The 269,165-nt window shown below is 45.3% G+C and overlaps 9 protein-coding genes and 1 non-coding gene across 36 annotated transcripts; 5 read left to right on the top strand and 5 right to left on the bottom strand.

Annotated features, from left to right (window-relative positions):
• Positions 1-4,477: 4,477 nt before the first annotated feature.
• Positions 4,478-16,213, top strand: DDRGK1 (DDRGK domain containing 1). Its single transcript, XM_036322963.1, has 9 exons — positions 4,478-4,648; positions 6,277-6,468; positions 7,659-7,771; positions 7,999-8,100; positions 11,260-11,382; positions 11,738-11,776; positions 14,802-14,858; positions 15,501-15,549; positions 15,913-16,213. The coding sequence occupies exons 1-9, from the start codon at positions 4,558-4,560 to the stop codon at positions 16,077-16,079; spliced, it is 933 nt and encodes a 310-aa protein (XP_036178856.1). The 5' UTR covers positions 4,478-4,557; the 3' UTR covers positions 16,080-16,213.
• A 14,868-nt stretch (positions 16,214-31,081) lies between these two features.
• Positions 31,082-40,996, top strand: LZTS3 (leucine zipper tumor suppressor family member 3). 6 transcript variants are annotated; one of them, XM_036321198.1, is made up of 7 exons: positions 31,083-31,237; positions 34,616-34,675; positions 35,101-35,159; positions 35,773-35,997; positions 36,517-36,988; positions 37,310-38,182; positions 38,520-40,996. In XM_036321198.1, exons 5-7 carry the CDS (start codon positions 36,542-36,544, stop codon positions 39,216-39,218), a joined length of 2,019 nt encoding a protein of 672 aa, XP_036177091.1. In that variant the 5' UTR covers positions 31,083-31,237; positions 34,616-34,675; positions 35,101-35,159; positions 35,773-35,997; positions 36,517-36,541; the 3' UTR covers positions 39,219-40,996. The 6 variants fall into 6 exon arrangements, with proteins under 6 accessions (XP_036177094.1, XP_036177091.1, XP_036177090.1 ...); XM_036321197.1 differs by having other exon boundaries at positions 35,047-35,159; XM_036321201.1 differs by lacking the exon at positions 35,101-35,159 and having other exon boundaries at positions 31,082-31,237; positions 37,310-38,119.
• Positions 40,997-43,496: 2,500 nt separating this feature from the next.
• UBOX5 (U-box domain containing 5) lies at positions 43,497-82,713 on the top strand. 10 transcript variants are annotated; one of them, XM_036321206.1, is made up of 6 exons: positions 43,532-43,619; positions 46,720-46,763; positions 73,783-73,877; positions 75,302-76,502; positions 78,882-79,043; positions 81,798-82,713. In XM_036321206.1, exons 3-6 carry the CDS (start codon positions 73,824-73,826, stop codon positions 82,004-82,006), a joined length of 1,626 nt encoding a protein of 541 aa, XP_036177099.1. In that variant the 5' UTR covers positions 43,532-43,619; positions 46,720-46,763; positions 73,783-73,823; the 3' UTR covers positions 82,007-82,713. The 10 variants fall into 10 exon arrangements, with proteins under 10 accessions (XP_036177098.1, XP_036177099.1, XP_036177097.1 ...); XM_036321210.1 differs by lacking the exon at positions 43,532-43,619 and adding an exon at positions 45,775-45,849 and having other exon boundaries at positions 81,803-82,713; XM_036321202.1 differs by lacking the exon at positions 43,532-43,619 and adding an exon at positions 45,775-45,849.
• FASTKD5 (FAST kinase domains 5) lies at positions 43,511-55,510 on the top strand. 4 transcript variants are annotated; one of them, XM_036321194.1, is made up of 3 exons: positions 43,521-43,619; positions 46,720-46,763; positions 52,905-55,510. In XM_036321194.1, the coding sequence occupies exon 3, from the start codon at positions 52,942-52,944 to the stop codon at positions 55,393-55,395; it is 2,454 nt and encodes an 817-aa protein (XP_036177087.1). In that variant the 5' UTR covers positions 43,521-43,619; positions 46,720-46,763; positions 52,905-52,941; the 3' UTR covers positions 55,396-55,510. The 4 variants fall into 4 exon arrangements, with proteins under 4 accessions (XP_036177088.1, XP_036177087.1, XP_036177086.1 ...); XM_036321192.1 differs by lacking the exon at positions 43,521-43,619 and adding an exon at positions 45,764-45,849; XM_036321195.1 differs by lacking the exon at positions 46,720-46,763 and having other exon boundaries at positions 43,511-43,619.
• LOC118663959 lies at positions 79,852-79,962 on the bottom strand. The gene has a single exon (XR_004970239.1). It is a non-coding gene; the product is annotated as a U6 spliceosomal RNA (small nuclear RNA).
• Positions 82,714-99,145: 16,432 nt separating the features above from the next.
• Positions 99,146-101,290, top strand: LOC118663777 (arginine vasopressin). Its single transcript, XM_036323731.1, has 3 exons — positions 99,146-99,330; positions 100,502-100,703; positions 101,071-101,290. Exons 1-3 carry the CDS (start codon positions 99,211-99,213, stop codon positions 101,238-101,240), a joined length of 492 nt encoding a protein of 163 aa, XP_036179624.1. The 5' UTR covers positions 99,146-99,210; the 3' UTR covers positions 101,241-101,290.
• A 5,667-nt stretch (positions 101,291-106,957) lies between these two features.
• OXT (oxytocin/neurophysin I prepropeptide) lies at positions 106,958-107,703 on the bottom strand. Its single transcript, XM_036323183.1, has 3 exons — positions 107,549-107,703; positions 107,191-107,392; positions 106,958-107,100 (listed from the first exon to the last, which is right to left on the bottom strand). Exons 1-3 carry the CDS (start codon positions 107,666-107,668, stop codon positions 107,066-107,068), a joined length of 357 nt encoding a protein of 118 aa, XP_036179076.1. The 5' UTR covers positions 107,669-107,703; the 3' UTR covers positions 106,958-107,065.
• Positions 107,704-123,118: 15,415 nt separating this feature from the next.
• Positions 123,119-124,898, bottom strand: MRPS26 (mitochondrial ribosomal protein S26). Its single transcript, XM_036322866.1, has 4 exons — positions 124,651-124,898; positions 124,416-124,562; positions 124,205-124,328; positions 123,119-123,583 (listed from the first exon to the last, which is right to left on the bottom strand). The coding sequence occupies exons 1-4, from the start codon at positions 124,860-124,862 to the stop codon at positions 123,449-123,451; spliced, it is 618 nt and encodes a 205-aa protein (XP_036178759.1). The 5' UTR covers positions 124,863-124,898; the 3' UTR covers positions 123,119-123,448.
• Positions 124,899-125,388: 490 nt separating this feature from the next.
• Positions 125,389-126,864, bottom strand: LOC118662459 (progonadoliberin-2). Its single transcript, XM_036320962.1, is given in 2 exon segments — positions 125,389-126,142; positions 126,320-126,864. Coding segments are annotated over 2 exon segments (354 nt in total). The 5' UTR covers positions 126,470-126,864; the 3' UTR covers positions 125,389-125,938.
• Positions 126,865-130,551: 3,687 nt separating this feature from the next.
• PTPRA (protein tyrosine phosphatase receptor type A) lies at positions 130,552-268,635 on the bottom strand. Of its 10 annotated transcripts, XM_036323329.1 has the most exons (23): positions 225,426-225,510; positions 197,530-197,618; positions 195,169-195,247; positions 194,132-194,458; positions 190,595-190,621; positions 173,092-173,176; positions 171,554-171,627; positions 171,212-171,348; positions 158,621-158,711; positions 156,536-156,612; positions 153,909-153,945; positions 149,819-149,916; positions 147,933-148,052; positions 146,791-146,957; positions 146,169-146,304; positions 145,307-145,456; positions 144,344-144,437; positions 143,947-144,023; positions 143,323-143,457; positions 137,091-137,216; positions 136,860-137,011; positions 131,424-131,559; positions 130,639-130,848 (listed from the first exon to the last, which is right to left on the bottom strand). In XM_036323329.1, exons 2-23 carry the CDS (start codon positions 197,614-197,616, stop codon positions 130,774-130,776), a joined length of 2,487 nt encoding a protein of 828 aa, XP_036179222.1. In that variant the 5' UTR covers positions 197,617-197,618; positions 225,426-225,510; the 3' UTR covers positions 130,639-130,773. The 10 variants fall into 10 exon arrangements, with proteins under 10 accessions (XP_036179220.1, XP_036179218.1, XP_036179224.1 ...); XM_036323327.1 differs by lacking the exons at positions 131,424-131,559; positions 197,530-197,618 and adding an exon at positions 268,381-268,635 and having other exon boundaries at positions 130,552-130,848; positions 225,426-225,504; XM_036323325.1 differs by lacking the exon at positions 131,424-131,559 and having other exon boundaries at positions 130,552-130,848.
• Between the last annotated feature and the right edge of the window lie 530 nt (positions 268,636-269,165).

Below are 269,165 nucleotides of genomic sequence, written 5' to 3'. Positions count from 1 at the left end.
CTGTAGGAGCTCACAAAGGGTTAATGAGCAGGGAATATTGTGAGTGGATATTCACTTTAGATAGACCTCACTCTACATCTGAAGGCTTTGGAGCTCAAGAGCTTGGGGAGAGAGAGGAGATATATGAATACAAAAAAAAATTGTATACTAAAGTTTGTGTATGTGTGATCTTTATTCAGACTTTTGGTTGCAAGGATCAGAAAACCCGCTTAGGCAAAACAAAACAAAAAAGAAATGTATTGATTGGTTCACTTAACTGATGAGTCTACCTATAAAGAGACAGTCAAAGTGCTTAGTTGCTCTGAACAGAAAGGAAGGAGAGCCCTGGCCAGGTAGCTCAGTTTGTAAGAGTGTTGTCCTGATAAGCCAAGGTTGTGGGTCCAATCCCTGGTCAGGACACATAAAAGAAGCAACCAATAAATCAGTAAAACTGAAAAAGAAAAAGGAAAGATAATCTGTCAATCATTCATTCATTAGATCATGCTAAAATTACAATGTGTGAATTTTTACCCCCTTTAACAAGGAATATGGCCGAAACCGGTTTGGCTCAGTGGATAGAGCGTCGGCCTGCGGACTGAAGGGTCCCAGGTTCGATTCCGGTCAAGGGCATGTACCTGGGTTGCGGGCACATCCTCCGTAGGAGGTGTGCAGGAGGCAGCTGATCGATGGTTCTCTCTCATCGATGTTTCTAACTATCTCTCTCCCTTCCTCTCTGTAAAAAATCAATAAAATATATTTAAAACAAAAACAAGGAATATGACTAGAAATCTCATCAGAATTGCACTCCCCTCGATTGGGGAAATCCAGTTAAGCAAAGAAGGACGATTCTTGCCCTCAGAAAAGCTTGTCAGGTCCTATCAGTTCTACCTCTGAAATAGTTCTTGAACCAGTCCCCTCCTTTTCACCCCCACTGCTACTGTCATGAGTCCAATGCTGTTCTGAAGCAGGAAGATAGCTCTCCCTGCCATTTTCCACCCCTCCTGTCTGCCCACAAATCTTAAGAGACATGATTGGGGTCCAGGACTCACCTGAGAACTGCAAATAAAAGCTATAAACATACCTAGTTGAGGCAACAAGGAAGGGTTATCTCCATTGACAGTTTGTTGTTTTGCCCTTCCAGGCAACTTCTAAGCACATGCAAATTATGAAAATTTTTAGTCTTAATTTTTACTTTTTAATAAAACTTTTTATTGTGGAAAATTTCACATATAAAAATGTCAAACTTACAAAACAGGAGGAAAAAGTACTATAACGAGCCCCTATATACCCATCACCCAACTTTAACAATTGTCAACATTAGCTTTTAAAAATATATTTTTTATTGATTTCAGAGAGGAAGGGAGAGGAAGAGATAGAAACAGCAATGATGAATCATTGATCGGCTGCCTCCTGCACGCCCCCTACTGGGGATCGAGCCTGGAAACTGAATCCAACCTTGACCTCCTGATTCAGCCACTGAGCCATGCCGGCTGGGCAACATAAGCTATTTTTATTAAATCTCTCCTGCCCGTTTTGCTTGTTTAAATTTTAATTTTAAAATGTAAATTATGAAATATTCTAAACTTACAAAACATAATAAAATTGATGCTCAAGATTCCACCGTTCCAATTTAACAATGTGGTATTGTTTAGTACTTTTAAAACATACATAGCCCTGGCTGGCATGTTCAGTGGTTAGAGACTTGGCCTGTGTACTGAGCTCTCAATTCCTGATCATGGGCATAAGGGCATATACCTGTGTTGCAGGTCTGATCCCTGCTTTCCCCCCTCCCCCCCCCCCCATCCCAGCAAGGGGCATGTGGGAGGCAACCAATCGATGTGTGTCTGTCACATTGGTATTTCTCTCTCTGTTTTTTCCCTTCTCCCTCCCCCCTGTCTTCTACTCTCTCTAAAAAAAAGAAAAAAATCAGTGGAAAAAATATCCTCACTCCTCAGGTGAGGATTAAAAAAAATACACAAATGTTACATTGCACATAACCATTTGCAATAATTTCCACTTATCAGATGTTAACATGTCATATTTTTTCAAATCTACCACCCCCAATAACACATACATACCATTGGTCCTGGGATCTTTATGTTATCACACACAAAACACTTCATACTACTTTAATAACAAATTCCCAGAACTTATTTGCTTTCTAAAAAATTCTCGAGATTACGTCCTGTCCCTAGTTTTTTGGAATAAGCACCTTTAATACAGGAGCTAAGATAGGAGAGAAGAGGATGTTTTTGCATTCTTAGGCCTTGATTTTCTTCAGCTAGAACTCCAGTTCCTTGCCCTTGAGCACGTAACCATCTGCTCAGCCTCGCTGGTCTGGTCTTGAAGCAAAGTACGCAAGAAACCTGACCTGCCTGGCTGGGCGTGGCTCGTGGTTGAACATCAACCTATGAACCAGGTTCAATTCCCAATGTCTGGGTTGCAGGCTTGATCCCTGGTAGGGGGCATGCAGGAGGCAGCCGATCAATGATTCTCCCTCATCATTGATGTTTCTATCTCTCTCCCCCTCTCCCTTCCTCTCTGAAATCAATAAAAATATATATTAAAAAAAAAGAAGAAGCTTGCCCTGCTGGAACTGCTCTTCTAGAAGGCTACTGATTTTGGCATTCTTTTTCCCTTCATTATTTCTTCTGACTTATTTTTGTTGTTGTTAATCCTCACCCAAGGATATTTGTCCATTGATTTTTAGGGAGAGTAGAAGAGAGAGGGGAAGACAGAGAAACATCCATGTGAGAGAAACACATTAATTGGTTGCCTCCCACAGGAGCCCGGGCCAGGGCCTGAGCCAAACTGGATAGGGCTTGACTTTTGATTTGTTTAAAATCTCTTCCTCCTCACAAGTCAGCTTGGCCCCCCTCTTGCAGCCCAGGGGGCAGTGCACTGTGGGACTGGTACTACTGTCAGTAGGGTGTGCTGTCAATGAGCATGATGCAGTGTTTTACTGGAGTCTTGGTACAGACCATTTTGTTGTTGGGTGCATTGTAGACAACATCAATAATCCTTGTTTTGTGCCCACAACACTCTGAGCCCCAGGAGAAGTTGCCCATGCCCAGCTTCAAGGCATGGTACTTCTTGTTGCCTCCTCGCCACACTGAATGTATGTGTGTGTGTGTGTGGGGGGGGATCTTAGTGTTGGAAGCAGGATGTCCCAGCTCATATTTTTGCTTCTTGTGGTAGGGATTTCTCTTGTGCCCAGTCTTGTGGCACTTAAGCCAGTTGTCCTGAGAGATGGCTTGGTGCCCACTGGAAAGAGCCTGTCCCCAGTTGTGTTTTTTCCCTTAAATCTTTAAACAATGTATTGATTTAAAGAGAGAGAAAGGAATGGGGGGGGAGAGAGAGAGAGAGAGAGAGAGAGAAGGAGAAACATCGATTTGTTGTTCCACTTATTTGTTCATTCATCAGTTGATTCTTACATGTGCTCTGGTCAGGGATTGAACCCACAATGTTGGTGTATTGGATCAATGTTCTGAGTTATCAGGCCAGAGCCCCCAGTTGTTGTTTTTTTTAAACAACTTTATCAAGATATAACTTGCCCCATTTTCTCTATAAATTGTTAAGAATTAAAGGGAAATTGCCAAAACCGGTTTGGCTCAGTGGATAGAGCGTCAGCCTGCGGACTGAAGGGTCCCAGGTTCGATTCCGGTCAAGGGCATGCACCTGGGTTGTGGGCACATCTCCAGTGGGGGATGTGCTGGAGGCAGCTGATCAATGTTTCTCTCTCATCGATGTTTCTAACTCTCTATCTCTCTTCCTTCCTCTCTGTAAAAAATCAATAAAATATATTTTTAAAAAAAGAATTAAAGGGAAATTTAAATTCCTGTGGGTGTTTAATTTCCAAGAGTTCACTATGGAAAACTGGATCACTATTTTTTGTACAACTTAATAAAGCTAATTTTATTAAAAAATAGGTCTACAATTGGAAGGTCTGAGTACAAAAGTATATCATTATTTAATGGAAGATTTGGTCTCTCGCCGTCACCCTTTCAACGAAATCAAATGTTACAGATACAGGCACAGTTCTGCCTTTAATCTCATCCATCTTCTTCCCTCCCCAAAGGTAACAGCCATGCTGAAGTTCGTATGTATTATCCTAAATATGGTTTTGTACTTTTTCCACATAGTATGTTTCCATAAACACTATATGGTATTGTTTAGTGCTTTAAAAACATATATTAATGTTATCACACTGCACATTACGTTTGCAATAATTTCCACTTAACCTTTTTTTCATGCCCCCCAAATTTATTTTACTTATTTATTTATCTATCTATCTATCTATCTATCTTACTGTGGCATACAACCCGTGAGGATAATAATAACCAGCACTTTTGGACCCCTTACGAAATAGCAGGCACTACTCCAAGCATCTTTTCAAAATTCATTTTAAAATAAAAAATTACGGTCTCTTGGTGAAACGTGCGGCCTGAGCGGGGACCAGAGTGGTGGGCGGGGTCTAGGATGGGGAGGGGCGGGGCCATGTGGGCGGTGGGCGGGGCCTGGGAGATCCCGGGCCTCCGGGTGGACGCGCTAGCTGGCCCCACGCAGGAAGCCGTTGACATGGTGGCCGCCGTGGTGTACCTGGTGGCGGCGGCTCTGCTGGTCGGCCTTATCTTCTTCCTGACTCGCAGACAAGGCGGAGCGGCGGCAGGTAGGAGACGTCGCCGCGCCAGGGCCGGCGGGGCCGCGCTTCCGGCCTCCTGAGCCTCGGGGAGCCGTCGCGCCGCGGCTCCTGCGCATGCGCCTGCACGCCGGCGGGGCTGACGAGCTTCTCGGCGGCCGCAGCGCCCGCCCGTTCGGCTGCTCCTGCGCTAACGTAGACGTACGCGATCCGCTGGGAACCGCGGCGCTGGAACCCACGGGCGCGATAGCGGCGTCCTACACGGTTCTCCCGGGCCCAGGCCCTCCAGACCTACTGGCCCAGAGGGGCTGGGCCCTGGCGGACAACACTGCCATCTCTCATTGGGGCGATCCCCCTCTGCGCCCGGAGGAGAGGCCGCAGGAGCCCCCCCCCCCCAAAGCTGGCTCCAGAGCGGGTGCCAAGAAGTGGGCACCTGAGTGTTCCCTGCCTACCCACCAGCTGGAGAGAGCACGAGGCGACTCAGAGAACTGCCTGAAATGAAGCTCTCTCTTTTCCCTCTCAAAAAGACACCCATGCACCCTCCTCCCTGTTCTGCACTCCGATCCGAAGATCATGTCATGCATCGTCCAGGGCATAGAACAGATACACCCCGTCATTCCTCACCCCACCTCTTGTTCGCATATGGCTTTGTGTATAATGTCTCCCCTTCTCTGGCCCACAAGCTGCTCAGAGCACCTGCATGCTCCAGGGGCAGGGCAGAGAAGCTGCGGTAAGCAGATAGCCAACAGATCTTCCTGGGAGGAAAGACAGCCCCCCCGGTGGGCTCTCTGGTTGAGATGCCAGATAAAACCATGGCGTTTAGGGGGTGTTATGCAAGAAATAAATGCAGTCCTAGCCCTAACCGGTTTGGCTCAGTGGGTAGAGCGTCGGCCTGCGGACTGAAGGGTCCCAGGTTCTATTCCAGTCCAAGGGCATGATGTACCTTGGTTGTGGGCACATCCCCAGTAAGGGGGTTTGCAGGAGGTAGCTGATGGATGTTTCTCTCTCATCAATGTTTCTAACTCTCTATTCCTCTCCCTTCCTCTCTGTAAAAAATCAATAAAATATATTTATAAGTAAATAAATAAATGCAGCCCTGCAGAGGGCATGCGGGTGAGGTATGGATGGGGCTGCAGAGGGCATGCGGGTGAGGTATGGATGGGGCTGCAGAGGGCATGCGGGTGAGGTATGGATGGGGCTGCAGAGGGCATGCAGGTGAGGTATGGATGGGGCTGCAGAGGGCATGCGGGTGAGGTATGGATGGGGCTGCAGAGGGCATGCGGGTGAGGTATGGATGGGGCTGCAGAGGGCATGCGGGTGAGGTATGGATGGGTCCAGGTGGGCTTCCTGGGGGAGCTAGAGCTTCAGCCCCATCTTGCTCCATCAGGGTGGTAATCTGATGGGCCATCTGGAAAGGTGGAACCTTGAGGGGAACGGTATTAACACAGGCAAGAGGCAAAGGGTGATCTTGCCCATAGAACCAAGGTGTGGGTCTGGGTTGTAAATGTCTCAATGGTCTGAAAAGGTGGGATTTGTGCTCTGGGTTTTAGGAGCCTGGAGGAAGTTGAGTTGAGGGGGATGAGACTTTTGGGGTGTTGCTCCCCTACCATCAGGGGGGTTGGGCTGCCGACAGCGTTATGGTTCCTCTCTTCCTACAGCCAGCCAAGAGCCACTGCACAATGGAGAAGAGACAGTAATAGCAGGCCGAGTGGCCCAGCCCGAGGAGCAGAGGGCTGGGGCTAGACCCCGGCGCCGCAGGGACCTGGGCAGCCGCCTGCAGGCCCAGCGTCAAGCCCAGCGGGTGGCCAGGTTGGAGGTGGATGAGAATGAGGATGAGGCTGTCATCCCAGGTGAGTGGGGCCACAGCCGGTAGGGGAAGGAACTGATTCAGGGGAAGAAAGGGCTCCAAAAGCTGGGTAGAAGGATAGGGTGTGGAGCCAGTTTGGGAGGGATGTCTGGGAGCCATAGGATGGGGTGTGGCCTTCAGTCCTAGGGACCAGAAGTTCTGGATCCTGACCCATATTTCATTGGGCCAACCCCCTTTTCCTTCGCCTTGGTTCTCAGTGTCCAAGCAGGAGAGCAGGGATCTTTAGATTGACCACAGGAGCTTCTCAGCCCACTCCTTATATTCCAGCACCCTTCCTGGTGTGGGCATATTCTTTCCCCGAGGGCCTCACCCCAGAGCCGGAGTTCCTGGCTAAGAGCTTCTGCAGTCCCTGGGGTGGAGTCGCCCATAACCTGAGAGGAATTTGAGGATAGAAATATTCTTTTGACAGGAGCCTCTATATCCCTCGTGCTGGGAGACCAACAGAGAGCCCTTAGGATTATGTAAAAGAATATCCCTTTCCAGTGCTCCATAGCTGGCTTGAGACTGAGGAGGAAGCATTTGGGGCTTTTGCCCTTGTACCTTTGGAAATTAGCCCCTTTAGTGCAAAAAAGAGGCCCTCTGTTGCACCATGCCTCCGTCTCAGACTTGGAGTCAAACATCCTTGCTACTCAGGAACCAGCGGGTCTTTAACTTTCAGGGCCTTTGGGGTTTGGGCTGTCTTTTTGCTTTGGATCTAGTGGGTCAAAGGGATAACCCTGGCCAGGGGCTGAGCCCAGAACCCTCAGCAGTTCTGAGTACAGTGAAGATGATTTGAGACTTGAGATGGGAGGGAGAGGGGATGGGGATAAATTTCCCCTGGGACATCCTTCCCTGGAGCTTTGGCTCAGAGACAGAAAACAGAGAACTGCAAGCCCAGACAGTCCTGCCTGTGATTTGTAGGCATTCAGATATTGGAACCTGGTGCCTCCCTCTATGGCTATGCAGCATCTAAAGTTATCTCTTCCTTTGCCCTCTGGTCCCCACACCCTACCACCACCCCTAATATACGTACACCTGGAGTTTAAATTTCTGCATTCATGGCAGATGCCTCTGGAGGGCAGAGCTGGGCTAGTGACTTGGAGGTGGGTGAAAGGGACAGGGACAAGGGGTGGGGTGGATCTATCATCAGTCCTCTCTAGCCAGGACCTGAAGTGTCTCTCTAACCACGCTTAGCCCACGAGGAAGAAGACAGTGAGAAGCCCGTGGAAACTCACCTGTCAGGGAAAATTGGAGCCAAGAAACTACGGAAACTGGAGGAGAAACAAGCACGGAAAGCCCAGCGAGAGGCAAGCAGGAGGGGTGGGGTGCAGCTCTGCGAAGTGGGAAAGGGCCCTATGGTGGACCCTCCTTTTGAGGATCTTTGCATGCTGGGCTGGTGTTTGCTGCTTGCCGGCTTTGTCTCCTGCAGCCTTGGTCTGTGGCCTGGCCCAGGCATTGTCTGCCCTGGCCTGTTTGGAGGTGGGCAGCCTCTAGCCGGGGGTGGGGGTGTGCCCCTATGAAGACCTCTCTCCAGGCAGAGGAAGCTGAGCGTGAGGAGCGGAAACGCCTTGAGTCCCAGCGTGAGGCAGAGTGGAAGAAGGAGGAGGAGCGGCTTCGGCTGGAGGAGAAACAGAAGGTGAGGCCAACCCCAGATCCCGACTCTGACGCCTGACTAGGCCGCCTTGTTTCCCATGCAGCTCCCCAACTCCTCCAACCCAGAAGATGGGCCGTAGACCAGGTGCAGGAGCAGGCCCGGGTTTGCTTGGGCCCTGGGTTCTAGGTGCAGTCCGTGTAAAGCTACTGCTGAAAAGCAGAGCCTGAGATGGGAATTTTTATGCCTGTGTTGTGTCGTCATACCTGGAATACTTGAAGAACATTGAGGTGGTGAGAGTGGCTAGAGCAGGGTAAGCAAGGAGAGGGGTCAAAGAGGTAAGGGGCGGGGGGCGTGTCTAGATCCCAAGGGCCTTGAGGCTGTTACAGGTCACTGTGAGAGACAGTGGGCCCTGCCTGAGCCAGGTCCTGTTTAGGGCCTGGCATAGAAGAGATGCTCAGGGATGGGGGCCACAGCGAGAAAGCTTGTTAATGACCATTTGATCACCAGATGCTTTCCTCCTTCTGAGAACCTGGTACCCAAGAGAGGGGACATCACGAAGATGTGATGTGATGTAGGGTAAGAGCCAGGGCTGCCCCAGCTGGGAAGACCCCATAGCTTTGTGCCTTCAGGCTCTGACTGGCCTCATTGTTCAGGATGGCAGAAAGCCTGGCTGTGGGTGCTGTAGTGAAGGGCAGGGACCAGAACACAGCAGAGGGAGGCATTAGCATGAGGGTTTTTCCACCTTTGTAAGTATTGACTCTGGCTAATGCACCTTCAATATCCTGGGGCTCTTCTCTCCCTGACTCAGTTTCCCTGTTATTGACATCTTACCCATCGTGGCATATTTCTCACGACTAATACGGATGCATTATTACTAACTAAACCACACACGTTATTCAGATTTTGTTAGTTTTCCCCCAGCATCCTTTTTCGTCTCCAGGATCATATCCGAAAGACCACGTCACACTTGGTTGTCATGTCTCCTTAGGCTCTTCTGGGTTGTGACAGTTTTCCAGCCTTCCCTTGCTTTTGATTAACTTGACTGTTTGAAGAGGGCCGGGGAAGTGTTTTGTACAGTGTTCCTCAGTTTGCATTCGGCTGATGTTTTTCTCCTGGTTAGACTGTGGTTATGGGTTTCTGGCAGGAAGACCACAGGCGAAGTGCCATCTTCAACACAACATATCAATGGTACATGTTATCAACTTGACGGGTCACTAGTGATGTTAACCTGGATCACCTGGCTGGGGTTTTGTCAGATTTCTCCACTGTAGCCCAACCGCTGTGTCTCAGTAGTTGAGCGTTGACTCATGAACCAAGAGGTCACTGGTTCAATTCCCGGTCAGGGCACATTCCCAGTAGGGGGTGTGCAGGAGGCAGCCAATCAATGATGCTTCTCTCGCATCGATGTTTCTATCCCTCTCCCTCTCCCTTGCTCTCTCTCTAAAAGTCAATAAAAACATTTTTTAAAAAAGATGGGAAGCTCTTAGGAAGAGTTAGAGTTTAAGAAACAAAATTTCTCCCCTGTAACATTACTCTTTCCTTCGCATACTTCTTCGTAAAGTCACTGTGCACAAGCCACCCTTAAGGGGTGGGGATTTATGCCCAGCCTCGTTTAGAGAGCATCTACAAAAAGCATTCGGGGTGCTCGCTTCGGCAGCACATGTACTACTAGTAAAATTAGAATGATAGAGAGATTAGCAAGGATGACACGCAAATTCATGAAGGGTTCCTTCCATATTTTTTTAAAAAGTAGTTGGAATTCTTTTGTAAGGGAGATTTATCTTCTCTGTTTATATACTCAACTGTTTATTTTTACCTACATGGACTTATGACTATTTATTTTGTACTTTGTCTTGTAATCTTTGTCTTGTAATCCAGTACTATTTTATCTATTTTGTTGCTGCGATTGTTCCAGTGTTGGCCATTCTTTCAGTTGGCTGCTGTGTGCCTTTGACACACTCTCATTGTTTTCTTACTTTGGGCACTGCAAGGTGCTCCAGGCTCATAAGGATATTCCCTGTCTCCACTTGAGCTTCGAGTTTTGAAAAGATCTTTCTGAGAGCTCTAGGAAATGGATTAGGTTGGGGGGAGGTTGTTGTACGAGGTGATGGTGGTGATGGTGATGATGGATGGACTGAGATGCTTTCTGGAAGTTAAAGAAAGAAGTGGAGATGGGACCTCATTCTGACTGGGACCACTGGCCAGAGGACTGTGTGTCTCCCTGAGCCAGGCACTCAGGAGGAAGATCAGACGTGTGGGGAATAGATCACAGGGTCCTTCTAGAGCAGTGGTTCTCAACCTTCCTAATCCCGCGACCCTTTAATACAGTTCCTCATGTTGTGGTGACCCCCAACCATAAAATTATTTTCGTTGCTACTTCATAACTAATTTTGCTACTGTTATGAATCGTAATGTAAATATCTGATATGCAGGATGTATTTAGGCGACCCCTGTGAAAGAGTCATTTGACCCCCAAAGGAGTCACGACCCACAGGTTGAGAACCGCTGTTCTAGAACATAATTCAATTTGAGGTGCCTGTGTGACAGCCCAATGAGTGTGTCATGTGGGCAGTCATGTGCTTGGGAGTGGAGATTTGGGCAGGGATACAACTGTGGCAGCCACTGGCAAGAAAATGGTTTTTGATGCTGTGGGCATGGAGAAAGAATGGAAAAGGGAGGAGGTGGAAAGAACGGCCAGAGGAGCAGGAGGAAGTACAAGAGAGGAGGAGTCTGGAAGCCACGGGAAGAAAGAGGGAATGGTCAACTCTGCCCAATACCACCGAGAAGACAGGACTGGGAGGCTGATGCTTGTCCTTTGGATTTGGTGGGATTAAGAGCATGGGCGAGATGGTAGCAGTTGTTTCAGAGGAGCTGGGTACACAGAAGCCAGATAGAGTGGGCCGGAATGTGAATGGATGGTGAGGATATGAAGCCTTAGGTGCTTGTTTGAGCATGACAGGAAAGAGACAGGGAGAGGGTGATTGGAGAATATTGTGGGAGAGGTCATAGAACTATGAGAAGAGGGGCATCTGCCTTCTGTTCAACATGGGGCCAGAGGGATCGGGGTCTTGAAGGTGCTCTGTCCCTAAGAAAGGGCTGAGCTGTATGACCTGGTGCCCTGTGGGGGCAGCAAGGACCAGAACAGGGATGGGTGGGCACCTGTGCCCAAATACCTGACTCTTGCCCACTCTGTGTCCACAGGAGGAGGAGGAGAGGAAAGCCCGGGAGGAGCAGGCCCAGCGGGAGCATGAGGAGTACCTGAAACTGAAGGAGGCCTTCGTGGTGGAGGAGGAGGGCGTGAGCGAGACCATGACTGAGGAACAGGTGGGCCTGCCACTCCTTCGAAACCTCCCTCCACCCACCAAAGCAGGCCTGGCCATCGCATCCCAGACACCCTGCTGCTCCTCACCTGCCTCCCCAGATAGGCAGTGAGAGATGGGTGGGCACGGTGACCAGCAGGCTCTAGCAGTGAGAGGCCTTGTCCTCAGGAGAGGTGATGCTTCCAAAACCCTCATTGTGGGAGGCTCTGCTGCTGGCGAAGGTGGTGGCACATGCAGGTGGTTGGACAGGCACACAAGCAAGCACATGGGAGGTGGCACTCAGGTGGGCAGGTGGGCAAGCATAGACCCCTGCAGCCTCTGCAAGAGCGACACTCACTCTGGTTTCTCTGGTACTTTAGTCCCACAGCTTCCTGACAGAGTTCATCAACTACATCAAGGTAAGAAGCCACCTGCCGTGTGCGTGTGTGTGTGTGTGTGTGTGTGTGAGAGAGAGAGAGAGAGAGAGAGAGAGAGAGAGAGAGGTGTTCTCAAGGCCTAGAGGGAACAGATCCGAATGGGGCTGTAGGAGTTTCAAGCTCATGTAGGTGTGGGCAGTAGGACTGAGAGGGGCTGAGCTGCCAGGGTCCCGGCCAGGAGTGTCTCTTCTCTGACCCCGAAGGTGGAGAAGGATCTGGGTCTGTGTGGGAGGCATGAGCCTTTGATTGCTTCCTCACACTCAGGGTTTGACAGTTTCCCTGCTCTTCAGGCCCCGTGCTCAGTGAGTCACTATATTTTCAGGTGTCTTCACATGTGTTTTCTGTCAGTTCTGTCACCCAGAGTCTCCACTGCCATGTGTTCCTGACCTGGAACTTGGGTCTTGGGGGTGGGGGTGAAAATGATGCTGCTTCCTTAGGGATCTAGGTGTGTCCCCTTCTATGCACAGGCCGCCCAGGTGCTGCTCTGGGTTGCATAAGCATAAGCACTGTCCTGCTCTGCTTTGCTGCTAAGCAACTTCTCCTCTCCCACGAAGGATGCGAGAGGTTTTCAAGAGCAGCTCAGAGGAGCAGAGGCGGCTGAGGGATGGAGTGCAGAGGGAGCGGGGGTGGGGGTGGGACTAGGGGTGCCAAGGAACCAGGGCTTGCATAATCCTCCCCCACCTCCTGAAAGAGAGCAGGGTTTAGATGCCTCCCAGCAGCTAGGGGCTGGGCTCACAGCCTGGGGGCCGGTGTTTCCCAAGAGGGAGAAAGCTCCCTCAGGCTGTGCCCATTCCCCTCCGATGGAGCCCATTCTCCACCCTGGCACCCATGAGTGAGGGCTGCAGCCTGGGCAGGACATCTCTCACACTTCCCTGCTGCCGTTCGGAGCTCTCTGTCCCCATCTACCCAGTGGGCAGCACCATGGCCCTGTGTCCTTCCTCCAGGAAGCCCTCCGTGAGCTTTAGCTCCCTCTGTCCTCTACAGAGGCCTGAGAAAAGGCCCGGGCAGTTCCAGCCCTCACTTTCCATGGCTCCGGAGGAACCATTTTCTGGTGGATCTCCAGACTCTTCTGGACCTTAGAGGTCTTTCCAGCCTGTGCTGATTTTCCCAGAGATTCTGTCTGCAGGGAAAAGGAGGCCATTCAAAACCCAGCCCTCCCACCCCCCCTCCCGGCTCCAACGGGTGAGCCCTGTTAGTGTTTTAGAACTGGTGGTACATTATTGTGAGGCGTAGGTAGGTCTGACTGGTTTTTGCCCATCGGTCCATTCTCCTTTCTGATCAGAGCTAGGTTTTTTGTTGGTTTATTTTTCCAAGCTGATTTTTGGCCCCAGCACCTCAGGGACCACCTGGGTGACTTTGTGTTCCCACTCTGAGAACCCAGCACCCACCACCTGCTTTGTAGGTAGAGGCCAGCTGGCCAGGTCACCTTGTGCTTGCCCATTCCCTGTCCAACTGCCGCTCGCTCGCCTCCCTGCTTACACATTCAGTTTGGCATTTAGAACAGTCACATGCCATCTCAGCCCGGGAGGTGTCACTGTGTCACTCCTCCCCCAGCTCAATTGCTGTGAAAGAATCACGGAAACATACAAGGCTGCCTTCTCTAGCATCATATGCTGTCTGTTTGTGGGGGAGGCAGGGGAAGATGCATGTGTAGGACCCAGCAGTGGACTCTCAGCCGCACGCCCCCCACAGAACTAAAGGCTCTGCTGAGGGTTTGAGGGAAGCATGTGGAACATGGCATGTGTGGAAAGCACTGAGAATGTTAGCAAGAGCTACTTTAAGGGTGGGCCCAGTGCCTCAGACAGTGTGAAGAGGATGGTGAGAAGTGTGGGGGTCTCAGGGCATATGGGGGGTAAGCAAAGGCAAGGTGGGAATGAGCCATACTGCCTCCACTGAGACCCCTGCATGTTGTGCCCTTTTATCTGCTCTCTCCTTGTCCAGATTCTGTGTGAGTGTGTGTGTGTGTGTCCCCAGATTCTTGCCTGTCTCCCCTGTCCATCTGTGAGTTCAATGTTTTGGTCACATTGTATTTTCCACACCTTCTCATTGTGTTGTCCTGGCAGGTCCTCAGCAAATAGTCCTGGAGATAGTTTTTTAAAATAGTTTTTGGCCGAAACCGGTTTGGCTCAGTGGATAGAGCGTCGCCCTGTGGACTGAAAGGTCCCGGGTTCGATTCCGGTTAAGGGCATGTACCTGGGTTGCGGGCACATCCCCAGTAGGAGATGTGCAGGAGGCAGCTGATCGATGTTTCTCTCTCATCGATGTTTCTAACTCTCTATCTCTCTCCCTTCCTCTCTGTAAAAAATCAATAAACTATATTTAAAAAAAAATAAAAATAAAAAATAAAATAAAATAGCTTTTGGTTGAGTCTGGCCGGTGTGGTTCAGTTGGTTGAGCATCATCCTGTGCACTGATAGGTCACCGGTTCCATTGCAGTCAGGGCACATACCTGGATTGCAGGCTCGATTCCCAGTAGGGGGCTTGCAGGAGGCAGCCAATCGATGTTTCCATCTCTCTCTCCTCCCTTCCTCCCTCTTTAAAATCAATAACAACATATTCTTAAAAAATTAAAATCGTTTTTGGTGACTGTCACCCCATCCCTTCATCTTATGGTGCTTCCCCTTCCAACCTGTCTGTGATGTTAAAAACGATACAGCTGGCACAGAGAAGGTGGCAGCTGCGCTTGACTCCCCACGTGTGTGTGTGTGTGTGTCTCAGTGTGGTGCCCAGTCCAGGATGGAGCCTGTGGGCCAGGTGGTAGTTTTAGGCAGATACCTCTCCACAAGCAGGGGAGGGGGAGAGCTTATAAGTGTGTGTGTCTCTGTGTGTGCATGGTTGGGAGAGTGTGTGAGTGAGTGTGTGAGGTGATTAAGGCTCTTCCACAGGAATCTACTAGAATACAGTTACCCAGGCACCCAAAGCAGATCAGATCAGAATGCAAACCTCAGTTTGTATTGAGAGGGATTTGCCCACTGAGCCTCCCTCCTTTTACTCTCTCTCTTTGTAGCAGTCCAAGGTTGTGCTCTTGGAAGACCTGGCTTCCCAGGTGGGCCTGCGGACTCAGGTAAGCCCTGGAAGATGGCCTGCTGTGTGGAGTGTGGCTGTCGGGGGGCCTGCTCTAAAGATGGAGAGTCTTGTTGTCCCCTCTACCCTGCCCCAACCAGGAGGGAGTAGAGAGGAGGACTCTTTTGGCACCCCAAGAATCCTGCGGGGGTTTTGGGGTGTGTGTGTGTGTGTGTGCGTGTGTGTTTACGTTTTCAAATATATTTTTATCTTATGAATGAGGAGTCACATTCTGTTTAAATATCCAAGGGGCATTTTTCCAAGCTAGAACCCTGCCTTTCTGCTAGATGGAAGAACAGGCAGAGAAGAAAAGAATGAAGTCCTATCACTCCAGCAGCCCCTGTAACTGAAGCAGCCCAAGTCTAGTTACCTTGACAACTCTTGCAAACAGGCTGTACCAGCCTTCATGGCCAAATGTCACCCCTGCTCCTCTCCCGGTTGGAAAAGTGCCTCTTGGAGTCGTGCAGGGCCCCAGCCTCTTCTTCCCTGACACCCTCCAGAGGAGAAGCAGAGTCACATTGGATGGCGGAGCAGCCATGAGAGTGGGGAGGAGGAGATTTGGCTGTGGTGGCAGGGAGGTTGCAGGTGCCTTTTCTGGGGATGGCAGCACCCGTCTCTACTCTGAGAATTGTTCTCCTCACAGGACACCATAAATCGTATTCAGGACCTGCTGGCTGAGGGGACTCTGACAGGTGAGAGGATGAGAATCAGTCACTACAGGCCTTGGCTTTGGGGAGTGTCTACCACAGGGGGCTCCAGGTACTTGTTGTAGAGGCAGAATCATAACCGAGGGTGGGGGAACGGTGTGCAATGATGGACACTGAGCAGGGGACACTGTTAGAAGGAGGACGTGCCACCCGGGGATGGCTCAGGGTACCAGGACAGGCAAGGAAGCCTGATTTGACACCTAGCCAGGATTGGATGCAGCCAGGAAAGGTTGGGCAGACAGGCAGGCCTGGAGGGCTTGGAGCCAGTTGTGAAGGGGTGGGAGGGCATCTCAGGCCAGATGAGGAGGGCCCAGAAGGCTCAGCCCCACAACATGTGTGTCCCCACAGGTGTGATTGACGACCGGGGCAAGTTCATCTACATAACCCCAGAGGAACTGGCTGCTGTGGCTAACTTCATCCGACAGCGGGGCCGGGTGTCCATCACTGAGCTTGCTCAAGCCAGCAACTCCCTCATTGCCTGGGGCCAGGAGCCCCCTACCCACGCCCCAGCCTGATCTAGACCTTCCCTCTTGGACTCAGAGCTGGCACGGCCTACCTGACCATACATCTTTATCCCTCTCCACCATCCTGGGGCAGTGATGGAGTGTGGCTAGGCAGTTCTAAATTAAAGGCATGTGAGCACTGCTGAGCTTGGTGTGGCTTGGTGTGGCAGAAGGCCTGGCCTGGGATCCCAAATGAGCAGGTGAAATCTAAGCCTCAGAAAGTACCTGAGGATTGAGGGTGGGAGAGAGGGTGGAGTGTCCTATGGAAGCAAATGGAAGTTCTCTTCTTATCAAGCATTCATTCATTCAAAAAGCACACAAAAAACAGTATTTATTGTGTTCCTTCGTATCCTGCAAGCCAAGCTCCCCAGGTCAGGAGGAGATCTTTCTATTCTTCCTTCACCCTTCCAAGAGCAAAAGTGAAAAACCTCTTGGGCCACGTCTTCCCTAACTGAGGAGGGATGTCTCACCATCCTATATAATAAAAGCCTAATATGCAGATCAACCAAATGGCGGAATGACTGGTAGCTATGATGCGCACTGACCACCAGGGGGCAGACACTCAACACAGGAGCTGCCCCCTGGTGGTCAGTGCTCTCCCACAAGGGGAGTGCCACTCAGCCAGACTCACGGTTGGCAAGCGCAGTTTTGGTGGCGGGAGCCTCTCCTGCCTCCACAGCAGTGCTAAGGATGTCTGACTGACAGCTGGGAGTGGGCCTAAGCCAGCCGTGGGCAAACTGCGGGCCGGATTCGGCCCGTTTGAAATGAATAAAACTAAAAAAAAAAAAGGACCCTACCCTTTTATGTAATGATGTTTACTTTGAATTTATATTAGTTCACACAAACACTCCATCCATGCTTTTGTTCCGGCCCTCCGGTCCAGTTTAAGAACCCATTGTGGCCCTCGAGTCAAAAAGTTTGCCCACCCCTGGCCTAAGCCATCAGTCCGATATCCCTTGAGGGCTCCCGGACTGCAAGAGTGCGCAGGCTGGGCTGAGGGGACACCCCCACTCCCCAAGTGCACAAATTTCGTGCACTGGGCCTCTGGTTTTTATATGGATTCAGGAGCCCTAAGGAAGGCTGAGCCCGGCTGGTGTGGCTCAGTGGTGGAGCATGAACCCATGAACCAGGAGGTCATGATTCAATTTCTGGTCAGGGCACATGCCCAGATTGCCAGCTTGATCCCCAGTGGGGGCTTGCAGGCAGCAGCCGATCAAAGATTCTCTCCCATCATTGATGTTTCTTTCTCTCACCCTCTCCCTTCCTCTCTCTGAAATCAATAAAAACATTAAAAAAATAAATAAAAAGGAAGGAAGCCTGAGAGCCCTTAGGAAGAGAGGTAATAAGCTGTGCCAAGGAAAGAGTCGTAGGGAACATTAGCCTTTAAGAGGGAGGTCAGGGAGGGCAAGAGGCAGGGCCAGTTGCTTGTGGGGCAGGTGGAGGGAAGAGGAGGACCTGCTTGAGCTGGATAGAATTGTGCCGTGGAGGAGCAGTGCCTCATACAGCACATCACATGAATTCAGCTCTACATACTTGACAAGTCTAAATGGTGTGGGTGATTCCACCCACTAGTGGATGTGAGGACCATATGCTCGGGAGTGGGTGTAAGATGGGAGATGTGTGTCTCCTGTAGGGTCAGTCACTCTAGTTCCTGTGGACTATTCATAGCATGAGTATCCTGCTGTGCTGAGGGTGAGGCATGTGTTTAAATGTGTATTCCTTATGCAAGGTGGCCCTTGAACATAAACCACCTACTTCCTCTGATGCCTGGTGGTGGAGGAGGTAGCTTTGTGTTCCAGTCTAGGAGGAAATTATATGTGGATGGTGATGGGGAGACAGAACATCAGGTTCCAGGGTGGAGCCTTCCTGAGGGCTTGTCAGGGATGATTTAGACTCATTTGGTATCATAAGCATTAGCTGTAGAACTTAAATTCCAAGTAAAGTGTGACTTTGCTACTTCTGTTAGCAAATGGCACTTGGAGTCACCCGGAGGTAGGAGTCCCATGAATTGTTTGGAAGGCCATCTGGGAGCCCACAGTTTAATAGGAGGGGAAGGAACAGATGATGCCCCAGCCAACTGAGCTACCTGGCCGGCATGGTCCCTCTTGTAGTGAGATTATTTTCCCTACATCAGGAAATCTAGACTGTTGATTCCAACCAATCAGGTAAGTTTTGATTTTTGTAATTTCCAAGTTATAAAATGCTTGTTATGCTTGTTCTGAGTACCTAATCTTCATAGCCCAGCCCAACAGGTCTCTTGATGCCACTTGCTCCCAGTAGAGTCTAGTCCAGTTCAGTTTGGTTCTATCACAACTTCTCTTTTTGATGCACCTCCAAGGCCTATTATTGACAAGCCTGTGATTGGAGAGCCATATAATGCAACTTGTCTTTTCAAAAAATGGTTATTTACAAGATTGGCCATGAGTTGAAAAATTATTAAAGCTGAGTAATGGGTACGTACAGGTTATTCTCATCTATTTTTATACATGTTTAAAATTTCCCATAACAAAAAGCTTAAAATTAAAAATAATGAGCCCTGGATGGCTTCATATTATCCTGAATCAAGCTGAGCCTCAGAAAAGGGGCACATGAGGCCACCAGTAGTCACTCCATTCACCCAACAATTTTTTATTAAAAAATTGATTTTAGAGAAGAAGGGAGAAAGAGAGAAACATCAATTTGTTGTTCCAGTTATTTATGCATTCATTGGTTGCTTCCTATATGTGCCCCGAGCAAGGATTGAACCCACAACCTTGGTGTATCTGGATGATGCTCTAACCAACTGAGCTACCTGGCCAGGGCCCACCCAACAATTGAGTGACTCTCCCCAGCTGCCACAGTGGCCCCAGTGCAGGATCCGTGTTGAACCTTTGTAATACAAAAATTATTTAAACATTCAAAATGTGTTTAAAAAACCAACAACACTAGCAATCTATGGAGAGCCTAATGATTGCAAGGCAGGATGTTAAACACTCCAGGTAGCTACAGTGAGCAAAACTTGGCCCCATCCATAAGTGTGGATGGAGACAGTGGTATTGATCTAACAGGGAGAGCACCAATCACCCAGCCAGCAGGTACATTGCCAAATGCTGTAGTATTCACAAGGGGAGGTCTTCAGGTTGAGGAGAGGATAGGTTCAGAGAATGTAAAGGCTGTTGGCTCACTGAGAGGCATGGTGTGTTGGGTGGGGGAAAGGAAAAGGCAGGGCAGGGAGAGATGGGGTGGAAAGGGAGTTTGCCATCTGGCTGGGAAGGATGTTGAATGCTGAACCCAGAGACTTGGGCTATATTTGGGGGATTATTTATTGCTTTGAATCAGTAACTCATTTTTTTAAATATATTTTTTACTGATTTCAGAGAGGAAAGGAGAGGGAGAGATGGAAACATCAATGATGAAAGAGAATCATTGATTGGCTGCCTCCTGCACTCCCCCACACTGGAATTGAGCCCAAAACCCAGGCATGTGCCCTGATGGGGAATCGAACCGTGATCTCCTGGTTCATAGGTTAACGCTCAATCACTGAGCAACACCAGCCAGACAGTAGCTCATTTCTTAAACCTTATTTGCAATCATTGTATCCCACAAATCATCATTACTTCATCACTTCCTCCCTGCACACCTTGTACTGTTTGCAAGTACCACCACCAGCCATCACAAGTGCACGTCCCAGACCCAAAATTGGAGATTATAAAGCTGTGTTTTTCAGACTTTTTTGACAATATCTCTTAGTAAGAAATCCATTGTACATTAAGGACTCAATATATATGTGTGCCTATATACAGATAACTGAAGCAGAGCTTTACAGCAGTCCACTTATCGTAATTGGTGTGGGTGATTAGGATGAGAATCAATCACTACTGGCCTTGGCTGGCAATAGCAGATGCTTATTGATATTTGCTTCTCTGTTCTGTCTTATTGCTGATGGTGGCTGAGTTGATTTTATAACCCACGAACAGATCTTGGCCCACAGTTTGAAACACAGGGTTCTAAGGAACCTGCTCCTTTTATATTGCGGACAAGGCGAGGATCAGTATCTGAGTGAGGAGCTGTACATCATATATAACTTGGTAATCACAGAGTTGTACCAAAAGCAATTTGGATTACAGTCGTGACACTTAAAAATAGTTTTGCTTGGTTTATTCTGATACCATACATAATTTTTAGCTGGTTAATACACTATTTAATTGTTACAGCAAAATGTGTAAAGGGAACATTATAAGAAAACCTACAGAATACCAATACTGTCATGTTAAGCTTAAATATAACCTTTTGCCTATAATCTGGTTTTAGTCATTTTAACTTTCATATACAGTATGTTTTTACAATTTGACTTAGATTTCTAACATGAAACAAAAGACATTCATCATCATAATACCAAAACTAAAACTAATAATGTTCCAACTATATCCTGAGTAACTTAATACCTGAGAGATTTAATACCTCTCTTTACTTTAACTATTTTATTTTTTACTGATTTTTAGAGAGAAACAAAGAGAGGGGAGAGAGAGAAAGAAACATTGATTTATTGTTCCACTTATTTATACGTACATCCATTGGTTGATTCTTGTATATGCCCCGACTGGGGATCGAACCCACAACCTTGGTGTATTAGACGATGCTCTAACCCAGTGGTTGGCAAACTGCGGCTCGCGAGCCACATGCGGCTCTTTGGCCCCTTGAGTGTGGCTCTTCCACAAAATACCACGTACGGGCGTGCACATACAGTGCGATTGAAACTTCATGGCCCATGTGCAGAAGTCGGTATTTTGTGGAAGAGCCACACTCAAGGGGCCAAAGAGCCGCATGTGGTTCGAGAGCTGCAGTTTGCCGACCACGGCTCTAACCATCTGAGCTACTCAGACAGGGCTTTACTTTAACTCTTTCTAATCAACAAGGTAAGTCAAGTCGTGGTGTTGTTGAGCTAAACCCCACAGTTCACATAACAGGGTAGTGTTGGGACACACGCTAGATGTCTAGTTGGGCAGTTGTCTTAATGCCTTTTTCATTTGTGCGTATTGCCTCATACCAAAATGGACCATAGTGACAAATATGAATAGATGAGAAATTATTGAACATGGACTCTATTATTGTTGGGAAAATCTCATTTTTTCACATCTCAGCTACTGTCCCTGCTGGTGATAGCAACTCAGAAGAGGAAAAGTGGGCGAATAGTAAGTGAAGGACACATGAGAAGTTCAGACCCCCAAAGGCAGGTAATAAAAGTTTCATTTAGCCATCACCATATCTATCTGCAATGATAATGTAAAAAGTTTACAAAGAAGGCTTGCTGCTGGGCAAATTTACCACAGTTTTTACAAAAATTAAATTTGGTAACCTTTTTGGAGCTTGCACATAAGATTGGTTAAAGATTTGGGCGTGACCATAATTTTCATGACGCAATAATCATTTTATTCTTCTTCTTCTTGGGGCTTTAAGAAGGACCAACCTGCTTCACAAATAGATGTAAATACATAAAACTCACTTAGGATGGTAGTGGAGTGATGGCTTGTATTCCTTTCTACTTAGTTTCTTAATATCTTGCAATGAGGTTTACACTGTAAAGTACAGATAAGTCTCTTTGTTAGTATTTACATGAAACATCAATTATGTAAAAACAGAAAAGAAAAATTAAATGTTACAGAGGACCCTGGGGAACATAAAAACACAAACCATCTATCTTAGGTAAGATGTGCAATTTAGTAAAGAACAGTGCTAAAAAGGATAATACAATCTAATATATTTTTAAGTTTTTTCTTTAACATTTTTCATGGTGTGTGTGTGTGTGTGTGTGTGTGTGTAAACATCAGCTAATCGGTTTGTAAAAGACTCCAGCGTACTTGGATCATAAATGTTTCCATTAGTTTTATATTGGTTTAGATAACCTTCAAAACCTTTACAGGTTATTCCCAGGAATGTTTGCCCAATTCCAGAGGTTTTTATTTCCTCACTAGAGGCCCGATGCATGAAATTCGTGCCAGGGGCTTGGCCCTCGCAGCTGCAATGGCTGGCCTAGGCCCTCACAGCCCTGACTTTGTCTGGAAGGAGGTCTGGGAGGTCATTTGGCTGTCAAGTTTAATTAGCATATTACACTTTTATTATTATAGATAAAATAAGCACAGCTGTAAAAAGCTTTAGCATGGATTAAAGTACCTTGTCTGCCCCCCAATTTGGTGTTTGGAGGTCCCTGGAATTGCCTAGTCATCCCAGAGAAGCAGCCCCAAGCCCCCTTCTGGATAACTTGGTGGGTTGATTCTGAAGGATCACAATAGTCTGCTAATCTGATTTTGATTTGCACCTCTTCAGTGTTGGCAGGGCTGCTGATGTTTTTAACAGCTTATTGGCCATTTGTATTCTGTGAATGATCTATTTCTTTCTTTAACCCAAGATTTATAGATAGAGATTTTGCAGTTTCATTCATCATTCAGCAAATAAATGTTGAATGTCTATTTTATGCTTGCATTAGTTTTCTATTGTTGCTGTAACAAATGCCCAAAGACAAAATGGCATTAAACAACATAAATTTATTATCTTATAGTTCTGTAGGTTAGAAGTCCAACATGGGTCTTACTGGTCTAAAATCAAGGTGGGGCTATGTTCCTTTTGGGAGTTATTTCCTTTTTTTAAAAAAATATTATTATTGATTTCAGAGAGGAAAGGAGAAGGAGAGAGAGATAGAAACATCAGTGATGAGAGAGAATCATTGATCATCTGCCTTCTGGAAAAAATAACCTCAGGTGAGGAATAACAAAAAAAAAAATTATTCTACCCTTATAAAGTGAATTTGGGAGCTTTTCATCTTTGGAATCATCTCTTTATAGATTGGGTAGAACTCAGCCATAGAACAATCTGGAGCTAGTGTCATTTAAAAAGGTAGATCTTCAATTCCTACTGTAGTTATTGGCCTTATTAAAAATTGTAATTAAAATAATGTTTAAATAGCTTTTTTCTATATGGGAGCTTTAGTGCAACAAAACAAAAAAATACTGAAAAAGAAAAGCTTATTTTTTTTTTTTAGATAAAAGGATTGTATCCTAGAAACCTCCAGATTTATACTTGGCTTGTTCCATCCACTCCCAAGTCTGTAACTTGAATGTCACCTTTTCAGTGAGGCCTTCCACCTTATCCAGAATTGGGTTTCCCCAGTAATCTCAACTTTTTTACACTTACTACCTTCTAATCATTATATGTTTTACTTATTTTATTATCTCCTCCCATTAAAACACAAATTCTATTGGGGCAGGGGTTTTGAGCAAATATTTACTAGTAATATCTTGATAATCTGCTGTTACTAAATTTGAAAAGCTTACCTGTTTATTCTTTTAAACAAACTTCTTTACTTTGAAAAAAAAGTAATACATGCCCTAGCCGGTTTGGCTCAGTGGATGGAGTGTCAGCCTGTGGGCTGAGGGGTCCTGGGTTCGATTCTGGTCAAGGGCACATGCCCGGGTTGCGGGCTTGATCCCCAGTGGGGAGAGTGCAGGAGGCAGCCAATCAGTGATTCTCTCTCATCATTGATGTTTCTATCTCTCTCTCCCTCTGTCTCCCTCTCTGAAATCAATAAAATACATATATTTTTTAAAGTAATACATGTTTTAAAAATGCAAACATTATAGAATTGATAGAGTCCTGTCTTCTGCCATGCCCTCTGCAATCCTACCATCTCAAGGTAGCCTCTGTTAATAATTTTGTGTATCTTTCCAGACTTTTTTATGCATGTATATATTGGCTTTAAAATAACAGACAAACTAGAGTGTAATATGCATACATGTGATTCTGCTGCTTGCTTTTTTTCACGTAATATAGTCACCTTTCTATGTCAGTACATAGACATCTATGTCTTTTTGTTTTGTAGAAGAAGGTGAGGTGACACCTGGTTCCTGGCTATTGGCTTGTTTGAATAATTCCACAGGCTGGCAAAGACTGAAACCCAGTACTCAGAGATAAGGAGGAGCTAGCTGCACCTGGTCATTAGATAAAGATTGTTTGGCAAGGGCAACTTTCAGTTAGGCCATTCAAGGCCCTCCTGCTTTCCCCAGATGTCAAGGCAGCACAAACTGTCGAATCTTAATTTCAATCACTCTTGGTTAATTATGAGGTTTCTTCATGGGTTCTTTTGGACGACTTTTTGGCATCTCTGATTTTTTTCCTTACTTAGCAAACTCATGGATTTTTCATTTTATATACAACTAGTGGCCCGGTGCACGGGTTTGTGCACATTGAAAGGAAATTAATTAGAAGAAATATTTTAATATCACTATTCACACTTTGTCTATAATAGATGTGTCAGAGATGAAAGAAAATTAGTAAAATGTATATGAAAATAATATATAAATTGGTTAATAAGCAAACAATAACAACGTAATGTAACAACAAAGACATGATATAAAAACATGATAAAAAAAACATGATATAAAAACAACAAAAACATGGTATAAAAACATTGATAAAAACAAGGACTGCCGAAACCGGTTTGGCTCAGTGGATAGAGCGTCAGCCTGCGGACTGAAAGGTCCCAGGTTCGATTCCGGTCAAGGGCATGTACCTGGGTTGCGGGCACTTCCCCAGTGGGGGATGTGCAGGAGGCAGCTGATCGATGTTCCTCTCTCTTCGATGTTTCTGGCTCTCTATCTCTCTCCCTTCCTCTCTGTAAAAAAATCAATAAAAGATATTTAAAAAAAAAACAAGGACTGATAAATTGATTAAACTTATTCTAATATCTCCCTGTATACCACATTGAGTAAAAACACTTTCAGAGTGCTTGACTAATTTCCCTTGTGATGAAGTATTTACAACCTTTAACTTTAACATCACATGCTCTTCAAACTCTGTCTAGAGAAAGCAACATATAACTGACTATGTCCGAAAACAGGTTCAGGTAGGAATAGTTCTACTCTTTCTAAAGTTTGTCCTTGTGATTTATTAACAGTCATCGCAAATGCTGGCATCACGGGAAACTGTCTTCCAATTAATTTAAATGGGAGGCCAGTGTCAGATGGGGACAAATCAATTCCTGGAATCAGAACAACCTCTCCTTCCACATATCCTGTTAATACTTCAGCTTTGATTATGTTAGGTCGCAATCTTGTGATAAAATCTAGTACCCCATTTACTATTAAAACTTCTTAGTAGCATGATGATTGCACCTACTTTCAATTTTAATTTATGACACAGTATTCCCGGAGGAGTAATACTGTTAAGATTCGATGGGAAAATTTCCCTTTTCGGCATCAACCGTTAAATCGATGGAATCATCACTCAAATAGGTGTGAAATCAACGCTTTCTTTCAGCTTCAGAATGTCAACAAAACAACCAAATTCACGATTGACAATGACAGATTGAAACACACGCATGCGATTGGCGCCAGCGAGAGCTTTGTTTGTATCACGCATGTGCGAGTCAACATTTATTTTTATTTATTTTTTATTTATTTAATATATTTTTATTAACTTCAGAAAGGAAAGGAGAGGGAGAGATAGAAACATCAGTAATGAGAGAGAATAATTGATTGGCTGCCTCTTGCACACCCCCCACTGGGGATGAGCCCACAACCCAGGCATGTGCCCTTGACTGGAATTGAACCCAGGACTCTTTAGTTCACAGGCAGACTCTATCCACTGAGCCAAACCAGCTAGGGCTCAACGTTTACTTTTAAATTACCAGTGCACGTCATATGTACCAGACAGACGGTTGAACAGCCGTACCATTGGTCACATAGCCTTTTATATATAGATAGATTATATTTATACATATTATTTAATTTTATTACCTTGAGTGGTATTTAGGAATTTTCCCCCAAAACTGTGCTCTCTCTCTCTGCTTTTTTTTTTTTTAATCCTCACCTGAGGGTATGTTTTTATTGATTTTATAGGGAGAGAGGAAGGGAGAGAGAGAAACATCGATGGGTTGCCTCCCATACATGCCCCGACTGGGAATTGAGCCCACAACCTTTTGGTATACCAGACGCCACTACAACCAATTGAGCTACCTGGCCAGGGCTGAACTATGCTGCCTTTTTTGGGAATTGGTGTAAAGGGGAATTGTGGCTTCAGAAAATGAAATAGCATTCTAACTTTTGGCTCTTTTAGATTTATAGCAAATCTATTTATAGCAAATTTGAGAGAATTCTTTCATTAAACCATCTGAGTCCCAAGTCTTTTTTGGACATATTTCTTGGATAATATTTTCAACCTCTTTCTTTTTTAAAAAATATGTTTTTTTATTGATTTCAGAGAGGAAGGGAGAGGGAGAGTTAGAAACATCAGGGATGAGAGAGAATCAGTGATTGGCTGCCTCCTGCATGCCCCATAATGGGGATCAAGCCCACAACCTGGGCATGTGCCCTAAATGGGAATCAAACCATGACCTCCTGGTTCATAAGTTGATGCTCAACCACTGAACCACACCAGCCAGGCTCAACCTCTTTCTTACTTTTGTAGTTTTATTTCCCAGAAGATGGTCTACTTTATCAAGATTTTCATATATATTAAAACAGAGTCAGTTACAGTATTTTCTTATTTTCCTGGTGTTCTTAAGATGCAAAACCACATTCTCTAAAGCTAGGAACAGAATACTATAAAGAGAGATTGAGATCAAGATAGATGGATGGAAACTGACTAAAAAAAAGGAAAATGAGCAGAATTAAATATGAAGAGTACTGTTGATGACAGGAGAATATTAAATTCGTGGTGATGAAGAAAAACAAGATACTCTCCCATGATGCAGAGAAAAAGGACAAAGATTTAATTGACAATGGTGACCCAATGTGATAATGTTAGTGGAGGAAGAGAACAACAATCGGTTCACAGATTAGACAGGAACATAGAAGAAAACTTTTCTAAGCTGAAAAGACCTTTTATTTCTGGAAAATTAATAGAAAAAGGCTTGCACTGAGACATACTGGCAGTCATACAAATGTTTGACTTTTGAGGGTAATAAAAAGTCCCAACAGGCACCTGGCACACCAGGCACGCTGCTCACCTAAAACAGCCCAGCCCAGCCCAGATTGCTATAATTTGTTTTGATATATAATTGACATGCAAAATTACAGTTAAGCCCTGGCTGGTTGCTCAGTGGTGAGAGCATCAGACTGAGCACCAAAAGGTCTCAGGTTCGATTCCTGGTCAAGGGCACGTCGTACCTCAGTTGCAGGTTTGACCCTCCGGCCCCAGTTGGGCCATGTGCAGGAGGCAACCATTCGATGTGTGTGTGTCTCTCCCCCTCTTCCCTCTCTTCCACTCTCTAAAAATCTATGGAAAAAAATCCTCAAGTGAGGATTTAAAAAAATAAAGTTACAGTTAACCCTGAACAATGTGGGGAGAGAGGGATAGGGATACCAACCCCTGCATAGTTGAAAATCCTTATATAACTTTTGACTCCTCCAAAACAATTACTAGTAGCCTACAGTTGACCTTAAGCCTTACCAATAACATAAACAGTTGATTAGTATATATTTTGTGTTACACAAATATACTGCATCTTTCCATTTGTTTACATTTTTCTCAACTGTAAATGGTACCATGTACAGTCTGTGTGTACCTACATATCCAAGTTTTGATAAATTTGAACTATAATAGATTTGTGTATATTTTATGGTAGTAAATTATAAAATAGATTGGTATCTACATATATTTTATGCATTCATGACATGCCTGACTTTTTCTTAATTTTTCAATATTTCCAGACCATGTGGTTCATCTGCAAGTTTTTTCAAATTGTCACATATCTCCAAAAAAATTTCCAATACATTTATTGAAAAAAATCCACATATAAGTGAACCTGTGCAGTTCAAGCCCAGGTTGTTCAAGGGTCAACTATATATAGTTTCAGGTGTATTTGCTACCATTTTAAACGCCAAAAGATAATGGGATAAGGGCAAGAGATTCTTGTGAAGCTTTTGAGGCTCGGTACAGTAGGAAGCATTCTCGCCTAGGCCAAAGGCTTTGAAAAACATAATATTCAGGAGTCCTGGAAATCACCAGTCAAGTGAGAGGGGTCTGAGTGAGGAAAAGAAAAATTAGAGCATGAAAAAACTGGCAGTGACATTGATACCAATCAAACAAAGGGCTGGCAAAAGCCAAAAACAATGATTGAAAAGAAGAGTTAGTGGCTTTAAAAAATGTAAACAAAATCTGGGTCTATCATTTTGGATTAAGTGGACAAATACTAGTAGGTGTGAGGGTAGCAGGCCAGGAGTGGGAAGGCACATTAAACTTCTCCTTACATAAAGAAGATTATAAAAATGAATGATTTGTCATTGACTAATAATTTGTGGAATATAAACTTGTTTTATTATTGATTTCAGAGAGGGAGAGAAACATCAATGATGAGAATCATTGATGGGCTGCCTCCTGCATGTCCCCCACTGGGGATGGAACCCGCAACCCCAGCATGTGCCCTTAACCGAAATCGAACCTGTGATCCTTCAGTCTACAGGCCTACACTCTATCCACTGAGCCAAACCAGCTAGGGCTAGAATATAAACTTTTTATTTAGTAACCTTACAGGCAACCACCAGGACAATTTAAAAATAGGCTTTCTGCCTTGCAAAACACTAGAAGATAAAAGCAAATATGGAAAAACTCAGAAAACAGGAAATAGCAAAAGTAAAAACTATAAAATAGAATGATAGATAACCAAAAAATTAGCTACAACAGCAGAGAAACAATGGGTTTATATATCAGCCAGAGTGGAGGCACTGCATGTTCTTAGGGTGGACCCCTGTACCTCCAGGCTTTTGCTAATGCTGAACTTTAGGCCTGCCTTGCTTTTCTGCCTTATTTAAAGCTAACGCCCCAGTTCCAGGCAGACCTCTTCCTCCAGGCAATCCTCCAGGATTACTCCAGGTGGGGTGAGTACTCCCACTCATAGAAAGCTGCTTGTGTTTGTGAAGCAGATGCTTTGGCTCCAAGATGGAGTCCCCGCCCCACTCTCTTATCCAGGATGCAGGACAGGGCCAGGCCTCCTCCCAGGTGCCGGGCACAAGGTGAAAGCGTTGAAACCCTGCTGAACTGTGTGTGTGTGTGTGTGTGTGTGTGTGTGTGTATCCTATCTAATAAAAGAGAAACATGGTAATTTGCGTATGGCCGCTACCCTTCCCATTGGCTAATCAGGGCAATATGCAAATTAACTGTCAGCCAAGATGGCGGCCAGCAGCCAGGCAGCTTGAAACTAACATGAGGCTTGCTTGCTTCAGTGACGGAGGACTCCAACGTTCCCCGCCTGCCGCTGCAGGCCTCTGAGCTGCAAGCAACTATGTAACAAACATAGAAACTAAACAAAACCCCAGAAACCTGCCGGGCTTCAGCCAGCAGGACCGCAACATTGTAAGCAAAGGCCAGAAACCTATTTTCAGCAGTGGAGGCCTAAGAGCTGGAGCCAAGCCTCAAAGCTAAAGCTGACGTAGAATAAAAAAAAAAAAAAAGAAAGAAAAAAAGGAGCGGTTGGGAGCTTCAGTCACCCCCAGCCAGAAAACAGCCGTCAGCTCCTCACCCAGGCTGGCCAGGCACCCCAGTGGGGACCCCCACCCTGATCCAGGACACCCTTCAGGGCAAACCAGCTGGCACCCACTCATGCACCAGGCCTCTACCCTATATAGTAAAAGGGTAATATGCCTCCCAGCACCGGAATCAGCGGAGCCGCGAGGCCTCCTGGCACCGGGATCAGCGTGACAGGGGGCAGCGCCCAAACCCCCCCCCCCCCCCCCCCCCGCCCCGCAACGGGCCCTGCTCCTCTGTGTGTGATGGGGTAGAGCCATAACCTCCCCATTGGCCCTGCCCTGAGTGTGAGAGTGGCGGCGCCCCAACCCCCTGATGGGCGCTGCTCTGTGAGTGACAGGGGGAAATGCCCCAACCCCCTGATTGGCCCTGCTCTGTGCATGACAGGAGGTGGCACCGCAACCTCCCCATTGACCCTGCCTTGAGTGTGACGGGGTGGGGCCCCAACCCCCCAATCGGCCCTACCCTGAGCGTGACTGAGGGTGGCATCACAACCTCCCAATCGCCCTGCTCTGTGTATGACAGGGGACCGCGCCCCAACTCCCCAATTGGCCCTGCTCTGAGCCCGCGAGGGCTGCACCTAGGGATTGGGCCAGCCCTCTGCCACCTGGGAGCAGGCCTAAGCCAGCAGGTTGTTATCTCCTGAGGGGTCCCAGACTGCGAGAGGGCACAGGCTGGGCTGAGGGACCCCCCCCCCCCCCCCCCCCAGTGCACAAATTTTTGTGCACCGGGCCTCTAGTATATATATACTGTGTGTGTGTGATTTCAGGGAGGAAAGGAGAGAGAGAGAGAGATGGAAACATCAATGATGAGAGAGAACCATTGATTTGCTGTCTCCTTCACGCCCCCTACATCAAGCCTGGGCATGTGCCTTTGGCCAGAATCGAACCTGGGACCCTTCAGTCCGCAGGCCTAGGCTCTGTCCCTGAGCCAAACCAGCTAGGGCTGTAAATGTATATTTTAACTTGTCTCCCGCCAGTGAGCATTTCCGAGCAGCAAGTTTCAAATCGGCTGTTTGCTGACGAATGCAGACACGGTCCTTGGAAGCCTCCCACACACCCGCCTGTGGTCCCCGCGCGGGGGCGGGTCTTCCCACCGCCGTGTCATATCCACCCAGGACATCTGGTACCGCCCCACCTTGCAGACTTTCAGGGTTTCAGGTGTCCCCTGGGAGGCCGCGTCCGAAGGGCTTGAGCGGGAGAGGAATGGGACTCGGGGCTCGGCATCGGGAGCCCCTTCCCCAAATCAGTGGGCTCCCTCCCTGTCGCCAAAAATGTGGGGTTCAGAGAGGGGCGTGGCCCCACTGGATTTGTTGGGGAGACTGGGGACTGAGCCCAAGGGTCTTGGGAAGGAACAGGCGACGAGCAGAGTAGCTCCCGGCAGACTCGAGTGGGTGAACGCGGCTCCCAAACGTGGGCAGGGACTCGGCATCCAAAGGGTTAAAACACGGTGTCCCGCCCCGGCCCGGGGATTGGCGGCCCCGGGGGGCGTGGCCAGAGGGCGGGCCCGCGTTTGCCGCAGCTGCAGGTGGGCGGGGCCCGGGCGGGGAGCGGGAGGGGCGCGGAGCGGAGCTGGCCCCGCGCCGCGCGCCCCGCCGGGCGGGCTCAGGGCTGCGCCAGCGAGCCGGGCCGGTGGCTTCTGTTCCGGAGACCCCGCGCCGGACCCTGGAGCAACGAGTAAGTGAAGCAGGCCCACCGCGGCGTCCCTCGCAGCGTCAGCCTCTCCCCGTGCCCTCTGCACCGCGAGACTCCTCCGGCGGGACCCGGAGCCGGGGAGGGGGCGCGTCCCGCTGCTGGGGTCCGGGGGGGGAGGGGAGTGAAGATGAGGCCGATGATGTCACGGATGCTTCGTCGGGCCTGGGGAGCAGTGGAGGCCGGAGGGGGTGCGGCCCGGATTATGTCACCTCTCCCTCTGCGCCCCGCCCCCCGGGGCCACACGCGTTGGTGGGGAGCGCGGGGAAGGAGGCCAGGATTTCCCCCACCGCAGAGACCTCCTGGGCACCTTCTCGGGACGGCCTGTGGCCGGGGTCTCTGTGGCGCTGCGGGGCTGTGGGCTGTAGGTGAATGGCGAACACCCCCACCCCTCCGCACAGAGACTCGTGTGTGTGCGCGTGTGTGTGATGGGGGGGGATCGCTGTCAACCCCCACAGTCCTGAAACCACGGGCTTCATCAGACCCAGGACCTATGGGATGGACCACCTTCACCCGTTGTCGCCAAGGGAAGATGGATCTCCCCTCACACATCCCAACCAAGAAGTTCTGGAGACCTCTGCACCCCCAAAAGATTTACAGTGCCCCCGATCTCTTTTCTCCCTTAGTCCTTCCCAGAAGACCTTCCTGATTTTCCTGTCTGGATTCATTGCCTCTTTGCATTGCTCATCTCTAGCAATCCCACACATAGTCTCTCTGCATTTCCTCAGTGCCAGAGCCCAGGGACCCCCAGGACTTTGCAATCTGTGCCCCGTGGGCACCCACAGGCCAGCACTGGGGAAACCTCAGAATGAAATCTCCATTAAGTAGCCTGAGCCAAGAGCTCTAAGACCCCTTCCTGCCATGGCAGTCAGGATGCTGTCCTGGGAGGCAGCATTTGGATTGGGCCTTGAAGGATGCAGGATGGGTTCAGAGATCTGGGAAGAGACTGTGTGGAGTGGAAAGGGGCTCAGATCAGGGGAAATAGGATGTGCAGTGGGAGAGGCCTAGGGGGCCCTGCTGCAAGCTCTGCTCTGGTTCTGGGGGCTGAGAGGAATGCCAGGCATTTCACCCACAGTACATATACTTCTTAAGATTCCTGTAAGGTAGGTGTGAGAATCTGAGGTGAAATACGCTGCACACAGTTCCACCCCTAATTTGTATTTGGAGCTGATGCCTCCAGAACTCTGTCTAGTCTACTGCGCTTGGTGCTGCTCATGGAAGAATTTGGGCAGAGCAGGGACGAGATCAGCTTTGCCCTTTCGAAAGATTTCTCTGGCAGCTGTGCAGGAGAGGGAGTGCAGAGGAAGAAAGGCCAGTGAGGAGCCCCTAGCAAGGGTGCTGGCAGGAGGGGCTGCTGAGATCTTTAGGAGGTGAATGGGCCGAGCTTGGGACCTCTGAGACCCCAAGAGAAGGTGGACTATTCCTAGTTTTGGGAGGGACACTGGTAGGGAGGGGCAGTGATAGCTGTGGGTTGGAGGGACCTGCCCATGTAACCCACATGTAGAACCCACTTGGGCTCCTTGTGACTGCTAATACTGTAATTTCCCAGGCACTGAAGGTTGACGGGACAGAGATAGAGGTAGAGTCAAGCAACAGGCTATCATCCAGGGTGTTGAGCTGATGCCATAAGGCAGCCATTGCAGACCATACTCAGCTATTGGGGCCAGTTCAGGACTCTGACCCATAGCAAAGCTCAACTCAGTTTCTGCCTATCAGGGAAGCATATGCCCCTCCTTATCTTGCCAGCTCCCTGCTGGGGTTCTGAGGAAACAGGCTTGGAATAGGCAAGAGACCGAATGCTTGCATGGGGTTACCCATGACAAATTAGAATTATGCCAAGAAACTCTTTGGGGAATGAGGCTTGAGGAGAATTGCTTTGGGTTGGCAGTAAAGGATTCCCAGGTAAAGCACCAGTATAAGAGGCTTAGGAATTCTAGCTGGTTTGGCTCAGTGGATAGAGCCTCAGCCTATGGACTGAAGGGTCCTGAGTTCAATTCTGGTCAAGGGCATATGCCTGGGTTTCGGGCTCGACCCCAGTAGGGGGCATGCAGGAGGCAGCCAATCAATGATTCTCTCTCATCATTGATGTTTCTATCTCTCTCTCCCTCTCCCCTCCTCTCTGAAATCAATAAATATATATATATATTTTAAAAAAGGCTTAGGAGACAGTCCTGGGACCCCATTTCCACCCAAGACCCTGGGTATCTGAGTCTGGCTGGGGATCACACACTCTAGGGAAATGGTGGGGCAGAGTGGCATATGACCAGCCCCAACCTATGGTCAGAATCTTGTTTCCTGGGTCTCAGAAAGGTAGTAGTACTGCATGCTTGTATTGCACCTTACAGTTTACAAAGCACCTTCCCAAACATTACTATCCCCTGTCACTCTCATGAACAACATGATTACTTCTGAGGTTTGCTCATGCTCACACCCAGGCCTCTGGTGCAGCCCCCTTGCCTATATCTCCAGTCTCACTTCCTTCAGCATATCAACACACTCACGTTTCTACCATGTTTAATTTTAAAATTAGAAAAAAGCCCTTGGACTCCAAATCACTTAAATGACTGCCTTCTTTGGCCTTCTTTTAGGAGGGAACCTCCTATCTCTCCCTCCAGAACCCTCTACTTCTGGCTTTGCCTGGCACTACCTTTCTGAAACCATTCTCTCATAGACATCAATGAAATCCAGGGCGCGCTCTCCAATCCCAATTATACTTGGCCCGTTTTTAACACCAGAATTGCACCCACATTCTTGTTCCGCAGGGCTTGCCTTCTGGCCTTCCTCCTGCTCCTACACTGTCTCCCAGGCTTCTGAGGCGCTGTTATCCTAGCTCATTGCTGGGCCCCACCCACACTATCCTTGAATGCTGATGATGCTCAGTCTCTCTTCTTCTCCTCCCTGCCTCCCTCCCTCCTTCCTTCTCCAGTATGTGAGAGATATCTTTCTCTGGTCTTCTCCAAAGTTTACAGTTTACAGCCCTTTCCCCCCAAACAGTCTCCCCCTGCCATGTTAAATGTGTCATGCACACCCTGTTGTCCCGACCCAGATCCTTCCTTGCCCCCACGCCCTGAACTCCATCTGTATGAAGTTTTGTCAGTTTTTCCTCCCAAATCCTGCCTAGGCCTTCCCACTGGTTCCAAGCTTCAGGCCACTCAGCCTCCATCCTCAGCTGCTTAGCTGCTCCCTATACTGTACCAGGGATGGTGAAATAAGGGGGTTATGATTAGGGTAGGAGGGGGATTTCTGATCTGAGGGGTAGCCAGGTTGGTGTATACTGGGAGTGGAGGCCGAACAGGGAGCAGGGTGAGGCATGAGAGGCAGGCACCTAGGGCACCAAAGTAAGGAGGTCCTCACTCTCTCTAGGTCTGAACTTGCTGATCCTGCACTTCTGTTGTGCCCTACGGGACAGATTGGCCAAGAGAGGTAGGTGATAAAGTGCTTTTCTCCACACCTTAGAGCAGGCGCTGAGAGAGTGGAATTTCACAAAGGCAGTGTGGACTGGCTTGGTGGTGAACTTTCCAACCACGTAGGGCTGTAATTCCAGGTGTGGTGGTCAGGTGACTCTGAAGGGCAATAGTTTTGTCAGGCTCCGCTGGACACAACATTAGAAGTGGGCACCTGGATAGAAGACAGTCTGAGGAATGCTCAAGGGGCTGTGGGGTGCCACTTGGACCCCTTCACCTTGGCAGAGGCGTGCTCTTGGCCTGGTTTCTGATGGGAGTAAGGGGGTAAGAGCCTGAAGGACATTCCTGCCATCTCTGGCACGCGGATTTGAGTGTTTACACTGCTGGTAGGCGCTGCTGCAGCCCCTGCCAGGCTGGATTACAGTATTGGGATCTCTGGGGCAGGCGTTCCCAGGTGCCGGCTTGAGACAAAGGAACCAGGAAGCAGGGTCTCCCGATTGCAGGTAACCCGAAGCCCTGCTGGCCCTGTTCCTGGGGGCCCGCCTTGGGGGGTGGGGGTGTACACCCACTGAGGGGCGCGGAGGACTTCACGGTGCACTGAGCAGGGTCAAGGTCCACAGGGAGTGGGAAAGGGGAGTAATCCAGGAAGTCTTCCCGGAGGCAGCGAATTCTTAGGGAGGTTCCGCCGCGCGGGATCTTCCCAGGCTCCGCTGGGTGCGCAGGCCCCGCCCATTCCCGCCCACCTGTGGGAAAGGCAGGCCCCGAGGGAGGCTCGGCGGGCGCCTGCTGCTAGCTGCGTCGCGTTCTCCGCCCGGCCTCTGCCGGCTTGGGGTCCTCTTCCAAGATACTGGATGCGGGGAGGGGACCCTCCGTGCCAGGGCCCCGTGGCGCCCACCTGGGAAGACCTCTGGGAGGGCTCGTTGGCCACGCGCTGCAGCCGCGGCTCCTGGCTGGCCGCGGGGGCCGGGGCGTGCCCGAGGTGGCCCCGAGGCGCGCTGCAAAGCAGCTGCTGCCCCCGCCCCGCAGCACCCCAGTCCGCTCCTGCGCCTGTCGCCTGGGGGCGCCTGGCACGTGGCAGCTCCGCGAGGTAGGTCCTTCGTTCCTCCCATTTCACAGAGAAGGAAACTGCAGTCCAGGATGGCGCTGCCGGTCTGTCTAAAGTCACTCCGCTGGTTCCGGCCGAGCTCCGACTTCCAGAGTGAGGCGCATGACCCCTGCATACCAGGCCTCCACGGGTCCCAGGCTTGAGGGCCTGTCGGTCCCCACCCCCTTGGAAAGGCCAGGAGAAGAGCCTGTGCTGGTCGTGAGCCTCCACCTGTGCCCTTGACTGCAACACCCTAGGTTAGGACCCCGCCCACAGTTTTTGGGTAGGGGTGGGCTTCTCCCCCTCCTTTAACTTCTGAGGTTCCCTCTTGGATTCAGGCACTGCTGTCCCCTGCCAACCCCATCTCCCTGCCCGTGAGGGTGGGATGTAGGGGTCCGGACCCAGGGTAAAGAACCCTAAGTTGTGGAGGTTGCAGTAAAGAATTGAGTGGGCCACTGAGTCTGGGAAGCTGGTGGAGGAGGAGTGGGTGAGGAGTAGAATACAGAGCTGAGCAGATCCGGGAGGGAATGGTGGGTATAGTGTTCTGGGCTCGGGCAACATGCAGCTCCCGTTACCAAGGTTATCACTCTTTACCTGGCCCCATTCCCTCTCCTTGGGTGTGTGGGAATTCCTGTGTCTGTTTTAGGGAAGGGGACACCGAGAGGTAGGGTTCAGGTGGTGCTGGGGCTGACTCGGCGGGTGTGGTGTGGTGTGGTGTGGTGTGGTGGGCATGGGAGTGGGTCTGACCAATCCTGCTTTCTCACCTATGCCCACAGTGCCCCCCACCACCCCAGCTCAATCATGGCGAAGCTGGAGACACTGCCTGTGCGAGCTGACTCAGGGCGGGATCCCCTCCTGGCCTTTGCCCCACGGCCCTCTGAGCTCGGACCCCCAGATCCTCGTCTGGCCATGGGCAGCGTGGGCAGTGGAGTTGCCCATGCCCAGGAGTTCGCCATGAAGAGCGTGGGCACCCGCACAGGGGGTGGGGGCAGCCAGGGCCCTCGAGCTGGTGGCAGTGGGGCCAGCAGGGAGAGGCCAGGCCGCTACCCATCCGAGGACAAGGCTCTCGCCAACTCCCTCTACCTCAACGGTGAGCTGCGGGGCAGTGACCACACGGATGTCTGTGGCAATATGGTGGGCGGCAGTGGTGGCAGCAGCAGTAGCGGCGGCAGTGACAAGGCCCCACCACAGTATCGTGAGCCCAGCCACCCACCTAAGCTCCTGGCCACCTCTGGCAAGCTAGACCAGGTCAGTCCCCAGGGCCTTTTTCTGGGGATGGGAGGTAGCTCAGTGGAAGGTGAAGTGGACTTTCTTAGAATTTGGGTTGTGGTAGGTGCCAGGATGGAGACTGGACTTGAAGGGTGGGCCTTGGGGGCCAAATCCAGCTGGTGGGTACAGGATAAAGACTTGGCTTGGGTGGGCCATAAGGTAGACACCAGCCCTGAGTGACTCCTGGGATGGAGATCAGTGAGGGTGGGAAGTGGGGAAGTCTTGTCCAAAGGGAAGAGGCTGGGGTTAAGGCTAAGGCCCCATCCTGATGTCCACTCTCCCTTCTCTGCTTCTACGCAGTGCTCAGAGCCGCTAGTTCGGCCTTCAGCCTTCAAGCCTGTTGTACCCAAGAACTTCCACTCCATGCAGAACTTGTGTCCTCCACAGACCAGCGGGACCCCTGAGGGACGACAGGGCCCTGGGGGCCTCAAGGGTGGACTGGACAAGTCTCGGACCATGACCCCAGCGGGCGGGGGTGGGGGCAGCCTCTCAGACTCAGGCCGGAACTCACTCACAAGCCTGCCCACCTACAGCTCTAACTACAGCCAGCACGTGGCGCCCCTCAGTGCCTCCACCAGCCACATTAACCGCATTGGCACTGCCGGCTATGGTAGTGGCAGTGGCAGTGGCACTGGCAGTAGTGGCGGTGGGTCGGGCTACCAGGACCTGGCCACCTCTGACAGTGGGCGGGCCTCTAGCAAGAGTGGGTCCTCCTCCTCCATGGGGCGGTCTGGCCACCTGGGATCGGGAGAGGGCGGAGGTGGAGGCCTGCCGTTCTCGGCCTGCTCACCACCCTCGCCCAGTGCTCTGATCCAGGATCTAGAGGAGCGGCTGTGGGAGAAAGAGCAGGAGGTGGCCGCTCTGCGCAGGAGCCTGGAGCAGAGTGAGGTGGCGGTGGCCCAGGTTCTGGAGGAGCGGCAGAAAGCGTGGGAGCGCGAGCTGGCCGAGCTGCGGCAGGGCTGCAGCGGGAAGCTGCAGCAGGTGGCCCGCCGTGCCCAGCGTGCTCAGCAGGGCCTACAGCTGCAAGTGTTGCGGCTGCAGCAGGACAAGAAGCAGCTGCAGGAGGAGGCAGCCCGCCTGATGCGACAGCGGGAAGAGCTCGAGGACAAGGTGGCCGCCTGCCAGAAGGAGCAGGCCGACTTCCTGCCCCGGATGGAGGAAACTAAGTGGGAGGTGCGGGTTGGGGGCTTGGGCCTTCTCCCTGTCTCCTCCCCCTCCGTCCCTGCAGAGGAACCCAGAGCAGTAGGCCACCATGAGCACAAGGGGAATGGAAGTTGGGGGTGGGGCACAAGACTGATTAGCAGTGTCTTTGAGGACCATAGAGAGCTGTCCCTGGGCTGGGTGGGATTGGCCATGTATGTCCTGAGTCTGAGGAGGGGGCCCTGTGTGTCACTGCTGCCCAGCTTGATGCCCTGGAGAAGCTTGGTACCTCTGGGGCTGGATATGGAAGGTGGGGTGAGGTGAGCAGAGCGCTGCCTTCACCTGGCTTCTCCCACCCGACCCTGCCCAGGTGTGCCAGAAAGCCGGGGAGATCTCCCTCCTGAAGCAGCAGCTGAAGGACTCGCAGGCGGATGTGTCCCAGAAGCTGAGTGAGATTGTGGGGCTGCGCTCCCAGCTGCGGGAGGGCCGGGCCTCGCTGCGGGAGAAGGAGGAGCAGCTGCTCAGCCTGAGGGACTCCTTCGGCAGCAAGCAGGCCAGCCTGGAGCTGTCCGAGGGTGAGCTGCCCACCGCCTGCCTCAAGCCGGCACTGACCCCGGTGGACCCCGCCGAGCCGCAGGATGCTCTGGCCACGTGCGAGAGCGACGAGGCCAAGATGCGCCGGCAGGCAGGGGTGGCCGCCGCCGCCTCCTTAGTCTCCTTGGACGGGGAGGTGGATGCCGGTGGGGAGAGCGGGACCAGGGCCCTGCGGCGGGAGGTGGGGCGGCTGCAGGCCGAGCTAGCGGCTGAGCGGCGAGCTCGGGAGCGCCAGGGGGCGAGCTTCGCAGAGGAGCGCCGCGTGTGGCTGGAGGAGAAGGAGAAGGTCATCGAGTACCAGAAGCAGCTGCAGCTGAGCTATGTGGAGATGTACCAGCGCAACCAGCAGCTCGAGCGGCGGCTGCGTGAACGTGGGGCCGCAGGGGGTGCCAGCACACCCACCCCCCAACATGGCGAGGAGAAGAAAGCCTGGACCCCTTCCCGCCTTGAGCGCATTGAGTCCACAGAAATCTGATCCCTGATCTCGGCATGGGACTTTTGACAAATACCCTGTCAAAGGCCAGAGTCCCCAATGTCCCCTCCCGCCATCTCTCCTCCCCAGGTTTCCCATATCCCCAGACCAAAGAGGTTCTCAAAGCAGCTGTGGCCAGGTCCCTTCCCTTCCTGCACTGAGTGCCCTTCTAGCTCTACTGCTGCCCCTCTGGGCAACCCACTGGGCCCTCCTCCAAGGACGGAACAGGGAGAGGGCAGAGCAAGCAGGGACTAGGGGCCCAGGCTCCCTTTGTTGGCACTCCCTTGTTGGAGATGGAGGTGGCAGGCCTGTAGTGCCATGAGGTGCCCCAGCCCCTCATTGGGTCTGGGCTGCTACTGTTGGCTACTCTGTGTCCAGTAATGTTCTCTGTGCTCACCTCCTAGGCCATGTAACCTGAGGGGGTCTGCTGAAACTGATAGACCTTGGGCTCCTGGCCTCTCTCCTTCTTGCACTATTCTCCCTTCCTGGGCAGATTGGCAGGACAAGTGGGAGCAGATGGCCTGCCTGTGGTTGAGAGGGCTACCTGCCCAGCCCCTCCCCACCAAGGTCTCTAGGGTTCAGGCCTCAGAGCCTGGCTTGGTCTGAGTGTGTGTCCATAGTGTGTATTGAGGGAGGGAAGGGCTGGGGCTGGAGGCTCAGTGTCCAGGAAAGATTTGCCCTCCTGTTCCTGGAAAGGTCGCCTGGAGGCTTCTAAGCTCTCCCTCCCCACACCCCACCCTGACCACGATCCAAGGGCAATAGCCTCATCTGCTTGGCCTGCCCACACACAGGGCCACTGTCTGGTTCTAACTACAGCTATTAAGTGCTACCTGCCTCTCAGGCACTCCCCTCACCCGTACTGAGGTCATGAGTGTCTGTGATGTCTTCCCCACTCCATTCCTCCAGCCTCCTTCTGCTTTCAGCTCAGAACATCATTGTCACCTCTTCCCTCAAAACTCACCTTTTCTTCCAGTAGAAATTTCTGCTTGATATCTGGTGCATTCACTGCCCACTTCCAAGCTCCACTGGGCCCAAACCTGAGCCTGGGGCCCTTGTTTTGGGGGGTGGTTGTGATTGCCCTTGAAAGACAAGGCTGACCTTTGAGTCTCCAGAGCCCTGAGGTAGCCCAGGAAAGGCCTGACATGGCCATCAGTGGGGTTGGGGCATCTAATGTGACTTCCTCCTGTATGGGCCCTCTCAGAGTCCATCTCCCCAAGGTAGGAAGGGAAAGGCAAATTTCTAATTCACCAGCAATAAAAATTGGAGGAGGCTTGGCCCTTAGCCCTTGTATTTCTCTTTTCACTCTCTTCCTCCCACCCCCAAGACTAGGTTTGGGGACTGGGTGGAGAGAGCTGGCAACTACTGTGAGCAAGTCCTCTAACCCCTGACCAGCCTCCTCCCATGACTGGTGACTGTTTAACAAGCTGTGCAGCTCCCATGAAAACAGGAGTGCCTCTCTGGCCTCTATGTCTTTGCACAGCCCTTTCCTGTGGCCCTCACCAGATCTCTGAACTGAGTTGGGGGGGCCATGCTGGCAATCACTGCCGATTCCACTCACCCCTCGGTGGACCTGTCCCAGAATCTGGGCCTGGGCCAGAGGGGCAGGGAGAAGAGAAGGCATTAGTAGAAGAAAAAAAAAAATATTAACAGACTCAGCTTTGGGACTTCCAACCACAAAAGAAATTATATATAAATATATATAAATATATATCTCTACCATATGTGATGGAAAGACTTTTGTTTTCTTTTCCCAAAGAAATAAAATGGAGAAAGCCTCTTGAGTGGCATTCTTTGACTTGTGTCTTTGCAGGTGAGGGGGTGTGGAGGGCAAAGCTGGAGTAAACATTTCCCAGAGGAGGCATGAGACACGGTGTTCACTGGGCCATGCATGCCAAGAGGTTGGCTTAAAGTCCAAGCTCCTCCATATTGCCCAGGAGGAGTCGTAGTCCCACATTTGTGGCCAGTGGGGCATTCTCTTCAGAGTTTCAAGCTGGTTCCAACTCAAAATCTGGACACCAGGCTGCTGGCCAAAAAGACAGATGATGCAGGATAGCTAGATGCAGCCTGTAGTGGCCTGAACCACCTTATAGCAATGGGCTGATGTTTGAGGGTAGAATACATATTAATGAGTCTAAGAACCAGTTTGTAATTAGTGGTGAGGGCCAAAAGGCAGAAATGACCCAAGTGTGCTGCAAGAAGAGAGTCTTCCTTTGAGGTTAAGTGCTGTCCTTTATGATAATTTTTTTCTGGGTCTCTTACAAAGCCCCCCCCCCCCCACCCCAATCAAGAATGTATTAGGTGCCCTGGCAGTATGACTCCGTTGGTTGAGGGTTGTCCCATGCACTGAGAGGCTGCCAGTCAATTCCCAATCACGGCACATGCCTGGGTTGCAGGCTTGATCTCCAATAGGGGGCGTGCAGGAGGCAGCTTATCGATGTTTCTCTCCCTCTCCCTTCCTCTCTTTCTAAAATCAATTAAAAAATTTTAAAAAAGAGACTCCATAGTTCAGATTTTTAAAAAGACTATTATCTATAAGCAACCCAACCTGATTTACAGGAACTAAAACAGTGGCTTATTTTTTCTCACCTGACAAGTCTGGTAGGCGTTCTACGTGTCATAGGTGTTGGTTCATCAAGAACTTAGACTGTTTATCCTCTTACTTTCACATTCTTGCTCTTTACACCATGCCACAGGTGGCTGCCACAGCTCCAAGAAGGCATTGAGACAGCGCTACTTTATCATGAAATAAAAGCTTTCCCAGAACCCTACTCGCATGTTTTCCTTTAAATTTTGTTTGCCAAGACTTAGTCACATGTTCTTTCCATTTTAAGGGAGGCTGGGACATTGAGTATTTGTCAAAGAACAATAGGATTGCCTTGGCTGCTTCTGAGCAATGTGGTCCATCCCCTGGGGATGGGCCCTCTGCTCTCTCTGAGTTCTGCAGGCAAAGCCAGAATCATAATCAACAATTAACTGTGTGCCCTGGTCTGGTCCAAGTGAGAGAACCTCCCTGAGCAGTGGTGTCAGTCGTCTGAGGCCCCAAATGTTCACACCCAGGCAAACAGTGCCCTCTGCAGAGCTCAGGAGTTGGAATGCCAGGTTTGCCCACCTCTTCCCTTGCAGTGAAGTATCCTGCCTACATTAGTCTTGTCTCCTAGACAAGATGGTGCCCAGGAGGGAGTATTAATTCTCAGGTCTCCTTTCTAGCCCTTAAGATGAGTGGATGAGCCTGGCTGGCATGGCTCAGTGGTTGAGCCTGGATCTATGAACCAGGAGGTCACAGTTCCATTCCCAGTCAGGGCACATGCCCAGGTTGCAGGCTTGACCTCCAGTGTGGATCCCCACTAGGAGGCAGCCGGTCAATGATTCTTTCTCATCATTGATGTTTCTATCTCTCTTTCCCTCTCCCTTCCTCTTTCTTGAATGAATGAATGAGTGGACGAGCAGCCAAGGCACTGACAAGGTATGATGATCCTGACCAGCAGCTCTCCAGTGCCCCCAGGAAAGGCTCTCTAGGGCCAGGCCCTCCTGAAAGCTCTCAGCGGAGCCTCTTCCTTGCCTAGTTTTGCCCATACCATCTCAGGTATGAGCCCCCTACTTAGGAAGGTGGAGGATCACCCTGGCTCCTCCATCATAGTACTGGCCTCTTCAAGCTCCAGCTCCTCATCCATTTCTCCATCTATCCATCACTAAATCTTCTCTTGGGAGAACTTTATGATTACATTTCTTTTAAATGTATGATTATCCTCATTGTACAGACAAGAAACTAGGCTTAGAGAGTTTATGTGATTTTCCCAAGGCCATAACACCCTGAGGAGTGGTGCACTGGTTCTCAACCTTCTGGCCCTTTAAATACAGTGTCTCATGTTGTGACCCAACCATAAAATTATTTTCGTTGCTACTTCTTAACTGTAATGTTGCTACTGTTATGAATCGTAATGTAAATATCTGATATGCAGGATGGTCTTAGGCGACCCCTGTGAAAGGGTCGTTTGACCGCCAAAGGGGACGCGACCCACAGGTTGAGAACCGCTGAGTGGTCGGGATTCGAACCTGTGCCTTGGCTATTAAATTACTTCCAGAGTGGTGTGTCTTTGGCTTATTCCGTGGAGCTGGTAGCCAAGTTCTTTACCACCAGCCAAGTTTTATATCCTCCATTCTCCCCCTCTCTCCCCCCGCCCCCCAATTCCTCAACATCGTCCTTTAGTGGAAAACGTCCTTGAAAAACGCTACAAGAGTTTTGAGCCTTGGTGGCACCCGTCCTTCGCGCATCAGCCGGAAGTAGCGGACAGTTGGCCGGAAGTGGGGCTGTGCGGACCAGGTGTACCTGGAGGAGTCGCCGAGTTGCCGCACTCCGCGGGATCTGTGCTCTGTAATTGTGGTGTCCGCGCTGGCCGGGCCCAGGTGAGTGGCGGCGGCTGGGTAGAAGGTCGCACCGGCCTCTCCGTGCAAACCTGGTCCGTGGCCCGCCCCTCCTGGCCCGCCCAGGGCCCGCGCGCCAAGGCCGTGCCTCTGCACTTCTCCGTCCGTGTGCCGGGCGCTTCTCACAGGCCCCGCTCTAGAGAGAACCTTGGCGACCCCAGCCACTCCGGAGTTCTTGCGAGCGGCTTACCCGACCCTGTGTTTCTCAGCTGTGAGCCAGAGATAATAACAGTACTTGGCTCCCAGACCTGTGGTGAGAGTGGAGCGAGACTCACCTCATCACACGTAGGCATCTTGAAGATTCCGATTTTGTAGGTCGGGTGGGGCCTGGTGAGGCTGATGCTGCTGTTCCTCGGGCCACACTTTGAGCAGTATTTTGCTTAGTAGCTGGGATGGGGTGAGTCTTCAATAAATAGCAAACGGTGTTTTGTTGTGCTGTGTTTTTTTGTTTTAAGTTTCTGGTTGCACAAGCCTACCTAAGGATAGCATGGATGCCCCACTCCCTTTCTCTCTCCAGGAGTAAGACAAGTGATTACCTTTTCTCTTCGTGTACAAACCCTGACACAACTCTCCCGCCCTGACGCAGGAAGCTTTGGGCCCTGTCTATGCAGTTAGGTTATGCCGAGGTGATTCTTCATTGTGCGCTCGCTGTAGAGGCTCGGACGGTGCTCGTCCGTGGAGCTGGTCGCCAGGGTCTTTAGCACCAGCGCAGCGCATGTTTTATGCTTGAGTATGTGTTGCTGCTGTAATGTGAATGCATGTTTTCGGTACTTTGAGTAGTTATAACAGCTACCTTTCCAGAACTAGATTCTGCAACTCGCTGCTCTGAATGGCGCTGGGATGAGTGTACTACTGCCAGATAGAACAAAATGAAACCAGAACCGGGGCCTTTGGGTCCGGGGCTGGGAAGGAGACCCCCCGGACCGGGGGGTGGGTGGCTGCGGACTTGGCCCCTTTCCCAGGGGGGCTGAGGGCCGACTCCACTTTTTTCCTAAACAACAACAAAACAAAACCCTGGAGACTCAGTGCCATCTATAGTACAACTGGGAGAGTGAGGCCTTTGTCCGTTAGCAGGTCTAATCTGTCCGTTTGCCTTTCTTCCCAATTCATTGGCTTACTTTTCTTTCTCTTACTTTCGTTTTGGATTTATTTTTCTATTCCCCGGTACGGCCTTGTCATTCATTCATCATGTAAGTCAGTCAACTTGGATATTAAAGAATTTTGAAGTTCCCCCTTCACTTGCCTGAAATACCGTGTTGTGCAGCCTTGCAAATTTAGGAAAATCGATTTAAAATCAAGTGTTTGATGGAGTTGTCACTGATAGGTACTTGGACCATTTATTTGGGGATTTGTCCACATAACTGGGTACAGCTGCTTCTCTCCACCTGCAGGGGTTTTGCCATTTCTCTACTAGTCCCATTCAGAGGGGCTGAGAGAATATGAGTTTCTGCTTTTTGTTACAGTGAGATTTTTTAACGACGAGTCTTATTGGACCCTTTAAGAGCGGTGACTCTAGCAGAATTACCTGTGGGGCCTTGCCAGACTATATCTACCCAGGCCCTTCTTGTCATTCTGAGAGAAAAGGTAGAGTTTTAGAAGGGGAGGAGAAGGCTATGAACGCTAAAAGAGTTTCATAGATGATTGTGATGTGCTGTTTTCTCGCCCATAAGCATGGAACCTCCTAGAATGAAGTAGAGGGGATAGGCTGTTAGACTAGGTTTTGGTTTACACTAGTGCTTTACCTTCCTGTAAGCTGTGTTCCTGTGTGGAACTAAGCGTAGAAGAGTCTAGCCCAGTTAGCATCTGTATTAACAGCTAGGGGTCCATACCGTCAGCCTCTAAACGCTCACCACGGGCTTAAAGCTTTGTAAACCGATCAGGAGACTCCAGCACCTAGAAAAAGTTAGTTGTTTTAATTCTTAGGGTTGCCCAATACATTATTTGCTAAGGTAAGAATGGGTTTTGAAGTATCCATTTATTTGTGGCAATTTTATCAGGACATAAGAGGTTTAAACCTTTCTAGCAGAAAGATCAGAAATCAGAATTAAGGGATGAGATCTGATAACTGGTAAGTTGAAAATGCTGAGGGTGTTATATACTTAATCTACAGTTAGCATGGCTGCCTTCTTCCTCCTGGCTCTCTAACTTCTGGACTATAGTTTAAAATGAAGCTATTCGGCCTTGCTCAGACCTGTACCTGGAAGGCAGAAAGGTAAGATTCCTCACTCCTATGAAATCGCACGATTCAGGGTGATTTGGGCAGTGCTCTTCAGAACAGCCATGCTCCAGGGGTCTCTGGGGTTCCACCCTGGTTACTAAGAACCCCTAAAGAGGAGTAGGGAGCAGCGTATACTAGGGGCACTTAAACTAGGAAAGGGGCTTTGTGAAATGATGCCACGTATCTTTGAATCTTCATAGAGGCATCAGGAGTTATTGGGCACCTCATGGTGTTCTCAGCTTTCTAATGGATTCTCTGGGAGTCCTTGAGTAAGGAGGAGCTAACTCAGCTGTGTTTTCTCTACCTGGGTAACACATCCTTACCTCTTTTTCTCCCCACATTTTGCTTTGTTGTTCTGTATCTAGTACTTCTTTCCTTTTCTGCAGTATTGGAGACCCAGCTTCCAAAGTGGTTACATTTCATACCTGTATATACTAGAGGCCGGTGCACAAAATCCATGCATGGGGGGCGGGGAGGGGTCCCCTCAGCCCAGCCTGCACCCTCTCCAATCCGGGACCCCTCGGGGATGTCCAACTGCCGGTTTAGGCCTATCCCGGGGATCAGGCCTAAACGGGCAGTCGGACATCCCTCTCATAATCCTGGACCGCTGGCTCCTAATCACTTACCTGCCTGGTTGCCCCTAACTGAACTGCACCCCCCCCCCCCCCCCCAGCCTGATCACCCCTCACTGCCTCTGCGTGCTGGCCTGGTCGCCCCTAACTGCCCCCCCTGCTGGCCTGGTCGCCCCGCGCAGCCTGCTTGTTCAGTCGTTTGGTTCCTCACTAACCCCCCTGCCATCCTGGTCATAGGCAGCCATCTTGTGAGGGTGTGAGGGTTAATTTGCATATTATCTCTATTATATAGGATGGTGTCTATGCACTTAACACTAAAAGTTCTGTGATGAAAAAGTAAGTAGCTACTGTTTGTTATTTGCAGTTTGGCTCTGCATGCCTCTAAGATTATTTTGTTATCATTTCTGCCCATTTTGTGGGCATCCATAAAGAAGTTCTAAAGACAGTAAAAAGTGCTTGCACTGGGAATAACTTTTCAACATTTTCCTTGAATATTAAGGTTACTTTCTCTGTTCACTGATTGTCTTCTTGATTAATAATACCTTAATCTCCTGTTAGCACATGCATTTTGTAAATTTAAATTTTGTCAGTTATACATGGATATGGTTTACACAGTCAAATAATTCAGTAGAGTTTATAACACTAAATAGTAATTTCCTCTTTCTCTCCCTTTATTTTTGTTTCCTAGAGGCACTTTCAACTATGTGTTTGTTTCTTTTGGCATTTATCAGTATATTTCTGAATAACATATTTGTGTTGCTTTTTTTTATTTCTAAGAGATCAAATCAATAGCTATAAAAATCTCTTTACTTCTTTATTGAGGCTCTAGGGCTCTTGTATCACTACCCACTTTCCCTAATCATCTTCACCTCCCTTTATCTTCTGAATATAGTTTGCTCATATTTCTTTTTAAATATATTTTTATTGATTTTAGAGAGAAAGGGAGAGGAGAGATCGAAACATCAATGATGAGAGAGAATCATTGATTGGCTGCCTCTTGCACGCCCCCCACTGGGGACTGAGCTCGAAATCTGCACGTGTGCCCTTGGCCGGAATTGAACCTGGGACCCTTCAGTCCATAGACTGACACTCTATCCACTGAGCCAAACCAGCCAGGGCTAGTTTGCCCATATTTTTAAAAATATTTATAGATTTGAGAGAGAGAGAGAGAGAAATTGATTTGTTCCACTTATTTCTACATTCATTGGTTTATTCTATTGTTTGTTTTTTGTTAATCCTCACCCGAGAATATTTTTTCCATTGACTTTTTCTTTTAAATATTTTTATTGATTTCAGAGAGGAAAGGAGAGGGAGAAGGAGAGAGAGATAGAAAGAAAGATAGAAACATGAATGAGAGAGAACCATTGATCGACTACCTCCTGCATGCTCCATACTGGGGATGAGCCTGCAACCCAGGCATGTGCCCTGACCTGGAATCAAACTGTGACCTCCTAGTTCATAGGTTGACACTCAACAACTGAGCCATGCCGGCTGGGCCATTGATTTTTTTTTTTTTAGAGAGAATGGAAAGGGGAGAGGCGGGGAAAGAGAGAAACATCAATGTGAGAGAGACACATTGATTGGTTGCCTCCCTCAAGTGCCTTGACTAGGGCTGGGGGTGAAACCTGCAATCCAGGTACATGACCTTGACCAGAAATCAAACCCATGACCTTTTGGTGCACAGGACAATGCTCCCTGAGCAACACCAGCCAGGGCAATGGTTGATTCTTATATATCCTGACCGGAGATTAAACCAGCAATCAGTTGAATCGGGAAGACGCTCTAACCAACTGAGCTACTTGGCCAGGGCCAGTTTACTCAAAATTTTTAGTTAGGTTGATATTCAAGGTTTATATTTATAAGATTATGTAAATATTATTTACAGTTGAGCAGGGAATATACTATACCATTTTTTTATCTTATACAACTTTTTTTTTTCCTGGAGTTAATTTTTGTTATTGTTAATTGATTTGGTTTTCTGTCTCCTTACCTCAGATTATCAGTTAGAAGTGTAAATCTGCTTTCCCCGGTAATAACCATCTCCTCCAGCATGAACTGCTTACTCTTTATGTCTGCTCACAGTTCTAGTCCTAGAATCTTTTTTATTTTTAAAACCTCGCCTGAGGATATTTTTCCACTGATGTTTAGAGAGAGTGAAAGAGAGAGGAAAAGACAGAGAGAAATATTGATGTAGTGGTTACCTCCTGCACCCACCCGGACCAGGGCCCGGCCAGGGGAGGAGCCTGCAACTGAGGTACATGCCCTTGACCGGAATCGAAACCAGGACCGTTTAGTCCTCAGGCCAATGCTCTATCCACTTAGCCAAACCGGTTAGGGCAGCGGTTCTCAACCTGTGGATCGTGACCCCTTTGGGGGTCGAATGACCCTTTCACAGGGGTTGCCTAAGACCATCGGAAAACACATATATAATTTACATATTGTTTTTGTGATTAATCACTATGCTTTAATTATGTTCAGTTTGTAACAATGAAAATACATCCTGCATATCAGATATTTACATTACGATTCATAACAGTAGCAAAATTACAGTTATGAAGTAGCAACGAAAATAATTTTATGGTTGGGGGTCCCCACAACATGAGGAACTGTATTAAAGGGTCTTGGCATTAGGAAGGGTTTAGAAGGCATTAGAACCACTGGGTTAGGGCATCCTGGAATCTTTTTTCATCTTTATCCTGGGGTTTTCCTTTGCTTCTCTCCTATGCTGAACTCTAAATTCTGGATCGCATATCTCTCTTTCCAACTTTCAGGTCTTCAAATGTGACCTCTTTGCTTTGATACTGGGGCATCTTGTAAACCCTCACCTTTATATAGATTTCCCTCTTTGAGGTCTTTTCTTGGTTCTTTTTGTGAGTAGTATAATCTAACCATAGTGATAGTTAGGATCCCAGACCATTAAAGGTGGGTGGGGCTTTTGACCTCATCAGGCTCTAATACTGTAGCTCTCTGGCATCCTAGAGATTGTTCAGTGTCTTCCCTACTTCCCTGTCTGAAATTTGACTCCTCTTTTGTCTTTCCAGTATACCAGCAGTGTTAGCTTTGGAATGAATCAGACAATCCTTGATGTCAAACCCACTGTGTGCCTTGGCTGTGTAACCTTTGGCAGGTTTCTTAATCTTGTGAAGTCCTCTTTTCCTCATCAACAATAGGGAGATGATAAAACCTACCTTACAGAAATGTTATAAGGATTGGAATCAATGCAGATAAAATAGCTCATAAAATGCTTGGCACAGAGGAAGCCCTAAGAAAAGCGTGGCTCTTTTTTCCATATTGGGACTTTGCTTGCATTTTTAAAAATGAAAAAAGTGCCACATTAATTCAAAACATGGGATGTACACCAGTCAGACATTGATGTTCTAGGAAATGATTCTAGTTACTTTGAAGACCATGCATAGTAATTTTATTAAGTATTGTTAGGTAGCATTAATTGAAGTAATTTAAATGCACTTTTTTTTTAAAAAAAAAATATTTTATTGATTTTTTACAGAGAGGAAGGGAGAGGGATGGAGAGTTAGAAACATCGATGAGAGAGAATCACCGATCAGCTGCCTCCTGCACATCTCCTACTGGGGATATGCCCGCAACCCAGGTAAATGCCCTTGACCGGAATCGAACCTGGGACCTCTCAGTCCGCAGGCTGATGCTCTATCCACTGAGCCAAACCGGTTTCGGCTTAAATGCACTTTAAAAAAAATATTTTTATTGATTTTTTTACAGAGAGGAAGAGAGAGAGATAGAGAGCTAGAAATATCAATGAGAGAGAAACATCGATCAGCTGCCTCCTGCACACCTCCCACTGGGGATGTGCCCGCAACCAAGGTACATGCCCTTGACTGGAATCGAACCTGGGACCCTTCAGTCTGCAGGCCGACGCTCTATCCACTGAACCAAACTGGCAGAGCTAAATGCACTTTTTAAATTATAATTTATAAAGGTATTAGTTAAGTTAATCCATATATTCTTCTGTATTATCACTTTTAATCCCCCAAAGTGGGGGGAAAAGTTAATTTAGCAAAGATATAACAAAGTCTCTTCTCACAAAGAAGCAGTGTATTTTAGGTGATGGCACTCATTTGTGTTCTATTTGTTCCACTGATATTTGTATGTACTTTTTTATGTACTGTGTATGTACTGTGATGCCTGCTACACAGTTATTCTGTAAACCAGCCTCCTCCTTCTGGATGAACATTTGTTTTTTGTGTTTTTGTTTTTTTTTTACAGTTTTTTGTTTAGATAGCACAGCTATTTTTGTAAAAAAACATTTTGTCTTTTTTTTTTTTTTAGTTATTTCTTTAGTTCTAGTTCCCAAGATGAGATGAAGGACTACAGATATGAATAGTTTATGACTTTAGTTGCACATTGTGTTAGACTAAATTTACATTCCAGGGTCCAAAACAGGTCTTCTTCTTCTTTTTTTTTAATATGTTTTTTATTGATTTCAGACAGTAAGGGAGATGGGGAGAAAGATAGAATCATCAGTGATAAGAGAGAATCATTGATTGGCTGCCTCCTACATGCCCCACACTGGAGATCGAGCCCACAACTTGGTCTTGTGCCCTGACTGGGAATTGAACCGTGACCTGGTTCACAGGTCAACGCTCAACCACTGAGCCATGCTGGTCGGGCCAAAACAGGTCTTCTTAAAAGCCCTGTTCAGTCAACTGGAGAGTCCCATTACTTGCTCTCTCTTTTGTTTCCACCATGCCTGTGCTGCAGTATTAATTGAGATTCCTAGTGACTGTTTTGAGGCATAAATCTTCAATTATCATCTAAATATTAAAGGAAAATATAAAATTTAAGTATAATTTTCCTAATGTTTTCTAATTTTTAAAAAGTTGGCCACTTGCATTTGTAGGAATAAACTTTATGTAAAGGAAAAAATAGTAAATATTTTATGCTTTGCAGGCCATATATTTTCTGCCACAATGGCTCAATTTTGCTCTTATAGAGAAAAGAAATAGTTATCAACAATAATGAATGACCCTTGCTATGTTCAGATGATAATACTTTACTTACAAAAATAGGTGGAGGGCTAGATTTGAGCCATAGTTTGCTGATACCTGGTCTGTGGCATCTGAACCCATAGATTGAAACTTGGTGTTCAGAGTGGGCCCACAGGCCACAGTAGAGAACCACATGTATAATGATTTCATGTGAAGTAATTCTGCTCTGCTTCACAAAGAAATTGGAAGCACACATTCCTGCCATCCAGAGAAGCCTTTCTAGCTGACTGACCTGAACAAAGCCACTAAACCGCCCTGTGAGCTCTGGAAGGAAGGGGCTGATGGGAGGTGGGCAGGCATTTCAGAAAGTCGTTCTGCTTCCATCAGAACCCTCAAGGGATTTTCTGCAACACTGGCCCTATCTGGTCCATATTTTGGCAGCTCAGGGCTCCCTGGATTTTGCTTGTCAGGCTTTGGCATTTCTTAAGCGGAAGGAAAGACAAGCGTTTAGAGAAAGCAAGAGTTGCCCAGCTGGTGTGGCTCAGTGGTTGATTGTCAACCCATGAACCAGGAGGTCATGGTTTGATTCCTGGTCAGGGCATATGCCTGGATTGAGGGCTTGATCTCCAGGTGGGGTGCAGGAGTCACTGATCACTAATTCTCTCTCATCATTGATGTTTCTGTCTCCCTCTTCCTTCCTCTCTAAAATCAATAAAAATATATTTTGAAAAAGTTTTGTACTTTGGGAATAGGGAGGGTTATTTTGAGTATAATTAATTAAACTTTATACCCCAAACCCTCTTTTTACTTTTGGTATATGCATAGCAGCTTTTACCAACTTCTTTATTCTCACTATGGGTCTTTTATTCATTGATATCACAGAGATGGAATGGGTTGCTCACTTTTGTTCCCATTTGTTATTTTTTTAATTTTTAAAGTTAATCCTCACCCAAGGATAATTTTCCATTGATTTTTAGAGAGAGTGAAAGGGAAGGAGACAGACAGAAACATGATTGGTTGCCTTCCACATGGGCCCCAGTCAGGCCGGGATTAAGCCTGCAACCAAGGTTAGTACCCTTGACCGGAATTGAACCTGGGACCAATCCTTCAGTTTGCAGTCTGACACTCTTATCATTAAGCCAAACCAGTTACGGCTCCAGTTTTCTTTTTGAAAATTAGCTTTTCTTCCTGTTGGAAGTTAGCAGAGCAACTCTCTCTTCTGTGACCATCACTACATTTACCATAAAGGAAGTGTAGAGGTCAGAGGAAGTACAGAAGGAAGTCTGGACTGAGCAGCATTCTGGAGAACTGTCTAATAGTACCCTGATTTTGAGGTTTTCTTGTGTCTTTATGCAAGTCACAGAGTTTATCCTTGATGTATGCTGTCTTGTGGTTTGGGCATTCACTAGTGTATTTAAGTGGACAGCAAAGTTTTAGCCCATTATGTATAATGTGTAAATGTTGATATTGTGATAGGTGGAAGCCACTTATTCTTCATCTATCCTTTTTTCAGTATCTGGCACCAATTCTGGCCCAGTCATTTGTGATCCATGACTCTTATGATATGCCGAAGATTTCCAGGCAGTTTCTGTGGAACGCCTTCCTGTCCAGCTCTAATCAAGCACCATATAAACAAGAAATTGCCCGGTCAGACCTGTGAGGATTGTATTCTGACTGCCAAAACGATCAGTATTGACACCAGAATGGCAGCCACTCTTAAGTTATTAAAACTGTTAGGAAATCGAGTATTTTGCAGTCCTTTTGCCTACAGTGCAACCCAAAGTGTGGCATATTGGAATGTGGGAAGCTCCACACGGCACAGGGGACAGGACCCTCCAGAACACAGTAATCTCTGCCATCCTGCCAAAAAAGTTGAGAACATTTGTAGCACCTCCTCTTCTCAGAGGATCCTGACAACCAGCAGTGCCCTCCTAGGTTTGGAATTCAGCAGGGCTTCTGCCTCTAAAGCCAGCACATGGAAACTGGGCTCACCTAGGGCCATGAAAGTTGATGAAGAGGATGTAGAAGTTTTTGATTCCTTTGAAGACCCCCGAGTTTTCCTACAGCTAAGACCAGAGTACGAGCTTCACAGCTATAACAAATCTGAGCCTTGTCAGCCCCTATCTGTTTCAGAAGGTGAACTAATTTTGCACAAAGTCACAGGTTATCAAGATAATCTCCAGCCTAAAATCATTGTCGATTATTTCTGTAAGCTGAGTTCTATGCCTGCAGAACAACATCCTGTTTTGCGGTCTAGTGCCAAATTTGCATTACTCTGCCAGCTGAGTGTGAAAAACATACAGCTCTTTGATACCCTAGATCTGATCAATATTTTAAAAGCATTTGTCAGTTTAGGAATCCCTCACTCCCATGCAATGCTAGATGTGTATGAAACCAGATTTTGCCATAAAGTATGGGATATGAGTCTGGATCAACTACTCATGGTTGCTGATCTCTGGCGATACTTGGGCCGCAGAGTACCTCGGTTTTTAAAAATCTTTTTTAGTTACCTTAATTTGCACTGGAACAACCTATCCTTGTCTCAGCTGATTCACTTGATTTATATTATAGGTGAAAGTCGTCAGGTACCCCAGGACCTAATGCAAAAACTGGAATCATTGATCCTCAAGTATATAGATTTTATCAATATAGAGGAGGCTGGTGCAATCTGTTTGGGGTTCTTTAAATCAAGTAGTGGTCTCTCAGAATTTGTCATGCGGAAAATTGGAGACTTGGTGTGTGCTGATATGCAGAACCTGAGTAGTTATGCCTTGGTAAACATTCTTAAAATGTTCCGTTTCACTCATGTGGATCATGTAAATTTCATGAAGCAATTTGGGCAGATTGCTCCTCAACGAATTCCTTCCCTGGGAGTTCAGGGTGTCATGCACTTGACTCTTGCCTGCTCTGCCTTACGTTTCCTAGATGAAGGGGTAATGAATGCTGTGGCTGCTTCTTTGCCTCCTAGAGTATCATACTGTCGAAGTAAAGATGTTGCCAAGTTTCTGTGGTCATTTGGAACTCTGAATTATAAGCCACCCAATGCAGAAGAGTTTTATTCTAGCTTGATAAATGAGATTCACAGAAAGATGCCTGAGTTCAACCATTACCCAGAACACCTGCTCACTTGCCTGTTGGGCCTGGCATTTTCTGAGTACTTTCCAATTGAGCTCATCAATTTTGCTTTGAGTCCAGGGTTTGTCAGGTTAGCTCGGGAGAGAACTAAGTTTGAACTCACTAAGGAGCTGTATACTCTTGATGGTTCAGTTGGCATTGAGTGTCCAGATTACAGAGGCAACCGTCTTAGTTCTTACCTTCAGCAAGAGGGGTCAGAAATACTGTGGAATGCAGCTAGGAAGGATATGTGCTCAAAACCTGAATTCCTAGAAGCTCTCTTTTTACTTGAGACCATGTTGGGTGGGCCCCAGTACATTAAGCACCATATGATTTTGCCCCATACCCGATCTTCTGACTTAGAGGTCCAGCTTGATGTTAATATGAAGCCATTGCCATTTAACAGAGAAGCCATACCCTCTGAAGATTTACTAGCCAAATTAAGGCTCAAGCATGTGGGAATCAGTCTTACAGATGATTTGATGCACCAGCTACTTAAGGGGAAATCAGGAGGGCATCTCCAGGGGAAAACTGAGTCAGAGACTGGGCAACAGCCCATGGAATTAGAGAAGAAGGCAGCCATGCCCTCTGAGGCCTCTCTTTACAATGTGGCAGACAGATTGGGGGCTATGGAGATGGCTGGCCAATGCCCGCCAGCCTGTATGCAGGCCCCACAAGTGAAGCTGGCTATTCAGTTGACAAACAAGAACCAGTATTGCTATGGTTCTAGAGATCTGCTTGGATTGCACAATATGAAGAGGCGGCAGCTGAATCGGCTTGGGTACCGTGTGGTAGAGTTATCCCACTGGGAATGGCTCCCACTACTGAAACGAACTCGCTTTGAAAAGCTGGCGTTCCTCCATGAGAAAGTGTTCACCTCTGCTCTCTGAAGGACCTTTGGGCATATCTGCGTATAAATACTGTAGATACACACTGTACTAGGTTTTGTGAAACAGTTATAAAAGCCAGAATGTAGGTTTGTAATAAAATTATCTGTTGAGGAGACCCAATTGTGTTCTTGTCTATGGCAGATTAAAGGTAGTATATGTTATTGTGAATTAATTGTAACCTAATTTGTGCAGGTAAATAACAAACGTCTTAAAATGTCCTATTTTCAATTTCTCATTTTTCTCTGTTTACCAGCCTTATCTCATAGTTATTTTGAATATTTAGGATAAAAGTATAGTCAGTCATTATCTAAAGCCAATTTTTAAAAATTAGTTTTCAGCCCTGGATGATGTGGCTCAGTTGGTTGAGCATTATTCCATGCACCTAGAGGCCAGTGGTTCAATTCCCGATCAGGGCAAGTGCTTGGGTTGCCGGCTTGATTCCCAGTAGGAGGTGTTCGGGAGTAAGCCGATTGATGGTTCTCTCTCATTGATGTTTTGCTCTCTCCCTCTCCCTTCCCCTCTCTAAAACCAATAAAAACATTTAAATAATAATAATAAAAGTTGGTTTTTATATACTTTGCTATAAAATAAGAATCTCTCTATATAAAACCCTAATATGCAAATAGACCGAATGGCAGAACAACCTGTCGCTATGATGTGCGCTGACCACGAGGGGGCGTGTGTGGAACATGGGCATCAGCAGCAGGTGGCAGAGTGCGGAACATGGTGGGCATCGGTTGTAGCGGGATGGTGGAACAGGTGAGCGGGGGTGCCAGACCAAGGCAGGGACCGGTCACTGTCATTGGGGCGAGCCTCTGATGGTTACTGAAAATTCTTTGTTCCCGCATGCTGCGGTCCTGCTGGATGTTCACGCCTGCTGCCGACACTGGCCCCACTTTCATCTACTGCTGGTGCCAGCCCTGATCACTTGGCACCGTTAGTGGGTACAAGTGGCGGCTGCCGGCCCTGATTGCACCTTAGAGCTTCCCCACTTCCCCCTGCTCTTGAGGGGCAATCGGGGCTGGCATCTGCCTCTTGCACCCGCTGCTGGCTCTGGAGCAGCTACTCGCACCCGATCACCTTCCCCTGCTCCTGAGGGGCAATTGGGGCAGCAGCTGCTGCTTGCATCTGCTGATGGCTCCAGCCTTGCATCCGCTGATGGCTCCAGCCCTGCTCACACCTGCTGCTTGCACTGGCCCCAATGGCTCCGCGCTGTCAGTGGGTGTGAGCGGGACTGGTGCTGTCAGCACGTGGGAGCAGTGGTGGCAGGAGCAGGGCTGCCGGCAGACAGGACTGGGGATTGCAGCAGGAGGGGCTGGGTGGGGGCGCAGAGGATGGGCCAAGACCTGCCCCTGTGCCCACCGCAGCCTCACGGCCCACAGTTCCTTTCAAGGTGCATGATTTCGTGCACTGGGCCCCTAGTCTTGTATAACTTCACTTATATTTCAGGATTTCCCTGCATGCATGTTTTTTTCTTCACACCCTCCAAAATTAAAGTCCTTATTCTTGTTTAGATTGGGTTGGTTATCCCTAGTTGCTGATTCTCCGTGCTTTAAAAAGCCATTTCAGAATTAGTGAGCTTACTATCTTCCTCTTAGCCCCCTCTTCTGCATTTTGACTTCTTTTTTACCCCTGGAATATTTTCTCCCTAAAATTGAACTTAGAAGACTAGAATTATTTGAGTGCCTGTGGAATCAGAGGTTCTTAAATATGACCAGGCAGAATGTTTTTCATGGCAAGTAGCTCAGATGAGAAGGAAACTTATTACTGCCCTTAACAGAAGCAGTCTAAGGCAGTGATCGGCAAACTGCAGCTCGATCTTACACAAAATACCACGTGCGGGTGCGCACGTACAGTACGATTGAAACTTCGTGGCCCATGCGCAGAAGTCGGTATTTGGTGGAAGAGCCAAAGAGCCTCATGTGGCTCACGAGCCACAGTTTGCTGACCACTGGTAAGGGGCTTCAGGTTTGGTTGTATTAAAGCCACAGGTTATATTAGAGCCAATTTATGATTGTATATATGTAACAGTACAAGTAACGTTTGTAAACATTGGGGAGTCTGTGAGAATTTCTCTTAAAAAGGATCCCTCCCATCATTATCTAGGTCTCTTCTCAAAGATCAATTTTTAGCCCTACCTGGTTTGGCTCAGTGGATAGATTGTCAGCCTGTAGACTGAAGGGTCCTGGGTTCGATTCCAGTCAAGAGCACATGCTCACATGCCCGGGTTTCGGGCTCGATTCCCAGTGGGGAGCGTGCAGGAGGCAGCCAATCAATAATTCTCTCATCATTTGGTGTTTCTATCCTCCCTCCCTCTCTGAAATCAACTTACTTACTTATTTATTTATTTATTTATTTATTTATTTATTTATTTATTTATTTATTTATTTTAAAAAGAGGGTTTGGCCCTGGCTGTGTGGGTTAGTTGGAGCATCATCCCATACACTGAAAGGTTGTAGGTTCAATTCCCAGGGTGGGCACATACCCAGGTTGTGGGTTTGATCCCTGGTCAAGGTGTGTGTGGGAGAAAACTGATTGATGTTTCTCACATTGATGTTTCTCTACCTCTCCCTCTCTCTCTTAAATCAATGAAAACATATCCTAAATAAAAAGAGGGTTTGGAGATCAACCGAAGGACTTGTATACATGTATATAAGCCAAACCAATGGACATGGACAATAGGGGGATGGGAGCATGAGTGTGCGGTGGGGGGGTGGGGGGGGGTGGGGGGGGAGGTTGGGGGTTAATGGGGGAGATGAGGACACATTTGTAATACCTTAACTAATAAAAAAAAAAAGAGGGTTTGTATGTCAGTTGCTGGAGAGAGAACAATTAAGACAACTGAAAAATCACCAATAAATTTGGTAACCAGGATATTACCAATGACCTTAACAATAGCAGTTTGAATTGAATTGTCAGCAGAAACCAGATTGCACATCTGTTGAATGAGAGTTAAGGGCTGGGTTGCAAATGTTGAAGCAATTCCTTGAAAACTTTTGAAGAGGAGATGAAAACTTTAGCAGGATTTAGACTAGGACTAGGATTGCTGGATAAAATACAGGTTGCCCAGTTAAATTTAAGTTTCAGATAAGCAATGAATAATGTTTTGTGGTAAATTACACACAAAATTGGCCATTTTAAACAAAGTATACAATTCAGTAATATTTTAGTACATTGATATTGTGCAACCAATCATCACTATTTAGTTCTGGAACATTTTCTTCACCCCAAAAGAAAACTCCATACCCATTAAGCAGTCACTCTATATTATTCTCTTTCCCCAGACCCTGGCAACTACTAATCTGCTTTCTGTCTATGGGTTTACCTATTCTGAATATTTTTTAAAATGGAATTATATGTAAAATGGAATATGTACCTTTTTTTTTTTTTTTTTGGTCTGCCTTCTTTTATGTAGCATAATGTTTTCAAGGTCCATCCATGTTATAGCATATACCAGTACTTTATTCTTTTCTATGGCTGAATAATTTTCCATTGGATGGATACACCATATCCATCTGTTGATGGGCACTGGATTGTTTTGGCTATTACAAATAGTGTTGCTGTGAATATGTGCAAGGTTTTGTTTGAACACCTGTTTTCAGTACATTTGGGTATTTTTATGTAGGGGTGAAATTGCTGGGTCATATGTTAATTCTATATTTAACTTTCCTACAGTGGCTGTACCATTTTAAATTCCCAACAGCAGTGTACTAGGGTTCCAGTTTTGCTAACACTTGCACTTGCTATTTTCTGTATTTTTAAAAATATTCTGGTAGTTCTGAAGTGGTTTTGATTTGTATTTCCCTAGTGACTAATGGTATTTAGCATCTTTCAATCTTTTTAAATATATATATATATATTATTGATTTTTTACAGAGAGGAAGGGAGAAGAATAGAGAGTTAGAAACATCGATGAGAGAAAAACATCAATCAGCTGCCTCCTGCACACCCCTTACTGGGGATGTGCCCACAACCAAGGTACATGCCCTTGACCAGAATTGAACCTGGGACCCTTCATTCCGCAGGCCGTTGCTCTGTTCACTGAGCCAAACTGGTTAGGGCTCAATCTTTTTTTTTTTTTTTATCCTCACCTAAGGATATGTTTTTATTGATTTTAGAGAGGAAAGAGGAGAGAGAGAGAAAAACAAACACACACCACAGCAATCAGTTGCCTCCCATAGGTGCCCCAACCAGGGTTCTAACCCTCAACCTGGATGAGTACGCTGGGTGGGAGTCAAACCCGAAACCTTTTGGTGTACAGGATGATGCTCCATCCAACAGAGCCATCCAGTCAGGACAGCATCTTTCAATGTTAACAATATTAAGTCACCAGTCCATAAACACAGAATGTCTTTCCATTTATTTAGGTCATTTTTTTTTTTTTTTTTTTAAGAGAGGAAGGGAGAGGGAGAGATAGAAATATCAATGATGAGAGAGAATCATTGATTGGCTGCCTCCTGCATGTCCCTCACTGGGAATTGAGCCCACAACCTGGGCATGTGCCCTGACCAGAATTGAACTGTGACCTCTTGGTTCATAGCTCAATGCTCAAACACTGAGCCACGCTGGCCGGAAATGGTCGTCTTTAATTTCTTCCATCAATATTTTATAGTTTTCAGTGTACAAGTCTTAGCACCTCCTCAGTTAAATTTATTCCTAAAATATTTTATTTTTTGATGCTGTTGTAAATGGGATTGTTTTAATTTCCTTTACAAATTTCTCCTTGTTAATTTATAGAAATACAACTTGATTTACCCTGCACTTTTGCATAATTCTTTTATTAGCACTAATAGTTTTTTGTATGTGTGTTTTCTATATATAGGATTATATCATTTATGGATAGAGATGGTTTTAGTTCTTCTGTTCTACTTTGGGTACCCATTTACTTATTTATTTGCCTAGAACTTACAGTATAGAATTGAACAGAATTGGTGAAAGTGGGCATCTTTGTCTTGTTCCTGATCTTAGAGGGAATGCTTTCAGTTTTTCACCATTAAGTTTATTAGCTGTGGGGTTTTTTGTTGTTGTTTTTGTTTTAAATATATTTCTTTATTGATTTCAAAGAGGAAGGGAGGAGAGAGAGATAGAAACATCAATGATGAGAGAGAATCATTGATCGGCTGCCTCCTGCACGCCCCCTACTGGGGATCGAGCCTGCAACCCAGGTATGTGCCCTTGGCCGGAATCAAACCTGGGTCCCTTCAGTCCACAGGCTGACGCTCTATCCACTGAGCCAAGTAGGGCTAGCTGTGTTTTTCTTTTTTTTAAAAAAACAAACTGCCAAAACCGGTTTGGCTCAGTGGATGGAGCGTCGGCCTGCGGACTGAAAGGTCCCAGGTTCGATTCCGGTCAAGGGCATGTACCTGGGTTGTGGGCACATCCCCAGTGGGGGATGTGCAGGAGGCAGCTGATCGATGTTTCTCTCTCATTGATGTTTCTAACTCTCTATCTCTCTCCCTTCCTCTCTGTAAAAAATCAATAAAATATATTTTTTTAAAAAAACAAACAAACTATGTTTTTATTGATTTTAGAGAGAGAGAGGAAGAGAGAGGGATAGAAAAATGGAAACATCAATCAGCTGCCTCCTATATGTCCCTATTGGGGATTGAGCCTGCAATCTGGGGATGTGCCCTGAGGGAATTGAACTGGTGACCTCTCGGTTCATGGGTTGGCGCTCAACCCTTGAGCCACACCAGCTGAACTAGCTGTGGGTTTTCATAAAAGCCCTTTATTGTGTTGAGGAAGTTCCTTTCTATTCCTAGTTTACTGGATAAATACTAGATATAAGTGGGCATTTAAAATTTATATTTGCTAAGTTGGCATCCCTAAAAAAGACACAGCACCAAGGCAGGGTTTTTTTTGTTTGTTTGTTTTTTAATATATTTTTATTGATTTCAGAGAGATAGAAACATCAATGATGAGAATCATCTATTGGCTACCTCTTGTATGCCCCACACTGGGGATCGATACCACACCCCCAGCATATGCCCTGCCAGGTAATCGAACCGCAACCTTCTGGTTCATAGGTTAATGTTGGACCATTGAACCACACCAGCTGGACAAGACAGGGTTTTTTGATGGGCTGTTAAGGGCAGAAGAGACTTGAATGTTGTTTACATGTTAAGGAAAGGGACTAGTAGTCAGAGATAAGTTGAGAATTTTGTAGAGAGGCAAGAACACATGGAATAAGGCCTGAGTAGAGGGATGGAGTTAAGGTTCATTTGGTTTCCCACAGAATTTTGCTGACACTACTATTAAGGCACTGAGTAAATGGTATTAGAACTCTGTCCATGTCCTTAAAGAGTCTGTGGGACTCTTTAAAGTAAAAACTATACCCAACTCTGCCTTGCTTTGAACCTATGAATTTTTAAAAACTGTCTTGTGCTTAGCATAATGCCTTGCACATATTAAACCTTTAAAGGGTGAATTGGCTCCAAGTGTGTAAGATTGCAGGCTTCTTTTGGGCCCACACCTGTTCTGGTCTCCTTGTGTACCTCTTACTGGTGGGTGTCTGTGTGGGATAGGCTGGGACAGCTGTCTTTCATTTTAACCAGCTCTAAGAAGAATTCACATAAGTCAGTATTTTCATGGATGGACAAGTAACTCAATTTTGAAATTATAAGAAGCATTGTACTTCTTTATAAGCTGAAGTGCCCAATTTATAAAATTGCTCAGTGCATTGGTATTCCACCCACTCTTTGAGGTTAAATGCTTTTCTCTTATTTGACAGGTAATCTTTTCTTTTTCTTTTCCGCCCCTCAGTAACCTGTTTGAGCCTAGTCTTTAAACTGCCAGAATTACTTTCCATTACATTTTCGTGAGACTACTCAGCTATGGCAACTTCTTTGTAGGCCAAAGGAAGATGGGTGCTGAGGTGTTCAATAAGTGTCATGGTCACCTTACTCTCTTCAAAATTATCCCTCCACACTTCCCCACCCCTAGGTTCTGAGTCCTCAACAACAAAAAGGTTTGCGTAGCTGCTTCAAGCTCCAAAGAAGCACAGACAGAAACCTTCCAGATAGGATGACCAGCTTGTCCCCGTTTACCCTCCTGGTTTTAGTGCTGAGAGTTCCACATTCTGGAAATACCTCAGTCCTGGGTAGACTACATTGTTGATCAGCCTACCTTTGGGTCTCTTCTCAGTCCTCCCCTTGCACTTTCCCTTACTCAGCCTGACTACAGGGAGACAGAGGAGAAAGGTCTGTCTCCGTCTGGACATCCAATCCTATAGGGGCTGTCAGTTACTGTGGGCATGCATATAGAGTCACAGTCCTCTCTGATACCATCCTGAGACCTCAGGAACCCATGCAATTGTTTAACTACGTACTTCAACTTTAAACATATGAAAGAAAAAAAAACTTATCCCACTACTCTAATATATTGCTTTTTTTAAGTTTCTGCATGTCCACTATTACCTCCCAAACTCTTCGATGTGTACGTATTCTTATACAGATTTCTAACAAATGTGTGATCATAATTCTTCTATTTTGTGAGATATATATATATATATATATATATATATATATATATATATGAGAGAGAGAATTTTTCTACATAGTCATTTATCATTTAAGTGACAGGTATACCAAAAATAAATGTGTCACTCAAGTTTATTTCTTACAATGTGGGCAGTGGAATTAACTGGAGTCTTCACTTGAGGGGCTTAGAACTTAAACACTTCTGTGGTACTAGAGTATTTGGACATACAAAGTAAAAGGCTTCTTAAAGGGCAGTACAAGACATCCTTGTGAGGGAACTGTTCTGTGTCTTGATTATGGTAGTGATTACACAAATCTATGCATAGAATAAAATGGCATAGAACTAAACACATAGGCACACACAAATGAGTGCATGTGAGACTTATGAAATCTGAATAAGATCCATGGATTGTATCATTGTCAATTTCCTGGTTATGCTGTTATACTATAGTTAAGCAAGACCTTACCATTGAGGGAAACTGGTTAAGGACAGTAAGAGTCAAGACATAGAGATGGGACAGTGTGAGGCAGGTTCAAGAAATGTTGAATATGCCTCTAGCTAGAGGGGGGAGGAGGAGGCAGAGCTGGAAAGGCGGATGGAACCAGATGGGGAGGGCCTTGAAAGTTATGCCAGGGGGCCCCAGACTACTTTACCTGGTGGCCTAGGGATTGTTTTTCCAAACCACAGATTAAGAATCATGTCCTCTCCATAGATCTCTCTGTATTGGTTATTATGACTGTACAGGAACTTACAGTGATCTTAAAAAGTTAATTAAAATTTTTTAAAATGAAAGATTTCTTATAAGGAAGCTTTGAAATCCTTGTGAGATACTCAGTAATATATTAAACATAGTTCATTTTTTTCCTTCCTCATCTTAAAGAATAACCCTCTCTCAAAAAAAATTTAAAGGAAAAAAATGTTAAGGGAAAAATGATAGTGCTAATTTATTTCTAAATAGTTTGTACTTTGATACTCATTTGATGTCTTCAGAAAGCCATTTGCAAAGAGAGCCCCTTGTGTAGTGCAAAAAAGACGACAGGAACACATCAGCGAGGAAAGGAAAACCCCTTGAAGGGCAAATGCTTCTCAGTGGTTCAGAATTCTCTAGGAGGTCAATGGCAGACTTTTCTTTTTTTAAATATGTTTTACTGAGTTTTTAGAGGAAGGGGGAGGGATAGAGAGTTAGAAACATCTATGCAAGAGAAACATTGATGCAAGAGAAACATGATCAGCTGCCTCCTGCACACCTCCTACTGGGGATGTGCCTGCAACCGAGGTACATGCCCTTGGCCAGAATCGAACCTGGGACCTTTCAGCCTGCAGGCTGACACTCTAACCAATGAGCAAAACCGGTTAGGACCAGACTTTTCATTAGTGTCATTTCTTTCTTTCTTTCTTTTTTTTTTTTTAAATATATTTTATTGATTTTTTACAGAGAGAAAGGGAGAGAGATAGTTAGAAACATCGATGAGAGAGAAACATCGATCAGCTGCCTCCTGCACATCTCCTACTGGGGATGTGCCCGCAACCCAGGTACATGCCCTTGACCGGAATCGAACCTGGGACCTTTCATTCCGCAGGCCGACGCTCTATCCACGCCAAACCGGTTTCGGCAGATTAGTGTCATTTCTTTTCCTGGTTTTAAGCCTGCTATTACTTCCCTCTGACCAGTGGCTTTCAACTTTATTTTTTATTACAACCCTTAGTAAGAAATACCTTTTACATCAAAATCTAGGAAGGGAGGGTGGGAAGGAGAAAGATTTAGATACCTATATCTGTATCTATATCTGAAACAAAACACATTTCACCCTCATGTGTGCTACACTCTGACATTTTCTTTCTATTCTTAATGTTTTTCAGTGCGGATTATGGCTTAGTAATTTGAGTTCATGATTCTTGATCTGTGGTTTGGAAAAACAATCCCTAGGCCACCAGGTAAAGTAGCCTGGAGCCCCCTGGCATAACTTTCAAGGCCCTCCCCATCTGGTTCCATCCGCCTTTCCAGCTCTGCCTCCTCCTCCCCCCTCTAGCTAGAGGCATATTCAACATTTCTTGAACCTGCCTCACACTGTCCCATTTCTATGTCTTGACTCTTACTGTCCTCTCCCTAGTACCTTTCCCCCTTTCTTCCTGTTCTTTCTTGAGTCTTGGCTCCTATAGTCAAGCATATATTGTCCATTGTGCCATTAGCATGTCCTACCTGTCACTCCTCAGAAATTGCCCGTGAGGTCAGGCATGTGTCCTAGTTGTCCCCAGTTCAAAAGTTACTCCTGTGAATTCTTCCCTGACTTCTGGGTATACTTGGCCAGTGTTTTTCATTTTTTTTCCATCAAGAGTATAATAAGAAATATATTTTATATTGAATCTGGTATATACACTTGCTGTATACAGTATATTTGTATGAAACAGAAACAAAAGTTTATCACATAATGCTATGTGCACTTGAATATTTTATATTCTTTTAGTTTTTTTTCTTATTCAACCTATAACTTGATTTCAAAACCACAAATTGAGAAACATTGATTTAAGCCATTCTTCCCCACTCTGTCATCTGCAGAGAGTTCTGTTATAAACCTTTACTTTCCATAATCACTGTTAGAAGGAAGTCTGTAGTGCTTCAAGACTTGCAAACAGGACCATGAAGTTAAAATTAAAAAACTACACACACGCGTACACACACACACACACACACACACACACACACACACACACACACACACTGAGTGGCCAGATTATTATGACCACTCCATCAGTACTTTGTTGGGCCACCTTTTGCCTTCAATACTGCGGCGACTTTTCTTGGCACTGACTCCACGAGATGTTGAAAGGTGATGCGAGGAATCTGACACCATGCCTGATGAATAGCACTGTCCAGTTCTGTGAGATTTGATGGTTGTGGAACCAGCTGCCTGATGGCTCTTTTAACTTCGTCCCACAAATGCTCAATTGGATTGAGATCTGGTGATTGTGGGGGCCACCTAAGCAAGGTAAAGTCTCCCTCATGTTCTTGAGACCACTCCTGCACAATACGAGCACCGTGGCATGGCGCATTGTCTTGTTGGAAGAAGCCATCTCCATTGGGATACGCCATCAACATGATAGGATGAACTTGATCAGCAACGATATTTAGGTATGTTGTGCTGTTCAGACATTTATAATGATCTGGCGCTCTAGCAACTTCAGCGGGAAATTATAGCTAATTTGCCTACAAACATCAGGTAGTCATAATAATCTGGCCACTCAGTGTGTGTGTGAGTGTGTGTGTATATATATATGAAACCAAACATACACATTTTAGCATAGAAACCTTAAAATAATAATGCTTATTAGAAAAGCAAGTTATAAAATGATACTCATGGTATATTATCATTAAGGTACATTAAATATACATAAAACTACTCTATGTTGTTTGTGGATACACACATATCTATACTGATTTGAGTGAGAGACACCAACTTCACATTCTTGCTTCTTGATAAAAAGGGAGAAGAAATAGGATTGGTGGTGGGTTTTGTTGATGCCGTATAAATTTTGCTTTTAACACTGAAATGAGAAGCAAACATGCTGAATTGTTAACATTTGCTAAATCTAGGTGGTGGATATATTTATATTATATTAATTATATTATAGTATACTGTCTTATACTAGAGGCTCAGTGCATGAAATTCATGCACAGGGGTGGGCGTTTCCTCAGCCCGGCCTGCACCCTCTTGCAACCCGGGATCCCTTGGGGGATGTCCGGCAGTCAGACATCCCTTTCGCAATCCAGGACCTCTGGCTCCTAACCACTTGCCTGTCTGCCTGCTTGATTGCCCCTCACCGCTCTGCCTGCCTGCCTCATTGCCCCTAACCACTCGCCTGCCTGCCTCAGCGCTCCTAACTGATCCCCTGCCTGCCTGATCACCTGAACCACTTGCCTGCCTGCCTGACCACCCCTAACCACCTCTGCCTTGCCCCCGCTGCCGCAGCTTTGTCCGGAAAGTCGCCTGGAAGGATGCCCAGAAGGTTGTTCTGCTGTTCGGTCTGATTAGCATATTATGCTTTTATTATTATAGATTATAATTTTTACCTTTTTATCTGAAGTATTTTGTAATAAAAAGAAAAATAAATCTCTGTAATGAAAATTGACATATCTGCTTATAAACCCCTGTTAACTTGCTGTCTTATAATACTATTATTGTCTGGCTCCAAACTACTTCTCTGAACTGCAGGGAACTTCAATATCTCATCTAAAATTAAATATGAGCAATCAAATTCAGTACAATTTGAAAAACATTTAAGGAAAAATCTGCCACAATCAAATAGAACCTATCCTAGGAATAAAAGTAAGGTTTAAAATTAGAAAAATGTGTTATATCTCAGTCTGTTAGATAAGAAAAAGAATAAAAATATGCAGAGAAAATCAGCACACAAAGAATGGTTGCTGTTGTTTAATATGTTGTTGTTTTTTAATGATTTGAGAGAGAGAGGAAAGGAGCTGGGGTAGGGTTGGGGGGAGAGACAGAGGGAGAGAAACAGAGACATTGATGTGAGAGAGAAACATCGATCGGTTGCCTCCCATACCCACCAACAGGATAAGCCCAAAACCTGGGTATGTGCCCTGACCAGGAATCAAACCAGAGATCTTTCAGTGCATGGGATTATGTTCAGTCAGCTGAGCCACACAGGCCAGGGCCATAGTTTTTTGGTGTGTTTGTTTTTAGCTATGAAAATTAAATGCTTCGTTAACATAAACAGTATTTCAATCTGTACAATCAACATTATGTCCAAAGATGAAGCACTGGAGTCATCTTCTAATGGGAGCAAAACAAGTAAAGCAACTCTATTATTTCTTATAATTCTGGAAGTTCTAGCTATGTGTAATAAGATGAGAGACAAATAAGAGTCACCATTTTGAGAAAAGGGCTCTCATTATTATCGACATTATAGAAGCCTCCAAAATAACCGAAAATCTGTTAATGAGTTCATTCAGTGAGACAGCTGAACACATAACGAAGATACCAAAGTGAAAAGCTTTCCTATATATAGGACTAACTGGTTAGAAAAATTAATGGGATAAAAGAATCCTATCCATAAATAGCAAGCTTAACAAGAAACATGTAGGACTCCTTTAGAAAAGTCAAAATTGTACTAAATCTACTTAAATTTTTTTATCCTAATACTGTAATAGGATAAAGTTGCAAACAACCTAGTAAATGTCCAACAAAAGGAAAATGGTTTGTTATTTATATACTGTCCTGTTCCAAAATTATTTTAAGGTAGCTTTCACAATATAAACTGACTTAAAATTAAGTGAAGAATTCAGGTAAAGATAAATTTGAGGGATGGACCACAGACTTTATTCTGAGTGTTGTAGCAGCCAAAGTAAGGAAATGATCATGATTAATTTTACAATTCATATTTATACCATAAAATATCGAGTTGATTGGAAGAAACAGCTGTTCCTGGTACTGAGACCAGAGTGTTCTCATGGTTCCCCCAAAGAAGATAACTGCTGTGTAGAGAATTATCATTTTGATAACCTAATGCAGCAAACAGCGCCCGACTTCGTAGAGCTGTTTCTTTTTTTTAATATATTTTATTGATTTCTACAGAGAGGAAGGGAGAGGGATAGAGAGTCAGAAACATCGATGAGAGAGAAACATCGATCAGCTGCCTCCTGCACATCCCCCACCGCAACCAAGGTACGTGCCCTTGACTGGAATCGAACCTGGGATCCTTCAGTCCACAGGCCGACACTCTCTCCATTAAGCCAAAGCAGTCAGGGCTCATAGAACTGTTTCTTACTGAACTCCTTGCTAAGGGGCCGCACAGAACCAAGCTCTAACAGTTTGGTAAAGAGTATTTGCAGTGGAGGGAAGAATGTGTGACGGTTACGGCTAGGATAGACATGAAGGTAATTCAGTGCACTCTGAGGGGGGCAGCTCTATGGAGGAATACATTGTAGAGACTAAAATTGTGGTCCTCAGCTGAGGTGTTGTTTACCCTGGTGTCCTGTGACTCCACAGATTGGCCACACTGAATTTTTATCAATGTGTTTATTTTTGCTATAGTTGAGGGTCCACACTGCTAAGAAGTCTAGAATATGAATGCACAAGTCACCAGGGAGGCCAGGCAAGGAGGCATGAAGTGCTACTTAGGCTGGCAATAAAAAGAATTTCACGTGGATGGACTGAACAGTTTCTGTAAACATTCTCTAAAATTAGATTTGGTAAGTACTGTGTAGAACAAGTAGGTTGTTTCTGTCAGATATAGGTTCAAATGTTTTAATAGTTGACTAATGGAATTAACCTCTGATGAGGTAAGATACTAGAAGGCTAGCTTACCTAAAGATTTCCTTAAAACACAATTTAAGGTTTGATCCAGCACATGTTGGAAAGGGCAGTGAAGGTTTCCAAATTCCTACATAGTAGAGCATAGCCACATTAATATTAAATTTGGAAGAATTGATTTGTAAAAAATGAATGATACTGCCCTGGCTGGTCGCTCAGTGGTTAGAGCGTCGACCCATGGACTGAAGGGTCATGGGTTGGATTCCCGGTCAAGGGTATGTACCTGGGCTGCAGGGGCACATGTGGGAGGCAACCAATCGATGTGTCTCTCATATTGATGTTTCTCTCTCTCTCTCGCTCTCTCTCTCTCTCTCTCTCTCATTTTCCCCATCTCTCTCCCCCTCCCTTCTACTCTCTCTAAAAAATCAATGGAAAAAATATCCTAACTCCTTGAGTGAGGATTAAAAAAAAACAAAAGAAAATAGAATTATACCAAACCTTGACCTAAATAACAGCAAAAAAGAAAAAGTAAGATATCCATATAACTTCCTGGCAAATCCTTCAAGGTAAATGGTGACCAAGTAGATAGTAACCAGGGTGGTTTGGGAAGGTTTATATATGAGTTCCAGTTTTACTTTTCTTTGAGCCTCAAGTTTTTTCATCTGCAAAATAAGGGTGTTAGTACTTACTTTAGGACCTACCAGTTGGTAAGATTTAAATCTAATAGAATCCCTGGTAGCCTCCTCTAAGCCATTTTGTGTATGTGGTATGCTTTTATTACTAGAGGGTCCTTGTCTGATGATTCACTAGAAGACAAGGTTTATGGAGCAGGAAAAACCAAGATGGCGGCATAGGTAAACACCGGAGTTAGCTGCCTCGAACAACCACTTCACAAATACAACTAAAAGACGGAACGAACATCGCCTAGAACCACAGGAAGACTGGCTGAGGGGAAATTCTTCAACTAGAAGGAAAGAGACCAGCATACAGCCTCCTCCTCAGAGGAGGCGCAGTGCGGAAAATACAAAGGTGCAGAGGTACGCGTGAAGCGGGCTGATGGCTGAGGGCGCGGTTGTCGTTTTCAATCGGGAGGGAGTCTCAGATTCTGAGCTCCAGTTCTGGGCGAGTCTCTAGGGACCCAGACTCAAACGGGAGAAGCGGGACTGTCTGGCATCGGTCGGAACTCGAAGGCAGCTTTCTCTCCGAGGTTTGCAGCGGTTGCTGGGACTCTGAGAGGCAGAGCCTCTGGGGACAGGACTGAGAGCAGCCATAACTGCTCCCTCCGCCCGCCCTGTTGATCCCGTGCAACACGCCCTACCCAAGCCCTGCGCAGAGCCATTTGCCGGATAGCTTCAGGCAAAGGCTAGATTAGCACCTCCCTAGAGGACAGAAGTTTTCCCAATGCAGACACAGCTGATTCTCACAGCCAGTTGGCCTGGAGGTCAAATCCCCCTAGTATTAACTACAACAATCAAGGCTTAACTACAACAAGACTGCGCACAAAGACCACTAGGGGGTGCACCAAGAAAACATAAAAAAAATGCGGAGGCAAAGAAACAGGACAAAATTGTCAATGGAGGATATTGAGTTCAGAACCACACTTCTAAGGTCTCTCAAGAACTGTCTAGAAGCCGCCGATAAAGTTATTGAGATCCTCAAGAAATCTAATGAGACCCTCGATGTTGTGATAAAGAACCAACTAGAAATTAAGCATACACGGACTGAAATAACGAATATTATACAGACTCCCAACAGCAGACCAGAGGAGCGCAAGAATCAAGGCAAAGATTTGAAATGCGAAGAAGCAAAAAACACCCAACCAGAAAAGCAAAATGAAAAAAGAATCCGAAAATACGAAGATAGTGTAAGGAGCCTCTGGGACAGCTTCAAGCGTACCAACATCAGAATTATAGGGGTGCCAGAAGATGAGAGAGAGCAAGATTGTGAAAACCTATTTGAAGAAATAATGACAGAAAACTTCCCCTACCTGGTGAAAGAAGTAGACTTACAAGTCCAGGAAGCGCAGAGAACCCCAAACAAAAGGAATCCAAAGAGGACCACACCAAGACACATCATAATTAAAATGCCAAGAGCAAAAGACAAAGAGAGAATCTTAAAAGCAGCAAGAGAAAGAAACTCAGTTACCTACAAGGGAATACCCATACGACTGTCAGCTGATTTCTCAACAGAAACTTTGCAGGCCAGAAGGGAGTGGCAAGAAATATTCAAAGTGATGAATGCCAAGAACCTGCAACCAAGATTACTTTATCCAGCAAAGCTATCATTCAGAATTGAAGGTCAGATAAAGAGCTTCACAGATAAGGAAAAGCTAAAGGAGTTCATCACCATCAAACCAGGATTATATGAAATGCTGAAAGGTATCCTTTAAGAAGAGGAAGAAGAAGAAAAAGGTAAAGATACTAATTATGAACAGAATGAACTGGTGATTATAATAGAATCAGGGACATAGAAAGGGAATGGACTCACTATTCTTGGTGGGGAAAGGGGTGTGGGAGATGCGGGAAGAGACTGGACAAAAATTGTGCACGTATGGATGAGGACAGTGGGGGGTTAAGGGTAGAGGGTGGGGTGGAAACTGGGTGGAGGGAAGCTATGGGGGGGGGGAAAGAGGAACAAATGTAATAATCTGAACAATAAAGATTTACAAAAAAAAAAAAAAAAAACAAGGTTTGCTGAGACACTGTAGATAAGACCTTTTAAATTACTTCATTGATTGGTGGGGCAATCAGATTCTTTCCTTTCAGGTGTCTGAGGTGGAATTTTAAAAAGTTATGAGATAACATTTGAAAGCCCTTTGTTTAGCCTTACCCCTCTCATCCTGATCATCTCTCAAGTCCAACCAATATGAATATAAAAGGAGATACCTCTGCAGTTTAAAGGAAAAATTTTTAATTGTGATAATAAAATGTATTCTCATGTGTAAATGTTTAGGTATGACCATACTGGAAGGCATAAAGAAATAATCAGAAGCTTTTACCAAGATATAGAATCACCTAGAATATAGACAGATGCAGACTGTCAAGTGTATTAGCATTACTCTCAGTGATGTGGTTTTCAGAAATGGTAAACACATCTTGGTAAAGATCTGAACAAAACAAAGTACAACCTTCTTATGACTTACATGGAAGTTCTCTTCCTAGAAAATTTAGCATTTATTAAAACCACGTTAAATTTACTTTGTGTTTATAGGTAAAACTGTGTTAGGCACTAGGCTGAGATAAATATTTAAAGGTCCCATGGCAGATCTTCACTATGCAGAAACTGCCCACTAAAATGTTACAGGACACTCCACATGCCTGGCCTCTGCAAGGGGACTTACTGATCATGACAACAAAGACCCCAGGGGGTGGCTCTGTCCCTATTGGGTAACAGAGCTTTTCATGGTCTTGTTGACCAGATGGTAAAGCATAGAATGGCTGCCTGGCCTCAAGGAGTTCAGATCCATTGGACAAGCTTGCCACTGGAAGGGATGTTCCTAGCGGCTTCCCTACACCTCTACGGAGAGTACCGAAAGCTATTGGACATGGGTTATATTTTTCTTCCAATTTTATTGCACTGTAACTGACATAACATTGTAAAAGTTTAAGATGTTCAACTGATATATTTATATACTGCAAAATGACTTCTGTAATAAATTAGTTAACATCCATCACTTCACATAGTTTTTTATGGTGTTGAGAACTTTTAAGATATACTCTCTTAGCAGTTTTTAAATATACTAGTATAGTTAATTGTAGTCACTATATTGCACAGTATATCTTTAGAACTTATTTCTCTTATGTTTAGAAGTTTGTACCTTTTGACCATCTTTACCTGTTTCCCCCTTGGGCATTGGTCATTAAAATGACTATTTGGATTAGCTGTCCTATTAAGCTGCTTTCCAACCCTAACATTTTCTATTTCTCAATAATGTTTTTTTACTTTTCTTTTTTTTTTTTTTTTTAATATAGTATATTGATTTTTTACAGACAGGAAGGGAGAGGGACAGAGAGTCAGAAACATCGATGAGAGAGCAACATCGATCAGCTGCCTCCTGCACACTCCCCACTGGGGATGTGCCCCCAACCAAGGTACATGCCCTTGACCAGAATCGAACCCGGGACCCTTGAGTCCGCAGGCCGATGCTCTATCCACTGAGCCAAACTGGTTAGGGCACTTTTCTTGTTTTTGTTTTAATAAGAAAATGTAATTGCATTGAAGTGTTAAATAATAATGCTTAGTACCATTATGATTGTTTTCTGTGCCCCTTCCCATTCGAAACCCTCAGGGTAAGAAGGCTTGTTCTTTCTCTGAGCTCAGCCAGTTTAGGCCCTACCTTTCCTGTGGGGAGACCCCGGTAGAGCTGACTGTCCCTTGCCTCCACTGGGTCTTTAGAAGAGCTCCAGCCCAAGAACCAGCGTCTTTGGCATCCTGCTCAGTCCGCAGTAGCAGTCTCCTCCACAATTGCCCAGCATCACATGTCAGATAAAAAGAAAGTGAGGATAGGCCAGGAGAGATGTGTTTATGAAAGTTTTTGTTGTTACCCTGTTTGAGTCTCTTCTCTTAGGAATCCACTCCTAAAGGTTTGCAATTGAATTTTAACTTGTCTAATACCAAGTTTTATTTTTTATTTAAGGCTATTTCTGATGCTTGGAAGCTATCCTTTCAGCCACAAAGATGGTAATAAATCTTTGCCTCCCACCGTTCAGACCAAGAATTTCATGCAACAAGGTAAACAAAAGAAGTATATACACATAAATAAATTCACTATATCTGTTTTTCATGTGGTTTTTTCCCCCCACTTCCTGTGAACTTAAGTCAGGCTTAATGTGCTTTCACAAACCTCGTTGTTTTAGATTCCACCAGGTGGTATTGAGATAAGATTGGGTCAGGCTGCACCTATAGAGTCAGACAGTACCATTGCAAGGTGAGCTGTGACTCATTTTGTGGATATTGTATTCATTGTGATGATAAATTTTAATTTTACTCAAAGTCAGTTACGGTTAGAAACACTCGTCCTCCTCTTTCTCACCCCCCTGTTCTTACCATTTCAAATGCTAGGAATAATGGCTTGTATTTTTTATTTGTATTCCTTGTTCTTCTTCTTCTTTTTTTTTTGTCTTACTGCCTTTATTCCTTGTTCCTTTAAAAAAAAAAAAATCCCTTAGCTTTTAAAAAAAAACACAGGGAAGAGGGAGAAATAGAAACATCAATGATGAGAGAGAATCACTGATCGGTTACCTCCTGCACGCCCCCTACTGGGGATCGAGCCTGCAACCTGGGCTTGTGCCCTTGACTGAAATCGAACCCGGGACCCTTCAGTTGGCAAGCCAACATGCTATCCACTGAGCCAAACTGGCTAGGGCTTCCTTGTTCTTTACATGAATTAAGCTGCCTCCCCTTTTGTACAAGGAGGGTGTGTTTTCACAGCTCAGAGCAGTGGATAAGGAAGTTCAAAGGGGAGAATTGAACCCCTCCCTTAATTTGGAGTTTCTGCACTCAGCGTACTATTTTAGGTTCCCAGATTGTTAAGGTGGCTCCTTCGGACGAAGATATCTTAAAATTTCCATTGGTTATAACAAGTATTAGAAATATTAAAAGTTGAAGAGGTTATTTACAGTCCTATCTTTTGCACATGCACCGTTTTAAATTTCCCATTATATTTTGTGATCTTTGTCCATGTGCGCACATTTTTTTAAACCAAGTTCCATCATTTATAGATTTACAAGAAGCTTGTTTGTTATGCCTTCCTAGGGACCTTGTTGTAATGGGTAGTCTAAATACAAAATTAAGAACTTTAATGAACATCTTTTTCCCCCCTAAATATGCATGTTTTCATTTTCTGAAATAAAAAATTACTAATTTATATGCCCTCTTTCCACAGAGATGTTATTTTCAAGGGATTTTGGCTGGGTTGGGCAAAGTTTTCTTGCTCCTATTTTTTAAGAATAGACAGTACTTGGGGGATACTGTTGCCCTCATATGGGGTGCCTATAAAAAAAACACAGAATTTGAAGTAATTGAGGAAATTTTAAAATGAGGAACTTCAGGTTTTCTTTAAAAATTTTTCTTAGAAGTGGCAAATTCTTGGAAACTAGTTGTCTTCATTTGGATCTCATCAAATCAATTTGTCTCATATTTGTCATTAAATCTAGATATCAGCTGATGGCTATGAAGTAGAAAATCTCATCTCTGAAGACCTCACAAAGAGAAGTCGTGGTTTTAGGACGGAGTATTTTATTAAGCCACCAGTCTATGTGACTGTTTCCTTTCCCTTCAGTGTGGAAATCTGTAGGATTAACATAGACCTCACAGCTGGGGGAGGCCAAAATGTAACTGGCCTGGAAATGTACACGTCCGCCTTATCCAACAGAGCATCTTGGAATACCTCTGAGTGCCAGACACTGGGCTCAGCTGAGCCATCCGTCCCAGACAAGGAGGCGTTCACCTTGGTAGGCAAAGTGTTGTTGAAAAACCAAAACCAGGTGGTGTTTAGCCACAGGGGCTTCAAGGCCAGGCCACCATTTGGCCCGATAGAAGCCACACTCCCCTCCCCTACTATTGTGGCCCAGGAACTCTGGAATAAAGGACCTCTTTCCCTTAACCATGTGGCCCATCTCAAGATCTGTATCACCCACGTGACAGGCAGTGGAATCCCTTGCATCAAGCGGTTGGAAGTGTGGGGTCAGCCCGCCAAAACCTGCTCTCAGGAGGTAATAGATGGTGTCCTGCTGGTTGCCTCCAAAAGCCTCTCCCAGGACTTGGCTCTGCAGGTACCGGCCTTGCCCATGGAGAGTGACTGTGACCCTGGGGGTGAGTCTGGGGGCCAGCAGGCTCCCTCCAGCCTGCAGGAGCTGGCTGAGGTATTTCAGGATGTGCCTGAGGAGTTCCTGGATCCCATCACCTTGGAGATCATGCCTTGCCCCATGCTCCTGCCCTCAGGCAAGGTCATCGACCAGGCCACACTGGAGAAGTGTAACCGCAGTGAAGCCACATGGGGCCGAGTGCCCAGTGACCCTTTCACAGGGGTAGCCTTTACTCCACACTCCCAGCCCCTGCCTCACCCCTCCCTGAAGGCCCGGATCGACCATTTCCTGCTCCAGCATTCCATCCCCGGCTGCCACCTGCTTGGGAGAGCACAGACTACATTGGCATTGACCCCTTCTTCCGTTGCTCTGCCATCTCGGAAAAGGAAGATGGAGCAGGCTGAGGATGCCCCAGACAGTAGTAGCCTTGATGTAAATGCTTCCGGTTTTCCTGCCACAAGCCTGGTCTCACCCACTACCTCAGAGCACACTGCTAAGAAAATGAAAGCTGCCAGTGAGCTTGGTCCGACACACATGGACTGCTCAACAGGTAACCCACCGCCCTATGTCCATGCCGGTTGTCATCTTTACTCCTCCCAGGTGACACTTGGCACCATTGCCCTTTGTTTTTGCCTTGTCAGCTTAAATTACCCCAAATCTTACTGGCTTAAAGTACCACCCAGTCACCTCACAGCCCCTCTAGTCAGGAATCAAGGTGTTGCTTGGCTGGATTGTCTGCTTCAGGCTCTTCCGAGCTACTGTCAAAGTGCTGGTGGGGCTGTAGTCAGCACAAGGCTTCACTGGGGAAGGATTCCCTTCCAAGCTCACTCACATGGTTGTTTAGGAAGCGGTTCCCTGCTGAACTGTGGCCCTGGAGGCTTCACTTCCTTGTTGGCTGGTGATCGGAGACTACACTCTGTTTCTTGCCATGTGGGCCTCAAGGGCAGCACACAGCATGGCAGCTGTGTGCACAAGGGTGTGCAAACAAGGTGGGAGTTGGCTTTGAATAATCTCACCATGGAGATGACATCCCATCGCTTTTGCTGTATTTTGTGAAAAACAAGTCACTAAAGTCTAGCTCACTCTAAGGGGAGGGGGGATCCAAGGGCCCGAGGTGGAGTTCACGGATCATTTCAGATCCTCTTCCACACCGTCTGTTCCTGTTTTAGTCACTGTGTTGATCTAAGACTGGTGGTTGAATTTCGTCTAATGCCTTTTCAGTATCAATGGAGATTAATTGTAATTTTTTATCCTTAGGTTTTTAATGTGAGAAAGCACACTAACAGACTTCTAAATATTGAACCATTGTTACATTCCTGGAGTAAACTCCATTTGGTCTTGCTTCTTTTAGTGGGCTGCTTGATTCTGTTTGCTAGTGTTTAATTTAGGATTTTTGCATTCATTGGTGAGACTGGACTGTAATGTGTGTGTGTGTGTGCGTGTGCATCATATTTGTTCAGGTTTGGTATGGATGATTTATTTGCTTCATAAGACAAATTAGAAGTTTCTTTTTCTAATCTCTGGAACAATTTAATATTCAGATCACTTACACTGTTTTTGTTTGTTTGTCAGTCCTCACCAGAGGATATTTTTTCCATTGATTTTTAGAGAGTGGAAGGGAGGGAGTGTGGAGGGAGAATGAGAGAGAGAGAGAGAGAGAGAGAGAGAGAAAGAGAAAGAGAGAAAAATAGAGAAACATCTATGTGAAAGAGACACATTGACTGGTTGCCTCCCGCACACACCCTGACTGGGCCTGGGATCAAACCTGCAACTCAGGTACGTGCCTTTGACCAGGAATTGAACCTGCAAGCCTTCGGTGCTCAGGCTGGTGCTGTAACCACTGAACACCACTACCCAAGATACATAATTTACTCTGTACATGTTTGGTATTATCCCTGTGATGGTCAGTGCCTGGTGCTTTGGCAGCTAGCTCTTTGACAATATTTTCTTTTTCTTTGTGAAAATTCATCAGTGTAGACTTTATTCTTTTAATTTCCTCTCTTACTCTAAAAATCCTTTGCAAGTAGCGCACTTAAAGGTTATACCTGTGTCTCTGTTTTTGAGTGTAAATTATAGTTAACACGGCCCCCAGAAACTCCTGGAAGCATCTGAAGTGTGATGGGCGAGACCAGGAGAAAGGTTTTTAGACCTGGATGTCTGTGGGGGTCTCCACTGGTGTTGGCCGTGGCAGATTTGTTGGTGCCACAGAACCATGCTGACCAGTGGTCCTTGAAGGTTCCAAGCTGATGTCCTTGTCCTATAAAGTATAGACCAAAATAATTCCCTCTCCACTTTGGGCAGTTTTGTGAACCAGACAGGTGTCTGAGCCCTTCCTTGGGCAGCTCCCCCCTCCACCCATGGCCTTCATCTTGTGCCCATTGCTTGGCTTTCTGAAGACCACACAGAGAAGGCCCTCGATGGTGCAGTGACAGAGTGAGATCTTCCTTGTCCCACTCAGTAATAACTGCTTTGCTTTACCCAACAGGAGAGCGTGCAGGCCAGCATCCCTGCAGAGCTGCGGGGTCTCCAGAGGGGAGGAGATGGAAAGAGCGGATTAAGGCTGCTGGGGAGGGAGAGCAGGGGTACAAGGCTGCATGTTTGCTGGCTGCAGTCATTTCCTTGCCCACAGGGAGGCCTTCAGAAAGTAGGGTGCAGTTCTGCAGGGGAGCCACAAGGTGGCCCCGACCTGCCCAGCAGTTGTCCGGAGGAGGAAAGCTGGTACAGGGCCCATGGTGTGGGTGGGTAGCAACTGCCAGGGTCCCCATTGGGATGTATTCTGCCATCACAACCCACCAGTGGACATCGGAGGACTTTCCTTACATTGTGTCTGTTTGAAGTTGGAAGTGCTGTTTTTGTAGACCTCAGTGGACTTGGTGTTTTGGTCTTTTTTTTTTTTGCCAAACCTCTCTCTGGATATTGTTGTCAACAGGGCCAGTGTCCCATGAGCAGAAGCTGTCACAAAGCTTGGAAATTGCCTTGACATCCACCCTTGGCTCCATGCCCTCCTTCACGGCGCGGCTGACCAGGGGACAGCTCCAACACCTCGGCACAAGGAGGACCAGCACTTCCTGGAGGGCAGGCACTGGCCCGGGTAACATGGGTCCCGTCCACCTCCTCGGAGTCCTTGAATGGGGTGCTGAGCCATAACCCCGGGGCTCTCTGGCCCTTCATGCCCAGTTTCTTAGCTCCAATACCCAGGCCTCTTTCCTTCTCCAGCGGGGAGCTGATGGACAGGCCTGTGAAGTTTGACTCTTCACAAGAAGAGCTTTCTTTAGGCAACTCTTAGTAATTCTGTGGAGTAGATACCCTGCTGTGTTATTTATTTATTTATTTTTTTGCGTAAGGTTTATTATTAATTGTCTGTCCTGAGGACTTTTGTTTGTTTCTCCTCTTTAGTGTATTTTTCTTATCTAGTTTGTCTCCCCTCTGACCTCTGGGGTATTGTATGTAAGTGTGAAGTTTGGGGTTGAGTATGCCACCTTCATTCTTTCCTATTAACATTTTCTTAGTCTTAGAAAAGAACAGTGGTAGCTTACTGAGCCAATTTTTGCCTAAAATGAACCTGGGACCACACTGGATACTGGAATTGATTAGGATATAAATGGAGGGCCTGACTGGGATGCCGGGGCATCTTCTCCAGGATGAAACCTGGTGGGGCTAATGGTAGGGCGCACACTTCTTCCTCCTGCCCGTCCAGAACCCGGCTCTCCTCTGCTCTCTGGGCCGCAGGTCATCGCTTCTGCCTTCGTCCCGAGCTCCTCTCTGATTGTTTCCGTCCTGACCATTCCCCAAAACTTATCTTGTCCAAATGACCAGCATTTCCACGTCCATAAATAAAATGGTCACTGATCCTCTGCACAATATCTGATGTGGCTGATCAGCCCCTCCTTTTTTTAAAAAAAAATATGGAACACTTCCATATTTAAATTTGCGTGTCATCCTTGCGCAGGGGCCTGCTAGTCTTCTCTGTATCGTCCCAATTTTAGTAGATGTGCTGCTGAAGCGAGCACACCCCTTCTCGAAACACCTTCTCTCTTGGCCTCCTAGACGTTACACTCTTTTTCTCCCCATTTCAGTGATCCCTCCTCAGTTCCCATTGCTGACTCTCCTCTTCAGTACTCTAGTCCTGGACCCTCTTCTCTCTGTCCTCTTTGTCACCCAAGTGAGAGCCCACTGGCCAGTGGCTGCCCATGTTCACCTATAGCTTTGATCTTTCCTGGAACTCAGACCCCGACCTCCCTAACAGCTGCTTGACGCCTCCACGTGGAAAACTCATGGACTTAACTGAGTGAACTTAACTGAGAACAGCTCCAAAGGTTCTCCCACCCACATCCCCTCCCACACCATTGAGGGCAAAGAGCAGCATCTTTTTTTTTTTTAATATATTTTATTGATTTTTTTACAGAGAGGAAGAGAGAGGGATAGAGAGTTAGAAACATCGATGAGAGAGAAACATCGATCAGCCGCCTCCTGCACGCCTCCCACTGGGGATGTGCCCGCAACCCAGGTACATGCCCTTGACTGGAATCGAACCTGGGACCCCTTAGTCCGCAGGCCGACGCTCCAGCCACTGAGCCAAACCGGTTAGGGCAAGAGCAGCATCTACCATTTGGTCAGGCCTACAACACGCAGGCCATCCTTAGTTTTCCTTCAGTGTCCTCACACTGACGCTCTCTTCATCATCGTCTTGTTCATACTCCTCCGGAGGAGACCTCAGCGTGGTCCTCTGCTCCACTGCCTTCCTGCTGTGCTCTCCGGGCTCCTGTGGCAGCCCCGCTACTTCCTAACAGCCACGCTTTCCCTGCCATAGCCCGCCATCCTCATGGAAGCTAGGTCATTCTCTTCCACTTCTTAGAATTCTTCCATCGCATCCCATTGAACTTGGAATAAATGGAAACTCTTGCTGCCTGTGAGGTCCTGCATGCTCCAGCCCCTGCCCTCCCTGCTCTGCCATCTCATCTGGAGCCACCCTCATGCCTCACACCCCTCTGTCTTTCTCTGATGGACCAGCCATTCTTTGTCCTTGCTGTCTCGTTCACTCTTTGCATGGCTGGCCTCTTTTCGTTCCTATGGCCCTTCCCTAAGAGGCCACCCTTTCCCTCTCCAGAGGTGTGTGGATTGGAAGAGAAAGAACAGCCTCCTTAGGCAAGGCCATGAGAGAAGGAAGAACAGGTGCAGCTTGGGGCAGGGGGTGGTGGGCACCTGCCCACTGTGGCTCTCATTCAGGAGTCCCTTTGGGAAGTGTGGAAGGAGAGAAAGCCAGCAGACAGGGAGGGGATGATGGCTGGGGAGGGAGCTGCCAGGCTGCAGGGCTGAAGAGAAGCAGGTCCCAGGCTCAGCTGGCAGGTCTGCTGCCAACAGACCTCAGCTCTGCTCTCTAGTGACTTCTCTACACCCTTGACCTGCCCAACCCTAACACACAGGAGCATTTTCTGCCTTTTCCTTTACTTATCACACCTCACCTTGTAATTTATCAAGGTTGTCAGCGTGAGTTTGTGCCTTGCTCGCCTTGGGAGCCTATCCCAAGGGAAAGTGCATCTTGGGAGACTGGGACGAAGGGCCCAGCGCTACCTGGCTCCCCTGAGAAGCCAGCTCTTTTTGAGCATTTATGGGAACACCGAGATTTGATGATCTCGTGGAGGCCTTCCAGCTTCCCCAGCTCCCTGGACCTCTGCTCTCAGATCAGCCAGAGGTGGCCTAGGGAGGGGTGCAGCCAGACTGCTGCAGGGGTAGAGGGTGGGGCAGCTTCTCTCCCACTCCAGGCATGTGCCCTGCCTCCAGGATGGAGCCTGGACTAGGCGCAGCTTTCCCTAACCCTGTCCTATTTTCCTCCCTGATTTATCAGAGCAGCCTGGGAGTGTCCTGGGTCCCGAGTGTGCCTCCTGCAAAAGAGTATTTTCTTCCTACTTCAAAAAGGAGCCCGTGTACCAGCTTCCCTGTGGCCACCTCCTATGCCGGCCCTGCCTGGGTGAGAAGCAGCGCTCCCTGCCTATGATATGCACAGCCTGCCAGCAGCCTTTCACCAGCCAGGACGTGCTGCGGGTCCACTTCTGAGTGACTGGCCTCAACCCAGGAAGACCTTTTGTTGGGAGGAACAGAAGTGGGGGTCATAGCTCCCTGAGATCTGGCCAAGGCCCAGGCACAGAGGGGCCTCTTGGTTCCCAAGGGCTTTCCCTTTATTGCCTCCCACAGTGTAGCACAGGCCTGGAGTGAGGGGTGGGGGAGGGGCCCCTCCACTCCAGCTCAAGTGGCAATAGGATAACAAAGCCATACTTTGGGCTGGGAGGGCTGGGGGAGATGTTGCTGCCCTCTTGTACCTCCCTGCCACCCCCCTTTCTGCCAGAGCCCAGGGCCTGCTTCAGCCAGCCCCACCCTGCTGAGGGCCCCCAAGTTATTTGCATACACGCACACACACAAACACACACACACACACACACATGTGCATGTGGGGCGGGGGGGGCCTCCCCCCCATCCTGCAGGGTGGATGTGCATGGAGCACAGTTGTGTGTGGCTCGGGGTCTCAGAGATTGCCTCTACCTTCAGTGTCACCCAAAAGTGGAGTGAATGACTCAGCCCCCAACTGGCAGACTGCGTGGAGCCTTAATAAAGTGATTGCTGACATCTGCTGTGGGCTTCCTCCTGATGGACTGCCTGCCTGTCGTCACACTCCTGTCCCCTCCCGCACCCATACAAAGTGGAGTTGTCACAGGGCCGCCGTCAGCAGTCACTGCCCCCCAGGCAGGCTGTAATTCGGTCAGATGCGTGCTGTGGGAGGGTTGGCAGGTGGGGTGTGGGTGGGGAGGGAGGGGGAGCCCCTCCTGGGGCTGGCTGCTGCCCTCTGAGGGGAAAGGTGCTTTTCCTGCCGGGGCCCATTTCAGGAAAACGACTCATTTGTAGCTGCAGTTTGTTTTTCCGTTCAGAATTTAGTTTTGTGGAGTCGCAGAGGGAAAATACGTATTCTTACAATTGTTTACTGTACGGAGTAGATCTAGTCACTAGGAAGGTCGGTGAGAAACTACACCATGCTTTTCCCTCTTCTGCGCGTGCCTGGGGAGGAGCAGCGCCCAGCGGCTCCACGCACATACGTCATCCTGGAGATTCCCTCGCCGGCTCCCGTGGACGGGCTGGGCCTCCACGCCCAGGGCTCTGAGCTGCCTCCCCTCCCGCAGCCTGCACCTGAGGGCACCTGAGGGCTGGAGGCTGGCATTCTCTCTGGTTTTTAAGCTTTGCACATGGCCAGAACTCCAGTCCTTACACTGAACTTTATAAAAAAATTCAGCTTCTTGGACTGCAGTCCAGATCCAAGATTTAGAGATCTGGGGTTGGGGTTCAGGAATCTGCTTGTTAAAGAGTTCCTGGGGATTTGTGTGTCTCAAAGGTGGCTGCATCCTTCCCTCTGCCTCCTGCTGGCGCTTCCCTTGAGACGTCGGGTCTGCACTGGTGGCCGATGAGGCTCCATGTGCCCTTGGCTTTCAGAGTCTAGGCCATTCCAGAGTCTTGCCTTACCCTCCTTCGTGCTTGTGTTCTAGGAAAAGCCCCAGCATTTGTAGCAAAACCACTGGGGGTGGGGTGGGGGTGGATTTTCAGCCTGTCTCAGTCTCGGGGAACAGCTCTGCTCCCACCAGCAGGTTGACAGTCTCAGGGAGCCCTGCTCTCTGGGGTTGCCCTGTTTGCCCCACCAGGAGCCAGGGGAAGCCACCAGCCTAAAGCATGCTCAGATGAGGGCAGAGCTGCCTCCCATCCTGCAGGGCCTGGTGGGAAATTGGGCGTGGGAGCCACTGGACTGGACAGTTCCTGTTCTCTGACCAGGTGGAGCCGCACCTACATCCTTGGAGATGCACTCATTCTCACCTCATTTTTTAAAATATATTTTATTGATTTTTTACAGAGAGGAAGGGAGAGGGATAGAGAGTTAGAAACATCGATGAGAAACATCGATCAGCTGCCTCCTGCACACCTCCCACTGGGGATGTGCCCGCAACCAAGGTACATGCCCTTGACCGGAATCGAACCTGGGACCCTCAGTCCGCAGGCCGACACTCTATCCACTGAGTCAAACCAGTTAGGGCCTCACCTCATTTTAAAGGGCCCCCCAAAGGAAGTGGTGATTGCACCACCCTTGCCAGAAACACACTGAGCACTGCCGGGCTCCATTTCTCTCCCCTAGAAAATGGGAATAACCTTTCTCCTGCCAGCTCGGTTCAGAGACAGTTTATTTCTCCCAAGAGCCCGGAGCCAGGCCCAAAGCGGCAAACACAAGGACTCCACGGACTCAGAGACGCAGGGCTGCACAGCCTCGACGTGACCCTCGCCCCAAGGCAGGTTCTGTGGGACACCTGTCTCCCCCGCTCTTCTGTATCATTTTCTCAACACAAGCCTGTTGGGGGCACGCAGCCCTGGGCCCTCGGAGAGCAGGAGGCTGGGCACGGCCCCCGAGGCGTTGAGGGGTAGGGCGCTGGTGCTCATCCCCACGGTGCAGAGTGAGGCCTGGCCTGCATCCTGACCGTCCTTCCTGTGGGCCAAAGGCCCCAGCCCTTTGGGACTGTCCGTCCTCACTCACGGGGGCTGGGCCACGCATGTTCTCTGCTGCTGCTCTCCAGCTGGAGCAGACAGGAAGGAGGGCTGCTCAGAAGTAGTCCTAGAGGTAGAAGACGTAGAAGAACCAAACTGCTAAGAAGAAGAGGAGGAGCTGCTCAGTGCTCACAGAGTATTCCACCTCCTGGCAGTCAGGCCCCGGGCCTGCTCCTGGGTCCCGGGCAGAGCGGGTGCCCATCCCCACGCCCGGCCTCCTCCTCCAGAGCGGGTGCCCCGTCCCCACGCCCGGCCTCCTCCTCCAGAGCGGGTGCCCGTCCCCGCGCCCTGCCTCCTCCTCCAGAGCGGGTGCCCGTCCCCACGCCCGGCCTCCTCCAGAGCGGGTGCCCGTCCCCGCGCCCGGCCTCCTCCTCCAGAGCGGGTGCCCGTCCCCGCGCCCGGCCTCCTCCTCCAGAGCGGGTGCCCGTCCCCGCGCCCTGCCTCCTCCTCCAGAGCGGGTGCCCGTCCCCGCGCCCGGCCTCCTCCTCCAGAGCGGGTGCCCGTCCCCACGCCCTGCCTCCTCCTCCAGAGCGGGTGCCCGTCCCCGCGCCCGGCCTCCTCCTCCAGAGCGGGTGCCCGTCCCCGCGCCCGGCCTCCTCCTCCAGAGCGGGTGCCCGTCCCCACGCCCTGCCTCCTCCTCCAGAGTGGGTGCCCGTCCCCACGCCCGGCCTCCTCCTCCAGAGCGGGTGCCCGTCCCCACGCCCGGCCTCCTCCAGAGCGGGTGCCCGTCCCCACGCCCGGCCTCCTCCTCCAGAGCGGGTGCCCGTCCCCGCGCCGGGCCTGCCTCTGGGGCATCTCCAGCTCGAGGCTTCCCAGCTGCTGGATGCTTTCTATTCTGAACCGGCGCTGCCACCTGGGCGGCTGTAAGTAGGTCTGCAGACAAAGAGACCTGCCCGGGAGGAAACGCCTGCCAGGCCACTGCTCACCCCCTGCCTGTGGAATTGTGATGCTTGGTTGGCTGCCATTGTGATGGCCGCTGGGTGGATTGGGGCTGCCGCGGGCTGACCCCCTCCTGCACAGCTGGCCCCTCTGCCTTCTCAGCTTCCGGCCCAGCCTCTCAGCTCGCTGTAGCCTCTCAGGCAGGATGGGTCCTTCCAGATCTAGGAAGGGGAATGGCTAGGTTGAGAAATAGCCAAAGATGCACTATCCCATGTAGTAACAACTAGCCTCATGTGGCTATTTAAATTAGTTTAAATCATGTGGCTATTTAAATTAGTTTAAATTAAATTAAAAGCTCAGTTCCTGAGTCACAGCAGCCACATTTCAAGTACTTAGTAGCCACACCTGCTAGTGATATTCTATTAGACAGCAAGATATAAAACATTTCCCCATCAAAAATAGTCCTGTTGGACAGAGCTGGGCCAAGTAGGAGCATGGTGAGACTGGCCCTTGGTTTTCCTCAGCTCTGTGAACCTGCCTCCTGACAGAGGCTGTAACCCAATCCACCTTGCTGTAATGCATTGCCTCTCGTACAAAGAGGGGCCATGGTCCAGAGGGGTGATAAGATCTCCAGAGTGGCACAGGGATGAGGTGAAGGAGGAAGAGACGTTGGTAAGTTTTCATCACGGTTTATACCAATAGCAAGATGATGCTACCCATCACCATACTAACAAGTGATAACTTCACACAAGAAAAAGATAACCTCACAAACATTTTGGATCTTTTCCCTTCCGATATCTATAATAATAAAAGCACAATATGCTAATTAGACCAGCTATCCTTCCGGACGTCCTTTCAGATGACCTTTCGGATGAAGCCAAGACTTTAGCAGTGGGATCCAGGAAGCCTCTGCGGCTGTGATGGAAGGATCCAGGCAGCCGCTGCAGCTGCGAAGACCTACGCTTGCATGAATTTCGTGCATCAGGCCTCTAGTCTATACTAATAAAAGGGTAATATGCTAATTAGACTGGATATCTTCCGGACGTCCTTTGGGACGAAGCCACGGTGCTGGGGGCCGAGGCAGAGGCGGTTAGGGGCAATCAGACCGGCACGGGAGGGCAGTTAGGGGCGATCAGGCTGGCAGGGGGGAGCAGTTAGGGAGCGATCAGGCTGGCAGGCAGGCAGGCGAGTGGTTAGGAGCGAGCAGTCCCGGATTGTGAGAGGGACATCCCCCAAGGGGTATCGGATTGGAGAGGGTGCAGACCAGGCGGAGAGGCCCCGCTCCCCTATGCACGAATTTTGTGCACCAGGCCTCTAGTTTTATTATAAGGGGGAAATTGTCTATGTGTAACTGTGTGGTTTTGTTGCCTGCTAGTTCCCTTAACATTTCATGGGCATTTCATTAGACACTATTCTTATTATAAAGATCATCTTGAAGAACAAGCCAAAATAATGAGGAACAGTTTGAGCCTAACCCACAAATACATAGGCCAACAAAATGTCTATAAATCCAGAACTAGGTCCGGCTGCACATGGAAATGCAGTGTACTCTGCCCGAGACATTGGCAATGAGCTGGGGAAAGGTGGCCTTTCATAAGTGGTGCTGCAGTCACTGACACCACCTGAGAACCAGAAGGATATGGAAAATGAGGGAATTCCTGAGAGAGAGGAGAAGATCCCTGATTCAAAATCTAGATACATTAAGGCCAAAGACTGATCAATTTGACTATGTCTGAATTTTTTTAAAAAATCTATGTTAATAGAAAAACATAACACCATTACAAAGTAAAAATAAGTTACAAGATTGGGGGGGGGGAATATATATGTGTGTATGTGTATATATATATATACATATATATATATATATGTATATATATATATATACAAATATATATATGTGTATATGTATATATATATATTTTAATCCTCACCCAAGGATATTTTTTATTGATTTTTAGAGAGATTGGAAGAGAGAAGGAAAGACAGAAATATCAATGTGAGAGAAACACATCGTTTGGTTGCCTCCTGCATACAAACATGGCCTGGGCTGAGGAGGAGCCTACAACTGAGGTATGTGCGTTGACCAGAATCAAACCCAGGACCCTTCAGTCTGCAGGCCAATGCTCTATCCACTGAGCCAAACTGGCCAGGGCTGGGGAAATATATTTGTAACTTGTTTTGCAGTGGTTAATATTCCTAACATATAGCTCCTAAAAATAAGAAAGATGCACAAAGAAGTACACATGGTCTTTAGACATGTCAGAAGAAGCCCACCCTTGCTCATGTCTACACTAATAAAAGAGAAAGATGCAAATTGACTGTACCTTTGAGACACCCACCAGCCAATCAGGAGTGAGTTTGCAAATTAACCCAGCAAAGATGGCAGGTTAATTTGCATACGCAGGAGCCAAGCGGCTGGGGGTGGGGCGGGACGCTTGTGTCGGCGCCATGGCATTCCACACCACCCCTGTTGCTCAGGGCCTCTGGGTAGTGTGGGAAGACGGAAAGGCCGCTCCAGGCTGGAGCGAAGGCGGAAAGGCAGCTCTGGCCGGAGCGAAGGCAGTGCCGGCAGCCATTCTTGCACGAATCTTCATTCATCGGGTCTCTAGTGATGAAATAATAACCCTGAAATACCATTTCTTGTTCAGTAAGTTGGCACAAATCTCAAAGTTTGGCCACACTCGCTGGTGAGGCTGACTGTCCCATGCTGCTGGGAATGCAAGGGGTGCAACCGCTGTGGAGGGGAATGTGGCAATATCCAGGGAGGTCGCATACACATGTACCCTCAACCCAGCCTTCCCACTTCTAGGATTCTAGCCTAAAGATTCGCTGACAAAAATCTGAAGAGAACACTTTCGGCCCTACCAGCAAGCAGCCTAAACATCAGGGTAGTCCCTTGGGATCTGGGGAGCCATCACCCCCCGTGGAGGGACTCACTGCACCCAGAGGACGGGCCCAGGGACAAGTGGTTTACACACATGAATCTGCACACACTATCAAGGATATCGGGGAGGCTTAGAAGGCTAACCATGTGGGTTAAAAAACTTTGCATTCAAAAGTTTAAAAAGTGCCCTACCCGGTTTGGCTCAGTGGATAGAGCGTCAGCCTGTGGACTGACAGGTCCCAGGTTCGATTCCGGCCAAGGGCATGTACCTGGGTTGCGGGCACATCCCCAGTGGGAGGTGTGCAATGTGATCGATGCTTCTCTCTCATCGATGTTTCTAACTCTCTATCCCTCTTCCTTCCTCTCTGTAAAAAAAATTTAAAAAAAATTAAAAGTTTTTATGTATTGAGCACGCTGTCCTGGGCACTGTGCTCTGTGCCGTATGTATTATCTCATTTAATCCTCACAGCTCTTGGAGGAAGGAGGAAGCTGAGGCTCAGCTCCACAAAGAGCTGGTCTGACCGACTCCAAGGCCACCAACTCTCAACTCCGGAGATGCTCTGTAGGGAGCGCCGGCTGGCAAGGAGCTGACTCAGGCCCCCCCCCCCCCCCCCCCGACAGGGGTGGCCTGGATGTTGTCACCGCAGGGCCTGTAAGGATCCCTCCATGGAGCTGGGACCTTGTGCAGGATAGAGGGGCACCGACGGCACTGAGCTGGGGGGAGCCCACCCAACCCCACCGTCTACAGGAACCTATCCACTAGGGTCCAAGCTCATCATACGACCCAGAACCGGAGGCACGGAAAATCTAATTATGGAATAACTCGTGACTAAGCTTTTGAAAACTCAATCATATTCCATCTCGAGGCACAAGAATAAAAGCTGTTCCTTTAATAAATGCTCAGCAGCGTTAACTCCATGTAAATGGATAAACCTCTTGGTTGAAATGCCAATGGAAAAGTACCCGTCATGCAGTTACTGACAGAAATGGGTGTGGGGAGCAAGCGGCTCTATCCACAGTAGCCTCGGGCAGGCTTTGGCCAGGGCGGTGGGGGCTAGGGTTCCACCAGCTGTGGCTGCCGCACCGCAGACAGTGACCCCGCTGTGTGATAAGGGCTGAGGGAGGCTCCGTTTGAAAGAGAACCTGGGTGTTGGGAAACAGTAATGAGCCCTGTGTGGTCCTGGTGGGACGGGAAGCTAGGAGGGATGGACAGGCTGGGGGGGGGGGGGGGGGAGTTCCAGGACGGTGTCAGGAAGCAGAGGCAAGAGTAGGGAAGAATGGGGGCTGCTGACACTCTCTACACCGGTGGGGAGAGCTGGGTTTGAACAGAGGGAGCAGAGAATAAGGGTGGGGGAGACAGAGACACAGGCTGGTCTTCCCCCTCCCACAATTCCTGATACCCTCCCCTTGAGCCCAGGGCTCAGACATCAACTGTGACTCAGCTGATGAAATGCAACCCCATGGCTCATTAATTAGGAAGCCTGTAATTAGCCTGTCTCAGAAACCAGGATCCTCCAGAGAGAGCCCCTCTCACCTGCCTTCCTCCCCTCCCACCCCACGGATGAGATCAGGCTCCGGGGAGCTGGCCCCTGGGAACGAGGAGGGGCCGGAGCACGGAGGCCAGGGGAAATGAGATGCGGGGGCACGCGCTGAGGCATGAGACGGCCTTGGCAAATTGACCTTCTATGATGAGAAGACGGAAATGATGGTAAGCGCCTCAAACCTTAAAATTTTCTTCATTACGAGCCCGGGGGCAGGCTGGGGGGCAGCCTGCGCACCTGCCCGAGCCGTGCGATCAGTCTTAGAGTGATTCGGAGCCAAAGGAACACAGGTTCGGGAATCAACCTGCCATTTCACACTGATGTTACTCAGCAAGACTTCTTTAAAGTCCCCTCTCACCCGCCCATCTGCCTCCCGCATTCCTGTCCTGCAGCTCTCCCATACCTTGCAAAGCTCCTTGGAAAAATCTACCTCCAAGCTTCGTCCCCATCCTTTTCTCCTGACTTCACGCCACTATGACGGCTTTCCATGGTTGGTTGCTAATTATTTAACACTCGTTCCATCCAAAGGGGAGCTCTGTTCCTTCTCTTGGCTCTGGACAGGCGTGGGGTGGCTTAGACCCACAGCGTGTGGCTGCAGTGACCCTACTGGACTGCGAGGCTGTCGTAAAAGACCACGTGGCTTCTGACTCATTTCTTGGAACTCGCCAGTGTCCGACATACCCCCAGGCCACCACGCTGTGAAAAGCCACACACCGAGGCCACAGGAGGCAGGAGCTCAGTCCCGCTGAGCCAGCCTGCGGGTCCTCAGCCCAGGTGCCTGGGCATGTGAGTGCAGAGTCTCCAGCTGATTCCAGCCCCTGGCCGTTCGCTCCTCCCCACGGAGGCCCCGGACCAGGTGGAGCAGAGAAAAGCGGTCCTTGCTGTGCCCTGTTTGGACTCCTGACCTTCAGAATCCACGAGCTTAATAAAACGGTGGTTATTTTGTGCTCTGCGTTTGGAGGTGTTTGTTACACAGCAAGTAGAAACTAGAACAACCACAAAATCCTCAAGGACTCCTGCTGAGGGGTCTAGAAGGAGGACCCGGAGGGCGAAGCCAGAATCCTCGTAGCAGAGCCGGGAGGCGACAGCCTGAAATGTTCCTATGCTAATTTTGTAGGCAGTCACCACAGTTAGAGAAACGGAGGCTCATCCGGGCTGGCCAGCGCGCTAACTCATTTCCTGGAGACCCGGTGAGGGCCCACGGCAGGGCCCTGGGGCACACTCATGACAGGAACACTGTCCACGAGGGCAGAGGGACAGGGAAGCGTGCCTGAAGCATTTCTAGGTCAACCCCATCGACCTGTAGGAAGGAGGTTAGAGGTGGGGGCAGGACAAACGGGATTCTGGTGCTGATTTCAGAAAAATATCTTGGGGATTTGGGGGGCTTAGCTCCACAGTCCCCACTGTCCCTTTATGATAGCACCCTGATTGTCTTTCAAGGCATGGCCGTTTCTCCCCGGACACAGTCGGAGGAAGCTCTATTCGGCGCTTCAGGGATAGAAGCTAAGCCGAGTAGACAGCCTTCCTGGGGATGGGAACCTGGGCACAGGGGCAAGGCCGGCGGCACTTGAAGCATCCCTAGAATGGACGCCCTGGACTCTGCACCCATCATGCCCCAGACGCTGTGGGAATTGGTTGCTAATGGCTTGTTGCTGGCCTGTCTCCAAAGACTTGCCCTCAGCCTATGGGAGCCACCTCACCAAGAAAATGCCTGGGAGGTTCCTTCTCCACAATCTCCTCGACCAATGACTGAGTAGTATGCAAATTATATACATGTATAACAGCCCTGGCCGATGTTGCTCAGTGGGTTGAGCATTTTTCCCGTGCACCAAAAGGTTGCGGGTTCGATTCCCAGTCAGGACATATGCCTATGTTTCGGGTTTGATCCCTGGTGGGGTGTGTACAGGAGGCAATCCATTGATGTTTCTCACCTCTCTCTCTCTCTCTCTCTCTCTCTCTCTCTCTCTCTCTCTCTCTCTCTCTCCCCTCCTTAACCCTCTTGCCTCATGATAGGACAACTCTGTGGTGCCACTCACACTCAGGAGCTCCGGGGGATCAGGCTGAAGCTAGACTCCATCTTTACCTGGCTTCTTCCTCATCCATCCTACTTCCCTCACTCCTGAGAGCCTCCCTCATGAACCACAGGAGTTCCAGTCTCAGGCACTGCTCCTGGGGGATCTGACACACCATGTCATGAAACTTTATGGGTTCCTGTTTCGTGGCCCTCAAGAACTATAGTTTCCAAGCCTGGTTCTCAACTCTTCCCTTAAATTGTGAGCTCTCAATTGCCCTCTAGTAAATTCCTTCTGCTCAAATGGCCCCAAACAGCACAGAACCAGCAGCTGAGGCCAGGAGACAGTGAAACATGTTCATCTGCTGGTTTGGACCCGTGTCCTATGGCAGGTGGGATGAAGCAGCTGAGTCGTTACAGCCATGTGCCTCCCTAGGGCAGGGTGCTGGCAGACTCAAGGGCCTTAATGCCTAAGACCCAGACAAGAAAGGCCCTACCCTTGCCTTAGAGGCCTGCTCTGGCCCTCCTTGGGGTGAAGCCAGGGGATATGCCCACCCAGAATGTGTACCTTGTGGGCTGCGGCATGGAACGCCCTGCCTAACTTTCTCATGACTCTTTCCTTTCTTTCTTTCTTTCCCTTTCTTTCTTTCTTTCTTTCTTTCTTTCTTTCTTTCTTTCTTCCTTCCTTCCTTCCTTCCTTCCTTCCTTCCTTCCTTCCTTCCTTCCTTCCTTCCTTCCTTATTTCTTTTTAATATAGGGCACTCAATTATATTTTCATTTCAGTTCATTGATTTAAAAAAATATTTTTATTGATTTCAGAGAGAGGCAGGGAGAGGGAAAGAGAGATAGAAACATCAATACTAAGAGAGGATCATTGATCAACTGCCTCCTGCACATCTCACGCTGGGGATGGAGCTCACAACCCCGCATGTGCCCTGATGGGGAATGGAACCATGACCTCCTGGTTCATAGGTCAACACTCAACCACTGAGCCATATGGACCGGCTCCCATAACTGTTTCTATGGCTGGAGGAGTCCTCTTCCCTGGGCATGTGCCCCAGGTGGACCCACCTTAGGTATGCAAATGCGCCTTTGTGGTGAGAAGGGGAGGCAGTGTGTGTGGTGCCAGGCAGAGCCTGCAGCCTGCAGCCTGGAATGCCCACATCCCTTGGGACATGGGACAAAACAAAGCTGCAGGGAGAGGCCAGCTCCCCCAGCGGCAGAACTCGGAAGAGCACAAGGATTCCAAACTTGTGTCTGGGTTCAGGTCACCATGAAGACGTATTTGTCAAGGTAGGAGGAGGGAAATTTTTATTTAACAATTTGTTAGCTTGACTTACAACTTCCAAACACCTGGTCAGGCCCTAGCCAGTTTGGCTCAGTAGATAGAGCGTTGGTCTGCGGACCAAAGGGTCCTGGGTTTGATTCCGGTCAAGGGTAAGCCTCGGTTGCAGGCTGCTCCCCAGACCGGGCCCTGGTTGGGTGTGTGCAGGAGGCAATCAATTGATGTGTTGCTCTTACATTGATGTTTTTCTCTGTCTTTCCCTCTCTCTTCCACTCCCCCCGCCCCCAAAAGGAAATATATCCTCAGGTGGGGATTAACAAAAAATAAAATAAACATTTGGTCATATTTTATACCAGGTGTCACAAAAGGTGAGGCCAATACTTCAAAAAAATGTTTCTTAAGAAAAGTTCATGCACATACAAAAATACACATTAGTCATGTAAACTCTCATGTACCCATTTGTTTCTTTTATACTTACTCTCCCCTAAGCTGCCCCTCTCATGTTATTTTGAAGTAAATTAGGGCACTAAGTTAACAAGTTCAGGGCATAATGGTGGGCACTCTTGGAGTTCCTTTTTCCATCAAAATGACAAATCAAAACTGGGCGAACCCATCAGAGCCTCGAAAGACACAGGCCGTGTTCCCTTTCAGGGCTGCGCGGGCATCGGGATGCTGGACTGGGAGCCTGCTCCGGCTCTGCTACCTGTGGCTCTTCAGGAAATGTGCATAGCCCCTTTGTGCCTCAGTTTCCACATGAATAAGATGGTGATAAACACACCTCATGACACTGGTGCGACTGGCAGCGTATGAACTGGGAACACATTGTCAGCGTGCTGTGAACGGTAGCTAATCCACACCCTCTCTGTTTATATATCTTCCCTGTTTGGTGCAGAAGATGGATAGGTCTTGGAAAATGAGAAGATTTTTTTTAAAATTTATATTTATTAAATTTTTTTTGAGAGGGAGAAAGGTGGGGGGTGGGGAGAAACGTGGGGAGAGAAAGACACATCAACTTGTGGATTCATTGGTTGATTTTTGTATGTGCCCTGACTGGGGATTGAACCCACAACCTTGGCAAATTGCAAACTTGGGGTATGGGAACGATGCTCCAACAAACAGACCTACCCAGGCAGGGCCCAGAGGATTTTTCTAAATTGAATCCAGGGGCATCTACTGGATATCAGTTCCAAATACAGCCTTCTCACTGGAGGAAGCCAGCACAGTCCCGGGCTTCGTATGCAGCTACTGATCTCGGGGGGGAAATGTTTTTCTTTCCTCCATCCGGAGATACAGAATATCTAGCGTCAAAGAGAGGGGGAGTGGGGTTTTATAATAATGAGTAGTGAGGGGCCTTAAAAACAAGGTGAAGGCCCGGTCGGTGTGGCTCAGAGGTTGAGCATCGATTCCCAGTCAGGGCACATGCCCGGGCTGCAGGCTCATTCCCCAGTGCGGGGCGTGCAGGAGGCAGCCGAGTGATGGTTCTCTCTCATCACTGCTGTTTCTCTCTCTCTGAAATCAATAAAAACATAAAAAGGAAAAAATCAACTAAGATTTTTTTTAAAGCAAGAGGCAGGGAGTGCTTCCACATGTCCGTCCCCCTCCGCGCCCCCCCATCCCACCCCGCTGAGGGCCAGTGCTTTCTGGTTTGAGCCGGTAGCATGTGCTTGGGCTGTGCAGCTTCTTCGAACCGCAGGGCTGTGATTCTTACACTTCAGGCCCGGCGGCCCACGCTAACATAGGCAGAGAGCGTTTCCGAGATCTCTTCACACTTAGCTTGTTGATTTCCTAAACAGCCTGAGAGCATTGGTGTTCTTTACAGAATCACACAGTGTTACTATCCTTGGTGCCATCAGACAAACCAGAGGCGGCCTGACCAGCCACAAGTGAGTGCGTGCGCGCTGGATTAAATAAAGGAAAGCATCTGATATACACTAAGAGTAATGAGATATTTTTATTTATTAAAAACAGAAGCATTAGGAAGCAATATGAGAAAAATATAAGGGCATCACAAATTATTTGAAAATTAAATGACACTTCAAAATTACCTAATGGCCCACCAGCAGGCTCCGTGGCTGAGCCTTGATCTATGAAATAAGGGGTCAGAGTTTGATTCCTGGTCAGGGCACATGCCCAGATTGTGGGATTGGTCCCTAGTGGGGGCATGCAAGAGGCAGCCAATCAATGATTCTCTCTCATCATTTCTACCTATCTCTCCCTCTCCCTTCCTCTCTGAAATCAATAAAAAAATAAAAATAAAAGATAACCCAGGGGTAGAAGAAAACAAAACAATTAAATCATTTAAACTGAATAAAAATAAACATTTAAAAAATTATGGGATATAGCTAAAGCAATACATTAGGAATTTTATAGCTCCCAAACCTATATTAGGATGATTTTTAAAAAATATATCTTTTTGTTGATTTTAAAGAGAGAGGAAGGGAGAGGGAGATAGAAACATCGACGCATTAATCCATTTCCTCCTGCATGTGCCTGCAGAGCCCTGGCATGTGCCCTGACCGGGAACCAAGCCTGCGCCCTCTTGGTGCATGGGTTGTCGATCAGTCACTAAGCCACAACAGCTGGGCTATAATCGGATTATTTTAAATCAATAGTTCAACCATCAGCTTAAATTAGAAAAAAAATAGCAAATTAAACTCAAAGTGAACTATGGTATGAAAAAGGTGTGAACAAGAGTGGAAATTAATGAAATAGTAAACTGAAAAATATTAAAGAAAGTTTACAAAACTAAAGATGATACTTTGGAAATAATAAAGATTATTTTATTTTAATATATTTTTATTGATTTCAGAGAGGAAGGGAGAGGGAGAGAGAGAGAGAGATAGAAACATCAATGATGAGAATCATTGATCGGCTGCCTCTTGCACGCCCCCTACCGGGGATCGAGCCTGCAACCTGGGCGTGTGCCCCGACGGGAATTGAACCGTGAGCCATGCCGGCTGGGCAATAAAGATAATTTTAAAAAACCACAACACACCAAGTGGCAAGCACTGTCTCAGGGTGGACCTCAAGTGACCGTAGATGCTATTAAACCCATCAGCATAGACCCAAGTTTGAAAATAGTTGAGGTGGAGGTAAGGAATGCGTACTCCTGATGGGTGGTTAGGGAAGGCTCCTTTTGGAGAAGACATTTAAGCAGCCAGGTGGCTCTCAGGGAGGGGGGAGGGCAGGTCCGTCTTCTAGGACAGGAAACAGCAGGTTCTGAGCTTTGAAAGCAGGGGCAGTAAGAAGCAGCTCGATCTGGAATATATTTTAGAGGAAGGACTTTGTTAAGAGTGAGGGAAAGAGAAGGGCCAAGGGGAGTCTCAGTTCTGGGAGGAGCTGCTGGCCGGGTGGTGGCATGATTACAGAGCTGGGGACCCTGGGCGTGAGCAGGGGAGCAGCTAAGAACCCGGAGTTGAGTTTGACCATGGTAAGTTGGAGAGGCCTATAATTACCTGAATACCCAGGGGGCGGTGTCGTTGGGCAGGTGTCACTATAAGTTTGGCACTTGGGGGAGAGGCCTGGAATGGAGATACAAACTTGGAAACGATTCGTTTGTAGAAAATATATAAAATCATGGGGTTAGAAGCAATCACCCAGGGGGAGGAGAAACAAAGGGATGCAGGCCTGAGTCCTGGGGTGTCCGACATTAGAAGCCAAGGTCAAACAGGGCGAGCCAGAAAAGGAGACGGACAATGAACACCCAGTGTGGCGGAAGGAAAACCAAGACAGTGTGGTGTCCCGGGCACCAGACGAAGCATATTTTTGAAAAGGACAAGTGCTCACCCACATGGAATGCCACTAGGGGATTATGGAAATGAGAACAGAGACATGGCCACTGCATTTGGCAATATGGAGGTAATTTATGATCTTGATCACAGGCGTCTCAGTGGGTTGGTTTGGGCAGAAGCCTGAGCGGAGGGAGTTGAAAAGTAAATGTTGACGTCTAAAAATGGCAGATGGACCACAATGGGAAACCAGGGCAATCCTTAACTCCAGGAAATGCAATCAGGTGCTCAGCGATGGGAAGGTCATGGAGGGCGCATTTGCAGTCTAACTCACAGATGAAGGTGTGGAGGAGGAGTCTTGAGGAAGGGAACTACAGAGGGGGTGGGCTCTCCAAGGGTCGTGGTGACAGGTGAGGTGACGTATTTACAGTGAGCCAGTCAGCACAGTAGTGAGACCTTTCCCAGCCCATGCCGGCCCCAAGGAGGTGGCATTGGGAGGAGCAGGTCCTCTGGCGTCCGTGTGGAGGTGGTGTTTGGGCTTTTCAAGGGGCTCTGGTGTGGGGGCAAGTCTTAGAATGATGATGCTGGTAGACAGGGCTGGTCTGCCCCTGGGCCTGAGCCCTGGAGTTAGTGGAGCCCCATCCATTTTTAGAAGGCGACTCAGACCTGCAGGGCAGAGATGGAAGGAAGCTGGGCGTAGCCACACAGCTGGCCCAACTGGACCTCTGGCCTCCTCCCTGGCCCGGCCCCCATTCCACAGAGTGTCAGGGAGGCAACAGTTCACACCAAGCTTCTTTCTGGTGATGATGGAATGAGAATGTTCCTCCTGGGTTAATCCAGAAAGATACTCTCTCCGAAGAAAGCTTGTCAGCTGTTAACAAGAATGATGGCATTGATGATACAGTGCTCCTCCTCGCTGACTTCGCACGGGCGCGAGCACGTTCCTAAAGCTCCTACAACTGCCCTCGGAGCGGGTGTTAGCATCCACCCTGCTTCACACTGGACGGAAGTGAGGCACAGAGAGGACAAGTGACCTGCCCAAGTCATGTTCCCGCTACAGCGGCCAGATTGCAACAGGCCACTGGGCTCCAGTGTCCTCACGGCCCCTGAGGGGACGTTCCTGAAAAGATGGACACCAGGTTCTGAGTGTAGGAGGCCCCTCCCTGTGACACTAGACCCTTCAAAGCACTTTGTGGGGAGGAAGCTGCCCTGTCAACCCCCCCCCACACACACTTCTAGGAGCTTCCTTGCAGGACCCTGGAGAGGAGGCCAAGAGCCTGGGGGCTGGAAGAGCTGGGGCTACAGGGGTGCTCTGTGCCCTGGGGGAGGGAGGCTGAGTCTCTTCACCCCATCAGCCCGGGGTCATGAACCAAGTGCTCCTTCCTCAGGCTGGGCCTCTTTGGCTATGACTACTCCCTTCCTTCACCCCACAGCCCCGATGCCCTCACCCTCAACCCAGTCTTGAGATGGTACCTGCCCTGGTCCCCATGAACTAGCGTCCTGGTGGGGTAGGAACTGGGGCAGGCTGGCTGCCAGGTTCCCTGGGACTCTCCCCATCCCTCTGAACCTCACCGGGTTCCCAACCCCCACGTTCCTGCTGGGAGAGAGAGAGGGGGACACACCAAGAAGCTGCCTCTGAGACCCCTCTGTCTCTGAGACCCTGGACCCTGCTCTGGGTATGTGCATGGGACGGGAGCACCCCCAAACTCCCCAGGAGCTGCCCACCCACCTGTGGGAACGGCCCCCTGATTGCTGGGCCCTTAAGGCAGCGATTTCCTTTCTTGGTGCAGCCGGCACCACCTCCCTTCACACCACCTGGAGTGCGAGCTGGTCTTGTCACTTGTCCTCTCACAGGGTCAGCCTCTGAAGGGGTCCGCAGGCCTGCAGCCCTCTCCCCGCCACTCCGGGGCCCGCCAGAGCCGATTTCTTACACGCCAGCCCCGTGAGTCCCCCTCACCCCCTCCTCAGGAGACCGAGGGGGGACAGGCCCATGTACCCCTAGGAAGCTTAGAGACAGCCCCCAAGTGACCCCCATTTGTCCCTCTTTCGAGCCCTGAGAGCTGCAATCACAGTCGCAGCAGCTCCTGCCACACCGCGGCCACACCGCTCCAGCGACAGTCATGAGGCCGCACTCCTCCCCCGTCAGCCCTCCCAGAGCGGCCCACGTGCGTCCCCAGGCGCCTGAATCACTGCTGACGGCTTGGGGCCTGGTGGCCGTGGGCTCCTGGGGAGCCACTGGGGAGGGGGTGGTGGCCACGTCACCTCGGAGGAAACACCTGCGGCCATAAATAGGCAGCAGCGAAGGCAGCACAGCACAGCCTGCCGAGCAGCACCACACGCTGTGCCCACCTGCGCCAGGATGCCCGAGGCCATGCTGCCCGCCTGCTTCCTCGGCCTGCTGGCCGTCACCTCTGCCTGCTACTTCCAGAACTGCCCGAGGGGCGGCAAGAGGGCCATGTCCGACCTGGAGCTGAGACAGGTATGACCAAGGTCCGCCTCAGGGCTGAGGGAAGGGGCAGAGCCCTGGGGCTGGCACCAGGGTGCAGGGCTGTGGGAGAGTGGGGTTCGGAGGAGTGCCCAGCAGAAGCAGCGAGGCTGGCAGGGATGGGCACAGGGGACCGGACCGCGGGCAGGCGAGGACGGGCCGCGAGGCTTCCTGGACACTGTCCCCATCCAGACACGATGGAGGAGAGAGAGGGTTCCGCAGTAACTGGGCTGGGGCTGGGGCTGGGGCTGGGGCAGGGAGAACTGGGCAGGAAGGCCTCCTGTGTGCCCCTACTCAGCATTTGAGGCCTCCCCTTCCAGCCCCAGCCTCTCCCGGCCACGGGCCTGGCCTCCACACGGTCGGTCACTGGCCGTGGTGGGAGCTGGCGGGAGGGTAGGTGCCAGCCAAGCCCCCGTCAGGCCGTTCTGCTAGGGGCCTCGCCCCCTTCTCTCCTGCTGTATGTCCAGTCGGTTCCTTGTGTCCATTTGCATTAGAGCTGGACGGAGTCCAGGCACCAGGCTCAGGCTCAGTTCTTCCCAGGCCGCAGGAGGCTCAGTTCTGAGCTGCCGAACAAAGTAGATGGGCAGCTGGGCAGACAGACTTCCCTTCCCTCTGCTCGGCCTTGGGGGGGGGGGGGGCTCCTCTAGGGCTCAGGACTCTGCTGTCCACTGGTTAGCGCACAGGCAGGGGAGCAGAGGCCCCCCAGCTTCGCAGGGAGGGCAGGGGGAGGGGGTGATGGGGGAGGGAGGGGAGGGAGTGAGGGGGCCGGGCATGGCCAGAGGGGGGACAGGAAACGGAAGGAAGGGCCTGGGGGGGGACAGGGATGGTGCTAGACTAGAGTCAAGCGTGAGTAATGGGGAGGGGTCCGTGTTGGGGGTAAAGTGGTGGGCAGCCCGCACGCTGCAGCCCTGGGAGACCCCCTGCGGGTGGGGTGGGGTGGGGAGGATGCCGAGTGATTCACAGAGAGTCCGAGGCACCTGGAAATGGAGGGAGGCTGGTAGATGTGGCTCCCCTGCTGGGACCCTTTTGGGGCCAAAGCAGCGCCAAGGCGACCCCGAACCTCGGTCCCTGAGCTCCCTCCCCACCCAGAGGCCTGACTTTCACCCCCGGTGCAGCGGCCTCGCTCACCCCGCCCCCTCCCTCCTCCCCCCCCCCCGCCCCCCAGTGCCTCCCCTGCGGCCCCGGGGGCAAGGGGCGCTGCTTCGGGCCCAGCATCTGCTGCGGGGAGGAGCTCGGCTGCTTCGTGGGCACCGCCGAGGCGCTGCGCTGCCGGGAGGAGACCTACCTGCCGTCGCCCTGCCAGTCGGGCCACAGGCCCTGCGGGAGCGGGGGCCGCTGCGCCGCCGACGGCATCTGCTGCGACGAAGGTGCGGGCCGGGCGGGAGGTGCGGGGCCGGGGCGGGGGGCCTGGGGGCCGGGCGGGGGGTGCGGGGCCGGGGCGGGGGGCCTGGGGGCCGGGCGGGGGGTGCGGGGCCGGGCGGGGGGTGCGGGGCGGGGGCGGGGGGCCTGGGGGCCGGGCGGGGGGTGCGGGGCCGGGGGGGGGGGCCGGGGGGCCGGGCGGGGGGTGCGGGGCCGGGCGGGGGGTGCGGGGCCGGGCGGGGGGCCTGGGGGCCGGGCGGGGGGCCGCGGGGCCGGGCGGGGGGCCTGGGGGCCGGGCGGGGGGTGCGGGGCCGGGCGGGCGCCGACCTGGGTGGGTCCGGCGCCGCGGGCGCGCTCAGCCCCTGTCCCCCGCAGAGAGCTGCGTGACGGAGCCCGAGTGCCGGGAGGGCGCGGGCCTCCCCCGCCGCGTCCGCGCCAACGAGCGGAGCAACGCGACCCAGCTGGACGGGCCGGCCGGGGCCCTGCTGCTGCGGCTGGTGCAGCTGGCGGGGGCGCCCGAGCCCGCCCCGCCCGGCGTCTACTGAGCCCCCACGCCCTCCCGCCCGCCCTCGGAGCACGGAAAATAAACCTTTTAAATGCACTGGCCGGTGTCCGTCTGTCTGGGGGCGGGGGGGGCGGGGGGGCGCGGACGCTTCCCGGACCCCAGGACACAGGCAGATGCCCCGGGAGGAGGGCCGGGCCCTGAGGGAAGCGATCCTGCCCCAGCGAAGGTGTGGGTGGGACGATGGACAGGCGCCCGGGGCGGAGGGGAGGGCCAGGCCGGTGGGGTCCTGCAGGGCTGGGTGGGGGGGTCTCAGGGCGGAGGGATGGGAATAAAGGGGAAAGCGTGGGGGGAAGATGTCGTGGACAACACAGTGAGAGACAGACCTCGAGAATGACAGGAGGCGAGGAGAGAGGCGGAGGGACCAGCCAAGACGGGAGCAGGGGTTCCGGTCCCCATTCACTCCCCGGAGGCGGAGGGACAGCAGCTCCAGGGACCCATCCTGGCCCGCAGGGTCCGTCCAATGTCTGTCATCCAAGGCTGGGGGGGGGGGGGGCGTGCAGGTGGGCGAGGGGCGGGGTTGTGGGACCAGCTGCCCAGACCCAGCAGAGAAGCCAGAGGAAAGGGCACCCCATCTGACTCTCAACCAGCCTGAGAGACAGCGTCACTGAGACCCTGGCCGCGGGCTCCCCCAGGCACAGCCGTGCAAACCACACTCCCTCAGACACAGACAGGGAAGAACTGTGAGGGGCAGCCCCGCCCCGTGGTGCCTGACCACAGTCACAGACATAGTCCGAGGAACACATTCAGAGGCACACTCACACTCAGAGAAACAGACACAACAGGCTTGAGGACAGGCGGGCCCATGTACACACACACACACACACACACACACACACTCCCACATGAGCTCCCGGGCAAACGGACTTGCCACCCTTTGACACAGGCAGCTTCAGGGCAAAGATGTCCACTAACAGGCCAACGCTGTTCTCCGTCCCGTGTCCCTCTTTGTCCCCTTTGCCCATGTAACCCCTTTCCCCTCACTCCCCTGCCTTCCCTCCCCCCTCAACTCTTCTCTTGCTGCCCTCCCTGTCCCCCTACACCCCTCCCTTTCTCTTCTGCCCTCTACCTTTCAGTTATTGCGGATCCTCCTTTCTCTACCAGCTTGTCGCGGCAGCCTCTCCCTGGGATGTCTTGCTCCAGGTCTTGGAGGCCAGCGTGGAGCGCAGGCTGAGAAAAGTCCCTCTGAGCCCCGACCCCAACAAGCAGCCTGGGGCACAGCCTCAGCCAGCCCTGGGGCGGGGGGGCGGGTGCGGGGAGGGGGGGCAGGTCCAGGAGCCAAGCCAAGGTCAAGCTCTCTTCTGGCCTCAGAGCTCTGCTCCGCTGTCACCCCTGACCAGGCTCAGGAGGTGGGGCTTCTGTCGCTAATCAGCCGAGGCTGAGGGAGTCTCTCTCCTTGTCTGTGTCCCTTGTCTTTTGTGATCATGTCTGTGGTCTTGATCGCCAAGAACCCTATGCTGCAGGGTCCCGGCATTGATAGTGCGACATAAAAGTAAACCACAGCCGTGGATGCTCACGGATGTGGCCGATGCTTCCAGTTCTCAGACTGGAATGCTCTGTCCTGAGGCTTCACGCTCCTGCATGGAGCTCACCTCTGTTGCCCACAGTCCTCTGGGTGCACACAGGCATTTTCACTTTACAAGTTCGTGTCGTTTCACAATCCATATGTGCTGATTTGCACCATTTTTAATAAAGTAAATTTGGGGCAGCTTTTCATATCAGAACATTTACCTCTACCACCATCTTTTGGTTTTGCAGGTTTTTATTATGAGAAGTTTCAAATAGACCAAAACTAGAGCTACTAGACCCAAACCCTGCAGGCACCCACCACCCCCAGTTATGACAATTATCATCATGGGGTGGCTTGTTTCATCTCTACCTTGACTCTCCTCCCACTTTCAGATGATCTTGAAGTCAAGGCCAACTGTCGTACCATTTCATCTACAAACCTTCCAGGCGCATCTCAAAAATATATGGACTGTTCTGATAAACATGACCACAGACTGCTCTCACACACATGCAAACCCCAAACCAAACCTCAACTGTGGGGCGCGGCCAGAGTGTTTTGGACAGATTCAAGCCTTGGACTACTGAGAGGGCACAGTCCTCTCATTGCCACGTGCAAGTCCCAGCGTGGAGGGCAGAGCCCTCCCAGCACAATTAGCCAACAGCTATAGCTGTGAGCCTGAACCTGTGATCCGAACACGTGGCCCCACGCGCCTGAGTGATAGAGCTCAGGTGCATGTAGTGGAGTGGGAGTGAGAATGTTGTAAACAACTTGATCACGCCCTTACTCTGCCTCGTGGCATCTGCTATAAAATAAAGACACGGCTTGTGGGCGTGGTCACTGTCTCTCTCCATCAGAGGGGCAGCGTTCCACCGAGACCCAGCTTTCATTCTCATGTCTGTCTTTTCTTTTTTTTAAAATATATTTTTTATTGATTTTTTACAGAGAGTAAGGGAGAGGGATAGAGAGTTAGAAACATCGATGATAGAGAAACATCGATGAGCTGCCTCCTGTACACCCCCCACTGGGGATGTGCCCGCAACCAAGGTACATGCCCTTGACCGGAATCGAACCTGGGACCCTTCAGTCCGGAGGCCGACGTTCTATCCACTGAGCCAAACCGGTTAGGGCATGTCTGTCTTTTCTTAATCCTTTCATCACCCCCCACTTGGGATCACCCTTGGCTGTGCAGGCACGGCACACTCAACCATATATCAATACAGGCATACCTCAGAGACACTGCCACCACAATAAAGTGAATATGGCAATAAAGTGAGTTGTAAGCTCTTTTCTGGTGGAGGGTCTTGCCTTCAATTTGTAAAACATGAAACATCTGTGAAGCATAATAAGGCGAAACAATAAAACGAGATATACCTGTATCGTCCAGTTTCAGGCATTATTCAAATTTCCTCAGGTGTCCAGGAGCGCACTTTTGCAAGTCATTGATATCTGAGTCCCCTTTTCCCTCAGGCACAAAGGAGAATATTATCCTCATGCCCCTTCTGCACTCTTATTTTCCTGAGCCTCCTGTAGAGCATGACTTCCGATCTTTTTACTGTGCTCATTACCAGCAGGTGTCATCAGATGACTTTGCTGTGTGGATGTCACCTAGAGTTATTTTGCCTGTTTAGTTACATGTTAAAATAATCTTATTTTGTAATATGTTACTCTCCTTTCCCCTATATTACTGCCAGGACTATTTATATATTTTTTTGAAATTGAGTGCAGGTAGGCATATTATCTGGGAATTTCGCTGCGAGGTAGCAAAGTGGGTTCACAGAGTACTAGTTAGGCAAAGGGGGAGTTGGAACCACTGTCCTGGACAAGCCCCAAGCACTTTGGTCATTCCAAGGAGGGCCAGAGGCCAGGGACTGAGCCAGGAAGAAGATAGAGAATGACAGCAGCTCGCTCTGCGCCGGTCTGTCTGGCCACTGGACAACCTCACTTGGCCTGGGTTCCCTCAGCACCTCTCCCAGCTCACCCATGGGACCTAGCTTGATGTCCTCAGAAAAAGGTTGTTAATCAGACTCTCTATGTGTTGTTGTTTTTTATTAATTTCAAAGAGGAAGGGAGAGGGAGAGAGAGAGAGAGAGAGAAAAACATTCGTGATAAGAGAGAATCATTGATCAGCTATCTCCTGCAGGGTCCTCGGGAGCGAGCATGCAACTCAGGCTGTGCCCTGACTGGGAATTGAACCATGACCTCCTGGTTCATAGGTCGATGTTCAACCACTGAGCTACGCCGGCTGGGCCAGACTCTATGTTTTATTTATTTTTATTTTTATTGATTTCAGAGAGGAAGGGAGAGGGAGAGAGAAACATCAATGATGAAAGACAATCATTGTTCCGCTGCCTCCTGCACGCCCCCTACTGGACGTGTGCCCTTGACTGGAATCGAACCTGGGACTCTTCAGTCAGCAGGCCAACGTTCTAGCCACTGAGCCAAACCGTCCAGGGCTAGACTCTGTTTTTGATGGCGGAAAAGAAAATACTATTGGCCTTTGGATTTAGGGAAAGAAAGGGACAGTGGGTGGGTGGGGTGTCAGAAGGAGGCGACCCTGAACTCAGTCCCAAGGTGAGAAATGTGGACTGATACCCCTCTTCTGTGTAAGCCACTGGGGTGGGAGGGGATGCAGAGCACTTAGGGCTGAGAAAGGAGACCCAGGGGGGTGATTCTGAATTCCTGCTGAGGTGGTGGGTGGACACCCAAGCTTGCCAAGCACAAACCCGTGACCATCTCTCTCCAGCTGAGGAGTGTGGTTCCCTGTGCGGTGTCTGAGGGACCACAGAATTTGTACGACTTTCCTCAGATACCCATTTACACGTTTCCCCATGGGTGATTTGAACAGGACTCTGATTTGAGTCATCTCCTGATCCTTTCCTAATAACCCCTCACTACTTCCCAGATGCAGGGGTCCCGAGAGAGACCCCCTCTCACAGCCCCAGCAAGAACCCCAGTCTAGATGGCTGTTGGTCACTGGGGCTTCAAAAACCTCATTTCTATTATCTTCATACCCTTAGCAATGATCGTTTTCTCACTTTTGAAAACGTTTATTCCAGTATAGCACACACACAAGTAAACAATTCACACATGTGCAGCTGATGAGTTTTCATAAACGGAGCGCACCCCTTTCACCAGCTCCCCGGCCCAGAAGCAGGATAGGCCGGGCCCAGAGGCGCCCTCACTCTCCCCATCACCGCCCCTCCAAGACCTCTGGCACCATTGCTTAGCGTTGCCTGTTTTTGTGATTTACATGAAGACATTCTTACAGACTTTGGCAGTATTTTTTTCTCTTTCCTCTATGTCTGTGAGCTCCACAAACAGTTAGGTTGGGGCGGGGGGTATGCAGTCCTCCAGTGTGAGAAAGCCACAGAAGTAACTTTAAAAATGTATATATTTTTATTGATTTCAGAGAAGAAGGGAGAGGGAGAGAAAGATAGAAACACTCAATGATGAGAGAGAATCACTATTGGCTGCCTCCCTGTTGTCCCACGCTGGGGATCAAGCCCAACCAGGCATGTGCCCTGACCAGGATCTGATCCGTGACCTCCTGGTTCATAGGTCGATGCTCAGCCACTGAGCCACACCAGTTACCTGAGCCGGGCAGGTAACTTTTTTTTTTTATCACTAACAGAGGCTGCGCTCCTGTTTTGTGTGGACACGGCCTCCCGGAAGGCTGGCCATGCGGAGGTCGGTGGAGGGGTGTGTTCTAGGGGAGAAGGATGAGGCTTTTAGTGATTCCCAGGCATCGATGAGAAGAGTCGTCCTGTTGGTGGCGTTTTTGCCTTTCAGGGTCATGTCTGCGGCCCTGTGCTCTCAGGAACCCTGGTTTGCAGGGTCCCCAGCTTGGCCGCATCTGCTACCAGGGGCCTCCGGTGGCCTGAGCCTTCGTTCAGCTCCTTGGGAACTGACGGCCTGCAGCTGTGGAGGGTGGCGGGCGTCCTGCCCCGGCCCCCGGTGTGGCCCAGCGCCTTCAGACGTCAGGAGCTGCCCCTGAGGCCCTTTCTCTGCGACCACACTCAGAGCACGGCGCCCCCCTCCCCGGGGCAGCCGCCCACTCCGCGCCCCGCGCTGCCCCCCAGCTCCTGCTCTGCGACGCCCGGAGCTGCAGACACAGGCCCGGCCTCGCTCTCCCACCCCGTGCCCCCCACCCCACCCCCCAGTGCTGACAGAGACGCCAGTCGAGGTGGAGGGGAAGGTGCATTCGTTTATTTTCATTCTTTCGGGAGTGGCTGCGGAGGGAGCGAGGGCTGCGCCCGAGGTCCGAGGTCCGGGGCGCGGTCCTCAGCGCTGGAGGCGGCCTAGGGGTCGCAGGCGGGGTCGGTGCGGCAGCCGTCTGCGGGGGGAGACTCGGGTCAGCGCTGTCCAGCGACCCCGTCCCCGTCCCCGGACCCCGCGCCCCGACCCCGCCGGCGCGGCCGCTCACCGGGGCTGCAGCAGATGCCGTCGGCGGCGCAGCGGCCCTCGTCCCCGCAGGGCCTGTGGCCCGACTGGCAGGGCGACGGCAGGTAGGTCTCCTCCTGGCAGCGCAGCGCCTCGGCGGTGCCCACGAAGCAGCCCAGCTCGTCCCCGCAGCAGATGCTGGGCCCGAAGCAGCGCCCCTTGCCCCCGGGGCCGCAGGGGAGGCACTGGGGGGGGGGGGAGCCAGCGGGGCTGAGCGGGGCGGGGGCGGGGGTCCGTGCGGGGCGGGGGCGGGGGTCCGTGCGGGGGCGGGAGGCCGAGGGACGGCAGGGGCGACCCTGTGGCTCGGGCCGTCGGCCCCGGCGGGAGAGGGAGCTGCTCACCTCGCGCACGTCCAGGTCCAGCACGGCCCGCTTGCCGCCCACGGGGCAGTTGGTGATGTAGCAGGCGGAGGTCAGCGCCAGGAGGCCGAGCAGGCAGCAGGCGAGGCTGGGGACCGCCATGGTGCGGGCGCGGGGTCCGGCGTCGACGGCTGTGGCCGGCTGTCCGCTCCCGTCCTTTTATGCCCGGGGCCCGCGCAGCCCCGCGCGGCCTAAGAGGGCCGGCGGGTGTCTGGGCACGGCTGGCCGCCGCGGGTCAGGCCCTGCGCGCCCCCTCATTTGCAGGGGTCAGTCTGGTCGAGGTCACTGCGTTGGCTCCAGCCATGTGCGCGGGGCGGGGGGCGGGGTGCGGGGAGAAGCGGGGCGGGCAAGGAAGCCTGTGGGGGTCGCCTGGGCCCCGGGGTGAGAGAGGAGTGTGGGGGTGGGGTGTGTGGCCCACCCAGGGGTTACGTAGCCGGACTCCCCAGACCCTGGGGGTGGGGAGGGCACCTGGACGCCTCCAGGCCAGAAGCTGTGGCAGGACCGGGCAGGCCTCCCTCACCCCCCTGTACCCCTGCCACAGAGCAGCCTGCCCCTCGGTTGGGGAGGTCTCTTCCTGAACCCACATTTCTTGGAGCTCACTCCCCACGCCCAACCCACCCCACCCCCGACTCGCACACCAATATCCACTTCCCGGCGCTGGAACTTGCATAGGAAACGACCTTTATTTTTCTCTAACCTCTAACTGGAAGTCAACCTTTCCTTCAGCTGTGAGGGAGAACACTCCACCGGGGAATCTGCAATCCCTGGGGCTTTGTCAAAACTGGAATGACAGATGCCCTCCTGTCACCTCCGCCATTGCAACGCTCTCGGCACAGTGCACAGACCACCACCCGTTTGTATCAGGGCAGGTACTGGACCTGCACTAGGTCTTGTTACCTGATGCTTTAAATAAACAATCTGTGACTGTCACACATTCTTTTAACATTTTCATACCTGAATGCAAATATAATCGGTTTCCTTTGTCTTTGTGTTATACATTTAAAAACAGTGCTTTTTTTTTGCATTTTAAACATATCTCAAATGAAAATAATTGCACATAAAAGAAAGACAGACTGCCCAGGGGAGGGGGTGTAGGTCAGTGTCATGAACAGGAAGATGGGCAGCACAGATTCTTTTTCAAGACGGGACTTGTCACCGAGCTGGTGGTAGCGTGGTCAGCAGAATGGCCTTTGGTCCAGGGTGTGCCTCAGCGGCAGAGAACCACCTGGCTCACGGGCACACCTTTCCCAGGTGCCCACAACCAATGACTGGTCCACTCTGACCCAGTGCTGGGCAACTCTGAAGGACCGTTTCAGTTCTGGGCCTCCCTGTGGAGTTAGTACTGAGGCCAGCATAGACGTTCTCCCTCGGCCCAATGCTGTTTCCACCCCCTTCCACAGAGGTGGGCCCCCAGAGCCCTTGTTGGTAAACATCCAGCCCATTCAAGTCCATCTCAGGCTGCTCCCTGGGGAGGCCCCCTGGCAAAGGCATGGATGAAATGAGTCCATGTCAGAAAGTACAAACTCAACAGCACCAATCCCTTGAGGTCGACCCAGCAGCGAGGAGACCGGGAGGGTCCCGGCCAGTCCTGCACTCCTGTTTGCTCTCCCAGAGGAGGGTGAGGGGGGCCACCGGGCACAGAGCCTGCTGACCCCCAGCCACCGTGTGAGCGCTCCAGCTCTGAGCTGGTTAGGCCCCCCGGGGTACCAGGCAGCGGCCGGCCTTGTTTCTCAACCAAATCAGCTCATTGGCATTGCTGGACTGGAAGGCCAAGCATCTGACCCTAGAGGTAGCCCAGAAAGGCCTTCCAACCACTCTGTGAGCACACTGACCTCACCCAGTTAACACATGCACATAAATTACTTTAGCATAATGGCCCCCTCAGGGCCCGCATCTCTTTATCCATTCAACACTGCTCATCTGGAGATGCACTGGGGTCCCAGCCCAGATGCTTGGAAACCCCAGGGAACCAGGGGCTTATGTTCTAGGGGGGTGGTCGGGAGGGGATGGGAGGGTGACATTAGACAATACACCCATTTCAGCAGGTCAGGGGGCAGTGAGTGCTATGGAGAAAAGGGTGGGGCGTGCCTCAGTTTCCCTCAGGGGGCTCAGTGTAGGCCTGTGAAGGTGACACCTGCCCATTGGAGGAGGGAGGGCAGGAGCCACGTGGATATCCGAGAGCAGACTCATTTCCTGTTGCTGTGTAACAACACGCACAGATTGAGCAGATGAACACCCACTTACTCTCGCCAGCTTCTGTGGGTCTGGGCAAGGCCCAGCTGGGTCCTCTGCTCAGGGTCTCAGGGGATGTCGGCCAGGCTGTTCCTTTCTGGAGCCGGGAGATTGTTGCAGGACTCACTTCCTTGTGGCCGTGGAAGGGATGGCGGCTTGCTCCTTCAAGGCCAGCAGCAGGCAGGCCTTGGTGCTTCGAGTTTCTGAGCGCAGGGACTGCCATCTTTTTAACTCAGTCACCCTGACTAATTTGGACAGTTGGGGCCTTAATTACACCTGCAAAATCCCCTCACCGTTATCACGTAATGTAGAATAATCATGGAAGTTATACCCATTGATTTTGCTTGTTAGGAAAGTAACAGGTCCTATCTGCATGCAATAGGAGTTTACACAAAGGATACCAAGGGCAGGAATCACAGGGGCCATTTTAAAGTTCTCCCTACCACGGAGGGGGTATTCTAGGCAGAGGAAGCAGCAAGTGCAGGGGTGGCAGTCTGTCTGGCACGTTCAAGAAACTGCAAGGCCCGTGCGGCTGGCGTAGGGTGACCCGGGGTCAGAACGGTCACGCGAGACTGGGTCACATAGGACCGAGAGAAACGGGGAACCAGAGAGGGTTCTGAGTGGAGGAGCGACATAACTGGATTTGCACGTTATAAGGCAACTTCGGATACTATGCTGTGAAAAGACCTGGGGAAAGGCGGAGGCCGGGCAGCCAGTGAGGAGGCGACTGGAGCAGGCCCTGTGTGATGATGGTGGGCTGGACCAAAGTGATGGGGTGCCCGTGGCGAGAAGTGATCCCATTCTTTGGAAGAAAGTTTGGGGTTTGTTGATAGGTTGGATATGGGTGGGAGAGAAAAGGAGGAGTCAAAGATGACTCTGAGGCTTTTGGCCTGACCAATGGGATCGATGGAGCTGCCATCAGCCGGGATGGGCACCCTTAGGGTGGCCCAGATTTGGGCTGGGAAGGGCAGGAGCTCAGTGAGGACATACAGACATTTGAGATGACATCACACACCCAAAGGAGACTTTGAGTTTGCATTTGGATATAAGCACCCGGAGTTCGGGCAAGAGGTCTAGGCTGAAGATACGTTAATTTGGAAGTCATTTAATGGCACAGACCTGAGTGAGAACATCTAGGAGAGTAGCGATGGGGAAGGGGACCATGGGCTGAACTCTGAGTAAGGTCTGAGGAAAGAAGAGTGGGAAGTGAAGACGGGAGGAGGAAGTGATAGCTGTGCCAAGTGCTGCGGGCATGAAAGTTGAACTTCTTTATTTAAACCATTTCGATGAGGCTTAATTTACATACCATCAAATTTACCCATTGTAAGTGTACATTTTGATGACTTTTAGGAATCAGTTGGGCAGCCATCCTGCAATCCGGGTTGGGAACACTCCCAGCTCCAAAAATGGTCCCTCACGCCTGTGTGCCACGACTCTCTTCCAGCCCCCGGGAAGCCACTGATGTAGACTCACCTTTTCTAGAAATTGCATGTCAGTGGAACTGTACAGTGTGCAATGATTCATGTCCGGCTTCTTCCACTTACCAGAGTGTTTTTGAGGTTCACCCTACTGATGGCGTGTGTCAGTAGTTCATTTCTCTGTATTACTGAGATGTAGTCCAAGCATGGACCACATTTTGTTCACAATTCACCAGCTAATGAATACTTAATTGCTTCCAATTTTGGCTGTGATGACAACCTTGCTATGAATACTTATGCACAAGTCTTTGCATGGCCACATGTTTTCATTTCTCTTGGGTGGTGACCGAGGAGTAGACTTGCTGGGTCAGAGGGTAAGTGTCTGGTTAACTTTTTAAGAGGTGAGCAGTTCTCACCTCCCCTTTGCAGTGGTTCTCAACCTTCCTAATGCCGCGACCCTTTAGTACAGCTCCTCATGTTGAAGCCCGCAGGGACTGGGCCCCCAGCGGTGGCTGGAGGAAGACAGGGGAGATGACTTTGAGATGGTGTAAGAAGCTGTTTGACACAACCTTGGTTTTTGATGCTGAAGCTGCCTTCTCCATCCTTTTGCCAGAGTGGCGAAGCAGTGCGGATGAAATCTCCCAGCTACGAGTGATAGCAGCCCTGGTAGCAGTATCTAATTTCACTGAGGTTTTTGGTGCTGTTCATGAATTCTCCTTCTTTGCTGTGGCTACGCAGTCTCTCCCACGTCACTGGCTATGGGGAGACAGCACCACCATCGGTGCAGAATATAATGCACCCATGTGTTCTCTATGAGCTGGTACCATTGTCAGCCTTCAGTAGGCTGTTCTCTGAGGCCAGCTGCTTCTGCTGCATGATGTATGGTGAGACCAGAGAATCCATTGCCCTCCTTCTTTTCCTATAAAGGGAGTTCCTTGATCAAAAGCCATGTGGTGGGATAGCTGTCATGGCCCCAGTGTGTCTGGCCTGGCCCCAGGGAAGGGCGTCCACCTTGGTCTCTGCTATTGGAGAGGTGGGCTTTCAGCTGTGGTGGTAGCCAGGCCAACCTTGGTGAAGTGAAGTCCCTATGGTTGAGCCCACACACAGCCTCAGTCCCTGCCACCATGACCACTTTGTCCAAGAGTCCAAAGAGCAAGGATTGGGATGGATGGGACTAGAGGATGCCTGATGTGCACAAGTCACCTGTGCAGTGGGTCTTTTGGGGCACAAGTATCTTCCAACTTTAGGTCCATTCTGAGAGGTCCAGCCACATACTCTCCACAAGCCTTCATGTTTCCATCCTTCAAACATAGTCCTGCTAAGTCCCAAGCCTTTATCCTCCCTCCAAATCATTAGCTACTTGTCTCCAGTCTCTAGGATTCTCCCTGGTTCCAGGTAAAGTGGTTGCAGGGTAGTGTTTCAGGTGGAGAAACTCATCTCCTAATGTCCTTCAGGGCTACTCACTGCAGGACAGGAGCACCACAGCCATGGCCATCTGGATGTGAGCTGCCTGAAACCTGGACTCCATTTTTTTGCCTCTTTGGTCAACTGGATGTTTAAGACTCCCTATGAGATCACAGTTATGAGTGAGGAAGGAGCAGGAGTCCGGGAAGAGGCCATCTGCCCCACAGCGAGCACGCATGCCTGAATGAGCCCAGCCCAGAGCAGTGTGCCTGGCTGACCCACAGTCTCAGGAGCCGTCATAAGCATTTACTGTCTCGCACCACCAAGGCTTGGAGTGGCTTCTTCTTCAGAACTAGAGGTTGGTGTATGAATCCGTGCACAGGTGGGGTCCGATTGGGGTAGGGGAGCCGATCGGGGGCGGGGCTGGCCGGGGGTAGGGTCCACAGGCGGTTGGCTGGCTGCCCCCGCCCCCTGGTAGAACTCCCAGTCGAGGGGACAATTTGCAGATTAGCCTTTTACTATATAGGCTAAGCTAAGGGCTATGCAGGCAGTCTCTAACAGGCCTGGGGGACAAGCAAAGAGCTGTCTTCAGAAGGAGCCAGTGCTTTCTCAAAAGGGGTTCTAGCTTTGCTCTACAACCCTAGGGGCTTCTGAAGTGAGATCCCACTGGAGCTGGCCACAGGCTCCCCCAGCGTTCTGATCGGCTGTGGGCCTCTTGAGCCTGAGGGGACTCCCTGGGCCATAAGACCTAAAAGGCAGAGCTGCTGCCTGGCCACAGGATCTGCTTTGGTGTCCTCTGGCCCTGGATGGCTCTCAAAGCCCACTGCCCTTCTGCTCCGGGGAGATGGGTCAGAGCGGCACATTCCAATGCGGCCAATGTGGGCTCCAAATGGAGAGGCCCACCGCGCACTGCATCTCCCTCAGGGACAGGGGGTGCAGGGTATAGCAGCTTGTGCATCGTTTGGGAGGGGGTGGGGTAGAAAGACAGTCCCTTTTCTCATTGCTATAAGAGCAATACACAGTTATGTACACTACCCAGTTGTAAGAATATACATACTGTGTTTATCCATTATTCTGTTGGTGGACTCTTGGGTTGTTTCCAGGTTTGGCTGTTACCTTTTGGTGGACATCAGCATCATCTCTCCTGGGTGGAATTGCTAGATTCAAGACTCTGTGTGTTTAGCTTTTCCTACCAGCACAGTGTGAGAATTCTCTTTCACTTGGACAGGATCCAGACATGCTCCCCCGCCCGCCCCCTACCCCCGCATTCCCAGGAATTTCATGGACATGCAAGGCTCTGTGTTTTCACAGGATTTACCGTCTTGTTTCCAGCACACATGTTTATAGGGCTTGATGTTACCTCCTGCCTCCTAGGTCCCACTTGCTTCCTGACGACCACAGGCTTTGGCTCTGCTCAGTGGACGGGAGTGGTACTCTGGGTCCCCAGTAATTCCAGGAAGGTCTGGGTATTTTTTTTAATAGTTGCTTTTTAAACTATATATATTTTTATTGATTTCAGAGAGGAAGGGAGAGGTAGAGAGAGATAGAAACATCAATGATGAAAATCATTGATTGGCTGCCTCTTGCACACACCCCACCAGGCATGTGCCCTTGACCAGACTCAGACCTGGGACCCTTTAGTCCACAGACCGACGCTCTATCCACTGAGCCAAACCAGCTGGGGTGGTCTGGGTATTTTTCTTCCCTCACTGCAGTTACACAGGTCACAAGACTCCTTGATAAATTCTAGGAGGAAGGTTTACAGTGAACTATATAAGGTGATTCCTGGGTTCTTCCTTCATCTGGTGGTCTGGTTACTGAGTAAAGAACTAGGGTCTATATGTGGTGGATCAGGCTAGGCCCCAGTCCACTACAGATAGAGTAGTTTTGGACACATAGAACAGTGGGGCCTTAATGGGCTTCCTGACTGTTTCTGTCCTGGGAGATCCATGACCAATTAGCACCTCCTGTGGGTCAAACCATTCTTATTAGCACAGCATATATACTCAACACAGGGCTCATAGCCCACATATACAATGAACTCTGAGAAATCAACTTAAAAAGACAGACAAGCCAGGAGAAAGCCACCAAAAAAGCTATGCAATTGTCCAATAAAGACAAAAGGTACCGCCGAAACCGGTTTGGCTCAGTGGATAGAGCGTCGGCCTGCGGACTGGGAGGTCCCGGGTTCGATTCCGGCCAAGGGCATGTGCCTGGGTTTCGGGCACATCCCTGGTGGGGGGTGTGCAGGAGGCAGCTGATTGATGTTTCTCTCTCATCGATGTTTCTGGCTCTCTATCTCTCTCCCTTCCTCTCTGTAAAAAATCAATAAAATATATTTAAAAAAACAACAAAAAAAAACCCCAACAAAACAAAAGGTACTTATCCCATTAGTAATAGAGAAACTAAAATTAAAGCCATAATGAAATACACACTCAACTATGCCCTAACTGGTTTGGCTCAGTGGATAGAGCGTCGGCCCGCAGACTGAAAGGTCCCAGGTTCGATTCTGGTCAAGGGCATGTACCTGGGTTGCAGGCACATCCCCAGTAGGAGGCGTGCAGGAGGCAGCTGATCGATGTTTCTAACTCTATCCCTCTCCCTTCCTCTATGTAAAAAATCAATAAAATATATATTTTTAAAAAGACATACTCACTAGAACAGCTAAAATTAAAAGGCCGGCTTTCCCAAGCGAATACAGAACAGTGGGACCCTCCATGCACCACTGGAGGGGTGTAGACGGCACAGCTCCCTGGGAAAGCTGGTTGGTAGCATTACTGAAGCTGGCACATGTGCACCGTGTGATCCAGCAATCCCACTCCCGAAATGCGAACATGAGCCTCACAAGACATGTCCAAGGACGTTGGTCACAGCGGCACTCTGTGTCATAGTCCAAAACTGGAAACAGCCCAGATGTCCACCAACAGCAAAATAAAATCAATTTATTCAATAGAATTAGCGGTGCCCCCTTCTCTGTGGTTTTGCTTTCTGTGGTTTCAGTTACCCATAGTCTTCCACAGTTTGAAATTATTAAATGGAAAATTCCAGAAATAAAAAATTCCTAAGTTTTAAATTGTGTGCTGTTCTGAGCAGGATGGCGAAATCTCAAGCCAACCTGCCCTGTTCTTTCCAGAACGTGCATATCCCTTTGCCCAGCATGTCCATGCTGCACAGTCTGCCCGCTGTTAGTCATAGTAGCCGGCTGGTCACCAGATCGACGGTCTGTCGTGGTATCACAGGGCTTGTGTTCAGGTAACCCCTATTTTACTTGATAATGGCCCCCAAGCACAAGAGTAGTGATGCTGGCAATTCAGATACGCTGAAGAGAAGCCATAAAGTGCTTCTTTCAAGCAAAAAGGTATGTATACGAAGAAAACATAGTAGATATAGGGTTCAGTACCATCTGTGGTTTCAGGCATCCACTAGGGCAGTGGTTCTCAACCTTCCTAATGCAGCAGCCCTTTAATACAGTTCCTCATGTTGTGGTGACCCCCAATTTCATTGGTACAAATTGGACATAATTAAAGCATAGTGATTAATCACAAAAACAATATATAATTATATATGTGTTTTCAGATGGTCTTAGGTGACCCCTGTGAAAGGGTCGTTCGACCCCCCCCAAAGGGGTCGCGATCCAGAGGTTGAGAACCACCGCACTAGGGGTCTTACAATATATTCCAGGATAAGGGGCGGGGGGGGGGGAGGTAATCTAGTCAGATTTACTAATGTTACATTTTACATTTTGAAGGACCTGTTACTGTATTGAGGAGGCTCCATCTGCTGGAGTTAAGGGGAACTGCAGGGCAGATCTTGGCCCCCAGCAATTCATTCCCAATTAGGCTGTATTTGGCACATAATCTTTAGACCCTGGTATGAGTTTGAGGCCATTCTCTAGTTTCATTAAAATTATTATTATTATTAATAATAATAAATAATAATAATGGCCGCATTTAACATGTATTGAACACTTATTATCTCAAAGGCACTTAATTCAACTTTACATGAATGTTTCACTTAATTGCTACAACAGTCTTAGAGGTTGATACCAGTATGTTATTCATTTTATTTATTTTACTTTGGAGAAAACTGAGGCACAGACAAAGGGATATTTCCAAGGACACTCAAGAAGTAAGAGGGGAGTGTACTGTTGGTGGGAATGCAGACTGGTGCAGCCACCATGGAAAACAGTATGGAAGTTCCTAAAAAATTAAAAATGGGATTGCTTCATGACCCAACAATTCCACTTTCAGGTATATATCTGAAGAAACAAAAAAAACACTAATTCGAAAGATATGTGCACTCCTATGTTTAGTGTGTTATTTACAATACCCAAGCTATGGAAGCAGGCCAAATGCCCACCAATAGCAGAGTAGATAAAAAAAAGTTGTGGTGTATATATACAATGAAATATTATCTGGCCATAAAAAAGAATAAATGTTACCATTTGGGACAGCATGGATGAACCTAGGAGGGATTATGCTAAGTAAAATAAGTCAGACAGAGAAAGACAAACACCATATGATTCACTTATATGTGGAATCAAAAGGGCAAGATGAACAAACAAACGAAAGAGAAGCAGACTCATAGATACAGAGAAAACACTGACGGCTGCCAGAGGTGAAGGGATTAAGAACTACAAATCGGTAGTCACAGAATAGTCCCGGGGATGAGTGCAGCACAGGCCACATAGCGATAATGTTGTAATGCCTATGCACGGTGCCAGGTGGGTGCTTGAAATACCGGGGGACCATTGCGTAAAGTATGCTTGTCTAACCACTATGCAGTACATATAAGACTATCACAAAATAGTACTGAATGTAACCTGTAATTAAAAAGAAAGAAAGAAAAAGGGACAGAGCTCAGGCTCCGTCTAGGCTCCCTCCTTCAGGACTGGACTCAGCTCTTAGGGACTTGGTTTGCCTCTGAGGGTCTTGGCTCTGCACGCTGGGTCTGGGCTCAACTCTCCCGGGCTAGGTTTGGCCATTTGGTGCTAGGGTATCTGCTGGGGACTAGCTTCCCCTTTTCAGGCCTCGACTTGACTCCCTGGGGCCACCCTAGGCTCTTAGGGGCTAAGCTGCAACCTTTTGGACGGACTCAGCTGTGCGGGGCTAGGCTCCGCCCTACGGGACTTGGCTCCGCCCTCGGCTGGGGTCTTTGCGGGTAGGCTCTGCTCTCAGGCACTAGGGTCATCCCTTCAGGACTAGCTGCAGCTCTTAGGGCTAGGCTCGGCCCTTCCTGGCTAGACTCGGCTCTTTGGGGTTCCCTCAGCTCTTTGGGGTTAGCTCCGCTTCTAGGGGTATGCTCGGCTGTTCTGGGCGAGGCGCATCTCTGAAGGGAGCTGAGCTTAGCCCAGAAGAATGGAGCCTATCTCTCTACTGATATAAGTAAGCAAATGAAGGAAAGCATTCCTTAACAGAGCAGAGGGCTCCGAGGACCTGGGCTCCGCCCTTCGGGACTGGGCTGGGCCCTTAGGGACTTGGTTCACTCTGAGGGGCTTGGCTCTCCCCTTTGGGTCTGGGCTCAGCTCTCCTGGGTGAGGTTGGGTTATTCTGGGCTAGGGTCATCCATTGGGGACTAGCTTTCCCTCTTTAAAAGAAGGAAAGAGGGGCCCTGACCGGTTTGGCACAGTGGATAGAGCGTCGGCTTCCGGACTGAAGGGTCCCAGGTTTGATTCCGGTCAAGGGCATGTACCTTGGTTGCGGGCACATCCCCAGTAGGGGGTGTGCAGAAGGCAGCTGGTTCACTGATGTTTCTCTCTCATCAATCTTTCTAACTCTCTATCCCTCTCGCTTCCTCTCTGTAATAATAAGATATATATTTTTTAAAATGTTAAAAAAATAAGTATTTTTAAGTAAAAAATATAAGAATATTTTTCAAATTAAAAGACATGCTAATGACTTGCTATGTTTGTAGTTAAAGATAACTTTTGTAGATTTTCAGAAAGTATAAATCCCAAATTGTCAAAATATATTAGTCTCAAATTTCATTTCACCTTATTCTAAAAGTCCCCATAAAACAATTCTATCCCACTCTAAATACTGCAAATTGTGAGAAACAGTGCCTCTAAAAAATCCATTTATCCAGTTGTTCATCCAAAGCCTAGAGCTCCACAGGAGGCTGGAGGCCTGTACACTGTGATCCCCAGACTTCCTGGCCACCTGGCTTCTATTATGGCAACACCCTAGGAGTCATCGGCAAAAGATTTGTTGTTGAGGCCAGAGGAAGGGCGAACCCTCGGATCCCTCTGCTTCTGAGGTCTGAGGACTTCTGGCAGCGGCAGCGGCAGTGGCAGCGGCAGATGAGTGTGGCTCGGGGTTCCAGCCAGGGCCATGGGGTTCCTTCCAACAGCAGCAGCAGGTCAGCCAGCACCTTGTGGGCTCTGGCACTGACAGCAAAGGTGTGTGTGCCATGGTTGACATTTATACCTCAGTTACAAATTTCCCAGACACAAAATCCCACTCTCAGACCATCTCTCTCCCTCAGTGGCTAGTATTTAAAAGGAAAAATAAAACAGTGTGAAATGGGAGAGATTAACTGGGGGAACTTATATGCATTGCCCTTGGACACAGAGAATAGTGTGGTGAAGGCCTGGGAGGGGTGGCGGCAGGGTGGAGGGGGGTCCAATGGGAAAAAAAGGGGAGACATTGTAATACTTTCAACAATAAAGATAAATTTTTTAAGAAGTGTGAAATAGCCCTAGCCAGTTTGGCTTAAGGGTCCTGGGTTTGATTGCAGTCAAGGGCATATGCCTGGGTTGCGGGCTTGATCACCAGTAGGGGAGGAGGCAGCCAATCAGATTCTCTCTCTTATCATTGATGTTTCTATCTCTCTCTCCCCCTGCCCTTCTGATATTAATAAAAAAATATTTTAAAAAAAGAAGTGTGGCCGAAGCTGGTTTGGCTCAGTGGATAGAGCGTCGGCCTGCGGACTGGGGGGTCCTGGGTTCGATTCCGGTCAAGGGCATGTACTTGGGTTGCGGGCACATCCCCAGTGGGAGATGTGCAGGAGGCAGCTGATTGATGTTTCTGGCTCTCTGTCTCTCTCCTTTCCTCTCTGTAAAAAATCAATAAAATATATAAAAAAAAATAAAAAATAAATAAATAAAAAAAGAAGTGTGAAATATAGGCTCCCCTTTGGGGAGCATGCCTATGCCTTTCTTCCCTCTCTGCTGTGCATCTCCTAAACGCTATGATCCCCAGGAGACTGGCAACCAGGGGAGCAGTGTTGGGGGCAGCTCGTTTCAAGCTAACCCCCCGAGCCTGTCTCAAGGCCCCCTTTTCTCGTACTCTTCAGTGAGCCAGTAGCAGCCCCACCTTGGCTCACTTGTCACTGACATTTCTCAGTGAGCCAAAGCAGTGCCTCTTAGCCTCCCTCCTGCTGCTTCTATCCTAAGCCCTCCCTGGTTTCACTGTCTGGTTTTAATACATGTACTCTCAGTGTGAAATGTAACAACTTTCCAAAGACTGTCAATGACTTAACTGTGTTTTGCTCTCGGCCAGGGGCAATGCCCAAACATTTGGGGTAAAGTATTGGCTATGCGACCCACAGAGCCACCGTGGAGTCCTGGTGAGGGTGGGTTTGTGCAGCTCTGAGCTCCTTCAGGTCCCTCTACTGCCTTTTGTGGCAATACAGTGGGATCCTTCCTTACAGGTTCTTGACCTCAAGGCCTTGTAAACTTAACTATGAATTTGATCCAGACGGTGTTCTGTTTCTTGACATGGATGTTGCCTTCAAAATAATTCATTAAGCTTCAAATCTATGGTTTAAGCACTTACCCATACTGAGGAAATATTCACCATGAAAGAAATGACCGGCATCATCACTGGGACTATCTTCCTCAGGATTTGGGGGTTGCAAAAAGTGCTTTTGGCTTGGTAAGAAGAAGAGTTCCAAGCTTGACTCTTCCTGCCAGAATTGCCCATATTTCAGCAGTGACCTGGGCTGGTTTCCTAGGTATTTATTTCACTTCTACATGTATGTCAGGAAAGCAACCACAGGTTAAGTTCAGGAGGAACTTTTGTGTGTGTGTGGTGATAACATTAAGATTTACTTTCTTAGGAACTTTCAAGCACACAATACAGTGTTGTTAACCATAGTCACCATGCTATACTTAGATCCCCATTATGTATTCATCTTATAACTGGAAGTGTGTACTCTTTGACCAACATTTCCCCATCCCCCCATACCCTGACAACCACCATTCTGCTTGGTTCCTATGAGTTTGTTTAACTTCAACCTAATCTACAAGGCTCTCTGCTCTGACTCATGCTCTCCTCTAGCATCATAGCTCACTGAAGCCAGCTCTTCTTGTATCTTATGCTCACATAACAATGACGTACTGAGTCCCTCTAATGTTCCCTAGCACTGTGCCTGACTCACATGGCTCCCCTTTGAGGGCCTGCACAACCTTTACTTCCTGATGAATACCAGCACATTCTCTAGGCTGACTTCAGGCCTCTTCTCCTCCACTGACCAGCATCCCGACACCCTGTTGTCCCATTGATTTTCAGTCCCACCCTTCTTTATAAACCCGTTTTACTCCACAGTGACTTTTCCCATAGCACCTACAAGCTTCATTGCATTTACTTGTGTCAACTGAAGGTCACTGTGCCAGTTCAGTGCTATAGGAACCCCAATTTCCATGTGGTGAAGGAAGAGATGCTTTATTCGTGCAAACAGTTCAATAGTGAAACAGCTCCAGCGCGGCTGCGGCTGTGAGGTGGCTCCAGAGAAGACCAGTGTTACGGCGCAGGAGTTACCGCTCTGGTGTTAGTTTCAGCCCAGTGAGACGGCTCTGCTCCTGTGCTGCAGCTCAGCCAAAACTGCAGCTCTAGTTGGGCAACAGTCTTCCACAGAAAACTGAAAGTGTGCTCTCTCAAGGAATATTGTGCACCTGTGACTGTATTCCATGCAGAAAATTTGGAGTCTACTGGAAAACCATGGGAATGACTTCGGGCTTACGTAGGCCCAGTGTGGCTCCATGAGTAGATGGAGGCACCCAGCACCCATTCATGTGGCAAATATTCTGCTCGTTTCCTGCCTACTTGGACCACTACCAGCAGTGCTCCTTCCCCTGGCAGTGTATCACCACCGCCCAGGCCAAGTAGTGGACAACTAACAGTTTTGTACAACTTCATCTTCAAGACCCTGACTACCCACCCCCAGGACATCACGGTGATCCACTTCATTGATGTGCTGCTACTTATCCCGGAGAATTGGAAGAGGCAAGAATCCAGGTGTCTTGGTAAAACATCAATACTTAATTGGGGAGATAAATCCTGGGGGAGAAGTGCCTACCCAGCAAAGTTCCTGGGGGTAAAGAAAAAAATATCAGATTTTTTTTTTTTTTGACTACAGGTGGATAAAAACGAAGCTTGGTTTAGAGGTGGCTCTGCACGACACACTGGTATCAGCAGTGAATGTCAAGGCGTTACAGCCCCATGCAGGATACTAAACGGCAGTGAGGGGAAAGCAGCCCAAAGGCAGAACTTCAAGAACGTATCACACCGTCTCCTCTACTGAAAGACAGACGACTTGGGTCTACAGCCTGAAGCAGAGGGCAAGGGGCTTGGGAAGAATGAAACTGGACTTCCTAACACAGGCCCAGGGGCCCATGTGAAAGCTCACCAAGGCTTCCACTGCTGGGGACCAGACGGTCTGTCCACTCCTCACAATCAAGTCCAAGGCTGTGGGCACAGCTGCCAATCCATGGCCCACAATGTGTGTCCATCAGCTCACCCCAGAAGTTATGTTGAGCATCTGAAAGGACTCCACTGTGCTGTGCCCAGGTTTGGTAGCAGGGAAAAGGGCTATCACCAGCCTGAGGAAGGAGACCATTGCTCTGAGGGGTGCAAAGCCGATGGAGGCAGGGTGCAAGGCACAATAACCACTGGCTCTAAGCTTATACCTGTCACCTGCATTCTCACCTGAATGTGTGTGGGGGGTGCCCATGTTTTCTAAAAGGTTTTCATTTCTTGGGTGTTCCCAGACCCTCTCTACAATGTTGGAGTTCAGGAAAAGAAGCTGGGATTCTGTCCTCCCGTGGTATCTGGGCAAGTTCAAGTGAACGGTGGCAAAGGGGCTGCAGCTCTGGCTCGGAGAAACAGCTCTTCAACCTCAGCCCAGATGTTGCTCGAGAGCTTGTATGAACAGGGGCAATGGATCTCTATGTTCACTTATTCAGTCTTGTGAACTTTAACCACAAGTATTCCTGGTACCCTCAAGGTTTGATCTAGGTGTTTGACAAATTACCCCAACCTTGTAAAGCCTGGATTGTGGGCTCAGTCCCTAGTAAAGGGCATGCAGGAGGCAGCTGATCAATGATTCGCTCTCATCATTGATGTTTCTCTCTCTCCCCCTGAAATCAATAAAAAAGTATTTTTATATATTTTTAAAAAGCCATATCAACAAATATTTTAGACTTTGCAAGTCACATATGGTCCCTGTTGCAACTAATCATCTCTGCCATCGTAGCATCCAAGTAGTCAATGAATGGGTGTGGCTGTATTCAAACAAACCTTTATTTACAAAAACAGGTAGTAGACCAGATTTGCCAACCCCTGACCACCCTCGATGATACTCAGGAGATGACCTCACGCCTATGGTCCAGTCTGCCCCTCTGTAAGATGGAAACCTTAGGGCCTGGTGCTGTGCTGGCAGTTGTACATGGGGCAGAAAAGGGCACTGGTCAAGTGGTAGATGCAGAGGCCAAAACAAGAGGGCCACAATGGAATAGGTTGAGCTTCCTTCTTCAGAAGAAACACCTCTGTTTTATCCCAGGTCATACCCGTATCCACACACAGTGGCAGGCACTGTCCTTACTGGGCCCTTAGTTGTCCTTGTGCTGTGGCCTGACCACCTGTCCCTCTTTGGTGATGGCCCAGTTGTAGCTCTTTGAGGAGTCCAACGCTGCTTCTATCCGAGCATCCAGGTTCTCTCGGGTGATGAAGGTTTTTGCATCCTCCTATTGAGAGAGAAGGCGGCTGACTGGGAGCCCCCAGCACGGGCCAGCCTGCCCACCCTGCCTGCTGGCCTTCAGCCCACTGACAGCTCCAGCTCTCCCCTGGGAAGGATGCCTGGAGCCCAGGTCCTCTTTGAGTGCCCCGCTGACTTGCGAGCAGCCTTGTCACCTTCCTCTTTCTTAACCATCCACTGGACAGCTCTGCCAGAACCACAGCACACCAGCTGTGACAATGTTACCTCTCGGTCTCTCTCAAACTCCTCCTTCTCCCTCCATCACCTTAATTCAAGCCTCATCCATTCTTGCTGGATCACTCCTGCCAACCCAGCCAAAATATTTACCCCTTCAGTGACATCACCCAAAGACGAACTCTGGACTTCAGGGGTCCCTCCCGCAGACACCAGCCTACCACCCACCAGCTACGTGGACACTTTCCAATGTCAGCGCTCACTTCAGGTCTCTGTGCCTGCCAGGCACGCTCCTCGCAAATCCTCACCTGCTCTCTCAAGACTGCCCTCTCCATTTGCACGCAGCCGGTGTCCCACCTCGCTGCACCCAGGACTCTGCCGGCCTCCCAGGATGAGCTCCCGGTCTCCAGACCCACCCGGTGGAGACGCGACCCACCTGCAGCTGCAGCACTTCCTGCTCCTTGAGCTGCACCCAGGCCTCTCTCTCTCGGGCCTTACGGGCCCGCTCCTCGGCCTGCAGCTGCTCCTGCTCCCGGGCCTCCTGCCGCAGCCTCGCTATCCTGGGAGGAACAAGAGGCCGAGGCTGAGCGGGCTGGGTTCCCGCGGGCCAGACAGGGGGCCCCGCACCGCCCGCCCGCCCGTCTCACCGCAGCTCGTGCAGCCGCTGGTTCTCTGCCCGATTCCAGGCCATCAGCTCGCGGTGCTCAGTGGCGTCCTCCAGCGCCTTGCGCTCCGCCAGGACCCCGGCCCGCGCCTCGTGCATCTTCCTCCGCACCTCGGACACGAACTGCAGCCTGGCAGAGACGCACCCAAGGTCGGCACCCTCAGCCCGCCCGCCCCGACACTCCCGGCGGCCGCCTCCCTGTCCACCGTCTCACACACCTGAGGGCGCGCACGATCTGGCGGTACTGCCGGTAACGCTCCGTCACCACGAAGAACTCCGCAGGGTCCACCGCGGGCGGGGTCGCCACGCGTCCGATCTTGGACTTGGCGGGCGGGTCGTGGCGGGTCTTGCGTCCGCGCACGAGCAGCAGCAGCGGGGCCGGGGGCCCGCACTGGGGCCGCGCGCCCAGGTAGCTCAGAGGGCGCAGCATGACCGAGGCCGCCTCGCGTCCGGCGCGCCGCAGTGCATCACGGGGGCCCGGAAGCGGGCGCGGGGCACCATGGGGCGTGAAGTCCAAGGTCTATCCTCCCTCTACAGTACCGTACCCGGGAGCCCGCTCCGACGGCACACGAGGCCCTGCCGAGGTCTGCCGTCGTCCCCCGCCACGGGCTCTGGCTGCGCCCTTCCTGCGGGGCCCGGTCACGTCCGTGCCCCTTCGTTTGCGGGCCGGGTCCGCGTCCCTCCAGAACCCACGCGGAGAAGGGGCTCAGTGTGAGTGGGAGAGGAAGAGGACGGAGAATTCGAGGCAACAACTTCGGGGAGCTCATAACTTTATTGGGCGGCAGTGCGCAGCGCTCGGGCCCAGTTTGTCGGGGAAGGGACGGTCATTCCAGCGGAAGCTCTGGTCAGCGGCCCGGCCCCTGCTTCCCCCCTCCCCCCCGCCCCCACCCTTCTGACCCGGCTTCGCTGACAGGCTCCTAGCCTAGAGGATCCAGGGTGTCCTTCACCTCCTAAACAAACCTGATAGGTAAAAACCTGAGCTCACACGGACTTAAATTAGGCGATAAGGTTTTGCCGTATAGGAATCTTATTACTTTCTCCTTTAGTTACCGTGCTGTCCTGGTGCACTTTAAAATACTATGTGCAAAGTAGTAGTAATCCATCTCCACACACCTGTGTTCTGCTAGGGCTTCGGAGGACTGCAATCGCTACCATTTCTAGTGCCATGTCAGTGACTGTCAGTGACTACCTGGTCCTCCAGGCCTTGCTACCTGTCAGTGTGAGGTCCCGCCTCTCACCTCTTTCTGCTGGCCGGGGAACACAATGGTTTCCCTAGGAAACAAGCCTGGGGGACCCCACTGCAGTCACTGCCTTACTTATGGAGGTTTCTTAGTGCAGTACAATTATTTCCTACCCCATTAGTGACTTCCGGTCTTTAAATTTAACATAAGTATCTTATAAATTGTTTAGCGTTCTGGGAAATAGAATAGCAGACAGCACCCTGCTTGTAAGAAGCAGGGGGCACTAACAGCTGGGGGTGCTGTGGTAGGGGTGTCTCAGTGCTGTCTACCCCATCTTCCACTCACATAGCCCCCAGTCCTTAGCCACTATGGCCCCTGGTGGCCAATGCCTGGGGCCTCTCACTCTACTTACCAGCAGTGTCTGCACCAGGTACTGCTTCGTATGGAGGGTCCCCTGGCCTGTGGTCCTGCCCTCCCAGGGCACACTTTCCACCTGGAGTGTGTGTGTGTGGGGAGAGCCAGGGCATTGCTTTGGAGGCTATGGCAGTCTGGTCTGGGCCGCTTGCTGCCGTGCCCAGAATCCTTCCTCAAAAGATAGTCGAGGCTGCAAACTGCCCTCACTACCCCCAACCACAGGCTCAAGGTAGGCGGAGCCCTAGTCAGCACCTTCTTCCTCCCACTCAGGCTGGGGAGACCCGTCACCCACCTGGGGCCTTGGGGCATGCTGGCAGTGCAGGGGTGAGCTGGAGGCTCACTTTCCTCCACTGTACCAGTCGTGGGACCAGTGCTGAGTCTTTGAGGGTCCTGGTTGGGTGGGCAGCAGCAGCAGCAAGAGGCCTAGCTTGGAGCTGGCCATAGCAGGGCTGCTCCTGATGGGGAACTCAAAAAGTTAAGTTCAGAGGGAACTTACTCCACATAGACTTTTTAGTTGCAGATATGTAGTTAATAGGCTTGATAATTAATGCATGTGGAAAAGCTATTATTCCCGGGACTGGAATGTATGACTGGACCTGCCATGACTTCAGGAGACCCACAAGCAATTTGACCTTTGTGCCCCAGGAGAGCTGTAAGTGACCAAGATGGTATCTGAGCCGCTGTGCTCCAGGAAGAGGTCAGCTGCCCAGGATGTAGATAAAGAATCAGCACAGGTCAGCAGATGAAGGGATGCTCAGGAAATCACCTGACTGCAGCTTTTTTCTGATTAAACCTTTTCCCTGAATTCCAAACCCCTTACCTACTTTCTCCTGGATTCCAAACCCTTTACCTACACTTAGTGTGGGTCAGCTCAGTTTTCTATTGACTGGGGGTGGGGGCTGGGGGGTGGGGGCTGGGGGCTGGGGGTGGCGGCGGGGAAGGGCAGGGCAGCAGAGGCCTGTTAATAATAACCAATTTCTGCAATTGAGCTGAACAGCAAATGCAAAGGCCTGGGTCAGGTTTGACATCATGGGGCCCAGTCACTGGGAGCACAGGTGCATCAAATCCTGTGGCAAAGATGGGGGAGGGAATGGCATAATGGGCATCATGGTAGGTCATGGGCACCTGGAATTCAGCCGCCCAGGCAGGAGGGCACACGTGATTTTCCAAATTGGCTTATTTAGCAGGGACCTGAAATCAGTATGTTCAGTTAAATTGTTTTGAGGGGAAAAAAACCAAATAAGCTTTGTTCCTAGATGCATGGGTTAACCAAATAATTTTTAGAAAACATTTGCTTTGTAGTTTAGTGAACATGACAGAATTTAATAAACAAGCTTAGTTTTGACTTGTATTTACAGAATGTTTATTTTAAAAGAGAAATGGGGATGGCTTTTTTTCTGTAATTTGTGGTTTTTGCTAAAAGATCCAAACCAGAACTAAGCTTCCCAGGGGAAACACCGGGCCCTTTCTGGCAACATACCTAGCTTTTCAGGAATGTTTGCTGTCCCCTTCCAGACTATAAACTCTGGAATTCATCCTCCTATCCTCAGCAGGACACAGAAAGCCATTTGTTCACCATAAGTTCCTGCTAATTCTCTGCCTTGGGGAGAGGACATCATTCCAGTCTGGGAGCTCTTGTAGTCAGTGGGGAAAACAGAGGTTTAGAGCTCAGTGCTCAGGTGCTGTTGGAGCACAGCAAGGCACCACCCCCGGACCAAGGTGGTCTACGGTGAAGGCAGAAAGGAGTGAGTTGGAGTTGTGGGAAACAGGGCAGCAGTGGGTGCTCCACTGTAAGGAACAAAATGGAGAAGGGTCAACACAGGAACTGCCAGGTGGGGGTGGAGGTGAAAGGAGTGCAGAGAATGCCAGAGGGCTGCAGGAAGCAGGGACAGGTGCCTGTGGGTCATCCCATGTGGGGTCACTGAGCAGGAAGCAGGAAATGTGGACCTGGAGCTCAGGAGGGGACTCAGGCTTGAGGAAGGGCTGAGGATGCACAGCACACAGACAGCAGGAATGCCTGACCTCTGAGGAGACAGTGGAGGAGTGGCTAGCGTGAAGGAGTCACTAACATTAAAGGGGAACTAGTGGGCAGATGGGGGGGTCCCTGGGGCTCAGTGCACAGGTCACCTTGGCGAGAACAGGTAAGGAAGGAAATGAAGTGGGATAGAGGCAAGAGTGGGAGTGCAGACTTTTTCAAGAAGTCTATCAGAGGGGCAAGAATTTAAGCTGGAGAAAGTGAATTGGTGGGGGAAGGGATGAAAGAAACAGAAAACCTAGGAGAGAGCTGACTAGTTGAAGTGAGGTCTCTGAGGGTGTGGCAGACCCCAGAGTTCTTGGTGTGTGGTGGGCAATGGACACCACTCTTCCCCTTTTGAGAAATCCTGGCTGACGGGTGGTCACTGAATGAAGTAGTCACCCCTGCCCTTCCCACACAATCATGCTGTGTGAGCCCCAATACACTTTCCTTTTAGCCCAGACTAGTTCCTGTTGGGTTTATGTCTCTTGAAAACATGTGAATCCTGCTTGAAGACGTCTGTTAACCAGGTGATATTTACAATATTGGCCCAGCCACTGGTCAAATCAGCATGAACTCCAGCAGAAAATCATCGGGCCAAAATAGTGTGCAGCTGCTCAGTACCAGCCCTGGTAACAGTTGAGCAGCCTGCTGGGAGGAGGGGAGGCAGGGCCTGTGGAGGGCATGTCGAGGGCTCTTCTGCTCGTTCCGGCACAGCCTACTGACCCAAAGCCTGCCCTCCTCCATCTGCCTGGACTTGGTCACACAGAAACACCAAAAAGTAGCTTGTTCGAGGAGCCAGGGTCTTTTCCCCAAACACAGCTCCTCTCATCAGAAATTCATCAGATTCTGTCATTGCTTAATTTATCCAGGCTTCTTTTAAAACTACTGAAATCGGAGTTTATTGCCCCGTGGAGTTCCTTAGTTCGTACAGAAGGGACTGAGTTCTTCCACTGACACATACTCACCTCCTGCAAGCTTCCAGAGGTGGTCTGTTGTGTCCCTGCAGACATCCTGAACGTGGTACAAAACTTGGCTCCCGTCTTGGAGCCGTGGTGTCCTTGCTTGCTTGGATTCCGAGGTCCTCTGTAATGTGACTCCACCTGACCTTTCCTCCTTTCACTCATCTGAATATCCAGCATCCCTTGGGTCCAGTTCAAGTCCCACCTCCAAGAAGCACAGCAGCACTGATATCTCAAGTGTGCCTTCATGGACCAGGCTAGGGTGTCACCTCTCAGTCCTGAGCCTGAGAAGGCCCAGGGCCTGGCCCTGCTCCTCAAGAAATGCCCTACAGGCCAGGCCAGGCTGCAGGCCTCTCTCAGTCCTGCATTGACAGCCATGCCAAACAGTTTATTCTCTTGTGCCCATGATGAGCTGCTTGTGAGGATAGGAGGCAGTGGACAGGCCCCCTCTCCCAGCTGTGCTCCCAAAGACTACATTTCCCAGCCTCACTGTAGCTAGGTGTGGCCTTATGACTAGGTTTTAACCAATGGGATATGTATGAGAATGAAAAGTGCAAATTTTGCTTCATGTCCTTAAAAATGAAGTTGCTTGCTTTCCACTGTTTTTCGTTCTCCATGGGAAAAGACAGTGATCCAGCTCCAACCATGAAGAAAAGAATAACACCCTAAGGGACACTGGAACCACGAGATGGGAGGATACTGAGCCTCTGGACTGGGCAGACAATTACATGAGAAATAAATGAACATCCACCTTATTTGAGACACAAAAGTTAAACACTATGACCTAATATTCAGCTCAAAATCAAGTTGGAATCTAAGACTCCCACCATCCAGAATCTGAGGCACTTCCACATAAAAGTCCTGGAAACGAGGACAGATGTGAAAGAAAATTGAAGCTATTTACACAGTAAGTGTGAGAATAAAGACTTATTCTGGGCAGAGTGACACAATCCAGGTAGTTTTGTAACAAAGCACCAGAGAGGTCAGACTGGCCTTAGCCCCGAGCCACTTCCTCTCTCCTCAATGCCCTTGGCTATCTTCCCAGAGTGCCAGGCTGGCTGGGACCACTGCACCAAAGATGGGCTGGGAAGGGAAGGTGGGTCCTTGGCATGTAGCCAAGTGCTGGAGGGGCTGCACTTATTGGAAAGGAGGAGTCAGGAGGACTGGCCTCTCTGGGGCCAGCTGAGACCAAACAGTACCAGCAGGGTCAGGAGTGGCCCAGGAGAGCCCCCGCTCTGGTATGGCTGCCCCACCCCAGACAAAGGGAGAGACGTTTCCTCAGGGAGGCAAAGCTTTTATTACCTGATAATCCCTTGTGTGGTGACAGAGGTACCACTCTGGTTCCCTTACTCCCATGATGGATGTGGGTGGTGGGAGAAGAGGCTGCGTAGAGGGGGACAACCAATTTCCTCAAGAGCTCTGAGAGCTTTGTGCTTTTGTCTTAGTTGATGCCAAGCTACCTGGAAAGGGTTTCGTGTTTCTTCTTTAGGAAAAGATGTGTAAAATACAGAACAATTCAGCCCAACTTCCAGGCAGAGAATTTCACAATATCAGTCCAAACATCACACTATTTAATTCCCCAATAAAACATTGGAAAAAGGAATATCAGTGCTATCACATTTACATATAAAATTTCCACCTAATAAGTAATAGAAGCCTATGTACCAATTTCTAAAACAGTTATAAGATATATACACAATTTTGGGTATATTAACAAACAGAATATTACAAAATATTAAAGGCAATGCTCCTGTCCACGGTCTCATCACCTTACTTGAAGTTGGCATAATCTGAGAATGCATCGATATATTCCTGCACCACCTTGTAGCAGAACTCGTACTGTTCCTGGAGAGCGAAAGGGGGAAGCCAGGGTTACTGATGAGAACATACACGCGGTTCCTGCCCGAGTTCTGACAGCATCCCCTTCTGGGTGAGGGCAGCTCATCTACAGATGGAGGCGACCAGAGAAGAAGCGGTCAGATGTGTGCTAGTTTGGTAGAGCTGGTGGGGAGATGGCTGTGTGGCCCACATCTCACTATGCCTGTCAGGCTTGAGGCACCTCATTAACTCCCAAATATCTTAAAATTTATTTTCCCCATACTCAGTGGTTACTGGTCAGACTGTCAGGAGCCAGACCTCTTCACAGGGAGCCTGAGCGGAAGAGAGGAGGCACTCCTGAGTCTTCCCTTCCCCGGACTCATGGAGAAGTGTGACAAGCCCATGGGGTGCCCTGCCCAGGCCAGGCAGGGGTGCACCAGGAAGAGAGTTACTGGCGACAGGGCTTGTTCTGTCTGGGGCACCCTGGGGAAGGGAAGAACGGGTCTGCAATTATATAGGCTCTGACAACTAGGAAGAGCCCCCCCCTGAGCTGCCCTGATGAAGAAGGGCTACAGGGGGTGTGGACACACACGGCAGCATACCAGTGTCTGGACCATGTGTGGCCTCTGCAGCCGCAGGCTCTTGACAGTTTGGAAGACATCCAGAATCCCCTCCGCTTTCACCCGTTCCAGGACTGTGCTTAGGGCACAGAAGGTCCCTGTCCGTCCTGCCCCCGCACTGTAATAGAGAAGACAAACAATACACCAACCCTCTGAGCTGACAAGGTGAGTGAAGGTGGCAGTGAGTGGATAAAGGCTGAAGTTGGTGCTGGGGGTGGAGCAGGAGGCCCGTCTGCTCCTCACCACATAAGCCCCTGCTCACATAGCTCTGGGGAGGCAGGTGCACCCCTGCTGCCCTCCCTGCACCGCCTACTTTGCCTGGTGAGGGACTAGCCTATGGGACAGCACTGAGCCTTTGGTGTCTACCTACAAACAAGCCTGGACTGCCCTGACCTGCTGCTCACTCATGTTAGAGTTCTCATCCTCTTTCCCCTGGCACACCTGCCTCTGCACTAGTATGTGTGTGCTGATTCTTTTCCACGCCTCTCATTTTCTTCCTAAATCCTAGGAATCCAAATTCTCGCCATGACACTGTCCACCCTGTTTAATGTTACCAGTTGATTCACTCACCAGACCCTACTGAGTGCCTGCTGTGTGGTAGGGACTGTGGTGGGCAGCAGTATCCCCAGATGGTAAGATACGCAGCACAGGAAGGAAAAAGAGAAACAAGAGTTCTAGGAAGGGTGGGGAGAGCTGGGGAAAGGGTGGAAACAGGAAAAGCAGTGAGGCCAGTATAATTACTGGGAAAAGGGGATGTGGCTTGGACAGAGAGGTCCTGGTGGAGGGAGTGAGAACACTTGGTTCTGAAATTATTTTGCATGTAGAGCAAGGTAGAGCATTCGATGAACATGTATGAGAAAAAAAGAGGAGAACAGGAAGACTTTAAGGCATCTCACTTGAGTTGAGTGGTGACTGAAATGCCACTTACTGATTTGGAGAAGGTTATGGCAACAGTAGGCTTAGAAAGAAGTATCTGTTCTGACTGAAACCCTTTAAACTGAAATGCTCAAGTGGAACTGCTGAGGTTAAGATATATGAATATGAAGTTTAGGGGAGAGGTTGAACTGGTGATGAAGATTTGGGTGCTGCACTAGCCTGTTTGGCTCAGTGGATAGAACGTCCGCCTGCAGACTGAAGGGTCCCGGGTTTGATTCCGGTGAAGGGCACGTGCTTGGGTTGCGGGCTCAATCCCCAGTGTGGGGTATTTCTTTCTCATCATTGATGTTTCTCTCTTTCCCTTTCTCTTCCTCTCTGAAATCATATATATATGTGTGTATTTGTGTGTGTGTGTGCGTGCATATATATATATAAAGATTTGGGTGCTGCCCTAGCCCATTTGGCTCGGGATAGATTGCTGGCCTATGGGCTGAAGGATCCCAGGTTCGGTTCTAATCAAGGGCACATACCTCAGTTGCAGGCTCCCTGCCCTGGTCAGGGGCATTCGGGAGGCAACCAACTGATGTGTCCCTGACTCTTCCTCTTCCTTCCACTCTCTCTAAAAATCAATGGAAAAAATACTGAGTGAGGATTTAAAAAAAAGATTTGGATGCTGGTATCAAAGCCAGGAGACTCAGACGGGCTCACCTAGGGTAGTGACTGTTAGTTGACATAGAAGAGGTCCAAGGACTAGGGCCCAGACCACAGATGGAAAGGAATGGGCAAAGGCGACAGAGAAGGAACAGCTGATGACGACAAAAACTGAACAGGAGGGCTGCAGGAGAGAAGCTATGCTGAAAGCATTCCATAGAGACGTGAGCGATCAACTGTCCAATACAGTGGGGCCTTGACTTACGAGTGTCCCGACTAACGAGTTTTTTGAGATACCAGCTGTCTCTCCACCGATTTTTTGCTTTGAGTTGACAGAGTAATTTGAGTTAACGAGCTCCTTAACGAGCTTGGTCTCAGAACGAATCAAACTCGTAAGTCAAGGCCCCACTGTACTGATGAAGGTGAAGGATAATGAGACTGTGACCTGGGAAAGGTCACAGGTGCCCCTCCCAGGGGCAGCTACAATGGAGTATGAGTGTGTGTGTGTGTTTGTAATTGGAATGGAATCAAGAGAGAAAGGGAGGAGACTAGTTGGAGAGTAAGTATGAACAAAGCTTTTAAGAACCATTAATATTAAGGAAAACAGAGAAATAGAGGAGTAGCTGGGGGAGAATTGGAGGCAGAGTTTTTTTAAAAAATATTAAGATGGGAGAAATTATAGCAAATTTGTATGAAGATGTAGTTATGTAGGTAGTTATTTGAGAAGATCATGTAGCATAGTGAAGTCATGTCCCTGAGGAGATAAAAGGAGACAGAACTGATATCTAAGTGGAGGGTCAGGGTGCAGACAAGCTCTAGTGTGGCCTGTCTGGTGTTCATGCCCTTGTGTGATCCCACTCCCTTGAGTGTGGGAGGGACCTGTGATATGCTACTAACCAACAGAAAGAGCAAGTGATAGCATGTATACAATTACATATACATGATTATGTTACATGAGATCCTAATGCCTGTTTTGCAAGATGCTCTCTCCTTTGCTGGCTTAGAAGAAACAAGCACCCATACTGAGGTCCATGTTGCAAGAAACTTCAAACAAGAGGCTTCCAGTCCAGCACCTACAAGGAACTGAATGCTACCAACAACCAAGCACGCTTGGAGGTGGATCCTTCCCTGTCTGAGCCTCAGGTGGGTCCACAGCCCTGGCCAGCACCTTGATTGTAACCTTGTGAGACCCTGAAGCACAAGACTCAGCTGAGACATGTCAGAATCCTGATCACAGAGACTGAGAGATAAATGTGTGTTGTTCTCAGATGTTAAGTTTGTGGTAATATTACACAACAAGAGATGATTAACGTAGCTGCCTTCAGAGAGGTCAGACAACTCATCCACTGAACAGGAGGGCTGCAGGGTCCACAGCACCAGCACAGGTAGATGATGAGCTGTGGTGGTGGGAGTATGTGGAAGTTCTCTCTGATTGCTTCTCTTTTCTTAGATAGAAAACACAGTCACCTTTTAAATATGAGGATGGGAGAGGTGCTGGAGGTTTGAGATTTGAAAGGAGGCATGAAATAATCATCTGGGAAAAAGGCTGGCAAGTTTTTCTATAAAGGGCCAGATAGAAATATTTTAGGTTTTTCTGGGAAGAGATAAAACTGAGTAATAACGGGGCAATTGTAACTTATTGTGTGCTGAGCAGCACTGTGCGATGAGGAGGGCTCCACTAAGACCTCAGATCTACCACTGGAGCATGAGAGTTGCCACGACCAATACAAACACATGAGCATAGTTGTGTTCCAATAAACCTTGAATTTTATGTAATTTTCATGCCATGAAATAATAGTCTTTGATTTTTAAAAAACCACTTAAAAATATAAAAACAGTTCTTAGCTTGCAGGCTCACACGAAACCAGGTGGCAGGCTGGATTTGGTGATGGGCCCTACTTGCCTAGCTCTGGTCTAGGAGACTGGGAGATGCACAGGACTGCAGGGAAGCACTAAGGGCCAACCACGAGGTCAGGGGTCAGAAATGTAAAATGAGGCCCATAACACAGTGCTTTTCTTCGGCCACATTCACCTGCATGGTGCAGGTATGGTAGCTAGAGAATCTGGGATGTCCTAAGAGAGGGTGACCAAGGGTGAAGAGCAAGGGTGACCAAGGGATAAAAAGTATGGGCAGGAAGTCTCTAGGCCACTGAATCCTTTTACTTTTGCCGGTCCAATGGGCAAGAGCCATGTTTCATTGTTTTCATTCCCATTTCTCATATTCTGAGGAAGGTCTAGCATCATTCCATGTTTACTATTCGTTAGTATTAGTTAATGTACTTTGCCTTTTTCCTCTTCACCTTTTAAAATGATTTATTTTTGTACAGATATTAATTAGCATAGTTCAAATTTCAAAAAGGTCCAAAACTCTCCTTCCTACTTCATTTCTCTGCCCTTCAAATTACCTCCTGGGAAACAAGCAATGTCATCAGGTCCTTGTGTGTCCTTGCAGAGGTATTTTATGCTTAAACCAACATAAACATATACATATTCTTTTCCTGTCTCCCACTACTTTTCTCACCAAAAATAAATCTAGAGGATTATTCCATACCAGTCTATAAACAGATTCCTCATCAATTTTTTACAGCTCTGTAGTATGAGACATATCAGAGCTTACTGAATCAGTCCCTTATTAATATATGTTTACATTATTTATAATATTTTACTATTAGAAGCAGTGGTTCAAATCCTTGTAATTATTTCATTTTGGCCACTTGAAGAACATTTACTGGATACATTCCTAGAAGTTCCTTTGCTCCTTTATCTATTTTCAAACTAATTTGCAGGAATTTTTTATTAAATTAACTTACTCTTTTCTTTTTTTTGTTAATCCTCACGTGAGGATGTTTTCAATTGCTTTTTAGAGAAAGTGGAAGGGAGGGGGAAAGAGAGAGAGAGAGAAACATCGATTGGTTGCCTCCTGCACATGCCCCAACCAGGGCCAGGGATTGAGCCTGCAACCTAGGTACGTACCCTTGAATGGAATTGAACCCTGGACCCTTCAGTCCAAGGGCAATGCTCTATTCCAGTGGTTCTCAACCTTCCTAATGCCACGATCCTTTAATACAGTTCCTCATGTTGTGGTGACCCCCAACCATAAAATTATTTTCGTTGCTACTTCATAACTGTAATTTTGCTACTGTTATGAATCGTAATGTAAATATCTGATATGCAGGATGTATTTTCATTGTTACAAATTGAACATAATTAAAGCATAGTGATTAATCACAAAAACAATATGTAATTATATATGTATTTTCTGATGGTCTTAGGTGACCCCTATGAAAGGGTTGTTCGACCCCCAAAGGGCTCGCGACCCACAGGTTGAGAACCGCTGCTCTATTCAAACTGGCTAGGGCTGTAGAAATTTTTAATATATTCTTCCTTTCCCTTTAAAATAGATATTTTTCCTAGTTACAAACTCATGGTAAATATTTTTTCTAAAATGTAATCGCGAACATGCTCCAAAGAAAATTCACCTTCCCCTCCCTCCCGCAATGAGACCCCTTTTACCATCTTTCTTCTGTGACACCATTACCAGTAACCCTGTCTCAAACCTGGGAGACACCCTGACTCCTCTTCTCTTTCACAACTATGTTCTTAGTCTTGTTCATTTTTCTCCAAACTGTCTTCAATAATTGCTTTTCTCATTCCTGTGTTTCACAAGGAGGCCAGGTTCCCCGACACATAATGTGCGAAGTTCAAACACCAGGATCCTCTCCTATCATATGGCCCAGTCCTAGGGTCATGGAAATTGATTGCCATGTGCTCACCAACAAACTGTTCTCGTCCACCCATCCTCACTGTCTGATCCATGCTTATGATTGCCTCCAACTGGCCTGCTTCTCATCACTTTTTTTCTCTCCCTCTGAGGGCTGGGGTAAGCGGTACCTGCAGTGCACGGTGATAGGGTGGTTCCCTGACTGCTGCTGCTGCTTCTGCACGGCTGCGATGATGTTGATCATGCCCTTCCCATCGCTGGGGATGCCCACTTCAGGCCAACCATGGAAGTGGAACTGCCGGATCTGCCTGCTCTTGTTCTCCTTTGGAGGAAGGGTCATCAGAGAGGTAGGGGCACCCAGGTTTCCCTGTGGGAGAAGCCTCATCCACCAGCCATCTTACCCTGGTGTTGGTGACCAGGAGGTCTCTGACGGTGTAGCTCTCACATTCCTCCTCCTTCTTCAGCTCCACTGTGATGTCTCCATAGGACACCAGTCCATCTGAGGGCCAGTATTGGGCACACTTCTCCTGGAAGGACAAATGAGAGTGTAAGGGGCTCATAACACCATGTGTGGAAGAGGCGGGGCTGCCCCATGAACTGCCTGCCCTCTTCCCAGCACAGCTACCTGTTACCCAATACACACCATCCCCAAAGTATTGAAAACTCAGAGGGTCATAACGTTACTTAACATTACTCCAGGACATCTATATTTAACAACTTATTTCCACTACCAGAGATAATCAATTAAGCATTTGGTGTTACTTACGGTGTACTTTGCAACACTGATAGAGTCCTAGAAAAACTCGACCATCACCCCATAGGGGCATCCAACACTCAGTGGCAGGGTGGAGGGTAAGGAGGAGTGAATATCTTTGTTCCAACTTCTCCCCTCCCTTTGTTTCCTTGGAGCGTTCCCATATCTTATAGCTGTTTACATGCCAGACTGCTAATCCAGAAAAACCGAACCCAATTATATCACCCTTGCCTAGCCATGGTGCTTTACCACAGCCCAGTCCACAATATGCCGTCATTCTTCTTTTTATTTCTTTCTTTCATCTGCAACGGTACCTTAAAGTTGCTAGCACTTGCATGTCTGTCCTTGCTAGTGAGAAGATGGTTTGCTGTCTGTTTTTTACTTTAAAGATTTTTTTATTGACTTTTAGAGAGAGGGGAAGGGGGGAAAGGAGGGAAGGAGGGAGGGAGAAGGAGAGGGGGAGAGGGAGGGAGAGAGGGAGAAGGAGAGGGGGAGAGGGAGGGAGGGAGGGAGAGAGAGAGGGAGAGAGGGGGGAAAAGAGAGAGAGAGAGAGAGAGAGAGATGAGAGAGATGAGAGGGCAACACTGATGACTGCCTCCTGCATGCCCTCTACTGGGGATTAAGCCCGAAATCTTTCAGTGGACAGGACAATACCCAACCAACTGAACCATACAGGCCAGGACTACCGTCTGTTGTGTTGTTCTTTTTTTTATACCCAACTCAGTTCCCTCTACAGCTTCTTGTGGGCTGGGGCTGCTTCTCTTCATCTTTGTATTCCCAGCACCTTTCACAATGCCTGCCTATGTTAGGTCTCAGTAAGTATCTGATAAATGAATTTGTTCAATGTCTATAGAACAACCCAAGGTATCCTATCTAATAAAAGAGAAACATGGTAATTAGCGTACGTCCGCTACCCTTCCCATTGGCTAATCAGGGCGATATGCAAATTAACTGCCAGCCAAGATGGCGGCCGGCAGCCAGGCAGCTTGAAACTAACATGAGGCTTGCTTGCTTCAGTGACGGACGAAACCAACCTTCCCCACCTGCCTTGCCGGCCTCTGAGCTTGCAGTCTGAAACATAGTTACAAATATAGAAGCTAAACAAAACTCCAGAAACCTGCTTTCAGCGAGCCGGGATCTCAGAGCTAGAGTTGATACAGTGTTTCGATTATAGAACCCAAACCAACCAGATATCTGCTTTCAGCAGCAGAGGCCTCAGAGCTGGAGTCAGAGCTAAAACTGGCCCAGAATAAAAAATAATAATAATAAAAAGGAGCAGTTGGGAGCTTTAGTCACCCGCCAGCCTGAAAACAGCCCTCAGCCCCTCACCCAGACTGGCCAGGCACCCCAGTGGGGACCCCCACCCTGAAGGGTGTGTGACCAGCTGCAAACAGCCATCATCCCCTCACCCAGGCTGGCCAGGCACCCCAGTGGGGACCCCCACCCTGATCCAGGACACCCTTCAGGGCAAACCAGCCAGCCCCCACCCATGCACCAGGCCTCTACCCTATATAGTAAAAGGGTAATATGCCTCCCAGCACCAGGATCAGCGGAGCCGTGAGGCCTCCTGGCACCGGGATCAGCATGAAAGGGGGCAGTGCCCAAACTCGCTGATCGCCCTGCGGCTCTGTGTGTGACAGGCTGCGGCGCCCCAACCCCCTGATAGGCCCTGCTCTGTGTGTGACGGGGCAGCGCCCCAGCCCCCTGATTGTCCCTGCTCTGTGCCTGATAGGGGGGAGCTCCCCAACCCCCTGATCGCCCTGTGGCTCTGTGTGTGACAGGGTGCGGCGCCCCAACCCGCCCCCACGGGCCCTGCTGTGTGTGTGACGGGGTAGAGCCATAACCTCCCCGTCGGCCCTGCCCTGAGTGTGAGAGTGGCGGTGCCCCAACCCCCTGATCAGCCCTGCTCTGTGGGTGATAGAGGGCGGCGCCCCAACACCCTCCGCCCACCCCCCATGGGCCCTGCTCTGTGTGTGATGGGGTAGAGCCATAACCTCCCCATTGGCCCTGCCCTGAGTGTGACAGTGGCGGCGCCCCAACCCCCTGATCGGCCCTGCTCTGTGGGTGATAGAGGGCGGCGCCCCAACCCCCTGATCCGCCCTGCTCTGTGTGTGACAGGGGGCGGTGCCCCAACTCCCCTATCGGCCCTACTCTGTGAGTGACAGGGGGGAGCTCCCCAACCCCCTGATTGACACTGCTCTGTGCGTGACAGGGTACGGAGCCCCAACCCCCCTGATGGGCCCTGCTCTGTGAGTGACAGGGGGCAGTGCCCCAACCCCGATTGGCCCTGCTCTGTGCATGACAGGGGGTGGTGTCGCAACCTCCCCATTGACCCTGCCTTGAGTGTGACAGGGGGCGGTGCCCCAACCCCACAATCGGCCCTACCCTGAGCGTTACTGAGGGTGGCATCACAACCTCCCAATCCGCCCTGCTCTGTGCATGACAGGGGGCGGCGCCCCAACTCCCCAATCGGCCTTACTCTGAGCCCGACCAGGGGCTGCACCTAGGGATTGGGCCTGCCCTCTGCCACCTGGGAGCGGGCCTAAGCCAGCAGGTCGTTATCTCCCGAGGGGTCCTAGACTGCTAGAGGGCACAGGCCGGGCTGAGGGACACCCCCCCCCCCGAGTGCACAAATTTTTGTGCACCGGGCCTCTAGTCTATATATAAAAGCCTAATATGCAAAGTGTCCCCTCAGGAGTTCGACCAACCGGAAGTTCGATCACTCGCTATGATGTGCGCTGACCACCACGGGGCAGCACGGAATGAAGGAAGGCCCCAGCCAGCAGCCAGCACCTGGGGAAGGGAGGCCCCGGCTGGCAGCCGCTAGGGACCCCATCCGTGCACGAATTTCATGCTCTGGGCCTCTAATAAATACATAAATAAAACAAAATCCTGTTCATTTCTTTAGAGCATTTGGGGGAGTATCTTAGATACTTCATTACTGGCAATTTAAAAATCCTTAATAACCCCTACCATCAGCCTCTGGACTGAAGGGTTCAATTCCAGTCAAGGGCATATACCTTGGTTGCAAGCTCCCGGCCCTGGTTGGAGGCATGTGGGAGGCAACCAATCGATGTGTCTCCCTCACATTGGTGCTTCTGTCTCTCCCTCTCCATTCCACTCTCTCTAAAAATCAATGGAAAAAATATCCTTGGGTGAGGATTTAAAAAAATGAATAAAAACACATTTTAAAAAAAATCCTCAACCATAAATGTGTTCTATGTTCATTATAAAAGATTTGGGGAAATTAAGTAGAAAAATAAATACCACTGATAGTTAAAGCTTTCTGACTCTCAAAGAAAAAAAGTAAATTTTAGTACACTTTCTTGCCTTTTATATTTGTGATCATTCACTACCCCCTTTATACATAATAATGAGCTTATTTTAAAACACAGGATTATTGGCCCTGGATGAGGGGCTCAGTTGGTTGGAACACTGTCCTGTTCACCAAAAAGTTGCAATCTGATTTCCGATGGGGTGCATACAGGAGGCAACCAATCGATGTTTCTCTCATATTGATGTTTCTCTCCCTAAAAATCAATAAAAAAATAAACATATCCTCGGGTAAGGATTAGTAAAGTGGTGGATCAAATAAATGCCACAGACCAGTGCTATTATACGTGGGCCCACTAGGAGCCAGGGGTGGCCTTGGGGTGAGCCCCACTCTTCAGTTAATCCTAATAAGGATCATTTGCATAGATTCTACTGTTTTTTAGGGCTCTGGCGGGTAGAATAAGTTTCTACTTTATTTTATTATTCTCTTTTTCCCCCTCTTTGTCTTTTTTTAAATTGAATTTTATTTTTAAATTGATTTCAGAGAAAGGGGAAGGGAAAAGGAGAGAGAGAAACATCAATTGGCTGCTTCCTGCATGTGCCCTACTGGGGATCAATCCCGCAACCTGGGCATGTGCCCTGACCGGGAATCCAATTGGTAACCTTTCGATGCACAGGAGAATGCCCAGCCAACTGAGCCACACTGCCCAGAGCTAGAATGAATTTTTCTTTTTCTTTCTTTCTTTTTTTAAAAAATATCCTTTTATTGATTTCAGAGAGGCAGGGAGAGGGAGAGAGAGATAGTAACATCAATGATGAGAGAAAATCATTGATCGGCTGCCTCCTGCACGCCCCCTACTGGGGATCAAGCCTGCAACCCGGGCATGTGCCCTTGATTGGAATCGAACCTAGGACCCTTCAGTCTGCAGACTGACGCTCTATACACTGAGCTGAACCAGCTGGGGCTAGAATGAATTTTTCTACCACAGTTCCCTCCCAACATGCCTTCACACAGTTATTAGGACTGAAGATTGGGGCTTTTGAATTATTAGAACTGCTAAGATCCAAACGGGCTTGACAGTAACAGAGTATGAGCTAGAACCACACAATGACAAGAAAAATATCCTGTGGATGCTCGAACAACACAGGTTTGACCTACACAGGTTACTAATATGGGCCTGTTTTTCATTAAATATACAGTCAGTCCTCTGTATTCCCAGGTTTCACACCCGTGAATTCTACCAACCATGGCCTGAAAACAGTATTTTTAATCTGTGGTTGGAAATCCATGGCGATTCCTGGAACCAATCCCCTGAACGTAGCAAGAGATGACTGAAGTGCTTGGAGAGTTAAAAGTTATACATGGACTTTCAACTGTGAGGGGGGTCAGGGCCCCAACCCCTGTGTTCAAGGGTCAACTGTACTATGGTCCCACACCTAACAGCTTTAAGATATTTTAGATCTTAGTTTAGGCAAAGAGGCATAACAGAGAAGAAAAGGGGCAGACTGGAAGGAGGTCCCCAGGGATACAGAGTTGGGAAACTATCAAGAAAGTCCCTTCTTAAAACAGGGCAGGGAGTTGGTCAACAGTAAAAGCAAATGGGGGACCTGCTGTGGCCAACTAATGGGGACAACTACCCCAGGTGGTTACAGATGGTCAGAACCAAAGAATTACGTTAGCGCTGCAGAGTGAGTTTCAAGGTGACACAGTTATTGTAGGGAAGCAGGTATGGTGTGCTGAGAGAAAACAAGCCTGGTAAAATTTTAGGATTTAAAGAATAAAGAGAAGCCACATTAAGACAAATACAGATGTTGAACTGATGGCAGGAACTTATCCTACTCAGCCAGGTGAAGGCTACAGGATTTATTTAATTTAGCCCTCCATGTGGACAGAACAACACAAACAAGGAAGCAGGTGGACTTAAAGCCAGCTACTTGAGAGAAGAGGGGAACAACGGAGGCAAATGGAACTCCAGGGCGCTTCCTGTGGCTGTGAGGTGGGAGACGGCAGAGAGCTGTTACTGAGGTAGCACTAGTTCAAAGGCTGAGTTAAGCTGCTGGAAGGCAAGGTTTTGGGGGAGAAGGTACAGGCTTTGGAATGTTTAAAAAGAGAAACTTCAGTGTACAAATCTATTGAAAATGACTCTCCTCTAGGCAAAAGGGCAGGGACTCCCTGCCTTCCTTGGGAGGTATAACATGGGCCTGAGGAATCCGGACCAGGGGCTCGCAGAGGCTATACCCATTGTGGCCCAGGCTAAAGACGCCTTGGGATCCTGTTGATGGAGAGCCCTGCCCTGCCTGGGGAGGTGGGAGGAGAGTATGCACAAAGCTAGGCTGTGGGTAGGGAGGACAAGCTGTATTCAGGAGAAGAGAGGGTGTGAGCTGTCTGAAAACTGAATGCAAGCTCAGACCACACTGCTCTTCCAGTCCTGAGAGAAGCTCCTGATTGCTCAGATGCCAACTGGCTGGGCAATACTGCCTAGAGATGGCTCTTTGGGCAGTTTAAGTTAAAGAAAAGGTCCAAATATACCCCATAACCCCCTCCCCACCCCACCAGCTTTCATGTGTCCTCTGTTTCCTACAGCCCAGGACCTTTTTGTGCTCACCTGGCCTCTCTCCTCCAGTTCTGTCAGCATCACGATAGAGCAGGATTTCCACTCCCAGATCATTCGCCAGAAGTCCTCAATTGTGTGGAGAAGAGGGCCCTGGCTGGCGATGTAGGAGTCCTTCTGCCGGTAGCCCTGTACGGGCCATGTCAATGGTAGCAGTGAGGTGGTTTAATCAGGGAGGGGCCAGTGGAGAAGAGGCTACTAGGAAGGGATGGGGCTGCTTGGAGGCAAATCCATTTTAGGCAGAGATCCCTTTTGGCCAAGGACCAAACTCTGTCTGATAAGCTGGTCTTTTTCTATGAGGGTGAGGGAAGGAGGGAGAAGTGGGCCCTGGTTGGCGATGTTGTCCTTTTGCCGGTAGGAATGGGAAGATCAGAGGTTTTCAGCCTTTGGCTGTGGTTTGTGTTGTGAACTTTTTCCTCCAGTTATAACCCTGGTATAGCCTCTGCTTCCCCCCATCTTCTGCTCTCTGGAACCTGACAGATCTAGGGTAGAGATCAGTTCTGAACTGATGATTGATTCAAAGATAACTTTCCCAACACCTGGGGAATGAGGGGAATGCAAGGCGCAGATGAATCTCCATGGAGTGTTGGGAGCTCTGGGGACACAGATAGCACTTACGTCAATGAAGGATGCGTTCACGTAGTCTGTGTTCTCCTCACCCCTCTTAACTGGAATGATCACTCTGTTGAACTCATCTGTAGGAAGGACAGCAGATTGTGGTTCCTCAATATCACTTGTCCTCTCCTCCCTCTCTTTCCATCTTTCCCCCCGACCCCAGGCTCTGGGCAGATATATTCTAGCTGGGCAGTAACATGTTTGTTCTCTGACCAGGAGGGAGAATCCCTTTGGCTTTCATGCTCTTTTATTTTTGAAGCCATTAAAGAACTGAGGGCAACGAGAGGCAATGCCATAATTCTTGTCTCCAAGCGGATCATTAACTAGTACCTGAGAAGTGGAAAAGGTATAGGGGAAGGGTTGGAGGCGAAGGCTTTGGGGGTGAGGAGAGGGCTCTTACATGGAATGATCTGTAAAACCCGGTTCTTCTTCATGTTGGCTGGAAGGTTTCCAGTCCGCATCTTGTCATTCTGGATTTTGATTGATGTTAATTTCTGAATTGGGAAGGGGAGGGAAAACATTACTGATCCCAGTAACTGAACTTGATAAGATTATGCCTGTCACTGAATCTGTGTCTCTAAGCCATTCTGGCTGCATACAGCTCCTCACCATAACCCTGACCTTCATTTCCACCATGTCTTTGTTGGAACACTTTCTTCTGTCTTTAAGCTCAGTCAACAAGTCAAAAAAGTGCTTGGGAAACTGCCTTCCTTCCAGGCTCCTGTGGACCCTTCTGGATTCCCCTGGGCTGGAACTTAATGATCATGGAGCAAAGATCTTAGCCTGACAGGAGGTCCACCTTCCCTCTCCCTGCTGTTCCACCCGAGGCTGTCTTTGACTCTTTAGAAAACCTTATTCAAATATATACCACTTTCTGACTCGGGTGAGGACTAACAATAACAACAAAAAATATAATTGCTGCTTTAGCCATGTGGCTCAGTGGTTGGAGCGTCATCCCTTGCAGGTTGGCTTCCTGGTCAGGACACACACCTAGGCTGTGGGTATGATCCCCAGTTGGGGTGTGTCCTGGAGGCAACTGATGGATATTTCTCTCACAGCAATGTTTTTCTCTCTCTCTCCCCCCTTCCTTTCTTAAATTCAATAATCACATCCTCGGTGAGGATAAAAAAAAAAATTACCATTGCCTGTTACCCCCAAAACAAACCAAGTGATTCTAATGTGCAGGATGGGTTGAGAATGACCAGGGTATGAGCAAAGGGCCAGAGACCCACCTCCTTAACCACTCACATACCTTGTAAGTGTTTTCATCATCTGTTGGTAAATCTACAAGGAGTCAAGCATCCCACATTTCCCACATCACATGAATCCTTCAATCTGAAAAGGTGGTTCAGGTCCAACTCACCTTAAACTCCTCCTCTAATCCATTGTTGCTGGTCCCTGGGATTTTGTTGTAAATTTTCTGCAGATGTGTTTCTAGAGAGGTCACTTCCAGTTCTGTATCTCCATAGAGATAATGCTCCAGAAGGGCTTGGTATATGAAGACGTACTGCATCTGAAGCCGGATGGTACCCGAGTTCTGAGTTACACACAACACTATCCCTATGGTGGCAGACCTACCCCCTCCGACCCCCATTTCCCTCCAGTCCACTTCTCCTTTGATCCTAGCAGGGATAAAACAATTCACTCTAACTGTCCCAATTCAGTGACACAGGGCTTGAAATTTATGAGTCACCCTGGGGTGCTGAGCTTGGGAGAGAGGGTCCTACTCTGGCAACCTTCTGGAGTGAAAGCCTGGAGAGAAAAACAAATCCAACTCCTGCCTATTCTACGGGAAAGATTTGATAGTCTGAAGGGACTATCAAAATCTGGCGACACACAAAACCTGTGCCAGCCTGCCTCCCAGCACTGTGCCCCATGCCCTAACCACAGAGTTGATCTCAACAGTAAGGATAAGCTGGATATAGCTGAACTGTGTCACAATTCTGCAGGGACTAGCTCTTTCAGCTGCTGCATGCCTGCTTCCCTCAGGACCTGTTCCTTATCCTGTGCAAATGAGCCCAGTGCAAATGACACCTGCCTTCCCAATTCCCCTAGGTACAACGCCCTCTGTGCTCCATGTCTCTCTTAATGCACATTTTACCAGGGCCCTTCATCACACTGTATGATGATCATTCACAATAACCTGGGAGACTGAGTAATCCATGAGGTGGCAGATGTTTTGGTCCTGGCATGCCCCCACCTTGCTTCACCCGCAAATCACTCACATCTGTTTGCACCATCTGGCAGCGCTGTGCCCGGATCCGGCTCACAAAGCCATACACGTCCACCTTCCGCTCTGTATGCATCATGTCCAGCATGGCATCGATGACAACAAAGGTACCTGTCCGCCCTACACCCGCACTGTAGCCAGAGAGTAGGGGTGTTACAGGCATGGCCTACATGCCTTGTGGTAGCATGTAAGGAGGGGGCAGCACAGGCCAGGGCTCTTTCTTTAAGCCTCTAAATTCTAATTCTGAATGAGGTAGAGCTGGAACTCTCAGGGAACCAACAAACCCCACTGTACCTTGAACTCCTTACCTCTAGGGTTAGAGAACCTTTACACTTATAGGGGCCTGAAGGCTCCCACTGCACAAGGCAGCAATCAACCTAGTTTCCTGGCTTCACAGCAGTGGTCTCCCCCCACCCCCACCCCCACCCTAATCTTGGAGGACTGCCCTTCCCTTTTTCCTAGAGTATCTCTAACCAGCACCAGAGAGGAGTCTCTCTGCTACCCTAGGGACCTAACAGCTCATCTGCGTTATGCCAGCCTCCTCAGCCAGGGCCTGTGCTTTCCCTTGGGAACAGAGTGTGGTATGAGTGGGAAAATGAGGGTCAGGCCACACTGACCTGCAATGGACTACGATGGCCCCTGCATATTGAGGGTTACAGGCCTTCACCTTCTTAAGAAACTTGAGCATACCGATGGGGGTGAAAGGCACCCCAAAGTCTGGCCAGCTGGTAAAGTGGAACTGAGTGATGAGGCGCTGTGGCTTTCTGTTGGTCATGTCGCCCACCTGTGAAGTGAGGAAATCCTGTGTGTTGGCCCTGATACCCTGGGGTAGGTGGGGCAGCCCCAGTGAAGGGAAGGTGAGGCTTAGGGGCCAGGGCCAGCTGTGGCTGTTAGTGACAATAGGGAAATGAGGGTGTACCCAAGAAAGTTTTAACAATGAACAGATAATCATCCCAGGAACCCTACTGGGTAAACTATTACTATTTTTCTCAGTCTACAATATATGGAATGTAAAACTCAAGGTAAATGACCTGGTCATGGTCTCAGAACTAGTAAATGGCAAGGTCAGTACTAAAATGCAGGTCTCCTGACTCTTGGGAAGCTCTCTTTTTATAGCACTACACTTGCCCTCAGCTCAAGGTGACCTCTGTTTAAGCCTCCAGGGTCACTCTGGAGGGCCAGGAGCAGGGCTTATCACATCCTTGATGTTAGGAGCCATTGGAATAAAAAAGAAAAAGCGAGTCAAGTACCCAGAAGATTAACCACCCCCTGATGCAATTGATTCATACTAAGATGATAAAACTCCATCTCAATAATCATGTTTCTCGCCCTAGCCGGTTTGGCTCGGTGGATAGAGCGTTGGCCTGCGGACTGAAAGGTCCCAGGTTCAATTCCGGTCAAGGGCACGTACCTTGGTTGCAGGCACATCCCCAGTAGGGGGTGTGCAGGAGACAGCTGATAGATGTTTCTCTCTCATCGATGTTTCTAACTCTCTCTCTCTCCCTTCCTCTCTGTAAAAAATCAATAAAATATATTAAAAAAAATAATAATCATGTTTCTCCCAGTCATAAAAATGCTCCTTAGTTTTCACAAAAGAAGTTCCCTGGGAGCCAGATCTCTGGTTTCAGAGTCCAAACACAACACACAATCAGCTTCCTGACCACCCTGAGGAAAAGGGGCAATAACACAACCTATTCTGCCCTCTTAATGGTCAGCAGATCCAAAGCAAGAGCCAAGAAAAGGAGGTAGAAAACAGTACCTGCTGAATGCAGAACTTTCGCACTGTGTAGTCCACCAGTACGGTCACATCTTCTACGGACACACGGATATTCCCATAGGTCCAGCAGCCTTGATCTGGCCAGTACTGGGCACACTTACACTGGAAAGGAACAAACATGCATCCCCTGCCCTTAAACCTCCCGCCCTTGGTAGATGGAAAGGGCCGGAAAGAAAAGGACCACAATAGCCAAGACTGAAGTCCTGGGAAAGTCCTATGGCCTGTTTTTTCACCTCAAACAACTACCTACTTATTTGTTTTATCTGCTCTTTTTCCAAGTTCCTCAGTTTTCATCCTGTTTAGCGCAGTCTCTTAACTTATGCACATATACTTGTTCTTTCCCATTCCCATTATTCCGTCAGTTCAGGGCAAATTTGTCATACTCTATAGAGGCGAGCTTGTCTTATTCCCTGGAATCAGCAACCTATGAGGAAGCCACCAGGGTGGACTGATGCAGGCTGTAAACCTGTCACAAGAGGCCCAAGGTCTTCTCTGGTGTCTGGTCCTTGGACAGCTTTCAAGAGCCAGAGGTTTGGTTGTAAGAAATGAACCTAACGCCCAGACCTAATGCTATCCTTCCCAAGCACCGTGGAGGTGCTGAACAGTACCCCAACACTCGTGTGGGGATCAAGGTGACTCAAGGGCCATCCTGGAGAAAAACTGTCATGATGGGGATTCCTTCCTGGGGATTGATCCAGGACTCAGGACTGGGGCTGGCTGTCACCCAGTGATGGAGCTGGCCAGGTATGGACTTGGCGGTCAAAAATAAAATGACCAGTTGGAAGACTGCCTCAAGGATCAGGCCAGGGCCTCAGATTCCCTTGCACTTGGTGCAGGGTCTCAGTTTCATATAGCTCCCTCTGCCGACCCAGGAGGAGTGACAGGAAACCACAGGAAGGAGGAACTAGAAAGCCAAAGAGAAAAAGCCCCTCTGTGGTGCTTTTTTGGCCAATGGCCCAAGTCTTTCTGTCAGGCTGTTTGGAACCAGGGTGAGTTGTCTGACTACCAGACACAGGGAACATGCCCTAGGCCAGTGGTCGGCAAACTCATTAGTCAACAGAGCCAAATATCAACAGTACAACGATTGAAATTTCTTTTGAGAGCCACATTTTTTAAACTTAAACTATATAGGTAGTTTGCTTCTTCTTTGTAGCCATGTCAAACAGGGCACCTAAAAAAATGTTTCATTTTATAATAATAAAGCCACCAACACAAAATAATTACAATTCTTAAATTGATGACAAAAATACCTTTAGGATTTGCAGCTGGTTGGAAAAATACAGGTAACTTTATGCTTTGAGTAGGTACTTTTGTCACCCACATGCAATTTGCGGACGCGACTAGCACTAACCACTGCACAATGAGACTGCTGACTGACTGGCTCACTCAACTCGTGCATGAATCGTACACGCCTCCCCCGCACTGCATATCCCGTGGGCCCGCCTGTGCCATGTCTCCTGTCGCCTGACCGACCGACACCCCCCACTTCTTCTAACACCACTTCTTCAAAATAGACTCGCCAAGGCTGAAAATCGACTTCTGCGCATGGGCCACGAAGTTTCAATCGCACTGTACGTGCGCGCCCGCACGTGGTATTTTGTGGAAGAGCCACACTCAAGGGGCCAAAGAGCCGCATGTGGCTCTCGAGCCGTGGTTTGCCGACCACTGCCCTAGGCAACCCTTGGGATCATCGGAGGCCTTTGGGACATAGGAAAGTCTGGTAGGCATATTAACCTGGGCTCTGTCTGCAAGAATGACTGGCAAGGAGCCACAAAGGGTGGACAGTCCAGACACAAACACAGCTCCAGCAAAGACCCTCTGCTGGTCATGCCTGTATCAGAGGCCCTCCTAACAAATTTTCCACTTACCTCTTTTCTCTCCTTCAGGTTGGTCACCATGACAATGGTGGCTGTGTTTTGTTCCCAGATCATCCTCCAAAAATCATTTACCGTTTCTTCTTTTGGTCCTAAAGCAGCCAATAGCAAAAATGAGAACCCATGGCAAGGGGAAGAAAGATGCTGGGAAATTTGAAACATTCATTCTTGACTTTGGAAGCCTGTGCCCACATATCTCCAGCTGAATATCTAATACATTGATCCACCCACCCACCTGCTAACTGAACATTCCCCATGTATCCACCAGGCACTTCACTAAAAAGTGAAGTGGGAGTGGGAGGCTGTCAAAATATAAAGAGAACATGAACAATGTCTCCCAAAGATATATTGTTGAGATTAGAAAGCATGACTATTCATTCAATATCACATTATGGGCCAGATAGTGAGCTAAGTGTTTTATATCTCATTTACTTCTTTCCACCATGCTCTGAGGTAGGTGTCATCAACCACAGAGGGGTTAGGTGACTTGCTCAGACTGGAATTTAAAATTTACTTCCCACACAGTCCTTCCCAGAAAGCCACTAGAAGATTTCCAAACAAAAATGAGGGAGCCAACAAAGAAAGAGAAAGAGATGGAATCTAACACATAAGGGAGACTAAAGCTATCCAGAATGGCAAAAGAAAGAAGGTTCTTGAAGGATCCCAAGATAAAAAAATAAACTCCATGTATCTGAATTCTTGAGAGAATATATTTCTAGAGAAGAATTTTTTTTGCGGGGGGGAGTGGAGGGAGAATCAATGTTAGCTATATAAAAAAGTAAGTGAATAGGAAAAAAGGCTAATCATTAACTCTCAGAAAAGAGAAAACCAAAAACTGTACCAAAAAAAATTATACATTATGTGCTTCAGTGGTAAATAATATTGGTATAGTAATAATGTAAACAACAAATGTCATCTTAACCTTAAATTGTAATTTAACTCTATTGGGAAGAGTGGGCAATGGGGGAAAAAGGAGAACTATGTAATACTTTAAATAAAGAATTAAGTTAAAAAAAAAGAGTGGGGAAAAGAGACATGTATATGCATGTCTGTCTGATTGAGTGTGAGGTTGTTTGTAAGAGAATTAAATAAAGTATATCATCTACCCATAAGGAATCAACAGATAAAAATGGTTGCATTAGATTAAAAGAGTAAGGGAGGAAGGGGGAAGAACATTATTTTTATAACCCTTGTAATAACTTTGACTTCCTTAAAATTTATATTCCCCTTGGTAAAAATGAAAAAAAAAATTACAAAGAAAAACAATGATAGAAGTGAACATATGCCAGAAAGATATACAGAAGAGTAATTGTTTCATTGCCTGGCAAGGTCAGGACAAATCTACCAGAGTAGGTGACATCTGAGTTATATGTTAGGGTAGATCAGTGGATGGGAGCTTAGAGAGGAAGCAGGGAGAATAGGCACTCCAGGCAGAGGTACAGGCGGCTGGCAACAAGAAAGAGAGCATGAGATACCCAGCGATGTAATGAATTCAGTGAGGTAACTCTGTAGAGTGCATGGAGTGGTGGAAGACGGAGCTGGAAAGATAGGTAAGGTACAAGGCCTGCCCTTGTACCTTAACTCCCCAATAGAGTTAAATTACAATTTGAAAGATAGATAATGGAAAATCATGAGGATCATGACATAAGTTTTCCTCGAAAAAGAACATTCTGGTGGAAAGAATGCAAGGAGCAAGGGTGAGGGGTAGAGGAATCAGTCAGTAGGCTACTGTAACAGAGCTGGAAGGAAAGATGGGAGTAAGGCAATGTGTAAGAGAAGAGAGATTTTGAAGATGGAAATAAGAGGACTAGTCATTAGACCAGCCGTGGGCAAACTACGGCCCGCGGGCCGGATACGGCCCGTTTGAAATGAATAAAACTAAAAAAACAAACAAACCGTACCCTTTTATGTAATGATGTTTACTTTGAATTTATATTAGTTCACACAAACACTCCATCCATGCTTTTGTTCCGGCCCTCCGGTCCAGTTTAAGAACCCATTGTGGCCCTCGAGTCAAAAAGTTTGCCCACCCCTGCATTAGACTAAGGGACAGGTAGAAGATCTGGATTATCCTAAACTGGCTTGGTTAATTGGGTAGATTACATTCCAGTCATGGTGATGGCCAAAGAATACAGGAGGAAAGCAGTCTGGGGTCTAAGGAAGAGTCATGTTTTAGTTTCTGATGTTAAATCTAAAGAGTATGTAGGGGTATCCAGGTGGAAGAGTACAAAACTAGTTTGAAAATGTGGCTTAGGAGAGGTCAAGAGAGGCAGCAGCCAGAGGTGAGTATTAGATGAGCTGTCTCAAAGAGAACACAGAAAACAGAAGGGGCAGACAGAGAATGCTGAGGACTCTCAGCATCATTCAGTTCAGATAGAATAAAAACCCTGGCAAGGAGATAAGGAGGAGCAGATGGAGAGGCAAGAGAACTGAGAGAAAATGGTGCCATGAAAGACAGAGATGGAGTTTCAAGGAAGCAGTCACCCACACATTTGGGAAGAAGCTACATTTAAGGGGCAGAATGAAGAATAAGAGCCAGGGAAAGAATATTTAGAAAAGTGAGAAAAATCAAGGTAACTGAACATCAGGAAATAACGGAGGAGTTTCAAGGAGTGTGAAGTACTGTGGAAAGGCTTAAGAGGACGGGACTTTGAAAAAAAGTCAACCAGGAAGTCACAGGAGACCTTAATTCACAAATATTTTAGTGTCAACAAAGTCCTATGGCAAATAATGAGAGGAAAAGACTGCACATGGTTGTTGGTGCCAAAATCACCACTGAGTAGGTGTTAGCACAATTGGGCCTTAGAAGACAGATCTGAATTGACAGATGGCTACAGAGGAAGAGAAAGCAGGGCCTGGTTACGTAAAAGCCTGACCCCAGTGGGAGACTGTGAGGGTAAGGAGGATCTGAGGCTTTTCCTAACTTACTTTACCGCAATCTCTATTTTATGTCTAACAGAACTTTCTGTAATGGTGAAAATGTTTTCTATCTGCACTACTATGTCACACCATGTGTGTATAGCCTTCTCCAGTCTTTTTATACATGTAGCTAGCGAGCCTTAAAATGTGACTACTATAATTGAAGAACTGAATTTAAAATTTTAATTAATTAAATTTTTACTTTTAAATAGCCACATGTGGCTATTGGCTACTGTATTAAAAGCATAGCCACTTACCAAAATTTATGCTTGTTTCCCTGTACATTGTCCTCCACTAACTAAAGGGTCCATGGTACTGGGTCCCTGCTCTGAGTTTCCTAGACCACTTATCTATACTAATAAAAGGGTAATATGCTAATTAGACCAGATAGACCAGACGTCCTTCTGGACAAAGCTGCAGTGGCTTCGAGGGCTGAGCCCCTTGCTTGAATTTCGTGCATCCAGCCTCTAGTCTATTAATAATAGTGGAGCTCAGGCCCACGAGTGGCAGGGAGGAAATGAGCCAGCCTGGACCCTGGGAGGTGGCCAATCCTTTCTGGAGATTGATTACAAATTCAAATTCTGAGCAGCCTACCTAGAACCTCATGTTCCCAAAGGGTCACACCATGTGTGTATAGCCTTCTCCAGTCTTTTTATGCACACTTACAAAAGGACTTCTTTTAAATGACCCCTGGATACTAAGTCATCAAGTTCAAGGCCTTTAGTTATAAAATTACAAGGTGGATTACATTTTTTTTCAGATAGTAATCTTTATAGAAAGGCTACTGCATTCAGATTAATCTATTTAGCATTTGGAAGAAATAACCCAAACCCACTATGAGCTCATGGAAAAGCGTGAGTAAAAAATTATCATTAATTACTTGCTGAGCCAGAGTGGCTCTATGGTTGAGCATTGACCTATAAACCAGGAGGTCACAGCTCGATTCCTGGTCAGTGCACATGCCCAGGTTGCAGGTTCAATCCCCAGTAGGGCAGAGTCAGGAGGCAGCTGATCAATGATTCTCTCTCATCACTGATATTTCTCTCTCTCTCTCTCTCTCTCTCTCTCTCTCTCTCTCTCTCTCTCTCTCTCTCCCTCTCTCTCTCTCTCTCCTTTCCTCCCTGAAATCAATAAAAAAATACTGTTTCAAAAATCATTACTTTACCTTGAGCAGCAATGAATTTGTTCTTTTCTTGGTAGCCCTGAGGGGAGAGGAGAGTGGGAAAGAAAAAGAAAGTGAAAACCAAAAATGGGTTGGAAATAATATTCTCCAGACTCCCAACCAGTTAACAAGGCCTCCCTACAAAAAGGTCCAGGCAATTAACAAGAGTTTCCATTCTAGAAATTTCCAAGGGATTAGCTTTAGATAGCAGGAATAAAAGATTACATGATCTAGGTAGTCTTCTCCAAGTAAATTATTAATGAAGAATATCCAAATCCCAAATCCCAGGCTAGACCCTATTTCTGACGTGTCTCAGAGCCTTACAATCTGGGTCTTAGTATTAATGGATAGGAACCCTCTAAGGCAGAAGCAAATGTGGTGGTTCCAGGGATGAAGCTGGGCTCACACTTGGAAAAAAAATGGTTATTTTCTTGATGATGCTTTACCCTGGTGCAAAGACTTTCGGGGAATAACCTGTGGGTATGGCAGGTCAGCTCCCAGTGTTCTGGGTTCTCCACTACAGGCAGTGAGAGAAGAAGCAAAGGAGCACTGGGATATAGCTAAGGAGCCTCTGAGAAACTAACAACTGGCAGTAACTGCTAAAGACCTATACACTCTTAGACATCTAAAGGTGAGTGAGGAGATTGGTTCCTTCTAAGACTCCAGGCTGGAACCCACTTGCCAACTATACCACTGCCTCTTTTGCCTCCCCTTGTGACCAATGTCAGGTTTGCTTTCACACTTTTGTGTTCCCCACACCACAGGTCCTAGTCTCCACTGGCAGTTGCCACCACTTCCCTTCAAGATCCATCTGTGATCTTAGCTCTCTGCAAAAAGGGCTTGGTAATGGTTGCCAGGGATAGGAATGGGGTTTAACTGTATCTGGACAAGAAGTTTTTATTGAAGTAATCAAATGTTCTAAAACTAAGAGGCAATAACTAAAGGGTATAGGGTTCCTTTTTGGAGGTGATGAAAAGGTTGTAAAATCGACTGGTGATGGCTGCATATATCCGTGAATATACTAAAAACCACCGAATTGTACACTTTAAATGGGTAAAATTATGGTATATGAATTACATATACTAAAGTTAAAACTATTCTTAAACAATTAGGGTGATGGCAGGATGACTTGGTAAATTTTATAAAATTTACTGACTTCTACACTTTAAATAGACCAAATTTTTGTTATATAAACTATACCTCAATTAAGTTGGAGAGAAAAAGGGTTTGGTAAGTATAACTGGCAGCCTATAACAAATGGCCTTGATTTGCTTCAAAGGACACTGTCTACCCCTATACTCCAAATCCAAGGCACATTTGCTCCCTCTTTCTCACTTATCTCTCATCTGCACTTAACCCTGCTGACCATCTGACATTTCCTCCATGCTTTACTTTTTGCCCTCTGAGGTGCTCTTCTCTCCCAAGTCTCCTTTTATCTTATTCATGAGTGTCTCTTGCTCAATGTGTGTGTGGCAGAGGCTGGTGGGCCCCAGGGCCCAATATTCTCTCTCTGAATAACTTCCAAGACCATGGCTTTGGAATATCTCCTCTGAGCTCCAGATGAATATGACCAACTGTGTGCTGGACATCCACATGGATCACTGTATTTTCTATAAGCTCTACTCTCGAAAATATACAATCAATCACCAAGTCCTGTTAAGTCTACCTCCAAAGTAGCTTTTATTTTGTTGCTTCCTCTTCAACCTTTCTACAGGCCCTCATCATCTATAACCTACTACTGTAACAGCCCCTAGTTGGTCCTCTTAAATCCATGTTGCACATAGTAACCTGAGTGACCAATATACAAATGTGGCCATGTCACTTCTTGTCTTTAATACCTTCGATACTACCCCATTGCCCAGAGAATTAAAACCCTTAGCTGTACTGAAAAATTGCAGCTACTATAAGGTGGCTTATTCAACACCCAGTCTCACCCACTGCTATCCTGACTTTCTTACTACAGGGGCCAAGACACTAAAAGCTAAATTCCCTAGATTCATCCCTTGCAGTTTAGTTCTGCACAGACCTAGCAGATGCTCCCACATAAGACCAGGGGTAGAAGTGAGCGATGTGAGATAGTGATTGTGCTAGCAAGATTTGGTCTTTGGGCAAGCATGGCAGAAGCATCCAGGTCTTCTGCAGAGCTTTCACTATGAGAGTTACAGGGTAGTTGGGTACCACTGTGACTGCTCTATTCCTCACTGAGCAGCACCTTAGCTTGGTTCATTGGCTCTCCCACAGATTTTGTAAGCTATCCAGTATCTTATAATAAACCCCTTTTACCTGGCCAACATGGCTCAGTGGTTGAGCATCGACCTATGAACCCGGAGGTCACGGTTCAATTCCCGGTCAGGGCACATGCCCAGGTTACGGGCTCGATCCCCAGTGGGGGTGGTGCAGGAGGCAGCTGATCAATAATTCTCTCTCGTCATTGATGTTTCCTATCTCTCTCTCCCTCTCCCTTCCCCGCTAAAATCAATAAAAATACATGAAAATTAAAAAAAAATTGTTTTCAGTCACTTAAAAAATTGACTCCTCAGGGAAAACTTGAAATGACAAATACTCCTCTTAACATGAAGCTGGGAAGGACACAGTTCAAGATAATGAATGAGAAAGCTTGAGTTCCTTACATTGATGAATGAAGCATTGATGTAATCAGAATCTGGAACTCCTTCAACTGGTGTCAGATGGACTCTAGAGTGATCATCTAGGAAAAAAAATTAATCTTTAAATATTGTTAATATTAAAATAGTTAAATCCAATTTTATTTCTCACTGGTCCTGACACAATCAGGCCAGATAAGACATTTGTGCCTATGTGTATAGAGACACAGATGTATAAAGATGTCACTGCAGCAACTATTTATAACAGCAAAAATTTGGACATATCTCAATCATCATTAGGGGATTAGTTAAATAAATTAAGATATGTTCACAGCTCTGGCCGGGATGGCTCAGTTGGTTGTGCACTGAAAGGTTGCCAGTTCGATTCTGGTCAGGGCACATGCCTGGGTTTCAGACTTGATCCCTGGTAGGGGGCATGCAAGAGACAGCTGATCAATGTTTTGCTCTCACATTGATGTTTCTTTCCCCTTTTCTCTAAAAATCAATAAACTATTGTTAAAGAAAAAAAAGATATGGAATAGTAAGCAGTTGATAAAGAGGAAAGTGAGTACTTTTGTTTCTCAACAGATGAATTGACAATATACACTGAGTGGCCAGATTATTATGAGTGGCCAGATTATTATGACCACTCCATCAGTACTTCGTTGGGCCACCTTTTGCCTTCAATACTGCGGCGATTCTTCTTGGCATTGACTCCACAAGATGTAGAAAAGTGATGCAAGGAATCTGACACCATACCTGATGGATAGCACTGTCCAGTTCTGTGAGATTTGATGATTGTGGAACCAGTTGCCTGATGGCTCTTTTAACTTAACTTCATCCCACAAATGCTCAATTGGATTGAGATCTGGTGATTGTGGGGGCCACCTAAGCAAGGTAAAGTCTCCCTCATATTCTTGAAACCACTCCTGCACAATACGAGCACCGTGGCATGGCGCATTGTCTTGTTGGAAGAAGCCATCTCCATTGGGATACGCCATCAACATGATAGGATGAACTTGATCAGCAACGATACTTAGGTATGTTGTGCTATTCAGACGTTTATAAGATCTGGCGCTCTAGCAACTTCAGCGTGAAATTATAGCTAATTTGCCTACAAACGTCAGGTGGTCATAATAATCTGGCCACTCAGTGTATATATATTGTTAAAAGAAAAAGGTCTGCCCTGGCTGACTTGGCTCAGTGGTCAGCATCGACCCAAGGACCAAAGGGTCTCAGGTTTGATTCCTAGTCAAGGGCAAGTACCTCAGTTGCAGGTTCCCCAGCCCTGGTAAGGGTCGGGTGGGGGAGAGGGGGCAACCAATTGATGTGTCTCTCTCATGTCGATGCTTCTTCCACTTTCTCTAGAAATCAACAGAAAATATATCCTTGGGTGAGGATTTAAAAAAAAAAAGGGGGTCTGAACAATGTATACAATATACCAATTACATTAAATACATACATATATATATATAATACACATACATATATTCATACACAAATAGGAAGACATAATTACAGTATGTATATATAAATATATAGTGATCTCTAATATGTTTAGCACTCAAAAATATACCAGGTCTTTAAATAATAAATTATATAATTTGTACACACAAAAAAAGTCATTATAAAAACAAGACAAAGTTCAAATATTTTGCTCTCTTATCCCACTGGATTATGTATATCCCACATTCTGGAAACCCCTGGTCTAGAAAAATGTCTGTTAGGCTATATAGATCAACTAATGAGTAATGACTAACTCTGGGAAGGTTTATGAAGAGAACTCTGTATCATAATTTCTTTGCAATGAGCACTACAAAAAAAACCTCCATGAACAACCCACTTCTTATCTGGTCCTAGTGAAACTGCTCTCCCTAACCTCCTAGAAACTTTAGGCCTGCCACAAAAAACTAGTTAAGCACCCCTACTGACTTTGTAAGCACCTGGAGTCGCCTTGGGAACCATAAAGGCAATTTCAGATTGAGAGAAGGCCTGACCTTACTCTCTTTACCAACCCGCCTATTATTAAACACAACATTCTTTCCAGCCTCAGAAAAACTGGCTAGAGATGCAGTTTCAGGTTACATCCCTAGAAACCCTACAAACACTCACAAGGCAAGATGTTTACATATCGATTTTTTTCCTTATTTTCCTCCTTGGAGGCAGCTTCACAGGTGGCCTGGATAGGACAAGCAGGGAGAGCCTGAAAGGTTAAGAGAAATTAGAGGAGTTACTTACAGGGATAAACACCAAACATGCAGACTGCTACACCAACTCCAGACCTGGCAGCAAGTTCTGCCTTTCCTTGGGGGAAAAAGATGGGTCCAAGGGAACACTTGCAGCCTAACACAGAGCGTGCTCCTTTTTCTAAAGTGCCTACAAACTTCTTAGAGTTTACCACCAAGAATCCCCAGGAGCCGAATGCCTTCTGTTATTATGCAGCATGCTCTTTATATGGTTACTACATGGTTAGGGGCCTGTTACAGTGCTGGGCCAAAATGGACCACCCTGTTAATTGGAGTGGAGACATAAAGGGATGAGCCACTTCTCCTCATGCTAACCACAATGCAAAGATAAGATGCATCTCAGAATGAACCACACAGGAGTGCTCTGGACGGTTAGCTGAGTTAGGTCCTCTCTAGGGCCCTGACAAAGGAGCATGGCAACCCAGCCTCTAGCATCATGTAGCAAGGAAACAAGGACAGGCATTCACAGGGATTCAGCAGTTAGGAAGCAGAGGACCTGGTGAGGTGGCAGTGACTATGCAGCAATTCTGAAGGACATGTGTATTGGTAGGTATATGGATAAGTACAAATGGTTTCACACGAGACAGTCTGGATTGTCTGAACTTGAGCAAAACAGTTAAACTTTCTAGGCCCAAATGCCCTCATCTGTAAAATTGGGATGCTAATATCTGCCACATAAGAAATAAATAAAATAATCTGTCTGGCATAGAATAGGCATTTAATAAATTAATTTTAAAAAGGAGCGGGAAGCTAAGCCTTATTATTTGAACTGTTTTCTTTTGATATGTTCCATATATTCAAAACTAAGAAAGCAAAAAGGGAAACAGTTAAAAAATTCCAACCTAGAAACCTTTCTATAAGTGATTTGGAAATACGTTTTATAAGCCTTAAAAATAAAATTAAAAATATTCATACTCTTTGATCTAGCAACTCCACTTCTGAGAATCTAGCCTAAAGAAATAAAAATCTCTATGTTCAAGTTATTTACTTCATTAAATGACCCAAAACTGAAAACAGCTTTAATATTCAGCAGTAGTAAAAGAGTTAAGTAAATTATGATTCATGTATTATTTTTCACTTACTCCTTTAACAAATTATATATTGTATACCTCTCAGATACCGGGTTAGATACAGAGCAAACAGTGGTGAATCAATCATATACACAGTTCTTGCTTTCATAGACAATACAAACTTGTGTGTGAAAGACGGACATTAAACAAATAAATATAAAATTATACACCACAATAAATGTAATGAAAGAACAAAATGCTATTAGAGAAAGTATACCCAAAATCAGAGGAAGGATGAGTGTGGAAAACAGTATTCTAGGCACAGTGGTCAGCATCTGTGGTGACTCAGAGAGAGAGGAGAAGGCTTGGTTTGTGGGAAGAACTAAAAGGTCAGTGAGCATATTATACAGAAAGTGTGATTGGTGGGGATGGCAAGAAGTGGGAGGAGATGAGCTTGGTAAGGTTAATTCACATTTTTCCACATAGGTCCTTCAATCGAGAGCTTGAATTTTAAGTGCAGGAGGAAACCATTCAAGGTTTTAAAGCTGCAATCCATGCCCTGACTGGTTTGGCTCAGTGGATAGAGCGTTGGCCTGTGGACTGAAGGGTCCCGGGTTCAATTCCGGTCAAGGGCATGTACCTTGGTTGCGGGTACATCCCCACTAGGGGGTGTGCAGGAGGCAGCTGATCGATGTTTCTCTCTCATTGATGTTTCTAACTCTCTATACCTCTCCCTTCCTCTTTGTAAAAAATCAATAAAAATATATTTTAAAAAAAAGCTGCAATCCAATATACATGTTAAAGAATCACTCTAGCTGATACATGGAAAATGGACTGGCAAACAAGAATAGAAACATGGAAAGATGAAGGTAAAAGGAAATAGATGCATTTGAGATATATTCTGGAGAAGAGTTACTAGATTGAGAGATGGACTGAAAGGAATGTAGATTGGGGAGAGAAAGAGACAGGAATAAAGGGTGACTCTTTGGTTTCTAATTTTGATAATAAAAAATATGATTAAATAAAGGAAATGCCAGCCTAAAAGGAACTAATTTTACCAGATGAAAGCAAGATCTCTAAGAAGGGAGCAAACATGTTTCCTGGGAACCATCAAGACAGTGATAAAGAGAAATTAAAAGATCCTAAGATAAAGGGAGTCAGAATCTCATAATCCATCTGCCTTCACTTACGATTTTCTGTTCAGAGTTAAAACCCTGGAGATTTTACATGTTATTTTTATTTTAAAAAATATATATTTTATTGATTTTTTACAGAAAGGGAGAGGGATAGAGAGTTAGAAACACTGATGAGAGAGAAACATCAATCAGCCGCCCCCTGCACACCCCCTGCTGGGGATGTGCCCGCAACCAAGGTACATGCCCTTGACTGGCATTAAACCCAGGACCCTTCAGTCCGCAGGCCAAAGTTCTATCCACTGAGCCAAACCAGTTAGGGCTACATGTTATTTTATTGAGAAGCAATTTCTTTAGACCTGATGCTGCCAATACTTAAGTGGGGGGAGGCGGGAGGGAGGGAGAGTATCCTGAGCAGGACTCTTACACATGAACAGAGACCCTGCTTAAGACTGGAATTTCCCAATTCACCCAGATAGGCTAGATTTCCATGTTTCCACCCTGGTCAGAGCAAGATAAGATACAAGATTTTAAAGCCCCCACAAGTAATTCAGAGGCATTACTTTCCCAGTACAGGCCTTGTCTAAAATGATGTAGAACAAAGGTAGACAGCAAGGCTTGAAAATAGTCCCCAGGGTCAGTAATACATGACCATAGTCCTATCAGCTAATAACCATGACCACAGTCCTATCAGCATCCCTAGCTCCTCAGGTCATGATGAAGAAAAACTAGTTCTCCAGCCATGCTAAGTAAGGTTCCTAAAAGCAAAGTGAGGAAGAAACAGGAGCTACTGTTTGACAAGAGAAAAGGGCCTGCTCTAGAGAACATGGTGCTAGATGCAAAGGATCAGGCTGAAGAGCCTATGTCAGGGATGAAAACAAGGAGAATCCTACTCCTTTTCCTTTCTAACCTGAAAAACCTAGCCCAGAGCTAGGAAGCAGCAGATAACCAGAAGGATTTAGATATAAAATCTCTTGAAACACTAGGTGGCATCAAAGACCATTTCATCCCTGCTTAAGCCTTCATTGGAAGCAAGATTAAGCCATTTTAAAAAACATGTTGTTTTTTAAAACATTGTTTTTCAGTTTTTATATTTCTAAAAATACAAATATATCCATCACATAATGTAACTTACAAGTTCTCTTTGGTCTTTTCCCTCATCATATACTCCTCCTCACAAATAAACTTAAAAATATTGTGTTTATCATTATCTTGCTTTAATTTATTTGTACCCCATATATCTTGTATCCTTAAATAATATTTTTTATTATTCAGTCTACTTTTTGATAACAATTGAATCATAATCAAGTGGTAACTTGTTTTTATTTTGTCCCATGTTATGTTCTGAAGACTCATCTAGGTTGTTCCATGTAGCCAAAGTTCATTCACTTTACTTTGTAGTGTTCCATTTTGAGTCCATACCAACATTTATTTACCCACTCTATTACTGACGAATACTGGGGTTGCTTACAGTGAACAATCCTACTTCAAACACAAATTGGTATGTGTTTCCTCATGCACATGTGCAAGAGTTTTAGGTATGAATACAACTTTACCAGATAAGGCCAAATTGTTTTTCAAAGTAGTTGTAACAATTTACACTCCCATCAGCAATGTAGTGTTCTCAGTAGTTTTGTATACTCATCAACATTTGCTATGGTCAGACTTTAAATGTATCAAATGTCGGTTTAATTTATACTTCTCCTGATTTATTAATGAAGTTGACCATCTTTCCACAGATGACTGGTCAACAGGGTTTCTTCTTCTGTGAACTACCTAGCAAGTATTTCCCCCTTTTCTCCTGGATTGCTTGTTTGTTTTCTTAATTTGTACGAGTTGTTTATATATTCTACTCATTCTTCATCAGTTATAAGTGTTACAGATATTTTTTGCCAAGTTTGTGGCCTGCCCTTTCATTTTTTATGGTATCTATTTATAAACAGAAGTTTTACATCATAATGTAGTCAAGTTGGTTAATCTTTCCCTTTATCAACATTTTAAGTCTTAAGAATCCTTTCCTACTGTGAGATTTTATTTTCCTACATTCATTCATGTTTCATCATTCTGTCTGTTAGATTTCAGTGTGCACACTAACTGGGACTGATTTTTGTTTCTGGTATGAGACAAGAATTAATTTTCATTTATTACCCAATTGTTCCAGCATTATTTATTGTAAAGACCATCTTTTCATCTAACAAAACTACAACAGCATTTCAGTCATGAGTAGGCTTCCACTTACACACAAATCTGCTTTGGAGTTCTCTATTTTATTCCACTGATCAATCCGTCTATCCCAGTACCAATACGTTACTGTCTTACTAGATTTTATAATACTCTTTAAATCTGGTAAGGCAGATCTCCTCACCTTGTTCTTCTTCTTCAGGAATGTCTTGGCTATTCTTGAATCTTTTCTCCTCCATATAAATTTTAGAATCAGCTTGTCAAGTTCCACAAAAAACCTGTTGGGATTTTTATTGGAATTGCATTGAATCTACATATCAGTTTGGGGAGGATTGACATTTTTACAATATTGAGCCTTTAATTTAGGCTTTTTCTTTAATGTCTTCAAACATTTAAATATTTTCTCTAAAGATTTTGTAAATATTTTGTTAAATTTATTCTTAGGTACTTTATATTTTAAATGCTACAGCAAATGGCCATCTTTTAAAAATTAGTATTAGATTCTGACTGTGGCTTATGCAAAGAAATGCATTAATTTTTAATGCTGTTTTTGTATCTATCAATCTTACTAAAATAACTTACCAATTCTGATAATTTATCTGATGAGACTTTGCATTTCTCTGAGGACAATATTCTATTCTGTGAAAAATGCATATTTTGTCTCTTCCTTTCCAATCTTTAAAACCTTTCATTTCTTTTCCTGCTTCACTATGCTAAGATCTCCAGTACTGTTTTGAATCTCATTCATTCACTTTTATGTTTGAATTCCCTTTTAAATACTCTCACCTAACAGCTACCAGTGCCTGAATATTCTGCTGTGATGGGGAATCAACACCTTCCAAGGTAGTTTATCTCATCCTGGGACAGTTTATTTGGAAGGACCCAACACTCAGATACACAACTTCTTTTGCATTTCTCTTGTACTGACTAGTGTAAAACTCAGATGTCAGCTGGCACCTTCTCTGCCTCTTGGAAGCTCTGAAACCCCAATTCCCTAGAATGCTGAATTCAAAGCCCTTGACACAGCGCCTGCTAAATTCTTGTGTTTGGCTCTAATTCATTTGTTTAGAGACAACTCATCAGTGTAGATGCTACTTTGCTTCTACTTCACTCCAATGTCACACAGTCCTGTCACCAGATTACACACACAAGCCTTTTCATCTGGAAATCCAAGAATTAAGCTGTCTCTATTAAAGATGTAGGATCCTGCCCTAACCGGTTTGGCTCAGTGGATAGAGCATCCGCCTGCGGACTCAAGGGTCCCAGGTTCGATTCCGGTCAAGGGCATGTACCTTGGTTGCGGGCACATCCCCAGTAGGGGGTGTGCAGGAGGCAGCTGATCGATGTTTCTCTCTCATTGATGTTTCTAACTCTCTATCCCTCTCTCTTTCTGTAAAAAATCAATAAAATATATTAAAAAAAAAAAAAGATGTAGGATCCTGAGCAATGGGGTGTCACATCTTGCAATGCACAGATTTTAACCGTCTCACCAGCTCCACCTCATTCCTTCTCTTCTCGCTCCCTATCCCCCCCCCCCCCTTCCTCTCAGGAGCTAACCAAATTTTCGTGTGTGTGAACATGCTTTAGGGACCTCAATAAGTGACTTTTCAAAATGTTTCTTTTAAACAAATTCAGTGCTTCCTTCTAAGACAAATACTGGTCAATAAAAAAGTTGCAGCTTATAATTCTAGGACAAACACAATCTCATGGAACTTTCAACCGTGGTAGATGCTATACTCTTTCATAAAGCCTGTCAAATATCTGAAAACAAACTGTTGTGTCCTATGCCTATTGTTCCTTCAGCTGTTCACCCCCATGGTACATTTTTTTCTCCAAAACAACTTCCCATTCCTTTTCACAGAGACCTGACCACAAGACTCCTGGCGTAGTTCAAGCTAGGGACATCAATTCTTTATTCTACATGCAGTACATCCATCCTGAATCTAAGCTCCATTCGCTGTATTTACCATATATATTTTTTAAAACCTCTGCTTTAAAAAACATTATAAAAGAATATGCTTGTTGTAAAAGTCAAATAAATTCAGAAGAGGAAATTCCCTATCATGTCTCTCCTATATTCTACTTTCCCTTATAGGTAACCCATTGCTCACCGTCACAGTATTCTTCTTCCAGATTTAAAAAAAATGCATTAATACACTCATATATTTTTTAAAGGGGGTATTATACCATGTATAGTCCTCTGTAATGCGTTTTCTTCATTAACAGTACAACTTAGATTTTTCTATGCCAACACATTTATTTTAATGACAGTACAGAATTTCATAATGGACACAAGAACTCATTTAGCCATTCTGCTATTTGATAGATATCTGCTTTTTATTTTCTTTACTATTAGAAATAATGCTGTAATGAGCATCCACGTACAAATACATATTTGGTTTTCTGTTAGAGCAGTGGTTCTCAACCTTCTGGCCCTTTAAATACAGTTCCTCATGTTGTGACCCAATCATAAAATTATTTCGTTGCTACTTCATAACTGTAATGTTGCTACTGTTATGAATCGTAATGTAAATATCTGATATTCAGGATGGTCTTAGGCAACCCCTGTGAAAGGGTCATTCGACTGCCAAAGGGATCGCAACCCACAGGTTGAGAACCGCTGTGTTAGAGTCTCAGAAGTCAGGTCAGATAGTGTGTGTATTTAAAATTTGCTTGATACTGTTAAATCATCCTTCCAATGCTATACCAATGTGAACTCTTTCTACCTGTCAATGACAGTATATGTATCCCCATACCTTTGCCCATACTTGGTATCAGTCTTTTAAAATTTTCATATCTGACAGGCTCAAAATAATGGTTGTTTTAATCTTGCCTTCCCTGATGACTAGATATAGTTGAGCTTTTTTTCATATGCTTATAGACCTTTTATTTTTCTGTGAATTGCCAATTTTGCTACAGCAGGTTTGTAGAAGCTCTATATATTATGGAATAGTCTGTCTACCTGTGGCATATAGCTTCTTCCAGTTGGCCACTTTTTATGGAGACTTTTTTTTTATAGAGATGTTTAACATTTTAAATACATTTACTACCTTTCAATCTATTCCATTTTGGAATAAATCTTGTGTTTTGCTTAGAAAGGTCCTCCTTACTCCATGATCATAAAAATACTATTCTATGATAGAAGACACAAATTGGTGTGTTTGTCCTAGGTGTTATTTGTCAGCTTCTTTCCTGATAGGGTTAACTGATGCAAGCACAGTCACACTTGTCCCATACGGTGCCAACCAGATTCTCTTTGCCAGGCAGGACTTTGAAAGCAGCAGAGGCTTCTTGAAAGGACCCTAGAGCCAGCAGAACAGGGCCTGCTCTGCCCAAGTGCTGGTAGCCTACCTCATCTTTTGGTTCTGTCAACTTTTCCAGTGTCTCCCCAACTGACAGTTTTGTTGTTTTGCTTCATTTAGTTGTGTTGACTTCTCTAGTTTTTAAATAAAGGAAGTGACTTAGCAGTTAGTATCAGTGAGTGGGTTGTAGTTGAGAAACTGATGGGAGAAATGTGGGTGATGTAAATCTGATTCCCGTGTTCAGATAAAGAGAAAGGAACTTCAGTTACTGCTTGTAATCACCTGGAATGTGTTTCAGCTGGTGGTAAAGGGGTGGGAGAATTCCAATTAAAAGTAGATGAGCCAAAACCGGTTTGGCTCAGTGGATAGAGCGTCAGCCTGCAGACTGAAGGGTCCCAGGTTCGATTCCGGTCAAGGGCATGTACCTGGGTTGCGGGCACATCCCCAGTGGGGGATGTGCAGGAGGCAGTGTGATCGATGTTTCTCTCTCATCGATGTTTCTGACTCTCTATCTCTCTCCCTTCCTCTCTGTAAAAAATCAATAAAATATATTTAAAAAAAAAGTAGATGAGAAATGTTGACACTGAGAATTACTTCTGACAACGTCTGGTAACAAAACAAGAAAAAGCCCAGCTCCAATATCAAATGCTCACCTGCACAAACAGTGCGAGGCTCAGGGCCTTCCTATGACTGGCTATGTTTTCTGCTGAACCAAATGTTAACATTTCAGAATTTTGCTGGTTGCTAAATGTTAATGACAATGGAATTCACATCTTTCCTGGGTTGCTTGTATGAAAGACAGGGCCTTGGTGAGACAATTGAAATAATGCTGAAAGGCAACAGAGGAGTTGGCAAAGGCCAACTTCTAAAAATCTCTCTACTGTATCTTGTTTTCATGGTGAAAAGTTCTCTCCACTCTCACGGCTGATGGATATAAGGATGCAAGCATAACACATCCTAGAGCAGTGGTTCTCAACCTTGGCTGCACATTAGAATCACCTGGGAATCTTTTTAAAATCCTGATTTCTGAGCCTCCAACCCATAACAAAGAAACAGAATTTCCGGAGGATGCGGCATTTGGGGCCTTGACTTACGAGTGTACTGACTAACGAGTTTTTCGAGATACGAGCCGTCTCTCAGCTGATTTTTTGCTTTGAGTTGAGTTGGGAGCTAAAATTTGGGTTACGAGCCAGCTTCAGATACCCCACCGCTAGTTGGTGCAGCAAACGTCACAGTGATTTGACATATGAGTAATTTGTATGTCCACAGCACATCAACAGGCATATACCATGAACTGTCGTCTTCATTTCCCCCTAAGATTCTGAAGCCATTTGCCATGGTAACTTCACTAGGTAAAGGGGAATCACTATTTGGGGTCTGGCTTTGAGCTAACTAATTCCTGAGAACCCAGAATGTCATTCTTTTATGCCAGCTAGAATGGAGCTTTTGCAGGCCAGCTGATGGAAGGAGTTTTCGCCTGCTGAGCTGGCCTCACATTAGGAACAAAGTATTTTCCCAATGTATAGTTAGAATAGATATCTTTAGCAAGCAGCAAAATCCCCACACTAGACTACCTGAAGTCTTTGGATAAGGACTATACAGTAGCAAGAGCAAATGCAAATTGCTGGAGGAGCAATCTCTACCAAATGGTAAGTCCCTAGGTGAGTCACAGAAATCCTAAGTGCTATAGAAGACTTAAAAGTTGCCGGATAATGATGAGATAATCCATGCTTGCTGGGCCATTTTGGATTTTGGAGACAGCATATAACACATGTTGATATCCTGCTTTGACTCATTTATTGAGTGATCTGAAAACAGAAGGCTCTCTAGCTGATCAAAGCCATGGAGAAACTGGCATATGGGGCCCCATGTGTCTGGTTAAGGTTGAGCAGGAGAATCATATTAGAAAACCTTAAGATTTGGGGGACAAGACCATGATCTTGTCAGCATACTCTGGTAGAGAATGTAAGTCTAACCATGGGACACTAGATATCCAAATGACTTCAACTAAAGAAGTATTATGTGATTCAACAAGCCATAACTTTGGACATGTCCAGCAGAATTCCACCACCAGCTGGAAGTGATGTGTATGGAACATTTGCAACACACCCACTCCCTTTAATAGACACCTCTGACTTCCCGATGATTTCAACAGTTGACTGACAAAGAAAAACATCCAGCCTAGTGTACAAATGGCTCTGAGACATGCTAGCCCATTCTGGAGGTAGACTGCTGTGAGATAATCGACTTAACAGATGACCCTGAATGGTATAAAAGAGAAATCCTTCTAATGAACAGAACTTCAAGCAAGGCACCCCACTACCTACTTCATTGGCGATCAGGATCTAAACCGATCCCAAGGTATTAGACGACTGAAATAAAAAAGATAGGAAGTAGTTATGTCCTCCCAGATGGCACTCATTGCTAACCGCCAAGGAGATCTTGGTTAGCCCTTTCCCTTAATATCCCATTGCTGGCCCAATGAGCCCATGAATATAGTGGCCATGGTAGCCTGGCAATTGGCTCTCACCACAGTATCTATTGAATTTGCCTACCATGCCTCTAAGAACACCACCTCTATTCAAGGATTTACTGGGTTGCCTTATCATGGGATCTCAGTGACTATTACCTCCAAACAAAGACTTCATTTCACACACAAAGAGGTATGGCCATGGGGACACATACTCCATTACCCAGAAGCAGTTGGCACTACAGGCTCCAATAGTGTGTCTATTGGAGACCTAGTGATGGTGCTGAGGCTGGGAACTCTTTTTAAATCCTCACCTGAGAATATGTTTTTATTACTATTATTTTTTTTTTTGAGAGAGAGAAACATTGATGTGAGAAACATTGATCAGTTGCCTCCCAAATGCAACCTGACTGGGGATTGAACCCGAAACCTTTGGGTGTGGCACAACCCTCCAACCAACTGAGCCCCCCGGGCCATCGCTTGGGTGCTATATTGTGGGGACCAAGTCTCAAGCAACAATGAGCAAAAATGATGCTGTTTTTTTCAACAGCCAGAAAAAAGGGTCCAAGTTATTCTATTAACTCTTGCCCAGTAAACGGTCTTTTGCTTCAGTTCTTGCCTCCCTCCCAGCTATTCTTCACTTGGAGCTAATGATTTTCTCAGAGTGCAAAACTGACCACATATCTCTGTTCCCCTAAACCCTTCACTGGTGGAGCAGATGAGTGGTGACCCACCCACCTGGTAATTGAAGCTCCTTTCCTTCTTGCTATTAGAGCTCCACTAATTTGGACTGGGTTCTGTCAGTTGCAGTAAGCCTATTTCTTCCTTGCTTATGACTGGTTTAAACAGAAGCATGTGACAAGGGAAGTCTTCAGAAGCTTTTGGGAAAGTTTTCCTCATTGGTAAAAGGAGACACACAGAAAGAAACAGTCATCCTTTGTCCACTGGATCTTGTGAAACCTCCATGTGGTGCCTTGAACTGGGGTAGCCATTTTGGTGTCACAAGGGGAGCCAACTTCAGTTGAAAGGTGTAAAGTGACTGAGAGTTTACCAATGCCCAAGTTGGTCCTCTATGTCCTCAAATCCATTCCCCTTTCCCTAATCATGACCAGCTTACGCCAATCTATCAGCACCTCTGGTATCAACCGCTGTTGTAGCCCCTCACTGTATTCCCTGCACCTATTCTGATCTCCCCATGGGCCATTCTCTATATAGCACCATTTTATTTCAAAATACAAACCTGGTTAGTCCATAGCTCTATTTCCTTCACGACAATCTGTAAGATCTATAGCCTGGTCTCATCTTCTTGCAGTTTCATTTCTTACTATTCTCTAGAGTCTCTGCCCTTCGGCCACACATAGCCCTTCTTTATTTTCTGAATGGGCCCTTCCCTCACCCACCCTCATTATTAACAGTCTGCTCCTGCTATTTCGAGTGTCTGGAAAGTCCCCCCCACTCCACCCTCCCATCTCCCTTTCCCCAATGTCTTTGCCTTTGATTGGGTCTCAATGAAAACATCATTTCTTCAAAGAAGTTCTGACCTGGGATCAGAACCGATGGGCTAGAACAGCCGTGGGCAAACTACGGCCCGCGGGCCGGATCCGGCCCGTTTGAAATGAATAAAACTAAAAAAATAAAAGACCGTACCCTTTTATGTAATGATGTTTACTTTGAGTTTATATTAGTTCACACAAACACTCCATCCATGCTTTTGTTCCGGCCCTCCGGTCCGGTTTAAGAACCCATTGTGGCCCTCGAGTTAAAAAGTTTGCCCACCCCTGGGCTAGAATCACCAACTGGTAGATTCACAAATATGTTCTGCTTTCTTGAGGGAGTTATAAAAAAATACGAATCTAAATTCCCAAGATGAGGCCTTTACTCTGCAGTCTGCCATGGTCCTCATTTTCCACACTGAGCTACTCCTTGTCTACTTAAGACACTCTGGGATCCCTAATCCAAACTCTAAAAGGCCACCGTTAATAGAGGCTCCTACTACTATGCGCCAGTCCTTTATGTCCTATATTGCTATTTGAACTTAGTTATTTTTGTTCTTATTTATAGACAGTGAATTTCTTGAGTGTAGAAATTAAATCTGTTTTTGCTCCCCAGCAAATCCCTGGCACCTAGCACATATTAAATGCTTAATAAGTATTTATTAAACAAAGTAACAGATGTGATGATGAATGAATAGATGGATAGATAAGGGAGGTCATTTCCTGTCCATAATCATATAGGAAAGGAGTCAGAAGAACTTGGTGAACATTTTCTCACCTCTTAACCCATTAAAAACCTGTTTTCTCCTCCAACACCTTAGGTCTGCCTTCCTCCCTGCTGACACACCAGTCTCAGCAAAAAACTCACGTTGAATTCCTCTCTGAAGAGTTTGTTGTCATCGGCCATTCTCCGGTTAATCTCCTCTTCCAGCTTGTCTACGGGCAGAGGTGGATACTTCCTGTTGGTGCTTGGAGACCTGGCCAGAAGTGGCACACTCTGGGGTTCTGCAATGCATAAAGGGGAAAGTTAGTTATGTGCCCTGGGGACTAGTCCTTCTCTGGAAACTAAATTGGGGATTCTAGCTCATGGACCGAGCTTCCAAGAACTAGAGCTGCTCTCTTCAAGTCTTTTTCCTTTTAGAATAGGGAAATCACTAATTTCTTGTTTTTCTTCTCCATGAAGGTTTCCCATGCCATTAGAGTTCCTTACCCACATCCTCAGTGCGGCCATTGGATAAGCGGAAAGAATTGGAATGACTCCCAGCTTGCTTGTATTTCTTAAACCTAATGAGAAAATGTGAAAAACTAAGCACAGAGGCAGAAGAGACCAATCATTGGCTTTGTATTTCCACTTTCAATTCAGCCTTTCTAAATCTTCTTTACCAAATAAACAGGCTTAAAAAAAAAAAAATTAATTGACTTGAGAGAGGAAGGGGGAGAGAGAGAGAGAGAGAGAGATAGAAACATCAATGATGAGAGAGAATTATTGATTGGCTGCCTCCTGCACACCCCCGACTGGGGATCGATCCTGCAACCCAGGCATGTGCCCTGACCAGGAATCGAATCCGGGACCCTTCAGTCCTCAGGCCAGTGCTCTATCTACTGAGCCAAACCGGCTAGGGCTAACCAGGCTCTTTTAAGAGACAGGTCCTGCACATGATGCTCCTGCTCACCCTCAGCACACTAGAACAGCGGTCGCCAACCTTTCGGACCTCACGAACCACATGTGGTCCGCAGACCACCGGTTGGCGACCACAGCACTAGAATCCAACCCAGGTATCACCAAGGGTATATTCTAGCTTGTGTGACTATGTGCAGTTCTAGTTCCAGAACTCCCTGAAGATTACAGTCATACCAGGTGAAAAAAGGATGAGTGGGTAGAGTATAGTAGGGGGAAGGAGTAGATAAGAATATCCATATCAAATAAAAATACTGTTATTTCCCCAGTGCAACCAGGGAAAAGATCAGAGTTTCAGACTGGGTGAGCACAGATCTGGTCTTAAGTCTCCTGCAGGATGGTGGATACACATGACAAATTATAGGGGTGTCCAAGGTTCCCCTCTCTTTATATCTGTAGAACAGAAAGAGAGCACACAGAGCAGCTTAAGCCAAAGATAAGGGCGAAGTTAAGCCTAATTAGTCAGGGCGGTAGGAAGATAACAAATACACTTCCCTCTTCTCTCCCTTGGGTTCCCCTTTCTTGCTTTTGTTCCGTTTGAGTAGTATTATCTGGAGGATCTTGAAAGAAAGTCAGACAGAAAGGGGAACCCTATAACTCACATGGTTTAGTGCAGTATGCCAGGGTAAGGAGTCCTAGAGGGGTTTGGGGACAAAGCCCCAGGTATAAATATTTTATAGGCTTTATTATATAGAGACCAGGGGATTTTTAGGGGTTGCTTCAACAGGGCTAGATATGAAGATCTTAAACACTTATCAATAATAATACAGACTGTGGCTTCTTCCCTCAACCTCCAAACCACCATCCTGGACTTTAGATTGCAGTAGAGTTGGGAGGCTGGACTTGGATAGGTGGAAGCCAAGAGACGGGGCTGGGTCTTGAGGAAGACTATGTCGCTTTTAAATAATTTCTAAGTAGAAATTTAATCTTATGAGCACTATCCTGAGTCATTTCCCTCTATCCTCTTAATTATTCTTATCCTACTGTCTTCTGAACTATGTAGGCTTGAGGCCCTGGGGTTACTGAAATAGAGGCCACGAGAATGGAGAAGCATTAGTTCACATGCTCACCTTAACATGTACAGAACTATGATAATAAAGACGATCACTAGCAGAGAGGACAGGGCCACCATCACTGCAATAATTGGTGTTTCATCTGAAATTGAGAAAAGAAAACATGTCATTACTATTGTGTGCAATGGAGGGCTCAAGTTGGGTGCTCTGGGAAATACCCAGGAAGAAGGGCTCATTCAATGCTTCTGTAGAGACAGGGCATGAACAAAATGAGCGAGAGAGACAACACTTCCTACTGCTACCCTATCTCTGCTTATCATACATTTGTTTTCTGTCTCCCTGCATTTAAAAAATGCCGGGAGCCGGTCCATCCTTGCTGTTTCAAGGGACCTGGCATATATGGCATACTGTTCTTAATATGTTTGCTCACCCTCTTGGCACTATGTGTTTTAACCAAGGTCCCCTCTCTGAGAAAGGTTGTTTCCCCAGGTAGGGATTTTCCCCTGAAGTTAGGGAGGGAATAAAACCCCTTAACTAAGTGCCCGGTGGGTAATTAATCACTTTAACTATGAACAATCATGCTTAAGCTACATAATCTTTACTCCCTGGAATGGAGATAAGAAACGCCCTAACCTTTGGAATAGAGATTGATAGGATTGGAATCAACTGGTATAAATACAGATGTAACAAGACAACAGGACACAGAACCTAGACACAGAACCTACACAGAACCTAGAGACAGAAGAACTTCGCTGGAGAGAACATGGCAAAAGATCCTGGACAGAAACTGGAAACAGAACCTAGAGACAGAAGCTAGAGACAGAACATGGCAAAAGATCCTGGACAGAAACTGGCAACAGAACCTAGAGACAGAACCTAGGGAGAGAACCTGGCTGAAGATCCTAGAGACAGAACCTGGCTACAGAACCTAGATAGAACATGGCAAGAGAACCTGACTAGAACCTGGTGACTGAACCTGGCTGGAGAACCTGTACAGAACCTGGCTGGAGAACCTGGCTGGAGAACCTAGCAAGAGAACATGGACACAGAACCTGGCTGGAGATCCTAACCAGAACTTCGCTGGAGATCCTGACCAGAACTTGGCTAGAGATCCTGGCTAGGCTGCTGATCAACTGAACGCTGTCTCCATGTCATTCCTTCTTCGCTGACTCCGTCCACACCTTTGGGGACCCCTGGACCTGCTGGGGCTGGACCCCAGCAAAAAAATATATTTTTATTGATTTCAAAGGGGAGGGGAGAGGAAAAGAGAGATAGAAATATCAATGATGAGAGAGAATCATTGATTGGCTGCCCCCTGCTGGGGACCAAGCCCATAATCCGGACATATGCCCTTGACCAAAATCAAACCCGGGACCCTTCAGTCTGCAGGCCAATGCTCTTTCCACTGAACAAAACCGACCAGAGCTGTCTCCCTGCATTTGAATAAAAGCTCTTTGAAGGCATAGACTGTTTTGTTCATTGCTATAGAGCCTAAAACAGTGCTTAGTACATAAACAAATAAATATTTGAAAGCATGAACACATCCAATCCTGATGGCAATCTAGGTATGAGAGTCAACAACATACTCTCTCCCCAGCCTTAATGGGCTCCACCTAGAGCAGTGATGGCAAACCTTTTGAGCTTGGCGTGTCAGCATTTTGAAAAACCCTAACTTAACTCTGGTGCCGTATCACATACAGAAATTTTTTGATATTTGCAACCATAGTAAAAGAAAGATTTATATTTTTGATATTTATTTTATATATTTAAATGCCATTTAACAAAGAAAAACTAACCAAAAAAATGAGTTCGCGTGTCACCTCTGACACGCGTGTCAGAGGTTCGCCATCACTGACCTAGAGGAAGACAGGAGATAAAAGAATTTTCCTGTCATAAACTCAGATTGTTTCCTGGCATAGAGAATACTGTTCCTGATTAAAGCAAGCAGACATTAGATCCTTAAGCACTATGTATCCAAAATGCCGGTACTCGTTTCTACTTCTTTCCACAGCCAGAATCCCAACTACAGCAAGATATGGCTTGGAGATATATTGGAAGGCAGGTTCTTGGATTTCCATTCCATAGGGCCTGGCTTCCTTTCCATCCAAAACTTAGCTTTCTTTCTTATGGCAGCTAACCAGGTGCTGGCTCATTCTCCTCCACTCTCATGCCCCTACCACTAACTACACAACATCTTGAGTTTGTAACTATCTTCATCACTTTCCATCCTACTAAAAGGGAGGACAAGTCCCTCCCATGTGAAAGTCAATCCTGCCACACATCTATTACTGTTACCTCAAAGACTTGTCTTCTTGACTCATTTACCCCCCTCTACTCACCAACAGCCCCATGCTTCACAGTTAACTTCTCACAACAGTTGTCTTATAAAAACAGTCATTTTCTCTAATTCTTTACCTCTGGATAACTCCTTAGCCTATTTTGTTCTTGACTCCTACCTCAGTGCTCCATTTAAATTGCTCATCAAGCCCAGCTGGTGTGGCTCAGTGGTTGAGCATGGACCGATGAACCAGATCAACGATTCAATTCCTAGTCAGGGCACATGCCTGGGTTGCGGGTTCGATCCCCTGTGGGGGTGTGCAAGAGGCAGCCAAGCAATGATTCTCATCATTGATGTTTCTCTCTCTCTCTCTCACTCTCCCTTCCTCTCTGAAACCAATAAAAATATATTTAAAAATAAATAGAAATTAAAAAACTCATCAAAAACACACAAATGGCATATTACCAAATCCAATGGAAACATTCCCATTCACACCTGATTCAACCTCTTAGTAGCATTCATTAAAAAAATATTTATAGACCAGCAATTCTATGCTAGGCACTGTTCTAGACCATGGGAAAAGAAAAGTGAGCGGATACTGTTCATTAACAAGTAAACACATAATTTCAGCAAGGGACAAGTGCTATGAAGAAAACAGTATGATTAATTCAAATGGCAGCAGAGTAAGGGGAAAGCACACTCACTTCCTCTCAGGATCAAACTGAAATTACAACTAAATTATAAAACAATAAACCTGATAACCAACTGAACTAGCTAAACAGAAGTCTTATAACCAAGGATTTACAGAAGCAGCCTGGCAGGAATGGTGGAGATGCGAAAAGGGCTGTGAATCTTGAGGGGTGGCATGCGCAGTGGCTGAGAATCTTGAGGGGTATCTCAGGTGCAAAGGTTCCCTCTGATGCGCAAGGAGTCTTAACCCATGCGGGGCTCCCCAGCCTGGAGCACCAGAGCAGGGAAGAGATGTCCATATAATATCTGGCTGTGAAAAATCAGTGAAGATCTATCCACCAGGGAGTATGCTAGAAACCCAGGCGCCTTCTTGAAGGGCCAAAGCACAAAATCTCATTTGTGGGCACTCACCCTGGGCTCCAGTGGAAGAAAGGCAGCTCAGAGGGTTGTGTGGCTTTGGGGAGAAGGTTAAAGGATCAGCTGCCAAGGGTCCTGTGCTGATTCCCTCACCCGCACTGCCAAGAGAAACCACCTTTCCTAGGTCAAGTACTCCCCTCCGTATAGCATCAGACTAAGTAAATGCACTAGCCCCACTCTCCCAACTCCCTGTGGCCTGCCGTGCCAAGCTCCCCTTCCTCCGCATAGCCAAATCTTGGTCTGTTTTAGCCTGATGAACTCTGCTGGCCTCACCAGGACAGCTCCCTGAGATCCCAGCCACCACAAAGATCCCCAGACCCCTAGTAGGTGGCAGCTGGCCTTGTTGTACCCTGAGACTTTTGCTGAGTATCATCAGACTCAGTTCTGGTGCCAAGTCTTAATTTGTATCAACCTGGAGAACACCAATAGCCCCTACCTAGTGACTAACTGAGAAGCTATCATGCAACCCACCTACCACCAGAGACTTTCAGTGACTTAGCCTAACAGGTAGCTGGCGGCAGATCTCAGGGTGTCTTGGGCCTTTTGCTGACTTGTCCCTAAACTTGGTGCCCATGGAAGCCAGCCTTGGTACGCAATTTGCCCTCTCTCATGCACACCCATGCCCAGCAGAGGCAACCACAAACTCAAACCATGGATTAGTTTGTAGCTCCCAACATGTAGCCGAGGGCAAGGCACGGGCAGCCCCTGATACTGATCTGCACCCATGTCCTTCTCAAAGAGGCCCCAGAACCAACACACCTGGTGGCAGGCTTCAGACCACATCAGATCATGACCTAATTAGCTCCACAAGTGGCATACCCAAAAGGAGCTCTTGGTAGGCACCAGACCCTGCAGGCATGAATTCCATGTTGTGGGGTCAGGCCCCACACAGACGATCGTACATTGTGGTTGGTGTTGATTCTCATAGCCAACCTGAGACTCAATCCCACTCACGGACAGGCCAACTGTAAGACTCAACTACAAAAGGAGGGCTCACATGACCCACACAAGAAACATTCCTGGAGCACAGGTGATCAGGGAGACTACACCACTGAGCTCCACAAGACACCTACTACATAAGACCACAACACCAAGACTGGGAAACACAGCAGATCTACCTAATACACAGAAACAAGTACAGAGAGGCAGCCAAAATGGGGAGGAAAAAAAGCCTCAAAGAAAAGGAGTAATCCCCAGTAAAAGAACTAAATGAAATGGAGGCAAGCAATCTACAAGATACAGAATTCAAAACAATGGTTATAAAAATGCTCAAAACACTTAGGAAAAGAATGGATGAACTTAGAGAGAACTTAAGCAAATAGATAGTAAACATACAAAAGGACACAGAAATCATAAGAAAGAACCAGCCATGAATGAAAAATGCAATGTCTGAAATGAAGAATATACTAAATGCAATCAGTAATCTTAGGTAAAGCAGACGAATGAATCAGTGATTTGGAAGACAAGGTAGCAGAAAACATGCAATCAGAGCAGCAAAAAGAGAAAAAGAATTTTTTTAAAAAATGAGGCTAGTTTGAGGAACTTCTGGAACAGCATCAAGTAATAATATCTGCATCATCGGGTTCCAGAAGGAATTGAAAGAGAGCAAGAGACTGAGAATCTATTTAAAGAAATAATGACTGAAAACTTCCCAAAACTGGTAAAGGAAAAAGACCCAAAAGTCCAGGAAGCAGAGAGAGTCCCAAACAAAATGAACCCAAAAAGGTCCACACCCTGACACATCATAATTAAAATGGCAAAGGTTAAAGACAAAGAGCATCAAAAGAAAGACAGTTACCTACAAGGGATCTCCCTTAAGACCACCAGCTGATTTCTCAATAGAAACATTTCAGGCCAGAAGGACTGGATGAAATATTCAAAGTGATAAAAAGCAAGGACCTATAACCAAGACTACTCTACCCAGCAAGGCTATCATTTAAAATTAAAGGAGAAATAAAGAGCTTCACAGACAAGAAAAAACGAAATGAGTTTTCATTACCACCAAACCAATATTACACAAAAAATGTTAAAGGGACTTCTTTAAGAAAAGAAAAGAAAAAAAGAGAATTAAATGCTCCAATTAGACATGGTATAGCTCAGCTGTGGGCAAACTACGGCCAGCGGGCTGGATCCGGCCCGTTTGAAATGAATAAAACTAAAAAAAAAAAAAAAGACCGTACCCTTTTATGTAATGATGTTTACTTTGAATTTATATTAGTTCACACAAACACTCCATCCATGCTTTTGTTCCGGCCCTCCGGTCCAGTTTAAGAACCCATTGTGGCCCTCGAGTCAAAAAGTTTGCCCACCCCTGGTATAGCTGAATGCATAAGAAAATAACAGCCATATACAGGGTGGGGCAAAAGTTTATAGTTGTTTATATGAAAAATAACACAATAATTAATAAATAATATTACAAGAGTAAACTGTGTTTCGCGTATTCACAACTGTACACCTAACTTTTGCCCTACCTTGTATATGCTATCTATAACAGACTCACCTCAGAATGAAAGATATACACACACTAAAAGTAAAGGGTTAGAAAAGGATATTCCATGTAAATCAAAACAAAAAAAAAGGCTGGGTAGCAATACTTACATCAGACAAAACAGACTTTAAAACAAAGGCAGTAATAAGAGACAAAGAAAGACATTACCTAATGATAAAGGGATCAATCCAACAAGAGCATAAAACCCTTGTAAACATTTATGTACCCAACAACATAGGAGCACATAAATATATAAAGCAAATACTGGCCCTGGCCAGTTGGAACATCATCCCATACATCAAAAGGTTGCAGGTTTGATTCCCTGTCAGGGCACATGTCTGGGTTACAGGTTTGATCCTTGGTTAGGGTGCGTCTGGGAGGCAACTGACCATCAATTCTCTCTCACATAGATGTTTCCCTCTCCCTCTCTCTCCCCACCCCACCCTCCCTTCCTCTCTTTTTAAAATCAATAAAAAACATATACTCAGGTGAGGATTAAATAAATAAAGCAAATATTGAGGGATATAAAGGGAGAGATCTACAGTAAAACAGTCATAGTAGGGGATTTTAACATTCTATTGACATAAATGGACTGTTTTTCCAGACAGAAAATCAATAAGGAAACAGTGGCCTTACATGATACTCTAAACCAGTGGTCGGCAAACTGCGGCTTTCGAGCCACATGCAGCTCTTTGGCCCCTTGAGTGTGGCTCTTCCACAAAATACCACGTGCGGGCGTGCACATACAGTGCGATTGGAACTTCGTGGCCCATGCGCAGAAGTCGGTATTTTGTGGAAGAGCCACACTCAAAGGGCCAAAGAGCTGCATGTGACTCACGAGCCGCAGTCTGCCGACCACTGCTCTAAACCAGTGGTTTTCAACCTTGGCTGCACATTAGAATCACCTGGGAATCTTTTTAAAATCCTGATTTCTGGGCCGAATCCTCCGGAAATTCTGTTTCTTTGTTACTAATGTTGTGGCCCCACCCCACAACAAAGAAACAGAATTTCTGGAGGATGAGGCCCAGAAATCAGGATTTTAAAAAGATTCCCAGGTGATTCTAATGAGCAGCCAAGGTTGAGAACCACTGCTCTAAACCAACTGGATTTAATTTACATTTCACCCCAAAGCAAAAGAATATACATTCTTTTCAGATGCACATGAAACGTTTTCCAGGATAGATCACATATTAGGATGCAAAAAAGTCTCAATAACTTTAAGAACAATAAAATCATATCAAGCACTGTAATGGTATAAAATTAGAAATCCATTACAAGAAAAAAACCTGAAAAACACAAACACATGAAGGCTAAATAATATTTTACTAAAAATGAATAGGTTAACAATGAGATCAAAGGAAAAATTTCAAGAAATACCTGAGACAAATGAAAATGAAAACACAAAATCTATAGGACACAGCGAAAGCAGTCCTAAAAGGTAAATTCACAGAATTACAGGTCTACCTCAAGAAACAAAAAATATCAAATAAACAATCATGCTATCTGATATCAAACTATTAGTATACTACAAGTCTATAGTAGTCAAAACAGCATAGTACTAGCTAAACCAAACAAAACCACCCTGGCCGGCTTGGCTTAGTAGATAGAGCGTCGGCCTTCGGACTGAAGGGTCCCGGGTTCGATTCCGGCCAAGGGCACATGCCTGGGTTGCGGGCTCGTTCCCCAGTGGGGGGTGTGCAGGAGGCAGCCAATCGGTGATTCTCTCTTATCATTGATGTTTCTATCCCTCTCTCCTTCTCCCTTCCTCTCTGAAATCAATAAAGAAATATATTTAAAAAAAAAACAAAAAACAAACAGACACATAAATCAATGGAACAGAATAAAGAGCCCAGAAATAAACGCACACCTATATGGTCAAGTGCTATTTGACAAAAGAGGCAAGAACATGCAATAGGGTAAAGACAGTGTATTCAATAAATAGTATTTGAAACAGTGGACAGATAACATGCAAAAAATGAAATGAGACCACTTTCCTGCATTATATAACAGATTAAAAACTTAAACGTAAGACTCAAAACCAAAAAATTCATAGAAGAAAACAAAGGTAGTAACATCTCTAACATTTTTCTTAGCAATGATTTTTTTCTGATATATCTCCTCACACAGGGAAACAAAACAAAACAAAAACAAACAAATGGGACTACATCAAACTGAAAAGATTTTCAGAGCAAAGGACACCATCAGTAAAACCATCAATAAACCATCTACCAAATGAGAGAAGATATTTGCTAGTGATAATCTATTAAGGAGTTAATATCCAAAATTTATAAAGAACTCATACAACTGACCACCAAAAAAAAAAACCCACACCAAACAATCCAATTCAAAAACGGGCTAAGAATCTGAATAGACACTTTTCCAAAAAGGACATACAGATGTTGCCTTGCCCATTTACAATAGCTCAGTGGATAGAGCATCGGCCTGTAGAATGAAGGGTCCCAGGTTCGATTCCGGTCAAGGGTACATGCCTAGGTTGTGGGTTCAATCCCCAGTGGGGGTCGTGCAGGAGGCAACCAATCAATGATTCTCTCGCATCATTGATCTCTCTCCCTCTCCCTTCCTCTCTGAAATCAATTAAAAAAAAAAAGACATACACATGTCTAATAGACATATAAAAAGATGCTCAATGTCACTAATCACCAGAGAAATGAAAATTCAAACCTCAATGAGATATCAACTCACACCTGTCAGAATGGCTATCATCAATAAATCAACAAACAATAAGTGTTGGCAAAAATGTGGAGAAAAGGGAACCCTCATGCACTGTTGGTGGGAATGTAGCCACTATGGAAACCAGTATGGAGGGTCCTCAAAAATATTAAAAATGAAACTGCCTTATGGCCCAGCAATTCCACTTTTGGGTATTTATCCAAAGAAATCCAAAACACTAATTCAAAAGAATATATGCACTCCTATGTTCATTGCTGTGTTACTTACATAGCCAAGATATGGAAGCAACCCAAATGCTCAATAGATGAGTGGATAAAAAAGTTGTGGTATATGTATACAATGGAATTTTACTCGGCCATAAAAAATAATGAAATCTTACCATTGTGATAGCATGGATGGACCTAGAGGATATTATGCTAAGTGAAATAAGTCAGTCAGAGAAAGAGGAATGATTTCACTTACATGTGAACAAAATCAAAACAGACTCATAGATAAGAGAACAGACTGATGGTTGTGTGTGTGTGGTTTGCAAGACTGGGTGATAAAGGTGAAGGAAAGGATTAAGAAGTACAAATTGGTAGTTAGAAAATAGTCCCAGGGAATATAGTTAAAAATAATATGATAACTATGTATAATGCCTGGTGGATACTGGAAATATTGGGGAGGCGGAAGCATTTTGTGAAGTATAAGATTGACTACTGTGCTCTATACCTGAAAATAATATTGAATGCAAACTGTAATTAAAAAAAATTAAAAAAAAACATCAGTAATTTAAAGAAAGAAAAGAATGGTAGGGAATTAGGGAGTGATGGGTAAGAAGGGGCAGATTCGGCTATTTTAGAGTAGTTTGGGAAGGCCTGAAGTGGTTATGAGGTCTATGTAATGTGAAGAAGTGAACTATGCAAATATTGGGCAAATATTTCTAGCACAGGGAACAGCAAGTACAATAGCTCTTAGGAGCTTGGCAGGTTCAAAAACAACACAAAATCCAGTTTTAGTAAAATGTTGCTGAAGAGGGAGGCAAGAGCCAGAAAACTTAGGACTTTGTAGGCCATTGTAGTGAGTGTGGATTTAATTCTGAATGTGATGAGAAACACTATCTGATTGGAGGGCTTTGAACATGGTAGAGAAATAATTGGATTTACATTCTTTTAAAAGTTCAGCTAGCTAAATGACTCATAAACAGCAGTTACAAAGTGGGAGATAATCCAGCGGAATATGGTCTTATGGATGCCAAAACAGTTTTTCAAGTAGAGAGTGATCAGTTCAATCTTATATTAGTGATAGATTAAGTAGGATGAAGATAGAGAAGTGAAACTGAATTTGACAAGATGGCAGCTATTGGTAAACTTTTCAAGATTGGTGAGGAAGACTAAATAGAGTGAAATAAAGAGGGAAAGAGGAGATAGTAAGATACCGATTCCTTATGTGAAGTGAGGACTTTTACCATAAAGCAGTGGTTCTCAACATTCCTAATGCCACGACCCTTTAATACAGTTCCTCATGTTGTGGTGGCCCCCAATTTCATTGTTACAAATTGAACATAATTAAAGCATAGTGATTAATCACAAAAACAATATGTAATTATTTCCGATGGTCTTAGGCGACCCCTGTGAAAGGGTCCTTCGACCCCCAAAGGAGCCTCGACCCACAGGTTGAGAACCGCTGCCATAAAGGAATACATGTGAGGAAGATATGGAGTGCAAAGTTTGTTTGTTTTTAAGAGATGGGAGATGACAATTTTCAACATACCCTGGTATGTGTCTCTCATCTTAAAATGAGCATTCAAACTGGCTGACTACTCTCTCCTCTTGGAAGAACTTTCCTCTTGGTTTCCACAACAAAGCACTCATCTGATTTTCCTTCTATCTCTTGGCTGCTCCATCACATTTTCTTTGCTAGTTGTTCCTCTTCCAACACGAGATCTTATAAATGCCTGATTTCCTCACAGCTCTGTCCTTGGAACTCTTCTCTATACTTTATGTAGTTGATCTGATCAGATAGCTGATGGTAAGCAGAAATGATATGCTAACAATCCCCACATTTGCATTGCTTGTTTAGACCTCTCTTCTGGGCCTATATGGCATCTCCACTTTAAATTTCACAGGCAATACAAACTTTCTGTCTAAAACATTTTTCTTTCCATTCAATAAGCTAGCTCTGCCATCCACCCTGTTAAAGTAAGAAATGTGGGCCATTGTAATGAATGTGGATGCTTTTCTTCTATATCCAACTCAGTGCAAGTAATATATTCTCAGGCTAAAATGAATGTCTCAAATTTGTTTGCCCTTTTTAAAAATTCTGCTGCCCTCACTATAGTCTCTATCTATCCTCTCTCATCTGGATCACAGCAAGCCTCTGCACCCTGCCAACCCATTCTACACAAAGCAGGCAGAGGGATCTCTAAGAAAGCAAATCAGATCACGTTCCTCTCATATGTAAAAACTTTGGATGGTTTCCCAAGCCTTTAGGCTAGAGCAATAGTTCTCAACCTTGGCTGCACATTAGAATCACCTGGGAATCTTTTTAAAATCCTGATTTCTGGGCCTCATCCTCTGGAAATTCTGTTTCTTTGTTACTAATGTTGTGACCCCACCCCATAACAAAGAAACAGAATTTCCGGAGGATGAGACCCAGAAATCAGGATTTTAAAGATTCCCAGGTGATTCTAATGTGTAGCCAAGGTTGAGAACCACTGCTTTAGAGGAAATCTAATATCCTTAACCTGGCCCATAAAACCTCCCCATTCGGTCTCTTCTTACTAGATCTCCCACCACTCTTTCCTTGCTCACTAAACTTCAGCCACTGGAGTCCTTCCATGCTGAGTTCATCCTTTCCTTAGGCCTGTCACATGTTGTTCCTTCATTCTGCTTTTACATAGCTTCCTTCCATTCTTTGCCAGGCCAACTCCTAGTCATCTAGTTCTCATTTTAAGTGTTATTCTCCCCAGAGAGATATTTTGTTTCCTAATACTAAATTAGGATCCTAAGTGTTTCTTATCTCTAAAATCAGTTACTCTGAAGATTAAATGAGATTATCCATGTAAAATTCTTGGCACAGTAACTGGCACACATTATGTACTCAGTCAATATTAGCTAGGATTTTCTTTATTATTCTCACAGAGCACTCTGTTATTTCCCTTGATATTACCTCTCACACTTTGTAATTATTTATTTATTTGAGTTCAGTGACTAATGAGTGTCCCTTCTTTACACCATAAATTCTACAAGGGCAAAGATTACATACCTACTTTGTTTCTCACGATATACCTTAAACCTAACACAAAATTTCACCCACAATTGGCAATAAACAAATACTGGACTATATATTGAGCGAGTGAATAAAAGAATTAATGGTTGATATATCACTAAGTATGTCTATTAAATGCCAATCACAGAGGGCTGTATATGGGGTATTAAAAGGGGGTAATTAGAGACATCTAGCTCAAGATGGTTCGCTGAATCACTAATTTTACTTCTTTCTATTCATCAGCTTTATGCTGATGGGATAAAATGAGTTTATTCCCTGTCCTTGGGTGTGACTGGCACAAATTAAAAAATAATAATTTTACTTATTTCTCTTCCCAAAAGTACACTGATATAATAGAATATAAACATACTAACGAACCAAAAGCATATTGGGAAGGCAGCAAGGGTGGCCTCAGTAGATCAAAACCTTTGAGGGGTTTTTGTAAGACAAAACAGATGGAATTGGACTGCTGAAGAGATCAATCAGAGCCCAAGAACCTTCCGTTGAAAGGCAAGTGCTAGTTCTACCAGTCTGGGCCTGGAAATACCCTAGAGTCAACCAGGACTGGGGATGAAAGTGAGCCTTGGGGTAGGAGGATGGCATTTAACCAAAGGCCTGCCAAAGCAGAGTCGGTACACCCACAAGCTGTGTAACAAGCTGTGGTGTCCCATCCTGACTCAGCTGGAAAAGCAGAGCACTATCCAGAGTGGGGGGAGAGGAAATTGTCACAGAGTGCTGATTGCTGCTGCTGCTTCTTTTTTAAATGCTGTATATATTTTAAACTTTTTATTATGGGAAACTTTCAAACTTACACAGGAGTAAAGTGAACACTAAAATAAATCACTATATACTTATCACTTCACTTCAACATTATCACTATTATGCCAGTTTTTTACATCTATACTAGGATCCTCTCAACCTCACACTAATAATTCTCTGTTGTGTGGGGCTGTCATGGGCATTGTAGGATGTTTAAGAACATCTCTGGCCTCTACCTAGTATTTGCCAGTAGCTAACCAATTGTGATGACCAATCATCACCTCTAGACAATACCAATTGTCCTCTGCGGGAAAACTGCCCAGAGTTGAGAACCATTGTTCCATATCCATTCCACTGGGTTATTTTAAAGCAAATCTGAGACGTATTACTGCAACTGTAATTACTTTAGTATGTATCACTAAGTGATAAGGATTCTTTTTTCTTTTCTTCTTTTTTTAATCCTCACCCGAGGATATTTTTTCCAATGATTTTTAGACAGAGTGGAAGGGAGGGAGAGAAGGGGGAGAGAGGGAGGGAGGGAGGAAGGGAGGGAGGGAGGAAGGGAGGAAGGGAGGAAGGGAGGAAGGGAGGAAGGTAGAGGGAGAGGAACTGAACCTCTAGTTTAGGATAGGTCCCTGTTTGTTCTCCTGAAGGGACACTTACTATGAGCACAATGCAGTCCACTCAGTGCTCCAGAACAAAGCTTAACCAGAGCCCTACAGGTGACCTTCACAAAAATCAAGGAGAGCAATCGTAATCCTGGGAAGAAGACGTGATACAAAAAATAGAATAACTCTTTAAAAATAGCCCGGTTGATGTGGCTCAGTAGTTGAGTGTCGACCTATCAACTAGGACAGTGGTTCTCAACCTTCCTAATGTCACCACCCTTTAATACAGTTCCTCATGTTGTGGTGACCCCCAATTTCATTGTTACAAATTGAACATAATTAAAGCATAGTGATTAATCACAAAACAATATGTAATTATATATGTGTTTTCCGATGGTCTTAGGCCACCCCTGTGAAAGGGTCGTTCGACCCTCAAAGGGGTCTCGACCCACAGGTTGAGAACCGCTGAACTAGGAGGTCACGGTTTGATTCCCAGTCGGGGCACATGCTCCGGTTGTGGGCTTGATCCCTAGAGTGGGGCGTGTGGAGGGCAGCTGATCAATGACTCTCTTTCATTACTGTTGTTTCTGTCTCCCTCTCCCTTCCTCTCTGAAATCAATAAAAATATATTTAAAATATATATGTGGCAATTTGTGCAAGAGGGCACTGTTAATTTTTTAAAAGCCACTATAAAACAAGGAGCAATTTCACACCAGCCAGGGTGGCTACTATAAAAAAATCCCAGAAAATACTAAGTGTTGGCCAGGTTGTGGTGAAACTGGAATTCTTATGCACTGTTGGTAGGCATGTAAAATGATACAGCTGCTGTGGAAAACACAAAAAAACTTAAAATAAAATTACCAAATGATCCAGCAATTCTACTTCTGGGTACATGCCCCAAAGTCTTGAAAGCAGGATCATGAAGAGATATTTGGACACCCATATTCATAAGAAGCATTAGTCACAACAGCTAGAATGTAGAAGCAACCAATTTTCCATTGATTGATAAATAAGAAAATGTGGTATACACATACAATGGAATATTTTCAGCTTTAAAAAGAAATTCTGACACATACTACAAAATGGATGAACCTTGAGGACATTATGCTAAATAAAAAATAAGCCAGTCACAAAAAAAGAAATACTACATGATTCCACTTATATGAGGTACCTAAAGTGGTCGAATTCAGAGAGAAAGCAGAATGGTAGTTGCCAGGAGCTGGAGGGAGGGAAAACTGGGAAATTATTGTTTATTAAGTCTGGAGTTCAAATTTTACAAGATGAAAGGGTTATGGAGATGGATGGTGGTGATGGCTGCACAACAATGTCAATGAACTCAATGCTAGAATTGGATTTACTAGTATGCATTACTATATTACACTAATCATCCAAATTAACACCAGTAAAAATACTTTGAAAGAAAAACTGGTAACAAAAGAACAAATATTGTATGATTCCACTTAAATTAGGTACCTAGAATAGTGAAATTCATAGACAGAAAAAGAATGGACTAGGGGAAGGAGAAATGGGGAGTTAGTGTTTAATGGGTTACAGAGTTTCAGTTTGTGATAATAATATAGTTCTGGAGATGGGTGATTGGTGATGGTTGCACAACAACGTAAATGTACTTAATATCACTAAACTGTACAGTTAAAATGGCAAATTTTATATTATATATATTTTACAATTAGGACAAAAGCTGATTCTACCAATATATTCCAAAATAATTTGGAATACATTTTAAAAATAATGTATTTGAGAAAAATAACCAGTTTCTTGGACTTCAAAGAAAGAAAGTAAGGCTGCCTGCCTCCCTTCCTCTTTTTATTCCTTCCTGCTTTGATAATTAAAACACCAGCCATTGCTGTTCAAAGCACCACAAGGGCCAGTATATAAAACTTATAACCCTTAGTTCATCTGTATAGAAATATTTTGCTCAGCAAACCCTTTATAATTTATAACAAGCATTTCAAAACAACTGCCTCATTTCTCAAAAAACAAATATTTGCCTTTAAAATTAGAACATGACATAAAAATTTACAGCAATACCACAAAAGATCTGCTCTGGTAAAATCATCTTTACATATAGGGCTTTAGAGACTGCTGAGAATATGTACTGGTATGCCTCTTCAATTTCCTGTTTGGCCAAAGACAATATACAAAATTATTATTTTTTAATATTTTTATTGATTTTTTTAGAGAGAGAAAAAAGGAGAGGGAGAGAGAGAAACACTGATGTGAGAGCGCAACATCAATCAGTGGCCTCCTGCATGCCCCCCGATAGGGATCGAGCCTGAAACCCCCACACATGCCCTGACTGGGAATTGAACCAGCGACCTTTCAGTGCAAGGGACGATGCCCAACAAACTGAACCACCAGCTAGAGCCAAAATTATTTTTTAACTTAAAAAGATTTAATAGAAGCATCGAACAGACTGTCCAACCTATGAGGGAAGGCGGGGTATGGGGGGGGGGGGTAAAAGATTAACCAAAGGACTTGTATGCATGCATATGAGCATAACCAATGGACACAGACAGTAGGGGGGGGGGGGGTGAGAGCATGTACTGGGGGTGGGAGCATCCGGGGAGAGGTCAATGGGAAAAAAAGGAGACTCATGTAATACTTTAAACAAAAAGAATTTAAATTTAAAAAAATTATATTAGTATTTCATAATTAGCAATAATCTTGATAATTAAGGTAATTTTGTTTCTTTAAAAAAAATTTTTTTAATTGATTTCAGAGAGGAAGGCTCGAGAGGGAGGGAGAGATAGAAACATCAATGATGAAAGAGAATCAATGATTGGCTGTCGCCTGCACACCCCACACTGGGGATCCAGCCTGCAACCCAGGCATGTGCCCTTGGCTGGAATTGAATCTGGGACCCTTCAATCCACAGGCCGATGCTCTATCCACTGATCCAAACTGGCTAGGGCTAATTTTGTTTCTTTTTTTTTTTTTTTTTTTTTTTTTTAAAATATATTTTATTGATTTTTCACAGAGAGGAAGGGAGAGAGATAGAGAGTTAGAAACATCGATGAGAGAGAAACATCGATCAGCCGCCTCCTGCACATCTCCTACTGGGGATGTGCCCGCAACCCAGGTACATGCCCTTGACCGGAATCGAACCTGGGACCCTTCAGTCCGCAGGCCGACGCTCTATCCACTGAGCCAAACCGGTCTCGGCAATTTTGTTTCTTTTTAATCATAATATTGAAACTACTCAAATCCATATTAGTTAGCTAGGTAAAACAGGGATATATCTGAGGGAAGAGAAAGGCTGAATATTAAGAAAATATACATTAAGTAGAAGGAATCACACATCTTATGTTTAATCTTGAAGTCTACCACTTTGTCTTTTGACTTTCTTGTAAGATTGGTTAAAAGACCAGTTTTATGGAGAAAATATATTTGCAACATAAATCTATAAACTTCTTCATTTAATAGTTAGAATCAGGTAAGAGGATGTGAATAGCCAGGATACTGCATTAACTGAATCTAGTTCCTAAGTTTAGGAAAGCAAGAGCTGCAAAATTGAGGAAACTCTGTACACAGTATGGTAACATCTCACTATTCCTCACCAAATACAGTGGCAGATGGATAACACATAAAAGGTTGGAGTACCTACTTTTCTGATTCAAATGCTCCCTACTTAGCGGACTTCATAAGCCTTCAAATGTTCCATTACATAATTAATGCAGGAAAAATTGTGCACAGTTAAATAATGGAATCAGAAAAAAATACCTCAAAAAGTCTGATTTAATAGGAAATTCATGATGAGAAAGATTGCTTCACAGATTAACATTTTCCAAACTCAAATGCAATTTTCATTTCTTAGGCTGTTGGATGATTTCTTTCTCTTATGTTCTTTATAGCTTTATTGTTGTCCTAAGTAAAACATGCCATTTCTACAGGTGTGTACCACATATTCTGCTCTCTGGTGATCAGGGATTTGGCAGTACTGCTCAGACCATCGACACAGCTTCTCCAGTCATAGGGACTTTACACTAAAGGGCTGAAATCCATATAAAGTGATAAAGGGTTGACATTTTGTTGACTAGGGAAAAACAACACAAAGGCGGTATTTTAAAGGTAACTATGGCCTAATATCACCAAAGGGTAATATTAACAAGGTGACATGATCAAGTAAGATATAGTTGTTTCATTACTTGTTAAAACGCATCATAGCTATTAGAATCTGTAATCTACATTTAAAAAAACATGAGTACTTGTCCCTGTTACTCTTTCCTATGAGGTTAATATGAAAACAACTTTAGGGAAAGTAAACACATAACAGTCACAAATGCACAAGGTTACTACAGACTGAGGAAAGGAAACATTACAAATATTATAAAAGGGTCAGACATAGGGTGAGTGGCTCACCTCTTCTGTCCTTCGTGTCAGAATTACCTGTGTTACAAGTGAAAAATAGAAACATTCATTCAAATTAAAACATTACTATTCAACCTAAGGTAAGACAAAATAAACTCTAGGAATACAGATACATTCACCTTATATATATTGGAGCTAGAATGAGGCAACCTCCAACACCTGTGAAAGGAGATTTCCCAGATTCACTTAACTTTTAATCAGTGGTTTGTCCTTCTCTGTGAGTCTAAAAACAATGCAGCATCAATACTCATAAAACGTACAAGAATATAGCCCTAGCTGGGTTTGGTCAGTGGTTAGAGCATCAGCCTGCGGACCGAAGGGTCTCGGATTCCATTCCTGGTCAAGGGCACATACCTGGGTGGTGGGTTCCCTCCTCATCCCTGTTTGGGGCACATGCGGGAGGCAATCAGTCGATGTGTCTCTCTCACATTAATGTTTCTCTTTCTTTGTTTCTCCCCCTCCCTCCCACTCTGTCTAAAAATCAATGGAAAAATATCCTCGGGTTAGAATTAACACAAACAAACAAACAATCAGTCTTGTGGCAAAATCTACCAACGCTCTCCCAATATCAATCTCTTGTCTTTGGTACAGAACCCAATTTTTTTTTAAAAAAATCCTCATCTGAGGACATGCTGAGAGAGAGAGAGAGAGAGAGAGAGAGAGAGAGAGAGAGAGAGAGAGAGAAAGAGAAAGATCAATATGAAAGAGAACCATCAATCAGCTGCCTTCCATAGGTGCCGCAATGGGAGATCGAACCCATAACCTAGGTATGTGCCCTGACTGGGAATCAAACAGGCAACCTTTCAGTGAACAGGGCGAGGTTCAAACAACTGAACCATTCCAGCCTGGCCAGAACCCATTTTTGTTTTGTTGTTTTCTTCAGCTGAGCACAAAGCTACCTAGCTAAAAACTACATTTCTGAGACTCCTTTGTGCTAGGTGTAGTCATATAAGGAATTCAGCCAGTGGGATGTGTGTGAAACTGATGAAGGCAATATCTGGTCACATCGCTTGCAAAAAAATTTGTGTTCCCACTGCCTCTGTTTATCCTTTACAGGGGCTGAAACCAGAACCCAATAATGAGAGCCATCTTTAACCAAACAAATGAGGGAAATTTTGTTGTGATGACAGGGCCACAAGAATACAGGAACTTGGTCCTAGGTGAGGAAGCGAAGTCCTCTATCTACCTCTAGAATGTGACAGGGGCCTTAACCGGTTTGGCTCAGTGGCTAGAGCATTGACCTGCGGACTGAAGTGTCCCGGGTTTGATTCTGGTCAAGGGCATATGCCCAGGTTTCGGGCTGGATCCCCATTAGAGGGCGTGCAGGTGGCAGCTGATCAATGAGTCTCTCTCATCATTGATGTTTCTATCTCTTTCTTCCTCTCCCTTCCTCTCTGAAATCAATAAAAATATATTTTTTAAAAAATAGAATGTGATAGGGGAAAGATACTTTTGTCTTAATTTAAGTCACTTAATTTTGCTGTGCCTTTGTCAAAGTAGTTTAGACTGCACCCTAACTTATACAACTAGTTACAAGAACCCTTATAGGATATGGTTAAAGCTATACTCATAAAAAAAAATTCACAGCATTAAATATATTAAGCATTCAATTCAGGAAGACAGAAAAGGTACAAAATAAATCTAAGAAAAGTGGAAAAAAGAATAAGAATAAAAAAGAAATTAATAAAAAGTGAGAAAGACAGAACTAATAAATACATAATAGCAGGTTCTTTGGAAGAAAAAAAACAATGAGTCATGAAACAGATAAATGGTTAGCCAATCTAAGCAAGAAAAAAACCATAAATATATAAAATAAATATTCATAGCTATATAAAAAATTGATCTTAAAAGATGGCTTTTCCTCAAATCCCATTCAAATAATTTTGAAAACATTAATGAAAAACATAGTTTTCTAGGTAAACTTCAATTCTTTCAATGAAGCAAAACAAAATACTAACAACTAATGTAGCACAAATACAAAGGAAACACACAGACCAATTTTATTTGGAAATAACTTACGAATATCAATGGAGAAAATCCCAAATAAAATAATTATCAAACACATTACAACAATTCATTGAAGAAAAATACAACACAACCAAATACAGTTGTTTTTGTAGGAATGTAAAGAGTTCAAAAATAGAAAATCTGTTAATATGATTCATCATAGCATGATAAAAAAAAGAAAATCATATAGATCTTGCTCATTAATGTTGAACAGGTAATCGGCAAAATTTAACACCCATTTGTGACATAAGTGCTCTTTGAAACAGGAATAAAATGACACATCCTGAATATGATAAATTTTTAATAAAAAAATTTTCTAAATTGCTAATAATAGTTTCTGCAATGCAGAAAAGCTAGATGACCGACTAGGGGGCAGTATTTGTAGTTTTATCACAGGTAAACAAAGGGCTCATTTCCCTAATATTAAAAAGCTTCAATAAATGAGTCAGAAAGGCCATGTTTAATGGAAAATCACAGAGAGCATCCTTCTTAGAGTCAGTACAAGACAAGGCTGCCTGCTTTTGTTTTCTAACTTTGTTCTGGAGGTATTTGCCAAGTTTTTGTTCTGTTTTGTTAATCCTCACATGAAGATATTTTTTCCATTGCTTTTCAGAGAGTGGGGGGATAGAGAGATATGAGGCCCAACCAACTGAGCCACACTGGCCAAGGCTCGGTATAGCTTTAATTTGCATTTCACTGAGTGAGGTTTTTCAAAGGATCATTTATATTTCCTTTTCTGAGAACTTTCTGTTGATATACTTTGCCTAGGCTGGGCTGAAGCCCTGAACAAACTGACACTGCAATTCAACTGTTTCTCTGAGATCATCTCTAACTCCACCCCTGGACACAGGTCTCCCACTCCATATCTAACTGCCTAGGCCATCCAGACCCATTTTACTTCCCATGGTCTCCACAGATTCCTTTCTTTTCAGGGATAATACTATTACTTACCTCTGTATACCTGCATCTTCAGTCTCTTGCATAATCATTTATTTTTTAAAAAATCTATTTTATTGATTTTTTACAGAGAGGAAAGGAGAGGATAGTTAGAAACATCAATGAGAGAGAAACATTGATCAGCTGCCTCCTGCACATCTCCCACTGAGGATGTGCCTGCAACCAAAGTACATGCCCTTGACTGGAATCGAACCTGGGACCTTTCAGTCCACAGGCCGACGCTCTATCCACTGAGCCAAACTGGTTAGGGCTCTTGCATAATCATTTAGCTCCCCTCTTTCTCTTATATTTTCAACATTCTTCTCTGCCTTTGAACATGATTAAACCTCGCCAATCTAACCAGGAACCCATGCAAAGCAGGACATCATCCAGAATCTTTCTTCTTTCCTCTTAACCCTATATTAATCAGACATCACTGAGCGTTCCCTATATCTAGATTTCATTACTTTGTTTGGGCAATTTTACTTATTTCAAGAAATTTTATGCCTAGAAAACACACAAAAAAATAATAAAGGGTGAATAAACTCAAATAGCAAAAGAAAGAATAGAAACCATCTCTAGTACCTGAAGGAGGGAAAGTTTCTGGAGTGGTTGCTGCAGTGCTGGAATTTCCTTCCGAAGATTCTGTTCTGACATCTGTGAACGGGTTATCTGGAAGCCATGTTCCATTTGGCGAAATTGTAGTAACTACAAAATTGGTGCTTGCTATTCTTGTGGTCCCATTCTCAGAATCTGAAGTATTGACAGTGGTTACATAGGTGGGTCCCAGAGTTAGATTTGGGCTGAAAGTTGGTGTCACAGGAAAAGTTACTGAAGAAGTAGGATTTGAAGTTTTGATCTCTTCTTTTACTGACTCTGCTACCAATGCTTCATTAGATCTTGTAGGTGAAGCTATAAACATCAAGAAAATAAGGAAACATCACAGGAAGAATGTGATAGCTTAAAAATTACAAAGCACAAAGTATCAAGTCTTAATAAGCTCTCAAACACTTGGACACCAAAGAGTGAATAAAATAAACAAGAGTGTGGGCACATTTATCTAGTGCTGGACCCTTTCTACTAACCCAAAAGACTACTAGTCCAAGGGAGGAAGAAACTGGATTCTTTACTTAGTTCCTCAGAATTAATATATAGGGTCTTAAATAACAAATTTTTTTAAAATATATTTTATTGATTTTTTATAGAGAGGAAGGGAGAGAGATAGAGAGTTAGAAACATCGATGAGAGAGAAACATCGATCAGCTGCCTCCCGCACATCTCCTACTGGGGATATGCCCGCAACCCAGGTACATGCCCTTGACCGGAATCGAACCTGGGACCTTTCAGTCCGCAGGCCGACGCTCTATCCACTGAGCCAAACCGGTCACGGCAACAAAATTTTTTTTGTACTTTTCAGGAATGAATACATTACCTTTTTATTTACTTAAAGAAGTATGTATATGGTATATGTCATAGTATGTAGTATGGTGTATACCACAATGATGAGCATTCACTAGGACTCATAGAGATTTCTGAAAACATTTATTTTACCATTACTTTTAAGTAAAACTTTAATATTTTTTTAAAGTAAAATATTACAGCCTTATTAAATGACAATTTACCTGTGGTTGCATTGTTGGCACTGACATGTATCAGACTACTGACAAGCAGAGTAAGAATGATCCAGGAATCCATGCTGACCTGGAAAAGAGAGAGCCATGTTAAATAAAATTCTATATTATTGTAACTATGTCCAAATACTCACCAAAGGAGTATTTTGGGTAAAATCTTCCCAGCTATTAAAATGTGCACACAGGACCAATAATTTTTTAGGAGTCTGATATGTACATTTCCCCAGGAATCCAACTACTTCATTGAATCTTTATAGACATATAAATAAGACTTAATAAGAACAAACTTTTTTGAGCAGTGATTCTCAACTTTAGTTGCACTTTAGAATTACCCCAAAGAACTTTAAAAAATCCCCATGTCAGACTGCATCTCTGGGGGTGAGAGCTAGGTAGCTGTCCTTTTAAAAGGTGATTGCTATGTGCAGTTTTAGCATCTTCAGAATGAGAAATATGAAAATGGTAGGTTGACTGCATAGTGCCCTTCGAAGCAGACATTATACAGCTGTCCTCAACCTTAATTCCACCTCAAACCATATCAAAGGGCTGTGGCACATTTCCACAACTAATAGTGGCTCATTCATCTATTCAGATTTCTATGCCCTACACTGAGGGAAACAACTGCAGAGCAATAGTCATAGGTCTTATCTTCATGGGCCTCATGCCTAGAGAGTAATTCAGTATGGTAGTGCCTCTCCAGAGGAAAGGTAGGGACGTGCAGATGGTTAATATATATCCCAGGAGTTGCCTCTGGTACCAGCAACCATGCCTAACAGGGAAGTGGGTCCAGCAAGTAGCCTTTCCAAGGTGTGGCCATACAAGATTTGACCATATTCCCATTCTTCCCATCTGACCATAATCCAAAACTGGAAAAACATACAATTCCCTCCATAGGATTAGGAAACAGGTTGGAAGGCTGATTATTGTATATGTATATGTATATGTGTCTATTCTTGATAAATCAATATGAAATGGTTTTTTGGGAAAATATGTATTTGGGGAGAGGGGGTCAGACCATTGCCTCATTCCATAGACCAAAATAAAATTCAGTTGAAGAATTAAATGTTTGCATGTACATTTTAAAAGGGAATAAATATTTATGTGAGTTCAGAATGAGGAAGAAAAACATGAAGGCAACATAAGAAAACACCAAGGTTAAAAATGGGAAACCTAACAATAGAAAAAAACAAATGATTCTAAATATAAAAGAAATCAATTAAAAATAACGTGCATTGAAAGGAAGACTTAATATTGCCAGTTCTTTCAATTTTGGTCTATAGATTTAATACAATCTCAATCTCCTAGCAAGTTGTTTTATAGATACTGACCAGCTTATTCTAAAGTTTATAATAGAGAAAGGCAAAAAACTGAGAATAGTCAACTCAGTACCAAAGAACAATGCTAGAGAACTAACACTATCCGACTTCAACACTTACTACAAAGCAATAGTAATCAAGACAGTGTGGTCTGGTGAAAGAATATACAAATAGGAGAGTGGAACAGAAGAGAGAGCCAAAATACAGACCAACATAAATATAGTCAACTGAGCTTTGACAAAGGAGCAAAAGCAATACAATGGAGCAATAAACTGTGCTAGAACAAATGGTCATACAATGTCAAAAAGTAACAAATCTAGACACAGACCATACACTCTTCACAAAAAATAATTCAAAATTGATCATAGACCTAAATATAAACGTAAAACTACAAAACCTAGAAGATAACATAAGAGAAAATCTACATGACCTTGGGTATGGTGATGACTTTGTAGATATCACACCAAGGACATGATCCATGAAAGAAATAATCAATCAGCTATACTTCATTAAAATTTAAAACTTCTGGTCTGCAAAAGGCAATGTCAAGAGAATGAGAAGCCATAGATAAGGAGAAAATATTTGCAAAAGACACATCTCCTAAGGATTGTTACCCAAAATATACAAAGAACTCTTAAAACTCAATAAGAAAACTATTAACGCAATTTTAAAAATGGTCAAGCCCTGGTCGGTGTGGCTCAGTTGATTGAGCGTCATCCCATACACCCAAAGGTTGCTGGTTTGATTCCCAATCAAGGCACATGCCTGGGTTGCAGGCTCAGTCCCCAGGGGAGGGCATGCAGGGGCAGCCAATCAATGTGTTTCTCTCTCTCAGGAATGTTTGTTTTTCTCTCTCTCCTTTTCCCTTCCTCTCTCTCTCTGTAAAATCAATAAAAACATATATTTTAAAAAATAGTCAAAAGGCTTGAACAGACATCTCATCAAGGAAGATTTACAGATGGCAAGTAAGCATATGAAAAGATGTTCAGCAACATATGTCATTAGGAAATTACAAATTAAAACATGAGATACCACTCACCACACACCTATCAGAATGGCCAAGATCCAAAACACCGACAACACCAAATCCTGGTGAGGATGTGGAGCAACAGGAACTCTCATTCATTGCTAGTGAAAATGCAAAGTGATACACACACTTTGGAAGACAGTTTGGTGGTTTCTTATAAAAACTAAGCATATTCTTACCATAAGGAGAATCCTTAAATGCATGTATTACCAAGTGAAAGAAACCAATCTGAAAAAGCTACATATTGTATAATACTCTTGAGAAGGCAAAACTATGGAGATACTAAAAAGATTAGTGGTTGTAGAGTTAGGAAAGAGAAAGAGAATGAATACATGGAACACAGGACTTTAAGGGCAGTCAAACTATTCTATATGATGATATAATTGGGGATAGATATCATTATACAGTTGCCACAACCCATAGAATGTATGTACAAAGCCAGAAGTGAACCTTAATGTAAACTATGGACTTTGGGTGATAATGATGTGTCAAAATGTAGGTTCAACAAGGATCACTGTGGTAGATGTCAATAGTGGGGGAGGTTGTGCATATTTAGGGAAGGGAGTATTTGGGAGCTCTATAATTTCTACTCCATTTTGCTGTGAACCTAAAACTAATCTAAAAAGTCTTTTTTTTTTTTAAGAAATAAACTGGGGAAATTTTCATAAATAAGAGAAAGATTAAAACAAGAACTCATATACCAATACGAAAAACATTAAAACCCCAACTTTGAAAAACCTGGAGAACCTAACCAGGTAATTTACAGAAGAGAAAAACAAACAACTAAGAAAATACATGAAAAGTGCTGACCATCCCCACTAATCAAAGGAATATGAGATAACATTTTTATTTTCCAAATCAGAAAAGATCAATCATTTGAAATATTTAATGCTGGTATAAGGGTCCACAAGAAGCCTTCCCAAAATGTGCCACTTTAGCATGTGAATTATTTTGAGCTGAAGGCAATCAAGACCCTGCAAGCACACCAGACTTTAAATTAGGGGCCTTGCCCATAATAAGAGTTGTCACCAGAAAAAAAATGTTTTGACCCATCTATATGGCAGGGCAAACTACTAATTACTGAACATCTACTCTCCTTATCATTTTGCAATAACCTTCCTCCCCTCTGAAACCTCAAGGTACCTTACCTCATCCTTAGCTCAGGATATCATTTATTTAAATTTCTCTTTCTGTCTTTGAACCTCTCACGTGAGGTCTCTGACTCTCTCATGTACTAGTAAGTGAATTTCCCATGCATACACATGTAATTAAATTAGGTCATTTTCTCTTATTAATCTTTATCAGGTGAATTTAGTTATTAGACCAGCAGAAAGAACCTGGGTTAGAGGACAGTTTCTTCCTCCCTCACACTCGCAAGAGTCACAGAAAAGAACACAAATAGTGGTGGGAATGCCAACTAGCCTAAACTAACAAATTTCTTTCCAGTAAGATTACACAAGAATCTTAAAGATATTCATATTGTTTTCTAACCCATTTTCAAGGTTCTATTCTAAAGTGAATATAAATAAACTATAACTCAGACTAAAATGATTTAGAGAGTCCAGCCAGCTTGGCTCAGTGGTTGAGCGTTGACCTATGAGCCAAGTGGTTGCAGTTCAATTCCCAGTCAGGGCATATGCCTGGATTGCAGGCTTGATTCCCAGTGTTGGGTGTGCCGGAGGCAGCCAGTCAATGATTCTCCCTCATCACTGATGTTTCTATCTCTCTCTCCTTCTCTCTTCCTCTCTGCAATCAATAAGTAAATAAATATATTTTAAAATGATATAGAGATAGTCATTAAGTGGAAAAGAACAATCCAAATACCCACTAGGGAAAACAGGAAAAAGATGAAATAAGTATTATGTTGTTATTCAAGATGATATATTATTATGATTCAAAATGCTGCATTCAAAGAGTATAAGAAAGTGGAACAAACCATTTATTTTTCTTAAATCCTCATCCAAGGATATGTTTTTATTAATTTTTTCAAGAGAGAGAGAAAGCAAAAAAACATTGACTGGTTTCCTCTGGTACCACCCCGACCAGAATTCAAACACCCAACCTAGGCATGTGCCCTGAACAGGAATCAAACCAGCAACCTTCTGGTGTACGGGATGATGTTCCAACCAACTGGACCAACCGGCCAAGGCAAGCCCTTCATTAAAAAAAAAAAAAAAAAGGTAGTGGGGGGGGGGGGCCCAGCCCTGGTTAGTGTGGTTCAGTGGTTGGAGCGTCAGCCCGTGAACCGAAGGGTCTCAGGTTCTGGTCAACCCACATACCTGGGTTGCAGATTCAATCCCCAGCCCCAGTCAGGGCATATGCAGGAGGCAATCAATCAATGTGTCTCTCTCACATTGGTGTTTTTCTCTCTATCTCCCTCCCTCCCTTCTACTTTCTCTAGAAATCAATGGAAAAAATATCTTTGGGTGAAGATTAACCAAAATTTAAAAAGCCAGATCAAGACTGAATATACCATATGATCTCAACTAAATTTATAAATGTATATGCATGAAAGATTAGAAGGAAAAATCTATAAAAATTTTGGCATAGTACTTTATGATTTTTATTTTCTTTATATTGTACTTTTTATTTTCTAAATTTTAAAAATAAAAAGCATGTTATTTTTATAAATAAAAATAATCAATACAATTAAGTTAAAAAATAAATTTCACTACAGTCTGAATATAAGGAACAAAACTAAAAGAAGGAAAACTGCACAAGGAAGGCATACCTCAAGTAAAAGAATGCCAGGGAAAAGAACAAACGCATAGATGGCAGGTTGGAGAAGATTTGTATGCATAAAGTTGGGGCTGAGAGAGATGTCAGTTTAAGAAGACCCGTGTCACCCTAACCGGTTTGGCTCAGTGGATAGAGCGTCAGCCTGCGGACTCAAGGGTCCCAGGTTCAATTCCAGCCTTGGTTACGGGCACATCCCCAGTGGGGAGTGTACAGGAGGCAGCTGATCAATGTTTCTCTCTCATCGATGTTTCTAGCTCTCTATCCCTTCTCCCTTCCTCTCTGTAAAAAATCAATAAAATTATATATATTGATTTAGAGAGTCCAGCCAGCTTGGACTATATATATATATATATATATATATATATATATATATATATATATATATATATAAAAGAAGACCCATGTCACTAAACCATAATTAGGAAAACCACAGTGAAGGCCTAATTCTTCTCAGAGGATATAAAGACCCTCATGCTAATTCCCGTGACTTCCTGATCTCCAGACTAAACTGCAACCACACCTACGCTTACTTCCCCTCCTCTAATCACCATGTCTTCTATCCAAGCATCCTAGAGCTGCATGTCGGGATGTAGGGTTGAAGTTTCCTCATTCTTTATGGATGCTATTGCAAACCGTTTTTCCTGGAGCCTGCTCTAACAGTCCCTGTTCCTGAGGACTTTTTTGCCTAATGATTGCTGGCACTCCTCTGTTACTGAAATGTGGTTCACAGTTTTCTTTCCATCCCTAAGTCCTGATAATCTCCTAGAAAGCTGTTCAACATCCTCACAGACATCAGTCACTACAACTCACATCTGGGCCAGCCTCTGAGTTCCTTGATTTCCTCAATTCCAACCTATACCTCTACTCTACTTGGGCCCTATGACAATGGCTCATTCTAGGCTCTATCACCACCAAGAAAAGCTCTCATCCCACTCTCCACCACACTCCTTTATCCCTGCAGTTCTCTCGCTATTACTTCTACTACAAACTGTTCTCTGACCTCACCAGGCTTTTGGTTCCTTCAGCTCCTCTCTAATTTTATTTCCAATATCTCTGTCCTGTCTTTATTTTCCTCTCTACATAATCAAGAATTTGTGTCAGTTCAATCACTTCCCTGCTAATATCCTAAGTTCTGTTGCTACATTGTTCCATTACATATAGATGAGGGAACCCCCTCACCCAAACCCAATCCTGAACTAATCTTACACTTGTACTGCAAAATGCTGCTTAAGAAAACCAAACAATCCATAAAGTTTATATCACTATTTCTGCCTCAGTGGAACTCTGAAAATCTGCAATCTTTCTGTATTTCCCTATTCAGTTTTCTCACCAATTCTCCATAGCAGTGATTTCAAAGAAGCTCTTCTTATCTCCAACCATCTCCTCCTATACCCTTGGCTATTGGCCTTGCCTTCGCTTCAAAGAAAATAGAAGCCATGGGATATCCTTAATTCTCATCACCATATTTACAAATTTCCTCCTCTGCAGTTCTTTCCAAGAACCTCAGTTCATTGGGAACCTTACCCTCTACTACCATCTCCTAGATTTAATTCCTCCCTTTCATAACAGCATTTAAATACAAGAATTTATCAAATAATAATAACTCCTTTGAATTTGCATCAATCCTCCAGCTAGCATTCCCCCTACTACACTTTACAGCCAAATTTCTAGAAAGAGTTGTGTACACGGCAATCTGATCTCTTTTATCACCATTCCACTAAAACTACCTCCATATTTTAAAGACTGAGCTCGTTTACAATATTCCAATTCATTCATAAAGGACTAATTTCCCTAATATATAAAGGGCTCCTACAGATTAGATTAATAAAAAGGGGACCAAAAACCCCCAAAATGGGCAAAAGACATGAGAAAGACAATTCACAGAAAATGAAAAATCTCTCTTAAATATATGAAAAATACTCAACCTCACTCATGATCAAAGAAAGCCCAATTTAAAGCTATACCGCAAAATCATTTTTAACTATCAGAAGCAAATATAAAAACTTGAACAACACTGCACTGGCAAAGATTTTCATAAACAGATACTCTCATACAATCTGTAAATATTTATCAGAATTATGAAAGCACAAACCCTTTGACACAATTCTGCCCAAGAACTTTCCAGATATACCCATATTTTAAAAGTGACCTATGTACAAGGTTATTCAAAGCAGTATTATCTGCAATAAAAAAAAAAATACTCGAAATAACCTAAATGTTTATCAATAGGAAAAGTGAACATGATTAAATAAATCATGGCATACTCACAAAATGGAATACTATGTAATTGTTAAACAGAATGAGGAGGGTTTTTGGAAATCCATTTTAGTATACAAGACAACCTTTGATTTTGAACTTAAAAATAACTTTTACAAATATATTAAATTAAAATTCACTGGGGGGGGGGGCACTGGTATTTCTTTCTCTCCCCACACATCCTCTTTCCCACATCTCCCACACAGCTTTTTTGTTGTTAAATCTCTCAACCTCTCTCTGTCACCTCTGACTCACTGATACCCCATATTGTCTCAAATTCATCACTTCTCCACACCTCTCTCTGAACTGAAGATTTTAAAAACTGGTTCTATGACTAAGGTCTAGTTTCAACATGAATGAACAAATGGTTTAAATACAAGGAAAATATGCACTACCAAATGTCAAAAGGAAACCAGCCCAGCCATCCAATTGTAGTCTGCACAATACCAGACACCCTGTGCATAATTCTAATAGTGGAAATGGTTCCACCTTGTCACAGGATGAGTTTTTAGGATGAGCTCTATTTGTAATATTTTTAAAAAGTTTGTCTGACAGCATCTTATAAATCTAAATATACACCTACTTTACGGTCTAGTAATTCTATTCTTATATTTTCACCTAAGAGAAACTATGTCCACAAAGACTAGTATAAGAATGTTCATAATAACAAAAACTGAAAACAACCCAGGTAACCAACAATAAGGTAATATATAAACAGTGGTAATATATAAACAATGGAATATTGCTCAGCAATAAAAAGAAAAGAATTACTGATACACACCACTTAGGTGAATCTAAAAAAAAAAAAAAAATCACACTGAGTGAAAAAAGTCTTATGTAAGAGCATATTATAATGCATGATTCCATACATATGAAGTTCTAGAAAAAGTAAAACTATGGTGGAAAAAATAATAATTGTTGCATGGGAAAGACACAGGATTTACTGGAAAGGAATATAAGGGTACTTTCTGGACAATAGTAGTATTCCATATCTTAACAGGGTTTTGGATTGCCTGGGTATATTTCTTAGAATTCACTGAATGGTAACTTAAGATTTGTGCATTTACAGCCTGGCCGGCATGGCTCTGTGTTTAGAGCGTCAGCCTGTACACCAGAGGTTCTTGATTCTGTGTCAAGGGCTGGTATCTGGGTTGGGGGTTTGTTCTCTGCCCCCAGTTGGAACCAATCGGTGTGTATCTCCCCTCCCCTTCTCTTTCTCTCCCCCCAACCCCCCTCTACTATCTAAAAATCAATGGTAAACACATCCAAGGGTGAGGACTTAAAAATAAAAAGATTTGGGCATTCACTGTACATAAATTTTACCTCTGAAAAAAGACTCTACCCATTAACAAATACTGTAAATGATATACATGTTTAAGTATTGGGAAGATGGGTACTGATATATGTAATTTACTTTGAAATATATTTTAAACAATATGAATTGATGGATAGTGGGATAGATAGATGGATAGATATGTGACAAAACAAGTATAATAAAATGTTAATTGTAGAATCTAGGTGGTGGATATAAAATTCTCTCAATTTTTCTCTTACTTAGAATTTTGTAAAGAATTTTTTCTCGCCAAGCCTACATGGGTCAGTGGTTGAGAATCAACCTATGAACCAGGAGGTCACAGTTTGATTCCAGGTCAGGGCACATGCCCAGATTGCAGGCTTGATCCGGAGTGTGGGGTGTGCAAGAGGCAGCTGATCAATGATTCCCTCTCATCACTGATGTTTCTATCTCTCTCTCTCTCCCTTCTTCTCTGAAATCAATAAAAAAAAATTTTTTTTAAAGAAATTTTTATGCATTTACTCAAGTTTTTATGTTCCTCAAAGTGTAACTGTGTTGTTGTTTTTTTGTCCTATTCATTTCTGGGGAGAACATTCAAGTTCTACTCTTTTAGCAAATTTGAATAATATAAAACAGTGTTATCAACTATAGTCACCAATCCCCAGACCACATTCACCTTCCAGCAGAAAGTAAATCTTTTTTTTAATGATAGTTTATTTAACACAATATATCTAAAATATTGTTTCAACATGCATCAATATGAAAGCAAATATTTTAATGTTATTTATTAAAACATTACTTTTGTAATATAGGAAAGACACTGGTCCTCTTCTTCACTGCAATTATAAACAACTTAAAAAAAAGGTAAAGCATGCTCATTACAAGATATACAAACAGAAGAGAGGAATAGAAAGCAAACTATAAGTCTCATTCACCTCTTGCCAGTCCCATTTCCCAAAAGTGATCACTAAATAGTTTCAAAAAGTGAATCATAAGCCTTTGGTTAACTGTGAATATAGGAGAGCTGAGCAGGGAGGCTTTGGGAGATGAGTCATGAAATCTGGGCAGTTCCCCTAATTTACTGGACACAATGGCACACACACATTGTGTTCTCTCTCCTATCCTACACCACACCCAGAAAAAGGGCCAATATACAGTCATTATTTCACTACAAAGACATTTATTTCTTTAAAAATTTGTCTCCACTGCACATACATTAATTGGGGTGCTCAGTTCAGAAATTTTAACATTAAAAAAAAAGGAAAAGGGCCCTGACAGATTTGGCTCAGTGGATTGAGTGTCAGCCTGCGGACTGAAAGGTCCCAGGTTCGATTCCGGTCAAGGGCATGTACCTTGGTTTTAGGCACACCCCCGTAGATGTGCAGGAGGCAGCTGATCGATGTTTCTCTCTCATTGATGTTTCTAACTCTCTATCCCTCTCCCTTCCTCTCTGTAGAAAATCAATAAAATATATTTTTTTTAAAAAGGAAAAGGAAAACTAAGATTCCATGAGCAATACTTTGTAAAAAGCCCTAGGATAAGTGACAAAGGAGTTCTAAGATGTTATGGCTGTCACCCAGCTTGTGTGGCTCAGTGGTTGTACATTGAACCATGAAGCAGGAGGTCACCAGTTCAATTTCCCATCAGGGCACATGCCTGGGTTCTGAGCTCAATCCCCAGTAGGGGACACGTAGGAGGCAGTCAATCGATGCTTCTCTCTCATCATTGATTTTTCTATCCCTCTCTCCCTTGCCCTTCCTCTCCCTGAAATCAATAAAAACTTATTTTAAAAAGAACTATGGCTGTTGTTTTCCCAATATTTGAGTCTCTAAGAACATTTCCCAAATTTTCTTAAAATTCAAATTCAGCATAGTTGATCTGAGACATTCTCCAGAGATACATGTGGAGGCTCTGAATTCTACAGTGGGGGCATGGATGGTGGATAGTGTCTGCTGGCTATTAAATCATTCACCCTTGCCCTCCTATCTCAAAACCCAGCTGTACTGAGTTCTCTGTATGCCCCCTCTCACTTAATCCTCCCCAACCCTATGATGCCATTGGTGTTACAACTTACCATACTGTGCACCTTTGTGGGGGGAGGAGAGGCTTGAACTACAGAAACCTTGAATATTAAACTCATAAGCAATCAATTATACATGCTTACACACATATCATGGATAAATTGTGTGAAATATATATCCTGCACCCAAGATGAAGGAATCATCCACAGATATACTCTTTGACTTCTAGCCAAAGAGAAACACTCCTTACCCAAACACACACTCCCTGTCAGTGGACCCTGAGGCCCTGAGAGACATGCCATCCTGCCATCCTGGTCTAAAGCAAGGAGAGGAAAATTGGGTGCTAAGGAAATCCTTATTCCTCAGTTAGGTGTGGACAAGTGACTAAGTTCTAGATAAGAAGATATAAGATAAAGTATATTATGAGATCTCTAGGAAGGTGGTGCAAACGGAAGGGTGTGAGCCTCCCCCATCTCCCCCCCAAGTCCTTCCTCCTGAATCTGGAATTTAGATGTGATAACCAGTAGTCCCTATGGACCCTGAAGTGATTTTGAGCATAGCAGAATTGAGAGTTAGAAAGGGATTGAGTTCTCTGATGATACTGTGAAACTGCTATACTGGCCCTACTTACTTTCAAATTTTGTATATACTAGTGGCCTGGTGCACTGATTCGTGCACACTGAAAGGAAATTAATTAGAAGAAATATTTTAATATCGCTATTTGCCCTTTCTCAGAAGTGTCAGAGCTGAAAATTGGTAAAATGTATATGAAAATAATAAATTGATTAATAAATAATAACAAAGACATGACATAAAAACAAAAACATGCTAATAAAAACAATGACTGATAAATTGATTAAACTTATTCTAATATCTCCCTGTATACCACATTAAGAGTAAAACAATTTCAGAGTGCTTGACTAATTTCCCTTGTGATGAAGTATTTACAACTTTAATGTCACATGCTCTTCGAACTCGAGAGAAAGCAACATATAACTGAGCATGTCCGAAAACGGGTTCAGGTAGGAATATTCCTACTCTGCCTAGAGTTTGTCCTTGTGATTTATTAATAGTCATCGCAAATGCTGGCATCACGGGAAACTGTCTTTGAATTAATTTAAATGGGAGGCTAGTGTCGAAACGCGTGTGATTGGCGCCAGTGAGAACTATACTAGTATATGTATCACGCATGTGCGAGTCAATGTTTATTTTTAAAGTGCCAGTGTGCATCATCTGTACTGGCCGGTTGGTCGATCAGTCACTTAGCCTTTTATATATATAAATAAGAAATAAATAAACCTGCTTCATTTTCTGATATACCAACCAACCCCAAACAGCTAGTTATCTATATTAATAAAAGCCTAGGTGGCCCTCGTGCGCGACATCGTCACAAGATGGCCCAAACATACACAGATGGCTGCCACAAGATGACCATGTGCACAGTGGAGGTGGGGCCTGGTGGCCGCTCCGCACAATGAGGTCTAGAGGTCCCGTGGCTCCGTGCAGCACGGAGGAGGCCGGTCCCGGCATCTCCGCCGCCTTGCGCGGAGGAGGTGGGTCCCGGCAGGGGAGGGCAGTTGTGGGCGATTGGCCTGGCAGGGGAGGGCAGTTGGGGGCGATCAGGCCGGCAGGGGAGCAGTTAGGTGTCAATCAGGCCGGCAGGGGAGTGGTTAGGGGGCAATCAGGCTGGCAGGCAGGTGAGAGGTTAGGAGCCAGCAGTCCCGGATTGTAGAGGTATGTCTGACTGCCGGTTTAGGCCCGATCCCACAGGGCCTAAACTGGCAGTCGGACATCCCCTGAGGGGTCCCAGATTGGAGAGGGTGCAGGCCAGGCTGAAGGACACCCACCCTCCCATGCACAAATTTCGTGCACCGGGCCACTAGTAAGAAATAAGACTTGTGATGACCTAGGAATAGGAATGATGAGGCTGCTCCTGAATGCATTTTTCTCAGCCCTCTTGATAGAAAGTACAATGCTGCATACATTCACTAAAAAAAAAAATGTTACGAGAAATCAATATTATGAAGCCCCCACTAGCAAAGGAGACCTCAGCCCATCTGCACATTCCCCAAAGTTTATGCTTTGGCTGGGATAGCATCCATCAAGGGTCTATCTATTGAAAGTTAAGCATTCAATAGTCCATACATTAATACTGATAAAATCTGATCAAATATCAGGTATATGTTATTTCAGTTAAATCTAACAGCAACTCTACCAGCTAGATACTATGACTCCCATTTTGCAGACAAAGAAATTAAAAGATGGTCATGTAGCTGGTAAATTGTGGAAGTGGAATAAATCTAGGACTACCTTTCTTCACATATCTTATTATCCTTCAAAAGATTAAAGACTAATGAAGAAACAGAAAAATCTTCCTAATGCGAAATAAAACTAATTGATGGTTATTTCCATTTTATGAGTTTCTAAACAAAGGGGCAGTGATTTTTTTTAATGCACTCATTAATCAACCACTGATTTTCAGATATTCAATATACATATGTGTCTGCTCAAGTACTATTACTGATTTTAAGTACACTCACTCTTTTGCAGAGATGAATATCCCTTTGGGAAAGGTATGTACTCAACTCTCAGCCTTATTGAGGATATCTCCCAGGTGTGGGAGAACCAAAGAAGTAAGCGGCAGCCAGGAATATTAAGCTCTGCCCTAGGCCTTTTCCTAGAGCTATTCATGTTCTCTGATTTGAAAAAAAGTCACCTAGAAGAAGGGTTCAGCTTCTTCAGCTAATTGTTCACTCAATCAACATTATGTTATTTACATTAAAAATAAAAACCATTTTTACAACTACAATCCTTGGTTGCCTACAGCAGGCACTTGTACTAGGTATTCCATAATTTTAACCCATTTAATCCTCAGAACCACCTTATGAGTGAGGTATTGTTTTCCCATTTTACAGATGACGAATCTAAAGATCACAGAGGTTAAGGAATTTGCTCAAGGCCATATATCTAAATAAATAGCTATTAGGATTTCAAACTCAGAACTTTTACTGATTTTTTAAATTTTTTATTTTTTAGAAAGGGAGAGTGAGAGAGAAACATTGATCGATCAGTTGCCTCCCATACACACACCAACCAGGATCGAACCCACAACCTAGGTATGTGCCCTGACCAGGAATCGAACTGCAACCTTCCAGTATATGGGATGATGCTCCAAACAAGCCACTGGGCCAGGGCCAAAAACTGAGCTTTTAAAACTCCAAAGCTCGCATCTTCCTTCATACTCCACCAGATACCAAGAACATACAGAAGGTTTAGATATGGACATTGTCATCAAGTAGCTCACAAACCAGTAGTGAGGCACAAATGAACTATGTATTCAAACCTTGAATGAACACTAACACTAAGATGAAGTGGTAAAACTTCAGACCAGGGGAGGAATTTTCAGGGGAGGTAATGTTTGAGCTCAATTTGGAAGGATAAAGGGTAGTTAGTTAGCCAAGAGAAGGGTCAGAAACAGTCTTGCAAGCAGAGAGGACTTGGAAGCATGAAAAAGCTTATCTGGTTCCAGGCATGGCAAAGAGCTGGGTAAGGGCATCAAGCAGGACCTTAATAAATACCTGTGAAATGACTGTGAAAATTACAAACATGTAAGATTGGAGTTTGTGAGGATATGTGGAAGAAATGCAAGTGGTGATGATAGAGGAAGCAGAGATCAGATCACAAAGGGGCTGTTGGCCACATAAAAAGTTTTAACTTTCCACTGAACACACTGAGGAACCACCAAAGGCTTTAGCACAGGGAGGTTGATGGGAACAATTTGGATTTTAGAAAGAATGAGTGACAGACAGCAGGGTGGAGGATCAACCAGTGGTGTTTGAGGTTAGAAGAACCGTTAACTGAAGCCTAGCCACCAAACCAGGAGAACCTCAGAGCATGGCAGAAATATTCAGAGGATACTGATAAGAGAATTTACAGGGGCAGAACTAAAGATTTAAATGAGATGTCAGAGGTAAGAAAGGCTCATGTGACTGACTTAGGTGAAACACAATACTATAAGCAAGAGGATGACTGCTTTGGAACATATCATGGGGAAGGCTATAAGCTGAACAAGGAAAATGTACATGCTGTATCTACATAGAGCAAGGTGGGTGGAGGGGGGAGAAGGGGCAGAATGGCAGACAGGCAACGATAGAGCAGCTGCCACAGAAGTTAGGCAGTAAGCCAAAGAAAGAAAGAGAACAGCTGTAAGGGTGACAAAAGCAACAATGAACAAGCCAGGGAGGAGACATCTGACAAACACAGGAGGCAAGAGTAGGTGGGCACTGGTGAGTACAAAACTGATACATGCCACCAAGGGAGGGTGGAGTAAGAACAGCACACTGAATACTTGCCAGTTAGAGAAAAGAGCTTGAAAAACTGCTGAAGGCTTCTGAAGAAGTTCTAGAACACCAGAAATAAACTTTCACTACAGATTTTTTCTTGAAAAAAGCAATGTGGTGAGAGAGGTCCAAAATAAAGGAAGGAGGACCCCCCAAAATCAGTAGGAGTCTGAGGCCCTAAAGAGCAGCTTTCTCCCACAGATGAAATTATGCAGAGAATGAAACAGGAATAGTAAGCCTGTAAAAGAGGATTGTTAAATTCTACTCCCTTTAACTTTCACCTAAGGCAGCGGTTCTCAATCTGTGGGTCGCGACCATGGGAAAACACATATAGTATATCAGATATTTGCATTACAATTCATAACAGTAGCAAAATTACAGCTATGAAGTAGCAACGAAAATAATTTTATGGTTGGGGGTCACCACAACATGAGGAACTGTATTAAAGGGTTGCGGCATTAGGAAGGTTGAGAACCACTGAGTCCTAAGGGTTAGAATTAGATTTGTTTAGGCCCTAGACAGAGGAGCCTGGAGGCAAAAAGGTCAAGCAGATTACTTCAAATAAACACAGAAAACAGTCTGGTACAAATTTATATTGCTGATTAACTAAAACAAGAAACAATATAAAAAAGTATGTGGTTCTATTTAAAGCTCACTTTGAAATAAACTAAAAATAATCTAAAAATATATGAACCCAAAGCAAAATATAGTTTATATGCATAAAAAAACAAACCAGGAATAATTTTGAAAAGGAATAAAATGGGAGAAATCCATTTACCCAATCTTAAAGCTTAGAATACATCTACCGTAATTAAGACAATATGGTATTAGCAAAGGGATAAACATAACAGATCTACGGAATAAAATAGAGAATCAGAAACAAATCCACACAAATATGCCCAAATAATTTTTGACAAAGGTGCAAAAGCAATTCAATGGAGGAAGGCCAGCCTTTTCAAGAAATGGTGCTAGGAAACTGGATATCCACATGCAAAAGAATGAAGTTGGATTCCTACCTTATGCCATATATATAAAAATTAACTTAAATGGATCAAAGACCTAAACATAAGAACTAACACTATAAAACCCTTAGAAGAAAATATAGGAGAAAAGCATCACAGCATTAGATTTAGCAATGATTTTAAAAAATATAACACCAAAAACACAGTCAATAACAAAAAAATGGGTAAGTTGGACTTAATCAAAATTAAAAACTTCTGTGTATCAAAAGACACTATCAACAGAATGAAAAGGAAATCCACAGATGGGAGAAAACAGCTATTTGATAAGGAATTGAAAACCAGAATACTGTATGTAGGGTGTCCCCCCAAAATGTATAGACACTTTAACAGCTGATAGCTCAATTTTGAAAGTGAAATGTATTTTAATAAACACTGCCTTTATAATTATTCAAAGTATGTGTGCATACATTTTTTTGGAACACCCTAAAAGTAAACTCCTACACCTCAACAACCAAAAGAGTCAACCTCATTAAAAATGGGCAAAGGACTTGAATTTATACAAGTGACTAATAAGAACATGAAAAGATGCTCAACATCACTAATCATCAGAGAAATGCAAATCAAATTCACACTGAGGCACAGCTGGAGTTGCTCAGTAAGTTGAGCATCATTCCATGCACCAGAGGGTTGCAGGTTCGATTCCCAGTCAGTTCACATCCCTGGGTTGCAGGTTTGATCCCCAGTCAGGAGCATGTAGGCGGACACAGATTGATGTTTCTCACATCAATGTTTCTTTCTCTCTCTCTCTCTCCCTTCCTCTCTCTAAGCAGTTCCTTGGGTGAGGATTAAAAAAAGAAAATCACACTGAGATATTATTTCACACCTATTAGACTGGCTATTACAAACAAACAAAACAAAAATAGCCTGGCAGGTGTGGCTCAATCCTTGAGCATGGACCCATGAACCAGGAGGTCAGGGTTTGATTCCCAGTAAAGGCAAATACTTGGTTGTGGGCTCAATCCCCAGTAGGAGGCCCATTTTTTTTTTTTTTTAAAGTTTGGGGGGAAAAACAAAAATAGAAAATATTAAGTGTTGGCAAGAATGGAGAGAAACTGGAACCCTTGTGCAATGCTGGTGGGGATGTAAATGGTATATAACCACTTTGAGAAAACATTTGGCAATTTTTTAAAAAGTTAGACATAAATCTACTATATGACGCAGTCATTACACTCTTACCTAATTCATCCAAGAAACCAGGATATGTACTAGTATGTTCATACAAAAGCTTGTAATATCAAGCATGTCAAACTCATGACCCACGGGCTGCATGCAGCCCACAACGAGTATTTTTGCGGCCCAGCCAATTTAACAGTATGTAAGAAACATTTTAATAAAAATTTTGTAACTTAATTTTTACAATATACTGTTATACATAATTATTAATAATGAACAACAACATCTGCTAATGACTAATTACTATAATCGCGTTGCATTCATTTCCCTTACACGCCTTACATGCAGGCGCACCATTTCTCTCACTAATACCAGCAACGAATATTTTAGCAGTTGGGGGCGAGCAGGCTGGCAGTGGGGGGCAGTTGGGGATGATCAGGCTGGCAGGGAGGGCAGTGGGGGGCAGTTGGGGGCAAGAAGGCCAGCAGGTAGAGTGGTTAGGGGCAATCAAGCAGGCAGGCAGGCAGGCAGGCAGGTGAGCGGTTAGGAGCCAGCAGTCCCAGATTGCGAGAAGGATGTCCGGCAGTCAGACATCCCCCGAGGGATCCCAGATTGGAGAGGGTGCAGGCCGGGCTGAGAGACAACCCCCCCCCTGCATGAATTTCGTGCACTGGGCCACTAGTATCGATATAAAGGAACACTACTCAGCAGTAAGAATGAATGAAGTATTTATACACACCACATGGCAGAATCTCAAAATAACTATGTTGAGTAAAAGAAGCAAAACAAAAGAGAGTACATACTTGCTTTAAAGTGTAGGTTTTATTATTATTCAGGTATGGTGAGACCAAAAAACCAGATGATTGCCACTGAAAAGACAGTTTATTAGTTTGTTACTCATATCATAGTTCCTAAAAGGAGGTGACACACAATGCCACACAGGTGCCACATGGGGAAGTACCAGGGTTGGTTAGGAGGCAAGAGGGAGTGAGGGGAAAAGTAAAAACCTTTATTGGGGTTTCTACAGGAAGGAATGGTGTAGGCTGGGTAAACAGGTTTAGGATCAGCTATTTTGAAAAGTATCAGCCAGCTCTATGGTTTAGAGCAGTGGTTCTCACCCTTCCTAATGCCATGACAGCAGAACGACTGGGAATGACTGGTCATTATGACACACACTGACCACCAGGGGGCAGACGCTCAATGCAGGAGCTGCCCCCTGGTGGTCAGTGTGCTCCCACAGGGAGAGCTCTGCTCAGCCACAAGCCAGGCTGATGGCTGCCAGTACAGTGGTGGTGGTGGGAGCCTCTCCTGCCTCCTCAGCAGCACTAAGGATGTCCGACTGCAGCTTAGGCCTGCTCCCCGCTGGCAAGTGGACATCCCCCGAGGGCTCCCGGGCTGCCAGAGGGATGTCTGATTGCCAGCTTAGGCCCAATCCCCCCAGGGAGTGGGCTTAAGCCGGCAGGTGGTCATCCCCTGAGGGGTCCCAGACTGTGAGAGGGCACAGGCCGGGCTAAGGGACCCGCCCGAGTGCACAAATTTTTGTGCACCGGGCCTCTAGTTAATAATAATAAAAGAGAGTTAATAAAGAGGGTGATCAAGGTAACTAGATTCAGGGTCAAAAAGACCCTATATACCCTAGCAAAAAGAGCTACTGATTTGCACTCAAGAAAAGTGTTTGCTGCCCTGGCCAGTATACCTCAGTAGTTGAGTGTCGGCTGAGCATCAAAGGGTCGCGTGTTTGATTCCTGATCAAGGTCACTTACCTGGGTTGCAGGTTTGATTCCTGGTCCCAAGGCATGTGGAGGGAGCCAATTAATGTGTCTCTCTCACATTGATGTTTCTTGGTCTCTCCCCTCCACCCCCTTCCACTCTCTCTAAAAAATCAATGGAAAAAATATCCTCAGGTGAGGATTAACAAAGAAAAGAAAAGGAAAAAAAGAAAAGAAAAGAAAGGGTTTATTTGTTAGGTTGAGCAGGAACAAACGACGTGTAAATGCTAATGATTTCCTGTAAAGTCTGTAGAAAAGTCAAAGGCTAAAAAACTGGAGGAGATAGTGAGATAAACTTTTAAGATGTGATAAGACTTAAAATGCTGCTTCAGAAAATGGCAGGAAATGCTGACACTGGGCAGCCCTGAGGGCCCAGGTAAGATAAGACCCATTTTTCAAGAATTCTTTTCTAAAAAAATGCTCTAAGCCAGTGGTTCTCAACCTTCCTAATGCCACGACCCTTTAATAGTTCCTCATGTTGTGGTGACCCCCAACCATAAAATTATTTTCGTTGCTGTAATTTTGCTACTGTTATGAATTGTAATGTAAATACCTGATATGCAGGATGTATTTAGGCGACCCCTGTGAAAGGGTCGTTCGACCTCCAAAGGGGTCGCGACCCACAGGTTGAGAACCGCTGCTCTAAGCTGTAATAGCTTAGAGAATATACAGAATTAAAGTTTTGCTGGGTGAATGTGACAGAACTCTAAGCAATAGAATTGAGTACTGACAAGAGAATTAGCTGAATAGCTGAACCAGAGTCTAGCCTTGATAGGAATGGAAGGTAGATATTAAAGATGACTAAAGGAAATAAAGTACTTAAGTGACTAAAAACTCAGAAGATGTTCGGGAATGTTTTACAGTGAGAACTACAGAACAGGTAAATTGGAAGGCACCAAGAGACTAACTTCACCAGAACTGTTTGGAAACTATTATAACTGATAGGCTCTAGTTCTTGGGGGGGGAAAATCAATAGATATGGTTAACTCTATATAGTTACAGTTTCCTTGAGACATATGGATCTCAATGCCAGTAAAATAAAAATCCTTTACTATCCCCAGATGATGTCACAAGCATCTTGTTTAATATCCCTTGTTTCAAAATTCCCTGTTTACTTTCCTCCTCTACTCCTGCTGTCAAAACTAACTACATATTTCTGTGTTATCTTCTTTTAAAAAGTGAATAATGAGTACACAGATTATTTGAAGCATCTTATCAATCTCCTAACTGATTTGACATAATTATCTAGAGGCAAATTTTATATATAACTTTAATATAAACACTTAAACTCTGGCCTAATTACTTGGTAAAAATTTTTTTTTTTTCAACTACGGACTTTATTTATTTTTTTTAATTAAATCTTTATTGTTCAGATTATTACATTTGTTCCTCTTTTTTTTCCCCCCATAACTCCCCTCCTCCCATCTCCCGCCCCACCCTCCGCCCTCACTCCCCACCCACTGTCCTCTTCCATAGGTGCACGATTTTTGTCCAGTCTCTTCCCGCATCTCCCACACCCCTTTCCCCCCCAAGAATAGTCAGTCCATTCCCTTTCTATGTCCCTGATTCTATTATGATCACCAGATTATTTATTCACTTGATTCTTAGATTCACTTGTTGATAGATGCATATTTGTTGTTCATAATTTGTATCTTTACCTTTTTTTTTCTTCTTCCTCTTCTTAAAGGATACCTTTCAGCATTTCATATAATACTGGTTTGGTGGTGATGAACTCCTTTAGCTTTTCCTTATCTGTGAAGCTCTTTATCTGACCTTCCGTTCTGAATGATAGCTTTGCTGGATAAAGTAATCTTGGTTGTAGGTTCTTGGTATTCATCACTTTGAATATTTCTTGCCATTCCCTTCTGGCCTGCAAAGTTTCTGTTGAGAAATCAGCTGACAGTCGTATGGGTATTCCCTTGTAGGTAACTGGGTTTCTTTCTCTTGCTGCTTTTAAGATTCTCTCTTTGTCTTTTGCTCTTGGCATTTTAATTATGATGTGTCTTGGTGTGGTCCTCTTTGGATTCCTTTTGTTTGGGGTTCTCTGTGCTTCCTGGACCTGTAGGTCTATTTCTTTCACCAGGTGGGGGAAGTTTTCTGTCATTATTTCTTTAAATAGGTTTTCAATATCTTGCTCTCTCTCATCCTCTGGCACCCCTATAATTCTGATGTTGGTGCGCTTGAAGCTGTCCCAGAGGCTCCTTACACTATCTTCATATTTTCGAATTCTTTTTTCATTTTGCTTTTCCAGTTGGGTGTTTTTTGCTTCTTCGCATTTCGAATCTTTGACTTGATTCTTGCGCTCCTCTGGTCTGCTGTTGGGTGTCTGTATAATATTCTTTATTTCAGTCAGTGTATGCTTAATTTCTAGTTGGTTCTTTATCACAACATCGAGGGTCTCATTAGATTTCTTGAGGATCTCACTACATTTATCGGCGGTCTCACCAGTCTTTTCGAGGGCCTTACTAAGTTTATCGGCAGCTTCTAGACAGTTCTTAAGAGACCTTAAAAGTGTGGTTCTGAACTCAATATCCTCCATTGACAGTTTTGTCCTGTTTCTTTGTCTCCGCATTTTTTATGCTTTCTTGGTGCACCCCCTAGTGGTCTTTGTCCGCAGTCTTGTTGCCTTTAAGCCTTGATTGATGTCGGCAATACCGGGGTGATTTGACCTCCAGGCTAACTGGCTATGATAGTCTGCTGTGTCTGTAGTGGGAGGGCTTCTGTGCTGGATCTCTAGGGCGGTGCTAATCTAGCGTTTGCCTGAGGCTATCCGGCAAATGGCGCTGCGCAGGGCTTGGGCGGGGCGGGTCCCCGGGGATCTATAGGGGGGCGGAACAAGCAGTTATGGCGACTCTCAGTTCCTTCCCCAGGGGCTCTGCCTCTCAGAGCCCCAGCAATGGCTGCAACCCTCGGAGAGAAAGCTGCCTTCGAGTTCCGACCGAAGCCAGACAGTCCGGTTTCTCCCGTTTGAGTCTCGGTCCCCAGAGACTCGCCCGGATCTGGAGCTCAGAGTCTGAAACTCCCTCCCGATTGAAAACAACAACCGCGCCCTCCGCCGCCAGCCCGCTCCGCGCGCACACTCCGCACCTGAGTATTTCACTTCAGCACTGCGCCTCCTCTGAGTCTGGGTATGATATTCTCTTTCCTCCTAGTTGTAGAATTTCCACTCAGCCAGCCTTCCCGTGGTTCTGGGTGATGTCCGTTCTGTCCTTTAGTTATATCTCTGAAGTGGTTGTTTGAGGCATCGATCTCCGGCGTTAACCTATGCCGCCATCTTGGTTTTTCCCCACTTGGTAAAAATTTGGCTGCAAGTCATTTTATTTATTAGATACTGATGGACACTAACTTCGATGGCTATGACACTAATACTGAAATTTCTTATCTGGAAGGAGGACTATTCATATATTCAGTGTCTGGAAAGAGTCCCTGCTGAGCTAAACATAGTGCAGTATGTACTCTATGAAAGAGTCCATGAGACAGGCTTTGCAGGGGGAGGGTGGTTTTATTCTTTCACAATGCCTGTGGAGAGTCTGGCAGCAAGGAAAGCCTAGAAAACTCATGAAAGGCCCTTTTATAACTATGGTGAATGTGGAACACAAAGTAAAGTCAGATGACCTACTTAAAGCTTTGCTTTTACTGATGAGAATTAATTCTCATTCCAGATTAGTCTCTTTCTAGAAAAAGAAAACCTTACATAATGGTTGGAAAATTAAGACACAAGGAGTATGACTCGACTAAGTTTTAATATTTCCCTCTCAAATATCAGCTCAAGACCTAAGACCTATGGCCAGAGACAAAATATACTTCATAAGGCTCTGAGAGGTATGCTCTTGTTTACCTCAGTGTAACAATTCATTGACTGCTGGGCGAGGAAATTTAAATTCTATAATCCACTGATCAGATCAGAAGTTTGGGCTAATAATATTATAAGAGGAAATAATTTATTGATCTCTTCGTGGACCTTATGCAAAGAAATGGATGGTAAACCTGTCTTGAAAGATACGGACACACTCAGCAATAAGAAGGAATGGACTATATGCAACAACATGGATGAATCTCAAGACCATTATACTGAACTGAATGCAAGAAACCAGACAAAAGTATATACTGTATGACTGCATTTATTTTTTCATTTATTAAAGTTATAATTTAAATGTTTATTAAAATTACCATTTGTGTCTAATGAATATGCAGCAAAAACAACATATTTCCCTGGCCAGGTAGATTAGCTGTTTAGAGTGCCGTCCCGATACACCAAGGTTGCAAGTTCGATCCCTATTCAGGGGTACATACAAGAATCAACCAATGAATGCATAAATAAGTGGAATATCAAAGTGATGTTTCTATTTCTCTCAGTCTCTATCTCTTTCTCCCTTCCTCTCTCTCTTTAAAATCAATTAAAAACTACAACAAAAACCACTAGGATTACTTGTTTTACATTATGTCTGAATAACCAGGAAACTCTATATGCCTATCGCTGGACTGGTACCTACTCTGCCATATTAATCAGAAGTGTATTATTGCATTTACATAACATTCTACAAAGGAAAAGAAAGTGAAAGCAGCTGGGGTTGGGGATAGAAATGAGGATTAATTGCAAAAGGGTATGAGGGACCCTTTGGAGGCTGATAAGAATGTTCTATATCTTGACTACACTGGTGGTTACATGGTGTACACATTTGTCAAAACACATCTAAGTATACTCCTAAAATGGCACATTTATTATATGTAAATTATACCCCAATAGTTGAAAAAAAAAGAAAAGTAGAAAGGTAAGACCAGTATAAGTTCCTTCAAAGTAGAGAATCAATCATTTGCTCATCTGTTCAACTAAGTTCCTTGACATGTGCCAAGTAGGAAAGTAAAGGAGAGAGAAGCTCATGCCTTAGAGGAGCTCACATCTCAAGTGTTTTCTCACCTACCCTTCTCATGTTACCCAAACATTTCAGGTTAGTCAATAAAATTCTTATGATCCAGGAGGTAGCTGAATATGGCTCTTTCCCATTTTGATTCTCATTGACTCTCTCTCCTTTACATAGAAATATAAACTGGAAAATTCTTATCTTATTCTCCTCTACGATTAGTTTCCCATTTAAAAATACTCTGACCTGTTCTTATTTTGCTAAATTAACAGGAACTTACAGAATGCCTACCATATATGCCAAACTGTAAACACTTGTGTAGAATACAAAATACTTGACATGCCTCTTTCCTCATGTGCTCCTTTCATAATTTCCCATCCCACTTTCATGTGTGTCTTCTCCTTCCGTCCCTTCCTTCCTCCATTTTGCCTTGAGTGCAGAATTAGGTAACTATCCAAGATCGCAAAGCTAGATAGATCATCAAATCCCAATTGACTAATTTTCTGAAGGAAAAGGGGAGAAAAATGGTGGGAGGTGTATGTGTAGGAGGGTATCTCCTGGACCTCATTAATATAGTTCTAAATCAATCTCAACTCTCCCTCCACCATTCCCACGGGGCCCATCCTCATCCAGTCTTTACATTGGTAACTGCTTTTGTTTAGAAGCTTCTGCTCCCAGTTCTTTCACATTAGCCAGGTCTCTGCTTAAATGAAACCTGCCCTCGTTAGTTATAATAGAACCATTCTTACCCCCACCCCATATCATAATATTCATTATCATAGCAACTTATTCACTGCTTTCACAGAACTTAATTATAGATATTTACCTGTCAATTATAATCAAGACTATGCTCCATGTAGATCAAACACATGACTGCTATGTTCATAGGATCTACCCAGCACCTAGCAAAGTGGCCCACACATAATAGGTATCCCAGGTAGTAGACTGATCAGTCTGCCTCTATAGGGCCTAAAGTCAAGCTTAAAAGAATCTCAGCCCCTGAAACTGTATTAAAATGATTCAATACCCTAGGCAAGGCCAGAAATAAATGTAAATTCTATCTAGAAAAAGGTATCATCCTAGCTTTCAAATCATATTATAAACAATTTTTTAAAATATGCCTGGTCCATGAGGCAGTAACATGGGAATAAGTCGAAAATAGGTAAGAACAGTACCACAGCATTAAAAATTTCAGCCAGTCCTGGCCGGTTTGGCTCAGTGGATAGAGCGTCAGCCTGCGGACAGAGGGGTCCCAGGTTCAATTCTGGCCAAGGGCACATGCCTGGGTTGCAGGCTCAGTCCCCACTAGGGGCCGTGCAGGAGGTGGCCAATCCATGATTCTCTCTCATCAATGATGTTTCTATCTCTCTCCCTCCCTCTCCTTTCCTCTCTGAAATCAATAAAAATATATTTATAAAAAATTTCAGCCCAGAATCAGTTTTATGCACATACCTAAATAAAATGTAATAGCAAATCTAAAAAAGAAAAAGGACAAAGTAGGAATTCTAAAACTGAGAACACAGTTGAAGTAAAGACTCAATAGATGGATTTAAGAACAGATAAAATACAGCTGAAGAGATAATTAAGGAAATGGAGGTAAATCAAAAGGAAGTATCTGGAAAAAAGCAGAGAGGCAAGAGTATAAAATATACAAAAGAGAGGTAAGAGGTATAGAGAATATAGTGAGATGACCTATCCTACATATAATTTGAGTCCAAGATAAGAGGAAAGAAGACAGAAGAAATATCTGAAGAGACAAAGGCTTAAAATTCTCCAAACTTAAAAAGAAAATTTGTGTCTAGATACCACAGTAATACTTCTGAAAACCAAAGAATTAAAAAAAATTTTTTAAGCAGCACGGGAGGGTGAGGAGGGTCCTAGATTTTTACAAAGGTAGCTAAAAAAAACTCCTTCCATTTCTATACACATGTCCTTTATAATGAGAATGGCCAACAACACACTGAAAAGCAAAACACTGAAATTAGTTATCAATAAATCAGGACAAGAAAAGCATGTTGGCTATCACCACTATGATTTACTAACATACATTTATTTATTTATTTATTTATTATGTTTCAATTGATTTGAGAGAGAAACATCAATGTGAGAGAGAAACATCGATCAGTTGCCTTGCGTATATGCCCTGACCCAGGACTGAAACCATATCCCAGATATGTACCATGACTGGAATTGAACCTGCAACCCTTTGGGGTACGGGATGACACTCCAACTAACTGAACCACCTGACCAGGGTTGATTTATTAATCTAGAATAGGGCCAACATACGGTTTCTGTTGCAACAACTGAACTCAACTGAAATTAATGTTATTCATATTTAATATAATTATATCATTCTTCAAGTTTTCCCCAACCATTTAAAAATGTATAACAAACATTTTGAGTTCAAATGTCATATAAAAAAGGCAGTAGACTGGATATGGGAGGCAGGCCATAGTTTGCTGACCCCTATTCTAGAAGTTCTAACTAATGGGATGAGAAAAGATAAAAAAGATAGAATTACTAAGAACCTCCCAAAAAACTTACTTGCAGGTGAAAGTCTGTGTACTTAAAAAATAATTAGGTACAAAACTAATGTTCATAAACTAATGCTCACAGTTGAAAACACTCACCAAGCAGAATATAGAGTATCAAATTGAAATTTTAGAAGTGAAAAACACAATAGCTGAAACTGGGGGGAAAAACACCCTAGATGGGTACAATAGCAGAAATAAGAGAGGAAACAATCAATACATTGAAAAAGAGATAAATAGAAAATGTCCAGCTTGTACAACAGAGAAAAAAGAGATTAAAAAAATTAACAAAGACTCAGAATCCTGTGGGACAATAATAAAGCTCAAACATTTGTTACACTACAGTCCCAAAAATGAGAGGAAACGTTCAGAGATTTAAAAAAAAAAAAAAAAATTTGAGCCCTAGGTGGTTTGTCTCAGTGATTAGAGTGTCAGCCTACAGATGGAAGGGGTCACGAGATGGATTCCTGTGAAGGGCACATGCCTCAGTTGCAGGCTGAATCCTCAGGCCCTCTTGGGGCAAGTGTGGGTTGGGGGGCCATTCAGTGTGTCTCTCTCACATTGATGTTTCTCTCTTTCTGTCTCTCCCCCTCCCTTCCACTCTCTCTAAAAATCAATGGGGAAAAATATCCTCAGGTAAAGATTAAATAATTTAAGAAATAACTGCTGAAAATTTCTCAAATTTAGTTAAAGATAGAAACCTCAAACTGCTAAAAACTAAAGACAATGTCCTGAAAGCTGCTAGAAAAATGACACATTACTTACAGAAAACCAACAATCCAAAGGATTTTTTTTTTTAATCAGGAATCATGGAAGCTATAAGGAAGTGTACAATATATTTCAAATGCTGAAAGAATCAAGCCAAAATTCTATATAGAGTAAACATATACTTTAGAAATGAAGGTGAAATAGAAACAATGGCAGATGAAGAAAACTAAGAATGTGTCACCAGCAGACCAGCTCTAAAAGAATGGCTGAATTTCTTCAGAAAGGAAATAAATGTTCACAGAAGGAATAAAGAGTAGTGGAAAGGGTGTATATACACACATATATTTATGTTACACATAAACACATATACACCAATTAAACAATCCCCCTTTAATTTTAAAAATTATGTCTGATACTGAAAATAAAAATTCTAACATTGTCTTATGATTCTCAATACATATATAAGAGATAATATTTAATATAACTGCATGATAAGGGGGGGTGAGGTAAAAGAACCTAAAAGGTGGTAAGGTTTCTACATTCCACTTAAAAGTGGTGCCAAAACCGGTTTGGCTCAGTGGGTAGAGCGTCGGCCTGCGGACTGAAAGGTCCCAGGTTCGATTCCGGTCAAGGGCCTCTCCAGTAGGAGATGTGCAGGAGGCGGCTGATCGATGTTTCTCTCTCATCGATGTTTCTAACTCTCTATCTCTCTCCCTTCCTCTCTGTAAAAAATCAATAAAGTATATTTAAAAAAAAAAAAAAAAGTGGTATAGCCCTAGCTGGTTTGGCTCAGTGGATAGAGCATCCACCTGCGGACTGAAGGGTCCTAAGCTCGATTCCAGTCAAGGGCACATGCCTGGGTTGTGGGCTCGATCCCCAGTAGGGGGCATGCAGGAGGCAGTCGATCAATGATTCTCTCTCATCATTGATGTTTCTATCTCTCTCTCCCCCTCCCTTCCTCTCTGAAATCAATAAAAATATATTTTTTTAAAAGGAAAGAGCCCTAGGCCTAGCCAGTTTGGCTCAGTAGATAGAGCATAAAAACAACACATAGATCAATGGAAGAGAACAGAAAGCTCAAAATTAAACCCATGCCTTATGGTCAATTAATCTTTGACAAAGGAAGCAAAAATAAAGAATGGGGTAAAGACAGTCTTATCAATAAATGGTGTTGGGAAAACTGGAGTAATATATGCAAAACACGAAACTAGACCACTTTCTTACACTATATAAAAGAGTAAACTCGAAATGGATTAGACTTAAATGTAAGACCCCAAACCATAAAACTCCTAGAAGAAAACATAGGCAGTAAAATCTCTAACTTTCTCATAGCAATGTTTTTTTCTGATATATCTTCTCAAACAAGGGAAACAAAAGAAAAAACAAACAAATGGAACTATATCAAACCAAAAAGTTTTTGCAGAGCAAAGAAAATTATCAATAAAACAAAATGACAATTTACTAAATGGAAGAAGATATTCGCCAATGATACATCCAGTAAGGGGTTAATATCCAAAATGTGTAAAGAACCCATACACCTTAACATAAAAAAAAAAGAAACTATCTGATTTAAAAATGGGCAGAGAACCTGAATAGGCATATCTCCAAAGAGGACAGACAGGTGGCCAATAGACATTTGAAAAGATGCTTAATGTCACTAATCATCAGAGAAATGCAAATTAAAACCACAATGAGATATCACCTGACACCTGTCACAATGGCTATCATCAATAAACCAGTAAACAACAAATGTTGGCGAGGATGTGGATAAAAGGGAACCCTCATACACTGTGGGATTGCAAATTGGTGCAGCCACTATGGAAATAGTATGGAGGTTCCTCAAAAAATTAAAATGGAAATGCTTTATGACCCAGCAATTCTACTTCTGGGTATTTATCTGAAGAAATCCAAAACACTAATTTGAAAACATATATGTATCCCTATGTTCATTGCAGCTTTATTTACAATAGCCAAGATATAGAAGCAACCCAAGTGTCCATCAATAGGCAAGTGGATAAAAAAGTTGTGGCATATTTAATGGAATTTTCCTCAGCCTTAAAAAAAGAATGAAATCTTACCATTAGTGACAATATGGATGGATCTAGAGGGTATCATTTTAAATAAAATAAGTCAGAAAGAGAAAAACAAATACCATATGATTTAACTTATATGTAGAATCTATAAAACAAAATAAGCAAACAAAATTGAAACTAACACATAAATACAGAGGACAAACTGATGGTTGCCAAATGGGAGGGGGTTTGGGAGAAGAGGGTGAAGAGGTTAAGAAGTACAAATTGGCAGTTACAAAATAGTCATGGGATATAGAAGTATAGCACAGGAAATATAGTTAATAATATAATAACTATGTATGATGTCAGGTGGTTACTGGACTTATCGAGGGAATCACTTCTTAAGTTATATAAATGTCTATCTAACCACTATACTGCATGCCTGAAACTAGTATAAAATATTAAATGTCAACTGTAATTGAAAAATAAAAATTTTTAAAAGGAAAAAGACCTAACTATATGCTGCCTACAAGAAATGTACTTCAGATATAACATAACAACCAAGGTAGGTTAAAAATAAATGGATTCAGTGTTTCAGGGATAGGGAAAGAGGAATGAATTAGTGGAGCACAAAGAATTTTTAGAGTAGTGAAACTATTCTGTATGATACTGTAATGCAGTGGTTCTCAACCTTCTGGCCCTTTAAATACAATTCCTCATGTTGTGACCCAACCATAAAATTATTTTCGTTGCTACTTCATAACTGTAATGTTGCTACTGTTATGAATTGTAATGTAAATATCTGATATGCAGGATGGTCTTACGCGACCCCTGTGAAAGGGTCATTCGAACGCCAAAGGGGTCGCGACCCACAGGTTGAGAACCGCTGGCCTACAACAACTTCCCCAAAGGACTTATACCTATGTATTTCCTCTAACAAAACATGTTAGGATCTATATGCTGAAAAATGCAAAACACTGATAAAACAGTAATCAAATTAAACCTAAATAAATGAAAAAATTTACTGTGTTCATGTTTCGGATTCATGACCAGGATGAAGGCCACCATTATAAATAATGATAATTATAATGTTTTAATCACAAAAATAAGCTATTCTACAGCCTGCAAATAAAATGGAATGGAGAAAACCTGATTTTAGCTTTGTTTTGTGAGAATACTAACTTGGGGGACAAAGACTCCTCACAGCTCTCGTTTTAATTATTTAATTATTTAGCTCTTACCTTAATTATTTGAGATGCATCATCCATCCCCACTCACTGGAATTCCATAAATACTTTTTTTTTAGTTTGTCACCTGCAACTAAAGGGGAAAAAAAACCTTTAGAAAGGTAAAACAGCCCTATTTAAACCCATGGATTGTTCCCAGGGAGTACACTCTAAGGAGATGTTTTATAGAGCTGTGCTTAACATTCCAGTAGCCATAGAACAAAGCTCCATCTTAAATAGTTTAAATCACTGAAGAGCTCATGAGAACTCAATCAGAAATTAGGTCTTTCCAGTGGAGGCAAGATGGAGCACTTCTCTCTTCTCCCAAAACCTGGAATAGTCTGCAAGGGGACATTTGGCAATGCCTAAAGCTAGTTTTAATTGTCTTACAAATCACAGGATAGTCCTTGCATAACCAAGTATTGGTCAAAGACCCACCTTCTGGTCCAAGCTCTGTAACTCATTAGCTAAGTGACCCAAACCAAACCTATTAACCTCTTTAAGCCTCAGGTTTTTTTCTCTTGGAAAAAGAGTAAAGCCTGAATTAAGTTCTTTTCTAATTTTCACGGTACCAAAATAATCAAATTTATATTGAAATACTGCCTAACCTTTAAGCATACACAATGGGCCAGTCATTATATTAAGTGTTTTATGTGCTCTACCTCATTTAACCCTATAATAGGCAGATGCTATCATTAGCCTCATTATCCAAATACGTAACCTGATATAGACTCTTAGGTTCACAAAGTGGTAAACAGCAGATCCAGGATCTGAACCTGGCCAACCTGATTCTATCTAGAGCCTCATTCTTATCATTATCTTCACCATCCCGCTTGGATTTGAGGAGTAATGACTGTGGTTCTTAATCCTCTTGGACAGAGGATTAAGAATCATATCCCTAATTTCACCACCCACTAAATACCATAGGAGACTTTAGGTTCAAAATGGCGAAGAGAATAGAATAGAGAACCCAGAAATTGACCCAAACCACTATGCTCAATTAATATTTGACAAAGGAGGCAAGAACATACAATGGAGTCAAGACAGTCTCTTCTTGCCGAAACTGGTTTGGCTCAGTGGATAGAGCGTCATCCTGCGGACTGAAAGGTCCCAGGTTCGATTCCAGTCAAGGGCATGTACCTGGGTTGCGGGCACATCCCCAGGAGGAGATGTGCAGGAGGCAGCTGATCGATGTTTCTCTCTCATCGATGTTTCTAACTCTCTCTCTTCCTTCCTCTCTGTGAGAAATCAATAAATATATTAAAAAAAAAAAAAAGAGTCTCTTCAATAAATGGTGCTGGGAAACTTGGTCAGACACATGCAAAAAAAAATGAAACTAGACCACCAACTTACACCATACACAAAAATAAACTCAAAATGGATAAAACACTTAAACGTTAAGACAGGAAACCATAAAAATATTAGAGGAGCCGAAACCGGTTTGGCTCAGTGGATAGAGCGTCGGCCTGCGGACTGAAAGGTCCCGGGTTCGATTCCGGTCAAGGGCATGTACCTGGGTTGCGGGCATATCCTCAGTGGGGGGTGTGCAGGAGGCGGCTGATCGATGTTTCTCTCTCATCGATGTTTCTAACTGTCTATCTCTCTCCCTTCCTCTCTGTAAAAAATCAATAAAATATATTTAAAAAAAATATTAGAGGAATCCACAGGCAGCAAGATCTCAGATATATGCCGAAGCAATATCTTCACTGATACTGCTCCTAGGGCAATGGAAACTAAAGGGAAAATAAACAAATGGGATTACATCAAAATTAAAAGCTTCTGCACAGCAAAAGAAACCATCAACAAAACAACAAGAAAACCCACTGCATGGGAGAACATATTTGCCAACGATATCTCTGATAAGGGCTTAATCTCCAACATTTACAGGGAACTCATGCAACTTAACAAAAGGAAGACAAACAACCCAATCAGAAAATGGGCAACGGATCTAAATAGACACTTTTCGAAAGAAGACATAAGGAAGGCCAAGAGACATATGAAAAAATGCTCAAAGTAACTAATCATCCGAGAGATGCAAATCAAAACGACAATGAGGTACCATCTCACTCCTGTCAGAATGGCTATCATCAACAAATCAACAAATGACAAATGCTGGCGAGGATGCAGAGAAAAAGGCACCCTCATGCATTGCTGGTGGGAATGCAGACTGGTGCATCCACTGTGGAGAACAGTATGGAGTTTCTTCAAAAAACTAAAAATGGAACTTCCATTTGACCCAGTGATCCCACTTCTAGGAATATATCCCAAGAAACCAGAAATACCAATCAGAAAGGATATATGCAGCCCTATGTTCATAGCAGCACAATTTACAATAGCTAAGATTTGGAATCAGCTTAAGTGCCCATCAGCAGATGGGTGGATTAAAAAACTTTGGCATATCTATGCAATGGAATACTATGCCGCAGTAAAAAGGAAGGAACTCCTACCATTTGCAACAGCATGAATGGAGCTGGAGAGCATTATGCTAAGTGAAATAAGCCAGTCAGAGAAAGATAAATATCACATGATCTCACTCATTTGTGGACTATAATGCACAACATAAACCGATGAACAAAAATAGATCTAGAGACAGAGAAGCATCGATCAGATGCTCAAACCTTAGAGGGAAGGTAGGGGAGGGTGAGGGTAAAGGGGAGAGATCAACCAAAGGACTTGTATACATGCATATAAGCATAAGTGATGGATGCAGACAACAGGGGGTGAGAGTGAGGGCAAGACTGGGAGGATGAGGGGACAATGGGGGGATAAAGACACATTTGTAATACCTTAATCAATAAAAAATTTTAAAAATATAAAAATAAAACCTGAAACACACACACACCCCAAAACGGTGAAGAGACACCATTTTAAAGCTACAAACTAGCCAAGATTAGGAAAACAAGATCTAAAGCTGTTGGGGACCTGATGCCATAGGTTGCTCATACCCTGCACTGACACTGTACAGTAAAAGACAATCCCTTTCAACAGAGGGCCTTCCGAATGTTCACACACTTCTTTAAAATAATCCTAAATACAGTAAAAGAAAACTTCATACAAAGACATTCACTGACTGCCAATGACTAGGCAATGAAGTGGTCCAAGACCCCAGTGTTTCTGTCCAGTGAGATACTCCACTATTGGGCAATCTGGGCTGACAGAGACTCTGTTAGGTGTGCGCTGCAGTCTGGTGCCTCTCCCTACCCGATCCTACCCTTTTCCTGTTTCCTCATCGTCATTACTCCCCAATGTCGACAAAAGAAAATCCAAACTGGTAGGAAAATTTTATAAACGTTTATTTGAACAAAATCTGAGGACATGCCCAGGAGCAAGATCTCAACAAATTGAGAAAATGCCTCAGAGAATGGCAGTTTGGCAGTTCTTTTTTTATACATTTAGAATCAAAAGAGAAGACGTAAGAAAGGCTACATGAAATCCACTGGTGGCAGATTAAGGAGACGGAAAAAAACAAAGCAAGGAAATATCTAGGATTGAATAAAAAGTAAAATGAAGAGACAGTTACTTCTTTTACAGTGGTGGGGACAGGATAGTTAACATTTAATATTTATAGTAAATAGAGATGGTATGTGGGCAATAAGATAACAATGAGGAGTTTCATGGTCATGTGCTCTGGTGCTAGATTGTGACTCTGAGGAGCCTGGAAAATTATTCTGATACTAATGCCCCAGTGCAGGGATTCATGAACATTGAAAAGAAATTAACTGGAAGGTGGCTGGCAGGACTGGGTGAGATGTGCCATCCCTCCCTGGCCAGCCGCACCTGGGGTGGCGCCATGGCTCGAAGGGCATCTGTGCAGTGAGCAGGGTTCCTCGGCAGGTGGGGTCCCTCAGCCTGGCCTGCGGGAATCAGGCTGAAACCAGCTCTCGGACATCCCCCAAGGGGTCCCGGATTGTGAGAAGGTGGTTCTCGGGTGACTACCCTGGAATCAGGCTCCCTCCTCTCTTGGTTCCAGGGTGTGTCACCAGAAAACCACTGCTGCCAAGTCACCACAGCTCAGCAGTTCCTGCGTTAAGCGTCTGCCCCCTGGTGGTCATTGCACATCATAGCTACCGGTTGGACAGTCGCTTAGCCTTTTATATATCTAGATTTCATATTCTGATATTTCACAGGGCTCACTTAAGATAAAGACTGACTTTTGCTGAGAAAGTTATAGGCCTGGTGCGTGACTAACCACCTTGACCTGCCCAGTTAGCAATCTATGATCAAACCATCCTGTGTGGTCACTTTCAGTCACTGAGCTTGTGAAACCTGTCATGTGGTACTCTGAGCTTGCCGGTTCTGCAGCCCCTTTTACATTCACACCAATAAGCCCTTTGCTCCCCTACTCCATCTCAATCTGCTTTCTAAAAACCTAACCGGCACATATATTAAATGTATTTACAGTGATGAAGAAACAAAAACCACTGGGGGAAAGAGGACTCCCAATAAATAAACCAAAATGTTAACAATGTTGGGACCTCTGTACTATCCAAGTATCATCTATTACTTATACATAATAAAAAAAATTAAAAAAAGATTTTGTGCTAAATTTTGCTCCTGGGGGAAAACTAAGATGGCGGCATAGATAAACACCGGGAAATTGCCGCCTCCCACAACAATTGAAAAATACCGCAAAGGACAGAGCGGACATCACCCAGAACAACAGGAAAGCTGGCTGAGTGTAAATTCTACAACTAGAAGGAAAGAAAAGCACACTGAGAGCCAGAGGAGCTGCGGAGGTGAAGTGCAGAGGTACGGCGGCTCGCGCGCGCGCGGAAAGGGGGTGGCACCTGAGGACGCGGCTGTTTTTTTGAATCACAAGCTCCTGACTGCTCTGAACTCCGGTTCCGGGAAGTCTCTGGGGACCCAGGACTCATACGGGGAGAGGCTGGTCTGTCCGGCAGCGGGCGAACTTGAGTGCGGCTTTCCCTCAGAGGTGCTTGCAGCAATTACCGGGTCACTGAGATGCGCGACTCATTAGGGCTGGGCGGAGAATCAGCCATAGTTGCTTGCTCCGCCCTTTGATTCCCTGAGACCCCGCCCCACCCAGGCTGCAGCAGAGGCTTTTGCATGTGAATGTACCTAACTGCAGCCGAGCCAGGCAGACCCGGAACTTCCAAGAGAAGGCCAAAGGCCCCGCAGCAGCTTGCATTGCTTCACAGCTGAGCCTCTTCGTGGCTCCTGCTGTGTGGCCTCAGGCAGAGGCTGAATTAGCACCTCCTTAGATCCAGGAGCCACTGTACCCAGTGGTCAGAGGGGGACCATCCAGATTGCAACTCCTCAGATCCATAAGGGACACACTCAGGAAGCAGACTCAGTGAGCACCAAAGCCCCACTGAAGCAAGTCTTGTCCCAGAAGGGTGTCTTCAGCACAGAAGTTCTCCCACTTCAGACACAGCTGATTCTCACTGCCAATTGGCCTGGAGGTCAATTCCTCCCAGTGATCCTACAACAACCAAGGCACCAAGAGTGCACCAAGAGTGTCCACCTCAGGTAACTGGGGAGGCTGAGCCACTGGGCCCTACAGGACACCTGGTGCGCAGGGCCACTCTATCAACACAGGGAAGCAGCCAAAATGCGGAGACAAAGAAACAGGTCACAAATGGCAGAAATGGAGGAAAGCAAACGACTGGATATAGAGTTCAAGGCCACGTTTATAAGGTTTTTCAAGAATTTTATGGAAACCGCCGATAAATTTAATGAATCCCTCAATAAGTATAGTGAGACCTGGAGGACATGAAAAAGGACCAACTAGAAATTAAGCATACACTGACTGAAATAAAGAATAATTTACAGAGATCCAACAGCAGACAAGAGGATCCCAAGAATCAAGTCAAAGATTTGAAATACAAAGAAACAAAAAATACCCAACCGAAAAAGAAAAAAGAAAAGAGATTCCAAAAATATGAAGATAGTGTAAGGAACCTCTGGGACAACTTCAAGCGTACCAACATCAGAATTATAGGGGTACCAGAAGGAGAGAGAGGGCAAGATATTGAAAACCTTTTTGAAGAAATAATGACAGAAAACTTCCCCTACCTGGTGAAAGAAATGGACTTACAAGTCCAGGAAGCGCAGAGAACCCCAAACAAAAGGAATCCAAAGAGGACCACACCAAGACACATCATCATTAAAATGCCAAGAGCAAAAGATAAAGAGAGAATCTTAAAAGCAGCAAGAGAAAGACAGTCAGTTACCTACCAGGGAGTACCCATACGACTGTCAGCTGATTTCTCAACAGAAACCATGCAGGCCAGAAGAGACTGGCAAGAAATATTCAAAGTGATGAATAGCAAGAACCTGCAACCAAGATTACTTTATCCAGCAAAGCTATCATTCAGAATAGAAGGTCAGATAAAGAGCTTCACGGATAAGAAAAAGCTAAAGGAGTTCATCACCACCAAACCAGCATTATATGAAATGCTGAAAGGTATTCTTTAAGAAGAGGAAGAAGAAAAAGGAACTCTTACCATTTGCCACAGCATGGATGGAACTGGAGAGCGGATAAATACCACAGGATCTCACTCATTTGTGGAATATAATGAACAACATAAACTGATGAACAAGGACTGATCCAGAGACGGAGAGGCACTGATTGGACTGTCGGGCCTTGGAGGGAAGGTAGGGGAGGGGAGGGATAAGGGGGAAAGATCAACCAAAGGACTTATATGCAAGCATATAGGCCTAACCAATGGACACGGACAACGGGGGGGTGAGGGCATGAGCGGGGGGGGGGGGGGGGTATAGGGTAACGTGGGGACAAGGACACATATGTAATATCTTAATCAATAAAAAATATATTAAAAAAAAAGATGAGAGATAAGGCCTATTTTCAAGTCCAACTTGGTCAATAAATACAAAATTTATTTCCCTTTAAAAAAAAAAAAATTTTTGCTCCTGAAGAAATATTCTTATGGCAGGAAAAACTGTTATATGTTGTACACAATGTACCCAAATTCACCAAGAGGTGCATCAAAACTAAACTGCTGGGGTCCTTCCAAAAAAGCATATGCCCACCCTGGCCAAGTGGCTCAGTTGGTTGGAGCAACGTCTTGTATCCCCAAAGGTTGCTGGTCAATTCTTGGTCAGGGTACATGCCTAGGTTACAGGTTCCCTCCCCTGTTGGAGCGAGATGCTTCTCTCTCTCTTCCCTCTCCCTTGCCCCCCTCTCTCTCTCTCAAAAAAAAAAGGAAGCATATGCCCAAGTACTAAGAACTAAAAGACCAGGCAGTGGGCTTTACAGACATTTCCTAAGCTCAGCTTTCTCATTTGTTAATCCAAAGTTGAACTAATTTAAAGACTTTTAGAGGAGACTATGGAGGCTGCTCAGTTCACCCTCCCGTTCTCACAGATGAGACCAATGATCACATAGGATGAGCAAAGAATAATCATTGGCCTTGTTTTTCAATACCTAGGTCTGTTTCTCTTTCCAGCTGTACTGGTAATGCATCTAAATGTAGATAGCACATTAAACACACAATTCCAAAAAGGCAAAGATTGGTGGCAAGACTCAAACCCAGATATATCTTATTCTGAAATCTGTGCTCTTACCCCCTGGTTGATGTATGTCAACAGCCACATGAGGAAAAGGACTCCCCTCTAAAAGCTGAATGGAAAGTTTTAAAAACCTGATTGAAATTTATCATAATTGTCCAATAATTACAAACTCATAGTATGGTGCAATGTACTCAATCAGTGAGACTTTCTATCACTGTCTGACTCAATGAGTAAAATAAACTGGAAAGGGCAATTCCTTGATATAAAGGCCAGTTCCTAAAACACCTATGTCAAAGATGGGAAACAAAACCTTGTGGCAGCCCTGGCCATGTGGCTGTTAGTTGAACGTCATCCTGTGCACCGAAAGGTCGCCAGTTCAATTCTTGGTCAGGGTGCGTGCAGGAAGCAGCCAATGGATGTCAATATCTCTCTCTCTCTTTCTCTCTCCCTCTCTCCCACCCTCTCCCCCCTCTAAAAGTAATGAAAACATTAAAAAACCAAAACACACAATCTTGTGACAAATTAAAGCAACACTGCCATGGTTTCATTTCCTACTGTTAATAGAGCCACTGCCAGGAAGTTCCCTGTTTACTATAGCAACAACTGGTCTTGCTAACTCACCAAGTTTCTGCCTTTTCGCTTCCTCAGGAAGCAGACAGGAAAATCAGGCTTCTGATCACGTTTTTAAAGAGGAGTTGCCATTTAAAAATAGAAATTAATAAATATATATGTAAAAAGTAATTTTATACTTTGGCTGACATCCTATATTTCTGTATATTAAACTCAATCTTGAAAGTACACAGTCTTACCTTTTTTATCTTGCAATACAACAATCTAGAAAATCTACTAAAACTCTCTAGCTACTAAGTCTAGAAATGCTGGATAAATGCCCTTTGAAAAGCTTAGCTAAGTTCTCAAGAAAGGAGAGAAAACTGCCAATAGCATGAAACAAAATGTGAACCAAAAGCCAGAAATGGGAGTATCTGCTGATCTTTGTATTGGCCCCAGAAGCATTTAAGACATTTCAGTAACTGATGGAAGTGGAGAAAAGGAGACAGAAAGCAGGAGAAAAGTAGAAAAGGCACTTCAGAAAGGTGGAGAGTTAGATCTAAGATTTCTTGCAAAGTTGTGACTCTCAAAGGCCTATACTTTCAATGACAATAAACAAGGAAAAATTCACCTGCATGAACAAGACCAGAAAGCTTGTCTGCCTCAGTTTAAGCTATAGGTAAGGTGAGGAAAAGGTTCCCCTTGAGAATTTGAAACCACAAACATAGACCTCATATAGATTTGAGGTCTAAATTTACTAACTCTATCTTATAACTAGAGGCCCGGTGCATGGATTCGTGCACCGGTGGGATCCCTCGATGTGGCCTGTGGTGATCGGGCCAAAACCTGCAGTCCAACACCACCTGCTGCTCCTGCCTGCCGCTCCCGTTCATCCCGGCCCTGTCGCGCCTGCCACCAGCTCACGCCCAGTCAGTCCTGATCGGGAGAGGCTCCCACCGCAACAGCAGTGCTCGCCAGCCATGATCCCTGCATCTGGCGCCAGTGGGTCAGCTGAGCTGCGCTCTCGCTGTGGGAGCGCATTGACCATGAGGGGGAAGCTCCTGCATTGAGCGTCTCCCTCTGGTGGTCAGTGCACATCATAGCGACTGGCTGACCGGTCATTCAGTCGTTCAGTCACTTAGACATATATATATATATATATATATATATAAAATTTCCCCCCCATGGGAAATTAACAAAACTGGCCCATGCCAGTGAACCAGTAATGCCCCAAGACATCTCTAGTAGAAACAAAATGAAACCACTGTGTAAAGGCAATACCTCAACATAAAATGGACAGGATTCAGAAAACATAATAGTCTTATAAAGACTATAAAATAAGTATGTTTAACAATATTAAAGATAAAAGCATAAAAACCAAAAGGAAGGTGCCTGGTTGGAATGGCTCAGAAGATTGAGCATTGTCCTGTGCACTGTAAGGTTGCCAGTTTGATTCTGGGTGGGAGCACATGCTTGAGTTGCGGGTTCGATCCCCAGTTAGGGTAAATACAGAGGGCAGCCGATCAATGTTTCTCTTTCTCGCCCTTCCTCTCTCTAAGCATGTCCTTCGGTGAGGATTTAAGAATAAAAAATAAGGAGGACATAAAACACTTTTTAAAAAAGAAAATAAAGCAGAACAACTAAATGGAACTTCCAGAATAAAATAAAGTCAATGAAATTTAAAATTCTATAGATGGTTTAACCACTGGAGAAGACTCAGCTGAAGAGACATTTAATAAACTGAAAAATATATATCAGAAGAATTTATCTAAAATACTTCACAGAAAAATAAACATTCTCTCATCTAGAAAAATAACTGCAGAATAAAGGATATAAAGCTAATTATAAAATTTACATAGAAATGCAAAAAACTTAGAATAGCCAAAACAATTTTGATAAAGAAAAAAAAAGTTGGAAGACTACTTGACAGTGAACAAGACAATGTTCTATGAGTATAAGAACAGACATATACACCAAGAGAATAAACTGGAGAGTCTAGGCATAGAACCACACACAGATAATCAACTGATTTTGTACAAAAATGCCAAGGCAATTTAATGGGAACATAACAGTCTTTCCCACAAATAGTGCTAATATACTGGATATGCATATGGAAAAAAATGAACTTTTGACTCTTAGCCTCATGCCATACACAAATATTAACTTTAAATGATATCAGACCTAGAACTAAATGTATGCCCTGGCCGGTGTGCTCAGTGGTTAGTGTCGGCCCGCGCACTGAAGGGTTTTGGGTTCGATTTCCAGTCAACAGCACGTGTCTAAGTTGCAGGTTCACTTCCACCCCGGGCAGGATGCGGGTGAAAGGCAATCAATCATGTGTCTCTCTCACATCAATGCTTCTCTCTCTGATCCTCCCTCCCTCCCTTTGCCTCTCTCTAAAAATCAATGGAGCCTTAGCATGTGTGGCTCAGTTGGTTGGGCATTGTCCCAGGCACTGAAAGGTTGCTAGTTCAATTCCCAGTCAGGACACATGCCCGGGTTGCAGGCTGGATCCCCGGTGGGGGGTGTGCAGGAGACAGCCAATTGATGTTTCACTCTCACAGCAATGTTTCTCCCTCTCTCTCTCTCTCGCTCCCTTTCTCTCTAAAAATCAATTAAAAATATATATATTTTAAAATCAATGGAAAAAATATTCTCAGATGAGGATTTATAATAACAAAATTTATTGATGTTATATACAATATTAATAAAGAGGGAAACATGATCCTCTCAATGCAGAAAAAGCATCTAACAAAATCAAATACCTCTTTGTGACAAAAACACTCAACAATGCTCATAGTGGTCAACAATGCTACCCACTATGCCTTTTTACTGTTCATCATCTCACAAATGCACAAATTTACCCACTCTTTCCTCTTTCTACAAATTCGCCGTGCACGATAGATGTCACTTTCTGGAGTGACCATGTACAGATTGGCAAACTTCCTCTTTCTTTTTCTGGATGTATTATATTGTTGATGCATTAACAATGAACTCATGGCCAACAGCACTGTAACTTATGACTGTACAAAGTTTACTTAACATGTTTGTTCCATAAGGCATACATCACAGCCCTCCTGAGCCAAAGAATACTAGACAGCACATCAGTCCTATATTTGGTGGCCATTTTAAACAATGAAATCAATAAAAAGCACACCAAAAAAATCCAAAATACATGGCACCACACAGACTTCAAAAAGATCCTTGTTTACAATATGAGAAATGACACAAAAAGGCAGAGCAATACCTTGTATGACCTAGCTAGGAATGTATGTGTTGAACCACACAAAATTGTCACCCCTCTGCATATGTATATGAATGACCATGAAAGCGAGTAGATTTGGGGGTTACAAATAAATTTCAGCAAGTAGGTGAATCTGCAAATAATGATGGTCCACTGTACTTCCTTAGTTCATGAATAATTCAGCCTAAAAACCATTAGGTGATGCTGAGTAAGGCTGGCATCCATATAGTCTCATAAGGAAAAGACAGACTGGGTACATTGGAGGGGCTTGATCAATTAAGTAAATACATTAAGAATAATAAGAGCTAAGTTTCTCTGTCAGATAAGAGTTACATATATGAAAGGGAGAAAAATAAAATGAACTCGAGATATTAGACTGGAATCAGAGGTACCAGTGTAAACTCACAGCATTTTAAGGAGAGAAATAGTATATATTTGGCTACATTTGCGCATATGTATATATATATATTTGTGTGTGTACATAAAGTCGTATATTCCCTTGCACTGAGAGTGCCTAAGAGCAATGATGCCCCAGTAGATGATACCTAGCATCCAGATCTGGTTTCTAAATACTTGCTCCAATAAAAGGAACCAGGGCTCCGTAGTGAAATGACTGATTTCAGGGTTAGGGCAGGAAAACAGGAAGAGACTGAAACATCTTGTTGTACCAGAAAGTAAGGAAGGGATGTGATCAAAGAATGATAGGACATGCCAAAAGGATACAGGAACCAGCTTACTGGCCAAATCTGGGACAAATTTAGTACCAAACAACAAATTATATTAATAGATAATAATTACTCACTGAATAAAATGGGAATCCATATATCCACATTAATATAATAAAATAAATGAGAAAAGGAAGTTTTTCTTTACAATGGTATGTTAACTGATGAATGTAGAAGAAATGATATTAGAAAAATCATCATTTGGCAACCATCGTAGTAGTAATCCAGCCAAGAAATATCAATGATGCTAAAACTAGTGGGCCAAAGTTTGACAAATGATATTTACATGGTCACAATGTGCCTCTTTCTCACAAAGTAACTTATTGACTACAAATGGAAAAATAGATAAATTTACAGTTTAGAGAACTGGCAGGCACCATCTTAATCAAGTGTTCAAGGTTAACACATAGAAATGGGATACATAGACACTGTGTACCTCTGACAGGATAGAATAAAAATACAGTACAATTTATGTGGTATTCCTGATAAAATGCATATTCTGAATCTAACCATGAAGAAACATCAGGCCCAAATTGAGGAATAGTCCTCAAAATAGTCTATATTCTTCAAAATAATCAGTCTATATATGATCAACTCAAAGACAGACGTGATAACTAAATGCAATGTGTGATTCTGAATTGGATCCTTTTGTTATGGAGGATATAACTGGGACAACTGGTAAAACTTGACTAGGATTTGAGATTAGCTGGTACTACTGTATCACTGTAAGTCCCTGATTTTAATGGGTGTATTGTGGTTACACAGGAGACTGTCCCTATTTGTAGACCATACACACTAAAGTATTCAGGGTTGATAGGCATCAAGTGAGCAACTTACTCTCAAATGGTTCAGGGAAGGGGAAAGCTCTTTGTACTATTATTGCAACTTATTTATAAATTTAAAATTATTTCAAAATAAAGCACATCTGCAAATACAACAACAACAAAAAGCACACATGCCCAATTCTTCCTTAGTAAAACTTCTGGATAAAAAGTACCCCAATACCCCTACTTACTTTTACTAGATTTTATAATAATGTATCAAAGTTTCACACACTCCCCAATAGAAATGTCTGTGATGTTGAAAATGTTCTACATATGTACTGCCCAATAATAGCACATGTGGATATAGCACATATTGGATATAGGTCTAGAAAATAGCAGTAAAAACCATACAAGATTAAAGAGTGTTCTCATAAAAAATATTTTAATACTAATTAGTTTTTAAAACAGCCCGCTTGGTGTAGCTCACTGGTTGAGAACTGACCCATGAACCAAGAAGTCATTGGATCAATTCCCAGTCAGGCACATGCCAGGGTTGCGGGCTCCATCCCCAGTAGGGGGCATGCAGGAGGCAGCCAATCGATGTCTCTCATCAATGTTTCTATCTCTTTATCCCTCTTCTTTCCTCTCTCTTTAAATGAAAGTCAATAAAAAAAACAAAGATTTAAAACAAGTTACGTTACTTTACTTTTTCTATACTTATTGAAATACTAATGGCCCCATATATTTTTCAAAACTCTTGTCTTCTAATTTCTTAAATCTGAATATTTATTAGAAGCAAACACCTATCTATCTTTAATTTGAGAGCAGTTTTTGTTTTACTTTAAACTGACTTTCCTTTTGGAATATCATTCCTATCGATTCATACCCATGTCTTTTCTACTTTTTGAAGTATGCTTTCCTAAGATCTAGGGACATGTACACGTCTATCCAATATCCCCACCTCGGGCTCTCGCAAAGTTAGATCACAAAGTCACTTTTTCCCAAACTTCTTATAATTTACATTTTACTTTACTCAGTTATAGCTGCTACACTGTGTATAACTGGCATTACAGGTTTATTTCCTGCCATGCTCAAGATAAGATTCCTTCTGATCAGATCAGTTTATTTCAGGACAAGTGTATTATTTCTTGTCCACATGAAACATACTTATCACTTATCATTTACCCAATCATTCCAATATTTTAAATCAAGATCTAAAAGCCAAAGTCTAGTTTAATGACATCACCTACATAGACTACAGGAAAAGAAAAACAGCATGTTTCATGCACATCAAATTCTACAACTCTTGATTTGAAAATAAATGCAAAGTAGAATTCTCATTACTTGTGATTCACCTTGGTAACCTAATGCCTAAAAACAGGTTCTATTTTTATTCATGACTGACTTAATTCAGAACTAGAAAAAAAAAAATACACTCATGAAGTTAACACCTATGCCAAACATCTTTAGAAATATTTAACAACTCTAGGAATATCTAGAATCCTACCAAAGATAGAACTGTTTTAAACAAGAGTTGATTTAGAAAAATCCCTCTAGCATGGTCGGTGTGGGATTTTTCTGATTGAGCATGAACCCATGAACCAAGAAGGTTAAGGTTTGATTCCCAGTCAGAGCACATGCCCAGGTTGTAGGCTCCATCCCCAGTAGAGGGCGTGCAGGAGGCAGCCAATTGATGATTCTCTATCATCATTGATGTTTCTATCTTTCTCTCCCTCTCTCTTTCTCTCTGAAATCAACAAAAACATATTAAAAAAAATTTTTTAAAACAAAGAAAAATTCTTCCACCCCCTTACTTCTACTGATAGTTACTTAAAACAACAAAAATAAAATTAAAAAGCAATTTTGCCCTGGCTGGTTTGGCTCAGTGAATAGAGCATTGGGCCTTGGACTAAAGGGCTCTAGGTTCCATTCTAGTTAAGGACACATACCTCGGTTGCAGGCTCAATCCCTGGCCCCAATCGGGGCGCTTGTGGGAGGCAACCAATTGATGTCTCTCTCTCACATTGATGTTCCTCTCTCTCTGTCTCTCCCCCTCCTTTCTACTCTCTCTCTAAAAAAAATCAATGGGCGAGGAGAGATAAACCAAAGAACTTATATGCACAGCCCATGGACAGGGGCAATAGGATGGTGAAGACCTGAGGTGATGGATAGGGGCTGGGCAGAGGGGACTAAAGGAGGGGAGGGGAGGATGAGAGACCTCTGTAATACTGTCAACAATATATATATATTTTAAATAATACATTAAAAATAAATGGAAAATCAATGGAAAATATTAACAACAAAAAGCTATTTCAAATTTCTAATATCATTAACATTTATCAGATGCTTAATGAAACCAACAAAGTTTTATCTCACTTGAGAAATCACAACCTAAACTTTCAAGTTAACATGGCATCAATGCAAGTAATGCCATTAGGTTGTCCTTGTAAAACACCCAAGAAGATACAAAAGGCAGGACTGGGGTGGGGGAATCTGATGGAGCCTATACTTTGTATGCTCTGTCTCTGAATAAAACATGTATAGAGAGAAAAGGCAGATGCAAAACACAAGACAAATGATTTCAAATAGATTTCCCTGCCCTAACCAGTTTGGTTCAGTGGAAAGAGCGTCGGCCTGTGGACTTAAGGATCCCAGGTTCCATTCCGGTCAAGGGCATGTACCTTGGTTGCCGGCTCGATCCCCAGTAGGGGTTGTGCAGGAGGCAGCTGATCAATGTTTCTCTCTCAGCGATATTTCTAACTCTCTATCCCTCTCCCTTCCTCTCTGTAAAGTCAATAAAATGTATTTTTATAAAAATAGATTTCCCTAACTCTTGATGAGCTGACAGATGTTACCCATACTGCTTAGTTGTTGTTTACTCAAAGAGTCAATGCCAAGTTTAAAGTGAACAAAATACTAATTCAGTACAACCTAAAGTGGAATCTGCTAAGATGTGTTATAACTGATGGTGATAAAAATACATGTGGAGTAGAAAAGGGCTTATATTTTTCATTAGCACATACACTGGAAAATATCTGAATTTATCACGTGCTACTCAATCAACAATGTTGATGGTGAACGTGATTTGCTGTCATGGACTTAACAATTGTCATAAATAAAAGCTGAATAACCTGACTTGCCTGACCACACAGCAGTATGATGGCTTAGCAGTAAAGTTTCATTGTAATTTTTTTTTAAGACCAGGACTGAGACTGAAAATTTTCAAAACAATAGACCTCTTCCAGCCACTATAGGGTGGGGCAAAAGTAAATTTATAGTTGTTCATTTGGAAAATAATACAATAATTAATAAATAATAATAGAAGACTAAACTCTGTGTTTGCATACTCACAACTATAAACCTACTCTTGTCTCACCCTAAAATTTTGTTTGGGAATGTAGATTTCACTTCTGGTTTGAACTTTTGACAGCACAGGAAGTGTATAAAGCACCTTAACATGGCTCATGATTCACGTATTAGTTTTTGTCTAACTGGTGTAACTGCAGTTTCAGATTGCTCAAATAATCACCAGATTATAAAATCTACTTAACCAAATTACTGAATTAACCACACACTTCATTCCTTCTCTAGAATGTACTAAGTGATTCTTAAAAATAAGAATTAACTCATGGCTAATTGACTACTCTCTAGTATACCTTGGCTACTGCAATCATAGGTTGAATTTTACCTATACTTTGAGGTGTCAAGTTTGTTCCAAACCTGTTTATGCCATTTATATTCATTACTGTACTTTTGGAACCTAATTAAATATTATATAAACTAATGAAATGAGTATAAAACAGTTGTTTTTAATAAAGCTAAGTTGAAAATTTTTAAAGAATTGGATAAACACGAGATTCCTCCCCCTGCCATTACTGTCTCTTTAGTTGTGAGCATGAACACTTTGAAAGATGGGGGGAGCCCTCGCCGGTTTGGCTCAGTGGATAGAGCATTGGCCTGTGGACCAAAGGGTCCCTGGTTCGATTCTGGTCAAGGGCATGTACCTTGGTTGCAGGCTCCTCCCCTGCCTGGACCCTGGTCAGGGCTCGTGCAAGAGGCAACCAATGGATGTGTTTCTATCACATCAATGTTTATCTCTTTCCCTCTCTCTTCCACACTCCCTAAAAATCAATGGAAAAATATCCTCGGTGGGGATTAAAAAAAAAAAAGGAAGATGGGCAGGAAATCATACTAATGGTCTGGATGCTCAATTGTCTTATAGTTGTCTAAGTTCTCGCTCCATCTTAAAGAAATTCAAATTTGAAATCAAAGATATGTATTATGGATGTGATATATACAAGAGCGAACATGTGAAACATTATTTAGCAGATCCATACTCAAAGTCTTGGCTTTCTACCAAAATATTGACTGATGAATGTACATGTGTTTGTTTTAAGTAAAAAAAAAAATCAAATATTTAAGTTACATATATATTTTTATGACTTGATTTACTGTATTTATTTTCATATAAGTAGCCCAGGTCCTATTTGTGTTGGGTAAAGTTTTTTACCAATCCCTAGAGGAAATAAAGGAGATTCTCTTATATGCTTACTAGAGGCCCAGTGCATGAAATTCCTGCTCTTGGGGGAGGGAGGGGGTCCCCCAGCCTGGCTTGTGCCCTCTCACAGTGCGGGAGCCCAGCAATGGATTGCCCCAAAGAGGTAGGCCAGAGCTGCAGGACCCCCAGGCCTTTCAGCGTGGAGCTGCCAGGCCCCGCCTCCGCAGCAGGCACACAACATCAAGCCCCACCCACCCTCGCGTGCTTGCTGCACACGCAGTTTCCTAGTGATGGATTGTGACGACATGAGGGCATGACGAACACATAGGCTTTTATTAGTATAAATGTTAAGGGAAAGCCTTTCTCCAAAGAAGGGGTCATAAACATTTTCTGTAAAGGGTCAGAAAGTATACATTTTAGGCTTTGCAGGTCAAAAAACAAAATTGGGGCTATTATGTAGGTACTTTATAATAAGAAAACACAAATTTCTTATTAATAATGAATGAGTTGCTACTAAGTATAACTTTTGGTAATATAGGTATACTAATGAGAAAAATTAAATTCTTTTTTAGGGTGATACATTTTGTTTAGTTGGAGTTCAGAGTTAGTGTGTCCTATCAAAATTGGTTTAAAATGCTTATCTATTAATGCTGATCTGTAATGAAATTTTATGTATTTCATCTTTGAAAATGTCTTCACACAGAGTACAGCCAAATATTAGTATCAGCCCACAAGCATATGATTTAATTGAGCACATTAATAACTTGGGAAACACATAAAATTGTATTCAATTTTCCTTTTAATATTTACCTTTTAGCATATCATTACATTGCAGGTTAATTAGTTTCAAATGAAGGTTAGCTGGAAGCTCCATAATTGCGCTGCTAGATTTTAAAATATAGAAATTTTCTTTGCACTTTCATTGAAGTCCTAAAAATACTTCTAGGACTTCATTTGAGCTACAAATATAGTATTTTGGTTTCAATCTTTAAAGACAATAACAAAAGCTGTGCCAATAAGAACTTCATAAATATCTAATTAGTAACAATATTCAGTACCTCCTCAATATCCTTAACTGTAAACTGCATGCTACCATCTAAATTCTCTACACACATCCTGTACAACCTAGAAATGTCCTTTGGTTTAAGTGCTTAAAATTGTGAAGTTTTTAAATGTAAGGTTTTTCCAAATGTAGGAGCAGACTGAATATGCTTATGAGGTATCTATACTTCATAAGTTACAGATCCATTCATCTCAACTACATTTCTAAGGTAAGAACTTCCTATGAAGTACAAATGACCTTTAAAGAAACATATTAAGTACAGCCTCCTAGGTTTTCTTAAACCAGGACTCTCCTTCCCTGGAGCTATAAATATACTTCCTGTCATCAACAGCAATGGCTGGAGCAACCCCTCTGTTCAAAAGAACTAAAAATACATATTGTACATATCCTTTCTTCTGCTACCCACCCACCATTCCAAAAGGACCTGACAGAGGGAAATGCAGAGTTGTGTAAAGTTCAGCTGAGAGCAGTGCAGAGATTGTCATTTTTTTTTTTAAGGCTACCTTCAATTGAATGATGTCTAGGGAGGTAATAAACAGCTATTACAGGGTCAGAGTAAATTTTAAATTTTGAGAAAGCTATTCCTGGTTACAAGTTATATGTTGTATTTCCTCAACTGATATTTGGGGACCTGTGTCCTTTAATTAAACCATTAAACTAGAAATTCCTGTGTATTAGAACCAAACAAAGTAAGAACTGAACTGTATATAAAAATGGTACATGGAACTAGAATCAGCCGTGGGCAAACTACGGCCCGCGGGCCGCCGGATCCAGCCCGTTTGAAATGAATAAAACTAAAAAAAAAAAAAAAAAAAAAGACCGTAACCTTTTATGTAATGATGTTTACTTTGAATTTATATTAGTTCACACAAACACTCCATCCATGCTTTTGTTCCGGCCCTCTGGTCCAGTTTAAGAACCCATTGTGGCCGAAACCGGTTTGGCTCAGTGGATGGAGCGTCGGCCTGCGACTGAAAGGTCCTAGGTTCGATTCCGGTCGGGGGCATGTACCTGGGTTGCGGGCATATCCCCAGTGGGAGATGTGCAGGAGGCAGCTGATCGATGTTTCTCTCTCATCGATGTTTCTAACTCTCTATCTCTCTCCCTTCCTCTCTATAAAAAATCAATAAAATATATTTAAAAAAAAAAAAAGAACCCATTGTGGCCCTCGAGTCAAAAAGTTTGCCCACCCCTGAACTAGATAGAAGTGCTCAGCCAACACTTTAGGGGGGCTGGAAGCAATGGGATGGCCCTCCTGGTCTGAAGATATTCCCTATTAGGGGGTGGAGCAAAAAGGCTAGAAAGCCAGATTCTCAATGTCAGAGAAGGAGGTATAAATTCAGAAAGGTGAAAGACGAGCAAAAAAACCCCTGTGGTGTTGGAATGGGTATCAGACTGAAATTATGGCTTCCAATATTTACAGGCAGATATGGATGTTTATATGTTTATATACATATATATGAGAACATTACGACCTTTATAACCACAAACCCCAACATCTGTGTTTTACTTCCTGCCCAACAGTGGATGTTCCCACCACTATAGTAATAAAGACTCTCACCACTTTCCCTTCACTTCTTCTGCCTCCTGACTGACACTGGTGCTTTCCCCAGTAGCCCTGCATAGCATGGTGTCCCTTCTGATTCTGGGAAACTATCCTATATAATAAAAGCCTAATATACTAAGTGTCCAGTTGTCCGTTCAGCCAATTAAAGCGTAATATGCTAATGATATGCTAATGATATGCTAAGGCTGCTCAACCGCTCGCTATGATGTCCACTGACCACCAGGGGGCAGACAGTCGACCAGTCACTATGACGTGCACTGACCATCAGGGGCAGACACTCTGACCTATAGGTTAGCTTGCTGCTGGGATCCAGCTGATCAGGACTTAGCAAGATGGGCCAGACACACCCTGGAGCCATCCCATGGTCCCTCCCTGACTGGCCAACCTCCCACGTCCCTCCCCAGCCCTGATCATGCACCGGTGGGGTCCCCCAGCCTGGCCTGCATGCTCTCACAATCCTGGACCCCTCAGGGGATGTCAGAGAGCAGATTTCGGTCCAATCCTGCAGGCTAGGCCGAGGGACCCCACTGGTGCACGAATTCGTGCACCGGGCCTCTAGTAAGTAATAAACATCCTTCAGTGGCATTGACCTCTTCATGTCATCACTCAGTCATACTTATAAATTAAATCCGTAGGTAAACAATATCCTACCTCTGACCTCTAATAGGGCCTATGATCAATGACACCCCCGTAACAAGGAACATACCTGGTTGTCCAGAACTTTTTTCCTAAATACAACCAGAGTTCCCTGATAAAATGGTTGATTCCAGGACTGAGGGAATCAAAGTACAAGATGAGCATAGAAAATCTCGTTGTATCAAAAAATAAGAAAAGTAAGTGATCAAAGAATGATGGGGACATGAAAAAAGGGCACAGGAGCCTTGGCCAGTGTTGCTCACTTGGTGGTTAGAGTGTCAGCCCATGTACCAAATGCAGTCTCGGGTTCGATTCTCAATCAAGGGCACATACCTGGGTTGCAGCTTTGCTCTCTGCCTTAGTTGGGGCATTTGCAGGACGCAACCAGTCGACGTGTCTCTCTCACGTTGATGTTTCAATATCTCTCTCTATCTCTATCTCTCTCTTTCTCTCTCCCTCTCCCTCTCCCTCTCCCTCTCCCTCTCCCCCGACCACCCCCACTGTTCCCTTCCTCCTTTTCTTCCATTCTCTCTGAAAAGCAATGGAAAAAATAGCCTCAGGTAAGAATTTTTAAAAGGGAAGGGGCCACAGGAGCCAGCTTAAGAATTCTAGGACAAGTCAAGCATCAAAATAAATGAAAATAGGAATCCAGGCATCCATGCTGATGTGTTCCATTGATTTAAAAAAAAAAAACAGGAAGAGAAAGCATTTTCTTACAATGAAATGCTATATGATAAATGTAGTAAAATTTTAAAAATTCACCATTTGAGACACTTTTCCAAAGTGGACATACAGAAAGTCAAAGAGACATATGAAAGTCTCTAATCATCTGAGAGATGCAAATCAAAACAACAATGAGATATCACCTAACAGCTGTCAGAATATCTATCATCAACAAATCAACAAACAAGTGTTGGCAAGGTTGTGGAGAAAAGGGAACCCTGGTACACACTGCCAGTGGGAATGCAGAATGGTACAGCCATTATGAAAAACAGCATGGCATTTCCTCACAAAATTAAAAATGGAACTCCCATTTGACCCAATGATCCCACTTCTAGGAATATATCCTAAGACAACTGAAACACTCATCAGAAAGGATATATGCACCCCTATGTTCATAGCAGTGCAATTTACAACAGCTAAGATTTAGAAACAGCTTAAGTGCCCATTAGCAGATGAGTGGATTAAAAAACTGTGGCACATTTACACAGTGGAATATTACGTGGCAATGAAAAAGAAAGTACTCTTACCATTTGCAACAGCATGGATGGACCTGGAGAGTATTATTCTAAGCAAAATAAGCCAGTCAGAGAAAGATAAGTATCACATGATCTCACTCATATGTAGAATCTAATGAACCAAATAAACTGATGAACAAAAACAGACCTAAAGACATAGAAGCATGAACAGACTGTTGAACCTCAGAGGGAAGGCAGGGAAGGATGGATGGGAAGAATCAACCAATAAAGTTGTATGCATATATGCATAGCCCATGGACACAGACCATTGGGTGCTGAGGACCTGGGAGTAGGACAGGAGGCGGCTCTTATAAGAGAAAAATGCCTCAAACCCAAGGCAGGAAAGGCTGTTTTTCACTCCTGATGATGGTTTATATCTAGTAAGTAAAGTGAAGCTCTTGAAACCACTTTATTTTGGCCAATATAATTTGAGATCTCAATATGTGTGTAGAGTTTTCTTGAAATAAATGCACAGGATCTAATGGACTGCATTCTTTGTACTAACATTCTCAAGCTGCCTCTCTCCTACCATGAGACCCTTATTTTCCCCTCACTCTGACTTCTTTATATATATCCTATATAATAAAAGGGTAATATGCAAACTGACCCTAAAGGTGGAACAACTGGAATCGACCGGTTGCTATGACACGCACTGACCACCAAGGGGCAGACGCTCAATGCAGGAGCTGACCCCTGGTGGTCAGTGCACTCCCACAGGGGAGCTTCGCTCAGCCACAAGTAGGCTGATGGCTGGGCTGATGGCTGCAAGCGCAACGGTGGTGGTGGAAGCCTCTCCCACCTCCTCCACGGCGTTAAGGATGTCGGACTGTGCTTTAGGCCCATTCCCTGTGGGAAGAGGGCCTAAGCCGCCAGTCGGACACCCCTGAGGGCTCCGGGCTGCCAGAGGGATGTCTGACTACCAGCTGAGGCCCGAACCCCCAAGAGCAGGCCTAAGCTGGCAGGTGGACAACCCCCAAGGGCTCCAGGCTGCCAGAGGGATGTCTGACTGCCAGCTTAGGCTGATCCCCTGGGAAGCAGGCCTAAGCTGGCAGGTGGACATTCCCCAAGGGGTCCCGGACTGCGAGAGGGCACAGGCCAGGCTGAGAAACCCCCTCCCCCAGTACACAAATATTCGTGCACTGGGCCTCTACTATTTCCATATTTAAATTTTATTGTTCTTACTGACTAGGTAGTCAAGCATACATTATAAAAATCAAAGAACACAAAAAAAATACACTGAACAGAATATACCCTTCCCAGGAACCAGCCGTGCAGTTCCCCAACCCCAGAGGTAGTTATTGTTACCAGGTTTCTTCCATATCTTTCTAGAGAGCTCCTAAACACACACTCTCTAAATACACACACACATTATGGTATTATCTGTATTATAGCAAATCACTTCAAATTCTTCTTAGAATGAGCTATATTACAGGATAGGGTAAAAATAGGTTTATATCTGTGAGTACGAGAAACAGTTTATTCTTCTATTATTATTAATTAATTATTGTGTTACTTTCCATACAAACAACTGTAAACCTACTTTTGCCACACCCTATAAAAGTATACTGGTCCTAATATTTTAGAAACTACGTGTTTGTAGAATTAAATAATTTTAGAGATAGAAGGACCTTAAACCATCACATCCTTTATCACTTTATAGATGAACTGTAACGCAGGAAGACTTGCCTAAGTAACATAGCTAATTAGTATTACCAGAAATAGAGCTGAGGTCTGCTAACTCCGAACTCCTTCTTTATCCAAGGTGTATTCAAATTTCTTTACATTTTCCACAATCACATGGTGTTTTAATTTATCTTAACCATATGAAGTTGGAAGCGGGAAGTGCCTCTTGTAATAGATCTCAGGGGGATGAAACTGGTTATGAGATTAAGTTGTTTAGTCACCATCTGCACAAACAGATTTGTCTACACCAAACCTAATAACGTAAAAATAGCATCAATAATATTTTTGTTAATTTCCAAAAAACAAAGCTAAAATTTAGTGTAGACACATAGCCCTTCAAATCATCAAAAGAAAGAAACAAAAAGTCCAGCCAGTGTGGCTCAGTGGTTGAGCATCAACCTATGAACCAGGGCACACGCCTGGGTTTTGGGCTTGATCCATAATAGGAGGTACTCAGGAGGCAGCTGATCAATGACTCTCTCATCACTGATGTTCCTATCTCCCTCTTCCTCTCTGAAATCAATAAAACAACATTTAAAAAAAAGAAAATTTAAAAATATACATGCTCCTCAATAAATAATTGTCCTCTATAAACTACCAGGAAAATAGACAAGAAAAGAGCAATTAAAATACATTGTGATCGAAGAGAAACTAAGATGGCGGCATAGATAAACACCGGGAAATTGCCGCCTCCCACAACAATTGAAAAATACCGCAAAGGACAGAGCGGACATCACCCAGAACAACAGGAAAGCTGGCTGAGTGTAAATTCTACAACTAGAAGGAAAGAAAAGCACACTGAGAGCCAGAGGAGCTGCGGAGGTGAAGTGCAGAGGTACGGCGGCTCGCGCGCGCGCGGAAAGGGGGTGGCACCTGAGGACGCGGCTGTTTTTTTGAATCACAAGCTCCTGACTGCTCTGAACTCCGGTTCCGGGAAGTCTCTGGGGACCCAGGACTCATACGGGGAGAGGCTGGTCTGTCCGGCAGCGGGCGAACTTGAGTGCGGCTTTCCCTCAGAGGTGCTTGCAGCAATTACCGGGTCACTGAGATGCGCGACTCATTAGGGCTGGGCGGAGAATCAGCCATAGTTGCTTGCTCCGCCCTTTGATTCCCTGAGACCCCGCCCCACCCAGGCTGCAGCAGAGGCTTTTGCATGTGAATGTACCTAACTGCAGCCGAGCCAGGCAGACCCGGAACTTCCAAGAGAAGGCCCAAGGCCCCGCAGCGGCTTGCATTGCTTCACAGCTGAGCCTCTTCGTGGCTCCTGCTGTGTGGCCTCAGGCAGAGGCTGAATTAGCACCTCCTTAGATCCAGGAGCCACTGTACCCAGTGGTCAGAGGGGGACCATCCAGATTGCAACTCCTCAGATCCATAAGGGACACACTCAGGGAGCAGACTCAGTGAGCACCAAAGCCCCACTGAAGCAAGTCTTGTCCCAGAAGGGTGTCTTCAGCACAGAAGTTCTCCCACTTCAGACACAGCTGATTCTCACTGCCAATTGGCCTGGAGGTCAATTCCTCCCAGTGATCCTACAACAACCAAGGCACCAAGAGTGCACCAAGAGTGTCCACCTCAGGTAACTGGGGAGGCTGAGCCACTGGGCCCTACAGGACACCTGGTGCGCAGGGCCACTCTATCAACACAGGGAAGCAGCCAAAATGCGGAGACAAAGAAACAGGTCACAAATGGCAGAAATGGAGGAAAGCAAACGACTGGATATAGAGTTCAAGGCCACGTTTATAAGGTTTTTCAAGAATTTTATGGAAACCGCCGATAAATTTAATGAATCCCTCAATAAGTATAGTGAGACCTGGAGGACATGAAAAAGGACCAACTAGAAATTAAGCATACACTGACTGAAATAAAGAATAATTTACAGAGATCCAACAGCAGACAAGAGGATCCCAAGAATCAAGTCAAAGATCTGAAATACAAAGAAACAAAAAATACCCAACCGAAAAAGAAAAAAGAAAAGAGATTCCAAAAATATGAAGATAGTGTAAGGAACCTCTGGGACAACTTCAAGCGTACCAACATCAGAATTATAGGGGTACCAGAAGGAGAGAGAGGGCAAGATATTGAAAACCTTTTTGAAGAAATAATGACAGAAAACTTCCCCTACCTGGTGAAAGAAATGGACTTACAAGTTCAGGAAGCGCAGAGAACCCCAAACAAAAGGAATCCAAAGAGGACCACACCAAGACACATCATCATTAAAATGCCAAGAGCAAAAGATAAAGAGAGAATCTTAAAAGCAGCAAGAGAAAGACAGTCAGTTACCTACAAGGGAGTACCCATACGACTGTCAGCTGATTTCTCAACAGAAACCATGCAGGCCAGAAGAGACTGGCAAGAAATATTCAAAGTGATGAATAGCAAGAACCTGCAACCAAGATTACTTTATCCAGCAAAGCTATCATTCAGAATAGAAGGTCAGATAAAGAGCTTCACGGATAAGAAAAAGCTAAAGGAGTTCATCACCACCAAACCAGCATTATATGAAATGCTGAAAGGTATTCTTTAAGAAGAGGAAGAAGAAAAAGGAACTCTTACCATTTGCCACAGCATGGATGGAACTGGAGAGCGGATAAATACCACAGGATCTCACTCATTTGTGGAATATAATGAACAACATAAACTGATGAACAAGGACTGATCCAGAGACGGAGAGGCACTGATTGGACTGTCGGGCCTTGGAGGGAAGGTAGGGGAGGGTAGGGATAAGGGGGAAAGATCAACCAAAGGACTTATATGCAAGCATATAGGCCTAACCAATGGACACGGACAACGGGGGGGGTGAGGGCATGAGCGGGGGGTGGGGGGGTAGAGGGTAACGTGGGGACAAGGACACATATGTAATATCTTAATCAATAAAAAATATATTAAAAAAAATACATTGTGATCGCCCTAGCCCTGTGGTCGGCAACCTGCGGCTCGCGAGCCACTTGCGGCTCTTTGGCCCCTTGAGTGTGGCTCTTCCTAAGCCTTAGGAGTACCCTAATTAAGTTAATAACAGTGTACCTACCTATATAGTTTAAGTTTAAAAAATTTGGCTCTCAAAAGAAATTTCAATCGTGTACTGTTGATATTTGGCTCTGTTGATAATGAGTTTGATGACAACTGCGGCCAAGCTGATCTGGCTCAGTGGATAGGGCAGCAGCCTGAGAACTGAAAAATCCTGGGTTCGATTCCAGTCAAGGGCACGTTCCTGGGTTGCAGGCTTGATCCCCAATAGGGGGTGTGCAGGAGGCAGCCAATCAATGATCCTTTTTCATCATTGATGTTTCTATCTCTCTCTCCCTGTCCCTTCCTCTCTAAAATCAATAAAAATGTTTTTTTTAAATAAATAAATAAAATACATTGTGATCAATATTATAGTTGTTATGGCAATCCTAAAAGAAGGAAAAACAATTTCTGGGAGAATTTAGGAAACTTCACTAAGTAGGTGATACTTTAACTAGGTCTAGAAAAATCAATAGTAGTATGGTTACTTTAAGTTTTTTTTAATGAATTCAGCTTCAAAAACAAAAATAAACTGAATCATATACATAGTCTTTGGCAGTTATAGTAAAGGTCGAAAACTGGCAGCACAGTGTGTTAAAAAAAAAATTGATTACAAATTCCTTTAGATAGGCCATGGAATCTCCAGTGTGGTACAGGACCCAATAGATCTAATTCTTTTATTCATATTGCATGCCTGGCCTCCAAAGACATATTGGAATTTGCATCCCCTGACTAAATGCCAAAGATAAGGGGGATGGGAGGAGGAGAAAAGAAAAAGGCCTAAAAACCTTCTAAATTTTGAGGGCATTATAGGGGCTTAAGTTTTCTTATTCAAATGTATTTTCCAGTTTTGTAATCAGAAAATAAAAGATACAAAACTAAAAGATAAATAAGAAAAATCCAGGAATAAAAAAAAATAGTTTTAGATACTAAGTGACATTAGGATCACTGACCAGCTAAGAGAACTCATCCATCTACTATGACCAAAACAATATATAAGTAATATGAATCTATGCCTACATATGACTACATATTTTGGACCATCAGAATCCCTCTAAAACCATTAATCTGCATGTGCCAATGTGTAGATTATCATACAATATAAGTTTATGTATTATCACACAATATAAGTGACTGATAGAAATAAGCACAGGATCTATACCTAGATTAGACTTGGGACAGTCAGTAAGGTAATCCTGATCGGAAGAGTTAATCTCTAAGAAATTATAATGCCAAGTAAAGAGGGAGATGAGCAATCCAGCCAAAGGTAGAGGGCACAGGAAAAGTTAAGGCTAAAAGGTTAAGAGGGGTTGTACTAGAAAAGCTTGCTCTAATAAGAAGATTTTATCCTGAGGATTTTAAGATAGGGCATGCTGTGATATTTAAGGAAGTCAAAAAGATCACGCTTGGAAGCAATGTGATAAATTACCTGGAACAAGGAAGTAACAGTGAGTAGACAAGTAGAGAACCTGCAGCAGTCATCTAAGTGAGGAGGACCCTGAACCAAGGGACTAAAGAGATAGGAGAAAGTAAGCAAATTTGAAAGATTAAATTAAAGATATAAAATAGAAAGAAATGCATTACCAACCAGATGAACAACATTATCCAGGTCTGTGGTTCGGGTTACTGGACTGTGCATTTATCAAGATAGAGAATATAAAAATAACACATTTAAAGGGGAGATGAGATCAGTTCTGAGCCTATTGTAGGTGCCTGGGAAAGAGTCCAATGGAAATGATCAGTATAGGTTGTTTGCTATCATCCAGTCTGTGCTGAGAACAAATTTTCTCCTAATTAGCAAGGAGCTGGAAGCTGAAACCATGGGCATAGGCATGTGCTTCCAGGAAGAATGTGTCAGATGAAACACAAGAGGGCTGAAGATGGAATCTTTGGTAAGCCAAACAAAGAGTGGTCTGAGGAGAGGGGCCTAAGAAAACTGAGGAGTGGCTAAAGAAACAGAGAAAAACCAGGAGAGTGTGTCACAGAACTCTAGGAAAGATAGTTCAGGGAGTAAATGTTGTCCAAACTATCATATTTACTTAATTCTTCTCCTTCTCTCTTCCCTCTCCCATCCTTACCATATTTCCCCTATTAAAACCAGGAAAATAAAAGTTATTCTGTGACAATTAATATAGCTACACTGTATCCCAACTATGAGGGAGGAAAGAGACATAATCAAGATTATAATATTTCCTAACATTTACTGAAGGTTTACAATGTGCTAAGTAAGAAAGAATTATGCTAAGTAGTTGACATGCACTAACCCTTCAACAAACATATGCAGTAAAAGAATACTAGTGTTGAATCTATTAGGTGAGAAAACTGAGTCTCAGAAGAGTGAAGTACTACTTTGTTCAATCTCACAAAGCATGGCCAATATGGGCTATGAATCCTAATCACATTCAACTCCCAAAATTAAAATAACTCTATGGCCTGACAGAATATATAAAAGAAATACAAAGTCCAATTTTATTTAGAAAAAAATTTTGATTAAGAAGTTAGTTTAAGCCCGGACCAGTTTGGCTCAGTGGCTAGAGCGTCGGCCTGTGGACTGAAGAGTCCCGGGTTCGATTCCGGTCAGGGGCATGTACCTTGGTTGCGGGCACATCCCCAGTGGGGGGTGTGCACAAGGCAGCTGATCGATGTTTCTCTCTCATGGATGTTTCTAAATCTCTATCCCTCTCCCTTCCTCTCTGTAAAAAATCAATAAAATATATTTTTTTAAAAAGAAGAAAAAAAAGAAGTTAGTTTGAGCCCTAACTGGTTTGGCTCAGTGGATAGAGTGTCGGCCTGAAAACTGAAGGGTCCAGGGTTCGATTCCAGCCAAAGGCACATGCCTGGATTGTGGGCTCAATCTGCAGTGGGAGGAGTGCAGGAGGCAGAAGATCAATGATTCTCTCTCATCATTGATGTTTCTATCTCTCTCTCCCTTTCTCTCTGAAATCAATAAAACTATATTAAAAAATAATAATAAAATAAAAATAAGTTAAAGCCATAGCCGGTTTTGCCAAGTGGTTAGAACATCAGCCCTCGGACTAAAGGGTTGTGGGTCTAGCCAAGGGCACGTACCTCCTTTGCACGCTTGATCTCCGGCCTCTCACATTGATGTTTCTCTCTCTCTCTCTCCCCCTCCCTTCCACTCTCTCTAAAAGTCAATGGAAAAAATATTCTCAGGTTAGAATTAACTAGAAAAAGAAGTTAGTTTGAAAAAAAATGTACAGGGGGCTGTAAAACACATCCCAGATATGGAACTCCCCCATTGATGCAAGATTTAAGACTCTTATATAAGGGCACATCTTCTTAAGTAGAATATCATAAAAACATATAGCCTTTAGTTCTTTTCTCAGTCTCGAATCTCTGATTAATAAATCACTGTATTGTAGTTCTGTATTTTCAATCCAGTAACCCTGACTCGCTTAGATGGAAAGGCTGTCTCCTTACCTGGGTGACACTACAGCTCCAGAAGAAAAAGATGTGAGCAATAAGATAAGGCATACTAAACTCAAGATACTAATACTTTTGTCCTAGCTGGTTTAGCTCAGTGGATAGAGCATTGGCATGTGGGCTGAAGGGTCCTAGGTTCAATTCCAGGTCAGGGCACATGCCTGGGTTGCAGGCTCGATCCCCAGTAGGGGGTGTGCAGGAGGCAGCTGATCAATGATTCTTTCTCATCATTGATGTTTCTATCTCTCTTTCCCTCTCCCTTCCTCTCTGAAACCAATTCTATCTAATAAGAGTAATATGCAAATTAACCATCACTCTTCAACAAAGATGGCGACACCCATAGCGGCCAGGGCAGGACGCTGGCGGTGTCGTCCCAGCAACGTGAGCCCAGCAGGCATCACCTCGGCGACCCACAAGCAGGCAAGCGCAGCCCGCAGGCAGCACCCAGCAGGGCCTGCTTGCCCATTGCAGTTGTGTGGAGCAGGCAGGCCCCGCAGAGAGCAGAGAACCATGGGGAGTGGGCCCAAGCCGTCAGTAGGACATCCCCTGAGGGCTCCCGGATTGGAGAGGGTGCAGGTTGGGCTGAGGGACCCCCCCCCCCCACCGTGCATGAATTTCATGCACCCGGCCTCTAGTAAAAATATATTTTTAAAAAAGATGCTAATACTTTTGAGTTAAGTTTAGGACATGTGTCTTTTAAAAGTTGATCATTCAGCCCTAACTGGTTTGGCTCAGTGGACAGAGCATCGGCCTGTGGACTCAAGGGTCCCCGGTTCGATTCCTGTCAAGGGCATGTACCTTGGTTGCGGGCACATCCCCAGTGGGGAGTGTGCAGGAGGCAGCTGATCGATGTTTCTCTCTCATCTATGTTTCTAACTCTCTATCGCACTCCCTTCCGCTCTGTAAAAAATCAATAAAATATATTTTTTTAAAAAGTTGATCAGATTCGGCTAATGAAAAGCACTTGAGTCTTAAAAGAACCTGCTTTGCTACATTAAGTTTAATTTTTTAATACTGCTCAAGTACTTAAGGAGATTCTGTTTGTTAAAGTGGTAACTCTGACCTGTCAAGAAAGTTGTGCTTGACAGACTGAATGTATAAATGTTTGTTTGTTTTTTCAGTTTATTTTTTATTTCAAGAAAAACGATGTTATGTGGGTACCTTCCTCAGTTTGGTGCTCTCTGCTGGAGAGCCCAACTTCGGGATTAGATCTGAGTTCTCAGTGGCACCCTCCCACAGGACTTCAGTTGCCATCTGTGGGTGTCTGGCCAGCCCTTTTTCGCCTCTGCCCCTCCTACCAGTCTCTATGCGGTCTCCTTTGGTCTTTGGGTATCAGGGTTCTCTCCTGTGACTTTTCCACTGATTATTCAGGAAGCGTTTCCATATTTCAGTTGTAATTCCATCTTGTTCCTGGGAGTATGTCCGTGCAGAATCCTCCTACTCTGCGGCCATTTTTAATCTCCCAGATGTAGGTTTTTAAACAAAATTCAGGTCCTGGTCCTGATCTGTCTCCCTGTAATGTCTTGCTCTCTTAAATTCTATAAATGTATTTTTATTTTTTTTAAATATATTTTATTGATTTTTTACAGAGAGGAAGGGAGAGGGATAGAGAGTTAGAAACATCCATGAGAGAGAAACATCGATCAGCTGCCTCCTGCACACCCACTATTGGGGATGTGCCCGCAACCAAGCTACATGCCCTTGACTGGAATCGAACCAGGGACCCTTGAGTCCGCAGGCTGATGCTCTATCCACTGAGCCAAATTGGTCAGGGCAAATCCTATAAATGTATTTTTAACACATTGCGTACTGCATAGAAATCTCTAAGGCATATGCCAGGGACCGCACATTTTTGGGCAAACTGCATGTTATTTAAATCATCATAATGCACTTTAGGTGTTGTTTTTCAATAACATTTTTATTTACAAAAACAATTAAACAATTAAAGTTCCTAGTACTTTTTTAACGTATGGTACTGCGTAAAACATTTTCCTCTATGAAGAGTTACCAAACAAAATTTACATAAGTACCTAGATTCGCTCCTTTTCCATGGGCGTGAAAAACGAGAACACTCGTGAGGGGTCCTTAACAGATGGCGCGCGAAACACGAGAAAATTCCTGATCGGTACGAAATGTGTTAAATATCTAAGGAAATTTAATTCACTGACATAGGGTATGAAGAAATTTAATTGGTTAAGCCTAAATTAACATTAACTAAAGAGCAAGTGAAAGCTATTGTCCTTATTTCTATACAAAAATTACAATGCTTACAAGTACAATGACAAGACTAAAAAAACCTAGGTTTTTAATTTATGACTTAAATGGAATATTTATTTGAAGCCCAAGTAATTTTAAATAGTTCTTTCTGTGCACAAAATCCCACTCAGACATTAAAAACACAGATAACCAAGCTGCTCTGTTAACCACTACTCGCTCTATAGCAGCCTTCATCGAAGTAGAACCTTTGAAACTAAGTTCAACTGAGTTAAGTATGAACTGTTTAAGCCATTTCTCCTACTAACAATGGAGAATCAGACTGAATGCCATATAACCCCTCACCCAAAGGTAAGAACACATCTCAATCTGCCTTAATACCCACCCCATTTGATAAAATTCTTGTACCCTCCTTTATTCTTAGTTGAAATGTAAAACTTAAGTAAGTCCTATATTGTATGCACCTGTACTATTTCTGAAAGGTTTCCAAATACTGTTCACAGTACCTGGGAATGCCTCTGGAAAGGGGAACTTGAAAGAGGAGGGAGAGAGAATTACCTTTTACTGTGCATGTTTAGTACTATTTATTTTAACATGTACATGTATTAATCATTTAAATGCATACATGACTTGCCTGGCCAGTGTGGCTCAATGGTTGAGTGTTGATCCATGAACCAGGAGGTCATGGTTTAGGCACATGCCTGGGTTGTGGGCTCAATGCTCAGTAGGGGCGTGCAGGAGCAGCTGACAGATGATTCTCTCATCATTGATGTTTCCGTCTCTCTCTCCCTCTCCCTTCCTCTCTGAAATTAATTAAAAAATATGTATTTTTTAAAAGGACAAAGAATAACAAGTGTTGGCAAGGATGTGAAGAAACTGGCACCCTTGTGCAATGCTGCTGGGAAAATAAAATGGTGCCGTTGCTTTAGAAAATAGTTTGGCAGCTCCTCTAAAAATTTTAACTGCACAATTCCAATCCTAGATATATACCCAAGAGAAATAAAAACATATGTCCACACAGACACTTGTACATGAATGTTCACAGCAGTATTATTCATAATAGCCAAAAAGTGGAAACAAGCCGAAAAGTCACTAATTGATGTATGGATAAACAAAATGTGATGTCCATACAGTGGAAAATTGTATTATTCAGCTATAAAAAGGTAAAAAAGTACTGATACAGCTATAACATGGGAAAAAAAACCCCAAAACATTGTGCTAAATAAAAAAATCTAGTCACAAAAGCCACATATTGTATAATTCCACTTACATGAAATGTACAGAATAGGGGAATCCACAGAGACAGATTAGTGGTTGTCAGTGGCTGGGGAGAAGGTGGAATGGGAGTAAAGCTAATGGGTACAGAGTTTCTTCTTGGGGTGATGAAAATGGTCTGAAATTAGACAATGGTGATGATTGCACAACTCCATGAATGATCTAAAAACCACTGAACTGTATGTACATTTTAAAAGGATGAACTTCATGGTATGTAAATTATATCTCAATAAAGCTCTTTTTTTTAATTACAAAAAAATGCTATGTCATAGCAAATTTCTTTATAAGAAAAAAGCAGTTACTTTTTCATTCCCTGTTAAAATAATACCTTTACTTGAAGAGAAAGGATTAAGGATATTAATTTTTCAAGTAATATTTACTAGGTAGCGATTTATCACAGGAAAAGTTGGCTTTTTTTAATAAAAGAAAAATGTACAACATCAACAACTCTACTAGATAACCAATGAATGGTTACCTGCCTCAATAGTCCATGAAGAGGCAGTGAATAAATTTCATCTTTTTATTCAGCGAAAGCACTATGGACAATTATTCCATATAGCAATGCTATTAAGGCAGTCATTTATCATTAAGAATTTCTTCTCCAGCCCAGCTGGCATGGCTCAGTGGTTGAGCACTGACCTATGAACCAGGAGTCACAGTTCCATTCCCGGTGAGGGCACATGCCTGGGTTGCAGGCTCAATCCCCAGTGGGGGGCATGCAGGAAATAGCCGATCAATGATTCTCTCTCATCTTTGATGTTTCTCTCTCTCTCTCTCCCTCTCCCTTCCTCTCTGAAATCAATAAAAACATATATTTTTAAAAAATTTCTTCTCCAGTACAATTTTCCTCCAGTAGCTCACAAAACAATGGATTTTTCTTGGAATTATTAAAAGAGAATGTAGTCTGGCTGGTGTGGCTCAGTAACTGATCATCAACCTATGAACCAAGAGGTCACAGTTAGATTCTGGTCAGGGCAAATGCCCAGGTTGCAGGTTCAATCTCCAACAGGAGGCATGCAGGAGGCGGCTGATCGGTGATTCTCTCATTGATGTTTCTATATCTCTCCCTTCTTCTCTCTCTGAAATCAATAAAAACATATTTAAAATTAAAAGTAGCCGAAACTGGTTTGGCTCAGTGGATAGAGCGTCGGCTTGCGGACTGAAAGGTCCCAGGTTCGATTCCGGTCAAGGGCATGTACCTGGGTTGCGGGCACATCCCCAGTAGGAGATGTGCAGGAGGCAGCTGATCGATGTTTCTCTCTCATCGATGTTTCTAGCTCTCTATCTCTCTCCCTTCCTCTCTGTAAAAAATCAATAAAATATATTAAAAAAAAAAAAATTAAAAGTAAATTGCCATTAAAAAGAGAATCTAGTAAATGCATGCTAAACACTTCTATACCAGTGGTTCTCAAACTTCCTAATGTCGTGACCCTTTAATACAGTTCCTCATGTTGTGGGGACCCCCAAACATAAAATTATTTTCGTTGCTACTTCATAAGTAATTTTGCTACTGTTATGAATTGTAATGTAAATATCTGATATGCAGGATGTATTTAGGCGACCCCTATGAAAGGGTCACGACCCACAGGTTGAGAACAGCTGTTCTATACTTTTATAACTATACTAGTGGCCCAGTGCACGAAATTTGTGCGGGGGGGGGGGGGGGGCGCCTGTCCTTCAGACCAACCTGCACCCTTTCCAATGTGGGATCCCTCTCGCAATCTGGGACCGCTGGTTCCTAACCGCTCACCTGCCTGCCTGCCTGATCGCCCCTAACCACTCTGCCTGCCGGCCTGCTCGCCCCCAACTGCCCCCACCCTGCTGGCCTGCTCACCCCCAACTGCCCCGCCCCCACCCCCGCCTGCCTGCCCACTCTGCCAGGGCTCTGGGACCAATGGCAGAGCAGAGGCAGGCGTTTCCCACCTGGCCTGGGCTCTGCCATTAATCCCCGCCTAGAGGGAGGCTCTACCTGCCCTGCCCACCCTACCAGGGCTCTGTGATCAATGCTGCTCAGAGGGAGGCCCTGCCCACCCGGCTGGGGCTCTGCGATGGGCACTCCTAGCACGGCTTTGTCCGGAAGGAGGTCCGGAAGGTCTCCCAGTCTAATTAGCATATAACCCTTTTATTAGTATAGAAGATAGCAAAACTCCCACACTGCAAAATTTGTTTTAATATTGTTCAAATCTTCAGCAACATTTTCTACTCATCTTACAGGAGTATTTGCTGACAAAGGAATGCATTATTTTCTAAGTATTATGTGTACATTTTTTTTTTTAATGAGTCTTTTTTTGGTGGGGGGAAGGAGGGACAAGACAGAAAGAACCTGCCAAAATGGTATGTGCCTTTTTGTCCTTTGTAAAACAAACAAACAGCCCTAACCGGTTTGGCTCAGTGGATAGAGCATCGGCCTGCAGACTCAAGGGTCCCAGGATTGATTCCAGTCAAGGGCATATACCTTGGTTGTGGGCACATCCCCAGTGGGGAGTTTGCAGGAGGCAGCTGATCGATGTTTCTCTCTCATCGATGTTTCTAATTCTCTATCCCTCTCCCTTCCTCCCTGTAAAAAATCAATAAAATATATATTTAAAAAACAAACAAAAAAAGCCCTCAGAATATATACTTCAATAATTAAGCTAGTAAAATTATGCACAGCATCTGACTGAATAGCCTATGACTTTAAAAATCATTGGGAAAAAAATGTAGAGGTTCCTTTTATGCTCCAGATGCTTAGTTTTCAAATGTCCTAGTGCTAGTGATAGCCTAGTATTTTATTATTTAATATCTCAAGTTTCTACATACTCTCAAAGCAAGGTTCCTATTAATGACAGAGGATGTAAATCCATGTTTGTTTGTTTTTTTAATATTTTTTGATTTCAGAGAGGAAGGGAGAGGGAGAGATAGAAACATCAATGATGAGAGAATACTGATCGGATGTCTCCTGCACACCCCCTACTGGGAATCAAGCCCGCAACCCAGGCATGTGCCCTTGACTAGAATCGAACCCAGGACCTTTCAGTCGCAGGCCGAGGCTCTATCCACTGAGCCAAACCAGCTAGGGCATTGTTTGTTTTTTAATTTTTTTTTTTTAATTGATTTCAAAGAGGAGGGAAGAAGGAGGGAGAGAGAGAAACATCAATGATGAGAAGAATCATTGATCAGCTGCCTCCTTCATGCCCCACACTGGGGATCAAGCCCACAACCAGTTATATGCCCTGACCAGGAATCAAACCATGACCTCCTGGTTCATAGGTTGATGCTCAAATACTGAGCTATGCTGGCTGAGCTAAATCCCTGGTTTAAATAGGCTTCTCGATATTTCCAATATAATAAGAGCTGACTTATTTAATCTGATTTAACAATTCACCAAGAGTTCATAATAGGAGATGAATAATGATTAGCTCTGCCATTTTGTTTGTTTGTGCTCAAATTATTGGCATTTTCTTCAATCACTGATTTCTTTCCAGAAATAATTTTAAGCCACCTGTCCATTTTGTAAAGGTTTAATAAAAACTGCATCATATACACTGTTACCAGTATATTGCAATACACTAAAAGCAAATATATATATGGCTCTGCATGCTCACTGCAGAACTCCCTTCTCTTCCTTTAGGACACCCAAAGTTCTGTAGTTAACATGGTGACACTGATTGACCTGTAGACCCAAGAAGATACCAGTGACAATCCTAAGCTTAATAAAAATTAAAAAATCAATTAAAAACAACAACAAATAAACATATCTTTGGGTGAGAGTTTAAAAAAAACAACAAACACCTAGGGGTGAGCAGTTGCAACACTAATATTTTTAAAATATATTTTTATTTATTTCAGAGAGGAAGGGAGAGGGAGAGAGCGCTAGAAATATCGATGATGATAGAGAACCATTGATCAGCTGCCTTCTCTGCCTACTGGGGATCGAACCTGCAACTCAGGCATGTGTCCTGATTGGGAATCGAACCGTGATCTCCTGGATCATAGGTCAATGCTCAACCACCTGTCGGCTTGCATTGCTAATCTTTGTAAGTTCCCCATGTGAATTTACAGTACAGCCAGGGAAGAGAACTACTCCCCCTAGTCATCTTGATCAGTCAGCTTCTGGTGCTCACCAAACTCTCAATTAGGTCTTGCTAGTCCAAATGTGATCCACCTACCAGTAGCCATCTGCCTCCCTGGTAGCTGGTTAGTCATGCAGAATCCAAAGTCCCAACCCCCTAGACCTACTGAATCAGGACTTGGCATTTTAACAAGATCCCAGATGTTTCATGTGAGCATTCAAGTTAGAGAAGCACTGCCCTAAGATACCAAAACCCCTTCCCAGCTCACAGCCTTTGTAAGTGATGTTCAACTACAAATGTTGTGTAACACCGAACTTCTCTAGCAATCACAAGGTATCCTATTCTTCCCCTTTGATCATATTTGTAATTACCATAAAGTGATTAATGCCTGTTCCTGTATTAGCCCTGAAAGGGCAGGCATCACATCTATGATACTCTGGAGTATTCCCAGCTCCTGGCACAAGATCTGCTATTTTTAATCAAACAGCATCTAGTCTTTTGTTTCACACCAATATGATCTTACCCTAAATTTCTACGCTACTTCTGTCCCATCAATAATGCCTTTCTTCAAAAAGAAGTTGCTTTTAGTTATATAACTCTTGGGTATGATATATATCACACTTTCAAAATCTAAAGAGCTACTGGTCTCTTTTTCTAAAGAAATATAAATTAAACATAATTCAAGGTACCTTACATTGTTTTTAAGTTAATAAAATCAAATATCAGTGTTTGTTTGTAATAGCACTGGAGACTGTCAGGACACATAAATTGCTGATGGTGTTATAAATTAATTCAGCCTTTCCAGACAGCAGTTTGGTACTGAAGCCATATCCTGAAGTCAGTGAACCCACTTTAGTGATAAAAGTCCAAGAAAATAATCCAAAAAACATTTTTGAACATGGATGCTCAGAAGTACCATTTTTAATAGTAAAAAGGAGAAAAAAATCAAAATAAAAAAGAATGCACAAACTACAGTTATCAATGCATAGGATACTATTAAGTAAATATAAAATAGTTGCTGCTATGCGAGAATACAAAAATAGCCTGGATAGTCTTGCTCAGTGGTTGAGCATTGACCTATGAACCAGGAGGTCACAGTTCAATTCCAGGTCAGGGCACATGCCCAGGTGTTGATATCTCTCTCTCCCTCTCCCTTCTCTGAAATCAATAAAAAAATATTTTTTTAAAAAGAATATAAAAATATTCTGTATGTACTGATTAGAACTATAAAAAAAAGCTATGCCTCTACAATGACACAAATGGATATGAATTTAGAGTAAGGTTTAACATTTAATGGATTCTCTTTTCTACAAAGAATATATTAAGGCAAATTTTTTTTTTAATATATTTTATTGATTTTTTTTACAGAGAGGAAGGGAGAGAGATAGACAGTCAGAAACATCGATGAGAGAGAAACATCGATCAGCTGCCTCCTGCACATCTCCCACTGGGGATGTGCCCGCAACCCAGGTACATGCCCCCGACCGGAATCGAACCCGGGACCTTTCAGTCCGCAGGCCGACGCTCTATCCACCGAGCCAAAACGGTTTCGGCTATTAAGGCAAATTTTAACGTTGGGTTATTGTAGGTTTACTGGTCAGTTTTATTAAGTTAGAGTTATAGCTATTTTTGTTGTACTTAGACTCCCTGAAAAAAAGATTTCTTAAAAAAAAACAAAAAACATTTCTTCAGTTTTGGCATTTGAGGACATTTATTAGTTACTGAACTAGAAATAAAAGACAAGATTCTGAATTTGGCCAGCTTCCTGCTTATACCTCAAACTTCACTTCACCTGTATCTCATTTTTTCCACATGAAGGTGGAGAAAAATAATGCAACAATGATTACAAATAGACTCTAAGCACCTCCAATAAAAGGTGTTGGGCAAATACAAATATCAGAGCTGCTTAAAAAAACCACCACCCACACTGTCTTACACAAGTCTCTTTATCTTTCTGAGCCTCAATGTCTCCCCCTGTAAATTGACAGAAATGTTAGGATCATGTGGGGAGGGGGTGCATATTCTGATGAAGATCCAGTGAGTCCCATTCACATTTGGGGGAGAGAGGATAAGTTAATACAACCCCTTAGAAGGGGTGATTTGGCTATATGCCTAAAAATTCTAAATGCACATGAATTGCCCTGGCCTGTGTGGCTCAGTTGGTTGGGCGTTGTCCCAAGCACCAAAAGGCTGCTGGTTTGATTTCAGGTCGGGACACAGGCCAGATTTGTAGGTTTGATCCCCAAGCGGGGAGTGTTCCCTAATAGGGGTCATGCAAGAGGCAGCCGTTGGATGTACTACCCTCCCTTTGATGTTTCTCTCTCTCTCTCTTTCTCCCCCTCTCCCTTCCTCTCTCTTAAAAAGTCAACAAAATTTCTTTTTTAAAAAATGCACATGTATCCTTTGAGCTAGTAATTCCACTCTCAGAAATATATTGTTCACATAATTTTATACATGAGCACATAAAGTATGTATAAGGACATTCATTGTATCAGTTTTACAGAAACTGTAATACAGAAAAACTGTTTTACAGAAAAACGTGGAAACAACTTACATAGGGGAAGAGTATGGGTAAGCAGACACATGTTTATAAAGGAACAGTGTCTATGTAAGGCCACAAAACTGGAAACTTCAGCCATCTCTGGGGAAGTCAGGGTATGAGGGAGACTTATTTTTCTCTATGCCCTCTTGTATACTGTTGGAATTTTTTCTTATATGTATTTATTATCTTAAAACTGAGCAGGATTCTCTATAGGCCTCATCTGAGTCTAAAAGGCTGTGATTCTGCGTCTGTGGAGCCTGGCCATTGCAGGGGTAACAACACCTGGCCCCACAATACCCCAAATGACCTTTCTAAAGCCCAGTCAGCCCAAGTCCCTGACTTCTTTTAAATTCTCCAGTGGCTTTCCTCTGGCCAAACTTTAACACAGCACATATAGCCCTCAAGCTCACCCTACTCTCATCTTCCACCCTTCTTCCTATCCAGTCCAACTATGTTTAACCCCTCCAGACTCCCCAAGGACAGTGGGTTCCTTCCACCTCCAAACCCACTTGTGCTGTTCCCTCTTTCCTGTATCCTGTCCACCATACACAAACTCCTATGCATCCTTCATGACCAAAGGGCCCCTCTCAGTAAAGCTTTCTTGAACCACCTACGGAGGCAATGCCTTCTACACAGCCTGGCAGATGCTCTGGAACTAGACTGCCAAGATCAAATTCTGCTTATTCTCTCATCTGCCCACTGTATAGTCTCAGTTTCCACCCTTGTCAAATAGGAATAAGCCCCTACATGACTGTTGAAAGCATTAAATAATTCATGGAAATTTATTACATAGCTTGTCACAAAGCAAATAAAAGGAAATAGTTGTTATTATTACACTTTCATACCACCTGTGATGTATTTGTATTCATCTGTCCTGCATTAGACTCTGAGCTCCTCAAAGGTTAAGACTGGATCTCCTGCCCAGCTGGCGCAGCTCAGTGGTTGAGCATCGACCTATGAATCAGGAGTTCTCGGTTCAATTCCCGGTCAGGGCACATGCCCGGGTTGCAGGCTCGATCCCCGTGTGGGGCGTGCAAGAGGCGGCCGATCAATGATTCTCTCATCACTGATGTTTCTCTCTCTCTCTCCCTCTTCCTTCCTCTCTGAAATCAATAAAAATATATTTTTTAAAAAAAAATTGGATCTCCTCACTTTTAATTTGTATCCCAAGCACTTCCCCTAACAAATAGAAGGCACATGAATGTACTTAGGTCAGAGGATTGGCTTTTCTGGTTCTGAATTTCACCCAGATGGTAAATAAGCAGCTAAAAGGTCCCAGTAAACAGCCTCCTGGATCCCGTATGCCTAGGAGTAGCGGTTGCCAACCGGTGGTCCGAAAGGTTGGCGACCGCTGCCTTAGAGTGCACGTATCAGGCAGACCACTTCAGGAAGGCAGAGGTGAAGACTCCGTGAGGCTTTCGGCCTTTCAGAGACAGTCAAGCAAGCCTGGATGCCAGTGGGGTATGAGACCTGACAGCTCCTGCCTGCTAACTACTAATGGGGGGGTGGGGGGAGCTGACTGGGATGAAAATGGGAAGATGGAGAATCAGAGATCCCAAAAGTCCTAGGCAGGCACTCCAAGAAAGCCTTCAGGAAACAGTCAACAAAGATTCTTTTGGGAAGTGAGTGCCTGGAAGTAAACAGAGCCAAGATATAAGGGGAAAGAGATGGGACAGGACCTACAAGCCAATTGAGAGGAAAATCCTCTGAGCATGGGAGATGAAAAGGTGCACGCGGCACGGCTCCTGCCCTCACGAAGCTGCTCCAGTGAAAAGGACTTTAAAGGAAAAGACCGAGCTGACCAGGTGGGTAAAAGCAAGAGGCTCACACGAGCATCGGCACCCAGACACGTGAAAAGGCGGACGAGCAGCTCTGAACGGCTAGGGAGGGGGCTCTGGGGAAGGCGCATCCGAGAATCCAGCTAAGACTAAAAGAATACGCGGAGGCCACGCTGCCGAGGGCCTTGTATGACTTGATAAGACATTTCAGGCTGCGCTCATCCCACGGGAAAAGGAGAGTGGGGGAATTTCTAAGTAAACAAGTGACAGCATCAGCTCTGTGTTTTTTGAAGGAGTGGCCAGGCAGGAAGATGTTCGCCCATGTTCCCTGTCACGCCTCTCCCCGCCCACCATCTTCTGGTTCCCCGGCTGCCTCCAGAGCAAGCAGGTGGCAAATGAGGGGACCTCTGCGGAGATGTGACGGTTCTAGAGCAGGAATCCCCACCCTACCCCGGGCAAAGGCTCCTGAAGGCATTCGCCCTGCCCAGGGAGGTTCGGAACGTTCTTTTCCTGCCTTACAAACAACCTGACCTCAAACACACACACACACAATCCCTTCCACATTGGGCTCAGCTCTGACATTATTATTTTTATCTTCAGGAAATACAACTAGGACCTAATTTAAAAACAACAACACGATCTTCTCTATTTTATTCTACCAAAAGTCAACAGGGAGGGGGGAATCTGCATTCCCAATTGGCTTATTCTGAATTCTGGGCAGCTCTGAGCCCCAATTCCCCTTCCTCGGCGGCCTCAACAGTTGGGATGGGCCGAATAAAGGGAGGCCCGGGAGAGGGGCCTGGGGGCCTTTCGGGGGAAGAAAAGTTGGTCTCTGCAAGAGCAAATTTTCTCATGCGCGGAGTTTCCCTCTTTTAAATGGACCTGAGCAAATTCTGCTCTCGCCGTTCCAAGTTTCTTCTTTCAGAATAAACTATGGCAGCCCTGGTCCGCACGCAAAGTTCCTGGGCGCTCGACAGGGTCAGCGTCCTGTCCCGCACGTTTCCGGGGACCCCCCGCCCTCGCCCCCGGACAGCGCGAGGATGTGAGAGCCGACTGGGTTCTAGACACCCGAAGGGTTCTTCCCGGATAAAAAGGGGTTGGGGCTCCGCCAGCGACCCCTCCCACCCGTGCCCCGGAGCCAGCCTTTCCCCGCCCCGCCACTTCCAAAGCCGCCGGAGCTGTGGCGGCCGCGAGCACTCACCGAGTCCGGCGCTGGGCGGGACCGCTGGGGACGAGGACCGCGGCTCCGCCTCGGCTGCGCGGCGGCGTCTCGGCCCGCCACACGCCTTCAGGGCCGCCGCCCGGCCCGCGGCTTGGAGCCCCGCGGCGGCGGCGGCGGCCTCGCCTCCATGGCGAGGAGAAGTGGCTGAGGGGCGACTAGGGCGGGCGGCGGTGATAGCTGCAGGGGCCCGGGGTCCGAGCTGGATCGCGCGCGCGCGTCTCTGTCAGCGCCGCACTCCCCGCGGCCTCGCTCCCGAGCCGGCCTCGGCTGTAAGGCGCCTCCTTATTGGCCATTCAGAGGCGGGCGCTGATTGGTCCGCGCCGAAAGGGCGTCTCCCGGCCTCCCGGGTCCCGCCCGCGTGCGCCTCCGAGCGCCTGCTCACTGCCGCGGACGCAGAGCTGGTTCTGTCTCGCGCACCGCGCTGGAGGTGTGCGCCCATCGAAGCCCGGCCACCGGTGCACCCACGCCTTCCGCCTCTCTACAGTCTCAGCCCCTTAGACGTGGGCCTTCTTCCCGGTGTTCAGATGCGAAAACTGAGGCCAGATACAAGTTACACCAAAGTCTAGCGACAAGGGCGGCCTGGGACTCAAATGCCGTCTTTCCACTCCTCTTTCCAACCGTGTTCCATCCGGATTTTTTGTTTCCTAATTGCTGCAAGGTATTTAAAGGAAGAAGCCTCTCACTGGGGAGAGAGAGGAACCTGCAGAGCCCCTAGAACGGGTCTGGCACTGTGGGTGTCGTCTTACATCAAGTCGGCCCACGCC

The sequence above is a fragment of the Myotis myotis genome, unplaced genomic scaffold (assembly GCF_014108235.1).
Source record: "Myotis myotis isolate mMyoMyo1 unplaced genomic scaffold, mMyoMyo1.p scaffold_m19_p_9, whole genome shotgun sequence".
NCBI lineage: Eukaryota > Metazoa > Chordata > Mammalia > Chiroptera > Vespertilionidae > Myotis > Myotis myotis.
Note: the sequence above shows the minus strand (reverse complement) of the source record. Positions and strands in the feature narration are given on the sequence as shown.

Excerpts from the sequence above, each read along its gene's own strand:
- DDRGK1 (XM_036322963.1), top strand. The coding sequence starts at position 4,558 with ATGGTGGCCGCCGTGGTGTACCTGGTGGCGGCGGCTCTGCTGGTCGGC. Across the intron at positions 7,772-7,998 it reads CACGGAAAGCCCAGCGAGAG|GCAGAGGAAGCTGAGCGTGA; the intron begins GCAAGCAGGAGG and ends ACCTCTCTCCAG. Across the intron at positions 11,777-14,801 it reads AGTTCATCAACTACATCAAG|CAGTCCAAGGTTGTGCTCTT; the intron begins GTAAGAAGCCAC and ends CTCTCTTTGTAG.
- LZTS3 (XM_036321196.1), top strand. The coding sequence starts at position 36,542 with ATGGCGAAGCTGGAGACACTGCCTGTGCGAGCTGACTCAGGGCGGGAT. Across the intron at positions 36,989-37,309 it reads CCTCTGGCAAGCTAGACCAG|TGCTCAGAGCCGCTAGTTCG; the intron begins GTCAGTCCCCAG and ends GCTTCTACGCAG. Across the intron at positions 38,183-38,519 it reads TGGAGGAAACTAAGTGGGAG|GTGTGCCAGAAAGCCGGGGA; the intron begins GTGCGGGTTGGG and ends GACCCTGCCCAG.
- FASTKD5 (XM_036321195.1), top strand. The coding sequence starts at position 52,942 with ATGACTCTTATGATATGCCGAAGATTTCCAGGCAGTTTCTGTGGAACG.
- UBOX5 (XM_036321205.1), top strand. The coding sequence starts at position 73,824 with ATGGTAATAAATCTTTGCCTCCCACCGTTCAGACCAAGAATTTCATGC. Across the intron at positions 73,878-75,301 it reads CAAGAATTTCATGCAACAAG|ATATCAGCTGATGGCTATGA; the intron begins GTAAACAAAAGA and ends CATTAAATCTAG. Across the intron at positions 76,503-78,881 it reads ACACATGGACTGCTCAACAG|GGCCAGTGTCCCATGAGCAG; the intron begins GTAACCCACCGC and ends TGTTGTCAACAG.
- LOC118663777 (XM_036323731.1), top strand. The coding sequence starts at position 99,211 with ATGCCCGAGGCCATGCTGCCCGCCTGCTTCCTCGGCCTGCTGGCCGTC. Across the intron at positions 99,331-100,501 it reads CCGACCTGGAGCTGAGACAG|TGCCTCCCCTGCGGCCCCGG; the intron begins GTATGACCAAGG and ends CCCGCCCCCCAG. Across the intron at positions 100,704-101,070 it reads CGGCATCTGCTGCGACGAAG|AGAGCTGCGTGACGGAGCCC; the intron begins GTGCGGGCCGGG and ends TGTCCCCCGCAG.
- OXT (XM_036323183.1), bottom strand. The coding sequence starts at position 107,668 with ATGGCGGTCCCCAGCCTCGCCTGCTGCCTGCTCGGCCTCCTGGCGCTG. Across the intron at positions 107,393-107,548 it reads TGGACCTGGACGTGCGCGAG|TGCCTCCCCTGCGGCCCCGG; the intron begins GTGAGCAGCTCC and ends CCCCCCCCCCAG. Across the intron at positions 107,101-107,190 it reads CGGCATCTGCTGCAGCCCCG|ACGGCTGCCGCACCGACCCC; the intron begins GTGAGCGGCCGC and ends CTCCCCCCGCAG.
- MRPS26 (XM_036322866.1), bottom strand. The coding sequence starts at position 124,862 with ATGCTGCGCCCTCTGAGCTACCTGGGCGCGCGGCCCCAGTGCGGGCCC. Across the intron at positions 124,329-124,415 it reads CAGCGGCTGCACGAGCTGCG|GATAGCGAGGCTGCGGCAGG; the intron begins GTGAGACGGGCG and ends TGTTCCTCCCAG. Across the intron at positions 123,584-124,204 it reads AGGAAGTGCTGCAGCTGCAG|GAGGATGCAAAAACCTTCAT; the intron begins GTGGGTCGCGTC and ends CTCTCTCAATAG.
- PTPRA (XM_036323325.1), bottom strand. The coding sequence starts at position 197,616 with ATGAATGAGAGTTCCTGTTGCTCCACATCCTCACCAGGATTTGGTGTT. Across the intron at positions 156,613-158,620 it reads ATATGTAAACATCTTGCCTT|ATGATCACTCTAGAGTCCAT; the intron begins GTGAGTGTTTGT and ends TTTTTTTCCTAG. Across the intron at positions 130,849-136,859 it reads CCTATCACCGTGCACTGCAG|GAACAGTACGAGTTCTGCTA; the intron begins GTACCGCTTACC and ends TTCGCTCTCCAG.